Here is a 285,883-nt window from a genome sequence, read left to right on the forward strand (position 1 = left end):
ATAAAGACTGGTATAAACTGGCGTTTCATTTGGGTTAAAGGGCAAAACAAACAAAAATTCTCATTTTCAAGGTGAATTAAATGAAAATTTTTAGCTAATGAGTAATTTAAACCCAAAATTTGCTCTTAAGTCCTAGTTAAGCGGTACGGTGAGAACTTTTCCATATGGTTTCACTAAAAAGTGCAATCTGATTTTGTGCAAACTTTGCATCTTGAGGAATTTTAAAATTAAAATCTACTTTGTAACCTCAGCAGGGATAAACGTGGGGTCAAAGATCAAAACAGCCTAAAATCTGCTGTGTAACCAGTGCTTACCAACATACAGTTAGTGGGTGAGATTAAACATGAGTGGTGGTTCAAGCAGATACCAAGATCTTGGCTTTCAAACCCGTGGATTTGTTTTTGTTTTGAACCGGAAAAACAAAAGCCACAGCGACTACATTTGGGATTTGACGGTGCTATTTTGAGCTTGACTCACGGAATACTTCCCAGAAAAAAATAGGGGAAGATAGTCATCAGTCTGTTCTACCCCTGCAGGTGCTGCCAGGACTTTTTTTTAATCCGCGTCACCCAGGAACAAAAGTGGGAGGCTCTGCAGGTGTCGGCCTCGTCTCCTCATTCTTATAAATTCCTGCGGTGCCTCAGCGCACAATCACACCCGTCTCAGATCAGGTTTCTCAGCTATCTGTAGATGAGACGGCGATGGGTAGCATGATACAGGGTCCGGTACCTGCTGACAACGTGGAGATTAAACATCAGAGATTTATCGGGATGGAAAAGCGTTTTTAATTAAAGTAAGCGCCCGCAGCATGAGGACCGCATGGCATCAGACAGAGGGAGGCCTTACAGCTCCCCGAGCAAACTGCAGTTAGTCAAATTACCGCTAAGGCGAGTGATTAACTCTGCTGGCAACCTGCGAGCACGGAGTGCAAGCGATCTTATCGCGGCGAGTGGTGAATGTGACTAAGCTTTGCGGATAACGATCAGGCTGCTTCCTCCCCGCCTTCTCCCACTTCATAGTGCGACATCTGCACTGTGGTCGCAGCCGTTATGAGTAAACGTGTGCGCGCTCCAATGTGGCGTTTCGTGCAGATGTTCCCACTTGCCATGACTTGTAAAATCATACCGTCTTTCCCTCTTTTCCTCTGAGCTGAGCTTTTGTTTTTTCCTCGTCTTATCCATCACCAACTACCCAAATTACATCACCGTCTGTGGCCAGTGTTTGAAACAAAGGAAAATAAGCCCTTCTGTTGGACTGTTGGATGTTGTCTTTTTAGTCAAATTCTGCCCCCCCCAAGCAATAGAAATCAAACTGTCAACATCAGTACCAAATAAGAGGTTTACATTTACATTTAGTGCTGTCGCTGAGGGGAGCAGGAGGAAGAAATACAACAAACGGAAGCACTTTCCGGCCCACTTTATGAACATCTTTAAACTCACAACAGTGATTAAAGCTACAGTCTTTCAAGGGGCAACAGTGTTCATCCCACAGCCTGTTCGGATTGTAAAAAAACAAACAAAAGGGGATGGAGAAGCACCCACTACATCTCCGACTTTTCCAAGTGCGAAACTTTGGCAGCTGTGTTGGTCTTACGTTTCAATCATAGTTGGGACTGTAATGACATTTTCTTCTTCCAAGCCCAACCAAAGTACTCATAGGACCTTCATACAATAAAGTTTGCTACTACTTTTTCCATGCTTTGCATTTAAGGTGGTAGCATAGTTAATCCAGTCAAGCCTGTACCAATATGATGGAACAGAGTTGGAAAAAGAGAAGAAATAAGTCCTATATCGGCCCCAAGGCCTACTGGTGTTGATGCGTATCCTTGAATACTGTAGCATAGGTAGATGAAAGTCTTCAAAGGACATAGATTGGTAGCATGACGGAATAAAACCCAGGTCTACGTATTGGTAGTCCAACTTCTGTCTCAATGATTCTCTTGTAAAGGGACATTTGTTTTTGCTCAAGCAGGACAAAACGGCTCTCCTGTGAAGAATGCTCCCACCTTAAATGTCAAGTATTGAAAAGGACGCAGCATACATAGAGTGATCTAGCACCTATGGTCCAAAGTGTTAAAAACCTCCATGCATACGAGTTCTGTGAGAAAAGTATCGGACCTTTTTATTTTTTTTCAAAAACCATATGGATTTGAATCACATGTGATTGCATCAGCCAAGCTTGAACCTTCGTGCGCATGCGTGAGTTTTTTCATGCCTGTCGGTTGCATCATTCGCCTGTGGGCAGGCTTTGTGTGAGCACTGGTCCACCCCTCTCGTTGTTTTTTCATTGTCAGAAGAAAGTCTGAAGGACTGCCGTTTTGTTGCATTAAAATTTTTTCAGAAACTCTGCCAGACAACTAGCTGGAAACCATTTCGAAGATTCAGTTGGCTTTCGGTGAAAATTTTATGGGCTTCAGAGAGATTAAGGATTGTTACTGCCGCTTTAAGGACGGCCCACAGTGCCGGAGGGCGCGCCGTGCTCCGAGCTGCGATCGACAGGCTGAAAGGAGCTGATCACTTCCAAATTTAAGGCTCTGTTGATGCAGGATGTCGTGTAACTAGCAGAAAGACGTGCGGGCGGATTCGCACATCAGGACGCAGCGCTCATGGCGTGGCGGGACAAAAAAAACACCTCAGTGTTGGAAACCATTCTTAAGATTCAGGCGGCTTTTCGATCGCTTTTCAGTCGAGTGAGTATCAGAGAAATGTTTAACAGCTGGGCATGTTCCAACTTGTCCTGTAAGGCTTCCAACACGGAGGTGTTGTTTGTCGAGCGCCATGAACGGCTGCGCCATGAGCGGCTGCGTCCTGACGCGCGAATCCGTCCGCACGTCTTTCATTACACATCTCTTAACAGTGGAATGTGCCGATAAGTGCTGATCCCGACCTCTATTGAAACTTGCTAGTTACACGACGTCCTGCATCAACAGAGCCTTAAATTTGGAAGTGTTCAGTCCTTTCAGCCTGTCGATCGCGGCTCCGAGCACGGGTGCGCCCTCCGGCGCTGTGGGCCGTCCTTAAAGCGGCAGTACCATCCTCAATCTCTCTGAAGCCCATAAAATTTTCACTGAAAGCCAATTGAATCTTCGAAATGGTTTCCAGCTGGTTGTCTGGCAGAGTTTCTGAAAAAATTTTAATGCAACAAACGGCAGGTCCTTCATTCTTCTGACAATGAAAAACGACGAGGGGTGGACCAGTGCTCACACAAAGCCTGCCCACAGGCGAATGATGCAACCGACAGGCGTGAAAAAACTCACGCATGCGCACGAAGGTTCAAGCTTGGCTGATGCAATCACACGTGATTCAAATCCATATGGTTTTTGAAAAAAATAAAAAGGTCCGATACTTTTCTCACAGACCTCATATAGTCAATGTTCCTGTCCACTGTTTGGCTAGTACAAAAACAGAATGGGTCAAATTACCCAAGGACATTGGCTATAAATATGGTGTGTTGTGATACATTTTTCATTGTTATTATTTCATTCATGCACATCCTGTGGGAGAAATGGTGCAAATAAAGTTCAATACAGGCCTGGAAGAACAAAAAAAATATGCAGCCAGTCCAGTCTTTTAAGAGGATGAGTGCAGCTGACAAAACCAAAATGAGAGGATTTTGTCACCCAATACAAAGTCCTTGGATTTTTGAAAAATCCAAACACGCTGTCGGGAACCCGATTCTCTCCACTTTGTTCTCTAAACACGACTTGAACCCAACAAGTAGTTAAGTAACAGTTCTTTAAATCCATATTAGAGCTGCAAACAATTAGTCAATTATTAATAGACAACTATTTTGATCATTATCCTATAAAATAATAATAATAATAAAAAAATCCAAATTCTTTGATTTCAGCTTCTTAATAGCTACTTCTGAATACTTTGTGTTGTGGACAAAAGACATTTGAAGGAATCGTCTTGGCTCCTGGAAAATATCAATCAACTTTTTTCCGCCATTTTCTCTCGATCAGATCAATAAACAGCCGATTGTTTTGTTGAATAATTGATTACAGAATACCAGTTTGTTTGCAGCCCTAATCCTGATAAAACAAAAAAAAAGTGGGTCAGTGGGGAACCCAACATAAATTGTTTGAGATGCTCAAAAGTGGGCTGTAAACGGCAGAATGTCGCATGTCATCTTTGAAATCATCTCCCTGTTTGTGCGCGTTCCAAACTCTTCATGTCTTCAAGTCTTGACAAGTTAACCATGTGCTTGCCTGTCAGTCTACATATGGGGGCGGAAAAAACTCCCCACCTTGGAATTGTCTGATGGGCGGTCCAACAAGTGCTAGACTAAACATCCCCACTTTTCACTTTGTAACAACTATTAGGGTTGATGCCAAATCCAGATCCCAATCTGCTGGAGTTCAATTCAGGCACAGGTACTAACAAGCAAGGGTGTATTTTAGTCAACTGGTGGCCAAATTCAAGGTTAGTGCACACGTCTTCTCGACAGCATTTATTCCATGTGTCAAATCAGCAGACTGATAGGCAAGCTGTTATCTGTTTTTCCACACGTCTTATGAAAACAATGGGAGGAAAACCAGAAGGTTACATATTTAGAACAAAACAAGACTTCAGCACTGTTGGTTGTTGGATTACAAGGTGCCGCCGGTGAGGACGGGTGTACGTCCCATGTTGTATTTTGGCACGAGGGCCAGGAACAAAGTCCTCTGTTACTAGGCAAAGTAAACTGTCCAACTGTCCTCCAAGTGGAGTCACATCTGTCAGTCAAATTATCTGATAATTTACTGCAACTCTGAATGAACATAATCAGGTCATTTAATGAGAACTGTATACGATACATTTCGCTAATAGTGCTAGCTGCTAATACGGGGTAGGAAGAATGGGGGGAAAAAAACAAAACAAAACACAGATAGGCACTTAAGTGCTGATTGCATAGCGGAGATTGAAGTAACAGAGTCCAAAACCAGAGTTGGTGCTTTGAATCAGCCAGTGGCCGTTTAAGATTTAGAAAATGTAAAAAAACTCTTTTTAACCTTAAAACAATTAGAAACAAATGTGTTCACTATTTTTCTGGAGTAACTTTACTGAAACGAGGACAAACCACCTGAGTGCTGCTGTTAAGTTAGAATTAGCATGCTATTGATAGGGCCTCTATCCTTAGCAGTCTGTACTGTATGTTATTTAGCATCCTGAGATGAAGGGGGAATTACGTGACACACAGTGCCTGAAGCTAACAACACTAATGGGATTGCTTGGGGTTTCATCATGAGCTGGAGTCAGCAGGATGGTGAATTTACATCCTATGCACTTAATGTTAATCTGACATAGCTGGCTTTAGCTAGCAGGAGTACTCCCTGCTACAAGTTCCCTTTGTTTCAAATTTGCATTTAATACCTTACCTGTATGGCTAAATAAACATAAAATGGTGATGAAAAAAGAGAGGACTGAGAAGAGGCTAAAGCAGCACAACTTCTAATGAGTAAGAAGCTAACAGCAGCTACGCTAACATTTCTCACAGTAGACAGTAAGGCTAGCAGAGAGCTAGTACCAGTATCATCAGCAAAACCAAAAAGCTTACACCAGTGCTATGCACCTTAACAATATAATTAGCTGCGACGGCTGTTATTACATCAAGTTGAGCACAAAACGTACCTCAAAAGTTTGTTTAATTTGAGGCAAGGTTGAAGATTTCGTTAAATGGCTACAATCTGAAAATGAGGCACTTCTGAGTAGATCTCAAATTCTACATAAGCTGAGAAAGGCCACGTTCACAATTTCTTTAAAATTAAAAAAATATTGTTATCTTAGAGATCGTGAGTTAAGTGTTTTACAATCTCGGGATAATATATCTTATTTGTTTTGGTGACAAATTGTCCTAGTGATGGCACAATGCCAACTTTCCCAAACTTTCAGTATATGCAGATTTTGATATCAATCTGATAGGATTCCCTGAATTACAAACAAATAATTTGTTAATAAATACATTTGTCAGGTTGTACTTTGCTAACCTAGCCAAATAACAAAACAAACTGTGAAACAAAACATTCAAACTCCCCTCAAGGAAAACATACAGAGCCGACAACACGACTCAGATGTGCAACAGAAGCCTCAGATCCGATTTTATTTTTTAAATTCCCGATAACCGATCCAGTAATTTTGGCCGATATCGGACTGATACGAGCCAAAATATCAGATGGCGTACCCTTAGAGTCTTCTCATTAGCTTGAGAAATCGACCCTTTATCTTCTCAGCAATAAGATAAATTAACTTACTGCAAGAAAATGACCTTTTATGTAGAGATACTGACAAAATTAACTCCTTATCACAAAAAATGGAATAGAAAAAAACAAAACAAAAAAGGCAAGCATGGCCAATCTTGACTACTGTATTCTATATATTTTCACACTCTAAATTGACAGCCATTATCGCTACGATTAAAGTTCTTCTCTCTCGACAAAAAAAGAAAGTCTGGTTTGTTTTTGTACCCCTTTTGTGATTGGCTTTCACTCAAGGAATGAGAGCAGCAAATAGCTTTTAAGAATGTCATTTGGCACACTTGGTTTCCATAACCAACCAGATGAACGTGAAGAGGTCTCCATTCTTAATTGGAACTGCTTTGGGGTCCAGGCGTCCCATCCACTTGCTGGTTCGATATGGCCTGGCAGTCACAGCGAGGAAGAGGCGTAGCGACGAAGCTGTCTGAAGAGGTCGTTTCCCCAAGAACCACAAGCTGACGTCAGCACTCTGGGAAAAGGCATAAAAATATAAAAAAAAAAAAAACTTTAAGAAATTGATAGAACAAACAAACATGCTATTTATTTACATTGACAATCTTATCAGATTAATTGCAACATATCGGTTTCGTTTATTCCGCTTGGGAACATTGTGACCCTAAAAAGAACACAAGCTGGGAAAAAACTCACCCGTTTTAGACAAAATTAGACAAAAGAAAGTGATAAGAGGAGCAGCAGCAGAAAGCGAGGACAGCGATCGCTGCAGGCACGGACTCAGAGTGCAACAAGAGGGAAAACTGATCCAGAAAAACACATCGAGACATTCTGGCAGTTTCATGTTTCCGTACCACACAGCAACACGTCTAATCTCTCCAACACGAGGGGCGTTCACGGCCGTGTTTGGTAATTGATATGATTAGCAGCAGCAGCACGGCTGATTCTGCTCCAAAGGAGAATGACATTGTCCAAACATGTTAAAAACAAGGCAACATCTTCCTGTCATTCGGGTCAACAAGTCGCACAGTCAGCTATTTGGGACTCAAGTAACTACGTCATATGTTGAGTAAAAAAATGCCCAACTAACTCATTCCAACTTCTCCAAAATACAATTTGCAGGTTTTCTGTTTTTTTTTCTTCTCCCACCTCATGTTCTTTTTAACAACACAGAGCTTAACAGCAAAAATGTAATGAGTGGGTGAATGAGTGAGTCTATACCCTGCCAACTTGTACAGATAACAACTTAAAAACTATTATTGCTATAATCTTGCACTCACTAAAGTAAAAGAACATATAATGAGGTCAAACCCTATTGCATCTGGTGACCTTGGTGTACCAAATCCATAAAAAAATAACAACTTTGTCTGCCTATGCAATATCCCAACCAGATTTAATGAGTTGTCCTCATAACATGCAGTTTTAATTTGGTGATTACAAGATGATGGCATTTACTGTTTTAAAGTTATCAAAGGACTTGTCTAGCTCACACTTCCACATTTTACAGAGCAGATTGGGTGAGGAAAGCTTCAGAATGTATTTATTACATTGTTGTAGGGGGGGGGAAAATACCTGGCACTCATGATATTATGAGAACTTAATTTTTTAAAGTCCATAATTGATCATTAAATTCAACTGCTTCTATAAAAAAGTGTAATGATGTAGGACCCCTTTCATTTCAGCAGAGGGCACAATGTGTCTGTTGTAGACTTAATCTGAAAGTCACCTCTCTTTTAAACAGACATGGGTTATTCAACTCCCCCCCGCGGACCACTGGTTAATATCCATCTGTATATCTATCGCAATGCTATGGAATCGGCACCCGAGCATTGCGATATCAATTGTATCAAGAGTTTAAGTGCATCGTTCCAGCCCCACATTTCTCTAAACCAGAATCAAAGAATTAAACAGACACGAGTGTTTGTGATTCTAGATATTGCAGTCAAAGCAGAATAACTTAAAACAATACATTTATTAGACAAAAGTGCTGAAATGAGGTTACTTTTGGTCAAATCTGATGACTCACAGGAAAGACATGCAGGCAGCGATCAGCCAAAAAGAAACAAATACAACAAACAGGGTAGGGTTTTTTTTTTTTTCATCTTTCTCTTAAAATTTCCCAGCAGTACTTGACTCTGTAATTCCATGAGGATACTCTATATTTACAGCCCCCCCTCCCCCCCAGTTTGTCTTCTTCCTGCTGCAGTGAGCTATATTTAGCCCCACCCCTTAGCACAAATGTTGCTCGCCATGCTGGGCCAAGCTGTGACGGGCTGAAGCATAACGTCGGCTCCCTCATTCAAGCCCACAGATCGAACCAGCCACAAACAATGACGGCGGCCAAGCGAAGGGACGACATCAGACAGCATGGTCACGCCGCCGGTGCGCCGCCACGGACGCGAGCACGCAAACTCCTATAATTATGCTAATCACGACCTTTCTCCAAACCACAGACATGCTTAATTATACCTGAGGACAAGCAACAACTGTCCGCTGCCTGATTTCATCACGTGTATGGGCACGCAGGGAACCCAGTGATCCTGAACGGGAATCGTTTCCAGGCCACCCTAATCAGATCCAGTCGTTTTGCCTGTGCATCATTCAGACTCTCCTCTGGTCATTTGTCTATCGATCTCATTCATTTCCTTGTATTGTTTCTCCATTTGTGGTATAATCAATACGGTGGCAACCGCAGCAATGATTGTGTGCGTGTGTGTCTGTCTTTCTTTCTCTGTCGCTGGCAGGCTGCTGAAATCAAGAGGTTAAATGAGGTGATCTTCCTCTGCACATCCAGTCCAGCTGATCTAAGTGTTTTCTCTCACGGGCCGTGTGTTTTTCTGTAATGACGGGAGTCTGGGTCTGTGTGATGCCTCAATTGAGGGGCTGTTTAAAATCTGAAGTCACCGTGTTCCCTGCTCATAAATAGAGTGTGCCAGCCTGTCATTGCACGCCGCTTGGCTCCCAGAAGTCACGAAGCTTGTCGAAGCAGCAGCGTATGAGTCAGTAAATCTGCAGGTCAACCAGTCAGTTAGGTTAAATTAGTGTTTTTTTTTTATTATTTTAAATAAAGTGGCCAGCCCGTATTATAACAGTTACACTCAAATCACATGGTGATATTAGGGGTCAGCACAGGAACTAAAAGTACATGCAGCGGCATCAGCACTGCCAAGAAAGTACTGACTGTGCATATTTACACATAAGACCCTTAAAATTATCCTTTAAATTTTTATTTTGTGTGTGAAAATACCCTGCAAAATCTGTCGAGTGTGTAAATTGGAACTGTCCCACTAGTCCGCAGTCCTAGGTATAAGTCCTAGGGTCGGACTAGTCCTGGTTAGGGGTTAGAGTGAACTTTAAATCAGTTTGGGGTTGTAATATACACCATCTAATATAAAGAGGGTTAGGACCAGTGGACCCTCCCCGTGTGACTGCCACCAGCAATTTCGATCTTTTAGAATTACATCATGACTGTTACAACAAGAAGCTTTGTACATACCTGCCCACACAACTAAATCAGGCATCAACACAACAGGATGACTGTTTAGCTACAAGGTAGCATGCATGCTAAAGTAGCAAGTGTGTCTCTTGGCTACGTGGCAGCATGTATGCTAAAGTAGCAACAGCGAGTCTGTTAGATGGGAGCTACCATGCAAGCTGCCAGAGTAACAACAGTGTGTCTGCTTAGCTACAAGGTAGCATGCATCCTATATCAAAGGTGTGTCTGTTTAGATATGAGCGAGCATGCACGCTAAAGTAGCAGCAGCGTGAAAGAAGAATCACAATGAATGGTCCAAAGTGTATGTGGGAAGCTAATTAAATCCAGTCCAGTGCCACATCGAGTCTGACCAAACACTTTACGCAGTTGAACAACAATTTGATTTAGTGTTTGAAACTTGCATCGTTCTCGTTGACGGAAAGACGACGAAAAGAAAAAAACTGTTATGGTTTCAGTATTGGAGAGATGAAGCCTTGTTTAAATGTCAAGCTGACAACTAGACACAAACAAGTGTGACTGCTAAATGCATCACCAAAAGCTTCATCACTTAAAGCCCCATTTAACAGCCGATGACAGACAACTTGACGCAATGTGGTCAAATAAGCTGAAGGTCACACAGCACAATTTCTGTGGAACTGCAACAACGAGCAATATGCCGTCATTATTGATCAGATGAACGAGATACGACTGCTTGGATGACTCCAACTCAACTCTGCCTTTGTTAACTGCTCCAGATTTGTCTATTATGTGGACATCTTGGTCTAAATCTGGCCAACAGCCCAGCACTGATTGGCAGGACTTCAATGTAACCGCAATGTTGCAGAAACAGGGAGACAGTGGAGGAAAAAATAATAATGTTTTGTCTGCTGATAATGCAAGACTTCATCGCAAAGTACCATACAATTAAAAAAAAAAAAAAACAGTCACCATTTCTGCAGCGCCCTCTGATGGACAAATGGAAAAACATGCAAGTCACTAGTCTCCTGTTAAGGGGGTCGTCACCCTACTTCAGCTTGTTTTTAAGCAAGAGATAATCTATATTAGTGTTCAGGCACGGGGGGGGGGGGGGGGGGGGGGGGGGTAGCGAGCAGCTAGCTTTCTAATAAGACCCATTTAAGAAAAAAAAAAAAGCCATTTGAAACTCAAAGAAATACATTCATTCAATGTGATTTTTCCCCATTTAAAGGTTGCAAATTTTTCCTTCAACAGCTTCAGCTCTCGTGATCCGACAACAGCGTTATTATTATACTCAAATCCATTAAATCTTTCATCCTGCAAGCAGGCCTGAAGTACAACTGTGCAACATGAGCGCAGATTCAGCGTCAGACAGCTGCAGATAAACGGAATAAACTCTGGCAGACTGAGCCAGCAGAATAACTCCTGTGTCACCTCATTTCATTTATTTTCCAGTGACGCCAGAAAGTCTGTTGTGTCAAATGCTGGTAGTCTGACCATAGGGAGTGCATCTGATTTCACAGCCATTTTTATTTATTTATTTATTTATTTATTGCAGCATTTGACAGCTTGCACTCAAAGCATCCAGAAAATTGGATGGATTGCAAACCATTAAAGTACACTCCATGCTGTTTAGGAGTGTGTGTGTGTGTGTGTGGGTCGTTAAAGGTGACCTATGGGGTGGATCATTTATGGAAATGCTAGATTTATGTAAAACCAGTTACTGCATGTCCAAAGTAGTGCCGAACTGATAAATCAGTTGGTCGATAACTGATATATTGCCTGGCCAATAATATCGGCCGATATGAACGTTTCACAAATATATCGATGTCAGCTGTATTTTGGCTGATATGAAAACTTTATTTTACCAAATCAACAATGCAGAAAAACAATCTGGCTGTTTGAAGTGCTTTTCTGCATAGAGAGTCCCTTGGAGACAGAGGCACAGCGACCAGCTGTCATTCATTTTCAGTCAGAGTGGACGTTTTTACAGTGGCAAGAGACACGTTTTTGCTATGCCGTCAGCTGGGCGTGGCCAAATAGACAAGAAGTCTATTTTATGCAAGTGCTGAGCCATAAGACATGCTGAATGTAAATCTGAGTGAAGTAAGTGTGCAGTTTTTTAAAAATATAATATATATATCGGTAGGTACATATGTTGATATTGAAAATGTTTACTCCCTAATAACAGTATCAGCCCCCAAAAGTCCAAATTGGTTGGGCTCTAGTACAAATCTTTATACTGATTAAATCTTTTCCGATGAAGATATAACAGCTCTGTTGAATTAACTGCAAAGGCCTTTTTCCCTCCGGTTCATACGATTCCCTCTTACAAAGATTAGACCGTAAATGGCAACGCCAACCACAGTTAGCATTTTCCTTCATACGACCGTCAGCATGCAAACGAGATACATCAACTCTGTATTGGTAACTCCTGGAAAACATCTGTCATCTTAACTTGTGATTCCCTGCTGCCTGATGATCGTGGCAGAATGAAAGGGGGATTCTTTCTGTGCATACTTTGCGGTGGTGCACTTTTGCAAACACGTCATCTTGAACCTTTCCCACCCCATCAGTCACTGTGGCATCTCCAAAGACTCGTGCAGTAGCAACGGGATGGAACGAGTGACTGCTTGGCCTTTAATAACCCGCATGGCTGAATGTCCAGAGAATGAATATGGTGATTTTACACACACTCACACAAAAATCAGAACATATAAAAGCTTCAACTTATTCCACATGGCACGAATGTTAAATTTTGTCAGGTTTTTTTTCTGGAGTGTTTGAATGATGAATTGAAGAAAGACCTGAAGCTCCAGGCTGGTTTATTATGCAGCTGACACAAAACTGAGTGGGCGTGATGCCACACAGAGGAGACGAGATGTTCGGGGACAGTTGGAAGAGAGAGAGAGAGCCGAGCCTATTGTGGATGGAAAACAACAACAACAACAAAACCCAGAATGCCTTGTTTCTAATGAACCAAAACTCAAGATCCATGTTGCATTCACCGTTTACAAGCTCCGATTGTCAACAGACTGTAAACCCTAGACGTTCTCAAAATCTAAAGAGTCGCCTGCAGGAGGATTAGCCGGACTTCACAACAGTTGTAAAATGTAAGCGTTGTCGGTTTGGCAGAATTTTACTAGTGCAGGGCAGCGCAACACGGGGTGTCCTGTCCCTGGATTTGGCCACATGTAGCGAAAAGCCAACAGGACAAAGTGGTTTGGCCAGAATTTGTCAATCACCCTCCCACATACACTTTCTGTCTCCTTCTGTGTCGTTCCACCAGCTCGGCTACTTTCCGCCACGGTGGACACATCAAAACACACACACAAACAGAAGCCGCGTCTGTGTTGATCTGTGGAGCGATAGGATCAGCAGTTGAAGAGTCATCAGTTTCGAGAGAAGCTTTTCCCAGAATCTCAGCAGCAAGTTTTCTGCATCTCTGATGTAGACGGATGAACCGGTGACAGACGAGACGCTGTCGTGCCATCTTGAACAAAAACAGTTAAAGACGTGTTGAAGCACGGCATTGGATGGTGTACAATTCAAACTCATCAAGCGACTACTTTCTTATCGGCATGAGGAATTGTGTTCAAAGGTTTTTGTCATTAAAAGTCCAAAGCTGTTGGTGACTTTCCACACAGTTTTCTAGTAAATCCAAATACGTTATTGGGAAATTTTAAAGTAAGTGAGCCTTTAATCAGTGAGGGGCGAAGCGACTTAACCGAAGGTTGGAAATAGGGCAAACTGTACATTTTTTGGGTTCTGCATGAATAGATGAGGTGTAACTTCAAAAAAAGATTGTGGCATTTTTGACATTTAATCCCAGTTGACTACATTTTACCCCACCCAAAAGTTTCTGGAAAAGTGAGAGGGAAACCCAAGCTAAATTTATTTAGTTTCCCCTAGGCAACGCAAAATCACTTCCAAACCTTTTCCCCTTGAAAGTGTCACGGGATTGTTCCTCTACTGTTACGTACGATGATGTGTAGGATAGGACGATGAGAAACATTGGTCATAAGGCAACACTCAGTAGGGTACCGACTTTTTTTTTTTTCCAAGTTACCATTATCAACTCCAATTCATGTTCTGCGCAGACTATGAGGTCAAATCCCAATGACTCCAGATTGTGCGCCCAGTGTCCTAAAGCAAGACACTATACCCCAATTGCTGCCTTCTTGATATAACGCCAATCTCCTCCTCAGTCTGGAAGGATTCCCCAACCTGTAGAAATTCAATTCAATCAATCAATTTTTTATATAGCGCCAAATCACAACAAACAGTTGCCCCAAGGCGCTTTATATTGTAAGGCAAGGCCATACAATAATTATGTAAAACCCCAACGGTCAAAACGACCCCCTGTGAGCAAGCACTTGGCTACAGTGGGAAAGAAAAACTCCCTTTTAACAGGAAGAAACCTCCAGCAGAACCAGGCTCAGGGAGGGGCAGTCTTCTGCTGGGACTGGTTGGGGCTGAGGGAGAGAACCAAGAAAAAGACATGCTGTGGAGGGGAGCAGAGATCGATCACTAATGATTAAATGCAGAGTGGTGCATACAGAGCAAAAAGAGAAAGAAACAGTGCATCATGGGAACCCCCCAGCAGTCTACGTCTATAGCAGCATAACTAAGGATGGTTCAGGGTCACCTGATCCAGCCCTAACTATAAGCTTTAGCAAAAAGGAAAGTTTTAAGCCTAATCTTAAAGTAGAGAGGGTGTCTGTCTCCCTGATCTGAATTGGGAGCTGGTTCCACAGGAGAGGAGCCTGAAAGCTGAAGGCTCTGCCTCCCATTCTACTCTTACAAACCCTAGGAACTACAGTAAGCCTGCAGTCTGAGAGCGAAGCGCTCTATTGGGGTGATATGGTACTACAAGGTCCCTAAGATAAGATGGGACCTGATTATTCAAAACCTTATAAGTAAGAAGAAGAATTTAAATTCTATTCTAGAATTAACAGGAAGCCAATGAAGAGAGGCCAATATGGGTGAGATATGCTCTCTCCTTCTAGTCCCCGTCAGTACTCTAGCTGCAGCATTTTGAATTAACTGAAGGCTTTTTAGGGAACTTTTTAGGACAACCTGATAATAATGAATACAATAGTCCAGCCTAGAGGAAATAAATGCATGAATTAGTTTTTCAGCATCACTCTGAGACAAGACCTTTCTGATTTTAGAGATATTGCGTAAATGCAAAAAAGCAGTCCTACATATTTGTTAATATGCGCTTTGAATGACATATCCTGATCAAAAATGACTCCAAGATTTCTCACAGTATACTAGAGGTCAGGGTAATGCCATCTAGAGTAAGGATCTGGTTAGACACCCATGTTTTCTAAGATTGGTGGGGCCAAGTACAATAACTTCAGTTTTATCTGAGTTTAAAAGCAGGAATTAGAGGTCATCCATGTCTTTATGTCTGTAAGACAATCCTGCAGTTTAGCTAATTGGTGTGTATCCTCTGGCTTCATGGATAGATAAAGCTGGGTATCATCTGCGTAAACATGAAAATTTAAGCAATACGTCTAATAATACTGCCTAAGGAAGCATGTATAAAGTTAAATAAAATTGGTCCTAGCACAGAACCTTGTGGAACTCCATAATTAACTTTAGTCTGTGAAGAAGATTCCCCATTTACATGAACAAATTGTAATCTATTAGACAATATGATTCAAACCACCGCAGCGCAGTGCCTTAATACCTATGGCATGCTCTAATCTCTGTAATAAAATTTTATGGTCAACAGTATCAAAAGCAGCACTTGAGGTCTAACAGAACAAGCACAGAGATTGAGTCCACTGTCCGAGGCCATAAGAAGATCATTGTGTAACCTTTCACTAATGCTGTTTCTGTACTATGATGAATTCTAAAACCTGACTGAAACTCTTCAAATAGACCATTCCTCTGCAGATATCAGTTAGCTGTTTTACAACTACCCTTTCAAGAATTTTGTGAGAGAAAAGGAAGGTTGGAGATTGGCCTATAATTAGCTAAGATGCTGGGTCAAGTGATGGCTTTTTTACGTAATGGTTAATTACTGCCACCTTAAAAGCCTGTGGTACATAGCCAACTAACAAAGATAGATTGATCATATTTAGATCGAAGCATTAAATATGGTAGGGCTTCCTTGAGCAGCCTGGTAGGAATGGGGTCTAATAAACATGTTGATGGTTTGGATGAAGTAACTAATGAGAATAACTCAGACAGAACAATCGGAGAGAAAGAGTCTAACCAAATACCGGCATCACTGAAGCAGCCAAAGATAACGATACGTCTTTGGGATGGTTATGAGTAATTTTTTCTCTAATAGTTAAAATTTTGTTAGCAAAGAAAGTCATGAAGTCATTACTAGTTAAAGTTAATGGAATACTCAGCTCAATAGAGCTCTGACTCTTTGTCAGCCTGGCTACAGTGCTGAAAGAAACCTGGGGTTGTTCTTATTTCTTCAATTAGTGATGAGTAGAAGATGTCCTAGCTTTACGGAGGGCTTTTTTATAGAGCAACAGACTCTTTTTCCAGGCTAAGTGAAGATCTTCTAAATTAGTGAGACGCCATTTCTTCCTCTCCAACTTACGGGTTATCTGCTTAAGCTACGAGTTTGTGAGTTATACCATGGAGTCAGACATTCTGATTTAAAGCTCTCTTTTTCAGAGGAGCTACAGCATCCAAGTTGTCTTCAATGAGGATGTAAAACTAGTGACGAGATACTCTATCTCCCTTACAGAGTTTAGGTAGCTACTCTGCACTGTGTTGGTATATGGCATTAGAGAACATAAAGAAGGAATCATATCCTTAAACCTAGTTACAGCGCTTTCTGAAAGACTTCTAGGGTAATGAAACTTATTCCCCCACTGCTGGGTAGTCCATCAGAGTAAATGTAAATGTTATTAAGAAATGATCAGACAGAAGGGAGTTTCAGGGAATACTGTTAAGTCTTCTATTTCCATACCATAAGTCAGAACAAGATCTAAGATATGATTAAAGTGGTGGGTGGACTCATTTACTTTTTGAGCAAAGCCAATAGAGTCTAATAATAGATTAAATGCAGTGTTGAGGCTGTCCTTCTCAGCATCTGTGTGGATGTTAAAATCGCCCACTATAATTATCTTATCTGAGCTAAGCACTAAGTCCAGACAAAAGGTCTGAAAATTCACAGAGAAACTCAGAGTAACGACCAGGTGGACGATAGATAATAACAAATAAAACTGGTTTTTGGGACTTCCAATTTGGATGGACAAGACTAAGAGACAGCTTTCAAATGAATTAAAGCTCGTCTGGGTTTTGGATTAATTAATAAGCTGGAATGGAAGATTGCTGCTAATCCTCCGCCCCGGCCCGTGCTACGAGCATTCTGACAGTTAGTGTGACTCGGGGGTGTTGACTCATTTAAACTAACATATTCATCCTGCTGTAACCAGGTTTCTGTTAGGCAGAATAAATCATATGTTGATCAATTATTATATCATTTACCAACAGGGACTTAGAAGAGAGAGACCTAATGTTTAATAGACCACATTTAACTGTTTAGTCTGTGGTGCAGTTGAAGGTGCTATATTATTTTTTCTTTTTGAATTTTATGCTTAAATAGATTTTTTGCTGGTTATTGGTAGTCTGGGAGCAGGCACCGTCTCTACGGGGATGGGGTAATGAGGGGATGGCAGGGGGAGAGAAGCTGCAGAGAGGTGTGTAAGACTACAACTCTGCTTCCTGGTTCCCAACCCTGGATAGTCACGGTTTTGGAGGATTTAAGAAATCCCAACAGTGGTTACTGGCACTCGATTCATTGTACAAGCATTCACTCAGCTTGAACCCACATGAGGCTGGAGACTGGTGTTGTGTCAAGATGCAATCCTCAAAGCGATGTGGTAATGTGCAACAGGAAGCAAGTGTTTCTCAAACAAGATTCCATCCCTCTGACCTCTAAACAACCAGTCTGTCCAACTTTAACTTCCCTGAAACTGCAAGTCACCACGTTTGACCTACTGAGGTCACCAAGTCAAGAGAAATGGCTGAAAACACAAAAAGATTCTCGAAACACTGATGAAAGTGAAAACTATTTTTCAGATTTGCTCTGTACTAACATAGAATCGGTTCTTTCTTCAACCAAGTTGCATGAAGACTAGTGCAAATCAGTTTGAGTAATTTCAGTGAACCAACCAAATGGCGTTGCTGAAAACATAAAAGTCAGGAAAAAGTCTCCAATAGAACATGGTGTGGCTTCGTGATATCAAAATGTAATGTTGACATCTACAAGTCAGCCACGGGGCCCTAAAGTCCTCAGTTATCTTAACTAAGCAAGTGTAAAAACTAAATGTTTGGATCGTTATGGTGTGAAGGCTGCTGGCTGTGTGTAGTCAGAAAGCCGTGTGTGTGTGTGTCAGCTCCTGGCCTCCGCTTCAATCTGATGATGAATTGTGTAATTATTAATAGAGACACCCTGCCCCCCTCAGATGGCAACGGCACAAACACACGCAGACCCACCGTGTTCCGATCAAGTTACCGCACCCGAGACATGAGCGGTTTTATGAGGGCGCTTGCAGTTATATGAAGGAGTGGAATACTGAGGGGTGAGAAACTCACGTGTGTGCACCTTAATGAGCCTGTGTATGTGTGCACACAACCCAGTGAACTTGGCCAATATGTTCCACAACTATGTGTCTGCCTGCAGGCTCTGCGAGCGATATTTCACACTTTCTCCCCGTCTACACTGGGAAGGAAAACAGTCAAGTGAAAGAACTCTCGCTTACTTCCATCTCTGCCGTTTTTAAGTCTCGTCTGTTCACAGTTAGACATTTACAGTGCAGCTGACAACATCTGGATACTTTCTTTTAAACAAACCAAACATGATGTAGCTCATCTGCTGACCTTCAATTTTAGAGCTCCATGAATGCATGTTATGTAGCAGCTGAGCGGATCCTTGCCATTGATTGGTGCTTTGTATGTCACGTGCACATGGATTATTCGTCACATTTGTGTGTTGCATTGCGTTTAGAGTGCAATTTGGTTTGATCAGGGTGCAAATTTGGTTCCATACATTTGGTACCATTGCCTCTGTGCACACACACAAAACAAATCACAATACGCTGAAACCAATTGAAGGTAGCACTGTAGGGGGAAGTTAGAATGAAAAGTTGGACTAATTTCTGACATGATTTTTTTTTTCGCGTGCACTAAGGAAGTACACAGCCTTTTTTTGGAGGGGGTACATGAAGTTGGTGCACGGCATTTTTTTTTGGACTCATATTTAAAGTTCATGTTGGATTGCTGATGTCAGACGTGATTTTTCGCTGGAGTGAGGATCGTACACAAACGATTTTAGCAGTTATATAAAACAAATAATGAATGTTTTTACATTCTTTCAATGGTATCATGAGATGAAAGCTGGAACATACCATTCAACGCCTCTGTTCCAGCTTTCACCTCATGAAATATTCATACCATTTAACTCATACACATTCATTATTATTTGTTTATTATTGTCATGAAATGGGTTCACCAAACTGTTTAGCTGAGCATCAAGCAGCCCAAGACACAAATACTGCATGAGCAACATAGTACACAACAAATGTATATCTGATCACAGTGGTGAATTACCTGCAGATCAAATTGATCACTAACAAATATGTCCTTTCACCTCTTAAACTCTAGAGTCCCCTAATTTAGGGACTTGCCCTGTTTTGGAACATTTGAACACTCATAACTAACTAGGGGTGTCGGAAAAAAATCGATTCACATCCGAATCGTGATTCTTATTTATTACGATTCTGAATCGATCCAAAATGTCCAAGAATCGATTTTTTAAAAGCATTTTTTAAACAATCTTGCTTACTCGCTGCGTGTACTGTTTGTCAGGCAACGGCTTCCGTACTACAGCGTCCCCGTGAGGAGGAGGCGGTCCAGCGTGCTTCAAACACTCGTGCGCTGCAGAGTTCAGTGGCTGTAGCTTAGCATGGCGGACAAAGAGCTAATTCAGCCAGCACCGTCTTTGCTGAAGACAAATGTTTGGGCGCATTTTGGATTTTATTATTGCTGCGTAAGAAGGAGCTTGACATGACTTATGTAGTGTGCAGAATCTGCAAAATGAAAGTCAAGTACTTCAGAAACACTTCAAATCCGCAAGCCCACATGCTACGCTATCACCCGGAGCTAAAAGAGCGAGCAGCAGTCTCTGCCGACTACTGACCAGCGCTTCGCTAAACTGCCAGCCAACTCTGAACGAGCAAAGCAAGTAAATTTACATCTAGAATCACTTGATTAACCTTGTAAAGCTGCATTTTCTTAAACATAAACATTTTTTAAGTAATATACTATTTCTCAGAGCTCTTTGAATCGAAAAGATTCTGAATCGAATCGTCACCCCAAGAATCGGAATCGAATTGAATCGTGAGTTGTTGTACGATTCACATCCTTATAACTAACCAATGCTGGCACCAACATACACTTATTATACATCACAATGTCCAGCGAAGTCTCCTCTATAAAAGTATCCACGTCAACCACATATAAACTAACCACAGCTGAAACGCCAAGCAAATAAAGACATAAATTGGAATTCATTTTTGGGGGGAAAAAAAAAAAAAAACTCATTTACGCCTACCAAGTATTATTTACTTAAAATGTTTTTGCATCCACAACATCCCCTAGAACCTGTCTTTTAGCTGATCCAACCTTTTGCATTTTTGACCTTGTACAAGCTGAGAAATAAATCATAATGTATGGGTTTGTGATTTTGGTGAAATAGGCTCTAGGGCTTAAGGAGTGTCAGCCAGAGAGACATAAATGAAAGATGGCAGTGAGTCTTTACATGAAACAGCCGAGATGTGCCATGTGCAGGCTGAAACACGGAAGGCACATGCAACAAGTGTGCCCTGCTGTTCAGCTGGTTAAGTCACAGCAACAGCGTGCAACCCACCATCCAATTATAATGTAGCGTACAGAAAAAATTAATCCCATATCAGGAAGATTCGTCTGACTGGAGTTACATGGAGATGTGAGGGGCCGTCATGAGCAATGCGCAGATTGAAACGAGATGGGGAGTTCACAGCTGTAATCGAGCAGAATGTATGCTAGGGAGACACCATACTGCTGTTGGGCTCGGAGTGGCCCGGTGGTCGCAGAGGCAAACACCTCACCGCCTTAACTATATTGCACCGCGCTGAAGAAAAATAAAGTAATCTCTGATATGAAGAAGAGTTCACCTGCCTGGAGACATGCAGACATACATCAGAACTTATGAACTTTTGGCAAATGGTGCTGCTCAGAAGAACTCTGAACATTTTTCTTGACATATTTAGTTATGACAGAATTATGTAGAATGAAGATACATAATTTCCTTTTTGCATCAAATTTTGTATAAAGGTTAATATTTAACTGATTAAAATGAACTGGAATTTATGAATTGGAAGTGGGAAAAAGTAACTCACAATTTTGCTTGTGGCTCATGTGGATCGATGCTACATAAATAAGTCAATTTTTGTCCATCACTCACGAAAAGCAAGTTCTCTGTGGACCTGCACTCTCAGCGTCATGCAAACGAGCAGCGATGTGACACACATCCACTTCACAGAGTGTGTTGGGTGGGAGGTGGTGATTCATGTTCAGATTGCACTGGAGTCCAAAGCGCCTTTGGCTCCACAATCCAAACATCAGCTCACAGTGGAAACGAACAGGGGTGTGCACGTGGCAAAGAGGAGCCGCCCCTTACACATGCATTCAATCACATGGAACCAGATAAGTGTTGCAGCTGTCCACATGTCACGCTTCTTTCATCTCTGGTGGATGACAAGTACTCTTGAATCCCAACAATTTCATTTAGAGTCAAATTTAATTAAGCAGGAATACAAGTGGACTGATTGCGCGCACACGGTGTGAATGCACACGCAACCTCTCCATCATCCCTCACTCATCACCTCCTGCAGCGTCCTCCTGACCGGTCATCTCATCGACAGGCAGTTCTACCTGTTTGTTCTTGGCCATAAATGACTAATGAGTAAACAGCAGAGATGTGTTGAGTTCATTTCCTTCTCTCTGGTGATTTGAGGCTTTTAATGGTCTGAGTAAAGGCTGTGACGCCTGCAAGCGAGAAGAACATTGCGCTAAGGAAGCGGAAATTATGGATTCCAGAGATGGTCTGTGGCTGGGCAACAGAAACATGGAGGAGGGAATCAGAGCGAACCACCGAGTGTTTGAATAAACAGACATATACCATATTTAAGGGCTGTGACGTGTGGAACAGGATATGTGCATGTAAGACTACAAATGCATCTCTAAGGGACGTGCTGAGAATCCCCAGTTTACATGGGGGGGGGGGGGGAGCTACCTTTGACTGTGTGCACGCTTAAGGTGTTATTAGGTTACAAGAAACGCATTTTCAGTTTTATAAGTGTTTGTGATGTCATGATGCTTCTCTACTCTGATTGGCTGTCACCCCCCCCTACCAAAAAAAAGTGGCTTTGCATGATCCATAGCATAAAAATAGAAAACAGAATGGTTCTTTTTGACCTCTTAAAATAGGTCAAGGGTAGCCATCTATTTTCTCATCATTGTGATACATTTGTCATTGTTTTGGTTTACCGTATGTCTACACAAGAAATAATACAGTAGTAGAGTTTAAGCAGAGAGGAAATAGATCTAGGTTTCTGCTGTAGCGGTTTATGCAGACAGGGTTTAACAACGCCAACTACTGCTACTGGTTTAAAATGCACAAAGACGCATTCTACATCTCAGCCCGCTGTGGTCAATTTGACAAAGAAAACCATAGCGAGCGTTAGCTGATATTCCCAGTTACACTCCTTGTATTGAGGCGAGACTGCGGTGAGCCAGCAATCTAAAAGTTAACAACTTTTCTCGGGACAATAATGGCAGCGGTGAGCAAACATCGCTTTATACAGTCCGCAAGGACAGTATACATAGGGTAGTCTGAATGGCTGTTTGTTCTTTCTCTCAGTCTCCAAGGAGGTGTTGGGATATGGAGCTGAATTTTTTTTTTCTTCGGATGACAATGTGGAGAGGCCCCGTGTGAGCGACAGAAGCAATGTGTGAGAAAGGACAAGGGGGAAGAGTCACAACCCAGCACGTAAGACTCAGCACACGCTGCAAACAGTTCTGTAGCCTCTCAAAATGAAAGCAAATGGATCTTATTGAATCCTTCATCTGGATAAAATAAGAGATTCCTACAGATTCCTATTGTACACTGAATTAATAATATTACTTCATGCAACATGTCATTGTTTCATGAAATGTTAGCATACATGTTTTTAGCATAAAGATGTAATTTCAAAGCATGCTCCAATAAATAAAAAGAGATAAATACACATCTTTAGGCCTTCAAACTTTTCTAGTTTCCCAATTGCTCTTAGGCTAAATAAAGATGGACTCAAGATCAAATTGGTCAAATTCCAAACAGTCATGGGTGAATTACTCACTTGGAATTTTGTACAGATCAGGAATATTTTTTAGTCCCATATCAAACCTCAGGTTGGTGAAGTATCATTACCAAGCTACGTGCCTAACACCTTTATATATTTGAAACAATAAGCATAATTTCATCCAATATTACAAGAACTGTTGAGTGTGTTGTACTTCAAATGCAACGTTGTGTGGACAACCAGGGTCATGTGCATGACAACATTTTCCGGATGCCGGAATTCTCATACAGGCTAAAGGGAGGCCCCAAGGGGCGAGTCTCATTTCTTTGCCAAATACACAAATTTCTAAATCTGACTTCTAGTTTTGCAAAAGCCCTTTAGGAACCTTATCTTCCACTTGGTGCAAAGAGTTCGTAGTTTCCAACAAGACATAGTTGTAATTATTAAGGGTATTAGTACAAGTGGATTATCCATCCAATATTGAAAAAAAAAAAAAAGAAAAAAAAAATCACTGGATTGGAAGTTCACGGGGGAAATGACAACTTAAAAATGTGTCCAATCAGTATCAGTACCCTCAGATACTGAAGGTGCCAGTACTGATACTGTACCGGACATGAAAAAGTTGTATCATTGTCTGATGGGGAATCAAGCAGATTATCCTCTTTTCACAAACCTGCCTCTCAACCAGCAGGTCACCACAACCCTGATACACTAGTAGAGGGCAAACGGCAAGAACACTGAAGTCAAGCCAATGTATACGCTTAAAAAGAACTGTTCTGCAAAGTATTATAAAAAACTTCCTGCAATCCAAGCAGTTTGATAATTTTTTAAAAAACAAACACATAAGAGAAGGTAGAAGTACACACTCCAGCCCAGTTACTTACTGGCAGTAATGCAACAGATTGCCAACTGCCAATAAACATAACCGAAAATAAGACAAAAAGGCAGTACAACACGACTGAAGAGACAAATAAGTACTGTGAGTTCTGAAACTCAAAGTAAAAAAGTGGAAGGGTGTCTTAACAGATCTCTCAAGATTTCTGTCAAAATTGCCTATAGCCCTCTTGTACTAAGGGATTATCTGTAAAATATTATAATTTGGTCTGAAAATCATCTAAGGATTATAGTTTCCTTGTTTTCTGCCTCCAGGTAGACATGTAATAGTCCAGGTGCGGGACCATAACATCCTGAGACGAATGTACAAATCAAATACTCAGCATGTCTCCTTGTCTCCTGGCTGGCTCCCAACCAAAAGTGCTGTTGCAACAGATACTGAAACTTACACCAATGATTTTGGTATTGATGCCCCATCAATCACAAATGACAGAGCAAACAGTTTGCAGCTAACCAACGGCAACTTTAGACATAGTCACAACAGCCCGGATCATGTACCTCCCCAATGGGGACGTGCAACAGTTCAGAAAGGAAACAATAACCCTGCAAACGGTGTCTTCCCTGGTCAGGTGAAGACTGAGGACAGTGGATTCATGACTAGATGGCAAGCTCAACTCAGTAGACCTGGCCCCACCCTCAGATTAACACAACTAGAAAGCATAACAATTCATACATGTTGGTTAAACAAAAATCTCCTGCCAAGGCTCTGTTTCCCCAAAGTTCAAGTGTCTCACAAATTTGGAACCCCAAATACACTCCAGAATATAAGCTTGCAAGGGGGTCTATAGGCGAAAAGGAGCATCATTCTACAAGTAAAACAATTTGGAAATCTTCTAAACCTTCCCGCTCTTCATCACAGTTTGGCAGATATCTGAGTAAATCACTCTCAAGTTCAACAAGTCACACAGCAGCGATACGAAGACAAATGAACATCCTGCAGGCACAGAACACGGTGCATCTAACATAATTCAATCAAGTCCATTTCATGGGTTTACAAGTCAAACTGCCCCAGATGAATCATCAGTCAAAAATGGATTGAAGTCCTTGGAGAAGCACAGACAAAATTTCCAGTCTCATCTCTTTAAGGACTCTCGAACCTCCTTTGCAGGACGTGAGAAGGTCAAAGCTGGCATTCAAAAGACCTTCGGCACAGTTTCCCCAAAGCAACAGGAAAAGCAATCCTTTGCTGGACAGGAGATGATCAAAGCTGGTATTCAAAAGACCTTCGGCACAGTTTTCCCAGAGCACCAGCAAGAGCGAGCCTCCGCAGAATTGAATTCTAATCGACTGCAGCAACTGCACAAGAATTCTCCAGCAAAAGAAGTGCAACATGTTCTTGGAAATGGTAGTTCACTCTATGTCGATCTAGCCCCACACACCGGTCCCACTTACAAAAACACTACCTTTACCAACAATCATCCACTTGTAGAGATCCAGGATACTGGTCATGTCAAAGTTGTACAAAGCTCAGTTAATACGAGTACAATGGGTTTAACGCGTGGTTATAAGGCTGAAAAATCCCTAAGCATCTATGGTTTCAGAGGGTTCAAAACTCCTCAGAGGCTGGATGTGAACAAAAATGTCCAGTTGTCTATTCGTTCTGGGATGTATAAAACTGGTGAACTCATGGATTATAGGGTAAGTGCAAGGGGATTTCGCCCGTTCTCAGTCAAGTATAGCCTTGGCCAGATAGCAGCACCCATCACAACAATGCCACAAGTTGCCGTAAACACTAAGGAGACACCTACCAGTGCTCCTGATGTGTCGTCTTTTGCAACCGAAGCCACCCAGTCCTCGTCAAAAAGGCTGTCCAACCTAGACTTCAAGGAAATGGGTGCGATTGAGAGTGACAACAAACTAAATTATGGACCGCTCTGGGGCTACAAAAGAATATACAGTCTCAAAGGATTTAATTTGCCATACCCGAGAGGTGCTCGCTCGAAACAGGCAAACGGTTCTGTAAATTCAGGTGGTATGATGGTATGGTTGCATTCACGGCAACCCAGAAGTAGCGGAATTCCTGGTTGGACCAATCAGAGTTGGGCAAAATCAATGGCAACCAGAGAATGAACTCTAAAGTCTAGACTCTAACAGGATTTGAATCTGTTAAAACCAGCACAGTCTCACAGTAATGCGATATCATCTTGCAATCTCGACCAACTTCTGATTCGACAACACCCAAGATTAGACCTCGGAACCCCAGCAACACAGTGAGACAAACAAGTGCATTTCAGATAACTGTAATGGCAACAGTTTGAAACAACAAATAGCCCTGATCTTGACAATGTCATGATTGCGGGAGTCAAATCGTATGCAGATATTGTTGGAAGTGTTTAATTTAGTGTCACAGAAGTAACACGGGCTGGTACTTATCAAAACGCCATGACCAAGCAAGCAGCACCACTTGGTGACAGTGTGTCAAAACCCAGGGAGGTCGGCGCATCCATACTAGAAACTATCGAAGCTACAAGCAGATACCTCAGCACACATGGCGTTGAAAGATAACATTTGAAGATGGCTTCAACAGCGGACTGAAAGCATCCAATGCATTCCTGGATGATAGAAGTGCAAGTTTGACTGATCTGTCACCTAATGTTGGAAAAATAAGCGCTTGGTAACAATATGTTGGAACTGGATTATCTACATGTCCTTTAACTCTGTTAAACTGTCCAGTTGAAAGAAATTTTTGACTGTACTTTGCAATAAAAATGGTAAAAAAAAAAAAAAAAAAAGCATGACTGGTAGGCTTTTGTGTGTAAAGTGGGCAGTATTGTAGAAATCAGCTCTAAGCCACACTGGTCAGGAGCTTTTCCCTGAATTCTGCAGCGTGAAGTATCTGAGGAAACTACTCCTGGTGCAGGTTAGACTTCTCAAGGATGGTGCCTATTAATGGCTGTATGAACTGAAACTAGCATCTTGTCAGAGGACAGACAGGAATCGTGACCAGGAATCTAACCCAGGTCTACACATTGGTAGTCAAAATCCAATCCCACAGCTATTTTTATCTAGAGAAGTTGTCAATTCTGTTGGTAGGTTTGTCACTCAAATCAAGACACTTTTTTTTTTTTTTTTTTAAAGGGACATACTTGAAGCTTTTTATAAAATGCTATATTTTCATTGGCATGAAGCGGTTCAGTATGCCAATGAAGATTTTTGTTTGCTATTGGAGCGAATAAGGACGCCTCAGTATGTTTCAACACTTGGAATAAAATGATTTTCTATACTGTTCAGTTCTTACATGAATGATACAAGAACTGCATGAGAAATGTTTTTGTAATCAAAGCAAGTAGCTCTGTGGGAAGATTGATTACCAATATATGGGTGATTCTTTAACTACGGGCACTATTGGCCTTGTAAATGTAATTTCCACCACACCATTGTCTTACAATATAAAGCGCCTTGGGGCAACTGTTTGTGATTTGGCACTATATACATGTGCTCTGATGTCACTGTTTATCTCCATAGAAACTACCCAAACAATCTTTCATACAAACTGTTAAAGGGACATTAGTGTTGTGGTGGAAATTACGGCAATAGTGTGGGACAACTACATTTTGTTTAAAAAAAAAATCACAACAGTTGTATGACATTGAATACCCCAATTATGTTTTGATTATTTTGAGATATTTTAAAACATTAGAAAAAACATTTCTTTACCATTCATTTTTATCATTGAAGATCAAAAGTCTGGGTGTGGGACAAGCACAAAACGGCAATATTTGCATATGATGATGCTGAAAAAGGTGAAAGTCATCAGACTACTAGAACAAATTTCTTAACACTTTCATTGTAAAGATAACTATAAAAGTGTGAAATTTCCCGTTTTTTTCTGTTTTTTCATACAATATGATCAAAGGACATAAGTGCCCATAGTCTAAGAATCACCCATATAGACTAGGCTTTGATTCCAGGTTAGTGTTTGGACACACTTCATCTGCAGTCCACCCACCTGTAAACTGGGACTGGCTTTGGCTGGGGAAGTAATCTGTCAAGGATTGATGTCCATCCAGTAAGAGGATTAGATTCGAGTATCTGGGGACATGCCTCTGCCCAAAGAGCCTCAGGACCTGGAGAAGACTTGTTTCTGCTTTTTGTGAGGAACAGAATTTCCTATGATTTGTCTATTGTGGTGAACCTGTAGTTCTCTTGCTTCCCAGCAAGTAGGTCCCAGATTCAAAGCCCTCCTATGCCCATCAAGAATTGCTTCCCAAAAGACATCCAACATAAACTCTGTGCCAAGTTGATGTTCTATCACAGATCTCATGTGGCACCCTTAAGCAATAGGGGAAACCTAAAGAAATTGCATCTAGACAGATTGCAGTTGCAGCAGATTCACCACTAGATGGTAATGTTCAACCATTTTACTGTCCCACCTGTATGATGGTTGTTCTATGTTGAAGTGTGGTATCAAAGTAGTACAATTGCATTAAGTCAGAGATCAAAATAGGGTCAAGCTGCAGCCAAGTTACCCGAATTCACACTAATCCCAGATCAAAGCTCCCAACAGGTCTATTCAAAACACCCAGCCCTTCATTTTTCCCCCCCCACCAAAACACCAATTCCTTGCACCTGTCTTCAAACTACATCAAGAAGAGGCCCCAGTGGGAGGAGAGTGTGGGAGGGCTCCATGGATCTGCCAGTCGATGTTAAACACATTGTACACTGGATTAAAGCTCCCCCGCCAATACCCGTGGAAAGTGGAACCATCCACTTTCCCACAGAAGTGGCCCTCAGAGCCCAGAGGTATTTAGGTGATGATGTTTTGAGGTTTCCCTGTACCGGCACGCCTGTTGGACGGAGATCACAAAGCGAAGGCCACAGTGACTGCGTCTTCAAAGCCCCTTTTGTGTTGCAGACCATCTTTTATTTTTTTGCCTATAATGTTCCCCTGCATGTGTGTGCGTTATCGCAGACACTGTGGTGTTCTCTTGCAAGCTGCCCCCCCTACTGTGAGGGGAATTCTGTACCATGTCTGTGGTTTTCAGGGAGCTTTCAAGGAAAATAAAGCACAGAGGCCTTACAGTCCGCACTGCCCAACCCGCCTCCTCCTGCTCCTTCCCTCCTTGCAACCGCCCCGTGTGGTGGGTTTCTTGGGGGTTTCAGCCTCGGTTTTCTGAGACCAGCCATAGTGATCGAGCCAGTTTCGTGCACAGCCTGTAATCATGGCAAGTATTTTCTCATGTGGCAAACCAGAAGGAGAAAGAGGGGAAGATGGAGAACAGCTTTTTGTTTAACTAATTCAAAGACAAAGTGATGGGGAAATTGAACTGGATCTACACTTGCGGATTCAAGTCCCTCAGGTCATGTGGTCCACAAATGGATTCAACCTGAACAAACTTAAACTGAGGCATGAAGTTGTGTGTATCATCCAACCCATCTGTTTTTACCGGCTTGTCCAGCACAGACTTTACCGAAACACCTGCATGGTTACGCGTGTGGGTTATTATGGCCGGATGGAAGTATCAAATACACAGCTACTTTCCTACGTGGGGTTCAAACATCTTCACTTGGTCTCTTAGGGACAGCAAATGCATGTGAGATGGGAAGGAAACAATTTGGCAGTATGGAACATGGACTAAATTAACATTCCCCAACATCTGCCTCTAGAGCAAAAGCCATTTCCGTGTCCAACATCCACTTTCCTGTCGTCTACGCTACAGAGGAAGTCATAAAGAAAAGAGGACTTCCTGTATTGTCGCTGACCCGCGACCATCCCAACAGCTTGGGCCATTTAAAAGGTCAACATATTTGGGTGATTCTTTAACTACGGGCACTATTGGCCTTGTAAATGTAATTTCCCACCACACCATTGCCTTACAATATAAAGCGCCTTGGGGCAACTGTTTGTTGTGATTTGGTGCTATATATGTGCTCTGATGTCACTGTTATCTCCATAGAAACTACCCAAACAATCTTTCATACAAACTGTTTAGGGACATTACAGTGTTGTGGTGGAAATTACGGCAATAGTGTGGAACTACTACATTTTGTTAAAAAAAAAATCACAACAGTTGTATGACACTGAATACCCCAATTATGTTTTGATTATTTTACTGATATTTTATTGAGATATTTTAAAACATTAGAAAAAACGTTTCTTTACCATTCATTTTTATCATTGAAGATCAAAAGTCTGGATGTGGGACAAGCACAAAACGGCAATATTTGTATATAATGATGCTGAAAAAATGTGAAAAAGTCATAGACTACTAGAACAAATTTCTTAACACACTTTCATTGTATAGAGATAACTATAAAAGTGTGAAATTTCCCCTTTTTTCTGTTTTTCATACAGTATGATCAAAGGACATAAGTGCCCGTAGTCTAAGAATCACCCATTTACACTTCACTGGTACTGGCAGTTTTATACCAGTAGGGAGAGTTGCATTTGCTGGGTTAAGAGTTACCAGTACTCGACATTCTAAATCATAAAATCCTGTTTTTCACCATCAATATGAGCTGAACACTTTGCTTCACACTTGGACCCAATAACCAAAAACATTTATGCATAAAAACAGATTTATGCAGTTGTAGTCTATTGGGCCAAGTCTAGGTACCTGGATACCTTAGATCTTTGATACCTGGATACCTTTGAAACCTAGATCCCAAAATTGACAACTCCTCCAGAACTCCAATCATGAGGTGCATCCACTCTACATTTGATTTCAGATATAGTCTACTTTTATGGTTGTAGCAGATTCTTATTTTCAATTAAGTTGCATATGAAGACCAGTAATCTTCCCTAAAGGATCTTTAAATTTTGCCTGAGTCATGCAATCAATAGTCCAAAACACAAATATATTAAATTTAGTTTCTAAAGTTTCTTTTAATCAACTAGTTGAATGACTGACTGTTCAGTCATTCTGGACTCATTAGAAGCAACACTAGGTGTTTAAGTGTTGGACTGCTGATTTCTTCTCCAAGGTGGAACTCAATATAGGGGCGGCTCCATCCAGAGATGGGTGTGGTATCGTTTTTGTAACCCTCCTGTCCTGTGCACCAGCAAAATTTCCTGTACATTCGTTTTGTTAATTGTTTTGTAAATTGTAGAATGACCCAAGCAGGTCACCCCTTTGAGTCTGGTCTGCTTGAGGTTTCTTCCTCAAATCATCAGAGGGAGTTTTTCTTGACCACTGTCGCTTGTGCTTGCTCTGAGGGTTGGTAAGGTTAGACCTGACTTGTGTGAAGCACCTTGAGGCAACTTTGTGATTTGGCCCTTTATGAATGAAAGAAAAAAAAAAATGCCTCAGACACAACAGTGCCACCTGCTGGCTCTAGGCCAAAACACCTCATTTGACCTCCAGTGTTACCAATCTACTGTTCCTCTTCTATCACTCTTCTTTTTATTGGAGGCACAAAGGCTCCTACTTTTCACCAAGCCAACAACAGCTGCCCCTCACCAAGGCAACAATCGAGAATAACAGACTTCAATCAAATCATTAAACTAATAAATCGAATCAAATTATTTTCTGGCGCCATGCGACCAGCTGGATCAGAAGTTGCACACCGAACACATTTTGGGACTATTTGTGACATGCCTACTTATGTCAAATGTAGAAAACCTTCCTATTTTTGCACTGTTGCCATAAAGACTGGTATAAACTGGCGTTTCATTTGGGTTAAAGGGCAAAACAAACAAAAATTCTCATTTTCAAGGTGAATTAAATGAAAATTTTTAGCTAATGAGTAATTTAAACCCAAAATTTGCTCTTAAGTCCTAGTTAAGCGGTACGGTGAGAACTTTTCCATATGGTTTCACTAAAAAGTGCAATCTGATTTTGTGCAAACTTTGCATCTTGAGGAATTTTAAAATTAAAAATCTACTTTGTAACCTCAGCAGGGATTAAACGTGGGGTCAAAGATCAAAACAGCCTAAAATCTGCTGTGTAACCAGTGCTTACCAACATACAGTTAGTGGGTGAGATTAAACATGAGTGGTGGTTCAAGCAGATACCAAGATCTTGGCTTTCAAACCCGTGGATTTGTTTTTGTTTTGAACCGGAAAAACAAAAGCCACAGCGACTACATTTGGGATTTGACGGTGCTATTTTAAGCTTGACTCACGGAATACTTCCCAGAAAAATAGGGGAAGATAGTCATCAGTCTGTTCTACCCCTGCAGGTGCTGCCAGGACTTTTTTTTAATCCGCGTCACCCAGGAACAAAAGTGGGAGGCTCTGCAGGTGTCGGCCTCGTCTCCTCATTCTTATAAATTCCTGCGGTGCCTCAGCGCACAATCACACCCGTCTCAGATCAGGTTTCTCAGCTATCTGTAGATGAGACGGCGATGGGTAGCATGATACAGGGTCCGGTACCTGCTGACAACGTGGAGATTAAACATCAGAGATTTATCGGGATGGAAAAGCGTTTTTAATTAAAGTAAGCGCCCGCAGCATGAGGACCGCATGGCATCAGACAGAGGGAGGCCTTACAGCTCCCCGAGCAAACTGCAGTTAGTCAAATTACCGCTAAGGCGAGTGATTAACTCTGCTGGCAACCTGCGAGCACGGAGTGCAAGCGATCTTATCGCGGCGAGTGGTGAATGTGACTAAGCTTTGCGGATAACGATCAGGCTGCTTCCTCCCCGCCTTCTCCCACTTCATAGTGCGACATCTGCACTGTGGTCGCAGCCGTTATGAGTAAACGTGTGCGCGCTCCAATGTGGCGTTTCGTGCAGATGTTCCCACTTGCCATGACTTGTAAAATCATACCGTCTTTCCCTTTTTCCTCTGAGCTGAGCTTTTGTTTTTTCCTCGTCTTATCCATCACCAACTACCCAAATTACATCACCGTCTGTGGCCAGTGTTTGAAACAAAGGAAAATAAGCCCTTCTGTTGGACTGTTGGATGTTGTCTTTTTAGTCAAATTCTGCCCCCCCAAGCAATAGAAATCAAACTGTCAACATCAGTACCAAATAAAGGTTTACATTTACATTTAGTGCTGTCGCTGAGGGGAGCAGGAGGAAGAAATACAACAAACGGAAGCACTTTCCGGCCCACTTTATGAACATCTTTAAACTCACAACAGTGATTAAAGCTACAGTCTTTCAAGGGGCAACAGTGTTCATCCCACAGCCTGTTCGGATTGTAAAAAAACAAACAAAAGGGGATGGAGAAGCACCCACTACATCTCCGACTTTTCCAAGTGCGAAACTTTGGCAGCTGTGTTGGTCTTACGTTTCAATCATAGTTGGGACTGTAATGACATTTTCTTCTTCCAAGCCCAACCAAAGTACTCATAGGACCTTCATACAATAAAGTTTGCTACTACTTTTTCCATGCTTTGCATTTAAGGTGGTAGCATAGTTAATCCAGTCAAGCCTGTACCAATATGATGGAACAGAGTTGGAAAAAAGAGAAGAAATAAGTCCTATATCGGCCCCAAGGCCTACTGGTGTTGATGCGTATCCTTGAATACTGTAGCATAGGTAGATGAAAGTCTTCAAAGGACATAGATTGGTAGCATGACGGAATAAAACCCAGGTCTACGTATTGGTAGTCCAACTTCTGTCTCAATGATTCTCTTGTAAAGGGACATTTGTTTTTGCTCAAGCAGGACAAAACGGCTCTCCTGTGAAGAATGCTCCCCTTAAATGTCAAGTATTGAAAAGGACGCAGCATACATAGAGTGATCTAGCACCTATGGTCCAAAGTGTTAAAAACCTCCATGCATACGAGTTCTGTGAGAAAAGTATCGGACCTTTTTATTTTTTTTCAAAAACCATATGGATTTGAATCACATGTGATTGCATCAGCCAAGCTTGAACCTTCGTGCGCATGCGTGAGTTTTTCATGCCTGTCGGTTGCATCATTCGCCTGTGGGCAGGCTTTGTGTGAGCACTGGTCCACCCCTCTCGTTGTTTTTCATTGTCAGAAGAAAGTCTGAAGGACTGCCGTTTTGTTGCATTAAAATTTTTTCAGAAACTCTGCCAGACAACTAGCTGGAAACCATTTCGAAGATTCAGTTGGCTTTCGGTGAAAATTTTATGGGCTTCAGAGAGATTAAGGATTGTTACTGCCGCTTTAAGGACGGCCCACAGTGCCGGAGGGCGCGCCGTGCTCCGAGCTGCGATCGACAGGCTGAAAGGAGCTGATCACTTCCAAATTTAAGGCTCTGTTGATGCAGGATGTCGTGTAACTAGCAGAAAGACGTGCGGGCGGATTCGCACATCAGGACGCAGCCGCTCATGGCGTGGCGGGACAAAAAACACCTCAGTGTTGGAAACCATTCTTAAGATTCAGGCGGCTTTCGATCGCTTTTCAGTCGAGTGAGTATCAGAGAAATTGTTTAACAGCTGGGCATGTTCCAACTTGTCCTGTAAGGCTTCCAACACGGAGGTGTTGTTTGTCGAGCGCCATGAACGGCTGCGCCATGAGCGGCTGCGTCCTGACGCGCGAATCCGTCCGCACGTCTTTCATTACACAATCTCCTTTAACAGTGGAATGTGCCGATAAAGTGCTGATCCCGACCTCTTATGAAACTTGCTAGTTACACGACGTCCTGCATCAACAGAGCCTTAAATTTGGAAGTGTTCAGCTCCTTTCAGCCTGTCGATCGCGGCTCCGAGCACGGTGCGCCCTCCGGCGCTGTGGGCCGTCCTTAAAGCGGCAGTAACAATCCTCAATCTCTCTGAAGCCCATAAAATTTTCACTGAAAGCCAATTGAATCTTCGAAATGGTTTCCAGCTGGTTGTCTGGCAGAGTTTCTGAAAAAATTTTAATGCAACAAAACGGCAGTCCTTCATTCTTCTGACAATGAAAAAACGACGAGGGGTGGACCAGTGCTCACACAAAGCCTGCCCACAGGCGAATGATGCAACCGACAGGCGTGAAAAAACTCACGCATGCGCACGAAGGTTCAAGCTTGGCTGATGCAATCACACGTGATTCAAATCCATATGGTTTTTGAAAAAAATAAAAAGGTCCGATACTTTTCTCACAGACCTCATATAGTCAATGTTCCTGTCCACTGTTTGGCTAGTACAAAAAACAGAATGGGTCAAATTACACAAGGACATTGGCTATAAATATTGGTGTGTTGTGATACATTTTTCATTGTTATTTTTCATTCATGCACATCTGTGGGAGAAATGGTGCAAATAAAGTTCAATACAGGCCTGGAAGAACAAAAAAAATATGCAGCCAGTCCAGTCTTTTAAGAGGATGAGTGCAGCTGACAAAACCAAAATGAGAGGATTTTGTCACCAAATACAAAGTCCTTGGATTTTTGAAAAATCCAAACAAGCTGTCGGGAACCCGATTCTCTCCACTTTGTTCTCTAAACACGACTTGACCCAACAAGTAGTTAAGTAACAGTTCTTTAAATCCATATTAGAGCTGCAACAATTAGTCAATTATTAATAGACAACTATTTTGATCATTATCCTATAAAATAATAATAATAATAAAAAAAATCCAAATTCTTTGATTTCAGCTTCTTAATAGCTTACTTCTGAATACCTTTGTGTTGTGGACAAAAGACATTTGAAGGAATCGTCTTGGGCTCTGGAAAATATCAATCAACTTTTTTCCGCCATTTTCTCTCGATCAGATCAATTAAACAGCCGATTGTTTTGTTGAATAATTGATTACAGAAATACCAGTTTGTTGCAGCCCTAATCCATGATAAAACAAAAAAAAAGTGGGTCAGTGGGGAACCAACATAAATTGTTTGAGATGCTCAAAAGTGGGCTGTAAACGGCAGAATGTCTGCATGTCATCTTTGAAATCATCTCCCTGTTTGTGCGCGTTCTTCCAAACTCTTCATGTCTTCAAGTCTTGACAAGTTAACCATGTGCTTGCCTGTCAGTCTACATATGGGGGCGGAAAAAACTCCCCACCTTGGAATTGTCTGATGGGCGGTCCAACAAGTGCTAGACTAAACATCCCCACTTTTCACTTTGTAACAACTATTAGGGTTGATGCCAAAATCCAGATCCCAATCTGCTGGAGTTCAATTCAGAGCACAGGTACTAACAAGCAAGGGTGTATTTTAGTCAACTGGTGGCCAAATTCAAGGTTAGTGCACACGTCTTCTCGACAGCATTTATTCCATGTGTCAAATCAGCAGACTGATAGGCAAGCTGTATCTGTTTTTCCACACGTCTTATGAAAACAATGGGAGAAAACCAGAAGGTTACATATTTAGAACAAAACAAGACTTCAGCACTGTTGGTTGTTGGATTACAAGGTGCCGCCGGTGAGGACGGTGTACTCCCATGTTGTATTTTGGCACCGAGGGCCCAGGAACAAAGTCCTCTGTTACTAGGCAAAGTAAAACTGTCCAACTGTCCTCCAAGTGGAGTCACATCTGTCAGTCAAATTATCTGATAATTTACTGCAACTCTGAATGAACATAATCAGGTCATTTAATGAGAACTGTATACGATACATTTCGCTAATAGTGCTAGCTGCTAATACGGGGTAGGAAGAATGGGGGGAAAAAACAAAACAAAACACAGATAGGCACTTAAGTGCTGATGCATAGCGGAGATTGAAGTAACAGAGTCCAAAACCAGAGTTTGGTGCTTTGAATTCAGCCAAGTGGCCGTTTAAGATTTAGAAAATGTAAAAAAACTCTTTTTAACCTTAAAACAATTAGAAACAAATGTGTTCACTTATTTTTCTGGAGTAACTTTACTGAAACGAGGACAAACCACCCTGAGTGCTGCTGTTAAGTTAGAATTAGCATGCTATTGATAGGGCCTCTATCCTTAGCAGTCTGTACTGTATGTTATTTAGCATCCTGAGATGAAGGGGGATTAAGTGACACACAAGTGCCTGAAGCTAACAACACTAATGGGATTGCTTGGGGTTTCATCATGAGCTGGAGTCAGCAGGATGGTGAATTTACATCCTTATGCACTTAATGTTAATCTGACATAGCTGGCTTTAGCTAGCAGGAGTACTCCCTGCTAAAAGTTCCCTTTGTTTCAAATTTGCATTTAATACCTTACCTGTATGGCTAAATTAAACATAAAAATGGTGAGGAAAAAAGAGAGGACTGAGAAGAGGCTAAAAGCAGCACAACTTCTAATGAGTAAGAAGCTAACAGCAGCTACGCTAACATTTCTCACAGTAGACAGTAAGGCTAGCAGAGAGCTAGTACCAGTATCATCAGCAAAACCAAAAAGCTTACACCAGTGCTATGCACCTTAACAATATAATTAGCTGCGACGGCTGTTATTACATCAAGTTGAGCACAAAACGTACCTCAAAAGTTTGTTTAATTTGAGGCAAGGTTGAAGATTTCGTTAAATGGCTACAATCTGAAAATGAGGCACTTCTGAGTAGATCTCAAATTCTACATAAGCTGAGAAAGGCCACGTTCACAATTTCTTTAAAATTAAAAAAATATTGTTATCTAGAGATCGTGAGTTAAGTGTTTTACAATCTCGGGGATAATATATCTTATTTGTTTTGGTGACAAATTGTCTAGTGATGGCACAATGCCACTTTCCCAAACTTTCAGTATATGCAGATTTTGATATCAATCTGATAGGATTCCCTGAATTACAAACAAATAATTTGTTAATAAATACATTTGTCAGGTTGTACTTTGCTAACCTAGCCAAATAACAAAACAAACTGTGAAACAAAACATTCAACTCCCCTCAAGGAAAACATACAGAGCCGACAACACGACTCAGATGTGCAACAGAAGCCTCAGATCCGATTTTTATTTTTTAAATTCCCGATAACCGATCCAGTAATTTTGGCCGATATCGGACTGATACGAGCCAAAATATCAGATTGGCGTACCCTTAGAGTCTTCTCATTAGCTTGAGAAATCGACCCTTTATCTTCTCGCAATAAGATAAATTAACTTACTGCAAGAAAATGAACTTTTATGTAGAGATAATGACAAAATTAACTCATTATCACAAAAAATGGAATAGAAAAAAACAAAACAAAAAGGCAAGCATGGCCAATCTTGACTACTGTATTCTATATATTTTCACACTCTAAATTGACAGCCATTATCGCTACGATTAAAGTTCTTCTCTCTCGACAAAAAAGAAAGTCTGGTTTGTTTTTGTACCCTTTTGTGATTGGCTTTCACTCAAGGAATGAGAGCAGCAAATAGCTTTTAAGAATGTCATTTGGCACACGTTGGTTTCCATAACCAACCAGATGAACGTGAAGAGGTCTCCAGTCTTAATTGAACTGCTTTGGGGTCCAGGCGTCCCATCCACTTGCTGGTTCGATATGGCCTGGCAGTCACGCGAGGAAGAGGCGTAGCGACGAAGCTGTCTGAAGAGGTCGTTTCCCCAAGAACCACAAGCTGACGTCAGCACTCTGGGAAAAGGCATAAAAATGATAAAAAAAAAAAAAAAACTTTAAGAAATTGATAGAACAAACAAACATGCTATTTATTTACATTGACAATCTTATCAGATTAATTGCAACATATCGGTTTCGTTTTATCCGCTTGGGAACATTGTGACCCTAAAAGAACACAAGCTGGGAAAAAACTCACCCGTTTAGACAAAATTAGACAAAAAGAAAGTGATAAGAGGAGCAGCAGAAAGCGAGGACAGCGATCGCTGCAGGCACGGACTCAGAGTGCAACAAGAGGGAAAACTGATCCAGAAAACACATCGAGACATTCTGGCAGTTTCAGTGTTTCGTACCACACAGCAACACGTCTAATCTCTCCAACACGAGGGGCGTTCACGGCCGTGTTTGGTAATTGATATGATTAGCAGCAGCAGCACGGCTGATTCTGCTCCAAAGGAGAATGACATTGTCCAAACATGTTAAAAACAAGCAACATCTTCCTGTCATTCGGGTCAACAAGTCGCACAGTCAGCTATTTTGGGACTCAAGTAACTACGTCATATGTTGAGTAAAAAATGCCCAACTAACTCATTCCAACTTCTCCAAAAATACAATTTGCAGGTTTTCTGTTTTTTTTTCTTCTCCCACCTCATGTTCTTTTTAACAACACAGAGCTTAAACAGCAAAAATGTAAATGAGTGGGTGAATGAGTGAGTCTATCCCTGCCAACTTGTACAGATAACAACTTAAAAACTATTATTGCTATAATCTTGCAACTCACTAAAGTAAAAGAACATATAATGAGGTCAAACCCTATTGCATCTGGTGACCTTTGGTGTACCAAATCCATAAAAAAATAACAACTTTGTCCTGCCTATGCAATATCCCAACCAGATTTTAATGAGTTGTCCTCATAACATGCAGTTTTAATTTGGTGAATTACAAGATGATGGCATTTACTGTTTTAAAGTTATCAAAGGACTTGTCTAGCTCACACTTCCACATTTTACAGAGCAGATGGGTGAGGAAAGCTTCAGAATGTTATTTATTACATTGTTGTAGGGGGTGGGGAAAATACCTGGCACTCATGATATTATGAGAACTTAATTTTTAAAGTCCATAATTGATCATTTAAATTCAACTGCTTCTATAAAAAAGTGTAAATGATGTAGGACCCCTTTCATTCAGCAGAGGGCACAATGTGTCTGTTGTAGACTTAATCTGAAAGTCACCTCTCTTTTAAACAGACATGGGTTATTCAACTCCACCCGCGGACCACTGTTAATATCCATCTGTAATATCTATCGCAATGCTATGGAATCGGCACCCGAGCATTGCGATATCAATTGTATCAAGAGTTTAAGTGCATCGTTCCAGCCCCACATTTCTCTAAACCAGAATCAAAGAATTAAACAGACACGAGTGTTTGTGATTCTAGATATTGCAGTCAAAGCAGAATAACTTAAAACAATACATTTATTAGACAAAAGTGCTGAAATGAGGTTACTTTTGGTCAAATCTGATGACTCACAGGAAAGACATGCAGGCAGCGATCAGCCAAAAGAACAAATACAACAAACAGGGTAGGGTTTTTTTTTTTTTCATCTTTCTCTTAAAATTTCCCAGCAGTACTTGACTCTGTAATTCCATGAGGATACTCTATATTTACAGCCCCCCCTCCCCCCCAGTTTGTCTTCTTCCTGCTGCAGTGAGCTATATTTAGCCCCCACCCCTTAGCACAAATGTTGCTCGCCATGCGGGCCAAGCTGTGACGGGCTGAAGCATAACGTCGGCTCCCTCATTCAGCCCACAGATCGAAACCAGCCACAAACAATGACGGCGGCCAAGCGAAGGGACGACATCAGACAGCATGGTCACGCCGCCGGTGCGCCGCCACGGACGCGAGCACGCAAACTCCTATAATTATGCTTAATCACGACCTTTCTCCAACCACAGACATGCTTAATTATACCTGAGGACAAGCAACAACTGTCCGCTGCCTGATTTCATCACGTGTATGGGCACGCAGGGAACCCAGTGATCCTGAACGGGAATCGTTTCCAGGCCACCCTAATCAGATCCAGTCGTTTTGCCTGTGCATCATTCAGACTCTCCTCTGGTCATTTGTCTATCGATCTCATTCATTTCCTTGTATTGTTTCTCCATTTGTGGTATAATCAATACGGTGGGCAACCGCAGCAATGATTGTGTGCGTGTGTGTCTGTCTTTCTTTCTCTGGTCGCTGGCAGGCTGCTGAAATCAAGAGGTTAAATGAGGTGATCTTCCTCTGCACATCCAGTCCGCTGATCTAAGTGGTTTTCTCTCACGGGCCGTGGTGTTTTCTGTAATGACGGGAGTCTGGGTCTGTGTGATGCCTCAATTGTGGGGCTGTTTAAAATCTGAAGTCACCGTGTTCCCTGCTCATAAATAGAGTGTGCCAGCCTGTCATTTGCACGCCGCTTGGCTCCCAGAAGTCACGAAGCTTGTCGAAGCAGCAGCGTATGAGTCAGTAAATCTGCAGGTCAACCAGTCAGTTTAGGTTAAATTAGTGTTTTTTTTTTTATTATTTTAAATAAAAGTGGCCAGCCCGTATTATAACAGTTACACTCAAATCACATGGTGATATTAGGGGTCAGCACAGGAACTAAAAGTACATGCAGCGGCATCAGCACTGCCAAGAAAGTACTGACTGTGCATATTTACACATAAGACCCTTAAAATTATCCTTTAAATTTTTATTTTGTGTGTGAAAATACCCTGCAAAAATCTGTCGAGTGTGTAAATTGGGAACTTCCCACTAGTCGCAGTCCTAGGGTATAAGTCCTAGGGTCGACTAGTCCTGGTTAGGGGTTAGAGTGAACTTTAAAATCAGTTTGGGGTTGTAATATACACCATCTAATATAAAGAGGGTTAGGACCAGTGGACCCTCCCCGTGTGACTGCCACCAGCAATTTCGATCTTTTAGAATTACATCATGACTGTTACAACAAGAAGCTTTGTACATACCTGCCCACACAACTAAATCAGGCATCAACACAACAGGATGACTGTTTAGCTACAAGGTAGCATGCATGCTAAAGTAGCAAGTGTGTCTCTTTGGCTACGTGGCAGCATGTATGCTAAAGTAGCAACAGCGAGTCTGTTTAGATGGGAGCTACCATGCAAGCTGCCAGAGTAACAACAGTGTGTCTGCTTAGCTACAAGGTAGCATGCATCCTATATCAAAGGTGTGTCTGTTTAGATATGAGCGAGCATGCACGCTAAAGTAGCAGCAGCGTGAAAGAAGAATCACAATGAATGGTCCAAAGTGTATGTGGGAAGCTAATTAAATCCAGTCCAGTGCCACATCGAGTCTGACCAAACACTTTACGCAGTTGAACAACAATTTGAATTTAGTGTTTGAAACTTGCATCGTTCTCGTTGACGGAAAGACGACGAAAAGAAAAAAACTGTTATGGTTTCAGTATTGGAGAGATGAAGCCTTGTTTAAATGTCAAGCTGACAACTAGACACAAACAAGTGTGACTGCTAAAGCATCACCAAAAGCTTCATCACTTAAAGCCCCATTTAACAGCCGATGACAGACAACTTGACGCAATGTGGTCAAATAAGCTGAAGGTCACACAGCACAATTTCTGTGGAACTGCAACAACGAGCAATATGCCGTCATTATTGATCAGATGAACGAGATACGACTGCTTGGATGACTCCAACTCAACTCTGCCTTTGTTAACTGCTCCAGATTTGTCTATTATGTGGACATCTTGGTCTAATCTGGCCAACAGCCCAGCACTGATTGGCAGGACTTCAATGTAACCGCAATGTTGCAGAAACAGGGAGACAGTGGAGGAAAAAATAATAATGTTTTGTCTGCTGATAATGCAAGACTTCATCGCAAAGTACCATACAATTAAAAAAAAAAAAAACAGTCCACCATTTCTGCAGCGCCCTCTGATGGACAAATGGAAAAACATGCAAGTCACTAGTCTCCTGTTAAGGGGGTCGTCACCCTACTTCAGCTTGTTTTAAGCAAGAGATAATCTATATTAGTGTTCAGGCACGGGGGGGGGGGGGGGGGGGGTAGCGAGCAGCTAGCTTTCTAATAAGACCCATTTAAAAAAAAAAAAAAAACCATTTGAAACTCAAAGAAATACATTCATTCAATGTGATTTTTCCCCATTTAAAGGTTGCAAATTTTTCCTTCAACAGCTTCAGCTCTCGTGATCCGACAACAGCGTTATTATTATACTCAAATCCATTAAATCTTTCATCCTGCAAGCAGGCCTGAAGTACAACTGTGCAACATGAGCGCAGATTCAGCGTCAGACAGCTGCAGATAAACGGAATAAACTCTGGCAGACTGAGCCAGCAGAATAACTCCTGTGTCACCTCATTTCATTTATTTTCCAGTGACGCCAGAAAGTCTGTTGTGTCAAATGCTGGTAGTCTGACCATAGGGAGTGCATCTGATTTCACAGCCATTTTATTTATTTATTATTTATTTATTGCAGCATTTGACAGCTTGCACTCAAAGCATCCAGAAATTGGATGGATTGCAAACCATTAAAGTACACTCCATGCTGTTTAGGAGTGTGTGTGTGTGTTGTGGGTCGTTAAAGGTGACCTATGGGGTGGATCATTTATGGAAATGCTAGATTTATGTAAAACCAGTTACTGCATGTCCAAAGTAGTGCCGAACTGATAAATCAGTTGGTCGATAACTGATATATTGCCTGGCCAATAATATCGGCCGATATGAACGTTTCACAAATATATCGATGTCAGCTGTATTTTGGCTGATATGAAAACTTTATTTTACCAAATCAACAATGCAGAAAAACAATCTGGCTGTTTGAAGTGCTTTTCTGCATAGAGAGTCCCTTGGAGACAGAGGCACAGCGACCAGCTGTCATTCATTTTCAGTCAGAGTGGACGTTTTTACAGTGGCAAGAGACACGTTTTTGCTATGCCGTCAGCTGGGCGTGGCCAAAATAGACAAGAAGTCTATTTTATGCAAGTGCTGAGCCATAAGACATGCTGAATGTAAATCTGAGTGAAGTAAGTGTGCAGTTTTTTAAAAAAAATATATATATATATCGGTAGGTACATATGTTGATATTGAAAATGTTTTACTCCCTAATAACAGTATCAGCCCCCAAAAGTCCAAATTGGTTGGGCTCTAGTACAAATCTTTATACTGATTAAATCTTTTCCGATGAAGAATATAACAGCTCTGTTGAATTAACTGCAAAGGCCTTTTCCTCTCCGGTTCATTACGAATTCCCTCTTACAAAGATTAAGACCGTAAATGGCAACGCCAACCACAGTTAGCATTTTCCTTCATACGACCCGTCAGCAGTCAAACGAGATACATCAACTCTGTATTGGTAACTCCTGGAAAACATCTGTCACTCTTAACTTGTGATTCCCTGCTGCTGATGATCGTGGCAGAATGAAAGGGGGATTCTTTCTGTGCATACTTTGCGGTGGTGCACTTTTGCAAACACGTCATCTTGAACCTTTCCCACCCCATCAGTCACTGTGGCATCTCCAAAGACTCGTGCAGTAGCAACGGGATGGAACGAGTGACTGCTTGGCCTTTAATAACCCGCATGGCTGAATGTCCAGAGAATGAAATATGGTGATTTTACACACACTCACACACAAAATCAGAACATATTAAAAGCTTCAACTTATTCCACATGGCACTGAATGTTAAATTTTGTCAGGTTTTTTTTCTGGAGTGTTTGAATGATGAATTGAAGAAAGACCTGAAGCTCCAGGCTGGTTTATTATGCAGCTGACACAAAAACTGAGTGGGCGTGATGCCACACAGAGGAGACGAGATGTTCGGGGACAGTTGGAGAGAGAGAGAGAGCCGAGCCTATTGTGGATGGAAAACAACAACAACAACAAAACCCAGAATGCCTTGTTTCTAAATGAACCAAAACTCAAGATCCATGTTGCATTTCACCGTTTACAAGCTCCGATTGTCAACAGACTGTAAACCCTAGACGTTCTCAAAATCTAAAGAGTCGCCTGCAGGAGGATTAGCCGGACTTCACAACAGTTGTAAAATGTAAGCGTTGTCGGTTTGCAGAATTTTACTAGTGCAGGGCAGCGCAACACGGGGTGTCCTGTCCCTGGATTGGCCACATGTAGCGAAAGCCAACAGGACAAAGTGGTTTGGCCAGAAATTTGTCAATCACCCTCCCACATACACTTTCTGTCTCCTTCTGTGTCGTTCCACCAGCTCGGCTACTTTCCGCCACGGTGGACACATCAAAACACACACACAAACAGAAGCCGCGTCTGTGTTGATCTGTGGAGCGATAGGATCAGCAGTTGAAGAGTCATCAGTTTCGAGAGAAGCTTTTCCCAGAATCTCAGCAGCAAGTTTTCTGCATCTCTGATGTAGACGGATGAACACGGTGAAAGACGAGACGCTGTCGTGCCATCTTGAACAAAAACAGTTAAAGACGTGTTGAAGCACGGCATTGGATGTGTACAATTCAAACTCATCAAAGCGACTACTTTTCTTATCGGCATGAGGAATTGTGTTCAAAGGTTTTTGTCATTAAAAGTCCAAAGCTGTTGGGTGACTTTCCACACAGTTTTCTAGTAAATCCAAATACGTTATTGGGAAATTTTAAAGTAAGTGAGCCTTTAATCAGTGAGGGGGCGAAGCGACTTAACCGAAGGTTGGAAATAGGGCAAACTGTACATTTTTTTGGGTTCTGCATGAATAGATGAGGTGTAACTTTCAAAAAAAGATTGTGGCATTTTTGACATTTAATCCCAGTTGACTACATTTTACCCCACCCAAAAGTTTCTGGAAAAGTGAGAGGGAAACCCAAGCTAAATTTATTTAGTTTCCCCTAGGCAACGCAAAATCACTTCCAAACCTTTTCCCCTTGAAAGTGTCACGGGATTGTTCCTCTACTGTTACGTACGATGATGTGTAGGATAGGACGAGAGAAACATTGGTCATAAGGCAACAACTCAGTAGGGTACCGACTTTTTTTTTTCCAAGTTACACATTATCAACTCCAATTCATGTTCTGCGCAGACTATGAGGTCAAATCCCAATGACTCCAGATTGTGCGCCCAAGTGTCCTAAAGCAAGACACTATACCCCAAATTGCTGCCTTCTTGATATAACGCCAATCTCCTCCTCAGTCTGGAAGGATTCCCCAACCTGTAGAAATTCAATTCAATCAATCAATTTTTTTATATAGCGCCAAATCACAACAAACAGTTGCCCCAAGGCGCTTTATATTGTAAGGCAAGGCCATACAATAATTATGTAAAACCCCAACGGTCAAAACGACCCCCTGTGAGCAAGCACTTGGCTACAGTGGGAAAGAAAAACTCCCTTTTAACAGGAAGAAACCTCCAGCAGAACCAGGCTCAGGGAGGGGCAGTCTTCTGCTGGGACTGGTTGGGGCTGAGGGAGAGAACCAAGAAAAAGACATGCTGTGGAGGGGAGCAGAGATCGATCACTAATGATTAAATGCAGAGTGGTGCATACAGAGCAAAAAGAGAAAGAAACAGTGCATCATGGGAACCCCCCAGCAGTCTACGTCTATAGCAGCATAACTAAGGGATGGTTCAGGGTCACCTGATCCAGCCCTAACTATAAGCTTTAGCAAAAAGGAAAGTTTTAAGCCTAATCTTAAAAGTAGAGAGGGTGTCTGTCTCCCTGATCTGAATTGGGAGCTGGTTCCACAGGAGAGGAGCCTGAAAGCTGAAGGCTCTGCCTCCCATTCTACTCTTACAAACCCTAGGAACTACAAGTAAGCCTGCAGTCTGAGAGCGAAGCGCTCTATTGGGGTGATATGGTACTACAAGGTCCCTAAGATAAGATGGGACCTGATTATTCAAAACCTTATAAGTAAGAAGAAGAATTTTAAATTCTATTCTAGAATTAACAGGAAGCCAATGAAGAGAGGCCAATATGGGTGAGATATGCTCTCTCCTTCTAGTCCCCGTCAGTACTCTAGCTGCAGCATTTTGAATTAACTGAAGGCTTTTTAGGGAACTTTTAGGACAACCTGATAATAATGAATTACAATAGTCCAGCCTAGAGGAAATAAATGCATGAATTAGTTTTTCAGCATCACTCTGAGACAAGACCTTTCTGATTTTAGAGATATTGCGTAAATGCAAAAAAGCAGTCCTACATATTTGTTTAATATGCGCTTTGAATGACATATCCTGATCAAAAATGACTCCAAGATTTCTCACAGTATTACTAGAGGTCAGGGTAATGCCATCTAGAGTAAGGATCTGGTTAGACACCATGTTTCTAAGATTTGTGGGGCCAAGTACAATAACTTCAGTTTTATCTGAGTTTAAAAGCAGGAAATTAGAGGTCATCCATGTCTTTATGTCTGTAAGACAATCCTGCAGTTTAGCTAATTGGTGCGTATCCTCTGGCTTCATGGATAGATAAAGCTGGGTATCATCTGCGTAACAATGAAAATTTAAGCAATACCGTCTAATAATACTGCCTAAGGGAAGCATGTATAAAGTAAATAAAATTGGTCCTAGCACAGAACCTTGTGGAACTCCATAATTAACTTTAGTCTGTGAAGAAGATTCCCCATTTACATGAACAAATTGTAATCTATTAGACAAATATGATTCAAACCACCGCAGCGCAGTGCCTTTAATACCTATGGCATGCTCTAATCTCTGTAATAAAATTTTATGGTCAACAGTATCAAAAGCAGCACTGAGGTCTAACAGAACAAGCACAGAGATGAGTCCACTGTCCGAGGCCATAAGAAGATCATTTGTAACCTTCACTAATGCTGTTTCTGTACTATGATGAATTCTAAAACCTGACTGAAACTCTTCAAATAGACCATTCCTCTGCAGATGATCAGTTAGCTGTTTTACAACTACCCTTTCAAGAATTTTTGAGAGAAAAGGAAGGTTGGAGATTGGCCTATAATTAGCTAAGATAGCTGGGTCAAGTGATGGCTTTTTAAGTAATGGTTTAATTACTGCCACCTTAAAAGCCTGTGGTACATAGCCAACTAACAAAGATAGATTGATCATATTTAAGATCGAAGCATTAAATAATGGTAGGGCTTCCTTGAGCAGCCTGGTAGGAATGGGGTCTAATAAACATGTTGATGGTTTGGATGAAGTAACTAATGAGAATAACTCAGACAGAACAATCGGAGAGAAAGAGTCTAACCAAATACCGGCATCACTGAAAGCAGCCAAAGATAACGATACGTCTTTGGGATGGTTATGAGTAATTTTTTCTCTAATAGTTAAAATTTTGTTAGCAAAGAAAGTCATGAAGTCATTACTAGTTAAAGTTAATGGAATACTCAGCTCAATAGAGCTCTGACTCTTTGTCAGCCTGGCTACAGTGCTGAAAAGAAACCTGGGGTTGTTCTTATTTTCTTCAATTAGTGATGAGTAGAAAGATGTCCTAGCTTTACGGAGGGCTTTTTTATAGAGCAACAGACTCTTTTTCCAGGCTAAGTGAAGATCTTCTAAATTAGTGAGACGCCATTTCCTCTCCAACTTACGGGTTATCTGCTTTAAGCTACGAGTTTGTGAGTTATACCATGGAGTCAGACACTTCTGATTTAAAGCTCTCTTTTTCAGAGGAGCTACAGCATCCAAAGTTGTCTTCAATGAGGATGTAAAACTATTGACGAGATACTCTATCTCCCTTACAGAGTTTAGGTAGCTACTCTGCACTGTGTTGGTATATGGCATTAGAGAACATAAAGAAGGAATCATATCCTTAAACCTAGTTACAGCGCTTTCTGAAAGACTTCTAGTGTAATGAAACTTATTCCCCACTGCTGGGTAGTCCATCAGAGTAAATGTAAATGTTATTAAGAAATGATCAGACAGAAGGGAGTTTTCAGGGAATACTGTTAAGTCTTCTATTTCCATACCATAAGTCAGAACAAGATCTAAGATATGATTAAAGTGGTGGGTGGACTCATTTACTTTTTGAGCAAAGCCAATAGAGTCTAATAATAGATTAAATGCAGTGTTGAGGCTGTCATTCTCAGCATCTGTGTGGATGTTAAAATCGCCCACTATAATTATCTTATCTGAGCTAAGCACTAAGTCAGACAAAAGGTCTGAAAATTCACAGAGAAACTCACAGTAACGACCAGGTGGACGATAGATAATAACAAATAAAACTGGTTTTTGGGACTTCCAATTTGGATGGACAAGACTAAGAGACAAGCTTTCAAATGAATTAAAGCTCTGTCTGGGTTTTGGATTAATTAATAAGCTGGAATGGAAGATTGCTGCTAATCCTCCGCCCCGGCCCGTGCTACGAGCATTCTGACAGTTAGTGTGACTCGGGGGTGTTGACTCATTTAAACTAACATATTCATCCTGCTGTAACCAGGTTTCTGTTAGGCAGAATAAATCAATATGTTGATCAATTATTATATCATTTACCAACAGGGACTTAGAAGAGAGAGACCTAATGTTTAATAGACCACATTTAACTGTTTTAGTCTGTGGTGCAGTTGAAGGTGCTATATTATTTTTTCTTTTTGAATTTTTATGCTTAAATAGATTTTTGCTGGTTATTGGTAGTCTGGGAGCAGGCACCGTCTCTACGGGGATGGGGTAATGAGGGGATGGCAGGGGGAGAGAAGCTGCAGAGAGGTGTGTAAGACTACAACTCTGCTTCCTGGTCCCAACCCTGGATAGTCACGGTTTGGAGGATTTAAGAAAATCCCAACAGTGGTTACTGGCACTCGATTCATTGTACAAGCATTCACTCAGCTTGAACCCACATGAGGCTGGAGACTGGTGTTGTGTCAAGATGCAATCCTCAAAGCGATGTGGTAATGTGCAACAGGAAGCAAGTGTTTCTCAAACAAGATTCCATCCCTCTGACCTCTAAACAACCAGTCTGTCCAACTTTAACTTCCCTGAAACTGCAAGTCACCACGTTTGACCTACTGAGGTCACCAAGTCAAGAGAAATGGCTGAAAACACAAAAAGATTCTCGAAACACTGATGAAAGTGAAAACTATTTTTCAGATTTGGCTCTGTACTAACATAGAATCGGTTCTTTCTTCAACCAAGTTGCATGAAGACTAGTGCAAATCAGTTTGAGTAATTTCAGTGAACCAACCAAATGGCGTTGCTGAAAACATAAAAGTCAGGAAAAAGTCTCCAATAGAACATGGTGTGGCTTCGTGATATCAAAATGTAATGTTGACATCTACAAGTCAGCCACGGGGCCCTAAAGTCCTCAGTTTATCTTAACTAAGCAAGTGTTAAAAACTAAATGTTTGGATCGTTATGGTGTGAAGGCTGCTGGCTGTGTGTAGTCAGAAAGCCGTGTGTGTGTGTGTCAGCTCCTGGCCTCCGCTTCAATCTGATGATGAATTGTGTAATTATTAATAGAGACACCCTGCCCCCTCAGATGGCAACGGCACAAACACACGCAGACCACCGTGTTCCGATCAAGTTACCGCACCGAGACCATGAGCGGTTTTATGAGGGCGCTGCAGTTATATGAAGGCGTGGAATACTGAGGGGTGAGAACTCACGTGTGTGCACCTTAATGAGCCTGTGTATGTGTGCACACAACCCAGTGAACTTGGCCAATATGTTCCACAACTATGTGTCTGCCTGCAGGCTCTGCGAGCGATATTTCACACTTTCTCCCCGTCTACACTGGGAAGGAAAACAGTCAAGTGAAAGAACTCTCGCTTACTTTCCATCTCTGCCGTTTTTAAGTCTCGTCTGTTCACAGTTAGACATTTACAGTGCAGCTGACAAACATCTGGATACTTTATTTTAAACAAACCAAACATGATGTAGCTCATCTGCTGACCTTCAATTTTAGAGCTCCATGAATGCATGTTATGTAGCAGCTGAGCGGATCCTTGCCATTTGATTGGTGCTTTGTATGTCACGTGACATGGATTATTCGTCACATTTGTGTTGCATTGCGTTTAGAGTGCAATTTGGTTTGATCAGGGTGCAAATTTGGTTCCATACATTTGGTACCATTGCACTCTGTGCACACACACACAAAACAAATCAACTACGCTGTAAACCAATTGAAGGTAGCACTGTTAGGGGGAAGTTAGAATGAAAAGTTGGACTAATTTCTGACATGATTTTTTTTTTTTCGCTGCACTAAGGAAGTACACAGCCTTTTTTTGGAGGGGGGTACATGAAGTTGGTGCACGGCATTTTTTTTTGGACTCATATTTAAAGTTCATGTTGGATTGCTGATGTCAGACGTGATTTTTTCGCTGGAGTGAGGATCGTACACAAACTATTTTAGCAGTTATATAAAACAAATAATGAATGTTTTTACATTCTTTCAATGGTATGAATATTTCATGAGATGAAAGCTGGAACATACCATTCAACGCCTCTGTTCCAGCTTTCACCTCATGAAATATTCATACCATTTAACTCATACACATTCATTATTATTTGTTTATTATTGTCATGAAATGGGTTCACCAAACTGTTTAGCTGAGCATCAAGCAGCCCAAGACACAAATACTGCATGAGCAACATAGTACACAACAAATGTATATATCTGATCACAGTGGTGAATTACCTGCAGATCAAATTGATCACTAACAAATATGTCCTTTCACCTCTTAAACTCTAGAGTCCCCTAATTTAGGGACTTGCCCTGTTTTGGAACATTTGAACACTCATAACTAACTAGGGGTGTCGGAAAAAAATCGATTCACATCCGAATCGTGATTCTTATTTATTACGATTCTGAATCGATCCAAAATGTCCAAGAATCGATTTTTTAAAAGCATTTTTTAAACAATCTTGCTTACTCGCTGCGTGTACTGTTTGTCAGGCAACGGCTTCCGTACTACAGCGTCCCCGTGAGGAGGAGGCGGTCCAGCGTGCTTCAAACACTCGTGCGCTGCAGAGTTCAGTGGCTGTAGCTTAGCATGGCGGACAAAGAGCTAATTCAGCCAGCACCGTCTTTGCTGAAGACAAATGTTTGGGCGCATTTTGGATTTTATTATTTGCTGCGTAAGAAGGAGCTTGACATGACTTATGTAGTGTGCAGAATCTGCAAAATGAAAGTCAAGTACTTCAGAAACACTTCAAATCCGCAAGCCCACATGCTACGCTATCACCCGGAGCTAAAAGAGCGGAGCAGCAGTCTCTGCCGACTACTGACCAGCGCTTCGCTAAACTGCCAGCCAACTCTGAACGAGCAAAGCAAGTAAATTTACATCTAGAATCACTTGATTAACCTTGTAAAGCTGCATTTTCTTAAACATAAACATTTTTTAAGTAATATAACTATTTCTCAGAGCTCTTTGAATCGAAAATAGATTCTGAATCGAATCGTCACCCCAAGAATCGGAATCGAATTGAATCGTGAGTTGTTGTACGATTCACATCCTTATAACTAACCAATGCTGGCACCAACATACACTTATTATACATCACAATGTCCAGCGAAGTCTCCTCTATAAAAGTATCCACGTCAACCACATATAAACTAACCACAGCTGAAACGCCAAGCAAATAAAGACATAAATTGGAATTCATTTTTGGGGGGAAAAAAAAAAAAAAAAACTCATTTACGCCTACCAAGTATTATTTACTTAAAATGTTTTTGCATCCACAACATCCCCTAGAACCTGTCTTTTAGCTGATCCAACCTTTTGCATTTTTGACCTTGTACAAGCTGAGAAATAAATCATAATGTATGGGTTTGTGATTTTGGTGAAATAGGCTCTAGGGCTTAAGGAGTGTCAGCCAGAGAGACATAAATGAAAGATGGCAGTGAGTCTTTACATGAAACAGCCGAGATGTGCCATGTGCAGGCTGAAACACGGAAGGCACATGCAACAAGTGTGCCCTGCTGTTCAGCTGGTTAAGTCACAGCAACAGCGTGCAACCCACCATCCAATTATAATGTAGCGTACAGAAAAAATTAATCCCACATATCAGGAAGAGTTCGTCTGACTGGAGTTACATGGAGATGTGAGGGGCCGTCATGAGCAATGCGCAGATTGAAACGAGATGGGGAGTTCACAGCTGTAATCGAGCAGAATGTATGCTAGGGAGACACCATACTGCTGTTGGGCTCGGAGTGGCCCGGTGGTCGCAGAGGCAAACACCTCACCGCCTTAACTATATTGCACCGCGCTGAAGAAAAATAAAGTAATCTCTGATATGAAGAAGAGTTCACCTGCCTGGAGACATGCAGACATACATCAGAACTTATGAACTTTTGGCAAATGGTGCTGCTCAGAAGAACTCTGAACATTTTTCTTGACATATATTAGTTATGACAGAATTATGTAGAATGAAGATACATAATTTCCTTTTTGCATCAAATTTTGTATAAAGGTTAATATTTAACTGATTAAAATGAACTGGAATTTATGAATTGGAAGTGGGAAAAAAGTAACTCACAATTTTGCTTGTGGCTCATGTGGATCGATGCTACATAAATAAGTCAATTTTTGTCCATCACTCACGAAAAGCAAGTTCTCTGTGGACCTGCACTCTCAGCGTCATGCAAACGAGCAGCGATGTGACACACATCCACTTCACAGAGTGTGTGTTGGGTGGGAGGTGGTGATTCATGTTCAGATTGCACTGGAGTCCAAAGCGCCTTTGGCTCCACAATCCAAACATCAGCTCACAGTGGAAACGAACAGGGGTGTGCACGTGGCAAAGAGGAGCCGCCCCTTACACATGCATTCAATCACATGGAACCAGATAAGTGTTGCAGCTGTCCACATGTCACGCTTCTTTCATCTCTGGTGGATGACAAGTACTCTTGAATCCCAACAATTTCATTTAGAGTCAAATTTAATTAAGCAGGAATACAAGTGGACTGATTGCGCGCACACGGTGTGAATGCACACGCAACCTCTCCATCATCCCTCACTCATCACCTCCTGCAGCGTCCTCCTGACCGGTCATCTCATCGACAGGCAGTTCTACCTGTTTGTTCTTGGCCATAAATGACTAATGAGTAAACAGCAGAGATGTGTTGAGTTCATTTCCTTCTCTCTGGTGATTTGAGGCTTTTAATGGTCTGAGTAAAGGCTGTGACGCCTGCAAGCGAGAAGAACATTGCGCTAAGGAAGCGGAAATTATGGATTCCAGAGATGGTCTGTGGCTGGGCAACAGAAACATGGAGGAGGGAATCAGAGCGAACCACCGAGTGTTTGAATAAACAGACATATAACCATATTTAAGGGCTGTGACGTGTGGAACAGGATATGTGCATGTAAGACTACAAATGCATCTCTAAGGGACGTGCTGAGAATCCCCAGTTTACATGGGGGGGGGGGGGGGAGCTACCTTTGACTGTGTGCACGCTTAAGGTGTTATTAGGTTACAAGAACAGCATTTTCAGTTTTATAAGTGTTTGTGATGTCATGATGCTTCTCTACTCTGATTGGCTGTCACCCCCCCACTACCAAAAAAAAGTGGCTTTGCATGATCCATAGCATAAAAATAGAAAACAGAATGGTTCTTTTTGACCTCTTAAAATAGGTCAAGGGTAGCCATCTATTTTCTCATCATTGTGATACATTTGTCATTGTTTTGGTTTACCGTATGTCTACACAAGAAATAATACAGTAGTAGAGTTTAAGCAGAGAGGAAATAGATCTAGGTTTCTGCTGTAGCGGTTTATGCAGACAGGGTTTAACAACGCCAACTACTGCTACTGGTTTAAAATGCACAAAGACGCATTCTACATCTCAGCCCGCTGTGGTCAATTTGACAAAGAAAACCATAGCGAGCGTTAGCTGATATTCCCAGTTACACTCCTTGTATTGAGGCGAGACTGCGGTGAGCCAGCAATCTAAAAGTTAACAACTTTTCTCGGGACAATAATGGCAGCGGTGAGCAAACATCGCTTTATACAGTCCGCAAGGACAGTATACATAGGGTAGTCTGAATGGCTGTTTGTTCTTTCTCTCAGTCTCCAAGGAGGTGTTGGGATATGGAGCTGAATTTTTTTTTTCTTCGGATGACAATGTGGAGAGGCCCCGTGTGAGCGACAGAAGCAATGTGTGAGAAAGGACAAGGGGGAAGAGTCACAACCCAGCACGTAAGACTCAGCACACGCTGCAAACAGTTCTGTAGCCTCTCAAAATGAAAGCAAATGGATCTTATTGAATCCTTCATCTGGATAAAATAAGAGATTCCTACAGATTCCTATTGTACACTGAATTAATAAATATGATTACTTCATGCAACATGTCATTGTTTCATGAAATGTTAGCATACATGTTTTTAGCATAAAGATGTAATTTCAAAGCATGCTCCAATAAATAAAAAGAGATAAATACACATCTTTAGGCCTTCAAACTTTTCTAGTTTCCCAATTGCTCTTAGGCTAAATAAAGATGGACTCAAGATCAAATTGGTCAAATTCCAAACAGTCATGGGTGAATTACTCACTTGGAATTTTGTACAGATCAGGAATATTTTTTAGTCCCATATCAAACCTCAGGTTGGTGAAGTATCATTACCAAGCTACGTGCCTAACACCTTTATATATGTTGAAACAATAAGCATAATTTCATCCAATATTACAAGAACTGTTGAGTGTGTTGTACTTCAAATGCAACGTTGTGTGGACAACCAGGGTCATGTGCATGACAACATTTTCCGGATGCCGGAATTCTCATACAGGCTAAAGGGAGGCCCCAAGGGGCGAGTCTCATTTCTTTGCCAAATACACAAATTTCTAAATCTGACTTCTAGTTTTGCAAAAGCCCTTTAGGAACCTTATCTTCCACTTGGTGCAAAGAGTTCGTAGTTTCCAACAAGACATAGTTGTAATTATTAAGGGTATTAGTACAAGTGGATTATCCATCCAATATTGAAAAAATAAAGAAAAAAAGAAAAAGAAAAAATCACTGGATTGGAAGTTCACGGGGGAAATGACAACTTAAAAATGTGTCCAATCAGTATCAGTACCCTCAGATACTGAAGGTGCCAGTACTGATACTGTACCGGACATGAAAAAGTTGTATCATTGTCTGATGGGGAATCAAGCAGATTATCCTCTTTTCACAAACCTGCCTCTCAACCAGCAGGTCACCACAACCCTGATACACTAGTAGAGGGCAAACGGCAAGAACACTGAAGTCAAGCCAATGTATACGCTTAAAAATAGAACTGTTCTGCAAAGTATTATAAAAAACTTCCTGCAATCCAAGCAGTTTGATAATTTTTTAAAAAACAAACACATAAGAGAAGGTAGAAGTACACACTCCAGCCCAGTTACTTACTGGCAGTAATGCAACAGATTGCCAACTGCCAATAAACATAACCGAAAATAAGACAAAAAGGCAGTACAACACGACTGAAGAGACAAATAAGTACTGTGAGTTCTGAAACTCAAAGTAAAAAAAGAAAAGAAAAGTAGAGCAGGGGGTAGATATGCTTTTGAAACGTGCCATGACGTTGGTGTTGAGCTAGCCAGAACTGAGCAGAAGGCTCTGTTGACATGTTGCTTATGAAATGGACCAAGGACGGATGGTGGTGAGGTTTACAAATAAAAAGGATATCAATCCCACCCACCCCCAAAATGCTTTGACTGGACCACACACCCATCTTTGAAATAGGGTTAGCACATACCTAGAAATCTGACAACTACTGACAGTAGTAAGAGCTAAGCTGCAAAGGATCACTATTCCTCAGAAGGTAGCAAAGATGTTCCTCAAATCCTAGTCATGGAGTCTCACCTGGCTTAATGGTTTGTACATGTGAATCCCTATCAGCACTTCAACTGACCCCAAGATCAACTCTAACCTCCTCTCATCCCTCGATCCTCTACCTTGATCCATCTGACATCAACTCCGCTCAACCCGCCCGCGCACACGGACTGGACCGAAACTCTGTGCACTCATGCAAGCAGACTGTACTTGTGAGAAGTGGTTCGTTAGTAGACACAAAATCAGCTTAGTATCCGCTGGTGCTAATCCCTTTACAGACAAACCCCGTTCAACACGGAGCAGCTGAGGATACTGCGGTGCTGGGTGTAGTCAGACGCACAGATCAGACAGAACACACGCGGCCAAAACAGTGCGGCTGCGTCGACACGAGCTTCGCGGCAATGCAGCACGGAATACGTGGGGGCACGGAAATTTATAGAGACGGGGAGGAAAAAAACAAACAAATAGAAAATAGACTAGGAAACGATTGTGGAGTGAGAAGAATGCAGAAAAAGAAAAATGAGGAGCTCAAACATCTTCCTGGGAGAAGAAGTGGGTGAAGAGGGAGGGGAAAAAGTGGACAATTTAAGAAGGAGTGTGAGTGAAAGGAGGGAAGCGGCCCCTCCTCCTGTGCACTCAGTAACCCCAGCGGGTTAGTGGGTGGTTGCGTCGTCCTTTTCGGTGGGGCCCAACACTCATGGATCCCATACCGCTGCACACAATCATCGCTCTGTAGCCAGGCTCACGCTCGCATGCCGCCAGACAAACACACAGAGGTGTAGGGTAGCGGACACACGGAGACGCACGCGCATCATACCTGGAATCCACGAAAATGCAGAAATGCGAGAAGGACGGGTCGACGCAGGAGTAAATCAAGAATCCACATTAAACACGCAACAGGCGCCTCACCTTCAGGCGGAGACGTCACCGGCTAGAAAAAAATAAAACGCTGTTTGCTGAAGGATTTAACGTATATGTGCCATGTCGTGTTTGAGGGGCAAGACTCTGTCCACAATGAATCCCGTTCATTCACCGCTTCAAACACAAAACCTGCTCTCACGCACAGCTGAAAGCTCCTTAATCCGTGGGGCATAATTACGAGAAAAGAGGGGGAAAAGTCCAAAGAGAAAAGACAGGAAGAGGAAAGAAGAAAAGGAGGTTTTAAAGAGTGGAGGAGAAAGAGGAGAGAGGAGGCATGACGGCACAATGGAGTCGGCACATGGACAAAAGAGACAGGATGTGTGCGCGTACGCATCAATTAGACTTGTTGTGGGGACAGAATATGTTCTTGCAAGCAAATCCTCTCGTAAGGAGAAAAAGTCGATACCCGCAAAGAAATAAACTTTTTTGGTTTAGGGTGAGGTGGCTGTAGCCCCAGAGCTTCTCCAGCAATAATGTACCAACCACATTAAAGTTACAAGGCAACCACAGTGCTAATGTCATGCTAACTTAGCAATGACAACTTCTGGGGTAAAGCTATTGGTCTACCGTCATACATCAATAATGATGAACATGTTTGGGTTCGTGGATAGCTCCAGTGGTTATTGTAACGTTTGTGAATGGTACTTCAAATGATAGCTTCAAAGACTTGATGTTGAGCCCAGCAGCTACAAGAACTTCACAAGAAAGTGTACCTGGACACTTAGCCAACACAGCACAATGACTCCTGGGTTTCAGACATACCCAAAAGTCCAAAGAGGAGTGCAAATGCCCCAATATCGTATTCTACACGTACAGTATTTCATTTTGATTGAGCTGAATTTCGTGCCTGGTTATCTGTAATTTGTCACACGTGCCAAACAAAAACTACAAATATGGTCGCAGCCAAACCCAAAGCTCAAAGAATAAATCAACGGCCAAAAATGTTCAATTGTGCCATATTTTTTTTAGCATTTTCTGAGCAAAACGCAATTCATACACAGATGACTGTATTTTATGGGTTTAGCTGAAAACTGAGAAATATCACAAAAACTTTAATCACTGCAATAAGTGCCCACATTTCAATGGGAACTCTGTAATGTTACAATCTGGAACCTATTCAAAGACATTTCTTGGTTCAACTTTTCATTTGGGAAAAACAGCATGATAATCGGACAAATATGGAGGTAGATGCTGTGACGGGATAAACATTTACACAATGGAAGCCTAAGAGGCAAACAAAAGACAAATAAAAACAACAACACTTCTTGTTGCTACTGATTCAGCAAAATTGTCATTAAAAACGTCTGGTAGCATGGAGAGCATCCCTACAGAGATAAATGTGTGCATGTTTACCTCAGTAAATGTAAAGACGTGTTTCAAAATGACATTACCCAAGCAACGACTTACCTTAGCCTTCTTTCTTTTTCAGCGGTGCCAAATTGGGATCTTTGATGTATTTAAAGTGTGAAGCGAAGGAAAAGTGTGTAAAAACAAGCGCAGAACTAATTTTTTTATCATATCCCAAGATGTGTTCAGTGGCACAAGTGTTCAAGCCCCCTGCACCAAACATACACACACCAGATCTGTCTGGTGGCGCCTCTTTGACGCTCCAAGCTGCCAATACAATTCACTCCAGTGCCGTTGTGTGTTCTTGTCTGTTTGTGCCAAATCCATCTGAATAAGGCACTAGTCAGTCAAAACACAACTAGAGTACTGAGTCATTAGCTGAGGCTTTTACTAGCCGATTACCATTCACTTGGCTGCAGTACACCAGACACAAAGGGGAAGGACTGCGCTTGTGCTCCTGTTGAGGACCTCTCGAGCAAGCTGCCGAACCTCCAACCAGACCATGAGGGTAACAGAAGGGCACTCAGCAGAAAAACAGCCATTCTTCCCTAAAACAATGTGGTATCTTGAGGGCCGCTGCGGTCTCTGCATTCCTTCCAAGTCGTTCCCATTTCTACATTTTTAGTCCAATTACTTCCCGAAAGCATTACATCACACGCTACCCCTCTCCGAGTCAAATAGGGTTTGCGCGAGCTGTTTCACACTAGTTAACGTGTGCATGCATCGTTTTATTTTAACTGTAGCAAGGCACAGTTCATTGATAAGTGTTCGTGTAAGGAGATCGGATGTGGTACACCAAGTCCAAGAAACGAGATCCCATTAACCATCTGGAATTACAGGAATTACACGTAGCACCTCATAAGTACGCAACCCATCCTATCAGCTGATTTGCACTTCAGACAATGAGCATGAGAAGGAAGCCGCTCAGGTCTTTTTACAATCGCTGTGGCATTGTGAAACTGAAATAAATGACACGAAAATAGATGGAATGAAAGAAGCAAAGATCCCTAAATATTTCATTCTGTATTTGCACATTCATCCATCTCACTACAGTGTGGAAAACCTGCAGAAAGCATCCTGATTCATTCTCACACACGCTGACGTGTCCAGCTTTAGTCTTTAAGTGCCAACGCGCAAATAAAAGGCTTTTTGATGACTGTGTGAACGAGGCAAATAAATCTAAAATGAACGCAAATATGTACGCGTGATGGGAGATATTGCGCAGGCATATCAGTGAGAGAAAAATTTCCAACCACTTACACCAAAATATAACGTGTTAGAGACTCTTGATTCATGCAAATCCTTCAGTTTCTTCTCTTAAACATCGAAGTTACTGGAAAACTAGTTTGCAGTGGACTGAGAGCCCCAGGCAACAACTGACACAGCATAAAGCACACACAATTTGTAACAGCACTTAAGAAAAGTAAAACGTCTCACTTTCATAGATACGCATTCCTGGAAGGTCTCCGTTTGAAACCTTGTCCACACCATGGAAAGCCCAAAGAGCATCTGTGAAGAAACAAGATATCCTGTGACTGTGTTGTAGCTCTGTTTTCATGGTTGTGGGATTTTGAAGATGTTTAAAAGTTTACTTCACACTACAAACTTTGACGTATTTTGGGAATTCCGTACATTTCCGTGGTGCTCGTAATGTTGTTGTCCATGCTGTGACAGCGCCGCGATGCTGTTGCTTTTCCACACGTCACATGGTACACTTGAGGCACATTATTTACGCAATATCTCTAAAATCAGAAAGGTCTTGTCTCAGAGTGATGCTGAAAAACTAATTCATGCATTTATTTCCTCTAGGCTGGACTATTGTAATTCATTATTATCAGGTTGTTCCCTAAAAAGCCTTCAGTTAATTCAAAATGCTGCAGCTAGAGTACTGACGGGGACTAGAAGGAGAGAGCATATCTCACCCATATTGGCCTCTCTTCATTGGCTTCCTGTTAATTCTAGAATAGAATTTAAAATTCTTCTTCTTACTTATAAGGTTTTGAATAATCAGGTCCCATCTTATCTTAGGGACCTCGTAGTACCATATCACCCCAATAGAGCGCTTCGCTCTCAGACTGCAGGCTTACTTGTAGTTCCTAGGGTTTGTAAGAGTAGAATGGGAGGCAGAGCCTTCAGCTTTCAGGCTCCTCTCCTGTGGAACCAGCTCCCAATTCAGATCAGGGAGCCTTTTAAGATTAGGCTTAAAACTTTCCTTTTTGCTAAAGCTTATAGTTAGGGCTGGATCAGGTGAGACTGAACCATCCCTTAGTTATGCTGCTATAGACGTAGACTGCTGGGGGGTTCCCATGATGCACTGTTTCTTTCTCTTTTTGCTCTGTATGCACCACTCTGCATTTAATCATTAGTGATCGATCTCTGCTCCCCTCCACAGCATGTCTTTTTCCTGGTTCTCTCCCTCAGCCCCAACCAGTCCCAGCAGAAGACTGCCCCTCCCTGAGCCTGGTTCTGCTGGAGGTTTCTTCCTGTTAAAAGGGAGTTTTTCCTTCCCACTGTAGCCAAGTGCTTGCTCACAGGGGGTCGTTTTGACCGTTGGGGTTTTACATAATTATTGTATGGCCTTGCCTTGCAATATAAAGCGCCTTGGGGCAACTGTTTGTTGTGATTTGGCGCTATATAAAAAAATTGATTGATTGATTGATTGATTATGTCGGCAAATTGTGTGTCGGATTCTTGGACAACTGAACTTCACACGAAGGTTTGTCGGTTCCAGACCAACCTCTTGGGATGCACATGCTTAAGTGATGAATAGGGATCTAATTTTCAGGGACTGTAATTAATGTTGATCTTCATTTCAGTCAATAATAAATTAATTACATGAAGGTAGTGTATTTGTATTAGTCATTACTGACCGACAAAGTTAAAGCAATACTCCCCCCAATCTGTTAATCGCTTGGTAAGGTGGAATTTTATAGCTACGGACGACATGGCATTGCGAGATAATGCAGTCAATACTTTAGTCATTGTTGCTTTTGGGAGCTCAATGAGAATTATTGTGTTACTTGCAAAACCTGCAGCACCTGGAACTTTACATTCCAGGTGTGTCAGGCGGGCGGGGCATGTCGCAGGACCCTGGTAACCTTTGCCACCCATCTGTGAAAGGAAACTCATACAAAAGTACAAAAGGAGTGTCAAGAGTTGGCGGCCTGCCAATTGCCAAAATTCATCATTTTTCCAGCTATCAGTATTGTATGTACACTCTGATTAATAAATAATAATACACTACGGGCCAGTGTAGAAGGAAGACACAATCAATGGAGTGACCCAGGGAACAAGCTGATAAGACATCCAACATCAAGGTCTGTAATTACTCCAAAGCATTGCGTGGCAGCAAAGAGAAAACGAGGATGAACATGTTGAAATGCAGAACTGAAAGCGCCAGCACAGATAAAATGAACCAGCTAATCCCCTTCTCTGGAGCATTTAGAATATAAACCGACTCCGCCACCTAACTCCCTGATTTATTCCATGAAGCAATACGGTTGCCCAATGTGTCTTGTTTTTATAAAATTAAGTTATATAATTATAAACCTAACATTTACTACTTTTTTGTTTCAGTTTAGCTTCTACTTTCTACAAAGTACTGCTTGTAGCTCGGTATGCTTTATTTCTAAAACGATAGACTGTTGCATTTTCTCCATGAAGAGGTATTGTATTTTAGTATAAGTCGCACCTGTTTTAAAAAAAAATGCCTCTTGAAGAGGAAAACCCCTATATAAGTTGCACCAAAGCATAACTCACAGTGGAATATAAGATCCACCTTTTTTTTCTGTATTATCAGCTCTTTAATTTGGGATTTTTGCATTACTGTGATGTACTTTTTATTGCTGCCATTTTATTCTTTTATAATTAGGAGTTTATTTTTATTAGTGCTTTGATTACTGGTAATGTCCTATATAAACTGTCATTATAAAAGTTATTAATAATACTAATTATTATTAATGCATGTCAGTATATAGGTCGTAGGGCCTCCCAAACTAGTAAAAAAAAAAAAAAAAGCATCATACTCCTACAGTAGTAATATGAAGTTATTTTTACCTCCTCCAACAATGTTGGAAGAGGTTACATTATCGCCCCCTGTTTGACTGTGAACAGCGTGGAACCCCCAAGTTTTCATATATCATTATGAGATTTTTTACTGATGATTCATATCCTGATAGGCAAAAGTGATTAAATTTTCAAGGTCATAGGGTCCAAAGTCAGTAAAAATCCCTATCTTTAACACTGAACAAATTTTCAAAAATTCGTAACTCTGCCAAAAAAGATCACATTTCTTTAATATTTGAGAGCATTATGTAGGATGGTATCCTATTATCAATTAACAAAGTTTAATCTGATCCAGATTACAGATTTTGTGGCCATTTAAATGTAACATTGAAAACCACATTTAATTTTAAGGGTTTTTTGGTTTTTGTTTTTTTTTTACTTTCACTTTTGATACTCTGTGTGCTTCTTACCCTGTGTGCTGCTTTACAATGCTGCTGGAACCTCAGTTTCCCTGAGGGAGTCTGCCCAAGGGATCAATAAATTTCTATCTATATGTATATTTTACAATATATCTTAAACATGTACCAATCACACTCATATTTAAAACTGAGGTGCAGACGGTCACTCACTATGGCCTGACAAAGTTTGATCGGCATCTGATCTGTATTGCGGATTTAGCAGCTATTTGATACTAACATTGAAAAGCTTTTGATCTATATTTTGTATTATATTTTATCATAAGCCACTTCTAACAGGACTTTGACCGTGAAAATTTCTTTCCAAGGTAAAAATTTGTGGAATTGGAAAATAGTGTTGCCAGAAGATTGCACCTTATGGGCGCGGTGCTCTAGTTTTATTTAGCGTGCTGAAAATTTTTTACTCAAATTTTCTTGTACACTGTACATCGACCTCAACAACTGGTTACTGGTCTCTCTCCTCACGAATATGTGGGGATCAGCCATGAACAGTTCAAACCTTATTTGGACATCAAATCTGTTGATTCATTTATTTATTTTATATATAATACACACAGTTCAGAAACCCCTACTACGTAATGTCTCGTTTGGTCCTTTTGTACGACGCTGTGTAAAACTGTTTGTTTAGCCATTTATTTGCGCTCAGCAAAATCTCTCCGACACATTCCCAGGACGACAGGCGGCTCCAAAGAGCTTTGTGATGCGATTGCAAAACCTGTGCTGGCGGTTACTGTCTCCTGTGTTACACCGCAGACTTTTATTGGCTCTAAATTAAACACAGCCCTGCAGAACGCTGCACAGCGAGCTGATAGCAGAAGGAACAGGACAACCCCGTGACCATTTACAGCTGTGAGCAGAGTTCACCACCGCTGATACCTACTTGAAGAGTTGTTGAAATTGTGCTGTCATGCACAAATCTGCTGACTACTGTGTTTAGCCGGTCATCGGTTGAAACTTTGCACTCAAAGCTGCAGAAAGCGAAGGCCTGTTGGCGAAATAACCCTTGACTGACTGCTCCAGTGGTGTGCAAAGATGAGCTCATCGCATTACTCGCCTTAAGTCAGTGGGGGGAAAAAAAAAAACTCCACAGCCTTCAAGCGTGCAGCTTCTAATAAACACATGAGAGAACGTGGACACACATGCAACCTTCACTGCTCAACCCAAAACCAAACAGCAGAGAGTTGCTGCAGAGACCACCCAAACAAAGCTGACTGCATAGAATTAAACACCCTTGAAAACCTCATAATATCCTCCAATATGAGACTTTTTTCCCTTCAAAAGAAACATCTACTGTCATGGAGAAAATGTTAGATAAACACAGAAATATGGCTTTTGTTTTCTAACATCCAAAAGTAGTTATTCAGCATCTTCATGGGTGTAATTGCATCATAACTATGATGCAGTCATGATATTAGAGATCTGGGAACCGTGTTATAGTTGCAGATGTAGAGGTCGAGAATGTTTGTTGAATGCTTTGTGCAAAGGACATTAATACTCGGCTGCAACTGGGGATTGAACACACGACACTTTGATTGTGGGACAGCCTGTTCTTTGGACTGAGCAATAGTCGCCTCATAAGTTGCACTTGATGCTTCACATTCCGCTGGTGCAGTGTTCCAGCCGCGAGGACGCGATAAGAAAAGAACCATTTTTTAAAAAGTCAAACGTTGACCTCGGTTTTGGTCTCTGCGGGTTTACTCGTCCTAATTTGGCTCTCCATCTGTCTGCATTTATCCCCTGCATAAAAATGAGCAGAGTTGTGCGTCACTCTGCTGGAAGACACAAATTCCGTGCAGCCGTCTCCAGAAAACAACACAGTGTGTCGAAATAAAAACTGGTAATTTTGCCAATTGGCTGCTTTTCTGGGATTTACATCAGTATAAAATTAACAAAGGACAACCTCGTGTCATTTCTGAACAACAAATATACTAGATCAACAGAATCTGTTTTCAAATTTTTCTAAAATCCAGGCTGCCCCATTAAGGGACTTTAAATATTTTTACTTCCTGCTGAAATACACGACTGTCGGAGAGTGAGTAGGTGCCAACCAGCTGCCAACCAAGCCGAGAACCCAGACAGCTTTAAGAATTAAACAAACAAATTCTCACATCTCTGTAGCCTACTATTTGAATGGTATTTTTATGCAATTTTAGTTTTTTTGTATATTTATAACTTCTATTCTTTAATATATATAGGAGGAGTAACAGGAAGACAGAGATCGGGAATGAGAGGAACAGTAGTAGCCAGTAAACCAGTACTGATCGGTATGTCTGGTATCTATATTGCGTATTTGCAAACTATTTTTCTTTTTTTTCACTTTTGATACTCTGTGTGCTGCAATACAATGCTGCTGGAACCTGAATTTCACTGAGGGAGTCTTCCCAAGGGACAAATAACGTTCTATTCTAATCTAAAATTATGGCAACCTGGATTTGGAATGTAGACATCTGCAGTTTTTCTAGTGTATTCTCAAATATTGTGTTGTAATTTCTCAATGCGATCTTTGTTTTACAATTCATAAATAACTTTTCAAATTCACTCGAAAAAATATTTCTACATCCTAGATGAGTGTCTAAAAAATTAGAACCTCACAATGCAAAGGCCGGCATTTTTCTTCAAGTGAGTGCAAAATAATATATTTGCTTTGTCTATTGTGGCTGTGTAATATTAAACTGATTTAAAATGGGAAAAAGTTCTAAATTAAGATTATTTGCAACTGCGTGCACACAATTACACAGATCCAATAAGGTCATGAGTTTTAACCAATTAGACAGCAACAAACAAATAAGTCATCCTGCTTATGTGGGCTGTCAACAAGAATGTAACTGACGTCAGGTCTGGAAACAAGCGCTGATGGTGTGCGTTTTGTTTTTTTTTTTTTTGGGGGGGGGGGGGGGGTATTTTGAGTTTGCCATCACTAATTTGCAGTATCGACAAAACATTGTGGTGTCATTCCCAGCATCACATTCTTTCCGTTCCTTAACTGCACGTTAGATTTCTTGTTCTTTTGTCTTGTATTTGTACACATGTTGGGAATCACATTTTTATCTTGCGACTGCTAACATCGCTGGTTAGCGGAACCTGGAAATGCACATTTCACCCAGAAGGTGGCAAGCATGTCTATATCTCTTATGAGCCCCAGGTTTTTACCAGTGCAGAGAAAATTTGACTGTAATGTATTTACTGACTGAATTCATATCAAAATCTGTGGCAGATGGACACAGGATTTTACTCCATATAAGAACTAAATTTTATGCTTCAGGTGTTAATGGACTATTTCATCTGTTGCCAGAAGTTCTAAAAACATCACTTTGTTTTAAATGTCATCGTGCAAGATGGTCATATCAGGAAAGTCCTTTCGACGTTTAGGGTTATTTTCAGGTTGGCATGCACATCTCTATCCAGTTGGAGAAGAACTACAATAACTGGGTAATAAGGAACAGCCGGAAAGCATGGTTAATAAAATTATCTCACATGGCTTCCCAGAGGATATGATGGAAGCTTGGGTGATTTTGTCCTGAAATTCTCTCTACATCTATTCTGGTGACACACCGATCTCAAATATTATGTAAGGAAAAGAACAACTTGCAAACAGCCATCACATGTTTGCCAAGGGGTTGAAGTACTTATCGTTTTTGAATTGATTGATGTGAATTTCCTATAATTTCTACAAAGTCCTGCTTACAGTAAACAAAGGTCATCCATGACTTTCCTTGTTATCTAAATCCTGAGAGGTTGTTATCAAATATTACACAAGACTGTTCTTGGCACAAGTCTACTACCGTGGTCAATTTTATATATTTTTTTAATGTGAACTTACCTTTCTCTGTGCCTTACCCACTTGCCTATAAATCACAATGACATCCAGGCTGTTTGTTTGTTTTGGTAATATCAATTAAAACTGTGTTATTCACAGGTCTGTAACGCCGCAAGGGTCTCAGCTGATGGAAACTATGAATCTTTAAAAAGGTTCTACAGAAGATTCGATACATTCGACACGTTCGTCACGGATTGGGCAGATCAACGGTACACTACTAAAAAGTTTTGTTGTTCAGAAGGTGTTGAGGTAAAAGAAATGCAGAATGACAAAAAGGTGTGTCTTTTTTATCTTAATAGTAACACAATAAGAACTACGGTACTCAAGAAACACAGGTACTTTTTCTGAAAGCAGCAGTAAATCACAAAGTATTAAACAAATGGTGACAAACATTCTAGGTATCGATGGACAAATAACCAAAGTAGTTGAAATCGTTCAACCTCAGCAGTAACTGTAGTATTGATCAGTGAATGGTTTTCAGGTGGATAACATACAAAATTGTTCACACCTTGATAACTCTTGGATATGGTCAACTGGGTCTCGGCAAGAAGGAATAACTATCTTTTTATTGCAGATATATTGTCATATCCTTTTGGGGTGACTGATTAATTGCTCTAATTAAACATTTTGAGATAACCAGCCTTGGATGATGTCTATGCTCTCAAGACCAAAAACCCCAATATGTATTTACATTTGATAAGTAGATTTGTCAGTGTGGCTTCTGGTAACGATGCTACGAGTCACCTTTTTGTCAATTTACATGCAGACAGGTGCCTTAAAACAGTGGAAATGGGTGTTCTGAAACAGTGGGACTACGTAGTGTTAAATGCTCATTTAAGTTCAGCTATTTTACCTCATTTGTGGTTATAATGCACGCAAACCCCCCCCCCCCCCCCAAAAAAAAAACAAACAAACCAAAAACCAACCATTATATATAGTACATTCTTTCAGCTTCTCCCTTTTCACTCAGGGTTGCCGTAACAGATCAGTTATATGCAGTAAAACCCGTCTAAACAGTTATTGTGTAAACCGGATATTCACACTCACCAGACAAAAGCAAAAGTCCCAAAGCTTTTTTATGGTTTTCTACGCAATAAACACCATATTTACCGGATTTTCGCTCACACTGGACAAAACATCCTGCCCCATCATAATGTATTTCTATTAAAAGCCACTTGCATATACCAGACAGAGCAGTCTGGATGTGCCCATTAACAGAGGTACAAAATGAAGTTCATTGGTACCATATTTCCATGATTAAAAGACCGACCGTTTATTTTTTCACACCATGCTCAGACATGGGACCTAACGAGGCAGGGCGTAATACAAGGCCAATGATTATTAACAAAATGCTGCTTGTTGCTTGCACTGAAATAGGTGTTACGTTTCACACATATTCCCAGGTTTGACCAACCAAACCGCTTTAGATTAGAGCCCTCTGCTTGGCTGCGAACCCTTCCTGTGACGTGCATCTGCTAAATGAATGAGACCATAAAAGGCTGTGATTTGTCACTTTTACGTTTTCACTCCTTCCTCTCCCGTCATATTTTAATTTGCAGTATGCACGCTGATTACATTTCAATCGTGGATCCAATACGTTTAGCAGAAAAGTACGCAAATATGACCAACTTCACAACACAGAGTCTGAAACATCATTGCATGGCCATGGAGTCACAGAGTTGCAGAAGCATAAATCAGGCTTTAGGATTTTAAGGTACCACTACACAGCGGACTTAGAAAAAAGAGTGACTTGAAATGCAAACATTATGGCACTGTACTAATTCTGTTTGGAGGAGGCAGTTCTAAAAAAAAACTGAGTGAGGTGCACGAAGCAGACGGGTGAGGAAACCTGCCAAGACACCCATGACAACTTTGTAGGAGTTACTGGCTTTTGTGGCTGTGATTGGAGAAATTGTGCATAGTCCCAATCTTAAACTGTTACAACACCAGTTATACAGCTTCATGTTGTACTGGCACAGAGAAAGACTTTAAAAATAAAGATGTGAAATTTCATATGTTTGCCAGAAGGCACACAGAGATGCAAATCATTCTGTTGTTTTCACATCCGTTTCTTCTCGCTCCTGTGCTGAAAAGGGAGACATCTCTGTGTTTCTAAATGCTATTTTTAAAAGTCTCTGCCATGATTTGAAGACAGAGTGCAACTTGCCTAACAATGCAAATGAAAAATGCAAAAACAAGAAAGAAAAAGGTGAAAAACAATGAACAACATAAAGAGTAATTAACAGGAGGGAGGGAAGGGATGTGAAAAATCCATCAGTGCTCTGATGTTGGACGAGGAAGAAGAAGGAGGAAAAAAAACTGCAGTATCAACAATACAAGGTGCGCCAACGAAGAAAAGAAAGGAGTTCAGAATGTTAGATTAGAAAAAGAGACAATTACGGGCTATAAGGGGAAACACTTTCAGGAGAGTTTGCTAGTGTTGGGGCCTGGCCCTGCTGAGGCCCGCCAGCGCGTCACAGCAAAAAACACACACAAAAGGATCATTTATTGGAGGAGGAAAAGGGGGAGAGGTGGAATGGTGGGATAAAAGAAGGGGGGAACACTGTACAGAGGCATTTGAGAGCTGTGCGAGTGAAACACTGGCTCCGTCTCAACATTCACAGCCAATGTGTAACATTCTCCCCCACGCCGCCGCAGTGACGTACTCGGCAGCCATGGCCCATATGGTCCCCTGTGGTAGCCTGCTAGAATTTCTCTCGAAAATACACACACTAAACAATGTTCGCCTCTACCAAAACAGGTTCGCTTTCTCAATAAAACAAACATGACAACTTATGGAATATTCCCCTCAGTGGGGTATTTGAGAATCAACTTTAAGGCCGCAGATGTACTCCGCTCGCCACAAGATCCTATGATGAATTTCTGTTAATGCCTTAAATTCTTCATTAAATCCAAACATGCCGTTGAGTTGTGAAACATTTCACCAGACCATTTCACAAGATCTCAGACGTTAAATGCTAACTCAAACGACAGCGCAAATGATGTGTAAAATAGCACAACTATGTAAAAAACAAGCCTTGGCCAAATGATTTCATCACAAGAAAACCACTACAGAAGATCAGGATGACCCAAGTGTCTTACTGATGCATACACACAAGTTCATTTGAATGCAGTTCCGATTGCTAAAGCTGCAGGTGTTTCTTTCTTAAGATGCCAATTTAATGCCAACAGTCGTTCAAAGGAGATGTTTCTTGACGACCTAGTTGAGGCACTGTTCAACTGTGGTAATCCCCCACAGCTAGAAGACTGCCCCACATAGAAACTAAAAGGAAAATCTATTTGGTTAGCCTAACAGGCCTGCTGTCTCAACAAAAATCTTTCTTAGTGTGCTCTTAGAAAAGCACAACTTTCTGCTCCTAATTTAACAAAAGGTAAACCATTATAAATTCTGCACATAAATGCTTCCTCTGATAAGGTCAAGGTCTGGTCCAAATATGTAGGAATCCCAGGGGTACTTTCACACCTGAAAGCCGAGAACAATCAGAACAGGGTTCTCGGTCCAATTAGTGTACTTTCACGCTGCACTGTTGCATTTGCACCAAAAATCTTTTCATGGCGTACTTACATCCTCACGTCATCTTATATGAAGGCTACATCTCCCTATACTCAACACTGACTGATCTGTAGTCGTATGTGAGTCTGACGATGGCTTGCTGTCAATTTGAGTGATAGTTCTACTGGGAGGGTACCATTTTAAAAGAGAAAAATTAACCGTTTTCTTCTGTTGTACATACATTATTGTGATGTATCCTTTGGTCCGGACTGTGGCCCAAGGCAGCTTTTACACCTGCTATTATGGTTTGGACCAAACTGATACATCTGAAGGTCCAGACCAAATGAGTTGGGTGTGAAAGCACCCCCTAAGCAATGGAACAATGGTGCTGCACCATCATATTGAATCTTAACGCCATCATGCAGATTTTCAAATTTAGGGTGTTCCCTCTTTGTTTTTGTGGGTTTTTTCCCAGACCGTAAGTGCCTTCAGTCGGCGAAATCTTCAGTAACTCAGGCTGCGCGTGCAAAAACTCAGCTATGGAGTGCAGCTCTTCCGCAAAAGCCACACTGATAAATCTGCAGTGCACTTTGTTTACAAACAAATGAAAACTCTGACCGAATCCGAATGAAGGTGTTTTTTTTTAAATAGTTAAATTTGATTCCCTGAAAGTGCCCGTCCTTTCACTTCATCTGCAAGGTGGAGAGCAGCCAACACACACTGCTGTGTTTATAACAATACTCACTGTCTATTTCAGATGAACAGAGTGAACCCTCTTTCTCTTAAAAGGTTTTATTTTACTCAGTGTGGTGCTTTGTAAAGGTGCACTTACACGAGCATGCCTTTGCTTCACGACACATCATGACCTGTGTTGTGCTGGAGAGTAAACTCATCTTTAACTGGTGCAGACAGGACAGCTGAGGGGCGCCGGTGCGTGTTATTGTGCACAGAGAATTTTGAAATGTTCAAAATGAACTTATGAATTTAATTTTTATTTGTTTTATTCTTTTACTTCTGTTTTTATTTATGTATTTGAATTTTTTTTTATTCATTTTTAATTATTTATTCAATTTTATGTTGACTTGTTTTATATAAGGCGCCTTGAGACGGCTTTTGCTGTGATTTGGCGCATTATAAGCTAATTAAATTAAATTCAATGTCATGCTATGTGGCGTGATCTACTCTCCAACACTACGTGTAGCTCGTCAAGTGGCGTAAACAAGAAGTGAACAGAGCGAGTGGTGACGTCAGCGGATCGCATCAGAGCGCAGCGCATCTGAAGGATTATAACAAGAAGTTAAATCTGTTATAAACATACTTTGACAGCTGCACACAAGAAGAAAAGAACACACAACTGTTTTATCAAGCCATGACAATGTAAACATGACAAATAATTACCTTTTTAGACCGCTCAATATGCTTTCTGCAGCTTGTTCGCGCGTGTGAACAGCTCCGGCTACAGCCTCCTCTGTGATTAAGGAAGTGATTAGAGCCGTTTTCAACAGCCAATCTGCAGAAAAAAAAATGATTCATCCGCCACAAAATAATTATTTTATATACGCACCGTCCAGCGCAGCACGCGTGGCAGCTGGTAGAACAAAGAACTGCGTCCAGCTGTGAATACAGCGGGTGGGATCGTCACAACGACGTTCGTGCTATTGTGTGAAGCAAAGGCATGCTCGTGTAAGCGCACCTTAAGGTTCTACCTTCTGCTGCTACATTGATTAGCTCCTTGCATTAGTTATGCACATGCTCCATGTATTCTTCTCCATTTTTTGTTGCAGCGTTACAGCGCTACATACAGGCGTGGCATATATACTACAGTGTGGTTACAGAACACTTTATGAAAATGCCAAATTAAAAAAAAATTGGATTTGTTTCTGTGTGGACAAAGCCTTAGTTTGTAATTTTAGATGAGATGTAAAACTGAAGTTTCAGGAAATGGCTTTCACAAGTTTATGAAACAAGCAAAATGCAAAAGCTCCCCCCTTACGAAGCAAGGTGGGCACTGCTGGCTCACTACCTCTTGATCGCTATTGGATCACTAGTCGACAAGTTGAGAGAAAACGGGTTCAGGGATTAACATGCTTGAATTTAGACAGACATAATGGCGGTGACATTTTTGCAACAGTTCTCCTCACTGGAAAGCAATGGCTCAAACAGAGCAGAGGGATTCTGTGGCTTGTCATGTGCTGGCAACCTCAATCAGCAATAGTCGGACATAATGTTGGACATAATTCAGCGAGAGGGGTATGACAATAATATGTTGATGACAAAGAAACCAAAGCGATTGCCATTGTGAGAAGAAAACTAATGAGAAATGACAACTGAATATATTTTAATGCATTTAAAAAGCGGAGATGCACCCCTTACCTGTTCCCTCGTTTCCATTCTGATGCGTCCGCAGTTCTTCTGATTTGTAGAAGTCAATGCTGGCGTAAGTGTTGAGGCTGGTGCTACTACCGACTGCTGCACCCACTCCTCCGACCGCGGAACTCCCAGCCAATGCAGAGAAAAGCAGAGAAGGAGCCTGACTACCAGAGGCACCGTCTAAACCCAAATGGGGTCTCTCTTTGTTAGCCAAGTCCAAATCTATGTAATTGAGGCCTTGCTCTGTGGAGGAGTTCTGAGTGTTCGTGGCAAGGGGTTGCTGTCCAGGGAGAAAGAACTGAGGGGGTGTATCAGTCACAGAACCATTCCCCCACAGCATGCTTTCAAAGCCCAATCGGCGAGCCACCGTTTGAGAATGTTCTGGGAAGAGGGACGTAGTGGATGAAGATGAAGAAGAGTTACAGTTGGTGAGAGAAGGAGAAGCAAGGAAGGTTTCTGAGCAGTGCCGTCTGCGTCCTTGAGGATCAGCCCGGATAACTTTTGCCCCAAGGTCAGGATTGGAGCTTGGTTTAGGTAGCGGAAAGTCCAAACCCAGTGAATGCACTGGAACAGAAGTATCAGTCCTGGTGGGGGAAGTGGCTGTTGGGGAAATACTTATTGATGTTTTTGGGGCAGTTTTGCTGTTCAAGCTGTAGGCCATCACTGTGTAGTCTCCAGAGGATGTGGGGGACTCAGATTCCGAGTTTAATAGAACAGTCTCTCTGCCTGTCCTCAGTGGTGTCTCTGCTGTCACAGCTTCCTCTTCACAAGGACATGTTGGTTCCATATCACAGGCTTTTGGAGCATGAGAGAGAGTGGGAGGTGTTGGAGGGGTGTGAAAGGAGGGGAAAACAATTGGAGGTACTGAGAGGGGCGAGGGAGATTGGGAAGGGCCCAAGTCCATGTTGACGTACTCTGAGGCAACTGGGGGAGTGATGGGAGGACATGGGCTTTGAGGGAGGGGGATGAAGCTCCCAACACAAGAAGATTGCATGTGTTCAGAAATTTGCTTGTTTGAGTCATGAGACAGTGATAAACCATTCCTGAAACCTCTACCACGGCTGCCTCCACCTCCAGCCTTGCTGCATTCCTCCCCCTTAAACTCAATGCTAACGTACTCCCCAGGGCTCTTGGGTTCTGCAGGCAAGGGGTTCTCACGAACTCTCGGAAGGGTATTAGCCTTGGACACGTCAACATACAAGCTAACTGGCCTGCTTTTAGAGAGACTACTATGCATGGACAACCCCCCAGAGCTACTTTTCTGCTGAAGTTTACCCTTGTCTTTGAACTTAGCTTCCCCAAGCATGGCACTCAACGCCTTGGCAGGGCGTTCATCATTCTCGCCAAGGCTTTCACTGCTGGCTGAGCTGGAGGAATATGAGGAAGAGGACAGTGACAAGTGGCGTCCAACCACTGAAGTGCCTGCTGAAAGTCGCTCCTGATGCCCTCCCCTTGCTCTACTGCCACTCATTCCCATACTACCACTCCTAATGGGCCTTCTGCCTCGTCCAGGCCCCTCATCAAATTGCCCTGTAGAGGGGCTATGTTTATATGACCGAGGTAGGGAGTAGTATGAGTACACCATCTTGGGAGCTTGAAGCTGAGAACTGGCATCTAACTGAGTGGTATGATCAGCAGGTGGCGGGCTGCCATTTACAGAACGTGCACTGATTGGAGACATGTTCATATAATCACTGCCTGCCCTGCTGTCTGCACTGCTACTACCCACCCAAGCCCCTCCAGAAAGACTGCCGCACTGGTCAGGGGAGCAGCTACTATTTGGGGACATTATCATATAGCCATCAGAGGTTGGTGGAACTTTGATCTGCTGTGGGGGCGACACACTGTTGTTTGGGGTCATGGCCATATAATCATCAGCAGCTTTGGAATCTGACTCAGGGACAGAGACAGACAGTGATTGGGAAAGAGTTACTGGAGGCCGAGTGACTCCAGGCAGCATAGACATGTACCCATTGTCTACACCTAAATCTCCACCACCACCTGGTCCTCCACTCTCACTCCCTTCACCTCTGAACTCGCCCGCAACATCCAGGTACCCTCCCCCTCCCCCTGCTGATCCCACACCCACAGAAGAATCCTTTTGTGTGGATGAAGAGCTAGAAGTGAAGGACTCGCGGCTAACACTCCGTGACATGATTGCATAATCAGCTGACTCTTCATCAGTCATGTCTTCTCCTTTGTGCTGACGTGGAGCAAGCCTTTCCAGGGCCATAGGTGGCAAAGATGCCCGCTTACTCAGTAGCTGACGCTCAGCTTCACATTCCCGGCTTGATGATCGCCGCAACACTCTCCTGGTCTGTGGCTGAGAGTTGCATGCTGGTGAGCCTGATGCTGGGAGAGAGCTGGATGCTAAGCCATCTTGATTACTGTTGCCACTGCTGCCAGAATCACGCTGGCCCATGACAATATAGTTGGCTACTTCCTCACCAATGAACTGGCTGCTGGCACTGCCAACAGAGCTTCCAGGAAGGCTGGCAGGGGAAAGAAGTGCATGATCTCCAGGACTCGAGCCATACTCATCTGACGAGCCATAGTCACTGGGTGAACATGAGATAGAGGTATGATGCATGGGAACACGACTGTAGGGACCAGACCCAGGCCCAGCAACAGCAGAAGATACTAACCCTCCAAAGTCTGATCCATGCACAGCACCAGAAGAGAGAGTCGGGGCTGGGGATGGTGCTGGAGTTGAAATGGAGCGCATCAGCCCAAGGGGTGTTTTAGCAGCTGTGGCGGGGGTTGAGCGGGCCGACATGGACCTGAGGATTGGGGTAGTGGAGCAGGAGCCATTGGTAGAGGGGCTGGAGGTTGGACCTGGGAGAGGTGTAGAGCCCGTGACCCCTTCTTCAGCTTTACCCCCATCACTGGCAGTGCAAGACCTTGGAAAGCTATGCCGTGGAGTGGGAGAAGCGCTGGCACTGGTTACTCCTGCTCCACTATTAGCTCCTAAAGGAGGCTCAGTCCTAGGTCGACGAATGAAGCCCACCTGGCTTGGGGGAGGGTTTGGATGGTGACGACGTGAGGGGACACTGATGGGATTAGACGCAGTGGCACCCCCTCCAGGGCCGGAGTTTGACTGAGACTTGCTGCGTTGACGGAATTCCTCGCTCAGTGCCTTCATAGCCTCTAGCAAGGTTTCATGCATGTTCTGAGCCACCACTGAATCATCCACCTAAGAACAGCACAAAAAACAAATTTGTGAATTAAACTTACATTATTTTGAGTACTTGCAGGATCTACTGAAGCTTACCTGCATCCAAAACTCTCCTTGACCCGTCACGGCAGAGCGGCCCACCTCAACAAAGAAGAAGTTTTCTGAATGGCCACAGCGTCTGACATTCATCAGCTGCAGCACGACAGCAGCGGCATCAGAGTTGAGCTTGACAAAGTTGACAGTCTTCTCAGTTAGGCAAAGGCGGTAGATACCCACAAGGTTTTTCGCCTGACCCAAGCCCTTGGGCCACACCTTCACCTGCCACACCTCTTTGAAGGCTGGTCCAGGATTGGGCACTCCATAGTCCCCTGCTGCGCCACTGTCAGTGAGGTTCTTACCTTGAGAGACAGCAGAGATAAAACATACAGTAATTGAAGGCAAACAAAGAGAAGTACTTATGAAGATTAAAAACCAATTAAAATGTCACACACATGACCCTCATGCATCTATAACCAAAGGAATGACCAGGTGGAACTGCCACTATTTACCTGTTAGTTGAGGGTTAGGAGCCTGTATTATGAAAACAACATCGATATTGTGCCTTCCAGAGATTTTACAAACAGATCTGACTTAAAACTGTGCATGCAAAAGTGTGCGAGACTGAATCTCATACATGCAGCTCAAAGACGTGCCAATAAAAACACACACACGAGCCCACATACCAGCACGGAAAAAATGAAACAGTTGACAACTGAAGCACTGCTAAAGAATGATAACTACAATATAAAAATGGGAAAAGCCTGAAACAGTTTGGAAGGTGCGTAACAAGTCAATCTCGACCCGTGAAAACATGCTGTTCAAATAGCTGGAGCGAAACCAAAGAGCAGGTAATGTACAGGAGCCTCAGAGGCCCTCTTCTAGTTATTCTATCAACAATAAACAGGCTTTGAAACTAATAAAATCTAATGTCTTTTAGCGGCAGCCCATTCACGCACTGCATTATGTGTGCTTTATTCCAACAGTAGGGAAGCACTTAAGCAAGAACGCACTCAAGAATGCGCTTAGGAAGATTTGATCCTGAACCAGCTGATGCATACAAAGGTGAGTAACTCAACTGCTTATGAATATTAGACTGTTTTTTAAGTCGCAGAATTGTTCGTAGATTTAAAGCAGAGAATCCATCAATTACCCCAGTAATAAGCCAAAATCTACCATGCAGTGCCATTTACTGTCGGCAGAGCAGTTTGTGCAAATCTCTACCAATATCCCAAATGTATCTCAAACCACAAAGGAATTCACATCAATTGGCTGAGCTTCCCAGGATTATAGGAAAACTGTAATGTGACTCTTGTACTTGTCCAGAAGGAACCATCCCAAAACATTCCTTCAATATGCCTCCTTAGAATTACCTGGTTGGATATTTGTAAGTATGACAACTAACAATACACAATACAGATTATTCCGCCCTTGGGACAAGCCTAAAAAAAGAAGACTCACCTGCTCCAGTTATTGGAATAGGATGTTCTTTGTTGAAGAATACTGAATTTTAGCACCTGTCTTATTAACCGAGCACATCTGGTCCCTTGATGGGACAAGTTACTGAGTGATTTACAATCACAACAGTGGCTCAAACTCCAAAGATGATATGTTCTTGCATGTCTGCAATGCACACATTTGTTCGTCCTTTCTCATGCAGATCCTAAAATAAGAACCATATGTAGAAATGACGCCGAGCTTCCGCTGTGACAAATATATCTTCAGATCCTTTTCACAAAACAAGTACAACCCCTGGCAAAAATTATGGAATCACCGGCCTCGGAGGATGCTCATTCAGTTGTTTCATTTTGTAGAAAAAAAGCAGATCACAGACATGACACAAAACTAAAGTCATTTCAAATGGCAACTATCTGGCTTTAAGAAACACTATAAGAAATCAGGAAAAAAAAATTGTGCCACTCAGTAATGGTTACTTTTTTAGACCAAGCAGAGGGAAAAAAATATGGACTCACTCAATTCTGAGGAATAAATTATGGAATCACCCTGTAAATTTTCATCCCCAAAACTAACACCTGCATCAAATCAGATCTGCTCGTTAGTCTGCATCTAAAAAGGAGTGATCACACCTTGGAGAGCTGTTGCACCAAGTGGACTGACATGAATCATGGCTCCAATTGAGATCTGAGAGATGTCAATTGAAACAAAGGAGAGGACTATCAAACTCTTAAAAGAGGGTAAATCATCATGCAATGTTGCTAAACTCTGGACCAAATACAAACCACGTGGGAAGGTTGTTAAAGGCAAACATACTGGTAGACCAAGGAAGACATCAAAGCGTCAAGACAGAAAACTTAAAGCAATATGTCTCAAAAATTGAAAATGCACAACAAAACAAATGAGGAACGAATGGGATGAAACTGGAGTCAACGTCTGTGACTGAACTGTAAGAAACCGCCTAAAGGAAATGGGCTTTACATACAGAAAAGCTAAACAAAAGCCATCATTAACACCTAAACAGAAAAAACAAGGTTACAATGGGCTAAGGAAAAGCAATCGTGGACTGTGGATGACTGGATGAAAGTCATATTCAATGATGAATCTCGAATCTGCATTGGGCAAGGTGATGATGCTGGAACTTTTGTTTGGTGCCGTTCCAATGAGATTTATAAAGATGACTGCCTGAAGAGAACATGTAAATTTCCACAGTCATTGGTGATATGGGGCTGCATGTCAGGTAAAGGCACTGGAGAGATGGCTGTCATTACATCATCAATAAATGCACAAGTTTACGTTGATATTTTGGATACTTTTCTTATCCCATCAATTGGAAGGATGTTTGGGGATGAAGAAATCATTTCTCAAGATGCATCTCAAGAATGCATCTTGCCATAGAGCAAAAACTGTGAAAACATTCCTTGCAAAAAGACACATAGGGTCAATGTCATGGCCTGCAAATAGTCCGGATCTTAATCCAATTGAAAATCTTTGGTGGAAGTTGAAGAAAATGGTCCATGACAAGGCTCCAACCTGCAAAGCTGATCTGGCAACAGCAATCAGAGAAAGTTGGAGCCAGATTGATGAAGAGTACTGTTTGTCACTCATTAAGTCCATGCCTCAGAGACTGCAAGCTGTTATAAAAGCCAGAGTGGTGCAACAAAATACTAGTGATGTGTCAGAGCGTTTTTGTTTTTCATGATTCCATAATTTATTCCTCAGAATTGAGTAATTCCATATTTTTTTTCCCTCTGCTTGGTCTAAAAAAGTAACCGTTACTGACTGCCACAATTTTTTTTCCTGATTTCTTCTAGTGTTTCTTAAAGCCAGAAAGTTGCCATTTGAAATTACTTTAGTTTTGTGTCATGTCTGTGATCTGCTTTTTTTCTACGAAATTAAACAACTGAATGAACATCCTCTGAGGCCGGTGATTCCATAATTTTTGCCAGGGGCTGTACTTGTAACAGCACAAGCAGGAGACGTTTGACGCGTCTCTCTCAGTGTCTTCTACTAGTTTGGCTGCCCCAAATTAGACGAGCATTGAACAGCTTGAAAGAGCCCTAGAATAGATGTTTTTCTGACGTTGGTGGCTTAGTGGCTGTGTGTGGTGGCGCTCCCCCTACATTAGATGACTCATTGAAGACCATGCATGGTTATTTTGTGTCATGCTTTCCTCTGTGTCTGTGCATGAAGTCCCGTTTGGCCACTTGATTTAGTTTTACTACAGGAAGGCGTGCTTTTCACATTCAGTGGGGACCATGAGAATGAGGGATGACATGAGATTGCAAAGTAAAATAGAGCCATTAGGGAGGGAATGTATTAGGAAAACAAGCGCTGCCAGGGCTGAATTCATTCTTGAAAGTATTTATGTGCCCTTTGGTCTCGGAGTTCAAGCGAAATAGCAGCGCACCACATCGCAAATACGATTCTGTGTATTCTTTTAGAAGAGGCCATTTAATGTGTCTTGAGGACAGCACAAGTGTGTCATTTGTTTTGAGTACAGTGCAGCCTTAAACCTCAGCGATGCCCACACGCATACAAACACCCTTGATCTCTCCGCCACTCAAAGTGGACGCAGTTACGGACATTATTAGAAGCTCTGGAAAACCTTACGAGGTGACTGATTTCCTCCTTTTGAACATCCGTGCCCTTCGGTGATATGAATTATAGATTGCAACCAGCTTTCCTCTCGGAGATCTTCACTGAAGGGTAGCACTCGGTGGAGACTGTGAAAGCTGTGGATGTTTTGTTTTGCAGACATTCCCCAATGGTGTTAAAGTAATTCAATTAATTTGAGCATTAAAATAATCTACCCAAATTTACTGCCAATACAAAAGACAAAATATAGCAAAACTAGAAAGGGAATTTTGAGTGTGAAACACGTGCAAATTAATTATTTGCGATTCAGTGACACCATATTACATGGTCTCGACATTTCATCAATTCTGTCCAAAGTTGAATCACTTTATTCTCGACTAACACAACAACACTGTATAAGCATGTCAGCCATGACAGCCCAACAACATCCAGAGACCTCAGCAACTCAGGACCAATCTTGTCTGCCCGTGGTGACTTGCCAGAGAGGAGTTTTTTGACTACCTCAGTGACTTCCGCAAGGGCAATGGCACCAGATCTGCCCAAGTCTTCCATCCCTGCCTGTTTGATGGAGGCAATGTCAGTAGGGTTGAGGAGATCCTCAACATGTTCTTTCTACTGCCTGACAATATCCTCAGTCCAGTTTAGCAGGTCTCCTCTCCAGTTTAGATAGATTAGATTAGATTAGATATAAATTTATTGCTCCCTTGGGAAGACACCCAAGGGAAATTGAGCCTCCAGCAGCATTGTATAGCAGCACACAGGGTAAGAAGCACACAGAGTATCAAAAGTGAAAGTAAAAAAGAGAAAGTTTGTAAATGTAAATATAAATACACAATATAAATACCAGACATACTGATCAGTACTGGTTTACTGGCTAATACGGTTCCTCTCATTCCCGACTGCTAGACAGAGCTGCTAAGTGGAATTAATAAGCCATATAAAAAAAAATTATTTCAAATTTGAAAAATTAAAAACAAATCACTCTGCTCAGCCATAGGGCACTTCTTCCTTATGTTCTACCAAGATAACACCCTGATTTTTACAGAATGAAATCAGCCTTTAACACATTCTGCTTGTTTACAAGCTTCCCCCACCATGGTAAAGAGTTCTGGTATAATTACGTCACACATTTCAACAGAATATTTAACACCCTGTTCATTAAAAAACATCTTTGAGGCAACCCTGAAAAGGATCATACAGGATTTTGTATAGGTGTATCTTTACCAATTCCTAGAAATAGCCATTGTAAAAACCTCTTTTATATAAGCGCTGGGTCTAAATTTTGGATGGTGAGCCGTGAGCTTGACTTTTTGCCTTTTTTTTAATCAAAATTAAATCACAATGACTTTGGCTTAACTTCAATAGTTCCGCCAAGTTTGATCCAAAACTCTTAAAAATTAAGCTACCGTGCGTTAGTCACCTCTGCCCAAAGGAAATTGCTCCATCCATGGAAGCATTATAACACCATGGCAGTGAGAACATGAATAGTATTTTTATTTCAATCTACGTTAATACAAAATACTAAATATGGGTTGAGTTTATAAAACTCAACTGAGCTAACCCCAATAAAAATATACAACAATTTAGGTGTCCCTCAGCAAATGATGGCTCTCGGCTGAACAGTCACCTTTGGTGCAACCTTGAAAGAATTCCCATTTCAGCTCACACAGCTTAAGTGTATTTCAAAAATTCAAGATATTTTCTATTTTCGCATACTGAAAACAACGTACACTAGCTTATTCACGCACCAGTTGTTTACTTCACTTTCACCATAACCACAGACACACAGAAAAAATGGAAAGTTGTATTTTTTTTTTTACATTGCCGTCTATTCATGCCAACATATTTGCTGGGCTCCAGCTGCCTCCCCCACCCCCCAAGAAGGATCCTCGGAAATAATCCAACCCTGTTTTCCAAACTGGAATTTGTAATATGGGCTGAGATCTTTGCTTTGAGGAGGAGCAGTGTTCTCCAAGCGTTCTGACTGCAGTGGTGGTTTACCGGCGTGCCATTTATCACACAAGGCGTCATTTCACTTAAAAGTCGACTGCCATCTTTAATGATTGTTAGGCAAACGATACTGGTGCAATTATTGTGATTTTGAGAAATTGGGTTGAATTTATATGACGATTTGGAGCAGAAATGCCTCCTCCTAGACAGCTAATGCGGTGTGTAAGTCAGGGAAAACTACTCTGGCAACGAAGCGGCTGGTTCTCGCTGGATTTTGTTTCGAGTTTCTGACCTCATTACCCGAGCACGCTGAGCTGCGCCGCAATGCCGCAAACGCTGCATGGAACAGGCTCCGCATCTGGGGTGAGAAAAGTCCATTTTCTACCCCCGATCTTAGCTACTGTGCGCCCTGCACCGACCCCACTGCCATACTGGGTTACCATCGCAGACAGACAGGAGACAGCTGTGCACTTTTTTGTCTGTTGGTGTTTTAAATGGAGAACAAGCCACTCGGCCGAGAAAGCACTTGGTCTAATCTCTCGCTGCAATGTGTAACAGTTTTTTCTCTTTTTCTACTCCTCTGCTTCCTATCTCTCCATCTGCAATCCCCCTATCTGGGGCCACAGGGAGAGACATGATGCACTCAACACCAGCATCTGCCTCTGGTCGGTTGCACATGTGTTTCAGGTTACCCACAAGTGCGCGCGCGCACACACACACACAAGCACAAACATACACAACCACAAAAAAATTAGTTGTGACTCATCCAAGGGCTGCTACCCTTTGAAAAAGGCACAAAATAAGGACGACACTCAGTTCAGCCTTGATAAACTTTGCCAGTTCGCATTTCTGAGAGCTGGTATGAACTGTGTCAATAATATCTGGCCACAACAGGAGGCACTTATGAGTCTAAACAAATTATATAACATTTTGGAATTTATTTAATTGCAGCCACGTGGTGACCCATATTAAAATTGTGTAATACGGATTGTCTGCAGACACATTCCAATAATGACATTTATTACAAAGTTGCATTTGCAAAAGAAGCAACCGTGTCCTCGGTGGTCTCAAGGACCCTGTGACTAGCTACGAGACTTCGGAAACCACATTGCAAAGAAAAGGGTGACATTATATGCCCCTCCGTGCCAACATTCGTATTAGAGCCTGACCGATGTGGACCCCCCCCCCCCCCCCCCTTCTTTTTAGGGGAAGATACAATGCCAAAATGTGTTAGTAAAAATCTATTTATCCATCTGATATATCTGCCAATATATGCATAAAAAATGGCAATGATTCCAGATGTTTTGTTATCAAACCCTTATGCTAAAGAAATGTAATTGAGGCTTTATGTTTTATAGTTTAAACACAAACTTTATTATAAATAAATCCGATTGGTAGTTGCCATGTCAGATCTCTCAGCATTTCCATAAAACAGACTTCTCGTATAAGTTGGCTCCACCCAGCCAGCGATGTCGCAACCACTTGTCTTTTGTTGCTGTAAAACACTCACTGAAAATGAATGGCAGCCAAATGTTTTGCCTCGTCTCATATAACTAATGGGAACAAGGGGTGATGGGGTCCCAGCCATGCTTGACAACACCGATTTATCAATCAGGCTCTAATTCTTTTTAAATCTAATATCTAAAAGATTTCCAGCAATCAGGTATTGTGATGCACGATGGAATTGTTCAACTGCCCAACCACAGTGGTATTCCCCAGAATCTTCTTGCTGTGAGGCAAGAATATCAATCTTGTCAAGCAAAAAAAACAAAAAAAACCAAAACAAAACATATTTGTTGGGATTATCAGGCCACGAGTTGTATTAAATTTTAATAATATCACGTATGAAAATGTGAACTTTTTTTTCCAAAAGTCATGAATTTCGTGACTTTTCATTTCATTTAAATCAAGGGTTTTGTGAGGTATGACTGTTGTCAGTTTAGAAATGCCATTTGGGCTACAATATGCCAATACATTAATTTTCTATACTTGCTTTTTCCAATTAAGGGTCACAGTGGAGCTGGAGCCAATCCTAGCAGGCATTGAGTGAGAGGTGGTGTGCACCCTGGGCAGTCGGCCAGTCTGAGGCAGGGCAAAAATATGTTGAGGATATGTTTAATGCTTTTGTTCCAGAGCTACGATCACAAAAATATAAAAATAAGACAAGTGAAAAGACTGGTCAGTTTATCGATATGTCAAGTCGAGAGAAGAATATGCCATTATTTTCTGGTCTACATTCTCAATGATTAGGCTTAAATACACATACTTGTATGTGACAGGTTTTTGCCATTTATTCACACTCCTGACTCTGAGACACAGAGGCACCATTTCAATTAGTTTGTTAAAAAAAAAGAAAAAAAGAAAAAAATGTATGTCCAAACAAAATAGAAAACCCTTATCTTTTGGCCAAGGTGTAAGTAACATCCAAATATTACACCAACCCCCTGCCTATATGAACTCAGTACTCTGGGTTTTCATTCACAAACATATTGCTTGTTCTATATCGTTACATTTGCTCCAGAAATAAAATAATAAAAAACTAGAATTTATTCCGCGATGACTGGTGTTCTCTCAAATGGCATTATAAACCACCAAATTCTGCCCAAGTTTCCAATGCACTCACTGTGAGGCTAATAAGTCCTGAACTTCCTGACCTCCACTACGATTGCCCTAATGGACTAAAGTCAACAGACAAATCAATATAAAGTGCTGGAAAAGGACAGTATGCATTTACAACCCTGCTGCACTATCGCAGTCAACATATGGATGCTCCTGACTAAATGGATCATGTCTTGCTTTACTGTTGATCAAAATTGATCATATTATATGTAAGAATTGTGTAGGACCACAGTAGCTATAGTGATACACAGATAAAATGATCATTTCCTGGCCACCCAAGCATTGATTAATTATGCATTTTTTGACTCATGCAGTTTTTTTTTTTTAAATGCACATGAATAAATCTGTACCAGTACTATAAGGTGTGTATTCATGCAGACGGGAGCCAAAAAGGACATTTTGACAGAAATGTTGCAACTTCTTACATAAAAAAAAAAAAACAAAAGAAAAGAAAAACTGCTTCTGACAAAAAGATGGATGTGCTGCAGAAATCCAGTGCTCAATGGGATGGTTTCTGGTGATATATTAAAGATCGTAGGGAGTAAATGTGCACAAACTATTTATGCAGTGTGTCATCTCACTGATCTTTTTCTGACATACCAAGCTTTACACACGCTCCAAAAAAAAAAAAAAAATCAAAACAGGAGCAGGAAGGACACAGAGGCACATTTACAACACGTTTGATAGCACCCGGCTACGACTGTGTACCCCAGCCTGCCTCTTGAGACAGTAATTACTCCCTAATTAGGGAGATGAGCATTGCTTAAGAGGGGTTTAATGTTTAATCAGCCATCTCGGCGAGCGCCAGAACGCATTGTCCAGTGCAGTAACATGAGCACTCCAGGATACACAAAAAACATGCCAGAGCCGCAGTCCCAATTTCAACCTTGACCATTAAACTATTTAAAATATACATATACATATACATATATATATATATATATACACAATATAGCTCTTATTTTAAATCCAATCTTTATGCAGTGAATGTAAATCCAACTTAATTTGTCTCTGTTTCAGCTGCACAACTTCCAGTGTTCAATTCTGTTTCCAAATGGTCAACAGTTGGCGAGGTGATGCCCCCGCTGCCGGACAGTCTTCCAGGCAAACAACAACCACGAGCCGTGCCACCCGCCTCTTTGGTCAAGGTTAAGCCTTTACACACTCGACTAACTCCTAATAGTTGTGCAAATAACTGTCCTCAAGCCTGATACTGTACTCGCTGCCCAGAAGGGTCAAACTGGACTCAGTTGAATAAATACGTCTGATCCCAGTATCACCCTGCATGGCAGCTGGTTTGTGTTTGTATAATTACTGTCGGCTTGAGGGGAAGCTTGGTGTTATTAAACAAGTCCTAGTCTGCTTTAGGTTAGTTTCTGTGGCCAACAAGTGGACTAGAGAATTTACTGTACGTAAAACCCACTTTTTCATGCTTCCACTGTATGTGTAAGTTTTTGTTGCATTTTTGCCATTCGAGTGCTGACCCCTGGTTTCCACCGGTTTAAAACCTGTTCAGACTGTTAAAAGTAGAGCCCGACCGATATGGATTTTTTGAGACCGATGCCGATAACGATATTTGGATGAAAAAAAATGCAGATAATCGATAAATCGGCTGATTTGCCGATAGACGATATTATTATTATTATTTTTTAATGAATAAAATTTTCTTTTTTGGACTCTTAACAAAAAAGGTATCAGCTAAAAGCTGAAGCTTTGTCCTCATATTGATTAACTTTATAACAGAGAAGAATTTTCAAGTTCAAAAAATGCAATCAAGAATTACACCTTTGTGAAATTAGCAAATACATATCCTTAAAAAAAGTTGTGAAATACATCTGATCTTGTACCTCTTGCTGCTGCAACTTAGATATATGTTCAGGATAAGGATATAGATCCTTATAAACTTACTTGTATGCTTTTGTCAGCCGATCAGTGCAAGTGTGACGGCGAACTACGGGGGCCGGTGATGAACACATTTAAGCAGGGGTGTAAGCAGCTCTCAGTTGAATGGAGTCAGAGCTCCATCTACTGGACAAATGGACAACATTTAACATTGCAGACACAAACATTATTTCAGTAACTGTTCTGTTTATGTGAAATTATCGGCGTTCTATCTGCAAAATTTCAGCCAATAGTGAGTACTTTGAAAAGGGTTTATATCGGCCGATAATATCGGCCAGCCGATATATCGGTTGGGCTCTAGTTAAAAGCACTTTAAACTCAGAACTGAACAGTTTAAAACAACACTACAGTGCATCAAATTTAAACCGATGAGCGGAAAATAAGTAGATAACAGGAAATGCACTGTCATGATCACGACGCCCGTGTTGCGTCCTTTTTTCGTCACTTTTGTGGACCGGTCACAATAATGTCTGCTCAAGTGGGACTTGAGTTAAGACAATGATCCAGTTTTTAAATGCAGGAAACAGCCGACAATATCAGCAACATGGACATAACCAGCGTAGATACTGCTAGCAGTTGCTTTATGCGCCATCTTTAGCAGCGTTTGTAAACGAAAATGTATCCCAATGACCAACAACCGCAAAAAATTCCTGACATTAAGCATATTTTGACATTTAAGAAAATGGAACAAGTTCAAAATCACCATTATTACTTGATAAATTCCTCAATCAATTATCAAAACAAACAGGGATTTTCATTCTTTTTTTTTTTTTAATTCCGCTTGAGTGTAAATGTTATAATCTGCACTTTGGCATCCAATAAACCCTCAGCTCAGTCTTGCTGTGTGGGCTCAAAGCAATCCAATTATTCCAAACTTCAACTCTAAACTTTGATTCCACCTCAAGCTGAGGCCTGCTGCTGAGAGCTTTTAAAGCAAAGTGCAACCGGCGAGGCTTGAAACAGGCGAAATGAGCTGCTACCAGGTATCAAGTGGAGGGAGTGGTCTACTGGAAACTATGTGTAACGGCGTCGCATCTCCTGCCCTCAACCAAAACGCACCCTGGCCTTAGGTGGGGGGGGGGCAGGAGATGGGACTCTTCAATAAACACACAGACATCGAAACTGTGCACAAGCTCCACATACCAGAAGGGGGTTATTCAAGGCAGGAATTCTGAGAACACTCCATCTGCGCACATGCTTTTAAGCCATTCTCACACATGCAAGTTCAGGCAGTAACGCGCTGCGCTGCTCTGGCTTTCCCACAAAATGGAAAAAGCTACAGTTGCAGGCCTGGATCACGTGTGCGTGAGTGCATTCCAATGGCATGAACACAAACTATGCAGCATGCACCGCAGCAAAATGCTTTGTGCGCGCTACTTTACACAGCGGCCGGCCGCAGCCCTTTGTCATTTATCATCAGCCAGGGAAATTTATGACAGCAACCCAACACTTTAATGAACAAAAGAGAGCGATGATCTGCAACGGGTTCAAGACAGCGCAGGATGACCGAACCTCTAATTTCAAAAGGCAGTCGACGGCACATGGCATGGCACACACGGTTGACTGGAAGGCCAGGACTCCCGCTGAGCTAGTGCCTGTAACTCCTATACATATGACCTTTACGCATGCACACTTGAAACATCTATCATTAAGCGAGATTGCAAACTCAACACCCGAGATTCAGCGCGTGCAACGGAAGTGTTCCGATCTTCTTGGAACACCTAAACATTTCTGCCTGGAGGTGAACAGAGCTGTCCGTGGTGCTTTAAACTGGATTTCTTCCCATCGCTGTCCTATAGCCGTTGCCAATGTGCACAAAGGTCAGAGCACAGCAGGGTCAAAGTTCAACAACTCTGAGGTATGCGGAGCATGTTGAAAGACCATCGCCACTCATCACCCAACACAACTAGACAGCACTCAGAGTGCTGACACCAACGCCAAGACCTAGCAGTACTCTATTTGTCTGCGTGTACTCAAGTGCAAGTGGGGGGCGTTGTTTCCCCCAAAGTATAAGTAACACTGCAAAATATGTGTTATGACACATGAGTAACATGGCCGACTTCCATGACATGAAAACTGACTGCATTCTTTTCTATTTGTCGCTCCCATTTGCTCGTGGTCACCATGGTGGATCATGATTTGGCACAAAATTGCACAAGTTTTACACCACTGGTTTGCTCGATATCACAAAGTTATACATGGATTTTGATAAAAAATTTGATAAACTTTGGTTCATGGGTCAGTTGAAAAGTTTATTCAACTTTGATTCCGATCTGCCTCAACATATTACCTTTCTTTAGCATTGATAAAATACAAGCATTTTAGATTTCTCAAGCCTTTGGCCAATCAGAACAATTATAGTGTTTTTCCTGCATAGAGAAATGTGCGGAAGACGCCTCAGTCCAATTTCGTGCCACCTCTGTCTTAGCTGTGTCAGCACTGGGTTCTGCCCAAAGTAAAGGTTTAGGCAAAAATATTTTAATGCCTGCCTGGTCGGACATAATTCATAATCTTCCACATTACTCAGTGACATTTTTTGCTCTTTTGCCTCTTTAACATTTTAGCAGGCATGTGCACATTGGAGTATTTGCATTGGCAGAACGTCCATCAGATTCTGCTGCCAGCTGATGCTGTAACTAAAATAAAAAGGACACAGGTTTTACTGAATAAACAACTTTGTCTCCGACTAATGCTCGAAGCTTGCATTTGGTGAGCCCAACGATGATATGAATCAGGGTTTCGTATCGCCTCGCTAGTACACAGTGGAGTCAAAGGGACAAGTAGCCACAATGCAAAGTTTTGGTTAGTAATAAAAATGAAAGCTAGCCAAAGGGAAAAAAAAAAAAAAAAGAGGAACAGTACGGTTTTAGATATGACAAGATTAAATTGTGTTTGAGTCGAAGCAAAGTCATTTTGTGAAAGCTTCAAGACTTATACTAATTCCTTCCTCTGTCTACTTCTTAGGTGTCACCGTAGCAACTAATCGTATATCTATATATATATATATGTGTGTGTGTGTGTGTGTGTGTGTGTGTGTATATATATATATATATATACGTGAGTGCGTATGTCTGGCACCCCACCCCTCGTCCTGTGGTGGTCTACCACCTCACCCTCATTTTTTGAGCCAGTAAGACCCCGTAGGACGCATCATTCATTCTAAAAACTGTAATATTTTAAAGTGATATCTGGGTTAGAACCTTTTGTTCCTCATCTTAGCTGCTGAGATCTACATTTTCCCACAACTCCCAGGGCTTGAATGTCTACTCAGGCTGCTTCAACATCTGTCTCTTCACTTTCCGGCCTCTCTTCAGTCTCGCATGAACTCGTCAAATACTTGGGAAGAGCTGGAAGTACACACACAGTTCAGCTGCGGCAAAGCAACAGGAGAGCGATGAGGTTGGCGCCAAATTCAAGCCACTGGATTACACCCAAGAACTGCCAGAAAATGAGCTGGAGTTTGTGGAATCAGAAATAAACTTTTTTTTATGATATCGGTGTCATCTTCATTCCTGTATCTTATTTTGGTACCAGCCCGTCACTCATCAGCTGATTTTTGTGGCACAGCAGGAGGTCATGTGTAATAAACACCTTGAACTTCTACCTTATTTTGCCAGGATTGCGTCACATGTACCGTGTGTCCACCTGGTGGCTCACGGGGAGAGGTGAAGGCTGAGCAGGTGATTTGGACCTGCTGTGCTCACCACTATTGCACTGACAGCTGTGTTTACACAAAAGCTGACAGACACCATTTGAGAAATCTTCATGGGCAATTTTTTGGCACGCTGAAGCTGTATCGGATCTCAGGAGGTTACGTATTCACCCACACCTGGCAGGTGCTTTGCCACCACATTTACCTACGTGCAAGTCATTATTAAATGTGGTGGAGAGGTGCCGCATGGGTCGAATCCGGGTTTTGGCTGTTTCATTTCGTAAAAGTTTGTCTCTCGCTGAGGCAAATCTGAGTTTAACGTTTGCCATTTCTATGCATTGAGTTGAGTTTAGGAACAATGACACATCCTTTGCAAATGCCTGAAAAATAAGTTTAGATGAAGTTATCACGAGATGATTAGCCTTTAGAGAGGAACGGACAATGGTCGAGGTCAACCAAAATGGTCCGAATAACATTTTTCCGCTATATCTCAGCAACCAACACAGAGATGATCTAAAGTTTATATTAATCAGCAAGCCATTTATGATTGATTGGTATAAATGATTAGAGCCAGACCAATATTATCAGCCGATATAAGCCCTTTTCAGCCGATATAAGCCCTTTTCAAAGTACTCACTATCGGCCGAAATTTTGTCGATAGAACGCCGATAATTTCTCATAAACAGAACAGTTACTGAAATAATGTTTGTGTCGGCAATGTAAAATGTCCTTGCACCGTTTGTCCAGTACACGGAGCTCTGACTCCATTCAACTGAGAGCTGCTTACACCCCTGCTTAAATGTGTTCATCACCGGCCCCTGTAGTATGCCGACACACTGCACTGATCGGCTGACAAAAGCATAGAATTACGTTTATAAGGATGTTGTTTGTAATAACTTTGCGATATCATTCACCCCACATTTCTCCAGTTTCAGTTCAACTCAGTTTGATTAACTCAGTTTATGTAGTAATGTGTCAAATGTGTTTCATTGCGTCGGTCACGCTTTTTATTAAGCCCACGTTGTGTAGACCTTATTTCTAGCATGAAAAACTTACGTTTACTGCTAAGAGGGTGAAACATTCAGCTGATTGGCTGATTTATCGGCTATCAGCAAATCAGCCGATTTTTCGATTATCAGCATTTTTTTTCAACCAAATATCGTTATCGGCATCGGCCTCAAAAAATCCATATTGGTCGGGCTCTATAAATGATGACATCACAAGGAACTCACGTCTGTTCGAAGCAAGCGGGGTTTCCATTTGCATTCTAATGCGTTTCATTTCATTTTTGTTATACACAACATTTGCAAGGTACCAGCAATTTCCCCTCAGAATACAACTACTTACACCATTTTGAGTGCAATTTTATAGTTTCACCCCATTACCCCACATCTACACATGCCCATTTGGCTTCTCCTCCAAATCTAAAATATATTAAAACAGCCACACCTGGAAAATAGTGCAGAACCAGTGAAAATTAGTTAAATGAGTTCACTTTCTTTTTTCTTTTTTTTTTAAAGAACTCTAGTTATATTAAAACATTATTACCAATCAAAGCTGTGAGTGTTCTACTCACCTATGCCTTGATTTTTTTTTTTTTACATTTAAAAAAATACACTATATGCTCAGAATAATGCGAAATATTAGCAACTTACGTGGTTATGTTAGTGGTATAACCATCAATGAAGAAATGTGGCCAGCTAGACACATATCAGGCCATACCAGTTTGACTTACAACTCTGTGTATCTCAGATGGTTTCCCCAAGCACCTCTCGTCTTGACACATTCGGCAGGCACACCACTCAGCAAAAGTTCTTTCTGAGCTCGACAACACTCCCAGCCACCTTGGTGGAATCACACTCAACTTAACTCCATGTAAAATCAGGTGTACACTCCATACTTAGGACAGTTCAACGGTAAGAAGAGCACTCAGAGGTTTGATTTCCAACAATGTTTTATTACGACTCTTTTGTTTGATTGTTTGGGGTTTTTTGTTGTTTCAGTTTTTTCATCCTGGTCACCACAGTGCATCTGGTATGGATCTGTTCCATGCCATTTGCAAAGGAAAATATTCCCAAATTGGACCTGGACTTTCAGCATTGTGTTACCATGCAGGATTCCGACATCTGCAAAGCCATGGCCTGGAAATTTCCAAACTTTTTCATATATATTTCACAAAAATTAAACCTTAACCCAAATCCTGAGCCAAAACAGGTCCAGAGCATCAATGTGATAGTGGCAGTGTGCAGGGTCAATCCAAATTTAAATAAATAAACATTTTGCCTTGGTTCACAAACTGCATGAAACACACCCTCATGCTGATTTATTCAGCACCTTTTATGCTGGATGCCCCATCAGATGCAACTCCAGACACAAGCTGACTCGAGCACAGGTGGTCTTAAACCAAGTCAGGTGCTTTGATTACTGCAAATTAAAGATCGTGACATCAAACCTGCACAGGAGGCAAGTGACGAATTTCAAGCTCCAAGCTTAAGGCACCTTGATACTTGCACGAATTTGATCCCTGCACTGACGCACAATTTGTCAGGCCAATGCATCCCGCTTGATGCCACGCTATATAAAATAATAATTTCGTAGCCGATGACACATCTGCTCTCAGAACTTGGCTGATGAAACCATTCTGTCATCACTCCAAGAATCACAGAGAAATTATCTACAGCTGCAGCTTGCCTCGTGCGCGCCATGTGGCAGAGAACGCATTTGGAATCTTGTCTCAAAGGTAATTATTTTTAACATATATTGTAATGGATTGGTAAAACAGTTGCATTTTCACTACTTCTTATGCGTTAGATAATGTATCTGTAAAACTATGTTTATTGCAGATGTAACATTTCATTTTCAAGTTCAGATGCCCTGCGCACAACGACACGCAATGTTTTCAAATAAGTTGCGCAATGTTCACAGCTAGTTCACGAAATTAACAATTTTCTTTGCGCACTGGCATGCAGCCGTGCAGTTTACAACGCGTTTACTCATTGGCATGCCAGTGCGCGGATCAAACAACCCTCAAATTGTAGTCAGCGATCAGGACCTTTTATGTATTACTAACATTTTCAAAGATCTTTTTGGAAGAAAATTTATAGTTTTGTTATTTTGTATAGTCTTGCTTTGGAGAAACCTAGTTGATTATTTCTTTGATTTTTGCTGATTTTTTTTTTCCCCTTCCCTTGCTTTTTTGTGATCCTCAGCAGGTTGTTTCATGTAGCTCTCTTCTCTCTTACTTTTGCAACAGCAACAGAAAACGAGCTTATAATGAATGAATGAACTCATTGCCTGAGGCGGGTCCACCAGATCTGGATCCCAGGACGAGTTTGGGGGATTTTCTCTTGTTTTGTGGTCAATGCCAGCAAAAAAAAAAAAAAAAAGTCTCAGTAAACAGAAGGCAGAGGGTGTGTGTGAGCAAAGAGTAGGAGAAAAAGAAAAAGCTCCGTGAAAGACAGAGATCACTGGCGGATCAGTTCGAGGAATGCCGTTTTTTTGGTTTAAAAAAAAAAGAAAAGAAAGCAAACACGTGGCACGTGTTTGAACGATTAAAGTGCAAAAGTGAGCGCAGCTATATAAACGGGTTTTAAATGATTTATGGGACATGTTCAGCTTCTGCAGCAGGCGTGTCACGTTTCCCACCTCGTGCACTGAAATTGACTTTTTTTTGTGTGTGTGTGTGTGTGTGTGTGTGTGTGTGTGTGTGTGTGTGTGTGTGTGTGTGTGTGTGTGTGTGTGTGTGTGTGTTTGTTTTGTAAAGGGGGGAGCTTACTTACTTTTGCACTGCAGCTCCACCATGGCCTGGTACCACTCGTCCTGGTCCGCCTCGTTGTCCGCGGCCACGGCGAAGCTCTCGGCGCGTGTGTACAGCACGATCATGTGCTTGTTCTTGGAGTCAGCCCGCTTGTTGATGTTGAAGCAGGTCTCCAGCAGCACGGCCCGTTTGGGCACCGGCGCCTTGCCGCGGAACTTCTTCTCGCTCTCGTAGTACTCCAGCCGGGCCGGACCGCGCTCCGAGGCGGCGCGGAGGACGAAGTAGCGCCGGTGCATGGACTTCTGTTTACGGAGGTATCCGCTCTTCCGGACGTCCTCGACGCCGTGTTGCTCGCCCACTTGGCTCTCCATGACTTTTCCACCAATTTAACGTAAACTTGTGTTTTTTATGCTTTTTTTTTTTTCCCCGTTTTATTTTTTTCGTTTCCCCTCACATCGTTCTCCACCGAGGGCACGCGAGCGAACGCGTCCTCTAATTTCTTCTTCTTCTGCAAGTTTTCCAAACGAGCGCGTGCGGCTCAAAACGTCACGGGGCTCCCCCTCTTCCACTAGTAGGACTACTCTTCCAACTACTCGCCTTTCCGAGCGTTGTTTTTGTTGTCAGAGTCGTTAAATCCCACGCAGCGTCCTCGTCTCGTGGTAAACGTGGACTGTCACTCACCGTGAGTGTACTCCAGACACGGTGCGTTCAGGGACTCCGCCTCAGCTCCGACGTCAGACACTCCGTTCAAACGAAATTACACAGTCGGCTTTCGCTTGAGCAGCGCTTCATACTGTAAAATAACAAAGCTATAAATTTTTTATAAATATATTCACTTAGGCTTTGCCAAAAATACTAGACACCCCGACATAGGCAGAGAAAGCATTATTTTTGTTCTAGAATTTTCATGAGATAATTGTGAGAAGACCATTACCACATTTTGCTTACAGAGCACTCTTGTTATTCTTTTGGATGCTGCTGTTTGGAGTCGCCACAGTAGATCAATCGTTTCCATCTTCCTCTGTCACACCAATCACCTGCATGTTCTCCCTCACCACATCCATAAACCTCTTCTCTTCCTGCCTGGTGGCTCCATCCTCACCATCCTTCTCCCTATATACCCTGGGTCCCTCCTCTGCACATGTCCAAACCTTCTCAATGTCTCCTCTCTGACTTTGTCTCCAAACTGTCCTACCTGATCCTGTGCATTCTCATCACTCACAAAGAGAATCGCTACATCTTCAGCTGTGCCTCCTGTGTTTTTGTTCGTGCCGGTCTCCATTAGAGCCCAACCGATATATCGGCCGGCCGATATTATCGGCCGATATAAGGCCTTTTCAAAGTACTCACTATCGGCCGAAATTTTGCCGACAGAACGCCGATAATTTCTCATAAACAGAACAGTTACTGAAATAATGTTTGTGTTGGCAATGTAAAATGTCCTTGTTTGTCCAGTAGATGGAGCTCTGACTCCATTCAACTGAGAACTTACACCCCTGCTTAAATGTGTTCATCACCGGCCCGTAGTTCGCTGTCACACTGCACTGATTGGCTGACGAAAGCATACAAGTAAGTTTATAAGTATGTTGTTTGTAATAACTTTGCTATTACATTCACCCCACATTAAAAAAAAATAATAATATCGGCTGATTTATCGGCTATCGGCAAATCAGCCGATTTATCAATTATCTGCATTTTTTTCATCCAAATATCATTATCGGCATCTGCCTCAAAAAATCCATATCGGTCGGGCTCTAGTCTCCATAGCTGGACTCTTGTAGACTTTCCCCTTCAATCTTGCTGATATTCTTCAGTCACAAATGACTCCTGCCACCTTTCTCCACCCTGCCTGCACTCTCTTCTTTACCTCTCTACCACACTCTCTATTACATTGGACAGTTTACCCCAAGTATTTCAACTCATCAACTTTCACCTATTCTACTCCTTGGAACTGGACTCCCTCCCATTCACACACATGTACTCAGTCTTGCTCCTGCTGACTTTCATTCCCCTTCTCTCCAGAGCATATCTCCACCTCTCCAGACTAGACTCACCCTGCTTTCTACTCTCATGAGAGATCACAATGTCATCTGCTTAGAGAGCAATGGAAACACAAAATCGCCTGAATGCAAAACGCTCATCAAATGAATCAATAGTATACATCATTCTAATACTACACAAATCATACAAATGAAAAATAAACCGAATCAGATTTAGTATCCCGATTGCAAACAGTTATTGTTGATGTAGTTCATAATATCTAAATCACTAATGACTGACTCAAACATAAAAAATGTGCTTCAGAATACATTATTTAATAGAGTATTTACAGATTTCAATGGGGGGGGGGTGCCCTGATACTTCATTCATCCCACTGGGTGAAATTTGCTTCCGCTGCCTGTAAAATGAGTCATCACATCCAGCTTGTTAAGACCAGTCAAATAAAATAAATACCATCCAGACTAAAAAAAAAAAAAAAATTTAAACGAGGATGGACAGATTAAAATCTGGTTAATGTTTATTCACCAGTTCAACAGAAAAAGGCAAGTTGATTTTGCTTATTTACTGTACAATATTCCTGTCTGCTACCTGGACACGTCTGAGCTTGTTGCAGGGAATAATCTTATCATCACACGCATGATGGAAATTAGGAGCATAAGGTTCTTTGATCTCTTCCAACATATGTGGTTTTGAAGTTACATGTAGATCGAATTGAGCTTGTTCATTTCTTTCATGTCTAAAGCATCTGGTGGCCATCAAAGCCACTGCTTGCACAGTAATTGACTAAACAACTATGTTATTAAGAACAGCTATATCAATAAATACTTTAGTTATGCTGGATTTATCAGTTTATATTTTGTTTAATCAAATGTATATACTTATTTAAATTAATAAACGACTTGCTCTTTTTTTCCTAATATAAATGTTTAAAAGATTTTGCATTTTTGTTCAAATGATTTTAAAAAGTATAGGCATTTTTAGAAATAAAGAACCGGAGGAAGAAATTATGGTGGCTTTTCTTAAAATTAATGATTACATTTTGAAAAGTAACATCATCATTTTGTGTTCAGTTGTTTTAAATTGATTTTCTACATAAAATAACTGCATAATTTTATTTAAACATTGTCTGTTAGCTTTCAAAATGTTTAAAAAGATAAGTTTCAAGAAAAAACATAGTAATAATTTGTTCAGCTAATATGTTTCTATGTATAAAAGCTTTTGTCACTTAAAACAATATTTTAAAGAAAGGATAAGTACTCTAGCACTGATTTGTTCAGAAAATTTGCAAAAATAAATAATATCAATAAAAAAAGTCTCTTTTTTTTCCAAGGAAGCATTTAAACAGATTATCAAAGGTCAGCAGAACATTTGTAATATTTTCAAAAATTCCTTTTATTAGGTTTTATTAGATTATGTCATGGCCCACCATTCAGTTATAAAATACCTAAAAATTCTAGCATAATTTACCGCTAAATTTCTGCAACACTGAATGTTGTATAATTTCAGGTTACAGGTTAAGAAAATGCTTTAAAAAACAAAAGAAAACTTTCCTGTTTATTTTTGACACCCTTTATTCTGAGTTATTTGCTGCGATTACCCACACTTCCTACAGAATTTGAATGCACCAACATGAATAAATCCAAATTCTTCCGTTTATGACAGAAAAATATCGTGTTTGATTAAATTATACACATGTATATGGAAACATCACACAGACTGTGCATTATGTACTGTTACTGCACAAAAATATTTTGCAAATAAAAGTAGAAGCTCTCATAAAAATATGAAAATAGGGTAACATTAATTTTGATCTGAACATTTCATCTGCTGATTAGGCAGATGAAGCTCTTGTAGGAATCAATCACTAATGGAAGCTAAAATTAATCCCTTGAAATAATGGATATTAATACACATATTTGTTTTGCACTAGTCCTGTAAATGCAACATAAAGGATTTTCTTTTCAGAGCTGTGCAGATTTTTTTTGCACCATTCCAATACAGTATGCATTCAAATATTAGTACAAAAAAAACAAAGCGATCACCAAGCGCCCCCTGCTGTTTTAAATGACCCAAACTTTCACCATGAAGGAGGTTAAAAATCACACTGAGGCAAAGTGATTTAAGAAGCAACAAACTGATTTTATGAATATGAGTATTTGTCATTACAAAGATGATATTACATCTCTTAAAATTTTTTTTGGCAAAATATGGGAAATAACCTTCGCCTCCATGTAAACCGAAAAACAGCTAGAAACATTTGGTCCGGTACATGAAGCGATGAAGTATACACAGCTTTTACATTCAGTAGCATCTCCTTTTTAGCCCTCTAAGCGCATGCAGCCTGAGAGTGGAAAACGCGGACCGTCCTGAAATCGAAAATCAGATCAGTAACAAACACCAACATGTTCACGGGGACTTCGACACAGATCATCCCGCCTGATCTCCGGAAGCTTTCTAACAAGCATCGCAATACTGTTGAGGTTGTTCCAACCAGCGACTCCTCTCTTGATCTAACGGCTTTTTGGATGTTTGCTCAACTGAGACAGACACACACACACACACACACACACACAAACAAGGGCAACATTGTTGCACTTTTAAGCAGGAGATGAAAGTAGCAAAGTAGCAGCAGCAATGTGAGCGCGTTACCGCGAAAATCACAGAGGTGTTGTTTAGTCGTGACTCCAACTGAGCCCTGAGGTGGATTCTACCAGGTACGAGAACGTGTTTGACGAATGTCACACAGGCGAGTACATTCACACGAAGCTGTCCTCTCACACCTCCACAAAGACACATGGAAACATTCACGCCTTATTTTGGTTCCCCTGATGGACACGCGTAAACACCGACAGAGGGGCGGAAAGGGAGCGTACAGGTGGATGGGGGGGGTCGAACCCTCCGACGGAAGGTGAAGATGCTCCAGAGGGATTGAAATGGCAGCAATTCCTCAGGTTCACTCCCCCCCCCCCCCCCCCCCATCCTCCTCCCGCTCTGGTTCCCAGAGATGGTTGATGGATGGTTTGCATGGGGGGTGAGATTACGAAAGGGGTACAATCAAATGAAAGGATTAAGGGATGTCCCTCGACTGGGTTAACGTTACCCTGAAAGATACAAAGAAAAGACATCAGTGGAAAACTATGTTAGAACTTGGGGGATGAAAAAATAAATACCCGTTTTTGCTAAAGAGCACTTAGTGCCAGTTGTTTGTCGGGTACTGAGTAGGTACTCACAGTAAACGGGTTCACTGACATGGGCCGAGGTACTTTGGGCTGAGAGTCAGATGCAGGAAAAGAGTCAAATCCTGAATAATAGAAATAACATCTGGTTAAGCTAAGGTCCTCAATTTTGCGGTGTTAACGTCCAAACAAAAAGCTCTATCAGAACATTTAGACGGATCAAGAACACTTTCTAGCCGTATCTTGTGTCCAAGCCAACAATTAAGAAAAGACTTAACTGCAGCAAATGCAGAATGTTTACCAGCACTGATTAGCGTCTTTGTTTCTGTAAAATTGTACTTCATGACTTACCGTTGGCTGCCCGGTTGCTTGTCTCGTGAGGAAATGCATTCTGGGATGCAATTGCTGGGAAGGAGGCAGATGGCGGGAAAACTGACGTAGGTAAGGTGACAAATGCGTTGGAGTCACCTGGAGAAGAGACTGACCATTAGCTCTCAAAGATACACTGGACAATAATCAGCTAACATGTAACATATCCAGACACAAACACATGTAATTCACCAGCCTACTGAGCCAGACTCCATAGCATAGCATAGGTAATGCTAACTATAATGGCTAGCATTAGGCATTTATGACACAGAAGCCAACTGTTGACTTACACTGAACACATCCATATAAGATGGAAAATTTATTGTTGGTGACATAATGGTTAGCTAAAGTGGTTTAATTTATCTACTGAGCTAAGTTCAACATTAGGGTTGAACATTGACCTGCAAATATTTTGCACATTATGAGAAGGTGGACAAACTCGGACATTTGTGCTGCCAAAACTAACCACCATCTGCAGGAGGGCACTGGTTAATTTATTTATTTTTGGAAATGCATCAGAAGCCTACAAATTTTCACAATACTTTTGGATTGCCACAAGTATGAATTGTCTACTATGCTTAGGCTGACATCTATCACTCGCCAACATTAGCCATTTAAGCCACATCAGCTAACCTACATTTACACACAAAGCTCATTCGTCAACCATAATATATAGTCTATAGTAATAGAGTCAGCAGCTGGTTAATGTTAACTTAATGCACATCAGCCACTACTTACAAACCTCTAACACACCTATAAACTAGAATAGCTATTTTGTCAACTGAGCTAACATACACAGCTAGCAAACATTATCCAACCAATAGGTAAACTATCATAAACTGACATACAATCACAACTATTCTATGTACAAAAGATTAAAAACACTGGTTAATTAGTATTAGTGCATTTTTAAGAGGAAGCAAGCTAGATAATGTGAATGATATGAATAAATTATTGTACAAGTTTGGTTTTAAATGTTAACTGCAAATCACTTTGATTAATTTTGATTCCAAAGTTGAAAAAAAAAAAAAAATTAGATTTGAAGTCTACTTTCATTAATAAACTGATTTCTGTGAATACTAATATTAACTGTTAACTCTCCTTATTAGTAGGATTGTGCAAATGAAGTAACAAATGTTTGTCATTTTTATTTTTTGATGGCATTCTGGTGTCTTTCAATTAAGAAATTTAATCAATTAATTAACAAAAGGATTAAAACGATAACGAAAATAAGTGGGTGCAGGTCAAATCCAGATAACTGGGAGGCAGCTGGAAATCCTAAAAAAGATAACACAATGCTAAATACTCTCGGTTGATGAGCATGTTGTCTTAATAATTTGCAGTTGTTTAATTGGTATCCCAGTGCAATATATATATATATATATATATATATATATATATATATATATATATATATAATATATATATATATACACTCAACAAAAATATAAACGCAACACTTTTGGTTTTGCTCCCATTTTGTATGAGATGAACTCAAAGATGTAAAACTTTTTCCACATACACAATAATCACCATTTCCCTCAATATTGTTCACAAACCAGTCTAAATCTGTGATAGTGAGCACTTCTCCTTTGCTGAGATAATCCATCCCACCTCACAGGTGTGCCATACCCAAGATGCTGATTAGACCACCAATGATTAGTGCACAGGTGTGCCTTAGACTGCCCACAATAAAAGGCCACTCTGAAAGGTGCAGTTTTATCACACAGCACAATGCCACCAGATGTCGCAAGATTTGAGGGAGCGTGCAATTGGCATGCTGACAGCAGGAATGTCAACCAGAGCTGTTGCTTGTGTATTGAATGTCATGTCTCTACCATAAGCCATCTCCAAAGGCGTTTCAGAGAATTTGGCAAGTTACATCCAACCAGCCTCATACGCGCAGACCACGTGTAACCACACCAGCCCAGGACCTCCACATCCAGCATGGTTCACCTCCAAGATCGTTCTGAGACCAGCCACTCGGACAGCTGCTGAAACAATCGGTTTGCATAACCAAAGAATTTCTGCACAGACTGTCAGAAACCGTCTCAGGGAAGCTTGTCTGCATGCTCGTCGTCCTCATCGGGGTCTCGACCTGACTCCAGTTCGTCGTCGTAACCGACTTGAGTGGGCAAATGCTCACATTCGCTGGCGTTTGGCACGTTGGAGAGGTCTTCTCTTCAACTTTATGCGAAAGAGATGTGTTGCACTGCATGAGGCAAATGGTGGTCACACCAGATACTGACTGGTATCCCCCCCCAATAAAACAAAACTGCACCTTTCAGAGTGGCCTTTTATTGTGGGCAGTCTAAGGCACACCTGTGCACTAATCATGGTGTCTAATCAGCATCTTGATATGGCACACCTGTGAGGTGGGATGGATTATCTCAGCAAAGGAGAAGTGCTCACTATCACAGATTTAGACTGGTTTTGTGATCAATATTTGAGGGAAATGGTGATACTGTGTATGTGGAAAAAGTTTTAGATCTTTGAGTTCATCTCATACAAAATGGGAGCAAAACCAAAAGTGTTGCGTTTATATTTTTGTTGAGGTACATACACACACATTTATTATTTACATTAAGATCCTATTGTCTTACTTACACTTTGTACATGTTCAATAAAACCCCTCTATCTATCTATCAATCAATCAACCATAAGCAATATTTATGTTTATGTTTACTTTTGACAAGAGCGGAAGTTAGCTTTGAGTTAGCGGAAGTTAGTGTGCATGCTGTCATCCGTAAAATGTTTTGTAAATCACTCCAGAGGTGTTATCAGGTTACAAAAACTGTGTTTTCAGTTTTAGAAGTGTTTATTTCTCGCTAGCTTTTACGTAATATATGATAAAGCGGTTATATTTACACACAAAGGAAATGGTTTGCAGCTATCCTTTGTTGTCACCACGCTAACGTTCGCAAAATCTCTTTTAAATCACTTCAGAGGTTTTGTTAGTTTCCGAAAGCAGCGTTTTCATTTTTAGAAGTGTTTATTTCTCACTAGGTTATACAGAATATATGAGAAACATTATATAAACACACAAATGAAGCATTTTTAAAGAGACCTGCCACTGACATCACGGTGAGCTCTACTCTGAATGGCTGTCATCCGCCTCACCAAAAAAAAACAAAAAAAAAACGGAACAGATTGAAACAGAATGTGACTTTTTATTCTCTTAAAATAGGTCAATGTTAGTCATGGCTGAACTTGTCCAAGGTCTGTGTCCCCAGGAGTGCAGCACCAAATTCTGGGCCCTAGGTATTAGCCATATTGAGACCCACCCCCCCCCCCACCCCCCCCCCACTGTTATGTTCTTTTTTATTAACGCAAACACCAAATTTCTAATGCGTAGCCAAACCAGGTCTAAATCATGTATACCTTAGATCACACCTGGGAGTCAGAACCCTTTTTAAAGTTGGGGGAGCAATATTGAGTTGGGGGTCTGGGGGACCAAACTGCACCATTTTCTAGAAAAATGGTGCAATTTGGTGCATTCCCATCTGTTAAATGCACAGGAATGCACCAAATTGCACCATTTCTAGAAAAATGGTGCAATTTGGTCCCCCAGGACCCCTCAACTCAATATAGCTAGCTTTCAAGCTAACCTCTCTTTTCAAAGAATTTGGTTAGCAGCTGCTTTCCCTCATTTAGTTTTCTTTCCTGTCCTTTTTTCTCTTCTTTTTTGAAATCCGGACTTTGATTTTTTTAGGAAAGACATATTTTATTTCAGCCTAAACACTAGGGCTGCAACTAACGATTATTTTACTAGTCAGTTCATCGGTCGATTATTTTTTCAATTAATCGTTTTTTTTTGTTTTTTTTTTTATACTTACATGTGAGTTTTGCCATTATTTCTTTAAATGAGTTATTATGAAAAGGCCTTTATCACGCAACATCAACATTTGACCTTGTAACAAAGTTATGTTATATTCTCGTCAAAAACATACCTGGAGTAGAGTTTTGTTTTATTTTGCACATACATAATCACCGACACACCACAAAGAGATTTCCACCAGGTTTCACATGATTATGAGCATTTTTAGATGTCTACAGCAACTATCTCAACAACTGACAACATATTAAAGCAAGAGTCTATGAAATTATTTTAAAGGCCTGACTAAAGTGTAATATGTGATCTTTAAAAACATATTTTCATGAAAAAAGACACGAATGTGCAGTTTACTGCATTTTATTTTTTTCTTGTGTAAAAACACAGCTTAGATGTGGTTTGACCGAAACAAATTGTCATTAAACTTAAATAAAACAGGGATGAAGTGGAGGTTTAAGAGTCACTCGGTGTTCACAGGAAACAGTTATTTCTATATTTATTTATGTTCATTGTTAGTTGGTTTAATCTTTTCTGTTTTGTTTTATCAGATTCTTTTTGTCCGTTTCTCTAAAACTGTATTGTGGCATTATTAGTTATTATTACTATTATTGTTGTTTCTACTATTATTATTATTGATATATAAATAAAAATAAACGAATAAAATATTACAATTTGTAATACATTTGACTCGCTGAGCCATGAATTATTATACAGAAAACAAATGTGCTGACAGCTGCAACAGCTTAATGCTAACTTCAACATGAAAAAGCCATAGACACGCTAACGCGTTAGCATCGGTTTTTAAGTTATAAAACACATCTATCAACTGTTTCAGAAGACCATAACAGGTCACGTTAACATAAAAAGGTAAATATTACTCTCAGACATATGCTCTTTGGGGTTTTAGTAGGGAAAAATTAAGATTAAGCGAAATAAAACACTGAATCAACAAAGCACCAGATCGAAGCACTGCTTCGATCTGCGAATCACTGCTTCGATTGGTTCAAGGTTCAAAGCAAAGACGCGCTGCTGAAACGGTTGATTTATATGGAAGAAACGAAACATTTGCGGTAAAACAAAGTTATTTAACAAGTAACTGATGACTAAATTAGTTTACAACTATTTTAATAATCGATTATAAATTGATTAGTTGTTTCAGCACTACTAAACACCTCTTTCTGGGATGTGTGTGTGTGTGTGTGTGTGTGTGTGTGTGTGTGGTGGGGGGAGTGTCGCCTGTGCGCCTGGACTAAACCATTGTACAACTGTGCAGAGGTGGGAAGGGCCCTCAGAGATCTTTCAATATTATTGTTAGAGCAGAATTATGTTTTGCAACATTTATACATTCATTCTAATTATACGCTTTTACAACATGAATTGTATGGACATTAATTAAATGCAATACAAAAATGTATTTAATGCCAGTTTTTTTGGGGCCCCCCCCCATGCTCTGGGCCCTGGGCACATAGTACCCTTTACCCCCCAGTCCAACGCCCTGTGTGCGTTCCCTGTGAATTTGAAGACTGGCAGTAATAGGACTGGACTTATGTTGAGCACAGAGACGGACAGACGCAAAGTCTTTGCAAATTTAAATAAATTATTACCTGAAGCCATCAAATATGGCCATTGGGTAATAATTTATTTTAATATCACTGTTGAATTGCCCATCTAGGTTTTTTATGTAAAAAATGCAAGCACTGGTCTTTCTTGAAACATGACATTTTAATCACAGTTTCTAATTTTATATATAGTAAAACCAACGTCAGACTGTGTGATGTCAAACAATGACTTTTGATTTGAAAGCCTGGATTTATAAGAACTCCTAAAGACTACATGTGCAGTGGATCGCACATGTAGTTCCCACTGACAGCAGCCTTTTCACACTTGACAAAAGGTGCAGAATAAAACGGCTTGGTTACGGGTGGAGGACACCCCTCCATAGCACTCCACAAACTGCCCCCCCCCCCGACCACGAGTCTCACCTCCTGAGGTGCTGCTGAAAGGGTTACTGGGGGAGAGGGCGACAGGCTGCTGGGAAGCTGAGCCAGAGCTGAAGCTGAATGGGTTTGGGAAATCTGAGACACACACACAGAGAGGGGGAGACACGAGGAGATAATTCAGTGTGTGTGTGGGGTTAACCGGGCACATTCCAGGCTATTCAAGCCGCTCTGCTCCGGGGTCAGACAAATGGACCCTAATTAGGGGTGCTGGGTGGCATTCAAACTGAAGGAATGCAGCGTAAATGCAGGTTAGCAGAAGAGATCAATGCAGCTGATTCTCAGCACCTACTTGCAAAGGTTTGGGAACTGGAAACCGCATCCACACCAGGGGAACTGAGAAGAGGAGGAAGACCAATAAGTACGTGAGAATTTTTAAAAACATCTGTCACGCTGACAAAAACATTATCTGACTGGACTTTTTTGTTCTGTTTTGTTTTGGTTTTTTTACCTGGCAGGGGTCGAGCTGGATGACAACCTGCTGCCAAAGAGGGTGCTGTTCTGCGGTGGGCCACCAGATGGTGCTGCAACACAAACATTTAATACAGACCACAACATAACCAAAGTGACGGTTTATTTGTGAAATCAGGTGCTGCAACACGAGCTGTAGTGAGTAAAAAAAAACCACACACACAGAGAGTTTGAACTGTTCATTTTAAGCGTGGCTAAACTGCTAAAATAATAATGTAGAATAGATTGTTATGTCTGCATTCAGCCCAGTAGGAATCAATGTGAGACAGAGCGAAAACAACAAAAAAAATCAATACTGTACTCTGTTAGAGGGGACACTGTGATAAAAGTCGAAAACAACGGCTTCTTATTGGTCTTTTTATTGGGATTGTCTGAGAGCAGGGAAACACAATGAGCATAATTCAGCTGCTAAAAGCCTCTGGCATTTGGAGTAAGGAGTTATGCAACTGAGCTGAGCACGCCCTGATGGTTTCTCTCCCCTCTATCTGTTACTTCTGCTTCTGCAAGACACATTTACCGCAAACACACACACACAGAAAAAGTGCACTCAACCACACCAAGAACTTACTGTACATGCAAACATCTGTCACCTGTGGCCGATGAGTCAGAGAAGACGCTGTCTAGATGCGACACGGCGGCGTATTTATCCTGGGCGTTGGGGGTGGTGATGGGTGGCGTTGTCTGGCCGATGCCAGCAGCAGCCTGCTGCTGGGACAAAGACTGAGGCAGAGCATGAGGGTGGTTCAGGCTGACAAAATCCACACTGAGAGACTTTGGAAAGGCCCTGAAGGGCCCCGTGGCCCCCGAGGCCGACACCGTGCGACCTGACAGAAGGAAAATAAGGCATTTAGAGCCAGTCTCCATGAAAGCTTTTGAAAAGTACATCAGGATCCACATGTGGATCACAGATTACTTGTTTTTAGTACACAGTAATGCAGACATTTAGTCTGAAGGATGTTTCTCAAAACTCCACCAATCTTTTTGTAAGAATAAATTAACTGATATCAAATAATAATATTTTGGTATTAAATTCTGGAGCACTTTTCTTTGTTATATGTTGGGGGGAGCTCAAATATCTGTGAGTAAAATTGCCTCAAAACATGGTACATAGTTCAATTTTAATCACTGCATTTTGGATTTGATGGGGCTCCAGATGTGAATTATGGATTTCTTGTTTTCTTTTCGATGGAAATATGAGGCAATTTTGGACATGTCGGTCAATTTCTCAAAACATTTGGAGACAATCTTCATAAATATTTTTGGAAAAATAAATTTGATGATGTAAAATAAATAACCTGTTATAATTGATCGGCATCTTGATGTGGATTCTGGATCAAGCATGTTTTTCAGTAAAATGATGATTTTCTTAAAAAAAAAAAAAGATGCTTATTAACTTGGTAGTTTGGTTAATGTTACCAAGAGGAACAACTCAAGAAATTTTAGTATTGATCAGGATCCAGATGTAGGTTCTTGATCACTTATTTTCCTTTTACATTAATGAAGTTGCTTTAATGTATAATAGGGTTGTAGAAATGCAATAATTTTACTGTTACACCACAAACTTTCACGCAGGACAATGAGGTCATTGTTGTTGTCATTGGACACTGATAGCAAATCCAAACTCTGAAGCTAGCCAACAAAGTGCCGATAAAATAAATACAATGGGAAGATTACAGCATAGGCAGGATATTAATCAGTGAAGTTAGTATCTTTGCACAAACATTAGCAACAAGGCATGCTGGAACAACATACAGATATAGAATTGACACGGACGATCATGCAACCGTCCAGAGAAGCCTTCGCTAAATTTGTCTGATATGACCAGTGTCCTGTAGAGTTCAGAGATATGGCCTATATCGGGGAACATACCTTGACTGGCCAGTTACTGTGTATTGTGAGATTACAGCTGTGCCCTACATACATTTTAAGTGCTTCAACACCAACGTAGTGCAACATACCAGCAGCTACCCGCTAACCGAGGTGACGGCAGCAGTTGCTACGGCCTAAAAATAGTGTTACATTCAGCTTTCTCCTCTGATGGAACAGTGTTTATGTGTCTGTACTTTGAAGTAATGAAACCCTGACTGATGATGAAAAATATCAACCCCAGCTGTAGCTTGTGATGGCAGCTAGCTAGCATGAATGGCACATGGCTCCTCTGGCGGCGCTGCACAGTGGAATGTGCAAGCATGCGGGGCGCGGTCAGCACTAGCGCAGGCCGGACGTGTAGCAGCTTTTATGAATAATACAGCACGAAGAAGCTTATTGATCTCAGCCATTCAGCACGTACTCAAAGTCATCATCAGTCTCCTTACCTAAAGTGAAATGGTTTTTGAAAGTGCTACTTGCTACGAGTTTGGAAAAGAGGGGCAAGAAAAAGAAGAGAGGGAGATTAAACACTTAAATGACTAAATTGACAATTCTGAGTTAGAAAGAGTTCCTTAAACAAACAGCAAGGGCTGCTAAATGCCATTGTTTTCACACAACCAATAGGGGGCAGTAAGTGTACACATCAAAACTTACATTATGACATTTCACATTTAACAATTATTATATTATGATGCACACTGTAGCAGAGTTACTCAACATCATCATATAAAATATGACAAAAAACCCCCCTGAAATTATTGAAAAATGCACAATTACACATCGCTAACATTGGCGGTGGTCCATTCAAGTACAGTTTGATATGTCGGGCATTATATCATGGTGCAGTTCTAATATACTAAATATGAAGAATTGCAGCGATTACTGAGATCTAGCTCCGGACAGATGGCCTCAAACAGAAGCGATTAAAATATCCCCATATGGTCTCTCACTCACTCAGGTATAATTCTCACCTTCACTCATTTACCTTCAGGAAGTTCATGGTCTAGAACAGTGAGAAACCGGCATGTGAAGGTCACAGTTCACCAAGAATGTGGTTTAGTTTGCAGTTTGATGACACATAAAATGCAACAGATTTCGAAAGTATGTGAAAGTTTGCTCCAGAAAAAAAAATAGGTTTTTGAACTTTGAACATGCAATTGATTAGCATTTTGTCCAGGGTGTACACCACCTCTCGCACTGTGACTGCTGGGATAGTTTCTAGTCCCCCATGACCCTTAAATAGAGTAAGCAGGTACAGAAAATGATGGAATGAATGAAATTTTTGAATGTGTTGAAAATCCGACAAGTTAAAACAAGACCAAGCACAATGACGGACTGTCCCAATTTACCACAGGCACCCTTCTAGGCTTTCTGAGGTTTTCCGAGAAGATAAAATAATCCAATCTGCTAATCTGAAGCATCATTACTGAGCTAGATGTAGGAATTTTATGACGGATCATATTAGTCTTATAAAATCTTAATCGGTTTTGAAGTTTAACTTTTATTTACTTTTCTTATTTATCCTCTTTCCAAACTGGTTTACAACACATTCCCCTATTCACTGTAGAAAAGCCCAACATATAATCTCGATTGGCTAAAAAAAAAAAAAAAAAAAAAAACACAGCTACACAGAATCCATTCTATAACACACTGTACTTTAACATCCCGCTTATAAACTTCTTGTAGTTCTACTTCCGTACTTATTGCACACTGTGGGCCGTAAATGACTGTCACGGGCCTCAACTGGCTCTTGGGCTGCCAGTTTGAAACCAGTTAAAATAATCAGTGGCTTGCACAATTTTGACAACATGACAGGAGTATGTAAGTTGTGAAAGTGAGACAAACCTGAGGGTCGTGGAAGGGCGGGGAAAGAGGGGGCGTGGTTATGAGCTCCCAGCGCCGATGACAGCGAGCTTGGACGCTGTCTCTCAATCCCACACAGGGCAGGATCTGTGGTCAGACACCGAGACTCAATCAGCTTCCATATTGATCGCAAAAGACATTTGGTGAAGATCAACGTCCGACCTTTCAGGGGCGGGTCTCTGAAGCTTTGGGAGCGAGAGGGACGGGCGGTGAACACGTCTGTTCTCATGTCGGCGGGAGAGATGGTGGGAGCTCGATCCCATGATGGCAGCTGGGACTGAGGCTGGACAGACAAGAGGAACAGAAGGGCAGCAGAGGAAGAGAGAGCAAGACAAAGGCAGAAGAAGTCTCAATAATTCATAAGCTCCAGCTTTGATGCGGAGGCTACCTGCCCTCCCTCTGCCCGGCTCATCAGTCTCTGTCTGTTGTAGTCTAAAAGAAATTCAGCTCGTTCCCCATCTTGTATTATATTCTTTGAGGACGCTGCCTCAGCTGCTTGTTTCACTTCATTTACACTTTATTTCACCAAAGCCACACTTCCTCTTTTTTAACACCAATCATCCTGATTCTGGAAGAACTCCCCCTTCACATGTTGACTACCCTCAAATCACCTCCATCATTCTCCGTCAATATGCACGTACACATGCATGCCCACTCACCAGTGTTCTTGTGGACCTGGTGTTGGGGGGCAGGTTATGGGTGGGGGCCTGGTTGCCTAAGGGACCATGGGACGGGGCCACCGCTTGGATCCCTGGACTCCAAGGACCCTCCACGTCCCTCCGGTTCTTACTTTTGGAAAAATGCCTGAAAAACATCAGATATTCAATAATGTGAAGGGACTCTTCATGACTTAAAAACAGAATTACAGTGACATTTCAACAAGCAAATATAGGTCACCAGGTGTCTACAAAACAGATGTTTAGTGTGTAGTAAAAAATACTCTACATTCACAATCACATTCTCATTTCTCTAATATGAAACCTGTTTCTGTTCCTGTTGCTTTAAATGGAAAGGAATTGTGCTCCTTGCCACGCCCCCTTTCCTCTAATGCAGTTCCAATTCCTGAATGTGCCGAACGGAGCGAGCAGGAAATCTAGTTTTTTTTGTTTTTTTTTAATGCATGCACAGATGTTTTGACACTCACAACATAAAAGTGTGGTATTTACTTTTTTTTTTTTTTTTTTTTTTTTATAATACTGTCAGGAAGTACGTCACATTTTTTTTGACACGGTCAAGTTTCAGTCACTATTTTTAACACTAACCCTAACCATAACCCCAACTGTCACCTCAAATTTTGTGGTACCATCATAAAATAGTGATACCATCATGAAAATGTAACATATTTCATGACGATATCACAAAAATCACTTTCGTGACGCCATCACAAACTTGCCGTGAGATTGAGTTGGAATTGGATATAAAACGCCACAACAGCAAAATCCAAAGACTCAGAGAATATATTTTTTTTAAAGTAAATTTGTGGTTTTCATATCACTTTGTTTGTCCTAAATTGTTCCCTTATTTGACAAGCAAAGATTATGAGCTGCCAAATTACTTAACATTCAACAAAGCTAGCTTTTTTGGGAACACTAAGTAAAAAGTAAGTCCTCAAAGGCCCTGAGGGCCATCAAACCAGTGTTTATGTCTGGTATTTGTGGTGTGAAGTGGACAAGAGTCCATGACTCGTCTCCCCAGTCCATTTCAGATTACTTCTCATAGGCTGGTACCCATTTTACAGTTGGGTGGACTGAGACAATGCAGATCAAGTGCCTTGTCCAAAGTAGCACAAGCAGGATTCAAACCCAGATCTACACATTACCAGGGCAGCTTCTTATCCACCTGAGTGACCTGCTCTGTGCTTCCTAAGTCAACTTCACAATAAAAGCTTTCTGACAGAAATGGTTGACCTTTACTGCGACATTGAGAATGCTCTGGGTGCTAGCAAATTAGCCAACATAACCGCTAGCAAATGCTGACTGGCAAAAACTTAAAAAATAAACAAAGAAAAAAAGCCTAACATTATCACATTTTATTTGAACATCACACAAAAATGCTATATGACCAAAATAGCTTTCATTACAAAAAACAAACTAGTAGTGTTCAGAAAATGTTTACTGAACAGTTAGCTTTAGCAACTGAAGCAACACTACAGCTGTATTTGTTAGCTTGTAATTTAGGAAATAATGTACAAAATCACACACAAATGAATGGTTTAGGTGAAGTCACACACAAATGAATGGTTTAGGTGAAGACACACACAGGCTTTTCACAACATGTGATAAGCCACTACTTGTAAATAATGTGGTCATATTGCGCAACTTTTCAGCAAGCTAATTTATGGCAACGGCTGTTTTAAATCAGATATGACTTTGTAAGCAAAATGTACACTGACTCTGCACATCTGAATAATGTTTTTTTTTATTTACATCTCAAAAATGATCTGTTAATGCGCCTGCGCCTTCAAAGCTACTGTGTGTAGAATTTAGTGTCACCTAGTGGCGAGGCTGCTAATGAACAGATGTTTTTTATGCTAGATTCCATTTCTGCTTATAAACACCTGCAAATTGTACACACTGCTTTAAATGGGAAAGAGCTATTGGAGGCCATTATAAATATACCCAACAAAACAACACAACACTTCTGTTTTTGCTTCTACTTTCAAGAGCTGAAGTAGAAATACGAGGGCTGTCAATAAAGTATAGGTCCTTTTTATTTTTTTTCGAAAACTATATGGATTTCATTCATATGTTTTTACGTCAGACATGCTTGAACCCTCGTGCGCATACGTGAGTTTTTCCACGCCTGTCGGTGACGTCATTCGCCTGTGAACACTCCTTGTGGGAGGAGTCGTCCAGCCCCTCGTCGGAATTCCTTTGTCTGAGAAGTTGCTGAGAGACTGGCGCTTTGTTTGATCAAAATTTTTTCTAAACCTGTGAGACACATCGAAGTGGACACGGTTCGAAAAATTAAGCTGGTTTTCAGTAAAAATTTTAACGGCTGATGAGAGATTTTGAGGTGATACTAGGAGATTTTTTTAATGAAAGACGTGCGGACGGGTCCGCGTGTCGGGACGCAGCCGGAGCGGTGCGGCAGCACAGGAAAAACACCTCCGTGTTGATAACCATTTGTAAAATCCAGGCGGCTTTTGATGGCTTTCAGTGGAGTGAGTATATGAGAAATTGATTAACAGCTGGACATGCTCCAACTTGTCCTTAAGGCTTCCAACAGAGGTGTTTTTCCTGTGGCGGAGCGTCACGGCGGCTGCAAGCCGACGTTGCAATCCGTCCGCACGTCTTTCATTAAAAAAAATCTCCTTTAACAGTGGAATATCCGGATAAAATGCTGAAACCGACTTCTTCTGAAACTTCTCTGTTCTCTCATGACGTCCTGGATCAATAGAGCCTGAAATGTGGAGGTTTTCAGCTTGAAACAGGCTGACGACGGCGCCTGGGAGCGCTGTGTGACGTCTCGCTCCGTGGGAAGTCCTTAAAGCGACAGTATCACCTCAAAATCTCTCATCAGCTGTTAAAATTTTCACCGAAAACCAGCTTAATTTTTCGAACTGTGTCCACTTCGATGTGTCTCACAGGTTTAGAAAAAATTTTGATCAAACAAAGCGCCAGTCTCTCAGCAACTTCTCAGACAAAGGAATTCCGACGAGGGGCTGGACGACTCCTCCTACAAGGAGTGCTCACAGGCGAATGACGTCACCGACAGGCGTGGAAAAACTCACGCATGCGCACGAGGGTTCAAGCATGTCTGACGTAAAAACATATGAATGAAATCCATATAGTTTTCGAAAAAAATAAAAAGGACCTATACTTTATTGACAGACCTCGTAAAATAATACTTCTTCTATGCGCACGAAAGGTACGCATTTAGTTCACTGGCAGGTTTGACATATCAAGACGCCGATTAAGCAGCATGATTATTGCACAATAAAAGGCTAGTGATGTTGAAAACAAGTCATTTGAGTGCTAAAGTTCACTTGTAATAGAATTCCTTAACAAAAAGTCACATAATTATGTTTTGCATAAAATCCCAACTATATTTAACAGTAAAATGTTGATTAAAAACTTATTTTTTTATTTAAACCATCTGATTTCTTGTTTTTGGCATTATCACTTAAAAACGTTATGAAAACAATTTGTACAGATCTAGATAATAAACATTAAAGGTGTTTCTTTTATAGTTTGAAATCTGTTCAGTCATCACTGTACATAGGGCATCAATTCAAACTAATCTAATTTTATTGCAAATTTGATTAGTTTCTAAGGCTTCGCTCTCACTTGGTCACATCGGCACCTCGTGTCACGGACGGTACCAAATGCTCACCATTTTTTCTTCTCATATTTGTCCTGGAGAAACTCTTTAAACTTCTGAGAGTCCTTCATGTCAGAGCAGGCGTCTGTCTTTGGGTCAAACACACACAGCCACGTCCTCCTTCCAACCTGCACACACACACACACAAACACAGGTTTTTGTGCAGCATAAAGAAAGCTGTTTGTTGAATAAAAACCTGGCTTTCGGATGACATTTTGACAGATGTAACATCTCACAGGCACAAACAGATTTTCTCATTAGTGACTCATCTCCTCTGCAAGCGTCAGTCAAACAACTGTGCAGAGTATTACTGCGTTATGATTCACGAGCCGTGTCCAGAGGATGACGTGGATCAGATAGCCAGCGCCTGATACATGCAAAGGGGGACAGAAGAGCTCACGCAAACACGGCAGCAGGTCGGAGTTTGGGTGGGACATATTTCTGTTTACCACAGGAGAAGAGAAACAAACTTCATTACGAACACTGGTTCAACTGGCACCAGCGAGAGATGCTTCATGTCCATGAGGAGAACCAAAAACCAGATAAAACAAATAAAAGCAGATTAAACAATGTCAAAAAGGAAATTCCAGAGCTGTTTGGTTCTGCTGGGTTTCTCTGAATTTTGCCACTGCAGCTACAAAAAACAAGTGCAAACCGTTTCTATGACACTGGATATTACCGTCGTGACAGTCACTGCTGCTCATAAAGTGAAATTAAGTTGGCAAAACTTTGGAAGGCACAAAATATTAATGGCAAATCCTTTCAAGGATGTGCATTATATGAAAAAATTAAGCTGCTATCACGCAGACAAACTCAGAGTACAAAAGCTCAGGTATTTCTGTGAATGACAATTCAAACTAGAGCACTGCACTGGTAGAGCGCAAAGCTCCGCCAACACTAGTTTCCAATTCCACAAATTATTTCATAAGCTAAAATATAATACAAAATACAGATCAAAGGGGCTTTTCAATGTTAAAATCAAATATCCACGAAATCCGCAATACGGATCAGATGCAGATCAAACATTGAGAGTGCCAGTTTGCACCTCACTGTCATAAATGAGAGTGACTGAGGCACTTTTGACTGCGATATGATGCAAAATGTACATCAAATGGGCTTTTCGATATTGAATTAAAATGTCCACAAAAGCCACAATCCAGATCAGATCTGGATCAAACTTTGGCAGTCGATATAGGAAACCATCCTACACAACACTGTTAAATATGAAAGAAATTTGATCTTTTTTGACAGAGTTATGAATTTCTGAAAATTTGTTCAATGTTAAAGATAGGGATTTTTCCCATTTTCCCAAGCTTTTTCCTGACTTTAACCTTTGACCTATGACCTTGAAAATAGAATCAGTTCTTGTCTATCAGGATATGAATCTTTAGTAAAAATTTAAGAATGATATATGAAAAATTGTGGGCTCCAGGCTGGTCACAAACAAACAAGCTGGGACAAAACAACCTCCTCCAACTTAGTTGGTGGAGGTAATAATAACAACAACAACAATAATAATAATAAAAGCATCTCAAAAAAATATGAAAGCCAAGAGTAAATCTGTATTTGGAGCAAAGTAATGAATAATAATAACAATTTTACTCCAATACCGCATACATTTTTTTTAATTGTTAAATGTTTAAATTCTGATTAACAGTTTAAAAAGCAAATATCAGATTATCAAAATATCCATTTTAAATATTTATTTTATTTATTATTATTATTATATTTTTGTTTCAGTTCCAAAACTGACCAATTCTGGAAGAGTTCTGCAAACATCTGGTGTCAAAGCAAGGTTCCAAACCTGATGTCTCACCTGCCACAGCATCCTTGCAAATGACTTTATCTTGAAGGGTTTAGGATAAAACAGTTAATTTTTCTGAAATGCATAAAAAAAGTTTGCAAATCTGGAAAATACTTTTGCTTCCAGATCACACCTTTGCACACATTTGGAAGTCTTGTGTTGTAGCAGAATTCCAGTATGGTTGATCCAGTTTGAATTCTGGAATAGACCTGATTCTGCATCAAACATTTATGTTAAATTGAGTGAAATCAGAGCTATGATGCTGGATGAGGCCCAAATCAGTGCAACATGCATTATAGTTAATGCTCATTTTTCTTTAAATGCAGCCAATCAGATGGCAAAGAGAGATGTTAATTGGAATGTAGAAGTGATGGATAATTATGTGAATTTGAAAAGTGAGGTTAAACCATACGTACATCTATCCATTTTCGCTTACACCAATTAGGGGGGTCTATCCCAGCAGTCATAGGGCGTGAGGCAGGGTACACCCTGGACAGGACGCCAGTCTGTCACAGGGCCACACATTCACACCCGCACACGCACCGACGGACAATTTAAAGGTTTTCAGTCCACCTAACGGGCATGTCTTAGGATGTGGGAGGAAGCCGGAGCATCCAGAGAACCCACGCAGACACGGGGAGAACATGCAAACTCCATGCAGAAAGGCCACACATGGGAATCAAACCCATGACCTTCTTGCTGGGAAGCAACAGTGCTAACCACTGAACCACTGTGCTGCCCTAAACTGTACGTGAAACAACATAATGAAAAGTTGCAAACTGCAACCCCTGTAGGCGCATGGGTTTGAGACTTGTGGGCTCAAGGGTTCACGCCCCTGCCTCGATTCTATGATGCAACAAAAGCAGGTCAGCAAAGTGCACCAAGCTCCACCTGCAAGCACCGCCCCCAACTCACCTCGTTGCCATGGTTTTGGAGAAATTCCACTTCCTGTTGGGAGAAGGTCGTCATGGAGATGGACTTGACTCTGTGGGGCGGGTTGAGGCCTCTCCTGGGACGCAAAAAAAAAAAAAAAAAAGAAATCAGAACGCATGAGACAGAAAAAACATGTGCAATCTCTGAGAAACGACAGTCTGAAACGTGCAAGATTTGCGCCTTGATAATCAGTTGAAGTCCCGAGACACGCCCACAGTGTCAAACCTGGAAAAGGACCAACTAACGGTCCGACGGTTACTCGGAGGGGAAAACGCAGAAACGCTAAATCAGTCCCCGCACGCGCATGTGTGGCGCACGCTACTGTTGCGCCACACACATTATCTGCGTGTAAAAGACACAGATACACAATAGTAAAAAATATATATATAAAAAAATGAAAAATGCGCCGATCGGGGCGGTGCGCGCTGCGGTCTTGGGCCTGGTACTTTTCCTGCTCCGTGCGCTCGCACATAAATCCAGGTTACTCACAGCATTCCGGAGCACGACGTGCACACGAAGCTGCCCACGGTGATGTCGGTGTATGTCACCCCGGGCTGATTGCACTCGAAGCAGTGTTTGTTTACTCCAGACTGGGACAGCTCGCGGACCTTCCGGGCGCAGATCTCCTGGTTGTCCCGGTGCTTTCGGTTGGACATGGTTGGTCCGTGCGCCCTGACGGCTCCTACGAGCCGAGCCTTCACTGCGCGGCGCGCGTTAACGCTCGCATTCTGGAAAGGTTTTTTTTTTTTTTTTTTTTTTTTTTTTTTTTTAATGCGGCTTCACCCTACGCAGAAGAGGCGGTGTGTCAACTTAGACAGAAAGCACCGGATGTGCACCCGCGTTTCTTCAAAATAAAAACATAAAGGATTCTAAGCGGATTCTACTTCAGGGAATTCCTTCAAAAATAAATAAATAAATTACAATATATCCACAAAATTCCTGAGGCAAACTGTTCCACCTGTGTGATTTCTTACGGTTTTCTTTGTAACGTGTCATAACTCAACATTGGGTGGCCGTCCTTTAGGAGCCTTCACAGTTTCAAACTCAACAAGAGATTATATTATATTAGATTAGATTATATAGAAGTTTATCAATCCTTTGGGAAGACTCCCTCAGGAAAATTGAGATTCCAGCAGCATTGTGTAGCAGCACACAGGGTAAGAAGCACACAGAGTATCAAAAGTGAAAGTAAAAAAACAATTTGCAAATAGACATATAAATCCATAATAATAAATACAAGAAATGCTGCTTGCTACTGGTTTACTGGCTGCTACTCTTCCTGTTCCTCCTCCTCCTCCACAAGCACGGCCATTCACTTTTACGTTTTTACACTCTGTTATACTCCTGAGGACTAAATTTGGAGGTTTTCCAGATTATATATCCAATTTAGCTTTGGAATACCCTGGGATCCCTCGGGATCTGAAGGAGATAACCGAGGGAGGAAGAAGTCAAATGAGTCTTGAATAGGACTCGAGGTCCATTGGTGCTGGTGCTTAAGTCAAAAGCATAGGACGCCCAGTCAAGTCCACAACCCATTTACAGCTGGTGGACTGACACAATGCAGATGAAGTGTCTTGTCCAAGGACACAAACAGGTAGTGCAATCACAAAATCCCAAATCCTTATTCCAGTGAGCTAACCACTCACTCGAGGTAACTGAATGTTGGGGGTTAAATAATATCAATCAACCACCCCCACCCTTTCCAAAAAACACTCAAGAAGATATCTTATTGATTCATTTGAGACCTTTGCCCCTAAGTGAGTCGTGCCTAATCACTAAAAGCGACACAGCTAGTTCAGTCTTAACACTAAAATATAAATACTGACCTTATCAAATCCAACTTTTTGTCCTACCAAATGGCACAAGTCACCACGACGACACTATGAAGATATTTGGATCTCCAGCACCTGATTCATAAAGCACTTGTTTTATTTTGAAAATCCCACTGAATGGTGTCCCACATATTGTGTGTACCTTGACGGTTGAACTGACGCTTTGGGTATCTCCTGTCAAAAACAAATAACCTGTCGAACTGCCAACTTTTACATGGTAGAAAAAGAGCTTTTCTTTCCACGTCATCTTTCCTTTTCGTCTGTGAACGTTCTGACTGTCGGACTCAGCTGCGCTCTTTAAGTGCGCTATTTACGCACACGCCCATTTTTGGCGCAGGCAGCAGTGCGCCCTGATCCGGCGCAGAACGGGGACAGATTCAAGACATTTTTGTTTCTGGCCCTTTGGCACTACTTTTAAATAGTTTTCTATTACTAGTCCTCAAACATAATACAGCAGTTGTTACTCGTGAGGACAAAAAACTGTCACTTTAAATATGAAGTACACTTAAAAAAAATTAGAAACAGACTAAACTCTTTTGTTTTTGTTTTTTGTCTGTGAGTCTTTGATTTTCTCTCAGGTCTGAGTGACTCAACATTTATCCAAACTTCGGGGGTAAAAACAGGTTTCAGATGAGGCCCTGCAAGTATGCAGTGATGGGTGTTGATCAGCAGGGGGCACCACACACATTACTGGATACATCCAGTTTCATATATATATTCTAGATGTCTATTCAGCATAATAGAGTTTTAAAATGTATGAGTTATTAGGCTGCCATGAAAAAGTGAATGGCCATACTTGGGGAGGAGTAGTAACAGGAAGACAGAGGACAGGAAGGAGAGGAACAGTAGCAGCAAGTAAACCAGTAGTGAGCATTATTTCTGATATTTATATTTCTGGGTTTATATTTATATTTGCAAATTGTTTTTTTTTTTTACTTTCACTTTCTATACTCTGTGTGCTTCTTACTCTGTGTGCGCTATACAATGCTGTTGGAACCTCAATTTCCTAGACGGAGTAAATGGTAAATGGACTGCATTTACACTCAACAAAAATATAAACGCAACACTTTTGGTTTTGCTCCCATTTTGTATGAGATGAACTCAAAGATCTAAAACTTTTTCCACATACACAATATCACCATTTCCCTCAAATATTGTTCACAAACCAGTCTAAATCTGTGATAGTGAGCACTTCTCCTTTGCTGAGATAATCCATCCCACCTCACAGGTGTGCCATATCAAGATGCTGATTAGACACCATGATTAGTGCACAGGTGTGCCTTAGACTGCCCACAATAAAAGGCCACTCTGAAAGGTGCAGTTTTGTTTTATTGGGGGGGATACCAGTCAGTATCTGGTGTGACCACCATTTGCCTCATGCAGTGCAACACATCTCCTTCGCATAGAGTTGATCAGGTTGTCAATTGTGGCCTGTGGAATGTTGGTCCACTCCTCTTCAATGGCTGTGCGAAGTTGCTGGATATTGGCAGGAACTGGTACACGCTGTCGTATATGCCGGTCCAGAGCATCCCAAACATGCTCAATGGGTGACATGTCCGGTGAGTATGCCGGCCATGCAAGAACTGGGACATTTTCAGCTTCCAAGAATTGTGTCCAGATCCTTGCAACATGGGGCCGTGCATTATCCTGCTGCAACATGAGGTGATGTTCTTGGATGTATGGCACAACAATGGGCCTCAGGATCTCGTCATGGTATCTCTGTGCATTCAAAATGCCATCAATAAAATGCACCTGTGTTCTTCGTCCATAACAGACGCCTGCCCATACCATAACCCCACCGCCACCATGGGCCACTCGAGCCACAACGTTGACATCAGAACACCGCTCACCCACACGATGCCACACACGCTGTCTGCCATCTGCCCTGGACAGTGTGATCTGGGATTCTTCCGTGAAGAGAACACATCTCCAACATGCCAAACGCCAGCAAATGTGAGCATTTGCCCACTCAAGTCGGTTACAACGACGAACTGGAGTCAGGTCGAGACCCCGATGAGGACGACGAGCATGCAGATGAGCTTCCCTGAGACGGTTTCTGACAGTTTGTGCAGAAATTCTTTGGTTATGCAAACCGATTGTTTCAGCAGCTGTCCGAGTGGCTGGTCTCAGACGATCTTGGAGGTGAACATGCTGGATGTGGAGGTCCTGGGCTGGTGTGGTTACACGTGGTCTGCGGTTATGAGGCTGGTTGAATGTACTGCCAAATTCTCTGAAACGCCTTTGGAGACGGCGTATGGTAGAGAAATGAACATTCAATACACGAGCAACAGCTCTGGTTGACATTCCTGCTGTCAGCATGCCAACTGCACGCTCCCTCAAATCTTGCGACATCTGTGACATTGTGCTGTGTGATAAAACTGCACCTTTCAGAGTGGCCTTTTATTGTGGGCAGTCTAAGGCACACCTGTGCACACCAGGAGCAATAGGGGATTAAAGATCTTGCCCAAGGGCCCTTAGTGATTTTTTCACTCAGGCTGGGATTTGAACCGAGGATCTTCTGATCTCAAGCCCAACGCCTTAACCACTAGACCATCACCTCCTCTTGGAGTCTTCCAAGGGATGAATAGTTCAGTTCTATCTGATCTAATCTTGGCAGAGATAAGTGAGGGAAGCCACCAAATCAAATACAAGCTTCAGTGGCTGTGATTGGAGAGATTGAGCCTGCAGCCACTTGCAGCTATTGGTTCACCAGACACAACTTTATGATAGAATGGCTGAATCAAAATCAGATGAAATCTAGGCAACTGTATCAAACTCAAGAATTAAGAAAACTGTGACTCCTGCACTAATGTGTTGTTTATGACTGTAATATAATGTGATCAATGAGTAAATATCAAAACCTTTATTGATACCTGCAACTGGATAGAAGACTTGATAATAATAATAATAATAATTATAATAAACTATTTGTATAGCACTTTCAAACATAAGAAGATGAACTAGACTGGCAAGGGCCCCGTGGGTTATGGGCTCAATTAAAGCCCAAGGCAAAATGGTCATTTTCAACTTTGGATGCTGTAGCTCCTCTGAAAAAGAGAGCCTTAAATCAGAAGTGCCTGACTCCGTGGTATAACTCTCAAACTCACAGCTTAAAGCAGATAACCCGTAAGTTGGAGAGGAAATGGCGTCTCACTAATTTAGAAGATCTTCACTTAGCCTGGAAAAAGAGTCTGTTGCTCTATAAAAAAGCCCTCCGTAAAGCTAGGACATCTTACTACTCATCACTAATTGAAGAAAATAAGAACAACCCCAGGTTTCTTTTCAGCACTGTAGCCAGGCTGACAAAGAGTCAGAGCTCTATTGAGCCGAGTATTCCTTTACCTTTAACTAGTAATGACTTCATGACTTTCTTTGCTAATAAAATTTTAACTATTAGAGAAAAAAATTACTCATAACCATCCCAAAGACATATCGTTCTCTTTGGCTGCTTTCAGTGATGCTGGTATTTGGGTTAGGACTCTTTCTCTTCCGATCTGTTCTGTCTGAGTTATTTTCATTAGTTACTTCCTCCAAACCATCAACATGTCTATTAGACCCCATTCCTACCAGGCTGCTCAAGGAAGCCCTACCATTAATTAATGCTTCGGTCTTAAATATGATCAATCTATCTTTATTAGTTGGCTATGTACCACAGGCTTTTAAGGTGGCAGTAATTAAACCATTATTTAAAAGCCATCACTTGACCCAGCTATCTTAGCTAATTATAGGCCAATCTCCAACCTTCCTTTTCTCTCAAAAATTCTTGAAAGGGTAGTTGTAAAACAGCTAACTGATCATCTGCAGAGGAATGGTCTGTTTGAAGAGTTTCAGTCAGGTTTTAGAATTCATCATAGTACAGAAACAGCATTAGTGAAGGTTACAAATGATCTTCTTATGGCCTCAGACAGTGGACTCATCTCTGTGCTTGTTCTGTTAGACCTCAGTGCTGCTTTTGATACTGTTGACCATAAAATTTTATTACAGAGATTAGAGCATGCTATAGGTATTAAAGGCACTGCGCCGCAGTGGTTTGAATCATATTTATCTAATAGATTACAATTTGTTCATGTAAATGGGGAATCTTCTTCACAGACTAAGGTTAATTATGGAGTTCCACAAGGTTCTGTGCTAGGACCAATTTTATTCACTTTATACATGCTTCCCTTAGGCAGTATTATTAGACAGCATTGCTTAAATTTTCATTGTTACACAGATGATACCCAGCTTTATCTATCCATGAAGCCAGAGGACACACACCAATTAACTAAAGTGCAGGATTGTCTTACAGACATAAAGACATGGATGACCTCTAATTTCCTGCTTTTAAACTCAGATAAAACTGAAGTTATTGTACTTGGCCCCACAAATCTTAGAAACATGGTGTCTAACCAGATCCTTACTCTGGATGGCATTACTCTGACCTCTAGTAATACTGTGAGAAATCTTGGAGTCATTTTTGATCAGGATATGTCATTCAATGCACATATTATCAATCAATTCAATCAATTTTTTTTATATAGCGCCAAATCACAACAAACAGTTGCCCCAAGGCGCTTTATATTGTAAGGCAAGGCCATAGAATAATTATGTAAAACCCCAACGGTCAAAACGACCCCCTGTGAGCAAGCACTTGGCTACAGTGGGAAGGAAAAACTCCCTTTTAACAGGAAGAAACCTCCAGCAGAACCAGGCTCAGGGAGGGGCAGTCTTCTGCTGGGACTGGTTGGGGCTGAGGGAGAGAACCAGGAAAAAGACATGCTGTGGAGGGGAGCAGAGATCGATCACTAATGATTAAATGCAGAGTGGTGCATACAGAGCAAAAAGAGAAAGAAACAGTGCATCATGGGAACCCCCCAGCAGTCTACGTCTATAGCAGCATAACTAAGGGATGGTTCAGGGTCACCTGATCCAGCCCTAACTATAAGCTTTAGCAAAAAGGAAAGTTTTAAGCCTAATCTTAAAAGTAGAGAGGGTGTCTGTCTCCCTGATCTGAATTGGGAGCTGGTTCCACAGGAGAGGAGCCTGAAAGCTGAAGGCTCTGCCTCCCATTCTACTCTTACAAACCCTAGGAACTACAAGTAAGCCTGCTGTCTGAGAGCGAAGCGCTTTATTGGGGTGATATGGTACTACGAGGTCCCTAAGATAAGATGGGACCTGATTATTCAAAACCTTATAAGTAAGAAGAAGAATTTTAAATTCTATTCTAGAATTAACAGGAAGCCAATGAAGAGAGGCCAATATGGGTGAGATATGCTCTCTCCTTCTAGTCCCCGTCAGTACTCTAGCTGCAGCATTTTGAATTAACTGAAGGCTTTTTAGGGAACTTTTAGGACAACCTGATAATAATGAAGCTAATTGGTGTGTGTCCTCTGGCTTCATGGATAGATAAAGCTGGGTATCATCTGCGTAACAATGAAAATTTAAGCAATACCGTCTAATAATACTGCCTAAGGGAAGCATGTATAAAGTGAATAAAATTGGTCCTAGCACAGAACCTTGTGGAACTCCATAATTAACTTTAGTCTGTGAAGAAGATTCCCCATTTACATGAACAAATTGTATCTATTAGACAAATATGATTCAAACCACCGCAGCGCAGTGCCTTTAATACCTATGGCATGCTCTAATCTCTGTAATAAAATTTTATGGTCAACAGTATCAAAAGCAGCACTGAGGTCTAACAGAACAAGCACAGAGATGAGTCCACTGTCCGAGGCCATAAGAAGATCATTTGTAACCTTCACTAATGCTGTTTCTGTACTATGATGAATTCTAAAACCTGACTGAAACTCTTCAAATAGACCATTCCTCTGCAGATGATCAGTTAGCTGTTTTACAACTACCCTTTCAAGAATTTTTGAGAGAAAAGGAAGGTTGGAGATTGGCCTATAATTAGCTAAGATAGCTGGGTCAAGTGATGGCTTTTTAAGTAATGGTTTAATTACTGCCACCTTAAAAGCCTGTGGTACATAGCCAACTAATAAAGATAGATTGATCATATTTAAGATCGAAGCATTAAATAATGGTAGGGCTTCCTTGAGCAGCCTGGTAGGAATGGGGTCTAATAAACATGTTGATGGTTTGGATGAAGTAACTAATGAAAACAATTGGAGAGAGAAAGAGTCTAACCAAATACCGGCATCACTGAAAGCAGCCAAAGATAATGATACGTCTTTGGGATGGTTATGAGTAATTTTTTCTCTAATAGTTAAAATTTTGTTAGCAAAGAAAGTCATGAAGTCATTACTAGTTAAAGTTAATGGAATACTCAGCTCAATAGAGCTCTGACTCTTTGTCAGCCTGGCTACAGTGCTGAAAAGAAACCTGGGGTTGTTCTTATTTTCTTCAATTAGTGATGAGTAGAAAGATGTCCTAGCTTTACAGAGGGCTTTTTTATAGAGCAACAGACTCTTTTTCCAGGCTAAGTGAAGATCTTCTAAATTAGTGAGACGCCATTTCCTCTCCAGCTTACGGGTTATCTGCTTTAAGCTACGAGTTTGTGAGTTATACCACGGAGTCAGGCACTTCTGATTTAAAGCTCTCTTTTTCAGAGGAGCTACAGCATCCAAAGTTGTCTTCAATGAGGATGTAAAACTATTGACGAGATACTCTATCTCACTTACAGAGTTTAGGTAGCTACTCTGCACTGTGTTGGTATATGGCATTAGAGAACATAAAGAAGGAATCATATCCTTAAACCTAGTTACAGTGCTTTCTGAAAGACTTCTAGTGTAATGAAACTTATTCCCCACTGCTGGGTAGTCCATCAGAGTAAATGTAAATGTTATTAAGCAATGATCAGACAGAAGGGAGTTTTCAGGGAATACTGTTAAGTCTTCTATTTCCATACCATAAGTCAGAACAAGATCTAAGATATGATTAAAGTGGTGGGTGGACTCATTTACTTTTTGAGCAAAGCCAATAGAGTCTAATAATAGATTAAATGCAGTGTTGAGGCTGTCATTCTCAGCATCTGTGTGGATGTTAAAATCGCCCACTATAATTATCTTATCTGACCTAAGCACTAAGTCAGACAAAAGATCTGAAAATTCACAGAGAAACTCACAGTAACGACCAGGTGGACAATAGATAATAACAAATAAAACTGGTTTTTGGGACTTCCAATTTGGATGGACAAGACTAAGAGTCAAGCTTTCAAATGAATTAAAGCTCTGTCTGGGTTTTTGATTAATTAATAAGCTGGAATGGAAGATTGCTGCTAATCCTCCGCCCCGGCCCGTGCTACGAGCATTCTGACAGTTAGTGTGACTCGGGGGTGTTGACTCATTTAAACTAACATATTCATCCTGCTGTAACCTGGTTTCTGTAAGGCAGAATAAATCAATATGTTGATCAATTATTATATCATTTACCAACAGGGACTTAGAAGAGAGAGACCTAATGTTTAATAGACCACATTTAACTGTTTAGTCTGTGGTGCAGTTGAAGGTGCTATATTATTTTTTCTTTTTGAATTTTTATGCTTACATAGATTTTTGCTGGTTATTGGTGGTCTGGGAGCAGGCACCGTCTCTACGGGGATGGGGTAATGAGGGGATGGCAGGGGGAGAGAAGCTGCAGAGAGGTGTGTAAGACTACAACTCTGCTTCCTGGTCCCAACCCTGGATAGTCACGGTTAAACAAATATGTAGGACTGCTTTTTTGCATTTGCGCAATATCTCTAAAATTAGAAAGGTCTTGTCTCAGAGTGATGCTGAAAAACTAATTCTTGCATTTATTTCCTCTAGGCTGGACTATTGTAATTCATTATTATCAGGTTGTTCTAAAAGTTCCCTGAAAAGCCTTCAGTTAATTCAAAATGCTGCAGCTACAGTACTAACGGGGACTAGAAGGAGAGAGCATATCTCACCCATATTGGCTTCTCTTCATTGGCTTCCTGTTAATTCTAGAATAGAATTTAAAATTCTTCTTCTTACTTATAAGGTTTTGAATAATCAGGTCCCATCTTATCTTAGGGACCTCATAGTACCATATCACCCCAATAGAGCACTTCGCTCTCAGACTGCAGGCTTACTTGTAGTTCCTAGGGTTTGTAAGAGTAGAATGGGAGGCAGAGCCTTCAGCTTTCAGGCTCCTCTCCTGTGGAACCAGCTCCCAATTCAGATCAGGGAGACAGACACCCTCTCTACTTTTAAGATTAGGCTTAAAACTTTCCTTTTTGCTAAAGCTTATAGTTAGGGCTGGATCAGGTGACCCTGAACCATCCCTTAGTTATGCTGCTATAGACTTAGACTGTTGGGGGGTTCCCATGATGCACTGAGTGTTTCTTTCTCTTTTTGCTCTGTATGCACCACTCTGCATTTAATCATTAGTGATTGATCTCTGCTCCCCTCCACAGCATGTCTTTTTCCTGATTCTCTCCCTCAGCCCCAACCAGTCCCAGCAGAAGACTGCCCCTCCCTGAGCCTGGTTCTGCTGGAGGTTTCTTCCTGTTAAAAGGGAGTTTTTCCTTCCCACTGTCACCAAGTGCTTGCTCACAGGGGGTCGTTTTGACCGTTGGGGTTTTTCCGTAATTATTGTGTGGCTTTGCCTTACAATATAAAGCGCCTTGGGGCAACTGTTTGTTGTGATTTGGCGCTATATAAATAAAATTGATTTGATTTTGATTTGATTTTTGGCATAAAGATGGCCGCCATTTCCAAATGAACAAATCTACACAAATAATGTTTGGATGGGAACAACACCAATGACCAATATTGTGCCCTTGTTCAATTAAAAGAAAAGTTTTTCAGAAAATTGCCTTTAAGTGCTCAAAATGGCTATTTTTGGTGTAAAAACGGCCACCATTTCCAAACAAATGAATCTACGAATATGATCTTTAGATGGGAACAAAAGGTTTAATTAAGAAGGTTTACTTGGGGGGGGTTGCAATGGACCCTTTTGTGGCCTACTCCCTGCTGGGCTGATAGTCCACCACCTCTTTCCTAACCTATGAGTAATATTGGCACTGGGTCCAAATGGTGACCTTGGTCTGTCACCTTGATTTTTAATAGATTTTTCTCAACCCTTCATGCATTTCATCGATTTTGGTTTAAACTGGATCAAATTTAAAGCAGTTATAAGCAACAGGAAAACAAAAGGCGTGTTTTGAGCCTGGATTTATAGACAGTTAGATAGATCTGATGTGTGTTTCATCAGAAAAAGATGAGGTAGTTGAGGTAGTTAACCACAGACTACCAGGGTATTGTGCTGATGAGATCCTTATTTTATGTTTCCCAACACGTGGGGGAAAAAAATAAGGGACCGGTTGACTACCTGTGAGGCCTGTGAGTGGATTATTTGACAGAAGGTGAGGTAGGCCTCAGCAAAAAAACAAAACATTATATGCCAGAAGAAGGTTGCCAGACTAGAATCCACACCCTGAACAATCCCGCAGTGTGAAACTGGAAACACACACAAAGCATTTGGAGAAACTAAAGACATCCCACATGGTATCAGACACACAGCAAACAGGTTTTTTTTTTTTTTTTTTTTTTTTTTTTATAAATATACTGTAGAATATGGTCAAACCTTACAGGTATATTTTAAAGTTTTTGTTTGCTTTTTTTTTTTAAAAAGTGACATTTAATTTGGAGGTGCTTCCTATTTCAAAATTGTAATTGTTTATGAAACACGGAAGTGGAGAGAGAGAGAGAGAGAGAGAGAGAGAGAGAGGAGAGAGAGAGAGAGAGAGAGAGAGAGAGGAGAGAGAGAGAGAGAGAGAGAGAGAGAGAGAGAGAGCGCGTCACTTTTCTGTTACAGCCTTTGGAAACAGCCACTCATGTGATCTGACATCCAGCAAGGATATTTTAGAAGAAATTAAAGAGTCCTTTTGTCTGCAGGATTCTTTAAAAAGAACCAGCCTTCATTACGTCATAAAAGCGCACTGACCGGCGCGTGGTGTCGGCACGCGCGCCTGCAGCCCGCAGACCGGGCACACAGACTCCCGTCAGAAACCCGCCGAACAGGACGAATAGATTGTGCAAGAAAACCGAAAAAGATATGGAGCTTTGAGAATCAGAAGCTTTAGGGGAGGTTTAGTTCGGTTTTGTCCGACAGAGAAGTCACAGATTGAACCAAAACTTCAGGATGACAGTCAAACTGGACTTTGAGGAGTGTTTGAAAGACTCCCCTCGCTTCAGGTAAGTTTTATCATCAGTCACACTGATGAAAGAGTGTCTGAACTATGACCTGTAGGGGTCAACATGTCCATCCTGATTGAATTTAATCAAAAAAAGACAATCTGTCTGTGTTGAAAGCTTTTCCAACTGGCGGCCCGAGGGCCAGACACGGCCTGTGATCTGTCATAATTTCTTCTGAAATACGGTCCGTGTGAAAGCTTTCCAGCTGTAATCCAAATTTAACCCGAAGACAGGTCGACTGCAATTATTGCACACATGACATTTTGCGTTTAAGATTGGTAGTAGCTACGTCGCAATCACAATATTATTTCTCATTTCAAGAAAACTCCAAGTACAAAGTGTCTGTTCTTATTTGGCACTTGGTTGCATTATTTAAAATTTTAAAGCCCCAATCAGAATTAGCTCTCAAATCTTTTGTCGTGTTCATTTATGTTTTGTCAAAGATTTGTCAAAACGAAAATGGCAACAAAGAGCACATTTTCATATATTAAATGGCATCTTTCTGGATTCTTGCTTTCTTGAATATTACACAAGATAAACGATTATCTCTTTTGTACTTGAGAGTAGGCTTTTTAAAATTTGAATATCATGCAAGGGAAAATTTCAATGATCGCCGCAAACGTAAAGTATAAAATGGTTATATTCTTAGTGTCTTATCTCGCAGACCTTCATAAAATGGTCTAATCTTATTTAGTCGACTAAACTTACTTAGTCGAGTCATCTTTTGAAGTTAGTTGTTGCACAAAGTGCTTATAGTTGGCTAAGTTTTGCGTTACCCGACTAAAGTTTTTAGCCTGGTACAGAGGACGCTAATCTTATTTTAGTCAACAAAACTTCAGTGTCTTACCTCAAAAAAGGCTATCATGTACCACCACTTGATGGACGAGGAAGGAAGGAAAGACTTGTGGCAGGAGCAATGATGGGCAATGTTGGGCGACTAACTTTAGTTGAAAAAGTAAGCTTAGTAGGCTAAAAGAATAGACTGCTTTATGAAACCGGGCCTTGTTTGAGCCTTATGTACCGACATGAGTTCTGCAGGTGCAGGATTATTGTATCTTTCTGGGGTGAAAAAGAAGTCAGTGGGCTCCAAATTTGTGGCACAGTCTCCCGCAATTCAACCCAGTCTCACGGCAGTTCTTGATGGCATTACGAATCTCCCGCAATTCAACCCAGTCTCACGGCAGTTCTTGATGGCATTACGAAAAGTACATTAATTTATTGGTTTGTGACAGGGGCACAAAATATGGAAACATGGAATATGGGCTGACGGGGGGGTCTGGGGGGTTATGGTTAGGGTTAGGGCAGGGTAGACACTTACGGTTAGAATTAAGAGAAGGGGAGAATTATAAATAGCAAAATAAAAAAAATAAAAAAAAATAAAAAAATTTAATTAATTAAAACATTTAAAAAACTCAGTCTTGTTTTGGGGGCATAAAAAAAACGCATGAGACTGGGCTGTGTAATTAGTTGAAATGCTTAAATCAAGACTTAAAACTCACCTCTGTTCAAGATCTATAATTAGCAAACAGTTTTAATTAATCTAGTGTAACCTGGTGTGCTTTTGTTTCATTTTGGTGAATAATTTTTGTTTGTTTGTGTTTGCTACTTGTTTTTTTGTTTGTTTTTTATTCTGTATGTTGTTCTTGTGCTTTTAACTTAGTATTTTATATTATAAAGCACTGAACGTCAGTATGTGACGAGTTTGGTAGCCGTTTCACATCATTAAGGGAAATGCTAACGCTAACCTTAACCATGACCCTACGTTTAACCCAAACACGGATGAAATGTTCCCAGATAAGACAGACGTCAAGTAGATAGTTCTAGCTGTTATTAGAGAGAAATGACGCCGGTGTTAAAAAAATAATAAATAAATAAAAGGCCTTCTGCCACACATCACTAAATGGCACAAAGGGGCCATGACCTAGAAAAATATGTGACAAGTTGGGACTGAGAACATATTGGTGTTTTTCTGAAGAAAATTCAGGCCGGCTATGCTAATCTTATATACTTATCTGGTTCCCTGACACCACAGCTAATTAACCATCAGTTACTGTGTTCATACACTTACACAGAAACAGCGTAGGTTGTGTTTGATGTTTTCCTTATTTTATGAACAGCAAAAAAAAGAAAAAACACAATGGAAGGAGGAAAAAGGTGTCATAATACAAATTATGAACAAAATTATTGTATTTATAATTTGTATTATTTTAATATTTATGACATATTTAAATTCAATTTTTATAATTTTCAAAAGGTCGCAAGTCTGTACTTTTTAATGCCAGTGACTGTGTCTCATTGATTTTTATTTATTTATTTATTTATTTTAGTGTCAGTCATCATGTTATTATCGTTTTTCCCCATTTTTCATCATCTTCTTTCCTTCTGTTTCTATCCTGGAAACCCAAAAGCTTTGGTTTTTCTGACGTGATAGCATATATTCAATAACAGTATTGGACCAAGGATGTAATGGCCCTGAAATACTATCTGAGGACAAAATCTGCATTGTTTTTTAAAGAAAATATTTTAATTTGAAAATATAATACTTATAGACTCACACTGAGTACAATAATCAGCATAGGAGTTCACAAGATTCTGGGTGTACTGTAATGATAAATAATTGTTTATTTATTCTGTTACTTGAGAATGTTTTATGCTGGTTCTTGTGATGGGCTTGTTAAAGTTATGAAGATAACTTATTGTGATGTCAAAATGAAGACGCAACATTTGGCACCATGACTGTAAATTATATCTCACAGACTGACTTTTCCTTCTTGTTTGGTTATTAGGGTACTAGTTGTAACTACTTAAATTTGCTGTTGTTGTGGAAGGATGTAAACAATTCCTGTGTTTTGAGGGAAAATAATGTATTGCTAAATTTTAAAAAATACATATTCAAATGCTTAAATGCTGCAGTAATAGTGTCAAAATGGTATTACAGAAAAAAAAACCTATGTTAGGGCAACCACTATGAGTTGTTCTTGAGTGATTTGAGTTTAAGACTACTGGCTCACCTAATTGTTAAATAAAAAAACTGACCTTCAAGGGTCATGCTGTGAATCTGGGTAAATCTGAAATCAACAATACAACACCATCAGAGTTAAAGCAGTGGCCTAAACTGCACCCTCAGTGGCCTTATTCGGCCCCTCGGTTACCAGTTTGAGACACTCGATTTTTTTGTTTTTTTTGCAAAAAGTGCAAAACAAAAGGTTACTTTTTTCAAGCTCTGCTCTTGATAGCATTAGAAGAAACTAAATTACCCCTCTAGGAGAGGGCATCCTAGTTGACCTATGGTCCTTTAAGTCACTTCTCCCATCTATCAGATCCACATGAATCTTTGCTGAACGTCCCCAAAACTCCAAACCATGCTCTCATTGGTTGACTCATGAAGTTCTGCAGTATGTCAGCTATACCCCACCATAAGTTTTGTTTCAACACAAAACGAACATCTGGCGTAATCACTCAGGAAGTTTCGTTGCTTTTGCAAGTGGTGAAGAGTTTGGTGAAGCTGAGAGTCACATGTCTGTTTCCTCCAGCTGATTTGGCATTTTTTTTTTTTGTATCCAGAGGCTCATACGGGCCCTCCACAGTGGTGGAAAGTTTGAGCGACGAGTTCTGATGTTAGGCGGAGAGCAGAGGAAGGAGGAGGAGGAGGCTGATGACAAGTCGCCACCGCGCAAGTCCGTAAAACAGACGAGAAGAGAGAGTGAAGGAAAAGGCCAAAAAAAAAAAAAAAACCTCCTGACAGTCTGAATGAGAGTTCAGCTCCAATCTGCTGCCTCCTGTTGCCAGGCAACGCTGAGGTGGGAGGGCGGCAGGAAGTGAAGCGAGATGTGCTGAGGTGATCAACAGGAGAGACAGGAAGTGCATTTTCTGCGGGGAGAGCCGCGGCGGAAACTTCAGCTCTGTCTCGTTCTCACTATGTGCACGCAAAATTAAAACCAGGAAGGATTTTTGAAAACCTCTTCACGAGCTCCTCTTGGTCTTTATTATCGCTTATTTGCTCTCCTGCATTTTGCCAAGTCCAATTTATGTCAACAGGATGTGACCTCAAGCTTTGGTTGCAACAAAAACAAACAGTCACTGTCTGTTTGCATCTGTCTCCACTCAGCCTCTTCTTTTTTTTTTTTTTCTTCCTCTGTCTCTTCCGAGCTGTCGGTGGAAGGCAGCGGAAACCACACGGGGCTGAGCTGCTCATTTGACGAGAGCCAGAAAGAGATAGTGTCTCAAACTAGCCACCAACAGGACGCCGAAGGCCGCGTGCAACAGCAATAAAAACAATCAAAGAGTGAAAAACGGATTACCGCTTCGTGTGGGCCCAACATTTGCAACCGTTTAAGAATCTGACCCTTTTTTTTTCCCCCTGACCCCAAGCAGCGTTCAAAACCTCAAGCGTCATGCAAAATAACAAGAGAGTGTGCAAGAAATGATACATAATACAGTATTTATTTTGATGAGCAATAAGCAAAGTTAAAATTTCCAAATGTTAATTTAAAAGATTGCAGGAGAAACAAAATCAACTGTTCGGAACTTAAGAAAGTTGCTTTTTCACATAAGAAATTGATTATTGTTGCTTTATATTCAAATGTATTCTTCCACAAAAACATCCAATGCTTGCACTTTACAGCACATTTGGGTTCCGATATTCTAAAATTATTCATAGGATTATGTGGAGATACATGAGTGCCAGATTGTTTTCAAATTATCGTATGAATCAGCTTTTCCCAAACTTAAAAATACCACACTGAAATCTGAAAATCTTCCGCAGCTCCCCCAGATATTTAATCACGCTTTTGGTGAACAAATGAGACTAAAGTAGGTCTTCCATGGCCAAATTCTGGCACCCAATTGGGTACGTTTTTGTCCTCAGAAACAATCAGTTCCCAAATTGAGGCATGCTGTAGTGTGCAATCTGTGGTAATAGTGGCAGTGCAGAATGTAGTGACCAATTCGGAAAATTTTGAACATGCTCAAAAAACATGTTATGTTGTGGCACACTGTGATTCACAAAAGTGAATAATTGGATGTAATCTGTGCAGATAGGGGAAAATATGCCTTTCTTACTTTAATTTTACAGACCACTTTTGTTATGATTTGTAGGTAGATCAAAATTAAACCCCAAGACGCAGGCAGCCAGGAGACAAAATGTAAAGTGCAAACACTGCGGTGCTTTAATAATCCCCAGTGACAACAATCCAACACATCAGTGATGGGGCAAGCATACAAAAAGTGTTCAAACAAGGATACCGGGCGGAGATGACATGGGAGATGCAAGGAGGGGACTAAACTGACAAGGGCAAAAACACAGCAGAATAATGAACTCAACATATTTATAAATGGTGACGAAAGAAGAGACAAACAAAAACGCGTAACTCTGGCAATCAAGCGAAGAAGCAGACAGGTATGTGCATACATACCTGGCCAATAAAGCTGATTCTGATTCAGATTATGATACAAATTTTATGTTGGTAGTTGTAATGGAAGTGGTCATTTTTAATTACAGAAAAATGGCAGAAATAAAAGGTGCCTACACATGATTTAGGGTATCATGTTGGATATGTTTTATCCATGTTCCCCCCCCCCGGGCCCCACATTTGGCAGCAATTTAATTTAATTCCATATAATGTAAAAGAAACTTGGATCATTGTTTAGCAACCTTCATTGTTGAGGATCCTGCATGCAGCTTTCTGTGACGACAACAAGAACACAAGGCCATAATCTGTCTCCTTTGCTGAGACGCCACAAGCACGTCTGAACTTGTCTAACGTCGTACCAACTCTGGGGCATCTTATAATTTACCGACAGCCAAGCAGGTGTCCCTTCTAGACGTAGAACTAACTATGATTTGCGCGTCTCACAGATTTGAATTATCCGTCAATATTTATATGTTTCCCCCAATTTAAAGGTGATTCAAAGTCTTTAAATGTACTTTTTTTTGTGTTTCAGAGCTGAGATCGAAGAGGTCCAGTGTGATGTGAGCGAATTGGAGACACGGTTAGAAAAGGTGAGAGATGTCTGTGGGTTGTGAGCAGGAACAAGGTGCAGGTGCTGCTTCCCCATGGCCACGCTCTGTTCTGCTTCCACACATGTGCTAGTACAGGCTATTGTGTATTAAAGTTTCAGATCTGTTGTGACATTGAACCCACAGTTAATGCACTGAAAAAAAAAAATCTGGTCGTGATTAAGTGCTTTTCATTGGAAGGGTATCAAATAAGCGATTGTGCTTATTTTGGCGGCAGGAAGTTGCTGTAATTGAGGAGAACTGGTGGAACAGGGTTAAAGATCCTCAGGCAGTGGTGACATAATTGTTGCAGTGATTTTATGCAAACTTACGGCAACCTGCACGATCCCGTGTGACTGACCTTTTGACCTCTCAGTGGAGGGGATAACGTATAGTCACATGCACATGTGAAATATGATATATTACGAAAGACCTGCCTTTTTTCCCCACTCTTCCACACGGTATCATGCTGCAACACCCCTGATCCAGTTCTGCTTCTTGTCATTGTGTTAGAGCAGGTACACGTGACATTTCCCCATGACAGACCGTGCAAACTGCCGCTTATTCTTAGACGCACAGATACGCATGTTCCTTCAAACATGCATACAATTTCCCCCCTCTAAAGTGGGCGTCACCTTGGCTTTTTCCACGGGCACTCAAAGATCCTCCAGAGAGACTTGGCACTAGCACTAGGACCCTCGGGATTTGGAGCTTCATTCTCCTGCAAAGATATTGGCGTCGCCAAACACCTCTATCCAGGGACCTCATGTCTCCATAAGCTTTTCCCGGGCATCTCTCAACCTCTACGGCCAAAGACCCAAAGATCTATATAAGTTTCACCACATACAGATACATGTCTGAAGGGAGAGTGCAGGAAGTCACTGAAAACCTGGATCCTAGTCTTGATCCAGGACAATCGCCTCACTCAGCTTCTCAAGCGTTACAATACGGGTTTCCATTGATTTAGCAAAGATCACAGTCTATGAAGTCCAGGTCTGTGAACTTTTCCTCGCCAACAAAACCACTTAAGTTACTGGTCTCCACATCCCTAACCGACCAAAATTCCAGGCAAGCATTGAAAAGGTGTAGGAACCAGAACATATCCCTGATGAATGCCAGAATTCACTGGGGAAGAAGCCTTTCTGCACCGTATATAGGCTGGCTTTGCTATGTCCAGCAAATAGTTGGGTATCCCGCAACTTCTCTTCCTCTTTCACATATTAAACCCTTTGAGTACGCATCTTACTTAACAACCACGATTATGGATCACTGCTCAATATTTTATCTCCAGACTTTGATTCTAAATGTGCCGGTATGAGTCAGTTAACTATATAACTCTGAGCTCCTTATTAATTCAGACTATAATGAATGGTATTAAACAGGCATCAGAGGTTACATTCCTGCATGCACAGAGATTATGTTTGTTTAGCATAACCTCTCACTGTGCTGCTCCTCGTTACCTTTAATTGCTCATACTGATTACGACCAGCTGTTCGGCCGACAGAGTAGTTCTTGTTAATTATTTGGGTATTTTGACTGCATGCTTTCGTTGTGCAGTTGGTGAAACAATGCCAGGCCATGCTGGATGCAGGCAGAGTCTACTGCCAGACCAGCAGGAGCTTCGTCAATGGGCTCAAGGAGCTGGGACACCACTGTTCACAGGACAGCATGATGGAGGTGAGTGATCAGGGAGTTATTTATAGTTATTTATAGTTAAACTGACGTGTTTCCCCTCGTGACTGTGTCAGAGGTCTTCAAAGGAAATGGTTAAGATCTGATAAACTGTGTGTCCTGCAGGAGTGTCTGGTGATATTTTCTGAAAAGCTCGAGGCCATCTTGGATGCCCAGGGGGTGAGTCTTATTCCATCTGCCTCGACAGATTTACCAGCCGCCTCTGTTCGCTGTACTCATCTTAACCTTGTCTCTTTCCCTTCAGGAAGTGATTGAAACCACACAGAAGTCGGTCAAGTTGAAGCTGCAGAGTTTTGTGAAAGAGTGAGACTGAGAAACAGAGCGCTACCACACCTGAGACAGGCTGGTCGGGAAACGTTAATTCACTTGAGCTTCTTTTGCCATCCTCCAGGGATGTTCGGCGGTTTAAAGATGTCCGTAAGGAGTTTGAGCGAAACAGCGAGTGCCTTGAAGGGGCGCTGGCGAAGAACGCTCAGGCTCCACGGGGGAAGCAGCATGAAGTTGAGGAGGCGAGTCACGCATTGCTCAATGCGCGCAAGGCCTTCCGGTCTGGAGCACTGGACTACGTCCTCGAGGTGAACACAGAGTATTACTGTTGTCAAGTTTTATTGCATATTTACGCATCTCTGTCTGGTACCTAAACCAAAAAAGTGCCATCTATAGAAACACTAGCACTTTGTCCACTTTGTCCTTGACTAATGACTAACTCAGATCCCTTCCTCCATGTTTAATCTGTATTTGCTCCAGAGTCAGTTATGACCTTGGGTGACCTTGTAGGTCAAGGTTACCCAGTGTCAAAGCTCATGTGATCAAGAGATAGGTGATATATAACATCATATTAGTGTTTAATATTAGCCATATGTGCATATTTAACTGATTCCTTGAAATAGCCAGTCCGAATATCCCCTCTATATAAATATCGAGCCAAAATTTAGACCTTGTCTTGCAACCTTGTCTTTAATGGAACACCCTCCCCAACTGAATCAATTTGTCCTTGATTGGCAATCATTCCACTAAGTTTGGCTGAAACTGGATAAAAATTCTTCAAATTATGTACACAAGGATGGATGGACACGCAAGACCAAAATACCCCACTTGCGCGACTGCTGTGCATATCCAGTGGGGAAATTAGAAAGAACACCCCAAAAACCAAAAACATACGAGCAATCGTACGTCCAAACGTTCTGTTTTGAGCTTTTTCAGAGTAGCTGTCCATGGTATTGATCAATTTAAATAACGGATTGTAATTTATATTCGAAAGAGAAGGGGGAAAAAAAAGACGATATAAATGTTGCAGATAACAACAGAAATGTTAACTAGACCTTAATTGTTGGACAGGTTATCTTAAAAACTAAGCTTAAGCTAAAACTCCACTTATTTATTCAAATTATTGGTTGATTTTGCTTATTTGTGGCACATCTTCCACAAATTAGTCCGTAACTCAACAATATTTGGCTCTCAGTTTCATAAATGTAGAGATCATTAAAATTAAACATAGGGCACAGTTTTTAATTATTGGTGAGTAATATCAATAATAATGATAACTGTAGATTTTGTTTCCTCCTAAAATGTTGTGAACACATTCAACAAAAACAAGTGTTTTTGTTTCAGATTAATGTCATTGAGGCCAAAAAGAAGAACGACATTCTGAATGCGGTGAGTTAATTTTTTTAAATAAGTGATACCAATGTGACACTATAAAAATGTATATCATTTGCTGATGATAAGCTGTTTTTTCTTATGGTTCAGGTGCTATCACTGATGGAGGCCCAGGCACAGTTCTTCCAACAGGGTCACGAGTCCCTGTCCAATGTGGACGAGTATCGACGTACGCTAAGTGAAGAAGTATGAACTCAGAAATTAGATTGACATATTAAGTTGCATCATGATAATAGGGGAAATTATTAGTTCCCATTTTTTAACGAGACGGATCTTAATAATTGTTCAATAAATCATTCCTGTTGCACATACAACAGTCAAAATTCTGACATTATGCTTACATTAAACATTCAAAATTTTAACTTTTACATCAGATTTCAAATTTCTGGTTTAAAGATTAAAAAGTCAACGTTTCAACTATCTAAATCACAATTATGAAACCATAAAGTCACAATTAAGCGATGCTGACTTTTTTAAGATACCAAGTCAAAATTTTACACTTGAAGTTTCAAATACAAAGTTAAAAAGTTATTAATTAGAATGTCAACATCGACAGGAAGACAAATTTATAAGATTAATAAAAAGTCATTCAACTTGTTAAATCAAACTTGTGAAATTAAAAACTCATTTTCTTAAAAAAATTGGAGGTGTTAAGACAAATTTGTAACTCTCTAAGTTCCAATTTTGAGATACAGTAGAAGTCAGAATCATGATAGGAATTACTGATTTAGATCGTAATTTTTACTGCAAAGTCAAAATGTTTTACAGTAAAAACACTAACAATTTTAGTTAGTAGTTAGTCAACTAACTAAAAATTGTCAGGTAAAAAAGATCACATTACAGATTTTCTTATTTATGATAAAAGTTTCAATTTCTCATTTCTCATTCAAAAATTTCTCATTCAAATATACTAGACGACAGAATTATAATAAAAAATACAAACGTAGTATTTCATAATGTTGACTTTAAAAGTTGAAATGTGTGTCTTCTGTCTCATAATTATGACTTGCAACACCAAATTTGTCTCAGGCTTTTTATCTGTTTAAAAGTTAAAAAAAAAAAAAAAAAAAAAAAAAAAAAAGAACTTTTAATGTAATAATTTGAAGGTTTTTCTGATTTCAGGTTATAGAAAACATTTCCACTCAATTTTATGAAATGAATTTCATTAGTAAAACATCATATCAAACAGTGTTATTTTAAAATGACTTTGCTCCTCCCTTTTATCCAGATCTCTTTTAAAGTACAGTGACGTCTGGCCCAGTCCAGACCCAACATTTTCTACAAGTTCCATAAAAAGTGTTTAATCAGTAAAACAGCGGATCTCACAGTATGAGCGCCACCAGATGTCTCTTACCATCAAATTTAAATAGTTGCATAATTTTATCACATTGTGCTGTCATTGTGAGAGGAAGTGAACATCGGCTGAGCAACAGGAAATACTATTTCAGTGCGTGTGATGACAGTTCTTGCTGTTTGACTCTGGAAACAGAAAAAAAATTATATTTGTGTACCAACAATATTGGACAGTTATTGTTGAATGAAGCAGAAGATGAATTCCGTAGCGTTCAAGGGCCAATTGGAGTCACGATAAAGCGCTTCCTGTTTGAACGGCAAACAACAGTAAAGACAATAATGAGGCGGAAACACTCAACATACTGTCCAGCATGAGTAACTGGCAGTTTGGAAATTGTTGAAGGAAGAAATTCAACTCTTGTGGATTCCTGTTTCCTGTGTCTGCAGGAAGACGCTCAACCTCGAACTATCTGACTGTTTTCATTTAGTTAGTCTGACGGGATAAAGTTATCCTTCAGTAGACATAATAAGAGAGTTGAAAATGTCAAGGAGGTTGCGTTTTTTTATGTTTGTACCCTATTGAGTGCCATTCTAGTAGATTTCTGTTTTTACATTGTTTCAAGACGTTTTAAAAAAAATGTTGGGTTGGGATTTTTTTGTTATGCATCCTTGAAGTCCTACAATTTTACTGGTGTGCAAATCTTGAAGTGAAATGTGGAAACAAAATTTAGGTAGACGATAAAAATTCATGAAGTTTGACATCGTGAGTGCAATAAGGTGCATTACCTTAAAATCGACATCGGTGATTGGCGAAACATTCTGTTTATATTTCAGCACACCCAGCTTGTCCTGAATTCTGCCAGAGAGAAGAGGGACATGGAGCAAAGACATGCAGCAATCAAGAAAAAGGTACTTTCAGATTTGGTTCTTAGCCTTCTGAAATCTTGTCATGATTTACACCTAAAACTTTAATTCCAATTCTAGGACATGTCCTACGATGACTCCATTATGGACTTTAATGCTGATGCGGCGAATGGGATCGCAATGGAGGGCTATCTATATAAAAGAGCAAGCAATGCCTTTAAGACCTGGAGCAGGTACAAGTTAATTCTCTAAATTTGGAAGCGCATTTCTGCCAGTAGAAAAGAAAAAAAAAAGTCCAACTAAGTTTTTTAACATCATTAAGTTTTTTTTTTGTTTGTTTGTTTGTTTGTTTGTTTTTTCAGAATTATAATGCCATGGATGATTTATCTTAAAAGCTTTTATTTGGTAGAAACTCATAATTGTGAGATGTTATGTCAAACTTACAAAATAAAAATTCATTATATATGGAAAGGGTTTCATAATTCTAAAATGGTCATTCATAAGTAATCATATCATAATTATAAGATGCTGCTGTAATTAGAACTTGGCATCTTAGCATTTCATAGTTTTGACTTAGCATCAAGGAATTATGTAGCAATGTTGTAATTATGACTTAGAATCTCATAATTACTTACTGCATCATACTGTAAGAGATCCTGTAATTACGATTTGGTCACTAGCAAGTTTGACTTAGCTTAGTATCTCATAAAGACTTATTGCATCGTTATTAAGAGGTCTTGTAATTATGACTTGGTCGCTAGCAAGTTTGACTTAGCTTAGCATCTCAAAAAGACATTGCATCGTTATTAAGAGGTCTTGTAATTATGACTTGGTTGCTAAACAATTTCCTTCGGGATGGATAAAGTTCTTATTCAAACAATTTTGACTTAGCGTAGCATCTCATAAGCACAACTTCGTAGCCCATACCTATGATTTAATAGCTTACGGTTCTGGCATCCTAGCTTTAATACCTCAGTTCTAACTTGCTATCCAACAATTGTGACTTGGCACCTTGTAATTACAACATATTGTCATCTTAATATTGTTGAACACCTCATAATTATGACAATGTCATGTAACTCTGACAATAAGTCTCTTAATGATGATTTTGTATCTCAAAGGTACATCTTATATCTTGTACGAGTAGTTACACTGGACAACAGCTTTGGAAATAAATATAGTCAAACATCACCAATGCTGTGGCACTGAGAGTGAAAGTGATGTTTTAAATTGTTGATTAACTCTACTTTCTAAGATGTACTACTACTATGCTAATAAGGGTTAATATATAACCATTTCAGTTTACTCTGTTTATGTGATATTTCACCTGTAACACTTTAAAAATCAGCAAAAGACTGAATGTTTATTATTTACCATGAAAAACCTACTATTGGCACAATATAATTATGTAGATGTAAAATGTTAAAACTTAAATATATTAGAAACAGCCATTTTTATTACCACATTTGAATTCAGCATGCCAAAATCCTTTTATTTTATTTCTGAAGCAAACAACTTGTAAAAAGTTGTAGTTGACATAACTTTGTATCTTCTAATTACGATTTATTACTTCATAATAATGATTACAATATATATAATAATTTTTTTCCAAGGACTGAATGACACACACACACACACACATATATATATATATATATATATATATATATATATATATACACTCAACAAAAATATAAACGCAACACTTTTGGTTTTGCTCCCATTTTGTATGAGATGAACTCAAAGATCTAAAACTTTTTCCACATACACAATATCACCATTTCACTCAAATATTGTTCACAAACCAGTCTAAATCTGTGATAGTGAGCACTTCTCCTTTGCTGAGATAATCCATCCCACCTCACAGGTGTGCCATATCAAGATACTGATTAGACACCATGATTAGTGCACAGGTGTGCCTTAGACTGTCCACAATAAAAGGCCACTCTGAAAGGTGCAGTTTTATCACACAGCACAATGCCACAGATGTCGCAAGATTTGAGGGAGCGTGCAATTGGCATGCTGACAGCAGGAATGTCAACCAGAGCTGTTGCTCGTGTATTGAATGTTCATTTCTCTACCATAAGCCGTCTCCAAGGGCGTTTCAGAGAATTTGGCAGTACATCCAACCAGCCTCACAACCGCAGACCACGTGTAACCACACCAGCCCAGGACCTCCACATCCAGCATGTTCACCTCCAAGATCGTCTGAGACCAGCCACTCGGACAGCTGCTGAAACAATCGGTTTGCATAACCAAAGAATTTCTGCACAAACTGCCAGAAACCGTCTCAGGGAAGCTCATCTGCATGCTCGTCGTCCTCATTGGGGTCTCGACCTGACTCCTGTTCGTCCTCATAACCGACTTGAGTGGGCAAATGCTCATATTCGCTGGCGTTTGGCACGTTGGAGAGGTGTTCTCTTCACGGATGATGCGAAGGAGATGTGTTGCACTGCATGAGGCAAATGGTGGTCACACCAGATACTGACTGGTATCCCCCCCAATAAAACAAAACTGCACCTTTCAGAGTGGCCTTTTATTGTGGGCAGTCTAAGGCACACCTGTGCACTAATCATGGTGTCTAATCAGCATCTTGATATGGCACACCTGAGGTGGGATGGATTATCTCAGCAAAGGAGAAGTGCTCACTATCACAGATTTAGACTGGTTTGTGAACAATATTTGAGGGAAATGGTGATATTGTGTATGTGGAAAAAGTTTTAGATCTTTGAATTCATCTCATACAAAATGGGAGCAAAACCAAAAGTGTTGCGTTTATATTTTTGTTGAGTATATAAACACATACACTATTTGTCTTGCTGTTGAAGCTTTTGAAGCACAGTACTTTTCCTCTCTCTCTATGGACAAAAAAAAAGAAGAAGAAGAAAAAAAAAAAAACTCCACCACATTCAAAATTGTTTCCATTCTCTGTGTTTGTGATGGAATCATCTTTCTCTCGGCGTCTGGGTGGCACAACAATATTTGTAATGGCTCTGTGACCTTTCCATTTCAGGCGCTGGTTTTCAATTAAACATAATCAACTCGTGTACCAGAAGAAGTACAAGGTAAATTATTACTGATTAAAAACAGTAAATCAGAGATGATGACGACGATGGTGATGATAGAAACGCGATTGTGCAGCTGTACACTGTGACCTGCATGTTTTTCCTGCCTGCGTGGGTCTCAGGACGTGCCAACAGTTGTGGTAGAAGACCTACGTCTTTGCACGGTCAAGCCCAGCAGTGAGAATGAGAGGCGGTTCTGCTTTGAAGTGGTTTCCCCATCAAAGTGAGTGTGTGTGTGTACACAAGGCCATGCATTGCTGCAGGAGTGTGTGTGTCCACACACTGTGCATAAAAGCAGCTCAGGTGTTCATTTTCTGCATGTAGGTGCTGTTTATTGCAGGCGGACTCGGAGAGGCAGCAGCTGGGGTGGATCAGCGCCGTCCAAAACAGCATCGCCTCAGCCTTCCAGGAGCACAGAGAAGACCCGCACAGTCCGGTGAGGGTTTTTTTTTTTTAAATTACCCTTTTCTGTGGGAGTCTGAGGGAATATCGTGCACTTCTCATTGCCGTATTCGTGTGGGTGTGGTTATCAGAGGCGGCGCTGCAGCTCTGCATCAGCGGGCAGCACTGGAGTAGGAGGAGTGGGTGGCCTGGATCAGGAGAACACAAACCGCAAGGCGCTGGAGGAGGTTCAGGCCATCACAGGGAACAGGCAGTGCTGCGACTGTGGAGAGCCGGGTCCCGACTGGGCCTCCATCAACCTGGGTATCACCCTTTGTATCGTCTGCTCCGGGATACACAGGTGAACAGAAAACCACACATATCACACAACCTACTGTGGGATTTGTCTGGTTTGGGAGCATGCACAGGTGTACTACTTTGCAGAATCCACCACATTACGAAACCGATTTGGAATCTGGGAGCAACCATTCAGGCAGACAGCCGATCCATCACCATTTCTCAAACATAACTACAGCCAAGCAAAATATGGGCATTCCCTTGGCCTTCCTCAACCACTGGATCCTGCACAGAAAAACGCACCACATGGCCAAATTGTCACAGCATTCCCTCACAGTGTAAGTGGTATTCCTCGTCTTAGACTCCCTAAGTAACCGCAAGTATGACATGAGGGTCCACAGATGAGAACCAGTACCAGAAAAATTGAGTTGTCAGCGTAGATCACCGGTTAGCATCCAAGTCTCACAACCACACTGTAAGAAGGTAGCACCACGGCTCTGAAGACTAGGAGCTTTGTTCTCCTGCAAAGGTATCGGCGTCTCCAAACACCTCTGTCAACTCACCTCACATCTTCATAAACTCTTACCAGGTGTCTCTTGATCTCAAAGACCCACAGATGTACAGTTCTCAAATTCCTCTGTGAACAGATTGAAGGTCACTAGACCAGATTGTGAATCACCTATCACATTCCTCTAAATAATGTCTCCTCGTCTACCCTCAGGGCCTGTTTTCTCAAATCTTTATATGGCCTGGAATTTCCACCAGGTGCCTCAGTGTTGATGACCCACAACAACTACAAAAGATCAAAGGGATGCCCACGCAGTTGATAAATGACTACTTTTGGGAAGACCCAAGGTGGTTCCATGGTATCGTGGATGCGGTGCCATGTAGTGATACGGAGAACCTGCACAACCATATAGTTTCACTCACACATATGTATATTCTGTCTAATCCACACACATACATATTGGAGATTATGTACTGTATGTGAGACTGGAAGATTGAGTCATGGCTTGCACAACCCCGCGTACATGTGCATTTGTCTTTAAACATGAGGTTTAAGCGTTTCTATCTCCAACAGGAGCCTGGGAGTCCATTTCTCCAAAGTTCGCTCCCTCACTCTTGACTCCTGGGAGCCGGAGCTCATTAAGGTAATGTATCTTATTAACTACGTCAGTGTATTTTATTATTATACTCTGTTAAAACGCCGGTTACTGCCTCCTCTGTTTGCCCGTGAGGGTAGTGATTAGGCTTTAAAAGCAGCAGTTAGCTGTGATTTAAAATGTGATTACTTTTAAATCTTTCTTCCCCCTTAGCTGATGTGTGAATTAGGAAACACAGTAATCAACAGGATCTATGAGGCTCGAATTGATGAGATCACCATCAAGAAGCCCAGCGCCTCCAGTCCAAGGTGCAGACAATCACCCAAATACCTTACACACACAGTAGAGTGTGCAAAATCTGTATTCATCTCCCGTTTACATTTATTTCTGCTTAAGCAAATTTGTACTTTCCCTACAGAGACATTACCTTAACACGGGTATTTAGTGATAAAGATTAATGCTGCCATTGTCGAAGCAAAGTGCACTATCTCCCCCTGCTGGGATGCTTTCAGTACTACATGAAGGCTGATAGTTCTCACTGCCGCCACCTTAAATGTTACAACACCCAGATTAAAAGAAAAAGAAAAACTTTAAATCCACTGCAAAATAAGGCATTTCATTTCATTTTGAGATGTTCTGAACTTATTTCACCAATCGATAAAGTCATGGGAAAGTTTCATCTCAGCGCTAAATGTTACAACTTTCGAGATTTCAATATTCACTGGAACTACAACTTTAATTGGCGGAGTGGATTCAGAATGTCTCAACTCGACATGAAATGCACATTTTTGAGGTCTTATGTGGAGAATTAAAGAATATTCTGGGTGTTGTAGCATTATGGTTGCACAATCTCACCAGCTTTCATCTCCAAAGAAGAAAAACAGTGCATGTTTTTTGTCTGAATGTGTCTCCCTACTCTGCCTCTGTCATTTTTTGTTTTTCCATATATATTTTTTTTTAATTTCCAGAGGAGACAAGGAGTCGTGGATCCAATCAAAGTATGTGGAGAAGAAATTTATCCAAAAGCTGCCTGAAACTGGGCGGAATCCCGTCCTGAGGCGATCCAGCGCCCGGAGGAACAGGACAAGCACGCAGGATCGGACAGCACAGAGACCGCCAATCAAGCCCAAACCGAACCGAGCCACTCTGCCTCGTGTCACAGGTGATCCCTGAGGCATAGGAATGTTCACGTATGACCTGATGCTGTGATATCCTGCTATCAAGTCATTTACACCCGCGATGTGCCTGATCAGTTAATGTATGATTCCCATTTGAATAGTTGAACTACAGCTTCCTGACTCTAAATTTCAAGGTCAAGTTTTAACATGGAAGTACATCAGATTTCATGAAGCTATATCCTCAAATACGCTGATCAATTCAGGACTTCATAATTTGGATATGGTCAGGATATTTCAAGTCATTTGTTGGTTTGTTATGAATTTATTCAGACATGGGGTCTAATTTTCATAAAAATTGGTGGAATGTCATCCATTAAATATTCCAGCAGATCAGAAGTGTATCTGTATGTGGTGAAACTGTTGAATCTGTAGAGACGTTTAATTATCGAGCCACTGTCTCTGGGTCTTCAGCCTTAGAGGTTGAGAGGTGCCTGGCTTATGGAGACATGAGATCATCAGACACGGGTGTTTGGTGATGTTGATATATTTACCGGAGTATGAAGGTCCAAGTCTTTAGGGTCCTGGTGCTTTCTGTATTGTTGTGAGCCTTGGACAACAACCAGTGTCCTAAGGTGACAACTAGATGTCATTGGTACCAGGTGTCTTCTGAAGATCTTTGGTACCACTGGACTGACTGTGTGTCAGATACTTACTAAAGGAGACTCTGATGAGGAGTATCACTTGCATTGTGAGAGAACATCAGATACGACATTTTCTCTGGATATGATCCAACACACTGGTTTTTCCAGTGTTGAAGGACCCCAGCAATGAGAAGAATCCAATAGGACCTCCACAGAGACTGACTAGTTGCCTGTCTGGGTGTGTGCCATCCAGGAACCAGGGTGGTTCCATGGTGTGGTGGATGTACCAACACGTAGCATTGCATTAGCATGTACAACCAGACCTGATCTCTGAACATTTTGTGAAAGGGCATTTTTGTCAAGTTTCCCGAAGAATTAAGGCCTTTGTAGACCTCAATGTGGTTGAAGGTTTGGGATATGCAAGTACGCTTACAGTTGGCCATTGAATTTTCAAGTGGACTCACTAGGAGGACAAAACCTGGAGACCTTCAGGTAATTTCAATCTGAGTCTATGCTAGCTTTCTATCTGTATAGGAAGTTACCCCTGCTGATATCAACAAGACAGGAAGCCAGACAATCTACAATCATGTTGATTCAGCAAAATTTGGTCATGCTAATGCTGCTGTTCTTTCTCTCTCTCTTTAAATCTTTGTCTCTGTTTCTTGAAGGACTGAACCCCTCAGACATTTTGCAAAAGAACAACACGGGCAGCCACAAAGGTAACAACACACAGTTGTCATATTACCTTCAATTTACTCAATCAAAACTCTACAACTGAAAAATTAATGTTGGATTGGATCTCTGTGTAAAAATTACATAACTCTGTCCATCGCCTAGATGCTGAGGAGGAAGAGGAGGATCTGAGTGGTCTTCATCCCGGAGCGCTACTCTACCGCTCGGCGGCACTACAGAACTTCCCTGTCATGGCTGACGCCTTGGCTCATGGAGCTGATGTTAACTGGGTCAATGTGGCCGAGGACTCCAGCACACCCCTGATACAGGCAGTCTCAGCGGTGAGGCAACAGCAAGAATCTACTTAAGCCATTTAATTGTAAAACTACCACCTTCAGGAATGACAAGCAGGAATTTCTGCTTTGTTAATCAATTTGGCAAGGTGTTCATTAGGTGTGGTAGCTTTGTTAGCATCAGGTAATCCACATTCATGTTTCATGTTCCTGTTTCTTGACCAGAATGCTTTGGCAGCCTGCGAGTTCCTGCTTCAGAATGGTGCCCATGTCAACCAGGCAGACATCAATGGCAGAGGACCACTGCACCACGCCACCATCCTGGGTCACACAGGGTAGTACTTATGGGTGATTCTTTAACTACGGGCACTATTGGCCTTGTAAATGTAATTTCCACCACACCATTGCCTTACAATATAAAGCACCTTGGGGCAACTGTTTGTTGTGATTTGGCGCTATATACATGTGCTTTGATGTCACTGTTTATCTCCATAGAAACTACCCAAACAATCTTTCATACAAACTGTTTAAACGGACATTACAGCGTTGTGGTGGAAATTACGGCAATAGTGTGGGACAACTACATTTTGTTTAAAAAAAAATTACAATAGTTGTATGACATTGAATACCCCAATTATGTTTTGATTATTTTACTCAGAGATATTTTAAAACATTAGAAAAAACATTTCTTTACCATTCATTTTTATCATTGAAGATCAAAAGTCTGGGTGTGGGACAAGCACAAAAGGGCAATATTTGCATATAATGATGCTGAAAAAAGGTGAAAAAGTCATCATAGACTACTAGAACAAATTTCTTAACACACATTCATTGTAAAGATAACTATAAAAGTGTGAAATTTCCCCTTTTTTCTGTTTTTCATACAATATGATCAAAGGACGTAATAAGTGCCCATAGTCTAGAATCACCCTTATACAAAATTAAAAAAAACTCAATGTCCAAATGGTGACACCTTTTCCCCCCCTATAAGTCCCTGTTGTCAGAAAACTCTTGAACTCATGCTTAACTTCAGCCACTATCTCTAACCTTTGCAGTATTTCTGACACCTAGGAATTCTTAAAACGATCAGGCAGTCTGGGATGGTGATGGCTATCATCTTAGCTCGCTATGTCACACAATACAATTCTTTAAAGTTTTGCTCTACCAAAGGACAAAAGGTCCACAAAGGTCACCAGAGTTTGAGGTCACCTCTGACACAATATTGAATAGTACAAATACATCACCTTATTGTAGATGCAGACATTATCTGGGTAGTGATGGCATTAGCTTGCTACCTATGTAGCCCAGTCAATGGAGTGTCTGTCAATGCTAACTTAGCTTGTTAGCGTGTAGGCGGCTTGAAAACTACTCCAATGATCCCGCTTGGCTACTGCTGTTGGTGAACGGAACGGATGGTCAAAAAAAAAAGAAAAAAAAAAGAAAAAAGTCCAAAACAGTAGAGACAACATTCATTTTAATCACAGAAAACAATGTTCTAAAAATCTGTCTTATTAAATAATAAAAATTTCAAAAACAAACTGACTTCCTTTGGCATCAGTTACAAGACAATCCTGGATGGTACAAATATAGTGATTTCACACAATAACAATCACTTGAAACTTGCTATGTAGGTAGCCGCTGCGCTAGTTTGCTATCGAGCCTTCCCAGTCACTACAGTTTAACAAAAAAGCTACCTTGGTAACATAGTATGTAGGTGGTTCAGAAACTAGCCTGTTCATCACATCTTACTACTGCCGATATTTGATAGGGATGTTATACCATTAGCTCCGTTATGCAACAGTTTGTTCTAAAATTGTGCCCTACTGAAGTTTAACTTGCTTCAAAATGAACTCTGTTTCATTTTGGGGCAATTCTAAGACTATCTGGGAAAGTACAAATGCACTGCTTTTGAGCAATTGCTTATTAGCTGAATAATGATTGTGCTGGCTTGTAGTTACCTAGCCTAGCCCACTCACTACAGTGGAATTTAATCGGACACCACAGTCGTTTGAGGGTGGGTACTAAAGGGGTAAAATATGATGCATATGACGTAATTTATATACTTCCAAGGACAGAAACACTGCACTTTCTCTGTGATTTTAGGCAAATTACACCAAAACAAAGTCAAAATACAAAGCAGTGGAACGTGGACATGTGTTGCGGTTTGTTTATGACCCAGAGCTCAAACGTGTTGAGGTGGTTGTGCAGACGAGAGAACAGAGCTACTCTGGTTAGCTGTATAGGCTAACACATACCAACACGATGCCTCCCATTTGCTTCGTCTTCCCTTCTACACTGGGAACCAAAAAAACATCACTTTTCGCGCCTGCTTTGGTGATTGCAGCCAAAAACAAAACAGTACACCAGAGTGGCTGTCCCCAGACGTGACCAAATCCCGCGATATCACGCAGGGTTCAGATGAGACTGCGCTGCCCTCGTGGTTCAAAAGCTAGCCTGTCGAGCCAACATGTGGGCAACTAATGTATTCTGGTCATGTGTGTTTTGTGGCCAGTACCGTGCAATTTTAAATAAAATTTTACATTGTAGTTGTAACATTACATGTGTGTGATGATTATGCTCAACACTGGTCAAAGCAGTAGCCACGCTATCTATTTTTGCTAGGTTGGTGTGTCTCTTCTTGAAGCGAGGTGCAGATTACAATGCCAAAGACAAGAACCAGAAAGATCCCATAAGTATCGCTGTGGACAACGCCAATGCTGACATCGTTACTTTGTGAGTGCCTGAGCCCAAAGACCTCTGTATAGCTACAATATACGTATTTCTCAACTCCTTTTAATTATCTTGATCTCTATTTCCTCACAGGCTACGAATTGCCAAAATGAACAAGGAGATGCGGGAGATGGACGAAGGTTTTGGACAATCAGGTCATTCGGGGGAACAGGGATCTGCGGGTTTGTTGGGTGGGGTGGAAAGCGGGCTGAACCAAACCAGAAGGGGCCTCAAGGCTATAAAGAACCACATAAGTGGCTGGGCTCTGGGTCCAGGGACAAAAGTTAGCGAGAACTAAACTGGCTTTCTTTAAGATCAAATACAGTTCTAGCAAACCAAGTTCCCGGGGGGGGGGGGGGGGGGACGACGACGACAATGAACTGACAAGATCACAGGTTATGGCAGCATGAATGAAAATAATTCTTCAGGATGTCAACAAATACAGTGAGGTCAGAAAATGTCTTTGTGGAATCTGTGAAGGAGTCCAACATTGCACTTTGAGTCATCCTGCACTTTCAAAACAACAGCAATTTCCAAAAATCTCATCAATAACAAGTAGGTTAGGAAAATGTGTATATTTTTTCTATAATTCGTCTTTCGTATGTACAGTATTGTGTTTGCTGTTAGAATTGTATTTTTATTGTTAGCATCTGAGTATCTAGATGCATGTTATACTGTATTTTTACCTTTGAAAACTAAATTCTCTGCTGGGTTTGGTCCTCAAGGACAATTTTCTCTTGCTATTCTGTGAATAGTGATGTTAATTTTGAGCCATTTAAATGCCTCAGATCAGGGACACATCCAGGACTTTGTTTTTAATTGGGGTACTACTCTCCAGTAGATGTCACCATTGTACCTTTTTAAGCATTTCATAACATGGAGTTTTTGTCTGAAGCAATTGGTTCATTCACTGAGTGTTTCAAAAAGATGAATCACTTCTGAAAGCGCAGTATTGAGTGTTGAGAAGTGAATGTTCCACACAGTATGGTTAGGTGGACAAATTTAGAAGATCCACAACTGACCGCCACTTCCAGAAGGATAATGCATTCTTCTGGATTGTGAACAAGGTTAAAAAATTATGTCACAGTGGTCTAGTAACGTTGCAAAGTTCTTTCTCTTAAATAGTTTCATGTTAAAATAAGGATTAGGTTCTAGTTTCTCTGAAATGTATCAAAAGGCTGGAAAATTCATAAGTACTTCCAGATCTGTGCATTGGTAGAATTACAATATGGTCTGGGTCCACCTTACATATTTGATGGAACACTGGAGAATCATTTCCTGAATCAAATGTTTTGAAACAGTATTTTTCTGAACCAGTTGTTTCATGCATGTTTAAAATTTCAAAGTAAAGAATCCCTATTGTCCACTAGATGTCACCATGTAGATGTTTGAAGCATTCTGAAACTGTTATATTATGAAGCAAAACTTTCATTCAGTCGTTTGATCATTTTCTAAAGCAATTGCTTCATTTTAACGCTTGGTGTGTTTCAAAAGCACAAATCATTTTCTGGAGCTATCGTTTCATTTTGTTTGTCAGGGGTTTCGAAACACTGAAAAATTTGGCAAAGCGAATTGACTCTTATTTAAAAAGAACCAAAAACACAAATTTGTGATGTCACTCTGTGTGGCATATTACAGGGGGTTTAAGTTAGAAATCCACCTATATCTACGCCAGTGCTTCAGAAACTCCACCAGCTAATTTTGTGCTATAGCCTTTACCGTAATGTTTCAAAAAAATGCTCCTGAAGATTTGATAGGCACGGCCTGCTGTAATCTGTTGTATATAAGCACACAAACTTTTGAGATTCACATGCAGAAGGAAACGAGCCATGTGATGACGTAAAAACACACTACAGGCTGTACGCTGCTGGCTCGCAGGCTTTATGTGGCCCCTGGATGGCCAGTTTGAAATCCCGGCTTTACAGCTTAAGATGGGTATTTTTTTTAAGCTGCATATTTTTTATCCATTCTTTCATGAATTCCCTCTAGTAGCATTTGTCTCCAAATCCAAGCGATTGAGTTTAACCGCTCATGAAGGAATGGTAATGCTACCGGTCAGTATTTGATGTGCTGTGCTTTGTCATTGTGTGTCTCGTGTGCCTTTTTTGGCTTATGGCCGCTGAGATGTCCAACTGGATTTCAAGTGCTTGCGCAGTGTGCCACCTGCTGCAGCCTGAGGTAACGTGTATGTGTGCATGCCTTTGTGTGCCTTTTTTTTTTCCAATCAGTGTTATGCTTGTTGCTTTAGGGACACAAAACCTTAATATTGGTTAGATGTTTAGCTGCAGCTGTTTCACATTAAGCAGGCGTAAGAGCAAAAAAAAAAAAAAAATTACAGTGCAATCAAAAGAGAACATCTTGTGTGGCTTGTGTGCAAAAAAAAGAAAAAAAAAAAGAAAAGAAAGCAGATTATAATTGACTGTTTTCCAACTCTCCTTTTGTCTCGCGCAGGTGACGAAACCTACCACGACATCTTCAGAGACTTTTCACACATGGCCTCAAATAACCCCGAAAAGCTGAAACGCCGCAGTGCGGATCCAAAAACCTAAGCGGTATCAGCTCACAAGCACGCAGACTCGCACTTCCCCGCCTGGCCACCTGCCACGTGTTCAGTCAGAACTCAGCTGGCGTTAACTTCAGAAAGGCCGGCCACTCCAAACATTGCATTCTTTGTGCTAACACAGCGCGCCAGAACAATTGTGTCCAAGTGGAAACACCGGATCAGCTTTTGTAAGACCAGCGGGAGGCGGTTTTATGTGTAGCGGACTCGCTCTGCCAAGATTTCCTGATTAAATCTGTTTTTAAGCATAGTGACATTTTTGCGCCAATTCTATGTACATATTCAAGTATAAACAGAAACATGCTGCAAACAGGTGACTTATGTGAAATGCTCATTTCTATTTGGTTTAAGCTACGTGAGGTACTTATTGTATCATTATCAAATAAAACAGAGAACAAAACCTAAAGTTCAGTGTGTTTAAATTGAAAAAGGTGGAAAGTGGTAATCTCCCAGCAGGGGGAGTAGCAAAGCCTCCAATGATTACTAAAGCATAACTACAAAAATACATTGTTTTTTATTCCGTTTGAGGGTGATTCTTTAACTACGGGCACTATTGACCTTGTAAATGTAATTTCCACCACACCATTGCCTTACAATATAAAGCACCTTGGGGCAACTGTTTGTTGTGATTTGGTGCTATATACATGTGCTCTGATGTCACTGTTTATCGCCATAGAAACTACCCAAACAATCTTTCATACAAACTGTTCAAAGGGATATTACAGTGTTGTGGTGGAAATTCCGGCAATAGTGTGGGACAACTACATTTTGTTTAAAAAAATCACAACAGTTGTATGACATTGAACACCCCAATTATGTTTTGATTATTTTATTGATATTTTATTCAGAGATATTTTAAAACATTAGAAAAAACGTTTCTTTACCATTCATTTTTATCATTGAAGATCAAAAGTCTGGGTGTGGGACAAGCACAAAAGGGCAATATTTGCATATAATGATGCTGAAAAAAGGTGAAAAAGTCATCATAGACTACTAGAACAAATTTCTTAACACTTTCATTGTAAAGATAACTATAAAAGTGTGAAATCTCCCCTTTTTTCTGTTTTTCATACAATATGATCAAAGGACGTAAGTGCCCGTAGTCTAAGAATCACCCTTGAATGCGAAACATGGTGTCAACAATCTCAAAGTCTGAGCTTCACAACCAGGTTTGATTGCCAACAGCAGGTGTGAATAACCATGGCGACAGCATGATGAAGTGTTTGGTCAAATGTTTGCAAAACAACGTCCAGCAGAGAACGGAGAGGAACTGAATCCTGCAGGTCATGGTGATCCCGTCTTCTTCATTTTGGTTAATGTTTTACAAAAGTACAAAGGGCCCAAGCAGCCAAAATGATTGCATCATAAAAAAAAAAAAATAAAAAAAAAAAAAGTCCTTGGAAAAATAATATTCCTGAGGCTTTGAAGGAGAACAGTGCTGATGTCAGTCTAAATCTGCTCGAAATCAGTACTAACGGCAACTGGCACGGAATAACATCATCTGGTTGTAAATATACACCAATTACATTTGCAAATAAAGTCAAGTACAAAAGCTACAGTGTGTATGATTTAGGGATGTTTGTTTGCAAAAATAGAATATAGCGTTCACAATCATCTGTTCATTAGTGTAGAAATTACCTGCAACAATGAATCAATGTGTTTTCATAAGCTTAGAATGAGGCCTTCATACCTACATCCGAGGAGTGTGTGTCAACTTTTAACCACATCTGTAGATGATACTAAATCCTACACACGGTAAGTATAACGACAAAAAGGAACAGCAGTCATTGTGTGGGCTGCTGTCCCTTCAGATGGCCTAATTACATGCATATTTTGTAAAGCCCTACCGATATATCAGTTGGCCGATAATATCGGCCGATATTAGACTTTCACAAACATAACAGCAGTGTTGTTATTTTTGCCACTTTGAAAGCATATTTTACCAAATAGACAATGCAGAAAACACTTAGAAATGGTGTCATTGGCTGGGACCCTCGCCACCCCTTGGTCACATTAGCAACAAGAGACAGAGGCAAAGCAACCAGCTGCCATTCATTGGCAGTCCCAATGGGCGTTTTACAGCAATAATACACAAGTGGTTGCTATGCTGCCACCTTTCCTATTCAATTGAATGGGAACGTGTGTCCAAACGTTTAACTGGTGCTGTATGTTGGTTGGTTGTTGGTTATATTTATAGTTATGCATGATAAAAATTCATGTTTAAACTGTAAAACATCAAGCCTCCATTACATTTCTTTGTCATAAAGGTTTGATAATAAAACCAAAGGAATCATTTCTAATTTTATCAGCAGATACTCCCTAATATTGGTACCCTCCGCCTCTATTGGTTGGGGGTCGGGGGGGTACCAATATTGGTACCCCCCCGACCTCAGTTGTATTAGTAATACAAAATTGGCATTTTGTATTACTAATACAACTGCAACCATTATTTTGTTGTAGTGAGACAAAGTGGAACTATTTTATTAATAATTTTAGAAATTGAGTAGTTGAGTAAAAACTGCAATACTTTCCCCTGAAACAAGTAGAAAAGAAATTAGCAGGAAATGAAAAGTAAACCTTCCACCCAACTTCACATCTCTTCATACACAATATTAGTGTACTTCTTAATAAGATTCCAGACTGTGGCGCCCCCAAGTGGTAGTACCAAGAAAAGACCCTGCTCTCACCCGTAATAACAGGCAACTGATTGTCGATTTGTTTGTTTTTTTTTGTTTGTTTTGTTTACAAATATAAAGTCACACCAGGGGAATGACTTGATAAATTACTATTATTAGTTAAAAATCTACACACAGGAGATTTAAAAGTTAAACGTGTGCACTTTTAAATACATTCTTGTCACACTTAGCACACTTTAACAAAATTAAAAAATTGTCATTCAAACTATCAGTTAAAATAACAAACACTTTTCAGCTCCCCAGCTGTCAAACATTAGTAAACATAAACACCAGCACTGTGTGAAGACATTAACGAGACCTTTGACACCTTTTAAACATTACAACCGTGTCACCTGTCACTGCTCAGTCTGGATTCACTTCAAAGGCAGGTAAATGATGCAACTGTTGCAACTCTTTACTTGTGTCATACTGAGAATGTCTTCGAGGGGGTGGCGGATCTGTGCACGTGAAGTAGGACGGCAGAGTGGCCATGGTCAAGGTGCTGAGGACGAGGAAGCAGCCCGCCACAACGAAGGACGCAATGTAGCTCCCTGTGGCGTCTTTCAGAAAGCCTTTGGACACAGAAAGACAGAACACAATCACAAGAGGACACAAATATAAAACGAAGACCTTCAAACATCATCAATTCATTTTGAAGACATCCACACATTAATAATAAAGCCACCTGGACAGTTACATGAATTTGAACCCCGAACTGGTGCGCAATCTTGCATGCCAATGAGTAAACTCGTAAACTGTACAAAGGGCCCTTGGGCAAGGTCCTTAATCCCCTATTGCTCCCGGTGTGTAGTGAGCGCCTTGTATGGCAGCACCCTGACATCGGGGTGAATGTGAGGCATAACTGTAAAGCGCTTTGAGCGTCTGATGCAGATGGAAAAGCGCTATATAAATGCAGTCCATTTACCATTTACAAAGCCCTGTGTGCAAAGACACGCAATGTTTCCGAATAGGTTGCCCAATGTTCACAACTAGTTCATGCAAGTAGCATGAAATTTATGCGTGCCAGAAATTTAGAACATTTCAAAGTTTTCTTTGCGCACTGCCACACAGCCTTGCACAATTTACGCACAGTTTACTCATCGGCACAGAATATTGCTTGCCAGTGAGTAAACTTGTCATAAAGTGTACATAAACTGTACAAGGCCCTACGCACAATGACGCACTGTTTCCAAATAGGTTGCGCAGTGTTCATGACTCGTTCATGCAAGTAGCATGAAATTTATGTGTGCCAGAAATTTACAACAATTAAAAGTTTTTTTTTTTTGCACACTGCCACACAGCCTTGCAGAGTTTACCACAAGTTTGTAAATTGTGCATAAACTGTACGAGGCCCTACGAGCAATGAGGCGCACTGTTTGTGATTAGGTTGCGCAATGTTCATGACTAGTTCATGCAAGTAACATGAAATTTATGCGTGCCAGAAATTTTGAACATTTCAAAGTTTTCTTTGTGCACTGCCACACAGCCTTGCACAGTTTACGACAAGTTCATAAATTGTGCGTAAACTGTACGAGGCCCTACGCGCATTGACGTGCACTGTTTGTGAATAGGTTGCGCAATGTTCATGACTAGTTCATGCAAGTGGCAGAAAATTTATGCGTGCCAAAAATTTTCATTTCCAAGTTTTCTTTGCACACTACCATGCAGCTGCGCAGTTTACGACGAGTTTACTCATTGGTCACGCAGGATTGCGTGCCAGTGCAAGGATCAAATATGTGCAAGTGTCAAGGTGGCTAACAGCATGGTTCTGAAGTCTGTGCTTAAATTATGACACTTTTTTGGTAATTTTATTCAAATTCTCTTATCGTTTAAGAGACATGAATAATAAAGCCGAGGTTTTAGTCCTTTGGACCAATGATTAATGTCATCAAGACTCCATCCAATGATTTTCTGAAAATCCATTTATAGAATTTCTTTTATTTTATTTTTTAAAATTGGTACAAACAATCATTGGCAGATGGACATTCTGATTGAATCCCCGTGAGCTCCCCAAAGCCCCCAAGAGGGGCAACAAATACATAAATCTATTTTTCCACACTGTTTGATTTGTTGAAGAAAACCTTTAATTCTTTGAGAGGGTGCTGACAGCCACAAAAAAAAAACCGTCTTTGTCGCTGAATCATTCTAAGACCCCCCCGGGCCGAAATGTCATTTTGTACAATTCTCAATTTATTGTTGAAAAGCAGCTCTGTAACATCTTCTGTAATTCTGCATATAAATTTCTTGAATTATTGTCAACCTACACAAAGATTTTAATTGCCCTCTAATCCAGAAGGGTAAAAAAAAAAAAAAAAACACCATCTGCTGATTTTCTCAAAAGCTAATCCAGTAATTTCTTGAAATTTTATACAGACATCAGGACTTTCTGATTGAATCCTTGCCCCCTGGCCCCAAAAAGGGATTTTCAAATTTAATTTTTCACACTTTTTCTCAAATTTTGCAGAAAGGCTCCCTGGGAGGCAACCCTACAAGAATAAGAACATGTAAAGATAAATAAAAAAAATACTAAAATTTATTTACAAGAGAATAAATTGGCAAATCCTGCTCTGGGTAAAACTTTGCATTGGACAGCCTCTTGACCAAAAACAGCAAGGTCATCTAGTACCTAGCAGGTGTCTTGTAGTAGGTTGTATCAAAATTTTAAAGTAATACAACACCTACAGGCAAAAAATGGTGAATGATTAATGTTGCCAACAGCTGTTTGTCATTTTGCCGTGTGTCACGTATCTTGGGGTGGAGAAGAAGAAGCCTACTGAAGATCTGTGCCATTGACCTACTTTTTTTCTGGGAAAACAGGCAGCTGTAAACAATACTAAAATATGTGTGCTCCTACCGGACAGCGGTCCTCCCAGCAGTCCGGCACAACTCTCAATCAGCTGAAGCAGCCCGAGGGCTCCCATCACGCGCTCAACACCAACAATCTGGGGCACCACTGCAAACACCAAAGAAGACAAAGCCGCACAGGAGAAACCATAGAGGAGACTAATCACCACCAGAGCCAGGTAGGAGCCGGACAAGGAGCTCACAGGCAGCAGCATGATGAAAATCCCCGCCAGAATTGTCCAGAAACTCAGCAAATGGATCAGCCGAAAGTAACGCAGATCCGAGAACCATCCCGATGCCACGCGGCCCAATATATCAGTAGTGCCGGCGGCTGACATGATAAAAGCGGCTTCGTACTCTGAGAAGCCGACCTGACGGCTGTGGGCCACCAGGTGGAAATAAGGCACAAAGTAGCCCAGGTTCAGGAGATTGATGGCAACGGTGTAGGTGACATAAGGCCTTTCAAACAGCAGCGACAGTTCCAGGTAGGAGTAGACGCGTGACAGAGTAGCAGAACATGAAAACCTACTGTCTGTCTCCACCTACAAGAGGAAGCACAGAAATAGTGAGCTTCTTCTCAACAGGAAAAAAAGAATCTTAGGTCACGATGACATTTTTTTGCACTACAAAAGTACAAAAAGTATTTCAAAAAAGTCAAGCAGTATTGCTTGCAAAAAGAAGACAAGAGTGGATGGTCTAAATGCATGAGTTATTATTGTACTGGTGACCAACCTAGTCATAATAGCTAAGCTAGCTCAATCATTCACCAAGCCAGCTAGCTTTGCTAGTTAGCATGTAGACGGCTAAAATCACACTGTTGAGCATGTTTATGTTCATCAAGTTACATATGGTTACCTATGATTTGTTGTCATGAAATGAAATAATTATGGATAACAACCATGTAAATAAGATTTGTGCTGATGCCAGTCTTCCATGTTTATAGAAACACAGAGCCTTTTCTCACCTTCTCTGGAGATTTAGGTCTCCTCTTAGGGCGGATTAGAGCTCCACAGGCCACAATATTGAGGCTAAGGCCCCCCAGAATTAGCAGGGCTCCCCGCCAGGTGTACATCTCTATCAAAAATTGGAAGAGAGGGTTAAAGGCAAAGGAGGAGAGCCCGATGCTGGAGAAGCCCACTCCTAAAGCTAGAGTGCGTCGGCGAGTGAAGCTAGCCATGACTGTCGCCAACATGGGAGTGAAGACGAAGCCCCAACCCAAACCTGGTGGACATAGCAAGAAAGAAACAAAACAAAAAGTTTCAGCATTCCTTTGTTTGCTTGTAATGGTTTAAGTTATTAAGACGCACCTGCTAACCTGTTCTGCAAGCAGGCTACAGGATTCCAGTCATCCTTGACTGACTGGTACTTAAACGTGAGCAGCTCTCAGTAACCTCAGAGATTCTGACTTTACGACAATGTCAGAGCATGTTAGTGGCACGACTGTGTTACTATTAACCTGATATGACTCCCATAGTGAGATAGAGGTGAACAAGGCAGGAGGCCTGTGAGGCAAGTATGAGTCCGAGTCCAGAGAGGCAGCCCCCCATCATCACCACCACCCGGGCGTTATATGCATTACACAGCGCTGCAGCCAAGGGACCTGCAAAACAAACAGAACTATTTTTAGTATTGCTGGAAAACCTGAAACCGCTGTAAACCACAAGTAAAATGTCTTAAATTGGTTTGTAATCTGGCTAATGATGCAGGTTATGTAGACTAGAAACTTTAAATTGTCCGTAGGCGTGCGTGTGGGTGTGAATGAGTTTGTCTAATTGTGGCCCTGCGACAGACTGGCATCTTGTCCAGCTGACTCACGCTCTATGACTGCAGGGATAGGACACAACCCCCCACCCCAGTGACCCTTAATTGGAGTAAGCAGTTGAAGATGAATGAGTGTTCATTGTGTGATTTGTCAAGATCAATAAACTCAACAATCATAAAAAAATAAAAAAAATTTAAAAAACCATGAGGAAAGTGCCCCACCCACCATGTGATCCATCAATGCTAAAACACTGTCGCAACAGCGTAGCAGTGTCACAACAAACCGCCATGACCTCAGGTGGACCTGACAGGTGTCACCACAGCATGTGTGTCATGGAAGAAAATACACCAAATTCTATAAATATAGGACATTGTGCCTGCATTAATTGTCCACCAGGTGGAGATATTGCTCCATTTCATCAATCATGGGACTTGACAAATCTGTTGCTTATAGTAGTAGATGGACAATGATGATGAATGCAGGTGCAGCTAAAAGAGAAAAAATGTCTTCCAGCACATGTTATGGACAGCAGTGACTGATGGGCGTTAGTACCCTTTGCATCAGCGAAGCAGTGACAGCGACATATTGTTTTCACTGGCGTGTGTGTAGACAAGATAATTCAGAAACAGCTGGAGGGATTTCATTCAACCATGGTGGGATTAATACTTGGATAGAGCTCTAGAGGTGATTAGATTCTGGAGAAGTTTGGTTAAGGATCAAAGATGAAGGTCAAGGAAACCATGGACCCAAAAACACCTTTTTTGTATATCTCAACAGCCAAGAAGCAAAGATGGATGATCTAAAGCTCTGTTTGCGACTGACTGATATGAATGACTTCATACTAAAGTCACATGGATGTCATATGATGGTCATACATAGTCAAAAAACACCATTACAGACACATGTACTCATATATTTACATCATGGGGCCTCCCAGCCATTGACAACACATCATGAAGTACCATGATGTGATGCCTGATGTCAGAAAGTCATCAACACACCTTGCCAAATTAGATCACCCAGCAGATGCTTGAGCATCGAGTACAAATACACTGGTGGTTGGCTCTCACTGCGGTATTGTATCACTTCCTGTTCCGGAGCACAGTGGTGTTTTGCTGTATCTGTTAGCTGTTTAATCTGCGCAATTAGATTGATCTAGTTACCTAGATAACGATTTGTTTCACAGTGTTAATCTTCACGTGCCTTAACTAAAGCACTCCCTCTGCTGAATCACCTCTAAATTATTTACACATTATTCACTTTGTGTGTTTTTAGGAATCCGCCAGCTTAGCGCAGCTACTAGCTCTTAGCCGGTTTAGCATGGCGGCTTCTCCTGTCTCTCCCGCACTTTTCTGCTCTGGGTGTGAAATGTTTAGTTATTCCTCGGCCTCCTTTAGCAGTAATGGTACTTGTAATAAGTGTAGCTTATTCGTAGCTTTGGAGGCCAGGCTGGGCGAATTGGAGACTCGGCTCCGCACCGTGGAAAATTCTACAGCTAGCCAGGCCCCTGTAGTCGGTGCGGACCAAGGTAGTTTAGCCGCCGTTAGTTTCCCTCTGGCAGATCCCGAGCAGCCGGGAAAGCAGGCCGACTGGGTGACTGTGAGGAGGAAGCATAGCCCTAAACAGAAGCCCCGTGTACACCGCCAACCCGTTCACATTTCTAACCGTTTTTCCCCACTCGACGACACACCCGCCGAGGATCAAACTCTGGTTATTGGCGACTCTGTTTTGAGAAATGTGAAGTTAGCGACACCAGCAACCATAGTCAATTGTCTTCCGGGGGCCAGAGCAGGCGACATTGAAGGAAATTTGAAACTGCTGGCTAAGGCTAAGCGTAAATTTGGTAAGATTGTAATTCACGTCGGCAGTAGTGACACCCGGTTACGCCAATCGGAGGTCACTAAAATTAACATTGAATCGGTGTGTAACTTTGCAAAAACAATGTCGGACAATGTAGTTTTCTCTGGGCCCCTCCCCAATCGGACCGGGAGTGACATGTTTAGCCGCATGTTCTCCTTGAATTGCTGGCTTTCTGAGTGGTGTCCAAAAAATGAGGTGGGCTTCATAGATAATTGGCAAAACTTCTGGGGAAAACCTGGTCTTGTTAGGAGAGACGGCATCCATCCCACTTTGGATGGAGCAGCTCTCATTTCTAGAAATCTGGCCAATTTTCTTAAATCCTCCAAACCGTGACTATCCAGTGTTGGGACCAGGAAGCAGAGTTGTAGTCTTACACACCTCTCTGCAGCTTCTCTCCCCCTGCCATCCCCTCATTACCCCATCCCCATAGAGACGGTGCCTGCTCCCAGACCACCAACAACCAGCAAAAATCTATTTAAGCATAAAAATTCAAAAAGAAAAAATAATATAGCACCTTCAATTGCACCACAGACTAAAACAGTTAAATGTGTTCTATTAAACATTAGGTCTCTCTCTTCTAAGTCCCTGTTAGTAAATGATATAATAATTGATCAACATATTGATTTATTCTGCCTTACAGAAACCTGGTTACAGCAGGATGAATATGTTAGTTTAAATGAGTCAACACCCCCAAGTCACACTAACTGCCAGAACGCTCGTAGCACGGGCCGAGGCGGAGGATTAGCAGCAATCTTCCATTCCAGCTTATTAATTAATCAAAAACCCAGACACAGCTTTAATTCATTTGCAAGCTTGACTCTTAGTCTTGTCCATCCAAATTGGAAGTCCCAAAACCAGTTTTATTTGTTGTTAGTTGTTATCTATCGTCCTCCTGGTCGTTACTGTGAGTTTCTCTGTGAATTTTCAGAACTTTTGTCTGACTTAGTGCTTAGCTCAGATAAGATAATTATAGTGGGTGATTTTAACATCCACACAGATGCTGAGAATGACAGCCTCAACACTGCATTTAATCTATTATTAGACTCAATTGGCTTTGCTCAAAATGTAAATGAGTCCACCCACCACTTTAATCATATCTTAGATCTTGTTCTGACTTATGGTATGGAAAATGAAGACTTAACAGTATTCCCTGAAAACTCCCTTCTGTCTGATCATTTCTTAATAACATTTACATTTACTCTGATGGACTACCCAGCAGTGGGGAATAAGTTTCATTACACTAGAAGTCTTTCAGAAAGCGCTGTAACTAGGTTTAAGGATATGATTCCTTCTTTATGTTCTCTAATGCCATATACCAACACAGTGCAGAGTAGCTACCTAAACTCTGTAAGTGAGATAGAGTATCTCGTCAATAGTTTTACATCCTCATTGAAGACTACTTTGGATGCTGTAGCTCCTCTGAAAAAGAGAGCTTTAAATCAGAAGTGCCTGACTCCGTGGTATAACTCACAAACTCGCAGCTTAAAGCAGATAACCCGTAAGTTGGAGAGGAAATGGCGTCTCACTAATTTAGAAGCTCTTCACTTAGCCTGGAGAAAGAGTCTGTTGCTCTATAAAAAAGCCCTCCGTAAAGCTAGGACATCTTACTACTCGTCACTAATTGAAGAAAATAAGAACAACCCCAGGTTTCTTTTCAGCACTGTAGCCAGGCTGACAAAGAGTCAGAGCTCTATTGAGCCGAGTATTCCTTTAACTTTAACTAGTAATGACTTCATGACTTTCTTTGCTAATAAAATTTTAACTATTAGAGAAAAAATTATTCATAACCATCCCAAAGACGTATCTTTGGCTGCTTTCAGTGATGCCGGTATTTGGTTAGACTCTTTCTCTCAGATTGTTCTGTCTGAGTTATTTTCATTAGTTACTTCATCCAAACCATCAACATGTCTATTAGACCCCATTCCTACCAGGCTGCTCAAGGAAGCCCTACCATTATTTAATGCTTCGATCTTAAATATGATCAATCTATCTTTATTAGTTGGCTATGTACCACAGGCTTTTAAGGTGGCAGTAATTAAACCATTACTTAAAAAGCCATCACTTGACCCAGCTATCTTAGCTAATTATAGGCCAATCTCCAACCTTCCTTTTCTCTCAAAAATTCTTGAAAGGGTAGTTGTAAAACAGCTAACTGATCATCTGCAGAGGAATGGTCTATTTGAAGAGCTTCAGTCAGGTTTTAGAATTCATCATAGTACAGAAACAGCATTAGTGAAGGTTACAAATGATCTTCTTATGGCCTCAGACAGTGGACTCATCTCTGTGCTTGTTCTGTTAGACCTCAGTGCTGCTTTTGATACTGTTGACCATAAAATTTTATTACAGAGATTAGAGCATGCCATAGGTATTAAAGGCACTGCGCTGCGGTGGTTTGAATCATATTTATCTAATAGATTACAATTTGTTCATGTAAATGGGGAATCTTCTTCACAGACTAAGGTTAATTATGGAGTTCCACAAGGTTCTGTGCTAGGACCAATTTTATTCACTTTATACATGCTTCCCTTAGGCAGTATTATTAGACGGCATTGCTTAAATTTTCATTGTTACGCAGATGATACCCCGCTTTATCTATCCATGAAGCCAGAGGACACACACCAATTAGCTAAACTGCAGGATTGTCTTACAGACATAAAGACATGGATGACCTCTAATTTCCTGCTTTTAAACTCAGATAAAACTGAAGTTATTGTACTTGGCCCCACAAATCTTAGAAACATGGTGTCTAACCAGATCCTTACTCTGGATGGCATTACCCTGACCTCTAGTAATACTGTGAGAAATCTTGGAGTCATTTTTGATCAGGATATGTCATTCAAAGCGCACATTAAACAAATATGTAGGACTGCTTTTTTGCATTTACGCAATATCTCTAAAATTAGAAAGGTCTTGTCTCAGAGTGATGCTGAAAAACTAATTCATGCATTTATTTCCTCTAGGCTGGACTATTGTAATTCATTATTATCAGGTTGTCCTAAAAGTTCCCTGAAAAGCCTTCAGTTAATTCAAAATGCTGCAGCTAGAGTACTAACGGGGACTAGAAGGAGAGAGCATATCTCACCCATATTGGCCTCTCTTCATTGGCTTCCTGTTAATTCTAGAATAGAATTTAAAATTCTTCTTCTTACTTATAAGGTTTTGAATAATCAGGTCCCATCTTATCTTAGGGACCTCATAGTACCATATCACCCCAATAGAGCGCTTCGCTCTCAGACTGCAGGCTTACTTGTAGTTCCTAGGGTTTGTAAGAGTAGAATGGGAGGCAGAGCCTTCAGCTTTCAGGCTCCTCTCCTGTGGAACCAGCTCCCAATTCGGATCAGGGAGACAGACACCCTCTCTACTTTTAAGATTAGGCTTAAAACTTTCCTTTTTGCTAAAGCTTATAGTTAGGGCTGGATCAGGTGACCCTGAACCATCCCTTAGTTATGCTGCTATAGACTTAGACTGCTTAGACTTTTAGACTTTCTTTCTCTTTTTGCTCTGTATGCACCACTCTGCATTTAATCATTAGTGATCGATCTCTGCTCCCCTCCACAGCATGTCTTTTTCCTGGTTCTCTCCCTCAGCCCCAACCAGTCCCAGCAGAAGACTGCCCCTCCCTGAGCCTGGTTCTGCTGGAGGTTTCTTCCTGTTAAAAGGGAGTTTTTCCTTCCCACTGTCGCCAAGTGCTTGCTCACAGGGGGTCGTTTTGACCATTGGGGTTTTTACGTAATTATTGTATGGCCTTGCCTTACAATATAAAGCACCTTGGGGCAACTGTTTGTTGTGATTTGGCGCTATATAAATAAAATTGATTGAAATATTGTGAAGGTGGAAATCTAACATGGCCAAACCCAACACAAATTTGGTGGTAGGACGGCTGTGGATGACTCTAAATTGACCATTGTGTGAGTGAGAATGTGTCTGTCTATCTCTAAGTGTCAGCCCTGCGATAACATGGCAGAATGCCCAGGGTGCACCCTGCCTCTTGCCCAATGACTGCTGGGATGGGCATTTTCGAAAGTGGATGGTTGACTGTTTCCAGTATTAGTCAATTAGATTTTGAGGTAGATCTATATCTGGGATTATTTATTTTAACTGATAATTATGTAATGTCTGTGCTAGTTTTTAATTTTAGTTGTATCTCATAGCAGCATCTCAGATGTCTTCTCAAACTACAAAGCAACACATAGCATAGATACTCACTGAAGAACTGCTGAGCCGCCAAGCCCGTGGATGAGATCCAGGAGATGGCCTGAGCGCTCTCCTCAAAGTATTGCACAAACTCCACAAAGAAGATCCCCAAACTACGCATCAGACCAAACACCAGGCTCGTACTCACGAACATGGCGATGACCAGCACCCAGCCCCAGCCTCCATCTGGACCCTCAGCTTCAGGGACCCGGGATCCCGGCTTGGGCTTGGTCATCACTAGAATCAGTGGTTGATTTAAAAAAAATAGACAAAGAAAATAAAAAAAGACAGTCAGCATTCAATATACTACATTAAAAATGCAAGAAGTACCTAGATGTTGAAGGTGTCCACGCAAGCAGATGATCCTCTCTTTGCTTCCAGAGTGTTAAGTCTCAGAAAGACAGACATAATCATTAACTTTTCACAGGCCAATAAATTCCCTCCTTGTACCATGTATGTGCAACGAGTCACCTTAAACTATCCACTTAAGATTAACATACAGGTGAGAGGTGAACTCGAGGGCTTCAGCTGCATTCAAAACTGAAATCAAGTACTTCAGGTCAACATTCGCGAGCTGTTTATTTATTTACTTGTACATTTTAAGAAACAGTGTGCACATCCAAACGCGAGACAAATTCTCCAGTAATGTGATGAGTTTTCCAATGTTACCTGCTGTGGAACGTTGAAGTTTTGTAATTTAATGATGGAAAATGTCTTCTGTTCATGCATTAAAGTAGCAGTTAATGGAGTAATAAGAAAATGCGCAAATTTCACTTAAATACATTCATATACTATATCAACATTCTGTCAAAAGCTTTCTCTGCATCCAAGGAAATTACAACCTCAGGGACTACAGAAAATTGTTTAGCCTAAACAACATAAAAAAATAAAAAAATAAAAAAATTAAAAAAAAGAGTCTGAATGTTAAAAAAAAAAAACAACAACAAAAACAACTGTGGTCCTTTAATAACGTTATTTTGTTCCTGGGAAATGAAATGATGCAACAGTCTCCAAACGAAATGCAATTACTTTTGCCAACACCTTCACATCTGCTTTAAGCAGGGACAAAGGTCTGTAAGAACCACAACACGTTCTTAAGAAGAAGACCCATAGAAGCTTGTATTAGTGTTGGTGGTAACAGGGCCCCGCTCCAAAGATTCTTCAAACACAGATAGAAGCAAAGGAGTTAATTTTCTGCTGAACACCTTATAAAATTCGACTGGAAACCCATCAGGACCAGGAGCTTTACTAGATTGCAAATCTTTGATTGACTTACTATATCAACATTAAATAAATTTTAGCCCAGTTGTACTATAGTTTTTACACAATTTTTCACAAAATAAACACAAAACCAAAGTTTGAAAGACAATCATTTTTATGCCTCAATATTAGACAAATATATATACATATATGCATCTGTGTGTGAGTGTGTGTGTAGAAGCTGCAGCAGAAAAAAATGTGTCTACTACTAGAAAAAATGTGTGAGCACCATGTGGTCACACATTTTAAAGTTACCCAAATATTTAAAAAATACCTTACAATATTAAGTGTTTGTCAACATAATATAATTTCATAAAATACTTCATGCTAAAGTATTATACACTGGGGTGGGAAGACATTATTGCATAACATTTAAAATATGATTTTACGATGATTTTTAAATTTTTTTTTATAAAAGCTACATTGAAATCTACACTAAATTGTTCTGTGTTTTGGGAATTGATTTTTATCTATTCATTTGTATTTGTTTAAGAAATTAGTTCAGCCACATTTTGTGCTGACATACACACACAAATAAATAAAGTGATGATTCTTGGCTTGTTTCAAGTAAAAAGGAAGTGGCTGATTTTCGATCATGGGATACACAACTTCCAGGTATGGTATAAAAGAGCAAGCAGGAACACCCAATGAATTCCATGACATACGTCACAACGGTCTAAAATGAGCCAATGAAGTTTTAAACAAGTACAAAATTTTTCATTTTTGAGGGTGTTTAACAGAAACATTTAAACATATTTATATGTACAACGTATTTAAAAAAAAAAAAAAAAAAAAAAAAAAAAAAGCTTTGAATTAAGTTTAAACTGAACATTTCAAAATGCTATGATGAAAAAAAAAAGCCCCTTTATGACACGTTTTGTGAAACAAGTCCCAGAACTGTTTACAAAAGTACCGATGTAATCATCAAAATGTAACTTGGTTGTTATGTTATTCCGTTGTGTACATTATCTAAAACATAGAATTTAAAAAACGGACAGAAAACACAAAAACGAAGGCTTTAGTTTGAGGTGTTACGGCTGAAAATGTGACCCGGCATTAAAAGTTCACAACCACAAGTGTCATTCTGTTTCAGCATTGTGTTTCTACTCACCGTGAGTCTGTAACGCGTGGTTCTCTACTTTAGTCTCCAAGTTTATGAAAGTAAATAAGAAAATAAGATAAGACAAACATAGTCATCCATCTTCTACCGCTTAGTCCAATTAAGGGACGAAAAACAAACAAAAACATTCACTTCCCTGCGCAGCGCCGTGCGCGTGCCTAGACATGTGCAAGACACGGTAGCTGTCGGCTTTTCCTATACTCCCCTCTATTGTCCACATTTAGGTACTGCAGGCAGGTAAAGTCAAAATCGGAAAAACTTTATCTAAAAAAAGTGAGAAATGAAATGTTTCAGGGTTTAACAGGCGTTGAGTTACTAAAGTTTATTCTGTAATTTAAATAAATAAATACACACACACACACACACACACACACATACATATATATATATATATATATTTTTTTTTTATTTTTTTTATTTTTATTTTTTTTTACATTGGAGAAGTTAGGTTGGATGGGAAGTTTGTGAATGGCTGCACTGAACAATAAAATAATAGTCATTGAGTAACAGCCATAGCCATTGAATAATAGACATGTCTTTTTCCAGGGACATAAATTACATCTTTGAATTATTTAGTTGCAGTCCAGCCCAAATGTAATAAATTAATTTATTATAAAAAGATAAAAGAAGGAAATTCACATATTTGAGATGTTGAACCAGCTGCAGTACAGGATTATTCTTTCTTAAAATACACCACCGCCAGAGGCGTAGCAAGAACTCCTTTTCAGTGCGTGGGGGTGGAGTCAATTCATTTCAAAACAGAATCTTTTCTGAAGCAATAGATTAATTCGCTGTTTTGAGTGCTTCAAAACTTTTTGTTTCCTGGCGTTTTGCAACTGTTTTCTTGATCACATAATTCGGACTTTCTACTAGAGGTCACCATTGCACTGTTTATCCATAAACCCAGTTCCAAAAAGCAATATTTTCATTTGAAATGATATTATAAAAGCTCCCTTTTTTTTTACCAAACCTTTTTTTTTTTTTAATGGGACATTTGTGTCCCTGCATTGTTTTGCCACAAACTGATGATGTCATCTAGCTGAGAAAAATGATAAATGTACCATTTCTTTGTTTTGTGGAGATGAGTGTTGGAAAACCCCAACAAACTTCCACTGTTTATCTGCTGAGTGCAGACAATAAGGTCAGCATGCCAGAAATCATCAGGGAGCAGGAAGGGGCAGTTGGGGGGGGGGGGGGGGGGGCGGTCCACAGATCGCCCCTACTACTATTAGGAAGATACACTTGGTGTTGGAGCCACGTTTTCTGTAGGAAACAGCTGCCCCGGTCTACATTGTGTCCACAGCAGAACCAACACAATTAAACCTTAAAAATGGTGGACTTGACTTCAAAACTATTTATTTACACAGCACAAAATCACAACATAAGTCACCCCAAAGTGTACAAGTAAGTTCTAAGTTTGTTTTTACTATAGGAAGAAACCTCAAGCAGACAAGACTCATTGTGCCCATCTTCTTTGGCCATACTACCAACAACAAAATAACAAAACAAATCAACGTGCCGTTCTTAAATTCTTCTTTGCGTGTCATTTGAAATCATTTTAAATCTAATTGGACAGATCTGTGTCTGTTCTCATCATGCCACCATTTGTGCCTACATTTGTTTTCCTAGGCGTTGGAAAAGCCTAGGCATGTACCCTGTAAGACAGTAAATAGATAAGTCCATCGCATTTGTAAACACGATAACTCAAAAGCAACAAATGCTATCATCTTACAACTAACTAAATTAAAACAGCAGATAGCAAGGACAAACTCATTAAAATTTAGTTGACTTTGATAAACCAGATTAATTGATAAAGCAACTTTGTTTTGCCTATGTAATAGATGTAGATGTGTCTACCATCTGCTGGATTGTAAGTGAATGCTTTAGCAGCAAATGCCGTTGTCAGTGTAAGATAATGTACAAAATCAGAGAAATAAACCTTTACTTTCTGATCGTTTCACTGCGGCTACGTTCTCAAACTCTACCACACAACACAGCAGAAAGGATTTTGTATGAATGTAGCCGAAACAGACACGTCTTCCTTCTCTCTCTGTCTCTCTCAACATATCTGTGGTTTTAAAGTAGTTATATGAAGCTTGAAATGAGTTTGATTTGGTTTGGAGGAAATTGCCCTTCTGGTAACATTTTGAATGTCCAGATATGGAATTGTGTGACATATGTCGCCAAGGTCTGAAACAAGCTGTTTCAGGTAGAAAGTTTGCACAAAGTATGTTGATCTCTACATACACAAGCATAGAACTTGGAATTTTTTTGTGTATGTGTGTGGGGGGGGGGGATATTTCACATGAAACACAACCTGCATATAACGGTTAAAGATGAATAAAACCTGTTTTTGCAATATGTAGCCCCTTTAAAGTGTTGGGCACTGGCAGAAGTATGTGCACTTTTTTAGTGTTTAAGACCTATAATATACAGCGTCTCACCCATTATAATATTAAATAAGACAATGAACAAAAGTGTTCCAATTGATATAAAGAGGTTTAATTTAAATTGTACAAAAAACAACTTTGTCCAGCAAATGAACTCATACAAATGAAATATTATTAATTATCCAATTGTTAACAGCTGTCTTATTCTTTCTTGTTTTTTTTAATCATAATTTAATTTCCATATTTTAAATTCATTACAACAAGACGAAGTCCTTTGCCAGCTTGGACTATAGGCACAGGTGTCATAACATACAAATAGGCCCCAGGCCTCATGCTTAAATACTTAATTCATTACATTTCATCTCTCCTTCATAAAACCTCCTTTTTCTTTCTTTCATCTTGTTCATATACTCCATTCTTGGCTGCACATGTAAACCAAACTATTTCATCTTCACTGTAAACCCGAATGTTCAAATTAATTAAAAGGATTAAGTAGTGTAAACTCAAAGTTTTAAGAAAATGTTCTACTTACTTAAATAGTTCAAGTTTGTGTAGCATTGTTTTGCTTTTTTGAGTAAATTAAACTCAGAATATTTGATTGACTTGAACTAATTGTATAATTAAGTAAGCAAAACTTCAAGGCATAACTTAAGCATGGCTTAACAGAATTGAGTAATTATATATGAAAATATCTGAGTTGACTTAAAGACTTTAGCAGGGGTGGTGGCCAAGTGGTTCGTGCAATTGGTGGGGGTGGAGTCAATTCATTTCATTTCATTTCCCCTGCTAAAGTGTTTAAGTCAACTCAAATATTTTCATATATAATTACTCAATTCTTTTAAGCCGTGCTTAAGTTATGCCTTGACGTTTTGCTCACTTAATTATACAATTAGTTCAAGTCAATCAAATATTCTGAATTTAATTTACTCAAAAAAGCAAAACAATGCTACACAAACTTGAACTATTTAAGTAAGTATATAATGTGGAGTTGCGTCAGGAAGGACATCCAGTGTAAAAGTTGTGCCAATTTCTGCTGTGGCGACCACGAGTGAAAAACAACGGAGCAGCCAAAATGATGTACTTCTACTTAATGAAGACTTTAATTGTAATCAAGAGGTATAAGTAGCATATAATTGAAACTTTTAAGTTCTGGGAACATTTGACTTTTAAGGTTATGAACTTAAAAATTTTGTAGCAATTGATTACCTTAATATTTTTGAGTTCTGCTAACTTGTTCGGGTTTACAGTGTTCTGATTCATATCTTTGACTCCTGCTTCTTCACCTTCACAAGCCTTCAAACACACTTTCCTTAACAGGTTTTCCACTGCAGAAAAGCCGCTTAAGTTTCCTTATGAGCCTTTTAGATTCATGTTCCTTAAAAATAAACTGGAAGAAAAGCTGAATTCTGCGTTAACTGACTGGGGAGTTTAGGTAAAATTTAGATATTATTAAGTCCTGACTAATGAGGGAGGTGTCAGAGTCCCTCAGCAGGCCTGCAGAAGAGCCTGGTAGGGTTCCGATAGGACCTTGTAGCGGATCTTGGTGTTGGTGACGGCTCCGTGTTTCTGGCGCAGGTGAAGCCGCAGTTGGCTCTTGTGTCTGAAGTGCAGGTCGCATGTCTCACACTGAGAGGACAAGGGGATCAGACAGGATGTAGGACATCAATCATGTGGATTTAATACGTTTCCGTGACCTCAACAAGTTGGCGAGTTGTCCGGTTCTACGCTAGATGTGTTTGTGACTCACAGCGTAAGGTTTCTCTCCGGTGTGAATGCGCAGATGACTCTTCAGGGTCTGCAGGTGGCGGAAGCGGGTGCCACAAGTGTGACAGGGATATGGTTTCTCCCCGGTGTGGATCAGGACGTGAGCTCTGAGATGGGCGACCTAGCAGACAAACCGCAATGAGATCAAACCTCAAATGCCATCACATATTCACAATACAAGCAACGCCAGTGGTTCCAACGACGAAACGGAGTCCTCACTTGAACAAATCGAGCGCCGCACGTGTCACAGCGGTACGGTTTCTCTCCAGAGTGGATACGAGCGTGCGTCTTCAGGTTGGCCGGACGGTTGAACTGGGCGCCGCACACGTTACAGCGGTACGGCTTCTCACCTAGCAGAGAGATTACAAGGCGCTGGTTCACAGTCTGAAAATGTGGCATAAAGAAAGAGAACGCAAGACCTTATGCTCTCACCTGAACAGACACTCTTGGTTCCTCCGAGGTTACCAAGGTAACAGTAGGACATACAGCAGTTGTCAGGCTTCTGATGGGCGCCTTCTGGACAAGCGGGGTAGAGAAAATGAATATGATGCCTGTTTAAGACACTAAAATAGCTAATGCACATTAAAGGGATTTTATTTTCAACAAGATTGCTAAAAAACAGATAACGTTTGCAGCAAAAAATACCCCATACACAGACAGGGGCGGATCTAGAATCAGGTGAATTGGGCTACAGGGTGCAAAGGGGGGTGTGGGGGCATGGCATCCTGGAAGATTTTAAAAATCGAATGCCTTTTTTCCTGCATTTTAATACAATCTGAGAAGATAAATACTGTTTACTCATTGTTTATAATATACAATCTTTCTTTTAAACAATGAAAATCTTCAATACTTTATGTAGCAGCCTTCATTGGGAACATCCCACCAGTCTGAAAGTTCACTAGTCCAAAAGTTCAGGTCAATAAATGAATATATTTTGATGCCAAGTTTCAGTAGGCCGCACTACTAGCCGTATACTTCCATATGGTTTTTGTTTCGATTGAAAATATGTTTATTTCATCTGTGATGCGAGTGAATGTTACTTCAATAAAAAAATGTCACTTTGTTTTTAACTTCGCTGGTTATAAAGATGCACCATACAATGTAAATGTCATACACAATATTCCAGAATTAAGATTTAGGCATTTAATCCAACCATCACAGTTGATATTTGGCTTAATTTGGAGCAATTTATGCAAGACCTTTCCCATATTTTATTACACATTTGTCCACTGGCTCAAGGGGGAGGTTGCAACCCTGTCATCCCCCCTGTAGAGCCGCCACTGCACAAAGTAAATGAATCCTAAATACTACAGCCTATTCCTTTAAATGGAATATGCTTGCCACATAATCACATAATGTGATACTAACAGGCTAACATAAGCATGAAAACTCACTAGCATCACATGACGGGATGCAATGTCAAAGCACTGACATCAAACCTAACCTGTGTGTAACATATGTGTGGTGGCTGAGGACCAGAGCAAAGGGAGTGCCTTAAAGCGCTGATTCACAATGATTTTATCATTCACGTCTCTTGAAAACCTGCTAGCATCATGTAATGTGATGCTAAAAGGCTAACATTAGCATGAAAACTCACTAGCATTACATAATAATATGCTAATGGGCTAATGTTAGCATGAAAACTAGCTAGAGTCACACAACTTGATGCTAATTGGTGTCTAATGACACAAGATGCTAACACGCTAACTTTAGCCTGAGCTGTGTACCTCCATTCTGAGTAATGGGATTTATAATATGTTTACATTTTGTTTAGAATTTATTTACTGCACATTTTCAGGTAATATTAGATGCTGCATGGGGAAAAAAGATAACCTATTGACTAATTAACCTCAAAGATACAGATTTGGGCCTCATGGTGTAGATGTAGAATTATAGGATTTTGTGGATGTTTAGCATAAAACAATTACCTCATTTAAATGCAAAAGTTACATCTTGTAAATAACCAGTTTTGCATAATCTGGCCCCTTTAAATGCAATATTTTTACCTGTTCCCGCCCTTTGATTGGATGGCACTGTTTGGTGATCCACAGAGGGGGGTGACCACAGGGGAGGGGCTCGGCCAGAACCCTCGTAGCAGGAGTCCTGCCCCTGTCTGATGGAGGAGAGCGCCATTATTCTTATAGGCGCTAACCAAATCAATCACCTTATTTTTCCACATTCTTTTCCTTTAATTACCTATCAATCTGACCGGGCACTTCTCCAGACCTCGCCTCTGTTGGCGGTTTGTGCAACAAGCCCGCCCTGTCTGCAACGCATGGCGTGAGGCTTCGGGATTCCTCCGTGTCTTCTTCTTTCACCGTAGTTGCAGCACAGAGAGGGTTGAGGATGATGTATTTGTATTTTTTCCAGTTGCACATCTTTGGATCTGGTGTAGGATTGGCATCACTCTGGAAAAACAATAACAGGCACCCTTTACATTTCATTTTTCATCATCGCTCCTTATGTATGGACATGTCTGCAGGTTTTGCCATTTTCTGTCCACATCACAAGATCTCGACCGATATGGATTTTTTGAGGTGCTGATACCGATACCGCTATTAGGTAGTAACAAATTTATGATATGATACACACATAAAAAATGGCAGTGATTTTGAACATTTCATTATCAAACCCTCATGACAAAGAAATGAAACAGCTTAAACATGAACTTTATTTTAAATAACTATAAAGTAGCCAACTACCAAACAACCTGCATCAGCTGCCATCACTCAAGATTTAAAATGAATGGCAGCTGTTTGCTTTTCATCTGTCTCTTGGAGCTAATGTGACCAAGGGGTAATGGGGTCCCAGCCATGCTTGACAGCAAATGCTGTAGGAGTGCCATCCGCTGGTCAAACTTTGCAATGACACCATTTCCAGCAGCAAATGTCTTTTTCTGCATTATTTAGTCAGTAAAATAAAAACTTTCGCATAGGCAAAAATAAAACATATAATAATATCGGATGATATCAGCCAACTGATGCTTTTTTTTTTTTTTTTTTTGAGTTTTTACCACATGGTTTTTGCTGCATGTGTTGGATTCCGCTGGGGAGTTTGGCTGGCAGCTGGAGCGGGTAGGGCTGTCAGGAGATGGGGTCGATGTGCCCAGCAGGGGTGACCCAGGCTGTCCTTTCAGCACCTTTGACCCAAATTCATGAGTCGGGAAAGGCCCTAGTTTGAGTGAGGCTTTGCCATCTGCAGAAACCCTGCAGGAGAAACACAGGAGGTGCTGCACTGAGCTAGACACAAAAACACACACACATTCAGATGAAGGTTCCTCTCACCTCATCACCTCCACTGCTGGCAGCAAGTGTCCTTGATCTGGTAGATTCCCTTCTTTGGAGGCTGCTGTGGTTACGGACACCCTGGAGTCCAGCTCCAGTTGAGGGTGTGCGACACTCTCCCTGCTGAAAAATACATTTCCACAAATAACCACCCACATCGTCTCCGGTGCAATTGATCCAGGTGTTTCTGCACCTCACCAGTGCAGCTGCATGAAATCCCTGCAGGCATCAGCCGCATGGTCCATCTGCAGGTAGGTGGCCACAGCCAGCACCCCGGGAGCGGTGCTGGGTGTCAGAGGGAGGCGGGAGGTGTACATGAAGTCGAGCAGCAGGGAGACACTGGATGCGTCCAGGGTGTTGGGCAGCGACACAGTCATGAGCTGCTCCCCGCTGCCACCACGCCCATGGAGGAGAACCCGGCGAGAGAACAGTGAGTAGAAGAATCCGCTGAGAGGAAAAGATGAGAATGCATGAAAGGATATGGAAACAATGGCTTTGGTAGCAGAACACAGAAAAGGTGACCAGTTGGTGACAGACAGCTCAAGAAAATGAAATATATATATATATATATATATATATATATATATATAAAATTTACATGAATTATTAAGATCCTATTGTCTTACATACAATTTGTACATGTTCAATAAAGCCCCTCTATCGATCAATCAATCATCATCAATATTTACGTTTTAATGTCGTCTGCAGGAGGGCGTGCATGTGCGCATACATGAGCTTTTAACAAAGAGGTTGTATTTATACACAAACAAAACGGAGTTTGTAGCTAGCTAGACCAGCTTGTGACGTCACCATGCTAACGTCCATGAAATGTCTTGTAAATGACTCTAGAGGTGTTATTAGGTTACACAAACAGCGTTTTCATTTTAGAACTGTTTGCTCCTCTCGCTAGCTTTTACATAATATATGACAAGTTACACACAAACAAAACAGAGTTTGCAACTAGCCAGACCAGCCTGTGATGTCACCACGCTAATGTCTGTGAAATGTCTTGTAAATCACTGTAGAAGTGTTATCAGGTTCTAAAAACAGCGTTTTTGTCAGGTTTTGGCGCTGGACCTGCACAGAATTTGGTTTTGTCACCCAGTCTCCATCTGTTTCCCTCTCTTTGTCCTTCTGTCCGACCCTGAGTGTTTATTTACTGTTTCTTATTTAGTCATTCTGTGTTATCAAGTTAGGTTTTGAGAATTATGTCACACGTCAGCCACTTACTGAGTTCTGTTCTAGTTTAGTCTTTGTCTCATTTCCTGGTTATTCAGTCACTCTGTTTTGAGCACATTAGTCCCTCAGGTTTTTCTGTACTCTCCTGCCACATATTGAGTTCTCATCTAGTTTAGATCCAGCCTTTAATTTTCTGTTCTGTTTCTGCCTTTTCATTTGTTTATTCTTTCTCACATTTGTATTCTGGGTATCATTATTTCCTTGTTTCACGTTTGTTGTCACTCACTTTCCTCGCTTGCTCTGACACGCCCACCTGTCACTCAACTGTCTCATCCAGCCACGCCTTCTTCCCTGCACCTGCTTCTCATCACACCCCGATTAACCTCTGTATTTAAGTCCATGCTTTCCTCTGTTTAACTGCTAGTTCGTTGTGCATTCTGCCTCATTCCAAGCCCCCTGTATCCTGTCCTAGTCTGTGTTTTTGCCATTCTCGACCTCTGCTTGTCCTTGACCACATTTTTGCCTGAGCCTGTTAACCTGCTTCTCTGTGCCTGAACCCCTGCTTGTTTTTGACTACGTTGTTGCCTTCTCCGATACACCTGTTTGCCTGTGCTGGAACTCCGCTTGTCACTGACCACGCCGCCGCCTCAAGACGGTCTGTACCGCCGCCTGCCTGCTTGTGACCTTGTGTATCGACCTGAGCCTGTTTTTTTGGATAAAGCCTTTTTCTTAACCCACATCTGAGTCATGGATTTGTGTCCATCCACCCACTGCGCCTCGCCACCTCAGTCCCTGACAGTTTTCAGTTTTAGAAGTGTTTATTTGTCACTAGCTTTTTTACATAATATATAACAAAGAGTTACAGTTACACACAAACAAAACGGAGTTTGCAACTAGCCAGACCAGCCTGTGATGTCACCACGCTAATGTCCACTAAATGTCTTGTAAATCACTGTAGAAGTGTTATCAGGTTCCAAAAACAGCGTTTTCAGTTTTAGAAGTGTTTGTCGCTAGCTTTTTACATAATATATGACAGAGTTATAGTTACACACAAGCAAAACGGAGTTTGCAACTAGCCAGACCAGCCTGTGATGTCACCACGCTAATGTCCACTAAATGTCTTGTAAATCACTGTAGAAGTGTTATCAGGTTCCAAAAACAGCGTTTTCAGTTTTAGAAGTGTTTGTCGCTAGCTTTTTACATAATATATGACAGAGTTATAGTTACACACAAGCAAAACGGAGTTTGCAACTAGCCAGACCAGCCTGTGATGTCACCACGCTAATGTCCACTAAATGTCTTGTAAATCACTGTAGAAGTGTTATCAGGTTCCAAAAACAGCGTTTTCAGTTTTAGAAGTGTTTGTCGCTAGCTTTTTACATAATATATGACAGAGTTATAGTTACACACAAGCAAAACGGAGTTTGCAACTAGCCAGACCAGCCTGTGATGTCACCACGCTAATGTCCGCTAAATGTCTTGTAAATCACTGTAGAAGTGTTATCAGGTTCTAAAAACAGCATTTTCAGTTTTACAAGTGTTTATTTGTCGCTAGCTTTTTTACATAATATATGACAAAGAGGATTTATTTACACACAAACAAATGGAGTTTGCAGCTAGCTAGACCAGCCACTGACAAAAACAAAGTGACTTTTTAACCTCTTAAAATAGGTCAAGGTCAGCCATCTTTGAAGTTGTTCAAGGTCTGTGTCCCAACAATGTTGCCTGTGAATGTGAAGACTCTAGCAGTAATGGGACTGGACTTATGCTGAGCACAGACAGATGGATGGACGGACGCAAAGTCTTCGCGATACCCAATGGCCATATTTGATGGCCTTGGGTAAAAATGAGAGTGGCACAGAAGGGGGATGGTGGGGTGGGGTGGGGGGGTCTTACAGACCCGATTGTGTGTGCACACCAACCTGCAGGCCACAAGCACCGCACAGTGTGCACGCAGGTGGACAGTGCCAACAACCAGAGCGGTGTCTGTCAAAATGCTGCGGTGCCGGAGCTCATTCAGATTCTGCAGCACGTCCTTGGGGTGGCGTGTGAACTCCTTCACGTACCCCTCAGCCGTGTCGGCGGCTCGCATGACCCTGCATCCGTCCGCTGCTTCCATCACACTCATCTGTGTTGGACAAAAGGATGGAGGAAATACTTGAATTGTAATTGTTTGTGTGTGTGTGTCTGTGGATGGGATAACTCAAAAACGGTTAGTCAGAGATCCTTCATACGCTGACAAAAATCCTAACTTAAAAAGTTGTTTTAACTGGTAACACCTAAATGAATTAAGTTGTTTGAACTTAAGTTAGTAAGTTGTTACCAATTGAAACAATTCATTTAAGTTGGTTCAACTTTTCTCTTTTATCAGTGTATGTGGTGGGAATATTATTTGGACAGATATCTAAAAATGATTATATTTTGAAGGAGTTTGGTCCAAGATCAAGGAAAATATGTTTTGTTAATTGTTTTTTTTTTTTCTTCATATCTCAACAAGCAAGAAGCCACATATACACTCAACAAAAATATAAACGCAGCACTTTTGGTTTTGCTCCCATTTTGTATGAGATGAACTCAAAGATCTAAAACGTTTTCCACATACACAATATCACCATTTCCCTCAAATGTTGTTCACAAACCAGTCTAAATCTGTGATAGTGAGCACTTCTCCTTTGCTGAGATAATCCATCCCACCTCACAGGTGTGCCATATCAAGATGCTGATTACACACCATGATTAGTGCACAGGTGTGCCTTAGACTGCCCACAATAAAAGGCCACTCTGAAAGGTGCAGTTTTGTTTTATTGGGGGGGATACCAGTCAGTATCTGGTGTGACCACCATTTGCCTCATGCAGTGCAACACATCTCCTTCACACAGAGTTGATCAGGTTGTCAATTGTGGCCTGTGGAATGTTGGTCCACTCCTCTTCAATGGCTGTGCGAAGTTGCTGGATATTGGCAGGAACTGGTACACGCTGTCGTATACACCGGTCCAGAGCATCCCAAACATGCTCAATGGGTGACATGTCCAGTGAGTATGCCGGCCATGCAAGAACTGGGACATTTTCAGCTTCCAAGAATTGTGTACAGATCCTTGCAACATGGGGCCGTGCATTATCCTGCTGCAACATGAGGTGATCTCAGGATCACGTCACAGTATCTCTGTGCATTCAAAATGCCATCAATAAAATGCACCTGTGTTCTTCGTCCATAACAGACGCCTGCCCATACCATAACCCCACCGCCACCATGGGCCACTCGAGCCACAACATTGACATCAGAACACAGCTCACCCACACGACGCCACACACGCTGTCTGCCATTTGCCCTGGACAGTGTGAACCGGAATTCATCCGTCAAGAGAACACATCTCCAACGTGCCAAACGCCAGCGAATGTGAGCATTTGCCCACTCAAGTCGGTTACGACGACGAACTGGAGTCAGGTCGAGACCTCGATGAGGACGACGAGCATGCAGATGAGCTTCCCTGAGACGGTTTCTGACAGTTTGTGCAGAAATTCTTTGGTTATGCAAACCGATTGTTCCAGCAGCTGTCCGAGTGGCTGGTCTCAGACGATCTTGGAGGTGAACATGCTGGATGTGGAGGTCCTGGGCTGGTGTGGTTACACGTGGTCTGCGGTTGTGAGGCTGGTTGGATGTACTGCCAAATTCTCTGAAACGCCTTTGGAGACGGCTTATGGTAAAGAAATAAACATTCAATACACGAGCAACAGCTCTGGTTGACATTCCTGCTGTCAGCATGCCAATTGCACGCTCCCTCAAATCTTGCGACATCTGTGGCATTGTGCTGTGTGATAAAACTGCACCTTTCAGAGTGGCCTTTTATTGTGGGCAGTCTAAGGCACACCTGTGCACTAATCATGGTGTCTAATCAGCATCTTGATATGGCACACCTGTGAGGTGGGATGGATTATCTCAGCAAAGGAGAAGTGCTCACTATCACAGATTTAGACTGGTTTGTGAACAATATTTGAGGGAAATGGTGATATTGTGTATGTGGAAAAAGTTTTAGATCTTTGAGTTCATCTCATACAAAATGGGAGCAAAACCAAAAGTGTTGCGTTTATATTTTTGTTGAGTGTATTTATTAGCACAATATTTGTGATTGATTGGTATGAATGACATCACACAGAAAATATACCACCACAGATGTGTATATTTACTTGTACAGTTATATCGTAGTATGTGCAGCGTGCACAGTGTACATCAGCCTTTAGATGCCTTTACTGTTATTTTAATGTTCAAAAGTGAAACTAACCAGTATTCAGTTGATTAGAATGGATTTGTGAAGTATTTGCCTACCTTTGTGTTGTCGACAGAATAAATACGCTGGAGTGTCCCAGACACATCTGTTAGGTGAGACCAGCTCCCTGCTCGTACCTGCATGGCGGGAAAACAACAAGCATTAATTTCTCGTATTTGAACATAATCAAAGGATATTCTCATCCCACCAATCAATCAATGCAAGCAGCAAGGAGCCACACTGAGAAAAACACTTCCAGACTCACCCTGACCAGCAGGGACGAGAGATACGTGTACCACCCTGAGATCAAACGCCTTCTCTGTGCTCGGTCTACGATCTCCTGAAGACGGGGGCCTCCTCTGGGCAAAACTGTCAGGGTGGTCGAAAGGGAGGAACGCTTTATAACGTCGTGCAGGAAGCTCTCATCCAGTCAGAGCCGCTCATTTCCGCTTTCCTCAGTGGCCCACGTGAACCCTGGAAGCAGCGCAGGAAAACCCCTGGGCCTAGGCTCTGGGATCCAAGTATTTTTAGTGGGTTATTAGTTTTTCTAAACCCCTGTTGCTTGGAGCAAAGTAATGGCAGGAAAGTAAAGTGTGTTTTGAAAAAAATATGTGTGGGAACCCTCTGGGAAATGTGGTACGTGCTTGCTATCCAGAGATTTCCCCCCACCTACGCTTTCCGGGCAGTGACAGGAAACATCCCTGTCTCTTGCAGCTAATGTGACCAAGGGGTAATGGGGTCCCAGCTATGCTTGGCAGCAAATGCTGTTGGAGTGTGTCTGTGCCTCTCCAGGACAGAGGAAGCCATTCAGAAAGAAGCCGAAAGAAGAACTTATTGTGGCATAAACAGCTGCGCTTCCATCGCCGCAAGCTGTTACTTTTACAAGTCTGACTCATGAACACTCACTAACACTTGGCGGAATGGCCTCACTTGGCACTAAGGCGACACTTTCCGAGGACACGCGGGAAGGAAGCGAAAGTATTGCAGAGGTAGATGTGAGACAAAACTGATTGTCGCTTATGGGCCACTCCTACTACAGATGGGTGAAAAACAAGTTTGCAGCGGGCAGATGTGCAGGAACAGCAGCACATGCCCACTTCTCCGAACGCATCCTGCAAAGTTGCTCAGAGACATAAAACGCCCGTGCAGGACATCCGCCAATAATACAGCAAGCAGGAGATAAGGAAGGAGGCAGTGGCAAAGGGGAGCAGTTACGGAGGGAGTGGATAAGGGGTCAGAGGTCACAGATAACAAAAAAAAAAAAGCGTAAAGTTGCCTCATCCTCAGGGCAACTTTGAGTTCACAGAGTTCATCGAGCGATTGAAAACTGCAAACAATGAACAGAGTTTGTCACATCAGAGTATTTCACACAGTGAAGAAAGATTAGACTGAGATAAGAGCTGCTTAGAAGAAAAAAAATGACATAAAAAATGTCTTAAAGCTGTGAGATCACAAAATCACATTTACTCACATTAAAGGCATAGTGCCACTGTTTTTTTTTATTATTATTATTATTATTCAAGTCATAGAAAGGATTTTCTTTGGCTCCACAATTTTATTGTTTAGCATTTAGATTATAGCATTTAGATAATAATATGATATTGCCAAAATGAACAAAATTAACCCTGTCTGGAAAGAATTTAGAATTTCACCCCTTGAGGGGGAGAAATTCTCTGACCAACATTTGGTAGATTTGGAAGTCATTTACAAAAAATCTTATGGATGCTAACATAAGATGGGTGACAGATAATCTCAAAACCTCACGCATGCGCACACGTGCTTCCTCCTGAAGTTACTCTGCATGATGGCGATGAAGTGAAAGACAATATTCACTATGGCATTCCCCCAGACAAATATGTCCTCTTAATATAAATGAGCTGTGACTTTGCAACATTTTACAAAAATAAACCAACATTATAATGCTTGGATTTCAGTAGAAAGATTGCACAGGGTGATCACAAAAACACTTGATTTGAAATAGCTATAATATCAGAAATTATTGGAATATGTTTATAAATATGGTGACCACAGATACATTAACTCAAAAACGTTTTTCTCACCCGTAGACTTTCTGTGCACCCCTCAATCACGCAGGACATGCTGCAGAGAATGTTTGGAATATTCTTACACACTGGTTGCGACAGTTGCATGATCTCATAACGTTTCCTATGATATCTGTTGGTATCACAGACACGGTAAACATCAACAAAAAAATCAAAAATCCATTTAATACCTTTCGAATTCAAAGAGGTTGAAAATTAAAATCATCACAAATGAGTGTGGCCTGTGTGGATAGATGAAGGGGGACTCAAGAAATTCAACAAAGAAAGAATTTTGATTGTACGACTCACAGTTCGTAAGTTATGACCCAAAATGTAAATTTGGTTATTATAGCACCACCATGAGGTCCATCAGTGCAGTTTTTGATGCGTTTCTCATGAATGCAGCCCAGTCTCACGCTTTTTTATTTTTGTGTTCCCGTCACGAAATGAGTCACATTTTCGTGACAGGAGCCCGAAGTAATAGATGAATTTACTTTTTGTGATACTATCATGAAATAGCGTTAGATTGGGTTGTATGAATGATATTATTCCTAGGTTTTGGGAAATGCTTGGGTATATACCCTGTAAAATTCACTGAGTGGATATATACATGGATACAGATTGTTTTGAAACTCTGCGCTATCAGACTAGCCACACTAGTATATCCTTTATTTTCCGGGGTATAAACTGCATATTTTTTTACTAGTTTGGGAGGCCCTGCGACTTATATTCAGGTGCAACTATACAGAAAAAGTGTGCTTTTTTTTTTTTGCACAAAATCCCAAATTAAAGAGCTCTTGATACAGGAAATAAGGTGTGACTTATACTCTGGTACAATTTGTATATGGGTTTATCCTCTTCAAAAAGGCATTTTTTTAACAGGTGCGATGTATACTCTGGAAAGTATAGTCAAAGATATTTATTTGCGCTGTCATGGCTAGCGGCCATGACTAGACTGATGTGATGTGCAGAATCCTGACAAAATTTTCCAAGGAACTTTCCTTTCTTGTGTTGGTATGTTGCACACCAAGGACCAGCAAGGTGTCCATATATGTGTAGCGGGATAAAGGTCCCGGGTCCTGATTGAAAAAACGTTCCAGCTAGCTTGGCTAACGGGGAATTCCCCTTTGGCTGACCTGGTAAAGGAATGGTCTTTAGTGCGAGCCATTCGGGGTTCGATCCCACCACCGTCCCGGCCACAAAGGTCCTTCGGTCACATATGGATTTCTGTAACATATGTAACGGAAGTCTACAAAGAGTCACTTCAGTGCTAAATATTAGCTTATTGCGGTGGAGTTTCCACATACACAGACTGACACTTAGCATGAAAAGTCTAACTATATTTAACCGTAAAAGCCAGTAAAACTGACTTTGTATTTCATTGGCTGGTGTGTCATATGCAAATTAGCCTTGGCAACATGACCATGTTTGGTTAGAAATCCTTTGGACATATGAATCGGAAGTAAAGTGTTTGCATGGAGTGGAGCGGGCGTGCGTGCCGCTGTGGTTTTGATTGTTTGGCTAACTTGTGTGCTAGGGGAAAAAAGTACGAAGGAAAACAACGATTAAGAAAACAGAGTGGGAGATGTAGGTCTCTGCAACTTCCAGGCATTGTGAGAGGAACGGATGGGGGACGGGAGGGGGTGGCTGAGGAAAAGTGAGAACATTACTAAACGGGTTCACCAATGGGCGGAAGCCATCGAGTCGATCTTGCTGAAGCCTGGAGGGACTTCCTGCACCGTAGCCCATCTGTCATTGTCCATCAGCAAACAGCCAGTACTGAAAGCTGCCTGTGCAGAAAAGAAATCCAGAGTTCTGAAAACAAGAGGTGATAGTGACATGTTGACATCTGCTTAGCTGTAGGAAAAAAAGAAGCAGGGAATCCCCTCATTACGTGGCAGAATTCCAGCAATCCCTGCTTCAATCGCTCAGTTGGTGCCAACATATTTACAAGCTCCAGAACTGAAAATCTATCAAGACTACATTTTTAATCAAAATTCTGTTTTAATGTTGTATATATATATATATATATATATATATATATATATATATATATATATATATATATATATATATATATATATATAAACAATATCAGGGGGTTGAAGCACCAGCTACTAGCTGTGCACAGCCTGAATTGACTACAGGAAGCCCTACAACTCAATGCCTCACACATGGATACAGGAGTGCTTGGCACTATACAAGGCTAACGGTGCACTGATAACCTTCATCAAGAACTCAATGGGACTGTGGAAGACGTAGCTGGAGACCAAGTCCAAGGCAATCGCACGAGTCACCAAGTGCGGAATACACCAAGGTGATGTACTGTCCCCACTGCTGTTCTGCATAGGCCTCAATTCCTTCAGCCAACTCATCACAAAGAGTGGCTATGGATATCAATTCCAGAATGGAGAATGGAGTAGCCAACAGCCATCTCTCAGGGAAAGGTGATCCAGACTGAGGGGGTGGAGTTGCCAGAAGGCAGGACAGGGGACATACAGGACAGCAACAATTACTTGTGAATCCCACAAGCCAATGGGAACCATGATGAATATGCAAGAAGGTCAGCCACAACCAAATACCTCCAGAACGTAAGACAGGTGCTGGGAAGTCAGCTCAGTGGTAGGAATAAGATCCAAGCCATCAATACATACCCCTTACCAGTCACCAGATACCCAGCTGGGATCATAAGTTTGCCACTGAGATAGCTGCCACTGATGTCAAGACAAGAAAACTGCTAACAGTGTATGAAGGTTTCCACCCAAAGTCCAGCACCCCGAGGTTCTATGAGCAAAGCAAGGGGGGAGGGTGAGGATTAGTGAGTGTCAAAGCCACAATCCAGTATAAGAGAAGGAGTATTCATTAATACATCAGTAAGATGGCATTCCGAGATCAACTACTACAAGAAGGTCTTAGACAGCTGAAGGCAGAGAGGGTGATAAGGAACAGGAGGAAACAACATCATGCAAGACTAAGCCCCTCCATGGGATGTACCATCAACAGATAGAGGAAGTGGCTGACATCAAGAAGACCTACCAGTGGCTAGGAAAGGCCGGCTGCATACGGAATAGAAGTCCCAGTGGGAGATGCCACCAAAGGTGGTTGAGAACGAGAGGGCTGAGGTTCTATGGGACTTCAAATTCCAGACAGACAAGCAACTGCTGGCCAACCAACCAGACATACTGGTGGTTGACAAGGGAAAGAAAACCACAACCATGATCAAAGTAGGAATCCCAGCTGACAGCAACATCAGAAAGAAGGAGCATGAGAAAATCAAGAAGTACCAAGGGCTGAAGGAGCAACTGGAGCAGATGTGGAAGGCAAAATCCAAAATGGTCCCAGTGGTAATAGGAGAAACTAGGAGCTGTAACCCCCAAACTGGAAGAATGGCTCCAGCAGACTCCAGGCACAACATCGGCGGTATCTGTCCAGAAGAGTGCAGTCCGAGGAACAGCCAAGGTCAAACCGATCCCTCAAACTCCCAGGCCTCTGGTAGAGCACCCAAGCTTGAGGAACACACATATCACCCTCCCCAGGGGGTGACAGGGAGAAAGTGTATATTAAACATTAAAACAAATTAAAACAACTGTGTTTTCCCTGTTGTTATTTGCAGAAAAAACAATAATGACAATATTTTTGACACTAATGAGAAATTCTGAATAACCATTCTATAACAATATAGCAAAATCTGCTAATATTAGTTGCACCACTTGCTTGCCTTCTTTCCAGTATTTATTGATTTGCTGATGCTGAGCGTGCTTTAAATGAAATGTAGCAAATTTGTGTAATCTAAAAGATTATTATCATTATTATTATTATTATTATTATTATTATTACTACATTATAATTAAATTAATTCTAAGCACAAAAAGTTAAAGGTAATTAATAAGACTGTACAATGCTGTTGTATATTATTAAAATATAAAAGTTATTTTCAAATAAATTAACAATCTGCATTGTAAATGTATGTTATAAAATCTCCATGGTCAAATTATTGTATTCCTTTTTTGTACAAATACAAATACATTGCTATGCCATACTCTATAACTCTCTGCATTTTTATAATCTGATAAATAATAATTCATAAAATACAGTGTAACACAGCAGACATGGGGTCAAATACTTTGCATTGTGTTTAAATACAAATACTTTAGATTTTCGAATTCCAAATACAAATACTTTGTACTTTTTCCAATACAAATACTTTAGATTTTGAGTATTTCAAATACAAATACTTTCTATGAACTATAAACAACAAATCAACACAAAAACTGATAAACCGGTGACAATTTATTGTGAAAATAGCATGACCAAATACTATTGATAAGTAAAGGATTGAATGTTTTATCACAAATTCACTAGTATAATATCACAGGCAATAATCAAACTATCACAATGTATATTCAACACGGTGTCACAGAGATTCCCAAGTTTGAAAAGTATTTGAAAAAGTATTTGCAAAAGTATTTGGAAATACTTGGAATTGGAGATGTATTTGAAATACAAATACAAATACTTTGAATTCAAAATCAGAAAATACAAATACAAATACTCCGAAAAATGTATTTAAGTACTTTCAAATACAAATACTTTTGTATTTGGCCCCATGTCTGTAACACAGCAAAACAAACCAACTGGATCGAAAGCAGTCACTGTCTGTCTGTGTGGTTGCCATCCAGTACCCCAGATGCTTCTCCTGCGGTGGATATGTGTCAAATATTTCTACAAACCAAATTAATACATAAAACTAAACACGGGCACATTTATTTCCCGCATGCAACTTAACCAGATAACAGTTCATTGTCTTGAAAGTCTAATTGTGACGTGATAAAAGTTTTTTGTTATATTCCTTTCTGGACGCACACGCGTGACGTCACGGCAGCAGCAACGTCACACCTGGAGGACGCAGCACCGCTGCTGCTGAAGGCCTCACACGATCCGACACAAAGTAGGTGAACAACACCGCAGAAACAAACAAAAAAATAAATAAATAAATAAAAAACAAGCTCATTTCTGGAGAACTTTGAAGTTTGTAAAGCGAGGCGGAGTCTGTGGTGTAGTGGATCATTTTGTGGCCGTTATCTTATTGTTTCGCTTTGGGTTGGACGCGTAGGAGTTAGCTTAGAGAGCCGAGGCGTGCTGCGGCTCAAAACAGGACACAAAACAACAACAATAATAATAATAACTTTTAATGACTGTTGCTGACTTTAGGTATTTAAAAAAAATAACATTTAAGGTGTTATTTTACGTCATTTGAGGGCCTTGTTTTAAATAGGCGTGACGCACCAAAAGCAAATTTAGTCAAAAAATGGTTAAATTGTTGGTGCCTGTTGAATCTGAATGTTTCTGTGCACAAATCTAAAAAGACCAGATAAATTTGTGTAAAGTGCAAATTACATATTATAAATTTATGATTTTCTTTCACCATTTTTTCTTTGTTTTTAGATGAATTCGAAAAGAGGAGAGTCACTGTAAAGCTTCCTGAAAGGTAGGAAGTGCTACTTTTTCATGTTTTATTAACTGTTCTTATCGTTCGCGCTAATGTATTTTTAATCCAGTTTAATATATTTTATATCTCGATTTTTATTATTATTTCTATTTATTTGTTTTGGTTTTGTTTTTTTTTGTTTTTTTTGCAGTGTAGCAAATCATTGTATCGGATGCAGCTTAATTTTGTTTTATACCCTGTCATGCTTTCAGAATAAAAGCATAAAAATACAGACTGTCCCCCCCCAAAAAACAACAGAACCCATAAAAACTGTAATAAAACCTACAAAGGTTTTTCTAGAAATTTGCTGAACTTAAAGTTAGTTAGTTAGTTAGTTTTCCCCAACAAATCTTGGTCAACCAAAAAAAAAGACATTTTGCCTGGACCTTTGTAAGATTTGTTATAATTTTATTGGTTCTGGGGTTTTTTGTTTTTCGATCACCCTATATAAATGGGGGTGGGGGCGGGTTGTAATAGTAATTGTTAACTACATTAGGATTTGTGATAGTTATTTTAACATGTTTAACACAATGATTTGTGTTTGCCTGTTTTTTTTTTTTTTGTTCAAAAAGTTACAAATGAAGAATTTGTTTTTTTTTTGTTTTTTTTTGGTGAAAGATCCATTTTGCTGTTTCTTAACTTGCTTAACCTATGTACCAATTTGACATTTCCACTTTCTACACCTTTTCTATTTTAAAGAGTAGTCCATCTGAGCTAAAAACATGGTCATATGGCATGAGAGGAAAATGGCAAAATGGCCCATTTGTTTTTTTTGAAAACACACTTCAGAAAACTAATTTCACCAATCAAATCAATGGTGGTGGTGTCATGTGGTTACTGTTTAAAGTCCATGCTGACACTGCACGGCGTGACAATAGAGTTTCCGACAAAAACAGATCAAATAATTGTAAAATTTTATTGTGGATTTTGGAAAACTGGTAGCATGTTTTAGCCTGTGTAGAGTATGAAAAGTACAGGCTGACCAGTATCAATTTGTAGGGGCTGATACTGATATCTGTGATTGAAAATTTTACGATGCCTCTCTATATATATATATATATAATGTAATTAATGCTTGATTTTATGAACTGTACTATAAATAAGTATAAATGTAACAACCAACTAAGGTACATCACACTGCCGACATGCTGCCTTCACGAGGATTGTCAGTGGCCATGTTGGATCACTCAGTATTTACATAAAATAGGGTTCTTGTTTATTTTGGCCCCGCCTAGCTGGCAGCATAGCGGCCACTTTGCCTCTGTAAAACTGCCACTCTGATTGAAAATGAGTGGCAGCTGCTCGCTTTGCCTCTGTCTCTTGTTGCAAATGTGACCCAGGGTTGGTGGGGGTCCCAGCCATGCTTGACCCCATTGTAGCAAACCATTTTAAATAAAGCCTCTGCTGGACAAACTATGTAGCATCCCCATGTCTAACACCTGAATTGTTTTTCTGCATTGTTTATTCAATAAAATCAGCTTTTATATCAACAAAAACAATGCTGATAAAACAAAATCTGTTACATAATACTGAAAATGGCATCACGTTCCATTACCATGTTCATGGCAATGGAAGCACTCAGCACTTTGTCACCTCAGCTGTGTGTTTTAGTATTGTTATTTGTTCCTCAGGGAATACATTATATTATGAGCCAGGTGCTCATAAAAACAGACATATCATGATACACCGCTTCCTGTATTGTTTGTGTGGAAAATCGGCATGTAAACAGGCAAAGACAATAGCCATTGTGGTAGATAACAGGTATGCGGCGGCCACAGATTTGCACCTGTGTGTGTAGTTCTACACGTGTCAAAACGTGAGATTGTTTGCACCAGTATTTATGTTTTGAAGTGCACAAATACACACTCTCGCGCACATTTTAAGGAAATGTACAGACCCGCTGGAAGTCCCCGAGCCTTTCGGAAGCCCATTGTTCAATCTGTTTGTGCCTGTTGCCACAGGAAACAAGAGGTGCATCCCTTAGTGTCCATTGGTAACCTGTGAAATCAAAACAGCTCCATTTGTGCTTGTGTAAAATTGATTTAAAGATATAATTCAGCTTTTTTTTTTCCCCAGAAAAAGCAGACGCCATATATGTGTGTAGAAATTTCATGCTTGTTTGTGCCAATAACATTAACTGTTCATTTTGGCCTCAGAGACCTGTTATGTCCGGTCCCACCTGGCTTCCACCAAGGACTGTGGACAGCCCGGAACGAACCTTCCCCCAGATGTCCCACTCCTCGGGTTCAGCAATCTACCGAGCCCCCATCAAGAAGGGCACACCTGATTTCCGGCAGAATTACGGCCACTATGATCAGAATGGAGGAGGGGGGATAGCTAACAGGTACATGGCTACCGGACCCACAGGTAAGATCATAACGCTGTTCCACTTACATTGTTACTGGTGTGATTGCATATCTCTTAATTAATTCTTCTTACTTAATCTTCACTTAAAGAATTACGATGTCAGCAAAATCTGTTTTTTTTTTTTTTTTTTTTTTTTTTTTGGGTGTTTTTTTTGGGGGGGGGGGGGGGGGGGTAATTCCGTTACCATATGCATTTACATTCACTGAGTTTGAGTGTCCACCAACTTTGGATTATATTAACCCAAAAACATGCTGAAAAAAGATTGTCTCAAGAGCAGAACAGTTTTTGTGTCTGTTGTCTGTTTTAAAAGGTGGGCCTGGACAACATATATCTGGTGATCACTATTACCCCCCTCCACATGGATCCAAAGAGGAACGTAACTGGAGCCCTCACTTGGACAATTATGAGCTGATGGTAGGCAGTTTCTGCAGACAAACTGGATTACAAGCTGTTTCTCGTTAGAAAACAACTGTTTGACTAAAATTTAAAGTGAAGCGCTGAATATTTGAAGGGTTTTGTGCCCCCCCCCCCCCAGCACCGTGATCCTGAAAAGCCAGCAAGCCATCACTCCAAGATTGATGCAGATATCGAGTCCCTCACCAGCATGCTCGCTGATTTGGACAGCCACCCGCCTGACTCCAGTGCACAGGTGCGACACTGATTTGATTTCCGGAGCATTGTGCAGGTTTCACTGCCGCCGTTTATCCTGATCGATGTTCTGGTTTCCCACAGCTGTATGACAACGTGCCTTACAGCAAGTACCTCTCAGCAGATCACTACAAGCCTGCACCCGCTCCTCATGGTCGACCGTGTATGGGCTACCCCCCTCATCCACACAACCAGTACCACCCAACAAGCTCCTACCCCAGCGAGAACCAGACCACTCAGTACCCCACTACCCACCAGCAGGACTACTACTCCTCCTCTTCGACCCCTAAACCCTACCCGCAGCCTGTGCCCGCCTCCTACACCACAGCATCAACTCCTACTGGGCCCAGGTTCAGCGTCCAGGTCAAGACAGCTCAGCCAGTCACGTACTCGCAGACCGGAAGGCAGGCAGAACAGGCTTATACCCCGCCCCCTCCTCGCCAGCATGTGTCACAACCCCCACCCCAGAATCAGACAGGCCCGCAGGGTTGGTACCCTCCACATCTTAGCATCCAAACTCAGGAAATGCACTCTGAGGTTGCGTACAAGGGGAGCGCTTCAGGATCTGGAGGGCGAGCCAACCAAGCGCCACTGTCCAAAAGAGGGACAGAAAGTAATCAAACGGGGTCTGGGTCCACACAGAGTCCCGCTTATCAACCTAGCAAGGTAGCATCACAAATCTGCAGTTTACTAACAAGATTTTATGAAATTTACTGAAATACTCTGGAAGGTTTTGCATCGTGGGAGTAGTTTGTAAAGTTTGTTACACTGAGCTTTTTGTCCACTTAGCTAAAAATATGCACATATTAAAATATTCTGGCATTTTATTGAGGTGGTCCTTCACATTTTATCACTTCATGATGATTAAAAAAAAAAAAATCTGTTTGCCTGTTGAACATTGGCTTGAGTGTCCGTCTCTCTGCAGACGGTAGCAACAGCTCGTCCAGAGGAGGAGCTGGATCGACTTACCAAGAAGCTGGTATATGATATGAACCACCCCCCTGCAGAAGACTATTTTGGTACAGTCCTTACTCATGCTCTGGTTGAGTTATAGCCTTGGTTGTGTGACGAGATCTGGATCAAGCTTTGCTGCCAGTTTTCCCCAGTGGACAACTGTGGTACTGCAAAAGCAAAAACCGCATAGTCTGCAGTAACTCAAGGCACCCTGGGTAAACATTGATAATCTTACAATTAAGTGACAGTTTTCTGCAGAAGACTTTTACAAAGTATAGTTAAAAGATTTTGACCTTTTGACACCAAAATCAATAGTCTTCTTGTGTAAAGTTGTCTTCATCTTGTTTTAGCTTCTCCCGTTAGGGGGGGCGCCACAGCAGATCGATCGTTTCCATCTCACCCTGTCCTCTGTATCTTCCTCTGTCACAACAACCACCTGCGTGTCCTCCCTCGGCACATCCATAAACCTCCTTTTCGGCCTCCCTCTTCTCCTCCTGCCTGGTGGCTCCATCCTCAGCATCCTTCTCCCTATATACCCCGTGTCTCTCCTCTGCACATATCCAAACCACCTCAATCTCACCTCTCTTTGTCTTCAAACCATCCCACCTGAGCTGTCCCTCTGATATGTTCATTCCTTATCCTGTCCATCCACGTCACTCCCAAACAGAATTGCAACACCACCAGCTCTGCTTCCTGTCTTTCTGTTAGTGCCACCGTCTCTAAGCCGTACAACATAGCTGGTCCGTCTGTTGTGTAAAGTATATTTTACCAATTTTAGTGAGTGTCAGGCCAGTACCAGTGACGTTATCTTGCTCATAAATTAAATTTCACTTGACTGACAGACTGAATCTATGTACATAGTGACAAAAACTGTTGGCAGGACCTGCTATCCAGTTTTCTTGATACACCCATGCTTATAGCACTGAATAGGATGCATTGGGACACTTGATGTTTAAATAAGTCCTCCGTTATCGTTCCTGTTTACTGATCAGGTCGCTGTGCCCGCTGTGGTGACAATGTGGTCGGCGACGGCAGCGGTTGTATCGCCATGGAGCAGGTTTTCCATGTGGAGTGTTTCACATGCATCACCTGCCACGCCCGCCTCCGAGGACAACCCTTCTACGCCTTGGACAAGAAGAGTTACTGTGAGAGCTGTTACATCGTAAGTGACGGAATCCCGACATTAACGTCCACACGTTTATCCCTTGCTGATTTCTGCTTCGTTGTATCTCGCACGCTGAAATTTGCTGCTGCTTTTCAGAGTACTCTGGAGCGTTGCTCGAAGTGCTCCAAGCCCATCCTGGACCGTATCCTGCGGGCGATGGGGAAAGCGTACCACCCTCGCTGTTTCACCTGCGTGGTTTGTAACTGCTGTTTGGACGGCGTTCCCTTCACCGTGGATGCCACTTCTCAGATACACTGCATAGAAGACTTCCATCGGTATGTACGCATTCTGCTTGCCGCAGTCCACCCGTTGTTTTTTATTATTATTAATTTTTTTGACAGAAGCATTTTTTTGCACGTTTGATGCTTGACAGGAAGTACGCCCCCCGTTGCTCGGTGTGCAGCGATCCCATCATGCCTGAACCGGGTCAGGAAGAGACGGTCAGGATAGTCGCTCTTGACCGCAGCTTCCATGTCAACTGTTATGTCTGTGAGGTGTGTTTATTTTTTACTTATTTTTGACCTTTAACCTCTCCTGTGCCTCCACATGGCAAACAGCTTGTTTTTTACTTGGTAGATGGATTGAATGATTTAGTCAAATTAGTTGTCAAGTGTATAAATTACAGTTATGGTATTGAGCTTGACTGTTTAAGATCACCCAAGGTCAAAGGTCATGATGAGAGTTGATGAGACCAAGAGAAAGGTGATATATGATTTCATATTAGGGTTTAATAGTAATCAGAGGTACTTTGACCTATTCCCCAAACGGTCATTATAAATGTAACATTATAAATAAATATTTGGCCAAAACCTTTGACCTCCTCCACATCTAATCACTGCACCCTTGACCCCCATTCCACCAAGTTTGGTCCAAATTGGATCAAAACTCTTCAAGTTATTTTGTTCATAAACACACGGGGCAGAAAGCTGCACCCCATGTGTTCATCCATAGGTGTACTTTGTTCCAGAACCAGATAATGGTTCAGAACTAGTGGACAAAAATGGATTTTGGACCAAGTTTCTTCCACTAGAGTGGATTAAAGATCAGAGTTAGGTTTGGAAGGGGCCTGTGGGGGCGGAGCTATGCGTTATCTTGTGTGTTTCTGCTTAAATAAAAGTGGATTCCTTCCTGCACTTTTGGAAGTCACGCTTTCAAAGCAGAATTAAAATATCCAGTGTAATTTTTGGACATTTTGTATTTTTTAAATTTATTTTTAAGTCTAATGCTGAATTTGTTTGATTTTTAATTAATATGATCACTTGGACTGACAGACGTCTGTCTTGATCAGGAATGCGGTCTGTTGCTGTCATCTGAAGGCGAGGGCCGTGGCTGTTACCCGCTCGACGGACACATCTTGTGCAAAAGCTGCAGCGCTCGGCGCATCCAAGACCTCTCGGCCAAAATCTCCACCGACTGCTAACGACCTGCTGTTTTGTCACCGTCTGTTTTTCAGCTTTCAGGATTCATGTGAGGAATATTCAGCATCGCGTAAACAATCCAAAATGACTGAAATTACCAAAAAAGTGGTCTTGTGCTCCTTAATTGGTTTATCTGAAGGGCTTTTAGTGGTTTTGTAATTGCTACAGTGCCCTCTGCTGGTATACACGTGCATTTGCAGGAGAACATGGAACTTTACTGGAGAAACAACTGCAGATTTCTGTTTTTATTCACCGTTATTAATATTTTCCACACTGTAACCTTTATTCTCCACATTTCATCCAGTGTTGTATAACTGAGGCCTGACCTGCAGGCAGCTTGGGCTCCACTTAACACCCATTCTTGCACATAATCATTATTATCGGTGATAATGAAGGGAAGTTTTTTTTTTTTTTTTCTTCTTCTTTTTCAGAAACGATGCACAAATGAAAATATTGTAGCTTTTCTGCTTTGTGTACTTTCAACACAACAAGAACTATACATTTGTAAAAGTATTGAATTAAATGTCTCAAAAGTTTGACAAAAAGCACACAATGCTCCAGATTTGCAGAAATATTTTTTTTCTTCCCATATTTTATGTTGCAATCTCAAATTGTGTCTTTTCCCTCATCAGAGCAGCCTGAATACTCCAGCATCACATGGTTAAAAACATTCTTTCACCAATTTAAATATCACAGAATTTTGCATAACCTTCCATGGCTATCACATTGGATTTATATATATATATTAGTCAAGGTGCATTTAAATTTTTTTCACCTTGTTTGGAGTAGAGTTGCAAACTACATGCAAGCTCAACCTCTGCAGCCAAATGAGTTTACCACAAGTACACAATCACTCACTAATCATATATGCTAGAGACTTTATCCTTATACCGTAGGTCACTCAGGGGAGTATATTTGATAATTACATTCTTTGGTTGTTGTGGTTGAAGTGTTTTCCCTCAAACAGGCTTTTCTTGACTCTTTTATAATAGAAATTCAATAGTCAAAATGTGTGTTATGGTGTTACAAGCAGGACAATATATGCAAATATGGCAGTATGTATATGTCATGGACATGAATGTGTGAAGCTCTTCACCATGTCATTTAGGTCCTTCAGATTTTTTTCCAGTAAATGCTTCTGGGGAGCATTAGCATGGCCCCAGACCCCTCTAACTACAGCCCTCTTAACTCCCTGACGTTAGGCATTTTTAAAATGTACATTCAGTTAATATTCAAACTTTTCAGCTAGTTGACACTAGGGCTGCACCATATGGCCAAATTATCATTTGTCAATATTGAAGCCAAATACTGTATCTCTATCGATGTGATATACGATACGACTGATTTCACACAAAGTGCAGCAACAGTGAAACAGTAATAATACCACACTCATTTTGCACTCATAAGGTTAGGATACAGTGCCCTCCAAAAAATACTGGAACACTTGGTATTTCACACATTTTAATTTGTTTATGCCATTTCAGACACAAGAAATCCAAAAAATATAAAAAATAATTTCTAAAATTATCTTCGTAAACTCAAACTGAAAGCAAATCTCTAAAAATTGATATAAATAAAAATATAAAAGCCAAGATGATGGGTTGCATAAGTAATGCTACGCTTTGGTATACCTGTTAAAAAAAAAAAAAAAAAAGCAGTTTTATTGCCATTTTTCTTTAGACAAGTCAGGGGATGGATACATGAACATTTCCAAGTCACTGAATATGACTTGGACTTTATTTACATAAATTATGAAGAAATACAAAAGTTTCTTTCACCAAAACATCAAATCTAGGCTTTCATCTCAGATGTACTTTTTGGTAAATTGTAGCTGAACTTTCAGGTAGTCTTTTTAAGAAAATCCTCCTCTACAGCACTTCATCAGGAAGCTGGATTTTATATTTGAGGTGGCATAAACAAATTAAAATGTATGAAATACCAAGTGTTCAGGCAGCTGTATTTTTAAAGTCCTGAGAGCAAAATTAAGCGGTTATAAAAAAAAAAAAGTCCTTCAGTGATGAAAATTAAGGTTATTAAAAAAAGTCCTTCCAGTTGTTATTGGACTTACTCAACTAAACATATTCTACTAGATCACGTTTATCAAATAACTGTCTTATCAATAAAGGCTCAACTTCTAGATCAGGGGTGGGCAACTTGTTCCAGAAAGGGCCAAGAGGGTGCAGGTTTTCTTTGCAGCCACTGACTCCAGGTGATTTCACTGATTATCACTTTCAGCAGATGGAATCAGTTAATCAGTGAAATCACCTAGTGGAGTCAGTGGCTGCAAAGAAAACCTGCACCCTCTTGGCCCTTTCTGGAACAAGTTGCCCACCTGATCTAGATGTCTTGTGCTGTTGAACGTAACCGCTGCGAAACAATCATTACATAAGGTGTTAGTGATGTAATTCAGTCTTACTCAAGGTCACCGCTCTCGCCTCATTCAACCACAGCTTGTAAAACAACAGAACCGGAGTGAAGTCCAGAGTTTTTATAGAGAACAGAGGTGGAATAAAGTAGCTGTATTTCATTCAGCCTGAGCATCTTACATCACATATTAGCCAACAGAGCATGAATCAGCGAGCTGTCTGCTAGTTTTATTAATTTAAAAATCACAGGAGAAACACATATATATATAAGGCAACCCGAATCAAAGGAGAAATGTCACTTTTAACAACCTGGACCTCATTTCTGGCATAAAATACGGTTTACTCACCGATATAACTTTGGTGTCAGGAGTCTGTGGTTTCGATGGCGTGTTCAGGTTCAAATCTGGCTCAACATTTTTCTTCTTCTACTAAGGTACATTGGGACTTTATGTGGTACACAGCGCCAACTACTGTACAGGAGGGACCTAGCAGTCAATACGCCACTGATTTCGAAATACAGCTGGTTCTTTTCAACCAGATGTGCGGTGCTGTGACATATCAATCATCTGGGGTGTGTGTTCAGATTTCAGGGGAGTCTGGCGCCATTCTGACCACCCCTCTAGCTCCGCCCATACCAGGAAGTGTTCAACATTTTTGACATTTCCTTTTTTACTGTGAACTCAAAATTTGGCACTTTTTGTTTGGGACAGTGTACCATGAGTGAGCTTCGCGCTGTTGCACTGTGTGGTACTTTGCTTGTAATATGAAATTTTAAAAAGTCTGGGGCACCAACATAAAGCATGTCCAATTTTTTTGGCTTTGTAATTCTGGAGTATATTAAGTTGTTTGATGGGGGGGTAAAAAAAAAAGTGAACATAGTTTGTGAAAGAGTTTAAAGGCATCTTACAAACAACCAGTTTGGTTTGTCAGAACTCTTCCATTTGTATTGAAAAGTTGGAGCCTTTAGTGCTGTGAACTCTTTGCTGTGTGTAGCCTCAGGACAATGCAGACAAAGAATGTGTGTTGTAAAACCTGTTTTCACTTGAGCTTACTTACACCCATCCCCAGTTACATTTTAGAAAGTATTCAGAAGAGACTGATATGAAGAAAACAGTGCAATGAAGTCAACCCCTCCATTTCTGTAGTGAAAAAATACACCTCAGTCTGTTGGCAAAGCTTAAGTTTGTACAAGATAAATCTGGTCAAGAAAGAACACTGCCAATTGACAAGTTACTTTCATTAACTTTTTAATTTGGGAATGGAACGCTGAAATTAGTGTCTTTGCACGTGTAAGTTATTTTTTTTCCAGATGCTTGTTGCAATAGATTGTATTTAACAGTCACATTTTTGTTAAAAAAAATACCTCAAAATTCACAAGGGTGAACTGGATCATACCAAGAAATCGGCTCATTGCTTTAATTTATGCCATGTGTACATAGCAGCATTGTTTGTCAATGCATTTAGTTTTGTGCGTGTTTGAAATGCTGTGAATGTGAGCTGCAGAAAAGTCTGTCACAGACCGAACAGTCCACCCCTTTTAAGAAAAAGTCTGCCCTGCCTCTACTGCACATGCGGCATTAGCCGCGGTTCACGGATTAGCACCTCGTTTCTGCTTAAAATTGCAATCTAGTCATCTGTCTCAGCAACAGCTAGCTGAAGCTTTTGTACAACAATTTCCACATAAATTCAGCGTAAAAGACTGAGGAAACGATCACAGCACTGCAGCTACACAAGCTGCTAGCTGATGTTTGCACTGCATGTCGATCATTTTAGAGGGTCAGGGAGTGTCGCCACATTTCTGCATAAATGATTTAAGGGGTTTTACCTTATATGGTTAATAGCAGGGGTGGTGGCCAAGTGGTTAATGCGCTTGGTTTCAGTTCGGAAGGTTCTGGTTCGAATCCCACCCCTGCCACATTTCTCCATGTAATGTGGAGTTGCGTCAGGAAGGGCATCCGGCGTAAAACCTGTGCCAAATCAACATGCAGATCCACCTTGGATTTGCTGTGGCGACCAAGTGCAAACAAGGGAGCAGCCGAAGGGACTTATATGGTTAATAATCCCATCAATTAATTTGGGTGAAGAGACTCAGATGGGGGACCCTTCAGTCTGTGACACGGGCATGCTGCGGAATACCTTGTCCCTCTGGAAATCAGGGGGAGGGGTCGTTTTGTCTGCAATAATCAGGTTGTTTAAGTAGAAATGGCACAACGATATAGTCCAGTAAACCCAAGAGTGGACTTCTGATAGCAATAGATCAAGTTTGGGGGGGGGGGGGGGGTTGCCACAATTTTGAGTTCTATTAGAGGGTGACTGCTGCAGCCAGAAGTCATCCAGAGATGTTTGAGTGACTCAAGTCACAAAGCAAAAGACCAGGAGTTTCTATAGACTGGTGACAAATTCATGATCTGCCATCTCAAATCAGATCTTTTCTGCATTTTACTGCTGGTATCTACTTTGGCATTCTGGTTACTCTGCCAGTGCTCAACTAAATGTTTGCTACCCATGACCACTCTGTCAACAAAGTACATTTCAGTTGACAGATGTCTTAAACTTGACCATTTCCTCCTGTAAGACATGTTGCCAAGAACTACTGACAAATTGTAGCACAAAATCAGTTTATTAAAGTCTTAAAAACCAGTTAGACAGTTTCTCCCTCTTCAGATTTTAGACCTATGGAGCAAGAAAGAAAAAGTTATGACAGGATCAGGCCAAGTTAGATCTGACAAGTTGTTAGTTTCACTTTGCACTTCACTGGATCCACCTTGTGTGGGCACTCTGAAGTAGTAAGAAACAGGGTGGAATGGAAGGGTCAGCCGGTAAGGGCTCTCAGTTGTAGATGGAATTGTAGTAGGCCTTAAAGTGGTACTCTGTAGACCTGGGGGTGAGGCATAGAAGTCATCAATATTTGGAGTTATTAATCACGTCTCGCAGGTGACCCAACTGCTGTACCTTCTGTGGTAGAAACCGTGTGGATGATTCTGCCAACACCCACTGTGTCCGACTCGAACCTGAACACTGAGAACAGGCGGTAGAGCCAAGTTAAAGTGTATGAACACTGCACCGTCACCCTACAAGAGAAAAGCACATCAGGAAAGTGTTCCAAGATAGCTTGCTGAAGAATGATGAGAAGCCTGACATACTAACTTGTGAGTCACATTGGAGGCCATCTTGTCAGTGGTTGCAGGGGTGTAGGAGATCTCATTTTCGTACATCACTTGTTGATTGACAATCTGTTAATCAAAGATGGTTATGACATTCAGCATCCATTTGTTAAGATTCAAATATTCAAGGATAAGCAAACTAAATATGCTAAAGAGTAAGACCATGAGAAGACATTTAATTTGTCCATGAATTGATAAGTGCTCAACATTTCTAATGTCAACATTAGACTGTTCCTAATCTAGTCATTTTGGCTTAGTGGCTTTATACCTTGATTGTAGTTCCACAACTGTTCAGTGGAATAGAAAAGAGAACCCTGGTGCTGTCTGCATCGATGGGTGTACAGTTTTTGTTGAGGTGGGTACTTCCTGGCATTCCTCCAGTTGGAATGACCAGCGATACGTTAGCCACCACAGTCATCTGACCATTACGCGAACATGCTAGGGATGCAGTAATACTCAGGTTATAGTTTACCTTTCATCCACTGTCACAAGGAACAATACTCACAAATGAGTTCAGATGTACTAAAAGAACATGTCTTCAGGACAGAACGATGGATCTCTGAAGTTTCATGATCTTTGATGAGGATTTCAAAAGTGCCAGAGAACTTCTCCAAGCTAATGTCCTATGAGACAAGACAATGGTGAAGACTTGTTGAGGAAAGGACATAGGGGTTGGTAGTTCTATTTACCGTGTATTCATAGCCATAAGTCAAGAGTGGCACGTCGAGCAGCAGAGTCTGGCTATCATTGTGCATGACATAACGATGCCGATCTGCAAGCTCAGCAGTCAATAATTCTGGGCCAATGCTGATATCCCACAGGTAGTTGGTAGGTTTGTGGTCCATTCTGAAGCCGATACCCCACTCAGAACAGATGGCAGCAATAGCTGGAGGAGCTGTTTTTAAAAAATGGTGCCATTAGCCAGATTCTACACAACAGTGTTAAGACTGGCAGTTTGTGAAGTTGACTTACTGGCATTTACTGAAGTCACGATAGACGCTAGATGGTAGAAAGGCTTGTTTTCTGGTAGAACCACCAGTGTGTACTTTATGTCAAGTTTATACCGTAGAATTTCATCTGTTCTGTGGAACTAGAAGACAAGTGTCACATATCATCCTGATACAGATCAGCTAATGCACTTCAGATCTCTTACCTTCTGTATAACAATGCTGTCCGAAAAAGGCATCTTCAGTGTGTAGCTGTATGTGTTTGACAGAGCAGCAACGCAGATTGTACACATGGAACTAGAGCTGCAGTTTGTGCACATGCTCAACTCTTTGAACAGCACTGTAAATTCTTTTCCATTTAATTCAACCGCCGCCAACTCAACATCTTGAGGGATACTGCCAATGTAGATGTTAAATTCACGGTCCTCAACAACTGTTCCTGAGAGAGTAAATAGAATTGAAGAGCTGCTATATTATGCAACATCAACACTAGAGTCAACAGCAGACTTACGGTTCTCAGTGACAATTTGGTGTCGCAGCAGTGGGGTGGAAAGAGGCCTGTGAAATCGGAGTCTTGTGTCTACATGATTGTTATCGAGCAAGACTAGTTCCATGTACATATTTAAGATGTAGAACTCATAGAGGTCACCAACCACAAAGCTCTGCAAGAGACAGGCAAGTGTAGTATCATGATGTGCAACAACAAACATGTTGCTACAGTTTCATTTGATACCCTGAACATTGCTTAAAAGTATGATTGACAGCATTCTAGTCACAAAGCCATCTTTGAAAGCTACAGGTCAGGTTTTGCAACCTCTTGTTACAGTATTTCCTAGAAGTCACAAGATTGTTTTGAGTTGAGGTCCTGCAACTTCCTTCCTACTGGTCAAGAGTTAATTTGGCAGCATTGTACCCATCAGTACTGAAAGGAATTATAGCTAGTTTTTCAACATTCCTTTGTAGTGCAACTATTTTGATCTATATTGCAACTTCATCACCACCAGTGCCTTCTCACCTTCCTGTATGCACCCTCAGTGTTATAGGGGACCTTTAGCTGGATTGTGGCATTGTGCTTCTCTACAGCGTAGCCCCTCTCTTCTGAAGTTGACTGTTCCAGGAGATTTCCATTGAGTCCCGTCTTGATTTGTGCATCAATCACAGGAACCTTTGGGTACAGCAACTCTGGAGTCTTCCACACCAAGTAGCCATTATCAAGTGAGCCTTCATCTGTTGATGTTAGGCTACAGTTATGACTGTCAGTTGTTGGTAGGAATAAGATCAGATATTGTGATACTAACACATGGAACAAGCAGCCACCAGGTCTACCATAAGGACAACCCAGCCTTGTCTGGAGAACAGAGTTGCGTGAATCACCTCCAGTGGCACACCATTCACCTGAAGAGAGAAGCAAGTCAGCTTGTGTTCTGGAGTGAATTTTTTTTCACCCAGCTATAAGCATGTAGAAAATTCTACATCTGCCCCACAAAAGAGAATATGCATAATTTACTGTATTCTCAAACGAATCAGGTTGTCCATACGGCGTACGAAACACAAGCCTTCCATCTGTCAGGTCAAAAACATAGTGCTGCGTACGAGCTTCTGAGAGTGTCATAGGAGCCATCTGCAGCCCTGCCCTATGGAACATCACCTGCCAAGCTGAAGTGGCTGACATATAGGCCTGTAAGGGAATAATAAGTTAACCCATTTGACTAGATTTCACTAAATGTTCAACTGCTGAGTTGAAACATACAGTTTTGAGACTGGAATTCCAATCAGCTTTGGTCATTTCAGCTGGACAAGTAACATCACTTCTGACAGACACCTGGGTAGAATACAAGGTTAGCAAGCTACCAATACATTTCCTGTAACAAAAGATGTGCTTAAACTTACTTCCATGTAGTTGACCTCACAAGTAACTTCTCTTGGAGACCAAGCAAGAGGGGGAGAACAGGTCTTATTCAGAACATAGGCAACCTGCTTTCCCTTATCAGTGGCAATCAAGTTGAAGTTGAATGTGAACATTTTGTCATCCTAAGACCAGCAAAGGAAAAAAAAAAAAAAAAAGCTTCAAAACACTTCTTTCAGCCACCATCTCTACCTGTTACATCAAGAGGGCACCACAGCTTATCTAGCAGATATAGTCTAGTTCTACGTACTTTATTTTCTGTGTGACAGCTGAAGTAAGAAGCTTTGAGCTCAATGTGGCCTGGTTGAGGGAGAACACTGACACTGTAGCCACACTCCGAAGCATATTGCTGAGTGATTGGGTACACACCTGCCCTGTCTGAGAGAAGACCATGTTAGGGAAGGTCACCCAATCTAAAAATGGTTTGTTTGGAAGTAGGTACAAGTAAACACTACTGGGACTTGGTAGTGTTGCACATAGTATGTGAAGGTGGAAGCCATTGCACATGTTGAGAGCATTGTTCAAGTTTCTAGACCATCTACGAATCTTTAACACGTTATGCTCAAACCCATTTAAAGTAATTTGCTAGGTTTCTAGTCAACTGCCATTACATTAGAGTGCCAGTCCAAATCCAGACATGTACAAAACCCCTTCAGAAGTACCTGCCAGTGTCAGGCAAAGGTTTGGAGTTGGTCACCTTCACATACTGCATAATTATATATATATATATATATATATATATATATATATATATATACACATACACACACACACCATGAAACTATCCCCAGTAGACAGTTTTAGTCCAATGGCACATTTGTTTTTAAATTGTAGCAGACCTTAGAGTATGGTGATGCCCAGCACCAACTTACCAACAGCCTCAAAGTAAGGTTCATCCCCAGTGAAGGAAAGATCAGCAGCTATTAAGAAGTAGCGTTCACGACACTCCATATCAAGAACTCCTAGATAAAACGGATAAAGATAGATCTGTTGAAAAAGCTTCACGATTGTCAGACCAAACAGATTTTCAAGTTTGTACCATTGGTAATGCCAGCGCAATTTACAGCAAACCAAGTGAGTAAAACCACACTGCAAAAGAAGAGGATATGTTAAACATAAATCAACATTGGGGAGAACTACCAAAGAGAATAGAATCTAAAACAAAGGCACCTTACCCAAGGCAAACACCAAAAGCCGTAGCCATCGATGCGTTAGCAGCGTTTTAAGCAAGCTTGCTGACTTGCTAGTAAAATACACATACACCCAAAGTTGAAACTAGTCACCTAGGTGCAGTATTCTCATGAAGTTGCCTTTGCTGCTTTTTATGTTAGCTTGTTTTGAGTAGCTAATTAGAAGCAGCCGGTGTTAAAGTCATGTGTGGCTAACAAGCAATTAGTGTTCCTCCTGATTACTGAGTACAGAAACCAACAGAAACGTGTTTTGTTTTTAGGGAAAGAGAGGTTATCTTCAAGCACATGGTTTGAGTACGTTGAAAACTGTGGCGTTATACAGTAAGTTAAGGATGTTTTGAGCAAATGTTGGAAACAGGTTTCTTAACTTGTTTAATTGTGTCTTGAACTGAAGACTCACACAATATCAATTATATGCCCTATAAATGGATGGAATTTAACGTTAAATACCTGATGTTAAGAGTTGGAACGAATTTGTCATTTTATTTGCTTGATTTATAGGGAGTGTTTAGCTCATCCAGCAGGGGGTGCTGTTTCTTAGTATTCACCAGCTACCTCGTGGCACTCCTGTTTTTCCAAGCTGGAAATTTCAACAGAAGAGTAAAATATGAACCACAATGTAGGACAGTTTGATGTGAGTTTTTCATGTCAGATTCAGATGCAAACACTTCATGTGGTGGTGACGCCATGAATCACACAAGATTACGTGTTTGTTCCCAAACAGAGACCAACACACGTAGTCATCCCCCCTTTATCCACCAGGACCCTTGCTCACCCCTCATTCTTACCTCTGTATATGGCAACCGCCGTCGCATGTCACCATCGTGAAGCGTTTAACAGTCAAGAAGGTAAAGCAACTCTACCCAAACTTGTTGTTCTTCTTGATCGTCTATTGTACACTCACTGATGTACGTCCTTTGCAGTGCATCCCATCATTCCAGCAGAGTTTTTCTACTCTTACCCCAATGTAGGCCACAGTGGAAGGATCCCCAACATCGTAAGCGATTTGGCGGTAAGTGCCCAGAATTACAAATGTAGAAAGGAGATTGGGGATTATTCCTTGGTGACACTATGACATACATGTTTATGTAATCGAAACAATGCTGTTGCACAGTGCAAATCTGCACAAAGGCAAAATTTGGTGCAAATGCACACATTGTTGTGCAGTTCAAAGGAGTTTAATTGTATATGGAAAACCTAACATGGACTGTGGTGCAGTTTTCACCGTGTAGTTTGGTGGCACCAACTAATACACTGTGTGAGTAGGTTTGCATAAAATGTTGATTCTAATTATTTACTTCAGAAAAATTATCACAGCCAAGGAGGTTGTGTTGAACTCTTAACAGATTATGGATTTCAGTAGGTGCATGAGCCAAACTCTGCCCCCCCCCCCCAAAAAACAATCCAAGAAGCACATAAGTTTCCCAACTTATCCTTATGATGTCATAAAGATGTTTAGCTTGGTGCCATGACTACCAACAGTAGTGTCAGAATCAAAATTTCCAAACGCAGGACAGTCCCTTCACAAAATTTCACCTGTATTTAATTTTTCCTTGTTTTTCTTGGGTTTCACTTTTGTTGTTTTTAACACCTCAACCTTGTGTCTCTGCCCAGCTCTTTGACTGTTTCCAGCTTAACACTCCTCAACCAATTATGTCTCCCTGGCCTGCCCAACCACTACATCCAGACCCGTTCAGATCCGGATCACACGCCACCAGGGAACTAGGTAGCACCACATGGATAACATACCCAGCCATACCAGCAGTACAACCAAGCCGCGCAATCCTGGAGCTGACTGAGGAGGAGGACCAGGCCATTACAAACCTCCTCAAACTGCACCACGAGCCCTCACTTGATCTCCAAACCGAGAAGATGAATGTCGTACCATTTCTCGATCACTTTGAACCAACAGACCCTATTTTTGCTGAAGGAATGGCCCAGCCCAAGTGTGGTGATGTGCAGGAAAACAATGGGCCAGATACAGATTAAAGCTCCAGACTTCATCTTCACAGTTCAGCCTGAGAGTGGATGAGACATAATTCACCTGCAACCCATCCATATGATCTGCAGCACTCACATCATGCAGAAACCCAAGTATAGGTTGGTTCACAGAAAAGCCTCAACTTCATCACCTTTATTCATCAGGAAAATGGAGAACCAAGATACGAGTAGCATTCAGGTCTAGCCATGATACTCTCCTGTGAACTTCCAACAGGGTCTCCTGGGGCTTGTAGATACCCCACGGTTTGTGCAAACTTGTTCTGTGCCTTGTTTTACACTAATTGTTGTTAAACCTGAGAATTATTACCCACTTAAAAACAAAGTTTTGTGGATGTAAGTGCTGTACTGTTCTTCCTATGTTAGTCCGACCAATATATTGTTTGGCCGCTAATATTGACAAATACAAGTTTTTCACAAATGTATCGGTGTTATTTCTGCTGTTATGAAAACTTTGATTCCACCAAATAAGCAAAGCAGGAAAACACTGCTGAAATTGGGGTTATTGTGTGTTGTAGTTTATCCAGTAGAGGGCACTCAAACATCACTGTTTACATTCAAAGCGATCCTGGAGTCATTCATTTTCAGAGTGGTCACTATATCACCAGTTATGGTAGAGCCAAAATAGACGAGGAGTCTATTTTATCAGAATACCGAGTGATGTGGCACGTTGACTACCAAACCAAGTGAAGGCAGTACGTTATCTGTATTCATTTGTTAATAAAGTTCATGTTTAAACTGCAAAACATCAACCTGAATTGTCTTTGTCATAAGGGCTTGGTAACAAAACGTTTGGATTCGTTGCCATTTTTCAATGCATTTATCAGCAGATATATTGGTATCATGTAAACCTTTTTTTTAAAACTCCCTAATATCGGTATCACCCATCCCCAAAATAAATGCATAGCAGTCAGGCTCTGCTATAAGTTTTTATACCAATACTGACAGTTGAGCCTGGTATTTAGAAACAAATTTTTATTAAAACCACAACTCTTTTGAAGGAGATAATTCCGGTCACTATTTACAACATACCGATGGGTGACAGATTAATCGGAAAAAACAACAATAGCATTGATGGGGGCAGTCGTTGTTTATCCACTTATTTATTCAAGTTTTTCCTTTAATTTGTCATCCGTCTGTACATTACAATACATCCTCATAAATTTCTGCCATTCATGACAAACTGCAGGGGGCGCTGTCATTGCACATTTCCATACAGTTGGGAGTAGTTCCGACTGCGCCTACATTTGTACTGACATGGGAAGATTCTGTGCACTTCGGTCACAAACTGAACCAAATGAGTTCATCCAATGTCGTGTCTTTCAACAGGCTAGAGTTTTGAAAGTCCTTTTAAAAAATTTTAACACTCAAATTTTTCATGCAAGTTTTAAAAAAAAAACCAAGGATCCCCTTCTGTTGTCTCTGCAGGATAATGTGGCTGAGCAGTAGAACGGAATGAATGTCACTCAACGTGGCGATACTTGTGGAAAACATGCTGATAAAAGGAAAGAAAAAAATCATCTGCAGTAGGAGCTCTGGTCTCTTGGCAAACCTGCACATCAACATCAGTAGTAAACAAGTAACTCCACTTGTACTAAAAACAAATGTTAGCGTTTTTGCCAAGTTGTATAGAACATTTCCTAATTTTTTTTTTTTTTTTTTGGAGCGTCTCCTTAAAATGTAAACATCCTGGACCTGCGCGTCCTAAGGCATGGTGCGGTTCCTGGTGATGGATATCATGCTGGCGGCCTGCATGACTCTGTAGCGCTCTCGAAGGTTGCGTCGCCTCACGTGCTCATTGGTGATCTCCAAAACATTGGCAACTGGGAACCAGCCCTTCTGGCCGTCGGAGAGGCGAAACCCCTCGTACCAGCCTGGAAAGGGGGTGGGGAGGAAGGACGGGGGCAGGCAAGGGAAAAGGTTTATGCGTCGGTCATGCAACAAAATCGAACTCAACAAACTGCTACAGTGGAGGGTTGAGGGTACAAGGATCTGGGTGCAAAAAAACAGGTGGGTAGTGCAAAAGTCACATCACTTCTATTTGACTTGGGAAGAGGAAACCTGCATCTAAAATTTGACGGGGCTATTCGACAAATCGGCATAGAATTTCCGCCGAACAGGCATATATCTATAGGGTGTCCCAAAAAAATTTACAACATTTAAAACACTCCGTTTGACCCTTAAATGCTACGAACTTAATCACTTATGTTTCTTTTTTACTTGCAGAGACCCTGAAGTTTATGTTGATGCCAAGTAAGACTCAGGAAAATGCCAAGATTAACCATACGACAGCGAACAAAAATTGAGTTTTGGCACCAGACCAAGAGTGTTAAACAGGTGCAGCGACTTTATGCTAGACTGACAAAATGCAGGGCCAATATTGACATTGGTATGAAAAGCTTCAACCTTTCAGCTTTCTATCCAGCCATAAATTTATTTCCTAGACATATGCCTTGACCATTTTCTTTGCTGATAAAATGTTGCATATTTTTTGTGGGACACCTGATACAATGCTTTACGGCCTTTATCGGGCTTCTTTTCCTCTTAGGTTTGAACGGCAACCTCGTTCTTACCCTCGGTAGTTTTACGGATGACGTTGATGATGTCGGTGGGTTCCAGTGAGAGCTCGTCGGCCTGCTGGGCCACGTACTGATCCACGCACTGCACCTGGGGACAGTCTAACGCACACAAACGCCACTCATTTTTTGCAAACGCATAAATAAAAACAAACAATCACATCACGTAAGTGTGTCTCACCCCACTCATCGTAAATCACTTCTGTTTCCTCTCTGTCGACCTTGGTGGGGTCAGGGAAAACTGCCAGCCACCTGTCCATGTCCGACCTGTTCATGAAAAACACTCATTTAAAAGAAAAAAAAAAAGGAGGAGGAGCACAGCCTACCCTTTGATTATCAGTTGTTGCATGTCCTGTTGCATTTCTGTTTTACAAAGCCTAAAAAAAATAGGTAAAACATTTTATCTCTGCAGAGGATCTTCCGTTAGCTGGAGCACTTAAACAGTCAGCGGCAGATTTTTATCAAACACTGGAAATATCTGTTGATGAATGACGAAGAAAAAAAAATTACATTTTGGTGATGTGGATGTGTTGCTGTGTGCCACGTTCAATTTTTATGGTACAGTAGTGTTCAGAATAATAGTAGTGCTATGTGACTAAAAAGATTAATCCAGGTTTTGAATATATTTCTTATTGTTACATGGAAAACAAGGTACCAGTAGATTCAGTAGATTCTCACAAGTCCAACAAGACCAAGCATTCATGATATGCACACTCTTAAGGCTATGAAATTGGGCTATTAGTAAAAAAAGTAGAAAAGGGGGTGTTCACAATAATAGTAGCATCTGCTGTTGATGCTACAAACTCAAAACTATTATGTTCAAACTGCTTTTATAGCAATCCTGTGAATCACTAAACTAGTATTTAGTTGTATAACAGTTTTTCATGATTTCTTCACAGCTGCGAGGCATTCATTTTGTTGGTTTGGAACCAAGACTTTGCTTGTTTACTAGTGTGCTTGGGGTCATTGTCTTGTTGAAACACCCATTTCAAGGGCATGTCCTCTTCAGCATAAGGCAACATGACCTGTTCAAGTATTATGACATATCCAAACTGATCCATGATACCTGGTATGCGATATATAGGCCCAACACCATAGTAGGAGAAACATGCCCATATCATGATTCTTGCACCACCATGCTTCACTGTCTTCACTGTAAACTGTGGCTTGAATTCAGAGTTTGGGGGTCGTCTCACAAACTGTCTGCGGCCCTTGGACCCAAAAAGAACAATTTTACTCTCATCAGTCCACAAAATATTCCTCCATTTCTCTTTAGGCCAGTTGATGTGTTCTTTGGTAAATTGTAACCTCTTCTGCACATGTCTTTTATTTAACAGAGGGACTTTGCGGGAGATTCTTGTAAATAAATTAGCTTCACACAGGCGTCTTCTAACTGTCACAGCACTTACAGGTAACTCCAGAGTGTCTTTGATCATCCTGGAGCTGATCAATGGGTGAGCCTTTGCTATTCTGGTTATTCTTCTATCCATTTTGATAGTTGTTTTTCTGTTTTCTTCCACGCATCTCTGTTTTTTTTTTTTTTTGTCCATTTTAAAGCATTGGAGATCATTGTAGATGAACAGCCTAGAAGTTTTTGCACCTGCGTATAAGTTTTCCCCTCTCCAATCAACTTTTTAATCAAACTACGCTGTTCTTCTGCACAATGTCTTGAACGTCTCATTTTCCTCAGGCTTTCAAAGAGAAAAGCATGTTCAACAAGTGCTGGCTTCATCCTTAAATAGGGGACACCTGATTCACACCTGTTTGTTCCACAAAATTGCCAAACTCACTGACTGAATGCCACACTACTATTATTGTAAAAACCCCCTTTTCTACTTTTTTTTTTTTTACTAATAGCCCAATTTCATAGCCTTAAGAGTGTGCATATCATGAATGCTTGGTCTTGTTGGATTTGTGAGAATCTCCTGAATCTACTGGTACCTTGTTTCCCATGTAACAATAAGAAATATACTCAAAACCTGGATTAATCTTTTTAGTGACATAGCACTACTATTATTCTGAACACTACTGTACATCACAAATGTAATTTGCATTTACCCACATTTGAGTGATGGCAAATAATTTTAACATGTCTTAAAGGTACTCAGTCCCTCTATCTGTTCATTTTGACTTAATAAAGAAGGTTCCGAGTAAATTCACCTGACCTACAGGCCTAGGATGTCTTATTCACCTGTTATGTATTTTGTATACTGCATTTGGTCTGTGTATTATTCTGTTTAATACACAAGTATTGAAGTACAATCATGCGCATGCCAGAAAAGCTATAACCAAGGGGACAGTACCGGTGGAAAAAAATACAGGTGGCAAAACTCTTGAAGAAAGATGAAAACTCAGAGATCAAGTGTAAGGAAAGGTATCTGATTCCAAGTGGGATAAAACTAGTGCAGTGCTTGGAGAAGAATATAGACTTTGATGTCTTGAAGATGGAGCTAAAGTTGCGTAAACATTCGTATTCCACTACCAAGCTAATGTAGACACAAGTAGATGGTTGAATCTGGACACATAGACCTTTTATTTTATTAGTTGTGGTTTTTGACAAGCTAATGAATACAGATTATGTTGCAAGCCTTTTATTTATATCGGTTTTATCAGCTTAGCTGAGCAAGGAAATGCTACCGGTATGAATGCTAATGCTAATGAGCAAACAGAATTTTATGATACCGGTATCAATTACATGGTGAATTCATGACCCCCCCCCTCCCCACCCGCTCCAAAAAGACAACCATGAATTTACAGTTTTGCAATTTAACCAATGAAATTCCACGAAAGCATCAATGAATTACAAAATGTAGACAAACAGCTTGTTTTCAGTTCGTTTAGTTCGAGAGGAAGACATCTGTTCTACAGGTTTACTCACTGAGACGGAGCTTTCACCAGCCTCTCCATGATGCGCCCCTGATGGTTTTCCAGCAGGGTCAGGTTAAAGCAGTGCTCAAAGGGGCCGCCGCTGCTCCCACTTTCATTCACTGGCTGCACCTGCACCAAAGAGCGATGGGCGTGGTCTGTCACCACAAAACGCTCTCCACTGTTCCAAAACACACAAGCAAGCAAATTGGTTATTTCATGAATGCTGAGCAGAAATCCATCATAATTATGAGTTTAAACCTACTAATTTATACTTTGAAGATTTTCTTGCATGTAACTGTAATGTTTTTTTATGCCAAGAGAATATTTAGCATCTGCTCTTCTTCTCAAGCGCATTACATTCTGCCACCTTTGAAGAAATGTCAGATTTGGTCCAGTTCCTGTTCTCCCAGTTTGAGATTTCTGATTTAACAGTAACCGTTTCAGGATTATAAATTATGGAATTTGTAATCCTTGGGGGCTGTCTAGAATTGTGACTTCTATTAGACTAGATTAAATTCAAATTTGTTAATCTCTTGGGAAGACTCCCTCAGGGAAATTGAGGTTCCAGCAGCATTGTATAACAGCACACAGGATAAGAAGCACACAGAGTAAGTGTTATTTAAAGGGATTATGTTGCATCAACTTCAGCTTCCCATAAGCCCCCTTTTCTTCAGGGCACACATATATTAAACAGCGGTAGAGAGAGAATGAAGAAGTGTCTACTTCGGCTACATTCATACCAAATCCTTCTGGCTGGGTTGTATGGAGAAACAGAAAATAATGATTTTTCGGATTCATTAAATTTCTCTGCGGAAAGGGTCGCTCAAGCGTCTGTTGCTCCCTTTGTTTTGTGGTTGAATTCATACATGTTCCTTTTCTGTAGAGTTGTGTGTATAAATGTGCTGTTTGGGGTTTAGAACATCACTGCTGCAAAACAATCACAAAGTAAGAGTTTGCTTCTCTGATTTGGTGGATTTCTTACGGCAGGTGACACGTCTATGGTTATGTCTCTCACACAGGCCAAATTTTAGGATCTCATGTTTTTAAAGATCAGCAGAAGTTAGAGAGTTTGTCCTCACTGTATGCCTTTTAAAATTTGGGGAGTTACAAGAAGACGCTATTTATTATTTTTGAGTTATCATGGGAACAAACTGCTGTCCTGTCCAGGGTGTACTCTGCCTCACACACTATGACTGCTGGGATAGGCTCCAGCCATCTGTCAGTGCATTTTAGAGAATACGTGCCTAAAAAGGCAGAGGAAAAAGAGAGAGATGTGAACAAATGACTGGATTTCACATAATGTGACAATGTGATTTTGAGTATTTGTATGGTTTTGCTCAACAAAACACAAGGGACGCATGAAGTAAAATAATTACATTCACAAAAGGATAAACAATGGTGTTCTAAGATGTAATTCTGAGACGTTTAGAAACCAATGCCAGTTAATTCAGGCTTACCTTTTCTTGACAGCAATGATGAGCAGATCGTTAAAGAGGAAAAGGTGCATGGGGTTGAACCTTGCCCTCATGTTGAAGATCGTGCCGCTTTTGGACATTTCCTGCAGCTCCCCCTTCTTCTCCAGATATCGGTTTGCAGAGACGATTGGGATGGCCTGCAGAGGAGGCAGAACCAGGACGTGAAATGGAAAAAGCACGCAATGATCGGGACATTAAATTCATCTCAACTCATGCGCTTACAGAAGAGAAACACGTAGGATGTTTTCGCGTCAGCTTACCCTGAGTTTGTCAAATTCGAGTGTTTTAGAGAGATGGATCAACTCCTCCGTCTGTCTCATCTTTCCCACCTCCGAGTTACATTCATCGATGATCTGAGTGTGAAGGTGAACAACAATGATGGAGATGAAAGAACCACCAAAATGTGATATTCAAGCATAAAATACAAATACTGTAAATGTGACAAAGAGCATGCTAGTGATGATTGACTGTGGAGCTCACTTAGCACCACACTAGCATGTTGCCTGTGGGGATCCACAGGCTCTAGATTGGGTAGTGTTTATAAAATCAGTAGCTGACATTGATGTCAAATAACATCAATACATTGTCCACTGCACTTTTGTTTGTCCATCTTGCTTAATTTAGGAATTTAACAGTCCTTATAGTACGCACCACAGGGCTCCCTACTTTAGTCCACTGTATACTACACAGAATTCCTGTCCTTTGCTAAATTCACCCCCAGGAAAATCCTGTGTGAAAAACTGAGCTCCACATTCAGAATGAAGGTGCAACATATGCTGGAAACTACGACAGCCCAGACAGCGGGTGAAACTGAGGAGGTCAAATTTCCAGAGGCATGCGGAGAACTCTGCTGACTCATTATGTGGATCTGTTGGCTGAGTGGGTGTTTACCTTAGACACTGAAGCCAAAGCCTTGGAGGTATCCTGCTCCTCTTTTGTCCCTTCTTTCGTCCTCCTCAAGACATTCTGAAAAGAAACACCAACTTTCCATTTGTGGCACAAACAAATGCCATTAACAGGAAACATTGTCCATCAGGATGGAAACAAGGTTGTAAACTTGGAGATGTGTTTGCTTGTAGGTCAAGAGGTTGTGATGATTTTAAATGGGAACGATTATATTGAAATGCCGACATTCCACAATGTAACACAACGTCGGGCATGCGGGATTTTATTTTCTTTCCATCCAACAGAGGCAGCACATCAGACCACTGCAATGCATTTGTACCTCAATGAGCATCTTGATACGCGTTATTCGCTGGAAGGGCAGCAGCAGGAAGGAGGAGAACGGCAGCCGCTGGCAAAGAGGTGATTCCTGCAGGCGATTGAGTACCATAGCAAACTGCACGTTGTTCTTCCTGCAGAAAACACGAAGGTGACAAGGAGGCACACACTCACAAATGATTGGCTTATAAAGGAGATTATAGATGGTGTTTCAAAAAAGAATTCCCTTATTGCAATGTCTTGCATTCGTGTATACGTATGTGAAGTTTTGCCAATTTATTGGCTGTGACTGTATTTATTTTCAAAATGGGACTGAAGAGGAACTTTAACTGCTTAATGTCCTGCCAAGTAACCCTAAAATCTAACAAGCCCATTTATTCCTCAGTGGGTGCCGATGCTGTAAGCATCAAGGGCCTAACATGGATTCTTATTCAGTTTTGGTGGATGGATAACATCCCAAAAACACTGGCATTCTCAACTTTTTTTAAACACTACTACATCTTCAAAAACCAACACAGCAGACCGGCAAATCCAGAGACCGACTTTTCTTACATGAGTGAATTGTAGGCCTTCTCCTGGAAGATCTGGTTGCGGACATAGTCAATGTAGGCGGGGAAGTTGTGCTGAGCGTGGTAGTGGATAATGTCACAGATGTCGGTGAAGACTACATCCGAGAATATGCGATCTTCCAGGTCCTTCAAGAACCTGTGGGAGTGGGGGGGGTGTTCAGAAAACTTCTACTCAAAACCTGCTTTGAAACAGACCCATCATGCGCTTTCATCTTTGACTTTCCCCACCTTTCGCTGACCTCGCGGACCCTCAGGATGTTGGAGAAAAGGATCTGTTTGTCTCTGATGATCAGCGTCTCCACCAGCTCCCGGCTTTCCAGGAAATGTTCTGTCAGCACGCGAAGCGATCGTAGGTAGGAGGTCTCTGATGTCAGAACCTCAAACATACTCTGTTGTGGAGAACATTAACATTAAAAAAAAAAAACTGCCTACTCTGTTTTCCCCTCAGTGACGTCCTGTCTGATAAGAGACACCAACTGTAAAAGCTTTCATGAACTGCTTATAGCTTGAAGCACTATTACACTATGGCAATAAGGGCTGTAATGAGGCAGAATGAATGTTAACTTTTATAAAGTTATATATATATATAAAGTGTCACGTTATTGCTTTACGACGCGCTTTACAACATGACACTGCAAATCCTGTTTCTCTCCTCCTCGGCTTATTGATTCCTCTTTATTGAATCTCTCTTCTCCGTCTTCACTTACCTCCTGGTACTTGATTTGGTCAGCGGTGAGTTTCTCCAGGATTCCGCTCTGCCGCACGTCTGGGAGGTCCTGCCACAGGGTGCTCTGGCCCGCGGTGGGCACAGGGCTGCTTCTGGGTGTGCCGCCTCCCGATGCATTGTCAGATTTAAAAGCGATTATTTCCGTGTTGTAGTCGGCGCTCGTCTTGCTGATGTTGCGGCAGACGGTTTGCCGTCGAATCTCTCTGATGATGACACTGTCGCGGTACGTCTGGTAAAGAGGCTCTGAAGAGAAAGAAATGCGCTCACTTTGAGCAGGTTCAGAAAGCCACTGACTAACAAACTGTCTGATTGTAAAGATTCCAAAAAGGAATAGTTTGGACTATGAATTTAATTTGGATAACAACTGCACGTGGTTCACAAATGACTCACACTGCATGTTAGAGCAGGAAACTTTCACATGTTCACCAGGAAAGATTCTTTACTAAATTAGTTTCAAATTTAAAACAACTTTTTGAATTATATTTTGTTGGTGGTGGTGGGGGGCTGGCTTGAGGGATTATATTTCTGAGCTGGCTTGGGAATGCTTCGGGATCCCCCAGGAAGAGTTAGAGGACTTGACTGAGGATAGGGAAGTGAGGGATGAGTTGCTTGGCCTACTGCCACTGTAACCCAGACACGGATAAGCGGCAAAAAGTGAATGAATGAATGTGGGGGGCAGGGGGTCTGTCAAAATAGGTCTCCAATTTCTTTTCCATGGATGACCAAGACATGTTGGGAAGACTATTGTTCCAGTAGTCTTCCCAACATGTCCAAGAAAACTGAAACTTTGCGGAATGATCGTAAACAGACTGAAGGACCAGCATATTTTTTGATATTTACTGGATCTTTGTAGGATTTATTAAACTTTTTATGGGTTCTGTTTTTTGGGGTCACCCAGTACATAAACTACAGTTTTAACTTGCAAATGATGCATCACTGTAACTGCTGATAATTTATCCAAGGATTTATTAGTATTGATAATTTAAGGGACTTGTGGTTCAGTGGCCTTACCATCCTGCAGCCGGGACTCCCAGCTGAGTAAAGACTCGCTCCTGAATGAAGACTCTCTCCGTACTGGTGCAACTGGGCGCCTAAAAGAGGACAGAAAGAAGGAAGGAAGGAAGGATCATTCAGTGCAATGTGGAACAAGAGGGTCTAACTAAAACGTGAGTGACAGAGTTAATGATTGTATAGCACATATATAAAAAACAAAACAAAATCTGCTTGCTGAAAAAGGAGAAAGAACAGAGGTGGGGGGGGGGGGGGGGCACGTAAGGTTCAGGAAGTGACAACTCACTGTTCTTCCTCCAAGTCCTCTTTCTCTTTCTTTCCTTTCTGCACTCCATCTACACACACATGAAAACACAATGCGTTTGATTCCAGAAACCTTCTCAAGATAAACATGTAATTTACGTTTGGGTCGGAACAAACCTAACGTCTGCTTCAGCAACTGCAACGAGGCATCACTCGTCCTCCTGGGCTCCGCTTTAGGAGGTGGAGGGGGAGGTCTGACAGGCAGGAGGGGGCTGGAGGAGCGTGGCGTAATGGAAAGTTGGTTGGGAGAGGGGGTCCTGATTAAGTGCCGCTCCTCCGGCGGGAGGGGTGGAAGAGGAATCCAACTCCGGCGCATTGCTGTGGGGGTGCAGCTTTCTGTATTCAAAGGCACCCGAGGCGGGATGGCGGGTGGGGTGCTGTCGGGGCTCGAGATCAAAACGTCATCCACTGGATTCTGGGATGTAGGGTCGGAGATGCTAGCGGTCAATCTTGACCGCCGAGCCGGTTTGCGCACACTGATCAGCGGGGTGTCCAGCTCCTTACATAATGGCGAAGGCTTTTTGGGAGCCACAGAAATCGTGGCTTCATAAATACTTTCTTCTCCGCCTTGGGGTGTTACTGGTGGGGGGTGACTAAATTTGCGGGGGGTGGGGGCCAACCAAGGACAAAGTGCTGGCGAGATGAATGAGGGGACGACGCTGTGCAGCCCCGGATCCGACCTCCTCCTGTGACCATCTGCAATAAGAACATCCAAAGTGTGGTGGAAGGTTTTCTTTTTTTGAGTTGCCACCTCGTTTTTCTCAACCTCAGAAGTCCTGTCCACCTCGTCCCCTGCCTCGCTCTCCCCTTCCTGTCCCTCACTCCAGTCCTGGTCCCCCTCGGCCGCGTCCTCCTCTTCCAATTCACTCCAACCATCTACCAGATCCACCGGCACCCATATTAGTTTCATTCCAGGCCGCTGGTGGTGGCACACACAGCTGCAGTTTGGGTCACAGCTCGGAGTCAAAGGCGAGTCTGCCTCGGCGTCCCCTCCTCTGCCCACCTGTATCTCTACCTCTTTTCCATCTGGGGCTGAGGTGAGAAAAGACACAAATATTATCCGTTTGGACTGAATTACAGAAAACCTTTGCAACCTTCTGTACTTCCTACATTACATGACTTTTTTTCTTTCTTTTTTGTTTGTCAAAGGCTAAACGCCTGAACTGATCAGCACAACTGGTTCGCTTCCTCTCTGGGTCTTTCCAACATGCATATCCTCAGATAGGACTTTCCTTTCCACGCTTGTCTGTCAAGACAGCGGTTCATTGGAAAATACATCACGTCTGCAGTGCGTAAGTGATGTCTTCAAATATTCATGGAATGATTGAACAAGGGAAAGAAAAAGTTCTATGTTGGCAAAAGGAAATGAAGGAGGCAGACAAGAAATAAAAAGGAGAGAGGAATTGTGAGGAAGGTTAAGTAGGTCAGTGAACAGCCATTTGAAAAGCAAAAAAATAAAAAAATGTAATTCTTTTTTGTTAAAGTGATTGAAAGAAGTGACTGTAACGTGCCACAATAAAATATTTTTAGCACATATACTTGGCACAGACCGACACTATACGTTTCTCTTTGGTCCATCAAAAGAAAAACAATGAACTTTTTATGCCAAGTCGCTAAATTAATTATTATGACTTTATGCAACATGTGCACTTCTAATTGTGTCAATCTCACTCACCTCCCCAGTGATCTTTGGCAACCCCCTTACTGGGTAATAAATACAGATGCTTATATTATAACATGCCAACAAGGACACACTATTATTTTGAGATTGATAAATTGTTCAAAATGGCGCCTACAAACACTAGATTTCATATCTATGACATTGTTTCTTTTTAAAAACCAGTGCTTATCCCCGAGCACCACATGCAATTATTTTAAAACACTGAGTGCAAACCTGTTTCAAAAAACATCACAACGGGGGCTGAAATGTAGAATCTGGAGGCACTATTTTGCCTTTCAACATTATGGAGTTTCCTATTAAGGTACTGGCACTTTGAGTACTTCAGGGCAAGAGCCCATCAACTGCTAGCTGAATAATGGAACACACCTTATATTGCACATTATGTGCAGGTTGAGCAGGGAGAAATGGAAAACGTGAAGTACTTTGGGTCCTGTGGGCATTGATTTCAAACCACTAGCATTAAACATGTGCAAGATACGAGTATATCATCTATAACAATATCGTAATTATTGTTTTAACAACATGCAATTTGACATTACTGAGTGATTAAGCCTCTGGTCACAGCAGAGCAAATTTGCCAGAATGGGTGGTTTTGAATTTTATTTTCCAGGTTCAAGGTAGTCTGTGGACTACCTTTGGACTAGAAATCATCAACTCTACCTGGCAACATTGCAGCAGAGCTGCAGATTCAGTCACATGACCTGTCATTAGCATTGCCACTGCAACACAGGTTAGCTTAGCACTTAGCATCCGATATTAAAAAATAAAAATAAAAAGGATGGTAAAAGGAAGAATGCATCCACTGTCAGCCTCGCGATCTACTGTGGAAGATTTATGGTACTTCCTCCACATGGATCAGCCTCACTAGTGGAGGTGGTTTGGATTAGAAAAGATGGTTCAAGATGCTCAAAAAAAAAAAAAAAAAAAACCCACTGCAAGAAAAAATAAATGGATGACATATCAGTATGACTGTGGCCATGGTGGGGTTTCGAACACCAGATCCCTTGCACTCTAGACCAGGTCATCCAAAGGGGAATTCCGTGCTAGCCAAGCTAGTGGAAACATCCATGCTGCCAAAGAAAAGCCTAAATCAGTGAATGTGCCTGCACAACACACTCAGTGATCTTTGCTTGATCGAACTAATACTGGTGATTGTTTTTCTATTGTTTTCACTTTAAGGCTTAAGTTTTGAGGAAATAAATAAGGGCTGTTTTCCTTAAACATTGTGTCCGCTAACATCACTTGGAAGCAATAATCAATGCCTAATTGCCTATGAGTACTAAAACTTTTACAAAGACAATTTTGAAGAATATCATTTATCGTGACTGTCAAAGTCACAATAAATTGCTATTATTTTTGTCCATATTGCACACCCCTACTTTCAACCTGTCACAAACCTGGAGGGAAGAGTAACTGCTTGCATTTGAAACAACATGCAACAGCACGACAAGCCCACATTTCCTCAATGTAAAGTCCAAAACCACTGTAGCAGCCTGTCAAATGTAGCCTGAAATTTTACTGGTAATAGATTTCCACAATAATCAGGAAATGAATACAAGAAAAAGATATTGCAGAAAGCTAGTGTGATAACACGGGAAACAAAACATGAGGGATAAGGAGTTAATGGGCTCAATCTTGGGGAAACATCTGTGTTTTTCACATCGTAGTGTTCCTCCAAGTTAGAGCCTGACTACTATATCTGTTGGCTGAAATTATCAGCTGATATAAGCCTTTTGGAAACATATGCTGCCTGCAAAATTTTTGATGATATGAAAACTTTTATTTTACTGAATAAACAATGTGGACACCATTTTCAGCAGCCAAAGATGATGGCAGCACAATGCCATCAAGCATGGCTGGGATCCCCATCAACCCTTGGCCACATTAGCAACAACAAACAGAGGCTAAATGACCAGCTGTCATTTATTTCAATCAGAATGAGTGGTTGCTATGCTGCCAGCTAAGCAGGCCCAAAATAGATAAGAAATCCATTTTTACTTGAGGCCAAAATATCGCCATCAGGTACTGTGAAGACTTTGCGTCCATCCGTCTGTCTGTCCGTCCTCAGCATAAGTCCATTCCTATTACTGCCAGGGCCTTCTAATTCACAGGGAACATTCTTGGAACACAGAACTTGGACAAGTTCAAAGATGGCTAACTTTGACTTATTTTAAGCGGCCAAAAGGTCACATTCTGTTTCCTATTTTTATGCTCATATGGCCAAGGGTATTTTAACATTGTGTTATATTATGAAAATGCTGAGTGGCATAACACTGTCTGACTGTCAATCCGAGTGAAAACAGCGTGATGTACGTTCACTCGTTGTCAGTTATATTTATAGTTATATTCCATAAAGTTCATGTTTAAACTGCAAAACATCAAGCCTTAATTACATTTTGTTTTCATAAGTTTTATAACGAAATGTTCAAAATCAAATCAATGCTATCTTTATGCATATATCGGCAGATTATTTTACTCCCTAGTATCGCCCTCCCGTTCCAAAAAAAAAAATCTCTCTGGTTCTGCTACATGTAGGCTTTATCTGCTTATTTACTGGCACATTTCTAACAGAATCTGTGGACCAATTTACAGGGTTTTCATCTATTGACAGGGAACCAAAACAGAGAAGTGGCATTATGTACAAGATAAGCAATACAACATTACTGTTAGGGTTCCTTTTTTGTTAAATCTGAACAATGCTGGTAAGCATGACGCAGCAAGGGAATGAGTCATAAATGTCATTGTGATAGCCAGGATTCACATGTTCAGTGTGTGTTGGACTGGGATTGCAAAATCACCAGCAAGAAGAAATGCAGCTGGCGTGAAAGAATGCCCGATTGATAACACTGTTCGGTGTTACTTCAACAAAGCGAGCATCACTTCCTGCTCTTGAATTACACTCTCTCTCACGCGCACGCCCTTGTGTCGACTACCGCTAAAATCTGTTTACCTACAGAGGCGTTCACAGACTGACAGAACCCGTTTATTTGTCTGCTGGAACAGTTCAGCCAGCGGCACCACACCTGTCCGTCTCCAGACTTCACAGTCACAACTACACCATGGATTTAACATCCAGACCAATCAGTGCAGCCCCAGTCACAGTGCATGTAAACTTGTGCCCATGCAAGAACACAGGTTTTGCATGAAACTGCAAATGCTCACGACCTTACATAATGGTTTAGTGTCTGTGAAAGTGAAGTTTTTAAATGTTTATGGCTCTTATATACTTAGCATGTTCACTCTGCCACTTTCTTGAGAAATGAGTGGCTTTCTGTTGGCAGATGTAGACATTAATACTGATCTAATAGGTGTGTGTGTGTGTGTGTGTGTGTGAGAGAGAGAATCTTGACATTGGTCAGGTTTCCAGGAGAAACATTAAGCCCTGCTGAAATTTTTTATCATGGTTTAAAATTGTTGCTTTGAGGCTCAACATTTGCACTGTACCGCTTTCCAAAAGTAGTTTTGTACACCCACCAGCCACTTTATTAGGTACACCTTGCTAGTACTGGGTTGGACCCCCCTTTTGTCTTCAGAACTGCCTTAATTCTTCGTGGCATAGATTCAACAAGGTGTTGGAAATATTCCTCAGAGATATTGATCCATACTGACATGATGGCATCAAGCAGTGGGCCATTCAACCTGTCTGTCTGTTCTACTCTGACATCAACAAGACATGTTCGTCCACACAACTGCCACTCACTCGATATCTTCTCTTTTTCGGACCATTCTCTGTAAACCCTAGAAAGCAAGCATCACTTATTGTGTGCGAAAATCCCAGTAGATCAGCAGTTTCTGAAATACTCATATCTATGCCATGTTCAAAGTCACTTAAATCCCCCCCACCCCACCCACCCCCATTCTGATGCTCGGTTTAAATTTTAGCAAGTCATCTTCACTGCATCTAGATGCTTAAATGCACTGAGTTGCTGCCATGTGATTGGCCGATTCGCAGTTTGTGTTAATCAGCAATTTAACAGGTGTACCTAATAAAGTGGCCGATGAGTGTATGGGACAGTACTTTTGTTGTTGCTGTGTTATTTCTTTCTTTCTTTTTTTAAATAAACACCAATCATCATGCATCACTGCTCCAGTAGAAATACAAGTTTTAGGAGCCAGACATGACAGAAAATCTACATATCTGTGATTACTCCCACTGACCAGTTTACCAGTAGCAATTACTGCCGTCTCAGTGCTCTTGTCACTGGTTTTCCAACCAAAGCAAGTCATTTTTAGAAAATGTGCAACCCTGGTGGAACCTGACCTCTTTGAACCTCTTTACTGTCCAATCACAGTGCCTTTCTAAAAACAATCAATGTGACAACAGAAGCAGAGGAACCAGCTATTTACAAAATTAGGAGTACTGAGAAATTACTGAGGTTTGTTGTTTTTGTTGCACGAACACATTTAATAAGCTTGATTCAGATTTTCTACCCGACATTTGAAAGATGGCAGAGGAAAATCTAAAGTGGGGACCACTAAATGTGTAACATTACCAATACCCTACAGCCACTGGGGAAAAAAAAAACCTTCCACAAGAGGAAAGAGACAAATAAAGCTTTCAAAAATTAGTGCCCTGTGTTGGTGGAGGAGTTTGATTGTAGGATAATCAAAATCATCATCATAGATGTTTTTGACATCATGCCTTCGTTGTACCTTGCGGATCTTTTTGAGCTTTTGTTGATCTGTTTTTGCAGATCTGCACGAAATGATCTTGCCTTAAATTGGGCGACTGGTAGCAGTATTTTATTTCTATGAGCAGATGAAAAATCACGTACCTGGTCGACCTCCTTCGACACCAAATTTGTTCCCTTCGTCTTCTCCCAAGCATTCTGTTTGTTTTTGCAGTTTATGGGTCCTCTTTGTAGGCAGTGGAGGAACCCGCTCTGCAACTACATGGTTCAGCACAATTAACGACCCTGGTTTGGGCTTAGGGGTAGGACCTCTCTTGAACAGTTTGAGTGGCTTTAATGATGCGGTGCCATTGGTGGGATGGTCCCCTGTTGTGTTTGGCACAGGCTCATGTTGGCTAAAACGGTCTACAATACTCCTGACCTTTCCACCAGGAATGTTTAATCCTTTGTCTCCTCCAGGCAGGACGTTTTCCTTTGATGGTTTTGGAAAAACCTCTGGTCTTGTTTCGGCGTCCGATTTGAGATGTGACGATTGTGGAAAAGACATGGTGGTAGCAGCAGCAAGACAGGAAGGGATGAGGCTCTTCTCTTAGGCTGTCTCAAGTCCAGGCCTGACCAACTGGAGGCCAGGCCTTCACAGCAAAGGTCAATGCCAGCATGCCATCCTCATCTGAACAATAAAGTAATAAAGCAAAATATCAATAGTCAGCAGTGCCGTTTATTCCTACTGTAATGTTCTACCATAATTTGAGCAACTAGGGTAATAAATTATCCTTTATTTCCATCATACTACAGACCGAGTTCAGACTTTGAGCTCTCCGCCGGAAATCCCGCACTTTAAAGCTTCAGAGGAACTTTGCGCTAAAACCTGTTTATTCCCTCCCTGTCAGCAGAAATTCTCACAAGTGAAACAGAAAACATTTCAGACCAGATGAGTAGCTCTGGGAATTCCAACAATGCTACTTGCTATAGTGTACTTTGATGTGCTAAAACATTCCAGTTACACATTCATATCTGTAAATCTCTTCAAAAGCCAACACGAACCACGATTATTTGCTTTATGCTTTGATGCGGCCGTACTGTACGTCCATCAAGGTTTGTATTTTCACCTTAGAGGTCTAATTTCTTGCACTTTTGATCACATGGATACCAAATAACATGGACAGTAATACATAAAAATCTCACGTTGTGTGTTTTTAAATGCATCCAGAAAAGCCGCATCAATGGCAAAATCTAATCACTTGTTCCCAGACTGCAGGATGCAATTCAAGCCAGTCCGTGAGTTTGTGACATGATCTTATTTTTTATTATCAGTTGGAAACTTTGACCAACATAGATCTGATGTCTGATCACAAGTACTACTCAGGATCCACTATGCTTAATGTCTGAGATCTGACACGATCAAGTGTACACAAAGCGACAAAACTGCTTTGTGTAACATCCCACATTTCTGCCTGCCACTTCCTGAATACTGCCACCTGGTGGATAGTTGGTGCACACTGGATGGATGATAGAAATAAGGAGCAGGTATGACTCGTCTGCTGCCTGTATGGGTTTGTTGCAGGAAACAATCTCATCACATGCATGGAGGAAATTAGGAGCAGGTGTGGTTAAAGTTATACATTTAGCTTGAAATGAGCTTGTTAGTTTCTTCAATTTCCATTGTCTAGATCCGGTGGACATCAAGGTTATTGCTGTTTGTAAAATGCCGCACACTCCACCTTACCAACACCCTTCAAAACTGAATAGCTTTAAATTCTACCTAAAAAATTCAGATGCCACATAATAAATTCTGCAGTGTTAACTCCGTGTTATGATGAAGGAGGTGATTTAATACTATTTTGAATGGGATCATATTCACTTACTGTGCTTAGTTGTCTGGACAACCGATTTATGCAAAATTAATTATGATGCGACAGCCATGGTTATTTACAATTAGGTTTAGATTTATTGAGAAAACTCATTAAGAACACCATTTGCGGTGGTGTTAAAGGATGTTATTAATAACTGCTGGATTCATTTCCAGAAAATGATCAATGTTGACATCTTTTCATAGAAACAAAAACATGATAAGAATATGATACGATAAGTATGACATCCTCGCATACAGACAGATGCACATGAACAGCATAACTGGCATGACATCAACAACAAATTTAAGATTCACAGAGAGTGACCACATGGCCATGCTGCGAATTCCTTTCACCATTTGTTTTTTTTATTTTTATAATTGTGTACAACAGCTGATGCAATCCCAAAATCAAAAGAAGGTTAGTCATACACTGACTCACTCACATCAAGTAAGTGCTACCATCCTAAGGAATATTTAGAAGCTGTCGGCACAAAAGTTAGAAAAAGAAAAAGCTGCATATACATTTACAACAAATTGTATTTTCACGATAACTTTTTATAAAAATATTGCATTCGATTTTTTACCCTTCATCAGTGGATCAAAAGAAAAAAAAAAATCAAGTCCAGATATTTCTATTGCAATACAAATTAACTGTGCAGAAATATTAGAAGTATGTAAAAAGTCACAAAAACTGAAAATATTTAACTATTTTAAATGAACAATCCCTCTATTTTACAAGAACGTCACATTGACCAATTAATAATCTACAGATCATTATTCTACCACACAATCAGGTTTTTATGAATCTAAAAAGGTCTGTTAACTTCTTCATGTCATTTTCTTTCATACATTCGACAAAAATTAAAATTTGATCTTTTCCATATTAGTGAAAGTAAAAACTCCCATTAAGAAGTAAATTTACAAAAACACTGGGGTACTTTGAACTGTTTAACACCACTGACTGTATACACGGAACCTTCATGCATGTGCTAAGATTATTCACTGCAATGACCCTAGATATGTCCAGCAGGTGGCAAACATATGTGACATTACACACTGTAAAAATCAAAGCAGTGCGTGAACGTTGTCCAAAGTTTAATCTGTTTATCCTCGTTATATGCCATTTTAATTTAGAGACTAAAAAGACGACAGCAAACATTGTGTTTGAGTTATTGTGTTAACAACCTGGAGGTGATGGATTTACCTACATATTCACGAACTTCATTTTACAGAGTAGATGGCTAAGCTTTACTAACCAATCAGCGAGTGAACAAAAGCGACACAGACACCAGCAACCCGACAGTGCAAGAGGATGTGTTTGTCACGAACAACACTGAAACAAGGCACACCAGCCTGTCAGACCAGTTTGGAAGAAACCCTGTACACTCAGGGAGTTTATTATAAAAATGAAAGATGTGGGTTTCCGGTTCATTCTAACTCTTCTCTGCTGACCTTCAGGCATGTCTGGAAAAATTAAGTTACCGTACCGCATGCCACTGAAACTACAAGTTGAAGACATTAATTAAAACTGTTCCTGTAAGCACCCCCACTTCCCCAGGTTACAATCACTGATAACTGGGTGACGCATAACCCACTAATAACAGCGTGGGTCAATACAGTCTGTCTGACAGGACACTTGAGATTTACACACTTACTTTCATTCAGACTTCACCTCTTTTGTTTCCCTTTAATTTGTTGACCCGGTTGGCTCAATAGCCACATCCTCAAGTCTACTGGAGGCGACACTCCAGGTCAGGTCAGTGGGTCACCCATTCATCCCACGAAGTGTCCAAACCCAAAACACAACACACACGGCATCAGCCCTTCAATCAGCCCAGCTTCAGTACAAGTGAGGACAGCGAGTGTCCATTATTCAGACTGTCCGACGGGACATCTGCTCTAAGCACTAATGGGTGGGTGTGCATAAAGTGGGTCAGGGGGGCTTTAAGAGAGTCAGGCCATTATTCCATTCCCTGTGAAGAGGGTGGAAGCTCCACGTTGTCCAGGAAGAGGACGGAAAAGGCGCGTCAGAGCAGAAAACACGCTCATGGGGTTAGAATGCAGGCGTACGAGGATATATAGCGTTTATTTAGGAGCTGATGGTATTACTCAGTTGATAAGCCACAACACTGATGAGTAAATAAACATTTAACTCGTTTATCTCACGGAAAAAAATCAAACATTCTCTGGTTCCAGCTTATCAAATAAAAGGAATTGCTGTTTTTTTTTTCCTTTGTTGTCATTGTTAATTGAATACATTTTGTACTGGACAAGATAAAAAAATATATATATTAAAAGGTATGAGTGCAGAGTATTGACAACTGTGTTGATATTTGACAGCTTTATCAAATAAAGATCAGAAAATGATTGGTTATTCAATAATGAAAGCAAACATTTTTTCTCTATTTCAGATTATTTTAAATGAAATATCTTTAGTTTTTTGTGCTATCACCATTTCACCTTGGACTTAACCAATGGCATTTGACGTTTTGGAGGGGAAAATTAAAAAAATTTAATTTCTTTTCTTTTTTTATGAGTAAAAAAAGTAGCAATAAATGAATCAATTAATGCGTAAATATACACATACATCTAGAAAGAAATTAATAATTATATTTAGTGATTAAAAGGAATGTAAGTAAATTAATATACTGGGCATTTCCATACATCAACCATTATTTCTTTCCCTCCCTGGTATTCACAATTTATTTATTTGTGTATTTATTTTCTTATTTATGTATTTCCACAAATTATTTATTTGTGCATTTTCACATTTATGTAATTATGCATTGCAACTTTAACACTTTGCTGAATGAAATATCACATCTTTGAAAACATATTTAATGACTGTTATCAAAATCTATTTGATGCTGTAAGAAATTATTTATTTAGCAATTTGAAGGAAAATCACATTAATCATTGACATATAATAAGAAACTTTTTAAAAAATGTTTAATATTGTAAATACTGCAATAATAACATATATGCAAATATAAATAATTTAACAGGTAATAATTTGATAGTCTTGCATTGATTTTTTTTTTTTTTTTTCCCTCCATAAGGACGCAGGTGCTTCTGGCAAAACCAAGCAAACCGCACCTGCTAAACTACCAAAGGTCAAGTACGTTTAGATAATAAATAACGAAATTCAGTTCAGGAAACTTACCAGAGTTGCTAAAAAGCCTCTGTGTTTGTTTCTTCAGTGATTCGGCGTCAAATTTTGGTTAAACAACACAGTCGCTTCTGATTGAAAACGAGTCAAGTTCTGCGTTTTACAACGTACTTGATCCCGTGCGGATAAAAAGACGATCCAAAGACATACGGTAAAACAAATTATCCACAAAGTTAAAAAATATAAAAACATTAAAAAAAAAAAAAACAAACAATAGCTCAGTCTGTCAGTTTGAGTTCAGTTGCGCCTCTTCTGCCGCTGTCTTTGTTAGCAGGTTAGCAGCAGAATGAGAGAGGAGCGCAACACTGAGAGGCGCGTCAAGTTACACACGGCGTGAAGAGTGCATATACGTTCGACCCTTTCAAAATAAAACCTGTCTTAAAACGTATTTATTTTTGGAGAATATATCGGGCAGAAAGAGACGAACATTTTAACAAAATGATAACCGTGTAAAACATAAATTTCTGTGAAACGATAACGATTAGCATAACTCATTACATAAAAATTTGCTCTACCCAAAGCCAAAGGTTTACACTCATCCAAAACAACTTTTTTCTTTCTTTCTTTTAACCGTGCTGCACGTGAATGTGTTGTTAATTTACTGAAAAAGGAACTTCAGATTCCTGTCGCGTTAACGCTTAGGAATTTCATTTAGAAGGTTGGCATGTGAGCACTTCCTGTGTACTTATAGCATACTTGTCATACATTTGGTCGTCAAACCAGAATTTATCAGCAAAGGTTTAGATATTTTAGGAAGTGCTAACAGTTTACCCGGAAAAACAGTAATACGAGTAAATATTTCTGAAATTCTTTTATATATATATATATATGTGTGTGTGTGTGTGTGTGTGTGTGTGTGTGTGTGTGTGTGTGAGTGGGTGCATGCATGTATGTATGTATAAAGAAATATAAATATATAACCTAAAACAGATAAAAGTGCATAAACTGCTGCAGAGAAGGCGGGGCTTGGCCTAGCCTTGTTCCAAACCGTAATGATTTGGGACTCAAGATTTTTGTGTCCCGTACTGCCACCTAGCGGCAGGTTAGAAATAAAAGTGATTAAGTTAAATAACCACTTGGTGGCAATATATGTTCATAATATTCACACTGTAAAACGAAAGTTTTATCAATTTCCAGTTTGGACGCTTTAAAACCGGCCATATTTATGTTGTACATTATAGTGATCAACACAAACATATGAAGGAACCAAGCAATCAATGTGTTCTGTCCAAAACTTAATCTTAGATATGAAATAGGTTCTTTTCAAAAACTGCTTGTATCAAACTGGGAGATCATTTTTGTACTCGGATAGTTAAATTTTATTCAGTGTTAATTTGGTTGTCAAAATGTATATTTACTCAAGTCGATCAATGCATCAAACCACCATGATGCTAACTGTTAATGGTCCAATAACAGGCTCTGCTGTCAATCGAAAGCATTGTCCAAAAGGAAAATTAAGCCCCTCACATTTTCCTTTTTTGGAGAGGGGGGGTTGCATGAGTCCTTGTGTTCTGTTCAACAGGTGACCAAGTGTTGGGGATGTAAGTTACAGTTTGTCATCTGCAGGATGTCCAGACCTGCTGCCAATCAATTTCCTTTGTGATAGCTGATGCATATCAATTGTGTGTGTGTCAGTGTAATTTTAATTCCCAAAATTCTGCTTGTTATATTGAAAGTCACTTCCACCAGTTCAATTACAGCAACTACCTTTTATGAGACTCAGATTCTGGAATTATTGGTGGCATCAGAACCAGACATGTGGAATTTATGTATTCCTGGACAGACTATTGCAAATAAGTATTTAAGATCATACCACCAGCAGGATCCTAAGTGCTTGCTGGTGGTTGAGTCCAGTGTTTTTGATCCACAAACATCCCTTGAGCAATTCCACAGGATCCTACTTTGTAGTCGGTTCAACAGTGGTTCAGCCTGAAATTGTCCATCACCTGCTACTACCTCATGAACACATTTAACAGGAGTTGAGCAAATTGAAGTGAAGAAAAACCTCTGCTGTAGTTTTGCTTTGAACAGACAAAGTCATTCCATAAGAGACACATGAGTAGCCAGTTAAAATTTCTTTATTTCCAGCAAATTTGGAGGAAGCTGTAGTTGTGAAATCAATGGGAGGGTTAGACAGCAGTGGGCTGTGTTGCACATCTAGAGCGCCTTGTAGAAACATCTTGTCAGAGCACATCTGATGCTTTGTGGGGTCGTGGGAAGGCAGAACATCCTGTGATAATTTCGACAGCACAAGCTTCCAGTCTTTCTGCACGGTCCCCAGGCAGAGGAGAGCACTGGCAAATCATTCTCAGTAGATGCATCTACAGGAAGGCTTGACACTTTGACGTCAAGGTGTCTTGGACCACAGGTTCTGCACCATTCAGAACCTTCACGATGTGTGGGGCAGAAGTGATTGCTGGAGTGTTCTGAGGGTAGATCTGGCTGTTGCACAGCACATGCTAGATGCCTTCTAGGCTGTGAGGTGGACACCACACCATCTGTGTAGTGACCGTTTGCATCAGTGTAACCATGCAAGCTTCTTGGTGAAGTGGGACTGTCTGAGTGTTTATCATCTTCACCAAGCATCTGTGTCAGAGCTTGACACTACTGGCATCTTGTGTTCAACACATACTGAGCGCCATCATGAGATGCACACTTGACTTATGTCAAGTGACAGATGCTGTTGGGCAGCACATGCCGGACTCCTTCCAGCTTTGTCCCCTGAATGTGGCGAGAACAGCTGCTGTATGGAGTAATCTTCAGCTGAGTCTTTTCCACTGGCTGGCTCTGTAAGAGGGCGCCACACTGGTGCCGATACAATCTTTTGACTGCATGCAGAGCGTTTTCCAGAACTGTCACTTCGGGTGGGGCATGCTTGATGTTCACTGGGGTGGTCTGTAAGCAGATCTTGCCGTTTAGCACAAACTGGACACCTTCCAGGACTGGCATGTTGTGGAGAGCAAGCCAGTGTTGTTGCAAGGTGGCCTGTAGACATGTCATCTGCAGTAAAGCTTTCAGGATGGATGCGCCTTAGTAGTGCATCCTCGGGGTATCTGGACAGTTGTGGCATCTTAACCTGTCGAATAGCACATGCTGAGCTGCTTCTCGACCTGGCAGGTGTTGTGCATGCGTGATTCCTTCTGGAGATGTCTGATCTGTCGGGTTTCAGTAGTTGTGCAGCACATGAGGAATGTCTTGAAGACAGGTCTGTGAGGACTTCCGTCTGTGGTAGAAACAGACTGGAAGTAGCTGTATGAAGCCTTGACACTGGTGGGTGTCTGGGATGTTGTCCACCACAAGCTGAGTGCTTTACAGGGCAGTCTGAAGGCAGGTCATCTGTAGCCGATGTGTCTGATCCTGTGGGTTCCATCTGTTGTGCAGCACATGCAACAGTCGTACCAGCATCATAACCAGGCTGTTTAAAGCACAATGGACGGCTGGTGGAACACAGACATGTCATCTACATAGGTGCTCTCAGGTGATGAGTCTGGAGAATGACAGGCTGCTGGATTGTTGTGCAGTGCAGATGTGCTGCCTCCCACTCCAAGCACCAGGTTGTCTTGAGCACATTTGATGCTTTCTGATGTCGTCAGCAGGAAGGTCTGACAGTTTTGCAGGACACCTTCTGCCAGAGTGTCGTCTGGAGCACACTGGGTGCTGCCTGGGGTTGTCCTCATCGTCATGCCTGTGCCCTTGTGCGCCATCTTTGACCGTGTCATAGTTTTCCCCAGTGATTGTACTTTCTGTTGGATCAGCATCGTAGAGGTCAATATTCAGGTTCTCCAATTCCCACAACTGTTGTTCTTCTAGAGCCCTTTTGGTCAGATTCTGCCCACTTTCAGACTTCATGTTAAGACAGGCTGCTCGTATTATTGACATTTCACCTGCTGAATCCAAGTTCACCAGTTCAATGATGGAAACCTGTGAGACAGTAATTGTTAGTTGTGCAAACAACAGTTTTGACAAACTAGATCATGTTGTGGACCTTTACCATGTTTGATGTTTTAACAACCAGAGTATCTTTGTTCAAAACGATGACCCTGTCATCTTCATGCAGAGTTTTTACTCTCTTCAGTCTAACTTCGTGAGGATGTTTCACTGTGACATTTGTTGCTCCACAAGTAACCACGGGCAATTCTTCTGGTGTTGCTCGTGGATTCTCACAGGCTGCTGTAGCCGTCACATTGTCCTGTAGTTCACGGTCAAAGTAACGCACCTTCACTGGATGAACCTGAAGTCAGGTCAAGAAAGGAATTTGATGAGTTTGGCGTGGGACATCAACTTTGTGGGAATTACTTGAGTCAAGCAGCCACTGGCACTTTCAGCTTAACACACATTTGGGACAGTTTACTGGAGATGAGATCACTGCTTGGCCTTTAGAAGACAACTTAAGTTCCCCAACTTAATTCTTAGTTAAGAACTCATTCAAGATTCAGAACTTTATTGATCCCTGAAAGGGCAATTCATATAATTTCAGCCAAGGTTCTTCATTCATGAAGAAGTTTAAGGAAAATCCTCAAACATGTCAATGTTATCTGGAGGTTAACATACAACTGGAGTATTTCAATCTACACAAAAGTTTAAATATATAAATAAACTTAAACATTTTTACCTCAACTGTACCCATGGGAAGAATAACTTACCCCTAAGTCTGAGTTGCAACCAGTGTAGGGAAATTTGACTGGAAAGTATGAACTGAACCATTACATCCATCTGTAGAAACAAGTTGGACAAACATGGAATCATACAATTATGTTCCAATAATACCTTTGAGGGCATCTCCAGTTGATAGAAGTGAATTCCAGCATGTTGTGTTCATGGACAATTCAAACTCACCATCCAGATGCAGATCACTGTGCCAGAGAACAGAGAAGAGAACCAAGAGAGAATCTTCACCACAACGATACTGTGGCAGAACAGAGATTGAGTTTGTGCCCTCACCATGATCCAACACTGGAACAGTGAAAAACTCAGTTCAGAGAAAGACAGTCCACTTACAACATGAGATCAATTATAATGGGAGGAGAAAGACATCCACAAACTAGTTTTGTTTTAGTGAATTAAAGTCTTCAATTGTACATTAGTGATTTTACTCCCTCAGTTATACCAAGTCTTGAAACATTAGTACCAAAGACTTAATTGTTGTGAAGATTAATGTTCAACACCAATTCTATAGTTACCAGCAGGACATGATAATTTGTTAACAGGTTTTTTTTATATACATCTGTTAAATGTGAACCCCAGAAATCAAGTTCAATAGATAACATTCAATCTTTAAATTGCTCAGTTTTCATGTTACTCACACACACACGTTACTCTTGTCTGAGCAGAAACCTTAAAAACAGTGAGAGAAAAAAAAAAAAACTAAACTGACCTTGCAAGAACTTCCACACTGTCACCAGGTGTTTTCTTCTTTCCATCTGGGTTCCTGGTGGCTCAAACTCAAATTTCTGATGTTCTTCTCCATTGAGCCACACTGGACTCAACAAACCAATCCAAATCCAGAACATCAAAGAAAACTTCAACTGTCCTGGAGATGTGGACATGATTCACTTCACCAAACAATGAGCAACTAGAAGCTGCTTAAAGTGTCCACCTGAGGGTTCAAAAAGCCTCCAGGACAATCAGACACACGTGATCGGGACATAATTAGATGGAGGAAAAGAGCACGTGAGTCCAAGCTGAGGGTTGTTATGCAAAGATTGTTGTTGCCAGGTCTGCTCATAAGAAGCGTTCTTTGAAATTCCACATTAGTAATAAATAAATAAAACAAAAAGAATCTGATTAAAGTGACTGCAGCAAATTATTCAAATTACTCATCTTTAATTTGGCCAAACTGGAATCAGACTTAAAGCTGAGGAGTTGGAGTGCTACTTGGAACTATATCTGTTTTAAGATGGTGCTCTTTGGTAGAGGGCTTGTTCAGATCAAGTCTTGAAAAGATACCAAGGCACTCATCTAATAAAAAAGATAAAATGCCTTTATTTTATGGGTAAATCATAATTAAAAAATGCACTTCTTCAACACGTTTCGGCTAGAAGCCTTCATCAGGAAGTGAACACTCATTCTGAGACAAGTCTTGATTAAAAACCTCAAAATAGGTGGGTCAGCAGGTGTGAACAATTGGATCATCACTTAACCAATGAGAACAAAGTCAGATAAAGGGTATTCAAAGCTGAAACAAAAAACAAGAGTGGCCAACAGGGGGCCTAGTGTCTGCCCAGCAATACAAAAATCTGTCAAACATACAAATACATTGCATATCAGTAGGACAATAAACTCTTTAAAGGAAATGGCAATATTCTATATCTTCATTGAGACTCGGGTATATAGTTGCTTTTAATCTAGAAATCCAAAAAGTCTTGCGTTGATTCAGTTGTTTTATCCTATTGCCTCCTCTTATAGTTTGTGGTATGTGATCAATGCCAACAGCTCTTAAAATAGAAGGATCACTATTATGTTTATCCTTAAAATGACGAGCCAAAGGATAATTGTCATTTTTAGTTCTTAGGCATACTTATACTCTGAGACTCTATCCTGTAAATGGCATTTAGTTCTGCCAATGTAAAACACATTGCAGACTGGACACTCTAATTTGAACAACTCTAACATGAAGAAGGGTTAGAAGCATTAAAGTATTTTTGATTGAAAGACTATTAACGCAAAACCCTCCTGTGCATTTTCTCCCAGATCTAACAAGATGGACTTTAAATAACATTTTTCAAGATTGTCTATTAAGACAAGCAAAAGGCTGTGCAATGGGAGCATGTTACAGTCCCTCCTATGCAGGTTTATATATGGGTAAATGGGAACAAGATTTTGTATTTAATCCCTCCAAACATCCTTTCTGTGATAATTTACTGGGGTAGGTACGAGTATACAGATGATGTGTTTCTATTGTGGTCAGGATCTGAATCTGAACTTGTGTCTTTCCATGAATTTCTTAATAGCACTAATAGAAACATCAAATTGTCTCTGGAATTTGACAAGCAAAAGATTTGTTTTCTGGATCTGGAAATATTTAGAGATAATGCAGGCTTTTTACATACTACCATTTTTAGAAAGCCTACTTCTCGTAATACTATTTTACATGCTAATAGTTTCCATCCCAGACACCTTAAAGATAACATACCCTATGGCCAGTTTCAGCAACTTAGGTTTTGCGATGAAATAAATGATTTTGATCAAAAAGCTGCTGAGATGGAAAATACAACCCCTGGCAAAAATTATGGAATCACCGGCCTCGGAGGATGTTCATTCAGTTGTTTAATTTTGTAGAAAAAAAAGCAGATCACAGACATGACACAAAACTAAAGTCATTTCAAATGGCAACTTTCTGGCTTTAAGAAACACTATAAGAAATCAAGAAAAAAAGATTGTGGCAGTCAGTAACGGTTACTTTTTTAGACCAAGCAGAGGAAAAAAAATATGGAATCACTCAATTCTGAGGAAAAAATTATGGAATCACCCTGTAAATTTTCATCCCCAAAACTAACACCTGCATCATATCAGATCTGCTCGTTAGTCTGCATCTAAAAAGGAGTGAACACACCTTGGAGAGCTGTTGCACCAAGTGGACTGACATGAATCATGGCTCCAACACGAGAGATGTCAATTGAAACAAAGGAGAGGATTATCAAACTCTTAAAAGAGAGTAAATCATCACGCAATGTTGCAAAAGATGTTGGTTGTTCACAGTCAGCTGTGTCTAAACTCTGGACCAAATACAAACAACATGGGAAGGTTGTTAAAGGCAAACATACTGGTAGACCAAGGAAGACATCAAAGCGTCAAGACAGAAAACTTAAAGCAATATGTCTCAAAAATTGAAAAATGTACAACAAAACAAATGAGGAACGAATGGGAGGAAACTGGAGTCAACGTCTGTGACCGAACTGTAAGAAACCGCCTAAAGGAAATGGGATTTACATACAGAAAAGCTAAACGAAAGGCATCATTAACACCTAAACAGAAAAAACAAGATTACAATGGGCTAAGGAAAAGCAATCGTGGACTGTGGATGACTGGATGAAAGTCATATTCAGTGATGAATCTCGAATCTGCATTGGGCAAGGTGATGATGCTGGAACTTTTGTTTGGTGCCTTTCCAATGAGATTTATAAAGATGACTGCTTGAAGAGAACATGTAAATTTTCACAGTCATTGATGACATGGGGCCTCATGTCAGGTAAAGGCACTGGGGAGATGGCTGTCATTACATCATCAATAAATGCACAAGTTTATGTTGATATTTTGGACAATTGAAAGAATGTTTGGGGATGATGAAATCATTTTTCAAGATGATAATGCATCTTGCCATAGAGCAAACACTGCAAAAACATTCCTTGCAAAAAGACACATAGGGTCAATGTCAATGAGCAGATCTGATTTGATGCAGGTGTTAAATTGGGGGATGAAAATTTACAGGGTGATTCCATAATTTTTTCCTCAGAATTGAGTGATTCCATATTTTTTTTCCTCTGCTTGGTCTAAAAAAGTAACCGTTACTGACTGCCACAATCTTTTTTTCTTGATTTCTTATAGTGTTTCTTAAAGCCAGAAAGTTGCCATTTGAAATGACTAGTTTTGTGTCATGTCTGTGATCTGCTTTCTTTCTACAAAATTAAATAACTGAATGAACATTCTCTGAGGCCGGTGATTCCATAATTTTTGCCAGGGGTTGTAGATTTATTCAAAGAGGTTATAAAAAGAGTCCTTAAAAGTGCTAAAAATAGAGCAAGAAGTCTAGAACGGTAGTCTCTTAACAAATAAGACTGCAGGACAGATCTGAAAGGGTGTTTTTTTTCCCCCCCCACTAGATTCAGTACACAATCACATTAAAAATAAAGAAAAACTGGAATTTACTACAATGTCATGCCTCTCTAGGTAATGCATTTTTGGAACCCCTATATTCAGCTTTAAATGTGCGCCTACTTTGAGCGATAAACTTGTTCATAGCTACTTGCCAGCACCTTCAAATGTGGTCAGTGTAACCATTGCTAACATGCTCAGTTTTTCCTGGTTTATTTTGTCTTGCGTATCCTCACAAATGTTGAATTTTAGATTGAATTAATTTGCAAAATTAATTCTGCATGGCAGGAGTTTTCATAAAAGTTCATCTGAGGTCTTTAACCTGCCGCAAAGCACCTTTGAGAGTTCAGCAGGTCAAAGTTTCATTCCCACAGCAACAGAATTCAACTCAATTGCTGCTTTGACAAAAATGCCCCTTAAATTGACAATTACTTCAGTTTGATCACAGCAACGTTTCTGTTGTATGAGCAAATGACTCATTCTGGGTTTCCTCATGTCGGAACCAGACATGTGGGATTCAAATATTTCTGGACAGACTGTATTGCAGAGACCCTGGCTGAGTCCAGTGCTTCTGGTCCACAAACAGCCCTTCATCAACTCCACAACATTCGACTTTGTAGAGCTCTTTCTAGAGAGTTCACCTGGAATTATAAGACTGCAACTATCCCATGAACAACTGGCAGTTACGACATTTGACACAGGAGTTGAGCAAATTTAAGTGAAGAAAAACCTGTTGAACACAGTCATTTCATATGCGAAATGGGTAACCAGTTAAAATTTCTTTATTTCCAGCAAATCTGAAAGAAGCTGAAGTTGAGACTGACAGGAGGGTTAGACAGCAGTGGGCTGTTGTGTTGCACATCTAGAGCGCCTTGTAGAACCAGCTCTTCTTTCAGAGCAGGTTTGATGCTTTGTGTGGTCGTGTGAAGGCAGAACATCCTGTGTTATAATTTCTACAGCACAAGCTTCCAGTCTTCCAGCATGGCCCCCTGGCTGTGGAGAGCACTGATCGTGTCTGGGGTGGAGTAATGGCAGGTCATCTTCAGCAGATTCTTCTCCAATGAACACATCTACAGGAAGGCTTGACAATTTGATGTCAAGGTGTTGTGGACCACAGGTTCTGCACCTTGTGGAACCTTCATGTTGAGTGGGGCAGAAGTGTTGATTGCTGGAGTGCTCTGAGGGTAGATCTGGCTGTTGCATAGCACATGCTGGATGCCTTCCAGGCTGTGAGGTGGACACATGATCTGTGGATCGGTCTGAAGGTAGGTCATCTGTATTACCACGGACGCTCCTTGGTGAAGTGGGACTGTCTGAGTGATGACCAGCACAAGCTGAGTGCCTTCTGGAGCCACCAGGAGAGATGCACACTTGACTTGTCAAGTCATCTGACCGACGCTGTTGGGCAGCACATGCCAGATTCCTTCCAGCTTTGTCCCCAGACTGTGGCGAGAACAGATGCTGTATGGAGTCATCTTCAGCTGAGTCTTCTCCACTGGCTGGCTCTGCAACTGGCGTCGATACAATTTTTTGACTGCATGCAGAGCATCTCCCACAACTGGCACGTCTGGTGGGGCATACTTGATGTTCACTGGGGTGGTCTGTAAGCAGATCTTGCCGTTTAGCACAAACTGGACCCCTTTCAGCACTGGCACCATGTTGTGGAGAGCAAACCAGTGTTGTTGTAGGGTGGCCTGCAGACATGTCATCTGCAGTAAAGCTTTCAGGATGGAAACTCCTTGGTGGTGCACCTTCAGGGGATCTGGACAGTTGTGGCATCTTAACCTGTTGAACAGCACATGCTGAGCTGCTTCTTGACCCGTCAAGTGTTGTGCACGCTTGATTCCTTCTCAGGATGTCTGATTGTTCCGTGGGTTTCAGTAGTTGTGCAGCACATGAGGAATGCTTTGAAGGCAGGTCTGTGAGGACCACCGTTTGTGGTTCAAACACACTGGAAGTAGCTGCACAAAGCCTCGACACTGTTGGGTCTCTAGGATGTTGGCCAGTACATGCTGAGTGCTTTACAGGGCAGTCTGAAGGCAGGTCATCTGCAGCTGATGTTTCTGATCCTGTGGGCTCCATCTGTTGTGCAGCACATCCAACATTCCTACCAGCATCATAACCAGGCTGTTTAGAGCACAATGGACGGCTGCTGGAACACTGAGACATGTCATCTACATAGATGTTCTCAAGTGATGAGTCTTGAGAATGACTTGACAGCGACAGGCTGCTGGGTTGTTGTGCAGTGCAGGCGTGCTGCCTTCCACTCCAAGCACCAGGTTGTCTTGAGCACATCTGATGCTTTCTGATGTCGTCAGCAGGAAGGTCTGACAGTTTTGCAGGACACCTTCTGCCAGAGTGTCGTCTGGAGCACACTGGGTGCTGCCTGGGGTTGTCCTCATCGTCATGCCTGTGCCCTTGTGCGCCATCTTTGACCGTGTCATAGTTTTCCCCAGTGATTGTACTTTCTATTGGATCAGCATCGTAGAGGTCAATATTCAGGTTCTCCAATTCCCACAACTGTTGTTCTTCTAGAGCCCTTTTGGTCAGATTCTGCCCACTTTCAGACTTCATGTTAAGACAGGCTGCTCGTATTATTGACATTTCACCTGCTGAATCCAAGTTCACCAGTTCAATGATGGAAACCTGTGAGACAGTAATTGTTAGTTGTGCAAACAGTTTTGACAAACTAGATCATGTTGTGGACCTTTACCATGTTTGATGTTTTAACAACCAGAGTATCTTTGTTCAAAACGAGGACCCTGTCATCTTCATGCAGAGTTTTTACTCTCTTCAGTCTAACTTCGTGAGGATGTTTCACTGTGACATTTGTTGCTCCACAAGTAACCACGGGCAATTCTTCTGGTGTTGCTCGTGGATTCTCACAGGCTGCTGTAGCCGTCACATTGTCCTGTAGTTCACCGTCAAAGTAACGCACCTTCACTGGATTAACCTGAAGTAAGTTCAAGAAAGGAATCTGATGAGTTTTGAGTGGGACACCAGTTTGTTGGCCATTTCTCAAGTCAAGCAACCACTGGCACTTGTAGCCAAACAGACATTTGGGACAATTTACTGTTGAGATTTTCTCAGCTTGAATCACTGCTTGGCCTTTAGAAGACAACTTAAAAAAGCTCCTTCTGGAGCCAATAAAAGTCATTCAGTTATGATTAAGTTTGAGGAAAATCCTCATCTTAAAGTTTTGAATAGAGTCCAAATGTTATTACTGACATGTTCAACTGTCCCCATGCTAGCAACAACAACTTACCCATAACTGTGGGTTGCAGCCAGTGTAGGGAACTTTGAGTAGACGCCATGACTGAAAGGTATGAACTGAACCATTACAGCCATCTGCTTGTGACCCATCTGTAGAAACAAGTTGGACAAACATGGAATCATACAATTATGTTCCAGTAATACCTTTGAGGGCATCTCCAGTTGATAGAAATAAATTCCAGCATGTTGTGTTCATGGACAATTCAAACTCACCATCTAGATGCAGATCAGTGTGCCAGAGGACAGAGAAGAGAACCAAGAGAGAATCTTCACCACAACGATACCGTGGCAGAACAGAGATCGAGTTTGTGCCCTCACCATGATCCAACACTGGAACAGTGAAAAACTCAGTTCAGAGACAAACGGCCGTCCACGAGTTCAGTTATTATAATGGGATGAGAAAGACATCCACAAACTAGTTTTTTTTAATTAAGTCTTCATTTGTACATTTAGTGACTTTACTACATCAGTACCAATAGAGACTTAAATTAATTTAACACCAATTCCATAATTACCAGCAGGACATGATAATTTGGTAAAACAGGTGTTTTTTTATATACATCTGTTAAATGTGAACCCCAGAAATTAAGTTCAATAGTTAACATTCAATCCTTAAATTGCTCAGTTTTCATGTTAGTCACACACACGTTACTCTTGTCTGAGCAGAAACTTTAAAAAGTGAGAAAAAAAAAAAAAACTAAACTGACCTTGCAAGAACTTCCACACTGTCACCAGGTGTTTTCTTCCTTCCATCTGGGTTCCTGGTGGCTCAAACTCAAATTTCTGATGTTTTTGTCCATTGAGCCACACTGGACTCAACAAACCAATCCAAATCCAGAACATCAAAGAAAACTTCAACTGTCCTGGAGATGTGGACATGATTCACTTCACCAAACAATGAGCAACTAGAAGCTGCTCAAAGTGTCCACCTGAGGGTTCAAAAAGCCTCCAGGACAATCAGACACACGTGATCAGGACATAATTAGATGGAGGAACCTGAAGAACACGTGAGTCCAAGCTGAGGGTTGTTAAGCAAAGATTACTGTTGCCAGGTCTGCTCATAAGAAGCGTTTTTGGATATTCCACAGAGGTAATAAATAAATAAAACAAAAAGAATCAGATTAAAGTGACTGCAGTAAATTATTCAAATTACTCACAGCTGTAAAGATTAAATTACTCATCTTTAATTTGGTCAAACTGGAATCAGACTTAACATCAGTGTTTTTCCTCTTTACTGCAGGTTGTTGGGAGGAGATGAGATTTATCATCATTTGTTAGAAGAGTATTATTCACATATCACAGACAGACAGAGGGTCTAAATGGACCTGATTCATATTATGGGATGTCTCAAATTTAACTTCAACCTGTAAATTACTGGGACTCAAGGTTAATCCTTTAAATAACCACTTTGTGGCAAAATATGTTCACAATAATATTCACTTTGTAAAACAAAAGTTTTATTGCCATAAATTTCCAGTTTGGACACTTTAAAATCGGCCATATTCATGTTGTACATCACAGTATTGACCAACACAAACATATGAATATGAATGAAATCAAGCAGTCAGAATGTTTTCTGTCCAAATTATTTTTTTACCTTAAATATTGATAAGAAGTAGGTGCTTTTTACTCAAACTGTGCTTGTTATCAGACTGGAACATCATTTTTGTGCTTAAATATTAATTTTTTTTCCAGTGTGATTTTGATTGTCATCAAAATGTTTATTTGCTCAAGTTGGTCAATCCATCAAACCACCATGATGCCAACTGTTAAGGGTCCAATAACAGGCTCTGCTGCCATTCAAATAAAGTCAAAAACATGCAATAACATTGTCCAAATGGAAAATTCAGCCCCTCACATTTTCCTCTCTTTTGCGGGGTGATTCCTTGTGTTCTGTTCAACAGGTGACCAAGTGCTGAGGGCATGTTACAGTTTTCCATCTACAACATGTCCAAACTACTTCCAATCCAGCACTCAGTACTGAAGGAAGCGGGCCATGTGACCATGGTGTTTGAACTGATGTTTCATCACAAACATTGTCTCCAAGTACCTGCTGACTGAACTCTAGTAGCAAACGAGGAGTCTCCAGAGACAGTGAACATGAAAGACTCCGTCTCCAGGTAGAATTCAAAGTCCCACACCCACTAGTTAAAATCAGTGTGTTACCAGTAAAACTCATTCTTCACTGTCAACCATCTCCTGTTGAGTTTAATCTCCCTTCTGTCAACACACCACTGTGGTCACTAACATGATCAGTTTTTCCAGGATTATTTTGTCTTGTGTATCCTCACAAAAGTTTACTTTTAGATTGAATTTCTTATTTGCTAAATTACAGTATTTTGAGTTCTGGTTCTGCATGGCAGGAGTTTTCATTCCCACAGCAGCAGAAGTCAACTCAATTGCTGCTTTGACAAAATGCCCCTTATATTGAAAATCACTTGCAGTTTGATCACAGCAACAATGTTTCTGTTGTGGGCAAATGAGACTCAGATTCTGGGTTTCCTCATGTCAGAACCAGACATGTGGGATTCAAATATTTCTGGATACACTGTATTGCAGAGACCCTACACCTGCTGGTGGTCCACAAACAGCCCTTAAGCAACTCCACAGCATTCTACTTTGAAGACCACTTTCAAGAGAGTTCACCAACATGGTGCAGCCTGGAATTATAAAACTGCAACTATCCCATCAACAACCACTGGCAGTTACATGACATTTGACACAGGAGTTGAGCAAATTTAAGTGAAGCGAAACAACCTGCAGTAGTTTTGCTTTGAACACAAAGTGAGTCATTTCATATGAGACATGGGTATCTAGTTAAAATTTCTTTATTTCCAGCAAATTTGAAGGAAGCCGAGATTGACAGGAGGGTTAGACAGCAGTGGGCTGTTGTGTTGCACATCTAGAGCGCCTTGTAGAACTGTCTTGTCTTTCAGAGCACGTTTGATGCTTTGTGTGGTCGTGTGAAGGCAGATCATCCTGTCTGAGAGTTTCTACTGCACAGGCTTCCAGTCTTCCAGCATGGCCCCCTGGCTGTGGAGAGCACTGATCGTGTCTGGGGTGGAGTAATGGCAGGTCATCTTCAGCAGATTCTTCTCCAATGAAGGCATCTACAGGAAGGCTTGACAATTTGATGTCAAGGTGTTGTGGACCACATGTTCTGCGCCTTTTGGAACCTTCATGTTGAGTGGGGCAGAAGTGTTGATTGCTGGAGTGCTCTGAGGGTAGATCTGGCTGTTGCATAGCACATGCTGGATGCCTTCCAGGCTGTGAGGTGGACACATGATCTGTGGATTGGTCTGAAGGTAGGCCATCTGTGTTACCACGGATGCTCCTTGGTGAAGTGGGACTGTCTGAGTGATGACCAGCACAAGCTGAGTGCCTTCTGGAGCCACCAGGAGAGATGCACACTTGACTTGTAATGTCATCTGGCCGACGCTGTTGGGCAGCACATGCCAGATTCCTTCCAGCTTTGTCCCCAGACTGTGGCGAGAACAGATAGTGTATGGAGTCATCTTCAGCTGAGTCTTCTCCACTGGCTGGCTCTGCAACTGGCGTCGATACCATTTTTTGACTGCATGCAGAGCATCTCCCACAACTGCTACGTCTGGTGGGGCATACTTGATGTTCACTGGGGTGGTCTGTAAGCAGATCTTGCCGTTTAGCACAAACTGGACCCCTTTCAGCACTGGCACCATGTTGTGGAGAGCAAACCAGTGTTGTTGTAGGGTGGCCTGCAGACATGTCATCTGCAGTAAAGCTTTCAGGATGGAAACTCCTTGGTGGTGCATCTTCAGGGGATCTGGACAGTTGTGGCATCTTAACCTGTTGAACAGCACATGCTGAGCTGCTTCTTGACTCGTCAAGTGTTGTGCACGCTTGATTCCTTCTCGGGATGTCTGATTGTTCCGTGGGTTTCAGTAGTTGTGCAGCACATGAGGAATGCTTTGAAGGCAGGTCTGTGAGGACCACCGTCTGTGGTTCAAACACACTGGAAGTAGCTGCACAAAGCCTCGACACTGTTGGGTCTCTAGGATGTTGCCCAGCACATGCTGAGTGCTTTACAGGGCAGTCTGAAGGCAGGTCACCTGCAGCTGATGTTTCTGATCCTGTGGGCTCCATCTGTTGTGCAGCACATGCAACATTCCTACCAGCATCATAACCAGGCTGTTTAGAGCACAATGGACGGCTGCTGGAACACTGAGACATGTCATCTACATAGATGTTCTCAAGTGATGAGTCTTGAGAATGACTCGACAGCGACAGGCTGCTGGGTTGTTGTGCAGTGCAGGCGTGCTGCCTTCCACTCCAAGCACCAGGTTGTCTTGAGCACATTTGATGCTTTCTGATGTCGTCAGCAGGAAGGTCTGACAGTTTTGCAGGACACCTTCTGCCAGAGTGTCGTCTGGAGCACACTGGGTGCTGCCTGGGGTTGTCCTCATCGTCATGCCTGTGCCCTTGTGCGCCATCTTTGACCGTGTCATAGTTTTCCCCAGTGATTGTACTTTCTGTTGGATCAGCATCGTAGAGGTCAATATTCAGGTTCTCCAATTCCCACAACTGTTGTTCTTCTAGAGCCCTTTTGGTCAGATTCTGCCCACTTTCAGACTTCATGTTAAGACAGGCTGCTCGTATTATTGACATTTCACCTGCTGAATCCAAGTTCACCAGTTCAATGATGGAAACCTGTGAGACAGTAATTGTTAGTTGTGCAAACAGTTTTGACAAACTAGATCATGTTGTGGACCTTTACCATGTTTGATGTTTTAACAACCAGAGTATCTTTGTTCAAAACGAGGACCCTGTCATCTTCATGCAGAGTTTTTACTCTCTTCAGTCTAACTTCGTGAGGATGTTTCACTGTGACATTTGTTGCTCCACAAGTAACCACGGGCAATTCTTCTGGTGTTGCTCGTGGATTCTCACAGGCTGCTGTAGCCGTCACATTGTCCTGTAGTTCACCGTCAAAGTAACGCACCTTCACTGGATTAACCTGAAGTAAGTTCAAGAAAGGAATCTGATGAGTTTTGAGTGGGACACCAGTTTGTTGGCCATTTCTCAAGTCAAGCAACCACTGGCACTTGTAGCCAAACAGACATTTGGGACAATTTACTGTTGAGATTTTCTCAGCTTGAATCACTGCTTGGCCTTTAGAAGACAACTTAAAAAAGCTCCTTCTGGAGCCAATAAAAGTCATTCAGTTATGATTAAGTTTGAGGAAAATCCTCATCTTAAAGATTTGAATAGAGTCCAAATGTTATTACTGACATGTTCAACTGTCCCCATGCTAGCAACAACAACTTACCCATAACTGTGGGTTGCAGCCAGTGTAGGGAACTTTGAGTAGACGCCATGACTGAAAGGTATGAACTGAACCATTACAGCCATCTGCTTGTGACCCATCTGTAGAAACAAGTTGGACAAACATGGAATCATACAATTATGTTCCAGTAATACCTTTGAGAGCATCTCCAGTTGATAGAAATAAATTCCAGCATGTGTTCATGGACAATTCAAACTCACCATCTAGATGCAGATCAGTGTGCCAGAGGACAGAGAAGAGAACCAAGAGAGAATCTTCACCACAACGATACCGTGGCAGAACAGAGATTGAGTTTGTGCCCTCACCATGATCCAACACTGGAACAGTGAAAAACTCAGTTCAGAGACAAACGGCCGTCCACGAGTTCAGTTATTATAATGGGATGAGAAAGACATCCACAAACTAGTTTTTTTTAATTAAGTCTTCATTTGTACATTTAGTGACTTTACTACATCAGTACCAATAGAGACTTAAATTAATTTAACACCAATTCCATAATTACCAGCAGGACATGAAAATTTGGTAAAACAGGTGTTTTTTTATATACATCTGTTAAATGTGAACCCCAGAAATTAAGTTCAATAGTTAACATTCAATCCTTAAATTGCTCAGTTTTCATGTTAGTCACACACACGTTACTCTTGTCTGAGCAGAAACTTTAAAAAGTGAGAAAAAAAAAAAGTAAACTGACCTTGCAAGAACTTCCACACTGTCACCAGGTGTTTTCTTCCTTCCATCTGGGTTCCTGGTGGCTCAAACTCAAATTTCTGATGTTTTTGTCCATTGAGCCACACTGGACTCAACAAACCAATCCAAAACCAGAACATCAAAGAAAACTTCAACTGTCCTGGAGATGTGGACATGATTCACTTCACCAAACAATGAGCAACTAGAAGCTGCTCAAAGTGTCCACCTGAGGGTTCAAAAAGCCTCCAGGACAATCAGACACACGTGATCAGGACATAATTAGATGGAGGAACCTGAAGAACACGTGAGTCCAAGCTGAGGGTTGTTAAGCAAAGATTACTGTTGCCAGGTCTGCTCATAAGAAGCGTTTTTGGATATTCCACAGAGGTAATAAATAAATAAAACAAAAAGAATCAGATTAAAGTGACTGCAGTAAATTATTCAAATTACTCACAGCTGTAAAGATTAAATTACTCATCTTTAATTTGGTCAAACTGGAATCAGACTTAACATCAGTGTTTTTCCTCTTTACTGCAGGTTGTTGGGAGGAGATGAGATTTATCATCATTTGTTAGAAGAGTATTATTCACATATCACAGACAGACAGAGGGTCTAAATGGACCTGATTCATATTATGGGATGTCTCAAATTTAACTTCAACCTGTAAATTACTGGGACTCAAGGTTAATCCTTTAAATAACCACTTTGTGGCAAAATATGTTCACAATAATATTCACTTTGTAAAACAAAAGTTTTATTGCCATAAATTTCCAGTTTGGACACTTTAAAATCGGCCATATTCATGTTGTACATCACAGTATTGACCAACACAAACATATGAATATGAATGAAATCAAGCAGTCAGAATGTTTTCTGTCCAAATTATTTTTTTACCTTAAATATTGATAAGAAGTAGGTGCTTTTTACTCAAACTGTGCTTGTTATCAGACTGGAACATCATTTTTGTGCTTAAATATTAATTTTTTTTCCAGTGTGATTTTGATTGTCATCAAAATGTTTATTTGCTCAAGTTGGTCAATCCATCAAACCACCATGATGCCAACTGTTAAGGGTCCAATAACAGGCTCTGCTGCCATTCAAATAAAGTCAAAAACATGCAATAACATTGTCCAAATGGAAAATTCAGCCCCTCACATTTTCCTCTCTTTTGCGGGGTGATTCCTTGTGTTCTGTTCAACAGGTGACCAAGTTCTGAGGGCATGTTACAGTTTTCCATCTACAACATGTCCAAACTACTTCCAATCCAGCACTCAGTACTGAAGGAAGCGGGCCATGTGACCATGGTGTTTGAACTGATGTTTCATCACAAACATTGTCTCCAAGTACCTGCTGACTGAACTCTAGTAGCAAACGAGGAGTCTCCAGAGACAGTGAACATGAAAGACTCCGTCTCCAGGTAGAATTCAAAGTCCCACACCCACTAGTTAAAATCAGTGTGTTACCAGAGAGAAAACTGAGAGACCTTATGTTCAAAACTGATTTATGGCCCTGTCACCCAATCAGAATCGACCACGTCACTAAGCCCCGCCCCCTAATCCCGCCCCCTTATGACATCACAGCCAATCGGAATCGATTACGTCACTATGTCCCGCCCCTAACCCCTCCCCTAGTCCCGCCTCCAAGCCACGCCCATGGCTCCTCCCCTAGTCCCGCCCCTGGCTCCTCCCCTAGTCCCCACCCCCATGCTCCTCCCCTAGTCCCACCCCTAAGCTCCTCCCCTACCTCCCCTAGCCCCACCCCAAGCTCCTCCCCTAACCCCGCCCCAAGAGTCGTCTCCAAGCCCTTCCTCCCCTCCCACCCGGGTCTAATATTTTAATGTCATTTTATTTCATGAATTAAAGAACGATTAAAAAATACCTAGATCTTTTTAACGTATTAAAGAATTAACTAATTCTGAAATAATTAAACATAAATCAGTGTCTAATATTTAATACCCCTTTAATATTTTTAATTCTTAAATTAAAGCGCGTCCTTTTATGGTTTTTAATGCCTCAATTAAAGAAGGAATAAAAAATACCGTATCTTATGCATAATTATGGGAGGTTTTCTTCAATTTAGTGATTAAACATGACTATTTTAATACGCCTTTAATATTTTTTAACTCTTAAATTAATGCGTCTCCCTTTCTGTTTTTAATTCTTAAATTAAAGAAGGGTTAAAAATAACCGTCTCTCGGCTGTAACGGCTGTCTTTGCAGCAAGACGGTCAAATACCCACGCATAGAGCTCCTCACGGAAACATGATCCCATGGCTGTAATACCTGTTGCAGACGCTAACTGTGTGTTTCGGAGGTGTGTGTGTGTTTCGGAGGTGTGTGTGTATGTGTGTGTTTTGGAGTTGTGTGTTTGTGTGTGTGTGTGTGTGACCTGCGCAGCGGGGGTGTCACGCCGGATGGTCTTTTATAACATAGTAGAGAAGCTTGAATCTTTGGTTGAAGCTTGAATGTTTTATTACATCCGATTTCCTGATGACGGGGTCGTTCACAGGGCTTGTTTGAAGACGGAAAAACAAAGCTTATTCTACGGGTCTTTTTACAAGGTGTCTGGCCTGGAGGGACGTGATCGAAGTCCGAAAAAACTTGGCCCCTCTTTCTACTTAAAAAAACAAACAAACAAACAAACAACAAAAAAAAACTCTGCCGTAGCTCCTCCCTCGCATGCACGGGGATTTCTATAAAAAAACCAGCGGACCACATCTCATTTAAGCATCGGACGACGAACCAGCATGACCTCCTCAACCTCCCCCATCGCCCCGACCGATGACATCGCTTGTGACTGCGCGCTCGCCTGTGGAAGAGACCCGCCATCCCCGGGGCAGGCCTGGACGAGATCCGCCGAGCCGGTCGTGAACCAGGACCGGCGCCAGAAGGCTTCACGGACCCGCGCCGGGTACGAGAGCCCGTGGGGAGTTCAGCTCGAACCGGTCTGGGGCGAGATCCATCCTTCTCACGCGCTTTCCAGCCCGGGAGGCGTGGGCTCTCTTCCCGCTGTCACGGAGGCCGCGAGTCCGGGGGAGGTACAAGACCTCGAGCGGGCTGAGAAATACGCCACATCTTATGCATCTGACCGGCCAGACAGGTTCCTGTCAGAGGAATTCCTGAAAACAAACCGTTCAAGGATTTAATGAAAAAACACCAGATTCTACATTTTGCCACGGCCAGTCATCTGAAAGCCTCGGTTGTCGAGAGGTTTAATCGCACGCTAAAGACGAGAGTGTGGAGATATTTTACTGCTAAAAACACACGAAGATACATCGACGTCCTGCCGTCCTTACTCACGGCTTATAACGAGAGTTATCATAAAAGCATTAAGATGAGACCGAATGAGGTTAATGCTCGAAAGGTGGATCAAGTGTTTCAAAATTTGTACGGGGCATCCACCCTACGCAGGAGGCCTGCGAAGTTTAAATATAAGGTCGGCGATATAGTCAGGGTGTCCAAGCTCAGGGGAGTTTTTGATAAAAAATATGAACAAAGTTTTACGGATGAAATGTTCACAGTGTCAGAATGTATACAACGTGCGCCGCCCGTTTATAAATTGAAAGATTATGACGGCGAGATCATTGAAGGTTCATTCTATGAACCAGAATTGCAGAAGGTTAAAATCAATCAATCAATTTTTTTATAAAATAGCAAAAGACAGACCGTATCAGGTTCAAGAAATTATTCGTGAACGTTTTACCAAGGGGAAGAAATTTGTATTTGTCAGATGGAAAAATTGGCCCGAGAAATTTAACTCCTGGGTTCCCGCGGACCAGCTGATGGCCGTATAAATATGAGAACATCTATCTTCAACCGACATATGAGAAATGGATCGGGATCTGAAACACAGATTTTATATGACTCTGCCTTCAAACGCCAGCCTAAAAGTATACCCGGACAACACAATTTCATGCTACCAGGTGGACTTGGCTCGACACCTGGATCTAGAGGGTGACTGGGATGTGGCGCTGACGGAAATTTCTTATCCGCACACCTGGTTAAATATCCCGGAAAAGCCTTGCTGTACGTTTCAGGTGAAGAAAATTACGGGCTTACCGCCCAAGAACAAACTCGCCGTTCACTCGCAATTTTTTGACACGGGTTATTACGATAACTTTGAGGTTATTGCAGCGCGGATAAACCCTCGTTTGAAGACTATAGATCCGAATCTGACTTTAAAATATGACGATATCCAGAAAAAGTTTCTGTGGGAAGGAGACGGTACCTGCCAGGTATATTTTGAAGCCCTGACGGCGTACATGCTGGGGATACAGCCTAATCAATGGCTGAGATGCGGACCCGGGGTCACGAGCTCTCCCCGCTACCCCGATATAAAAGCGGGCATGCATCACCTGTTCTGTTATACAGACGTTGTACAGCCTCAGGTGGTGGGCGACGCTTTTGCTCCTCTCCTCCGAGCATTCGAAATTGGAGGTCGTTTCGGGGAAATAATTACAAAGAAATTCAACCCCGCTATTGAGACAATACGCATCGAAATCAAAAGCGATCAAGATCGACCGGTGAATTTCAGATACGGTAAAGTGGTTGTGACATTACATTTTAAACCGGCGGGATAAAAAAAAAAATGGCCGGGGCAGCGCACAAAGCCGACATTTATAGATTTGGGACTTACTATGAAAATCAAGTCGGGAACGGCCTTCACGGCTTCCACGGCGCTCCTGTTATGTACGGGTGCGGGCTCGGGAACATATTTTCTAAACTGTTCAAATTTGTGTCGCCGCTGATTAAACAAGGATACACGATCGCCAAACCTCACCTGAAAAACGCCGCTCGAAGCATCGCTTCCGACGTAGTGAGCCGCGTTGTTGAGAGGGCCGGACGGAGTCAGGAACCCGAGCAGCAGCAGGGGTCCGGGATCATGGTGCTCTCAAGAAGGCCCCGGAAACGCCCCCCGGGGAAACAGGTCAAAACGGTTAAAAAGCGAAAGACCCCCGGAAAAAGCAGAACAGTTCGAAGGAAGCATAAGAAGAGGAGGTTGTCCGGGGATATTTTCTCTTAAACAATGTCTCTTTTGCGAAATAATTCCCCCGAATGCACCATGAGCGAATTGGATTTATTCGCCGTCCCCGGGACCCAGCTGTCCATCGAGCAAAGCCAATACGTTGAAGTCAGCCCGTTATCAGCCCTGACGGACACGGGCCCTATCGAGTTTTTTATCCCCGGAGACGGTGAGAGGTATTTAGACCTCAATAATACGCTGCTTTATCTGCGATTGAAAATTACAAACGCCGACGGGACTGACCTGGCTAATGACGCCCACGTGGGCGTAATAAATTACCCTCTCAATACGATTTTCTCGCAAGTCGACGTGACTCTGGGTGACCGGCTGATTTCCCAGTCCAGCGCGACGCACCCGTACAGGGCGATGATTGAGACGCTGCTGAACTTTTCGCCCGCTTCATTGAAATCGCAGTTCACGGGCGGTTTGTTTTACAAGGACACCCCGGGTCAGCACAATTCGACCGCTGTGGAGGACGCGGGCCCGAATAAAGGCCTCGTGAGCAGAGCGCGCTTTAGCGCCGAATCGCGTGAATTTCAAGTTCAGGGCCCGCTGCACGCGGACATATTTTTCTGTGAGAGGCTTCTTCTGAATAATGTTGATCTAAGAGTTAAATTAATTCGAGCCAGCGATGCTTTCTGCCTGATGGGGCTGGCGGCCTCCACTTTCAAGCTGAAAATTCTGGGCGCGTCCCTATTCATTAAGAAAGTCACCGTATCCCCTGTAGTGAGATTGGGTCACTCCGCAGCTCTCATGAAAGGGAACGCCGTGTACCCGTTATCACGAATCAACGTTAAGACTTACGTGATCCCCAGCCATTCCAGGATATGCAACCAGGAGAACCTGTTTTTAGGAACCATGCCCAAATATGTGGTTCTGGGTATGGTGAATCACAATGCATTCAGCGGGAGAAGAGATCTGTCCCCGTTTGAATTTGCACACTATGACCTGGAGTACCTCGCACTCAGTCAAAACGGGAGACAGCTGCCGGCTAAAGCTTTCCAGCCTGAATTTAACAATGGACTCTCTGTCAGGGAGTTTTACAATCTCTACACGGCAACCGGGCGACACCTCAAGGACCTGCCTCTCTGTATAGACCGGGAGGATTTTGCGCTCGGCTATGCGCTGTACGTCTTCAATTTAAACCCGGAGGAGGACAGCGGCGCTCTGAGCCCCGTCTCCACAGGGACCCTGCGACTTGAGATGAGATTCAGAGTCGCGACTCCGCATACCACCACGCTGATAGTGTACGCGTGTTACGATTCTCTCCTGGAGATTAATTCCAAGCGACAGGTCCTTGTGGATTTTTACTGATGAACACCCTGGAATTGGACGCTGTTATGAGGGGCTTAATAGGAGACCTGTTCACCGGTGTTTTTGCGTCTGACGAGTTATTCCAGATCAAGCCGGACCCTCCCGTATATTTCATTGTAAACACCCACCCTAGACATTTACCGGGGGAACACTGGTTAGCGCTCACCGTTGAAAAAAATGGTCGAGCCACATTTTTTGACTCGTTCGGCCTCAGCCCGGACTTTGAATACTACCCTAAAAGCATCCTGCGATATCTGGAGAATCTCCCAGATGTTAAAAACATTCTGTATCACAACAAACAGCTTCAGCACGAGTTATCGGACGTATGTGGACAACACTGCGTGTATTATCTGTATAACAGAGCCACTGGGAAGTCGTACCAGGACGTGGTGTCTTTATACACCGAAAATACTATCGCGAACGATGATTTGGTTTCTGATTTTGTGAAAAGATATCGTTATTGCCTTAAGAAAAGCTGCAATACCTCCTGTAACCAGCTAGCAGGGCCTTTGCATGAGTTTAAATATTGTCACGGCTTGTGTTAACCGGCGTTCCTATTATTTTATGTTTTTCCGTGTGAAAATGTAACCCCCATCTTAGAACGCTCTCCCGATCATACCTCTAAAGTTTTGTCGCGTTTGCACGCTTTAAACCCCCGTTATTAAGCGTAGAAAGATGCGTTGACCTTTGACTTTTTTATGTGTTTTTTTCGCCTGAAAACGGGATGGATGTGTGAGAGCGGTCTCCCAATCATACCTTTAAAGTTTTATCGCGTTTGCATAATTTAAACCCCCGTTATTAAGCATAGAAAGAAACCACTCCTCAGCCTCAGGGGGTTACCGCCGCCCCTTGAACCTCGCGTCCAACGATGAGACAGGAGAATGGGAGCTGAAGTCTGGGGTCAATCTCCACCGTATTTCCCGAGTGAGACATGTTTCAAAATCCGAACGGCTCGGTTTCCCCGTCCTTTAAAAGACACCGCTTGTCATACACCACCCTGAAGGATTTTTGAAATGACACGTTTGTCAAACTGAAACTGCTTTTATGACGTTTAATTCCCTGCTGCGGTGTTTTGATAGATGCAGCGAGGGCAGGGTCTTTTATATAACCCTCGACCAGATCTTTGATGCTGTCAAAGTTTATTTTCTGACAGCTCTCGTGGGTTTGAGTGATCCCCTTCACACGCATGACCGTTTTACCTCGTACGGTTTTATATGCGTAACTTTTAGCCCCGCTGCTGCAAACTCTGTGATGACGTCGCCGTTCAACTCATCGGTGAGCTGCCCCAGATAATTACCGGTAGGCAGCGGGGTTTCACCCCGCCTACAAACGCAAATCAGGCTATCGGTATCATAATACAGAATCCTGTCAGGATTTGCCACAGCCTCCATAAAACCGTACAAGGTCAAACGCGCATACGCCGTTGTAAACGCTGCGATGAAAATATTGACGGCTTTACCCGGTCGGCTGACGTACCGCGGGCCGTACCTCCATTGAACCATAGCCGCCTGACTGCTGAGGAATGTTAGATATGTGACCTCGTACTCTTCAGAAAACAGATACCTGAACAGATCGTCAGCGTTTTTAACGAGCGCGGTCTGCGTCAGATTTGACCTCTGGGCAAATTTCCCCCAGAAGGAGTTGAGGCAGATTTTAGCCATCTGTCGTTTTGCCGGATTGTGACTGATTTTTTTCTGGGTCTAAACGAATCTTCTGATTCAGCCAGTAGTCCGTGATATATTTTTCTCTGCTCTCGGGGTCTTTATCAAATTCGGGAGGGAAACCGGAGGCTTCCTGCTTGTGTTTTAAGAAGGTGTTTATGTACCCCTCAAAGATTTTATCACTTTTTTCCTCAAAATGCCAGACTTCAAAAATCTTAGCTACAACGTAGCCTGTACCCAGAGCTTTGTGGAATTCCGGGGTCGTCCAAGTCCCAGACAGAGCTCTCTGCTGCTGTGTGTGCACGCTCCCGCTTGATTATTTTCATCAGCGCAGGTGCGACACAGAGTAAACACCAGTTTACCGTGAGGAGTTCTGTGTGGGAGGACGGGGAATTTTAGCCCCCGGGGCGGATACACGACGGCTTTGATGAGCCCGAAATAAGTCCTGGGGTCTCGGAAATTTCTCTCGATAATTTCCGGATGCCCCGTGGGATATGTGAAATTTACGTTAACGTAAGGATACAGCGAGGTCACGTCGATGTAATAGACCCTCTCATCTTGCTTAGCCGTGTACCTCAGACGGGACGCGCAAGTCCGACCGCCGTATAAAGCGTCGCGAGGTTCAAGGGGCGGCGGTAACCCCCTGAGGCTGAGGAAACGCTGAACGCTCTCATCCCTCAGCCTCATTTCAAGCCACTGATGTTCCCAAATTACGCTGAGGGTGACGCCCGGCATAGCCCGCAGAAAGGCTATTTTTTTCTGACACGCTGCGTGGAGCTCTCCAAATGAGGTGTTTGTGAGAGGGTTTATTTCGTGCTGTGTAAAACACCTTGCACACCCGTGGTAAAAACACCCGAGAAACTCCCACACTTTTATCCGCCCGTCAATCTGAGCATACCCATCAACATAATAAACTCCTATTTTTTTCTCGCCCCTGTTTAGAGCGTGATCGATGATAATGTTTTGCGTCTCAGCAACCCATTCTAACTACTGCACGGCCACGTCCGAATATTTTTTATGCTTCGTTCTATAATTGTCGGTGGAGGGGATCACCAGCGTTTTTGGAGCGAAAGTTAGTTTGGAAGACTTTCATACACGCCGAGGCGATTGTAACGCAGCTAAAAGGATCCACGCGTGTTTCAGCGATGAATTCAGACATAAATGTTGGGAAAGTGTAGGTGCACGGACCCACAACAGGGGGCGCAAATGAACGGACGATGGAGGAAGTCAAATAACAACACTTTACTGTTGTGAATGGGCACAACAAACACAACAGATTACAACAATAGACAAAAAGCCAAATCACAAAAGGTGTCGTGTGGGCAGGCTCGAAGATAGAAGACGTCTGTCCAAAGTAGAACCGGAACCACACGATTTCCTCCGCCACCAGACCCCGGGAATACTGGAGCCGCCAAGTCCCGAACTCCCAGGTGGCCACTGCCTCCGCATGTCGGACCTGGTACTGCTGGCGAGGAACAAAAAAACAATTAAATGTGGGCGCGTTTGCACCCAGCAATCCACACGGCAGGAAAACTACCTCCACCTCTCGTTGGAAAAAGAGTCTGCTATACAATGCACAAAAGCCACAAAAGGTTACTGTCGAAAGATCACACAGTCAGCTGAGAACGTTACCTTCCAGGTAGAGTGATATCTCGGCAAAGAGGTGGAGACGTCGTCCTGCTGTTGTACCCCTGCTGATCAGGTGATTGGTAACAGCTGTTGCAGGTGATGCGTGACAGCTGTCACCCTGGCTGCTCCTGTGAGGCGGCTGCGCCCTCTGGTGCCTGGAGCCCGCACTCCAGACAGGGCGCCCTCTGGTGGTGGGCCAGCAGTATCTCCTCTTCTGGTGGCCCACACAACAGGACCCCCCCCTCAACGGGCGCCTCCTGGCGCCCGACCAGGCTTGTCCGGGTGGCGGCGGTAGAAATCGGCCAGGAGGGCCGGGTCCAGGATGAAGCTCCTCTTCACCCAGGAGCGTTCTTCGGGACCGTACCCCTCCCAGTCCACCAAATACTGGAAGCCCCGGCCCATCCTACGGACATCCAAGAGCCGGCGTACAGTCCAAGCCGGCTCGCCATCGATGATCCGGGCAGGAGGCGGCGCCGGACCCGGAGTACAGAGGGGTGAGGTGTGATGCGGTTTAACTCGGGACACATGAAACACAGGATGGATCCGCAGTGAGGCCGGAAGCTGAAGCCTCACTGCGGCTGGACTGATGACCTTAAGGATCTTGAAGGGGCCGATGTAATGGTCCTGTAGCTTGGGGGAGTCCACTTTGAGGGGAATGTCCTTTGTGGATAACCACACCTCCTGCCCTGGCCGATACGCAGGGGCCGGGGTCCGCCGACGGTCTGCATGGGCTTTTGCCCTCGTCCGGGCCTTTAGCAAAGCAGAACGGGCGGCACGCCACACCCGACGGCACTTCCCTAAGTGGGCCTGGACCGAGGGCACACCGACCTCTCCCTCAACCACCGGAAACAACGGGGGCTGATACCCCAGACACACCTCAAAAGGGGAGAGGCCGGTGGCTGAAGACACCTGGCTGTTATGGGCATACTCGATCCAGGCCAAATGGGTACTCCAGGCCGCCGGGTGCGCGGCAGTCACGCAGCGCAAGGCCTGTTCCACCTCCTGGTTTACCCGTTCTGCTTGCCCGTTGGTCTCAGGGTGGTACCCGGACGAGAGACTCACCGTGGCCCCCAGTTCCCGGCAGAAGCTCCTCCAGACTTGCGAGGAGAACTGGGGACCGCGATCGGAGACGATGTCTGTTGGAATCCCATGCAGCCGGACGACGTGGTGGACCAGGAGGTCCGCTGTCTCCTGGGCTGTTGGGAGCTTCGGGAGGGCCACGAAGTGGGCCGCCTTGGAGAATCGGTCCACTATCGTGAGGATGGTGGTGTTACCCTGGGACGGCGGGAGGCCCGTGACAAAATCCAGGCCGATGTGGGACCAGGGGCGATGAGGCACAGGCAGCGGCTGGAGTAGTCCTGATGCCCTGCGATGGTCAGCCTTGCCCCTGGCACAGGTGGTGCAGGCCTGGATATAATCCCGGACGTCGGCCTCTAGGGACGCCCACCAGAAGCGCTGCCGGACAACTGCCACGGTTCTTCGCACCCCTGGATGACAGGAGAGCTTGGAGCCGTGACAGAAGTCCAGGACTGCAGCCCTAGCCTCTGGTGGGATGTATAGTTTGTTCTTCGGCCCAGTTCCGGGGTCCGGGCTTCGTGCCAGGGCCTCCCGGACGGTTCTCTCTACGTCCCAGGGGAGGGTGGCCACGATAGTGGACTCCGGGATGATGGGTTCCGGTGGATCCGACAACTCCGCTTTGACTTCATCTTCATGTACCCGGGACAAGGCATCCGATCTCTGGTTTTTGGTCCCGGGACGGTAGGTGATCCGGAAGTCAAAACGGCCGAAGAACAGTGACCAGCGGGCTTGCCTGGGGTTCAGCCGCTTGGCGGTCCTGATATACTCCAGGTTCCGGTGGTCAGTGAAAACCGTGAATGGCACGGACGTTCCCTCCAACAGATGTCTCCACTCTTCAAGAGCCTCTTTCACCGCAAGGAGTTCTCGATTGCCGACGTCATAGTTCCGTTCGGCCGGGGTCAACCTGCGGGAGAAATAGGCACACGGGTGAAGGACCTTATCGGCCTCTCCGCTCTGGGAAAGCACAGCTCCTATCCCTGAGTCCGAGGCGTCCACTTCAACCACTAACTGGCGACTAGGATCGGGCTGCACCAGAACGGGTGCAGACGAGAAGCGCCGTTTCAACTCCTTGAACGCGGCATCGCAACGATCCGACCAGGTGAAGGGGACTTTTGATGAGGTCAGGGCTGTCAGGGGGCTAACTACCTGACTGTAGCCCTTAATGAACCTCCTGAAGAAATTTGCAAAGCCGAGGAACTGTTGCAGCTTCCTACGGCTAGTGGGTTGGGGCCAGTCTCTCACCGCCGCAACCTTGGCCGGATCAGGAGCGACGGAGTTGGGGGAGATGATAAACCCCAGGAAGGACAAAGATGTGCGGTGAAACTCACACTTCTCGCCCTTCACAAACAGCCGGTTCTCCAACAACCGCTGCAGGACCTGACGTACATGCCGGACATGAGTCTCAGGATCCGGAGAAAAGAAGAGTATATCGTCTAGATATACGAAGACGAATCGGTGCAGGAAATCCCGCAAGACATCATTAACTAATGCTTGGAACGTCGCGGGGGCGTTTGTGAGGCCGAACGGCATGACCAGGTACTCAAAGTGACCTAAGGGGGTGTTAAATGCCGTCTTCCACTCGTCTCCCTTCCGGATCCGAACCAGGTGATACGCATTTCTAAGATCTAGCTTAGTGAATATTTGGGCTCCATGCAGGGGCGTGAACACTGAATCCAACAGGGGCAATGGGTATCGATTACGAACCGTGATTTCGTTCAGCCCCCTATAATCAATGCATGGACGAAGTCCGCCGTCTTTTTTACCCACAAAAAAGAAACCTGCACCCATCGGGGAGGTGGAATTCCGGATCAACCCGGCGGCTAAAGAGTCCCGGATGTAGGTCTCCATTGATTCGCGCTCAGGTCGTGAGAGGTTGTACAGCCTGCTGGACGGGAACTCAACGCCTGGAACCAAATCAATGGCACAATCGTACAGACGGTGGGGGGGAAGGGTGAGCGCCAGATCCTTACTGAACACATCCACAAGGTCATGGTACTCCACCGGCACCGTCCCTAGATTGGGCGGGACTCTGACCTCCTCCTTAGCCTGGGAACCGGGAGGAACCGAGGAACCTAAACATGCCCGATGGCAGGTCTCGCTCCACTGAACCACTACCCCGGATGGCCAATCGATCCGGGGATTGTGTTTTAACATCCAGGGGAACCCTAGAATCACACGGGAGGTGGCAGGAGTCACAAAAAACTCGATCTCCTCCCGGTGATTTCCTGACACCACCAGAGTTACTGGTGGTGTCTTATGTGTGATTAGAGGGAGTAGGGAGCCATCTAGTGCCCGCACCTGCACAGGCGAGGTAAGCGCCACCAGAGGGAGCCCTATCTCCCTGGCCCATCTGCTGTCTAACAGATTCCCTTCAGAGCCCGTGTCCACCAGTGCTGGGGCCTTCAGGGTTAAATCCTCATAACGGATTGTCACTGGGAGTCGTGTGGCAATATGGGTATGTCCCACGTGAATGTTTTGGCCCAACCCTAACCCAGTGTCTAGGGGCGGGCGTTGGTGTTTAACCGCTCGGGGCAGTCCCTCACTTGATGCTCTATTGAGCCACAAACAAAGCATGCTCCGCGGGCCAGCCTCCTCTGTCTATCTGGTGCCCTAAATGTGGCCCTGCTCGTGTCCATAGCTTCGTCAGCAGGGGGAGCTGTCACCACACGGAGCGTAGAGGCCGTGGAGCGTGGGGAGGGCGGAACTCGGTCGGAACCGGAAGTGAGAGGGACGGCGCGTGCCCGGCCACGCCCTTCGTCTCGTTCCCGACGGCGTTCTTCTAACCAATTGTCTAATCGTATAACGAGATCAATAAGCCCGTCTAAATCCCGCGGTTCGTCCTTGGCCACCAGGTGCTCCTTCAGGACCAACCATAGTCCGTTTACGAAGGCGGCGCGGAGGGCAGTGCTATTCCAGCCGGACCTCGCAGCCGCGATGCGGAAGTCGACTGCATAAGCAGCTGCGCTCCGGCGCCCCTGTCTCATTGACAGCAGCACGGCTGAAACGGTCTCTCCTCTATTTGGGTGATCGAACACTGTTCTGAACTCCCTCACAAACCCATCATATGTCAGAAGGAGCCGTGAATTTTGCTCCCAGAGCGCTGTAGCCCAAGCGCGTGCCTCGCCGCGAAGCAGATTAATCACATAAGCTATCTTACTAGCATCAGTCGCGTACATGACGGGATGTTGTGCGAAGACGAGCGAACACTGCATAAGAAAGTCCGCGCATGCCTCCACACAACCCCCGTACGGTTCTGGAGGGCTTATGTATGCTTCAGGGGAAGGTGGGAGGGGTCGTTGAACGACCTGTGGAACATCACTATTGCGCACAGGATCGACAGGAGAGGGAGCCGCAGCAGCGCCCTGAGGGCGCGCTTCCACCTGCGCGGCGAGAGCCTCCACCCTGCAGTTAAGGACGACGTTCTGCTCGGTCATCAGATCCAGCCGAGCCGTAAAAGCGGTGAGGATTCGCTGCAACTCACCGACCATTCCTCCTGCAGATGCCTGTGCGCCCTGCTCTTCCATTGGCCGTTCAACGGCCGGTTGACGCCCCTCGGGGTCCATGACGTTGGCCGAGATATCCTGTTGGGAAAGTGTAGGTACACGGACCCACAACAGGGGGCGCAAATGAACGGACAATGGAGGAAGTCAAATAACAACACTTTACTGTTGTGAATGGGCACAACAAACACAACAGATTACAACAATAGACAAAAAGCCAAATCACAAAAGGTGTCGTGTGGGCAGGCTCGAAGATAGAAGACGTCTGTCCAAAGTAGAACCGGAACCACACGATTTCCTCCGCCACCAGACCCCGGGAATACTGGAGCCGCCAAGTCCCGAACTCCCAGGTGGCCACTGCCTCCGCGTGTCGGACCTGGTACTGCTGGCGAGGAACAAAAAAACAATTAAATGTGGGCGCGTTTGCACCCAGCAATCCACACGGCAGGAAAACTACCTCCACCTCTCGTTGGAAAAAGAGTCTGCTATACAATGCACAAAAGCCACAAAAGGTTACTGTCGAAAGATCACACAGTCAGCTGAGAACGTTACCTTCCAGGTAGAGCGATATCTCGGCAAAGAGGTGGAGACGTCGTCCTGCTGTTGTACCCCTGCTGATCAGGTGATTGGTAACAGCTGTTGCAGGTGATGCGTGACAGCTGTCACCCTGGCTGATCCTGTGAGGCGGCTGCGCCCTCTGGTGCCTGGAGCCAGCACTCCAGACAGGGCGCCCTCTGGTGGTGGGCCAGCAGTACCTCCTCTTCTGGCGGCCCACACAACAATAAATTTGGAGCACGCTGCAGCCAGGATTTTTGTATCGTTATCACAATACATAACGGCCTCGGCTTTAAAATCGAAAATTGCGGGTTTTTTTTGCGCACGTACCACGCGTTAAATTCCTCTCTTTCTTCCTCTGACATATTTGCGACCCCGTAAGCCGCTGAGTCAGGGTACGGTCCGACATAGTTCAGATTTTTTTCTGAACTGAACAGGTGCGGAAAGTAACCTTTGCGGATGATTTCGTCTTTCAGCCGGATTCCCAGGGCTTTAGGCATCTGAGATAAGCGCATTGTAAGGAAAGATAACGAATCTATATATTTCTGTTTAAAGGCGGCGTTTGTCATGAGTAATAGTTTACTCCCAGTCATAATCACAGCGGGGGTTACACCCTGCTGGACTAAATACTTTAGAAGCAAATAGCCGTCAAAACCTTTTGAGTTGTGAGCGATGAACACGTATTCTTTGAATTTTCTCGTTCTAAAATGTTTAAAGAAACGGGCTACACAGTCTGTCCCCCACACGCTCCAAAAATCACCCGTCTTTGTTACAGCGCTGACGTAAAACGGTACGTGTTCCCCGTTATTATCGACATACGTTTCAAAGTCATAAAAAACGTATTTGTCTGAATGCATTTCTTCAGCTTTGACCGGCGTCATATAGCAGAGGTGACCCTCGCCCGGCTCCTGGAGAGCCTCGCCGCATATATGACACCTCTTCTGCTTACACACGTGCGGAGCGCTGTTTTTAGAAAACGCTATGTAATACTTGCGTTTACATCGAGGGCATTTTTTTCTGTTATCACACACATTAACGAACTTACCGGCGGAAGGACGATACTTCGGCTGTTTATGCAGGCTGTAACAGGCGGGCGAGCGACACTTCTTGTTACATTCGCTGCAGAATACCGGGTTATTTTTCTCGTAACACTGCGTGGATTCACAAATTTTACAATATGATGGACAATTATGGGAGGCGGGGTTATCGTACCCCTCAAAGCAAAACTCACATACATATTTCACTCCCAAAAATCTCTTTAAATCGGTGATTCCGTAAAAATGATTATTAAACAGAAAAACGAAAAGAGTTTTCTGCAGCGCCGGTATTCCTGTCTGGAATTTTGTCAGCTTTCTCTCCCCTTCAGCTCTGAAAAACACCACAATTTTACAACCCAAAACGTTTTCAAATTTTCCCACCTGCTCTAAAGATACCGGCGTAGCAGCCGTTAATCCGACGCTACAGCCCGCGCTGCTCCACCTCGTGCGTAGTCAGATGAGGATTCAATAATTGAACGAGGTTTATCGCGAAACAAACTGTTGTCAGGATTATACACGATATTAAGGCATTTGGATTTTTTCCTCAGAACCTCGTGATGGAGGAGGTCATCTATTCTGCGCTTCCCCGCGCCGTTCTGGTTGCGGATGACTTGGACCACTAATTCCAGAGACTCGTCAGATAAAACGTTGGAATTCGATTGTATCAATCGTTCTAACAGATTTTGGAAGCCTGTCACATCGCCCGCGTCGTTATATGAGCTGATCAAAGCGGCCTCGTTGTAGACTGAGTCCCCACGAATCTCCATTTGGATAAAGTTCCCGGCCATGGCGTGTGTTAAAGCCTTTTCGACCGAGTTCTGAAGAGTCCCTACGACGTTACGATAAAATTCCGCGTAGTCGGGAATTTCGTCAACGCGGTGGAAGTTTAGAGGCTGCCTGATTTCGATATTGTTAAAAGCCGGTCTCCTGATGACGTTAGCGTCGAATTTATAGCGTTAATCGCAGAAATGATGTAGGGGTTAATTTCTTCCGATTCTCGTTCAGCCGCCAAATTGTTAAGAGCATCATTTAGCGGTGTTAAACGAACACGGCTTAAAAGTCTCTCTCCGGACTCAATGTTATTTCGAGGCGGTGAATTTAACGCCTCGGGTAATGGACCATCTGTTCCAGGAGCGCTCCCCGCTGAGTCGATTATTGAAGCGTTTAAATCCAATACACGTCCAAAGTTATTTTCCCGACCTGAATTCTCTCCTTCCATGTTTTAAAATCTGTACCAGGATGAATCTACCTCAAGAAAATCAATTAATATACCTCTTCAAAATCAATTAATATACCTCTTCAAAATGAATTCTCCCATTCCATCGGAATAAGAAAAAAAACAGAATACACATTTTCAAAAAAGTTGCGAGATGAGATTAATCCAACTCAGAATATCTTCGAGCCTTGCGTCTCGGTGGAAAATAGACGGTCTCCCTCCACCGCGTGCTGAAAAAAGAGAAAAACGTTAGTTATTAAATATTTAAAATAAATAAATACAGAAACTCCAACTCCTTACCGTGTAAATCCGTGGATCGTTTTACGGTTCTCTGCCGCTGACCCACTTCTCCACGGGCTGTAACAGATAAAATCGGGTTATTCCAGAGTTTTAACCGTGATTTAATTTCGGTCGGTGTACTTACATCTGCGTGGTGAAGTCGGGGCTTCCAGCCTTAGAACTTCTTCAGGGGGCTCTGACTTGATTTCTAGAATTAAAATAAATAAATAAATAAAAAGCAGCACCCTCGCAAGCAGATATTCTGTAATATTTCAAATATATTACCGAGGCCGGGTCCGAACGCACTCTGGACCGTCTGCGCGGTTTTGTCTAAAAAAAGACACAGTTTCAGACCGCGTGCATCATTTAAAAACAGTCATTTCTATCAAAAAAAGATTACTTAAATCACTTACCCTGAAAGCTGATGTGGTTTTTGCATCTGCTCGAAGACGAGAAAACTTAAACAACACGGTTTTTCAGGATTTTTTTTTTTTTTTTTACCGCAAATTAATTCTATTTTATACCCATCGCGGGGTCCAGGCGCCTTCACTCTTCACCGGTCGTAGTGGAAATAAGCGCTGACTCCTTCCCACAGGGGGACGTGACTGAGAAGAAACTTTGTTTTTTTCCGGCTTCATCACCTTGGGCGGCATCTCCGATCAGCGGGTGTCCCGCAGCCCCTGATTGATCACGTCCCTCCAGGCCAGACACCTTGTAAAAAGACCCGTAGAATAAGCTTTGTTTTTCCGTCTTCAAACAAGCCCTGCGAACGACCCCATCATCAGGAAATCGGATGTAATAAAACATTCAAGCTTCAACCAAAGAGTCAAGCTTCTCTACTATGTTATAAAAGACCATCCGGCGTGACACCCCCGCTGCGCAGGTCACACACACACACACACACACACACACACACACACACACACACACACACACACACCTCCGAAACACACGCACACACACACACCTCCGAAACACACAGTTAGTGTCTGCAACAGGTATTACAGCCGTGGGGTCATGTTTCCGTGAGGAGCTCTATGCGTGGGTATTTGACCGTCTTGCTGCAAAGACAGCCGTTACAGCCGAGAGACGGTTATTTTTAACCCTTCTTTAATTTAAGAATTAAAAAACAGAAAAGGAGACGCATTAATTTAAGAATTAAAAAATATTAAAGGCGTATTAAAATATTCGTGTTTAATCACTAAATTGAAGAAAACCTCCCATAATTATGCATAAGATACGGTATTTTTTATTCCTTCTTTAATTGAGGCATTAAAAACCATAAAAGGACGCGCTTTAATTTAAGAATTAAAAATATTAAAGGGGTATTAAATATTAGACACTGATTTATGTTTAATTATTTCAGAATTAGTTAATTCTTTAATACATTAAAAACATCTAGGTATTTTTTAATCGTTCTTTAATTCATGAAATAAAATGACATTAAAATATTAGACCCGGGTGGGAGGGGAGGTAGGGCTTGGAGGCGGCGCTTGGGGCGGGGTTAGGGGAGGAGCTTGGGATGGGGCTAGGGGAGGAGCTTGGGGGTGGGACTAGGGGAGGAGCCAGGGGCGGTACTGGGGGAGGAGCCAGGGGCGGGGCTTGGAGGCGGGACTAGGGGAGAGGTTAGGGGCGGGACTTAAGGGCAGGACATAGTGACATAATCGATTCGGATTGGCTGTGACATCATAAGGGGCGGGATTAGGGGCGGGGCCATAAATCAGTTTTGAACATAAGGTCTCAGTTTTCTCTCTGTTATCAGTAAACCTCAACATATTCTTCACTGTCAACCATCCACTGTTGAGTTTAATCTCCCTTCTGTCAACACACCGCTGTGGTCACTAACATGATCAGTTTTTCCAGGATTATTTTGTCTTGTTTATCCTCAATATTTTACTTTTAGATTGAACTTATTTGCTAAATTACAGTATTTTGAGTTCTGGTTCTGCATGGCAGGAGTTTTCATTCCCACAGCAGCAGAAGTCAACTCAATTGCTGCTTTGACAAAATGCCCCTTATATTGAAAATCACTTGCAGTTTGATCACAGCAACAATGTTTCTGTTGTGGGCAAATGAGACTCAGATTCTGGGTTTCCTCATGTCAGAACCAGACACGTGGGATTCAAATATTTCTGGATACACTGTATTGCAGAGACCCTACACCTGCTGGTGGTCCACAAACAGCCCTTTAGCAACTCCACAGCATTCTACTTTGAAGACCACTTTCAAGAGAGTTCACCAACATGGTGCAGCCTGGAATTATAAAACTGCAACTATCCCATCAACAACCACTGGCAGTTACATGACATTTGACACAGGAGTTGAGCAAATTTAAGTGAAGCGAAACAACCTGCAGTAGTTTTGCTTTGAACACAAAGTGAGTCATTTCATATGAGACATGGGTATCTAGTTAAAATTTCTTTATTTCCAGCAAATTTGAAGGAAGCTGTGAGATTGACAGGAGGGTTAGACAGCAGTGGGCTGTTGTGTTGCACATCTAGAGCGCCTTGTAGAACCGTCTTGTCTTTCAGAGCACGTTTGATGCTTTGTGTGGTCGTGTGAAGGCAGATCATCTTGTGTGAGAGTTTCTACTGCACAGGCTTCCAGTCTTCCAGCATGGCCCCCTGGCTGTGGAGAGCACTGATCGTGTCTGGGGTGGAGTAATGGCAGGTCATCTTCAGCAGATTCTTCTCCAATGAAGGCATCTACAGGAAGGCTTGACAATTTGATGTCAAGGTGTTGTGGACCACAGGTTCTGCGCCTTTTGGAACCTTCATGTTGAGTGGGGCAGAAGTGTTGATTGCTGGAGTGCTCTGAGGGTAGATCTGGCTGTTGCATAGCACATGCTGGATGCCTTCCAGGCTGTGAGGTGGACACATGATCTGTGGATTGGTCTGAAGGTAGGTCATCTGTGTTACCACGGATGCTCCTTGGTGAAGTGGGACTGTCTGAGTGATGACCAGCACAAGCTGAGTGCCTTCTGGAGCCACCAGGAGAGATGCACACTTGACTTGTAATGTCATCTGGCCGACGCTGTTGGGCAGCACATGCCAGATTCCTTCCAGCTTTGTCCCCAGACTGTGGCGAGAACAGATAGTGTATGGAGTCATCTTCAGCTGAGTCTTCTCCACTGGCTGGCTCTGCAACTGGCGTCGATACAATTTTTTGACTGCATGCAGAGCATCTCCCACAACTGCTACGTCTGGTGGGGCATACTTGATGTTCACTGGGGTGGTCTGTAAGCAGATCTTGCCGTTTAGCACAAACTGGACCCCTTTCAGCACTGGCACCATGTTGTGGAGAGCAAGCCAGTGTTGTTGTAGGGTGGCCTGCAGACATGTCATCTGCAGTAAAGCTTTCAGGATGGAAACTCCTTGGTGGTGCATCTTCAGGGGATCTGGACAGTTGTGGCATCTTAACCTGTTGAACAGCACATGCTGAGCTGCTTCTTGACTCGTCAAGTGTTGTGCACGCTTGATTCCTTCTCGGGATGTCTGATTGTTCCGTGGGTTTCAGTAGTTGTGCAGCACATGAGGAATGCTTTGAAGGCAGGTCTGCGAGGACCACCGTCTGTGGTTCAAACACACTGGAAGTAGCTGCACAAAGCCTCGACACTGTTGGGTCTCTAGGATGTTGGCCAGCACATGCTGAGTGCTTTACAGGGCAGTCTGAAGGCAGGTCACCTGCAGCTGATGTTTCTGATCCTGTGGGCTCCATCTGTTGTGCAGCACATGCAACATTCCTACCAGCATCATAACCAGGCTGTTTAGAGCACAATGGACGGCTGCTGGAACACTGAGACATGTCATCTACATAGATGTTCTCAAGTGATGAGTCTTGAGAATGACTCGACAGCGACAGGCTGCTGGGTTGTTGTGCAGTGCAGGCGTGCTGCCTTCCACTCCAAGCACCAGGTTGTCTTGAGCACATTTGATGCTTTCTGATGTCGTCAGCAGGAAGGTCTGACAGTTTTGCAGGACACCTTCTGCCAGAGTGTCGTCTGGAGCACACTGGGTGCTGCCTGGTGTCCTCATCGTCATGCCTGTGCCCTTGTGCGCCATCTTTGACCGTGTCATAGTTTTCCCCAGTGATTGTACTTTCTGTTGGATCAGCATCGTAGAGGTCAATATTCAGGTTCTCCAATTCCCACAACTGTTGTTCTTCTAGAGCCCTTTTGGTCAGATTCTGCCCACTTTCAGACTTCATGTTAAGACAGGCTGCTCGTATTATTGACATTTCACCTGCTGAATCCAAGTTCACCAGTTCAATGATGGAAACCTGTGAGACAGTAATTGTTAGTTGTGCAAACAGTTTTGACAAACTAGATCATGTTGTGGACCTTTACCATGTTTGATGTTTTAACAACCAGAGTATCTTTGTTCAAAACGAGGACCCTGTCATCTTCATGCAGAGTTTTTACTCTCTTCAGTCTAACTTCGTGAGGATGTTTCACTGTGACATTTGTTGCTCCACAAGTAACCACGGGCAATTCTTCTGGTGTTGCTCGTGGATTCTCACAGGCTGCTGTAGCCGTCACATTGTCCTGTAGTTCACCGTCAAAGTAACGCACCTTCACTGGATTAACCTGAAGTAAGTTCAAGAAAGGAATCTGATGAGTTTTGAGTGGGACACCAGTTTGTTGGCCATTTCTCAAGTCAAGCAACCACTGGCACTTGTAGCCAAACAGACATTTGGGACAATTTACTGTTGAGATTTTCTCAGACTGAATCACTGCTTGGCCTTTAGAAGACAACTTAAAAAAGCTCCTTCTGGAGTCAATAAAAGTCATTCAGTTATGATTAAGTTTGAGGAAAATCCTCATCTTAAAGTTTTGAATAGAGTCCAAATGTTATTACTGACATGTTCAACTGTCCCCATGCTAGCAACAACAACTTACCCATAACTGTGGGTTGCAGCCAGTGTAGGGAACTTTGAGTAGACGCCATGACTGAAAGGTATGAACTGAACCATTACAGCCATCTGCTTGTGACCCATCTGTAGAAACAAGTTGGACAAACATGGAATCATACAATTATGTTCCAGTAATACCTTTGAGGGCATCTCCAGTTGATAGAAATAAATTCCAGCATGTTGTGTTCATGGACAATTCAAACTCACCATCTAGATGCAGATCAGTGTGCCAGAGGACAGAGAAGAGAACCAAGAGAGAATCTTCACCACAACGATACCGTGGCAGAACAGAGATTGAGTTTGTGCCCTCACCATGATCCAACACTGGAACAGTGAAAAACTCAGTTCAGAGACAAACGGCCGTCCACGAGTTCAGTTATTATAATGGGATGAGAAAGACATCCACAAACTAGTTTTTTTTAATTAAGTCTTCATTTGTACATTTAGTGACTTTACTACATCAGTACCAATAGAGACTTAAATTAATTTAACACCAATTCCATAATTACCAGCAGGACATGAAAATTTGGTAAAACAGGTGTTTTTTATATACATCTGTTAAATGTGAACCCCAGAAATTAAGTTCAATAGTTAACATTCAATCCTTAAATTGCTCAGTTTTCATGTTAGTCACACACACGTTACTCTTGTCTGAGCAGAAACTTTAAAAAGTGAGAAAAAAAAAAAACTAAACTGACCTTGCAAGAACTTCCACACTGTCACCAGGTGTTTTCTTCCTTCCATCTGGGTTCCTGGTGGCTCAAACTCAAATTTCTGATGTTTTTGTCCATTGAGCCACACTGGACTCAACAAACCAATCCAAATCCAGAACATCAAAGAAAACTTCAACTGTCCTGGAGATGTGGACATGATTCACTTCACCAAACAATGAGCAACTAGAAGCTGCTCAAAGTGTCCACCTGAGGGTTCAAAAAGCCTCCAGGACAATCAGACACACGTGATCAGGACATAATTAGATGGAGGAACCTGAAGAACACGTGAGTCCAAGCTGAGGGTTGTTAAGCAAAGATTACTGTTGCCAGGTCTGCTCATAAGAAGCGTTTTTGGATATTCCACAGAGGTAATAAATAAATAAAACAAAAAGAATCAGATTAAAGTGACTGCAGTAAATTATTCAAATTACTCACAGCTGTAAAGATTAAATTACTCATCTTTAATTTGGTCAAACTGGAATCAGACTTAACATCAGTGTTTTTCCTCTTTACTGCAGGTTGTTGGGAGGAGATGAGATTTATCATCATTTGTTAGAAGAGTATTATTCACATATCACAGACAGACAGAGGGTCTAAATGGACCTGATTCATATTATGGGATGTCTCAAATTTAACTTCAACCTGTAAATTACTGGGACTCAAGGTTAATCCTTTAAATAACCACTTTGTGGCAAAATATGTTCACAATAATATTCACTTTGTAAAACAAAAGTTTTATTGCCATAAATTTCCAGTTTGGACACTTTAAAATCGGCCATATTCATGTTGTACATCACAGTATTGACCAACACAAACATATGAATATGAATGAAATCAAGCAGTCAGAATGTTTTCTGTCCAAATTATTTTTTTACCTTAAATATTGATAAGAAGTAGGTGCTTTTTACTCAAACTGTGCTTGTTATCAGACTGGAACATCATTTTTGTGCTTAAATATTAATTTTTTTTCCAGTGTGATTTTGATTGTCATCAAAATGTTTATTTGCTCAAGTTGGTCAATCCATCAAACCACCATGATGCCAACTGTTAAGGGTCCAATAACAGGCTCTGCTGCCATTCAAATAAAGTCAAAAACATGCAATAACATTGTCCAAATGGAAAATTCAGCCCCTCACATTTTCCTCTCTTTTGCGGGGTGATTCCTTGTGTTCTGTTCAACAGGTGACCAAGTGCTGAGGGCATGTTACAGTTTTCCATCTACAACATGTCCAAACTACTTCCAATCCAGCACTCAGTACTGAAGGAAGCGGGCCATGTGACCATGGTGTTTGAACTGATGTTTCATCACAAACATTGTCTCCAAGTACCTGCTGACTGAACTCTAGTAGCAAACGAGGAGTCTCCAGAGACAGTGAACATGAAAGACTCCGTCTCCAGGTAGAATTCAAAGTCCCACACCCACTAGTTAAAATCAGTGTGTTACCAGAGAGAAAACTGAGAGACCTTATGTTCAAAACTGATTTATGGCCCTGTCACCCAATCAGAATCGACCACGTCACTAAGCCCCGCCCCCTAATCCCGCCCCCTTATGACATCACAGCCAATCGGAATCGATTACGTCACTATGTCCCGCCCCTAACCCCTCCCCTAGTCCCGCCTCCAAGCCACGCCCATGGCTCCTCCCCTAGTCCCGCCCCTGGCTCCTCCCCTAGTCCCCACCCCCATGCTCCTCCCCTAGTCCCACCCCTAAGCTCCTCCCCTACCTCCCCTAGCCCCACCCCAAGCTCCTCCCCTAACCCCGCCCCAAGAGTCGTCTCCAAGCCCTTCCTCCCCTCCCACCCGGGTCTAATATTTTAATGTCATTTTATTTCATGAATTAAAGAACGATTAAAAAATACCTAGATCTTTTTAACGTATTAAAGAATTAACTAATTCTGAAATAATTAAACATAAATCAGTGTCTAATATTTAATACCCCTTTAATATTTTTAATTCTTAAATTAAAGCGCGTCCTTTTATGGTTTTTAATGCCTCAATTAAAGAAGGAATAAAAAATACCGTATCTTATGCATAATTATGGGAGGTTTTCTTCAATTTAGTGATTAAACATGACTATTTTAATACGCCTTTAATATTTTTTAACTCTTAAATTAATGCGTCTCCCTTTCTGTTTTTAATTCTTAAATTAAAGAAGGGTTAAAAATAACCGTCTCTCGGCTGTAACGGCTGTCTTTGCAGCAAGACGGTCAAATACCCACGCATAGAGCTCCTCACGGAAACATGATCCCATGGCTGTAATACCTGTTGCAGACGCTAACTGTGTGTTTCGGAGGTGTGTGTGTGTTTCGGAGGTGTGTGTGTATGTGTGTGTTTTGGAGTTGTGTGTTTGTGTGTGTGTGTGTGTGACCTGCGCAGCGGGGGTGTCACGCCGGATGGTCTTTTGTAACATAGTAGAGAAGCTTGAATCTTTGGTTGAAGCTTGAATGTTTTATTACATCCGATTTCCTGATGACGGGGTCGTTCACAGGGCTTGTTTGAAGACGGAAAAACAAAGCTTATTCTACGGGTCTTTTTACAAGGTGTCTGGCCTGGAGGGACGTGATCGAAGTCCGAAAAAACTTGGCCCCTCTTTCTACTTAAAAAAACAAACAAACAAACAAACAACAAAAAAAACTCTGCCGTAGCTCCTCCCTCGCATGCACGGGGATTTCTATAAAAAAACCAGCGGACCACATCTCATTTAAGCATCGGACGACGAACCAGCATGACCTCCTCAACCTCCCCCATCGCCCCGACCGATGACATCGCTTGTGACTGCGCGCTCGCCTGTGGAAGAGACCCGCCATCCCCGGGGCAGGCCTGGACGAGATCCGCCGAGCCGGTCGTGAACCAGGACCGGCGCCAGAAGGCTTCACGGACCCGCGCCGGGTACGAGAGCCCGTGGGGAGTTCAGCTCGAACCGGTCTGGGGCGAGATCCATCCTTCTCACGCGCTTTCCAGCCCGGGAGGCGTGGGCTCTCTTCCCGCTGTCACGGAGGCCGCGAGTCCGGGGGAGGTACAAGACCTCGAGCGGGCTGAGAAATACGCCACATCTTATGCATCTGACCGGCCAGACAGGTTCCTGTCAGAGGAATTCCTGAAAACAAACCGTTCAAGGATTTAATGAAAAAACACCAGATTCTACATTTTGCCACGGCCAGTCATCTGAAAGCCTCGGTTGTCGAGAGGTTTAATCGCACGCTAAAGACGAGAGTGTGGAGATATTTTACTGCTAAAAACACACGAAGATACATCGACGTCCTGCCGTCCTTACTCACGGCTTATAACGAGAGTTATCATAAAAGCATTAAGATGAGACCGAATGAGGTTAATGCTCGAAAGGTGGATCAAGTGTTTCAAAATTTGTACGGGGCATCCACCCTACGCAGGAGGCCTGCGAAGTTTAAATATAAGGTCGGCGATATAGTCAGGGTGTCCAAGCTCAGGGGAGTTTTTGATAAAAAATATGAACAAAGTTTTACGGATGAAATGTTCACAGTGTCAGAATGTATACAACGTGCGCCGCCCGTTTATAAATTGAAAGATTATGACGGCGAGATCATTGAAGGTTCATTCTATGAACCAGAATTGCAGAAGGTTAAAATCAATCAATCAATTTTTTTATAAAATAGCAAAAGACAGACCGTATCAGGTTCAAGAAATTATTCGTGAACGTTTTACCAAGGGGAAGAAATTTGTATTTGTCAGATGGAAAAATTGGCCCGAGAAATTTAACTCCTGGGTTCCCGCGGACCAGCTGATGGCCGTATAAATATGAGAACATCTATCTTCAACCGACATATGAGAAATGGATCGGGATCTGAAACACAGATTTTATATGACTCTGCCTTCAAACGCCAGCCTAAAAGTATACCCGGACAACACAATTTCATGCTACCAGGTGGACTTGGCTCGACACCTGGATCTAGAGGGTGACTGGGATGTGGCGCTGACGGAAATTTCTTATCCGCACACCTGGTTAAATATCCCGGAAAAGCCTTGCTGTACGTTTCAGGTGAAGAAAATTACGGGCTTACCGCCCAAGAACAAACTCGCCGTTCACTCGCAATTTTTTGACACGGGTTATTACGATAACTTTGAGGTTATTGCAGCGCGGATAAACCCTCGTTTGAAGACTATAGATCCGAATCTGACTTTAAAATATGACGATATCCAGAAAAAGTTTCTGTGGGAAGGAGACGGTACCTGCCAGGTATATTTTGAAGCCCTGACGGCGTACATGCTGGGGATACAGCCTAATCAATGGCTGAGATGCGGACCCGGGGTCACGAGCTCTCCCCGCTACCCCGATATAAAAGCGGGCATGCATCACCTGTTCTGTTATACAGACGTTGTACAGCCTCAGGTGGTGGGCGACGCTTTTGCTCCTCTCCTCCGAGCATTCGAAATTGGAGGTCGTTTCGGGGAAATAATTACAAAGAAATTCAACCCCGCTATTGAGACAATACGCATCGAAATCAAAAGCGATCAAGATCGACCGGTGAATTTCAGATACGGTAAAGTGGTTGTGACATTACATTTTAAACCGGCGGGATAAAAAAAAAAATGGCCGGGGCAGCGCACAAAGCCGACATTTATAGATTTGGGACTTACTATGAAAATCAAGTCGGGAACGGCCTTCACGGCTTCCACGGCGCTCCTGTTATGTACGGGTGCGGGCTCGGGAACATATTTTCTAAACTGTTCAAATTTGTGTCGCCGCTGATTAAACAAGGATACACGATCGCCAAACCTCACCTGAAAAACGCCGCTCGAAGCATCGCTTCCGACGTAGTGAGCCGCGTTGTTGAGAGGGCCGGACGGAGTCAGGAACCCGAGCAGCAGCAGGGGTCCGGGATCATGGTGCTCTCAAGAAGGCCCCGGAAACGCCCCCCGGGGAAACAGGTCAAAACGGTTAAAAAGCGAAAGACCCCCGGAAAAAGCAGAACAGTTCGAAGGAAGCATAAGAAGAGGAGGTTGTCCGGGGATATTTTCTCTTAAACAATGTCTCTTTTGCGAAATAATTCCCCCGAATGCACCATGAGCGAATTGGATTTATTCGCCGTCCCCGGGACCCAGCTGTCCATCGAGCAAAGCCAATACGTTGAAGTCAGCCCGTTATCAGCCCTGACGGACACGGGCCCTATCGAGTTTTTTATCCCCGGAGACGGTGAGAGGTATTTAGACCTCAATAATACGCTGCTTTATCTGCGATTGAAAATTACAAACGCCGACGGGACTGACCTGGCTAATGACGCCCACGTGGGCGTAATAAATTACCCTCTCAATACGATTTTCTCGCAAGTCGACGTGACTCTGGGTGACCGGCTGATTTCCCAGTCCAGCGCGACGCACCCGTACAGGGCGATGATTGAGACGCTGCTGAACTTTTCGCCCGCTTCATTGAAATCGCAGTTCACGGGCGGTTTGTTTTACAAGGACACCCCGGGTCAGCACAATTCGACCGCTGTGGAGGACGCGGGCCCGAATAAAGGCCTCGTGAGCAGAGCGCGCTTTAGCGCCGAATCGCGTGAATTTCAAGTTCAGGGCCCGCTGCACGCGGACATATTTTTCTGTGAGAGGCTTCTTCTGAATAATGTTGATCTAAGAGTTAAATTAATTCGAGCCAGCGATGCTTTCTGCCTGATGGGGCTGGCGGCCTCCACTTTCAAGCTGAAAATTCTGGGCGCGTCCCTATTCATTAAGAAAGTCACCGTATCCCCTGTAGTGAGATTGGGTCACTCCGCAGCTCTCATGAAAGGGAACGCCGTGTACCCGTTATCACGAATCAACGTTAAGACTTACGTGATCCCCAGCCATTCCAGGATATGCAACCAGGAGAACCTGTTTTTAGGAACCATGCCCAAATATGTGGTTCTGGGTATGGTGAATCACAATGCATTCAGCGGGGAGAAGAGATCTGTCCCCGTTTGAATTTGCACACTATGACCTGGAGTACCTCGCACTCAGTCAAAACGGGAGACAGCTGCCGGCTAAAGCTTTCCAGCCTGAATTTAACAATGGACTCTCTGTCAGGGAGTTTTACAATCTCTACACGGCAACCGGGCGACACCTCAAGGACCTGCCTCTCTGTATAGACCGGGAGGATTTTGCGCTCGGCTATGCGCTGTACGTCTTCAATTTAAACCCGGAGGAGGACAGCGGCGCTCTGAGCCCCGTCTCCACAGGGACCCTGCGACTTGAGATGAGATTCAGAGTCGCGACTCCGCATACCACCACGCTGATAGTGTACGCGTGTTACGATTCTCTCCTGGAGATTAATTCCAAGCGACAGGTCCTTGTGGATTTTTACTGATGAAACACCCTGGAATTGGACGCTGTTATGAGGGGCTTAATAGGAGACCTGTTCACCGGTGTTTTTGCGTTCTGACGAGTTATTCCAGATCAAGCCGGACCCTCCCGTATATTTCATTGTAAACACCCACCCTAGACATTTACCGGGGGAACACTGGTTAGCGCTCACCGTTGAAAAAAATGGTCGAGCCACATTTTTTGACTCGTTCGGCCTCAGCCCGGACTTTGAATACTACCCTAAAAGCATCCTGCGATATCTGGAGAATCTCCCAGATGTTAAAAACATTCTGTATCACAACAAACAGCTTCAGCACGAGTTATCGGACGTATGTGGACAACACTGCGTGTATTATCTGTATAACAGAGCCACTGGGAAGTCGTACCAGGACGTGGTGTCTTTATACACCGAAAATACTATCGCGAACGATGATTTGGTTTCTGATTTTGTGAAAAGATATCGTTATTGCCTTAAGAAAAGCTGCAATACCTCCTGTAACCAGCTAGCAGGGCCTTTGCATGAGTTTAAATATTGTCACGGCTTGTGTTAACCGGCGTTCCTATTATTTTATGTTTTTCCGTGTGAAAATGTAACCCCCATCTTAGAACGCTCTCCCGATCATACCTCTAAAGTTTTGTCGCGTTTGCACGCTTTAAACCCCCGTTATTAAGCGTAGAAAGATGCGTTGACCTTTGACTTTTTTATGTGTTTTTTTCGCCTGAAAACGGGATGGATGTGTGAGAGCGGTCTCCCAATCATACCTTTAAAGTTTTATCGCGTTTGCATAATTTAAACCCCCGTTATTAAGCATAGAAAGAAACCACTCCTCAGCCTCAGGGGGTTACCGCCGCCCCTTGAACCTCGCGTCCAACGATGAGACAGGAGAATGGGAGCTGAAGTCTGGGGTCAATCTCCACCGTATTTCCCGAGTGAGACATGTTTCAAAATCCGAACGGCTCGGTTTCCCCGTCCTTTAAAAGACACCGCTTGTCATACACCACCTGAAGGATTTTTGAAATGACACGTTTGTCAAACTGAAACTGCTTTTATGACGTTTAATTCCCTGCTGCGGTGTTTTGATAGATGCAGCGAGGGCAGGGTCTTTTATATAACCCTCGACCAGATCTTTGATGCTGTCAAAGTTTATTTTCTGACAGCTCTCGTGGGTTTGAGTGATCCCCTTCACACGCATGACCGTTTTACCTCGTACGGTTTTATATGCGTAACTTTTAGCCCCGCTGCTGCAAACTCTGTGATGACGTCGCCGTTCAACTCATCGGTGAGCTGCCCCAGATAATTACCGGTAGGCAGCGGGGTTTCACCCCGCCTACAAACGCAAATCAGGCTATCGGTATCATAATACAGAATCCTGTCAGGATTTGCCACAGCCTCCATAAAACCGTACAAGGTCAAACGCGCATACGCCGTTGTAAACGCTGCGATGAAAATATTGACGGCTTTACCCGGTCGGCTGACGTACCGCGGGCCGTACCTCCATTGAACCATAGCCGCCTGACTGCTGAGGAATGTTAGATATGTGACCTCGTACTCTTCAGAAAACAGATACCTGAACAGATCGTCAGCGTTTTTAACGAGCGCGGTCTGCGTCAGATTTGACCTCTGGGCAAATTTCCCCCAGAAGGAGTTGAGGCAGATTTTAGCCATCTGTCGTTTTGCCGGATTGTGACTGATTTTTTTCTGGGTCTAAACGAATCTTCTGATTCAGCCAGTAGTCCGTGATATATTTTTCTCTGCTCTCGGGGTCTTTATCAAATTCGGGAGGGAAACCGGAGGCTTCCTGCTTGTGTTTTAAGAAGGTGTTTATGTACCCCTCAAAGATTTTATCACTTTTTTCCTCAAAATGCCAGACTTCAAAATCTTAGCTACAACGTAGCCTGTACCCAGAGCTTTGTGGAATTCCGGGGTCGTCCAAGTCCCAGACAGAGCTCTCTGCTGCTGTGTGTGCACGCTCCCGCTTGATTATTTTCATCAGCGCAGGTGCGACACAGAGTAAACACCAGTTTACCGTGAGGAGTTCTGTGTGGGAGGACGGGGAATTTTAGCCCCCGGGGCGGATACACGACGGCTTTGATGAGCCCGAAATAAGTCCTGGGGTCTCGGAAATTTCTCTCGATAATTTCCGGATGCCCCGTGGGATATGTGAAATTTACGTTAACGTAAGGATACAGCGAGGTCACGTCGATGTAATAGACCCTCTCATCTTGCTTAGCCGTGTACCTCAGACGGGACGCGCAAGTCCGACCGCCGTATAAAGCGTCGCGAGGTTCAAGGGGCGGCGGTAACCCCCTGAGGCTGAGGAAACGCTGAACGCTCTCATCCCTCAGCCTCATTTCAAGCCACTGATGTTCCCAAATTACGCTGAGGGTGACGCCCGGCATAGCCCGCAGAAAGGCTATTTTTTTCTGACACGCTGCGTGGAGCTCTCCAAATGAGGTGTTTGTGAGAGGGTTTATTTCGTGCTGTGTAAAACACCTTGCACACCCGTGGTAAAAACACCCGAGAAACTCCCACACTTTTATCCGCCCGTCAATCTGAGCATACCCATCAACATAATAAACTCCTATTTTTTTCTCGCCCCTGTTTAGAGCGTGATCGATGATAATGTTTTGCGTCTCAGCAACCCATTCTAACTACTGCACGGCCACGTCCGAATATTTTTTATGCTTCGTTCTATAATTGTCGGTGGAGGGGATCACCAGCGTTTTTGGAGCGAAAGTTAGTTTGGAAGACTTTCATACACGCCGAGGCGATTGTAACGCAGCTAAAAGGATCCACGCGTGTTTCAGCGATGAATTCAGACATAAATGTTGGGAAAGTGTAGGTGCACGGACCCACAACAGGGGGCGCAAATGAACGGACGATGGAGGAAGTCAAATAACAACACTTTACTGTTGTGAATGGGCACAACAAACACAACAGATTACAACAATAGACAAAAAGCCAAATCACAAAAGGTGTCGTGTGGGCAGGCTCGAAGATAGAAGACGTCTGTCCAAAGTAGAACCGGAACCACACGATTTCCTCCGCCACCAGACCCCGGGAATACTGGAGCCGCCAAGTCCCGAACTCCCAGGTGGCCACTGCCTCCGCATGTCGGACCTGGTACTGCTGGCGAGGAACAAAAAAACAATTAAATGTGGGCGCGTTTGCACCCAGCAATCCACACGGCAGGAAAACTACCTCCACCTCTCGTTGGAAAAAGAGTCTGCTATACAATGCACAAAAGCCACAAAAGGTTACTGTCGAAAGATCACACAGTCAGCTGAGAACGTTACCTTCCAGGTAGAGTGATATCTCGGCAAAGAGGTGGAGACGTCGTCCTGCTGTTGTACCCCTGCTGATCAGGTGATTGGTAACAGCTGTTGCAGGTGATGCGTGACAGCTGTCACCCTGGCTGCTCCTGTGAGGCGGCTGCGCCCTCTGGTGCCTGGAGCCCGCACTCCAGACAGGGCGCCCTCTGGTGGTGGGCCAGCAGTATCTCCTCTTCTGGTGGCCCACACAACAGGACCCCCCCCTCAACGGGCGCCTCCTGGCGCCCGACCAGGCTTGTCCGGGTGGCGGCGGTAGAAATCGGCCAGGAGGGCCGGGTCCAGGATGAAGCTCCTCTTCACCCAGGAGCGTTCTTCGGGACCGTACCCCTCCCAGTCCACCAAATACTGGAAGCCCCGGCCCATCCTACGGACATCCAAGAGCCGGCGTACAGTCCAAGCCGGCTCGCCATCGATGATCCGGGCAGGAGGCGGCGCCGGACCCGGAGTACAGAGGGGTGAGGTGTGATGCGGTTTAACTCGGGACACATGAAACACAGGATGGATCCGCAGTGAGGCCGGAAGCTGAAGCCTCACTGCGGCTGGACTGATGACCTTAAGGATCTTGAAGGGGCCGATGTAATGGTCCTGTAGCTTGGGGGAGTCCACTTTGAGGGGAATGTCCTTTGTGGATAACCACACCTCCTGCCCTGGCCGATACGCAGGGGCCGGGGTCCGCCGACGGTCTGCATGGGCTTTTGCCCTCGTCCGGGCCTTTAGCAAAGCAGAACGGGCGGCACGCCACACCCGACGGCACTTCCCTAAGTGGGCCTGGACCGAGGGCACACCGACCTCTCCCTCAACCACCGGAAACAACGGGGGCTGATACCCCAGACACACCTCAAAAGGGGAGAGGCCGGTGGCTGAAGACACCTGGCTGTTATGGGCATACTCGATCCAGGCCAAATGGGTACTCCAGGCCGCCGGGTGCGCGGCAGTCACGCAGCGCAAGGCCTGTTCCACCTCCTGGTTTACCCGTTCTGCTTGCCCGTTGGTCTCAGGGTGGTACCCGGACGAGAGACTCACCGTGGCCCCCAGTTCCCGGCAGAAGCTCCTCCAGACTTGCGAGGAGAACTGGGGACCGCGATCGGAGACGATGTCTGTTGGAATCCCATGCAGCCGGACGACGTGGTGGACCAGGAGGTCCGCTGTCTCCTGGGCTGTTGGGAGCTTCGGGAGGGCCACGAAGTGGGCCGCCTTGGAGAATCGGTCCACTATCGTGAGGATGGTGGTGTTACCCTGGGACGGCGGGAGGCCCGTGACAAAATCCAGGCCGATGTGGGACCAGGGGCGATGAGGCACAGGCAGCGGCTGGAGTAGTCCTGATGCCCTGCGATGGTCAGCCTTGCCCCTGGCGCAGGTGGTGCAGGCCTGGATATAATCCCGGACGTCGGCCTCTAGGGACGCCCACCAGAAGCGCTGCGGACAACTGCACGGTTCTTCGCACCCCTGGATGACAGGAGAGCTTGGAGCCGTGACAGAAGTCCAGGACTGCAGCCCTAGCCTCTGGTGGGATGTATAGTTTGTTCTTCGGCCCAGTTCCGGGGTCCGGGCTTCGTGCCAGGGCCTCCCGGACGGTTCTCTCTACGTCCCAGGGGAGGGTGGCCACGATAGTGGACTCCGGGATGATGGGTTCGGTGGATCCGACAACTCCGCTTTGACTTCATCTTCATGTACCCGGGACAAGGCATCCGATCTCTGGTTTTTTGGTCCCGGGACGGTAGGTGATCCGGAAGTCAAAACGGCCGAAGAACAGTGACCAGCGGGCTTGCCTGGGGTTCAGCCGCTTGGCGGTCCTGATATACTCCAGGTTCCGGTGGTCAGTGAAAACCGTGAATGGCACGGACGTTCCCTCCAACAGATGTCTCCACTCTTCAAGAGCCTCTTTCACCGCAAGGAGTTCTCGATTGCCGACGTCATAGTTCCGTTCGGCCGGGGTCAACCTGCGGGAGAATAGGCACACGGGTGAAGGACCTTATCGGCCTCTCCGCTCTGGGAAAGCACAGCTCCTATCCCTGAGTCCGAGGCGTCCACTTCAACCACTAACTGGCGACTAGGATCGGGCTGCACCAGAACGGGTGCAGACGAGAAGCGCCGTTTCAACTCCTTAACGCGGCATCGCAACGATCCGACCAGGTGAAGGGGACTTTTGATGAGGTCAGGGCTGTCAGGGGGCTAACTACCTGACTGTAGCCCTTAATGAACCTCCTGAAGAAATTTGCAAAGCCGAGGAACTGTTGCAGCTTCCTACGGCTAGTGGGTTGGGGCCAGTCTCTCACCGCCGCAACCTTGGCCGGATCAGGAGCGACGGAGTTGGGGGAGATGATAAACCCCAGGAAGGACAAAGATGTGCGGTGAAACTCACACTTCTCGCCCTTCACAAACAGCCGGTTCTCCAACACCGCTGCAGGACCTGACGTACATGCCGGACATGAGTCTCAGGATCCGGAGAAAGAAGAGTATATCGTCTAGATATACGAAGACGAATCGGTGCAGGAAATCCCGCAAGACATCATTAACTAATGCTTGGAACGTCGCGGGGGCGTTTGTGAGGCCGAACGGCATGACCAGGTACTCAAAGTGACCTAAGGGGGTGTTAAATGCCGTCTTCCACTCGTCTCCCTTCCGGATCCGAACCAGGTGATACGCATTTCTAAGATCTAGCTTAGTGAATATTTGGGCTCCATGCAGGGGCGTGAACACTGAATCCAACAGGGGCAATGGGTATCGATACGAACCGTGATTTCGTTCAGCCCCCTATAATCAATGCATGGACGAAGTCCGCCGCTTTTTACCCACAAAAAAGAAACCTGCACCCATCGGGGAGGTGGAATTCCGGATCAACCCGGCGGCTAAAGAGTCCCGGATGTAGGTCTCCATTGATTCGCGCTCAGGTCGTGAGAGGTTGTACAGCTGCTGGACGGGAACTCAACGCCTGGAACCAAATCAATGGCACAATCGTACCGACGGTGGGGGGGAAGGGTGAGCGCCAGATCCTTACTGAACACATCCACAAGGTCATGGTACTCCACCGGCACCGTCCCTAGATTGGGCGGGACTCTGACCTCCTCCTTAGCCTGGGAACCGGGAGGAACCGAGGAACCTAAACATGCCCGATGGCAGGTCTCGCTCCACTGAACCACTACCCCGGATGGCCAATCGATCCGGGGATTGTGTTTTAACATCCAGGGGAACCCTAGAATCACACGGGAGGTGGCAGGAGTCACAAAAAACTCGATCTCCTCCCGGTGATTTCCTGACACCACCAGAGTTACTGGTGGTGTCTTATGTGTGATTAGAGGGAGTAGGGAGCCATCTAGTGCCCGCACCTGCACAGGCGAGGTAAGCGCCACCAGAGGGGCCCTATCTCCCTGGCCCATCTGCTGTCTAACAGATTCCCTTCAGAGCCCGTGTCCACCAGTGCTGGGGCCTTCAGGGTTAAATCCTCATAACGGATTGTCACTGGGAGTCGTGTGGCAATATGGGTATGTCCCACGTGAATGTTTGGCCCAACCCTAACCCAGTGTCTAGGGGCGGGCGTTGGTGTTTAACCGCTCGGGGCAGTCCCTCACTTGATGGCTTATTGAGCCACAAACAAAGCAGCTCCGCGGGCCAGCCTCCTCTGTCTATCTGGTGCCCTAAATGTGGCCCTGCTCGTGCTCCATAGCTTCGTCAGCAGGGGGAGCTGTCACCACACGGAGCGTAGAGGCCGTGGAGCGTGGGGGAGGGCGGAACTCGGTCGGAACCGGAAGTGAGAGGGACGGCGCGTGCCCGGCCACGCCCTTCGTCTCGTTCCCGACGGCGTTCTTCTAACCAATTGTCTAATCGTTATAACGAGATCAATAAGCCCGTCTAAATCCGCGGTTCGTCCTTGGCCACCAGGTGCTCCTTCAGGACCAACGATAGTCCGTTTTACGAAGGCGGCGCGGAGGGCAGTGCTATTCCAGCCGGACCTCGCAGCCGCGATTGCGGAAGTCGACTGCATAAGCAGCTGCGCTCCGGCGCCCTGTCTCATTGACAGCACGGCTGAAACGGTCTCTCCTCTATTTGGGTGATCGAACACTGTTCTGAACTCCCCTCACAAACCATCATATGTCAGAAGGAGCCGTGAATTTTGCTCCCAGAGCGCTGTAGCCCAAGCGCGTGCCTCGCCGCGAAGCAGATTAATCACATAAGCTATCTTACTAGCATCAGTCGCGTACATGACGGGATGTGCGAAGACGAGCGAACACTGATAAGAAAGTCCGCGCATGCCTCCACACAACCCCCGTACGGTTCTGGAGGGCTTATGTATGCTTCAGGGGGGTGGGAGGGGTCGTTGAACGACCTGTGGAACACTATTGCGCACAGGATCGACAGGAGGGGAGCCGCAGCAGCGCCCTGAGGGCGCGCTTCCACCTGCGCGGCGAGAGCCTCCACCCTGCAGTTAAGGACGACGTTTCTGCTCGGTCATCAGATCCAGCCGAGCCGTAAAAGCGGTGAGGATTCGCTGCAACTCACCGACCATTCCTCCTGCAGATGCCTGTGCGCCTGCTCTTCCATTGGCCGTTCAACGGCCGGTTGACGCCCCTCGGGTCCATGATGGCCGAGATATCCTGTTGGGAAAGTGTAGGTACACGGACCCACAACAGGGGGCGCAAATGAACGGACAATGGAGGAAGTCAATAACAACACTTTACTGTTGTGAATGGGCACAACGAACACAACAGATTACAACAATAGACAAAAGCCAATCACAAAAGGTGTCGTGTGGGCAGGCTCGAAGATAGAAGACGTCTGTCCAAGTAGAACCGGAACCACACGATTTCCTCCGCCACCAGACCCCGGGGAATACTGGAGCCGCCAAGTCCCGAACTCCCAGGTGGCCACTGCCTCCGCGGTCGGACCTGGTACTGCTGGCGAGGAACAAAAAAACAATTAAATGTGGGCGCGTTTGCACCCAGCAATCCACACGGCAGGAAAACTACCTCCACCTCTCGTTGGAAAAGAGTCTGCTATACAATGCACAAAAGCCACAAAAGGTTACTGTCGAAAGATCACACAGTCAGCTGAGAACGTTACCTTCCAGGTAGAGCGATATCTCGGCAAAGAGGTGGAGACGTCGTCCTGCTGTTGTACCCCTGCTGATCAGGTGATTGGTACAGCTGCAGGTGATGCGTGACAGCTGTCACCTGGCTGATGTGAGGCGGCTGCGCCCTCTGGTGCCTGGAGCCAGCACTCCAGACAGGGCGCCCTCTGGTGGTGGGCCAGCAGTACCTCCTTTCTGGCGGCCCACACAACAATAAATTTGGAGCACGCTGCAGCCAGGATTTTTGTATCGTTATCACAATACATAACGGCCTCGGCTTTAAAATCGAAAATTCGGGGTTTTTTTTGCGCACGTACCACGCGTTAAATTCCTCTCTTCTTCCTTGACATATTTGGACCCCGTAAGCCGCTGAGTCATGGTACGGTCGACATAGTTCAGATTTTTTTCTGACTGAACAGGTGCGGAAAGTAACCTTTGCGGATGATTTCGTCTTTCAGCCGGATTCCAGGGCTTTAGGCATCTGAGATAAGCGCATTGTAAGGAAAGATAACGAATCTATATTTCTGTTTAAAGGTGGCGTTTGTCATGAGTAATAGTTTACTCCAGTCATAATCACAGCGGGGGTTCACCCTGCTGGACTAAATACTTTAGAAGCAAATAGCCGTCAAAACCTTTTGAGTTGTGAGCGATGAACCACGTATTCTTTGAATTTTCTCGTTCTAAAATGTTTAAAGAAACGGGCTACACAGTCTGTCCCCCACACGCTCCAAAAACACCGTCTTGTTACAGCGCTGACGTAAAACGGTACGTGTTCCCGTTATTATCGACATCGTTTCAAAGTCATAAAAAACGTATTGTCTGAATGCATTTCTTCAGCTTGACCGGCGTCATATAGCAGAGGTGACCCAGCCCGGCTCTGGAGAGCCTCGCCGCGCATGAACCTCTTCTGCTTACACACGTGCGGGCGCTGTTTTTAGAAAACGCTATGTATACTGCGTTTACATCGAGGGCATTTTTTCTGTTATCACACACATTAACGAACTTACCGGCGGAAGGACGATACTTCGGCTGTTTATGCAGGCTGTAACAGGCGGGCGAGCGACACTCTGTTACATTCGCTGCGAATAGGGTTATTTTCTCGTAACACTGCGGGATTCACAAATTTACAATATGATGGACAATTATGGGAGGCGGGGTTATCGTACCCCTCAAAGCAAAACTCACATACATATTTCACTCCCAAAAATCTCTTTAAATCGGTGATTGCCGTAAAAATATTATTAAACAGAAAAACGAAAAGAGTTTTCTGCAGCCGGTTCCTGTCTGGAATTTTGTCAGCTTTCTCTCCCTTCAGCTCTGAAAAACCCACAATTTTACAACCCAAAACGTTTTCAATTTTCCCACCTGCTCTAAAGATACCG

At 42.2% G+C, this 285,883-nt stretch overlaps 9 protein-coding genes and 1 long non-coding RNA gene across 16 annotated transcripts; 3 read left to right on the forward strand and 7 right to left on the reverse strand.

The window, feature by feature from the left end:
• Window positions 1-35,930: 35,930 nt before the first annotated feature.
• On the reverse strand, window positions 35,931-94,206 carry si:ch73-335l21.1 (insulin receptor substrate 1-B). 3 transcript variants are annotated; one of them, XM_034165001.1, is made up of 5 exons: window positions 93,496-94,206; window positions 75,601-75,902; window positions 72,333-75,522; window positions 59,585-59,656; window positions 35,931-38,192 (listed from the first exon to the last, which is right to left on the reverse strand). In XM_034165001.1, exons 1-5 carry the CDS (start codon window positions 93,842-93,844, stop codon window positions 38,185-38,187), a joined length of 3,921 nt encoding a protein of 1,306 aa, XP_034020892.1. In that variant the 5' UTR covers window positions 93,845-94,206; the 3' UTR covers window positions 35,931-38,184. The 3 variants fall into 3 exon arrangements, with proteins under 3 accessions (XP_034020892.1, XP_034020893.1, XP_034020895.1); XM_034165004.1 differs by lacking the exon at window positions 59,585-59,656 and having other exon boundaries at window positions 38,085-38,102; window positions 38,146-38,192; window positions 93,496-94,205; XM_034165002.1 differs by lacking the exon at window positions 59,585-59,656 and having other exon boundaries at window positions 93,496-94,205.
• Window positions 94,207-97,589: 3,383 nt separating this feature from the next.
• agfg2 (ArfGAP with FG repeats 2) lies at window positions 97,590-116,878 on the reverse strand. 3 transcript variants are annotated; one of them, XM_034164262.1, is made up of 15 exons: window positions 116,601-116,877; window positions 116,094-116,187; window positions 113,387-113,502; window positions 109,711-109,855; window positions 109,214-109,334; window positions 109,034-109,138; window positions 107,635-107,667; window positions 105,910-106,143; window positions 105,300-105,372; window positions 105,141-105,184; window positions 104,834-104,926; window positions 99,002-99,118; window positions 98,705-98,775; window positions 98,460-98,575; window positions 97,590-98,429 (listed from the first exon to the last, which is right to left on the reverse strand). In XM_034164262.1, exons 1-15 carry the CDS (start codon window positions 116,765-116,767, stop codon window positions 98,279-98,281), a joined length of 1,680 nt encoding a protein of 559 aa, XP_034020153.1. In that variant the 5' UTR covers window positions 116,768-116,877; the 3' UTR covers window positions 97,590-98,278. The 3 variants fall into 3 exon arrangements, with proteins under 3 accessions (XP_034020153.1, XP_034020152.1, XP_034020154.1); XM_034164261.1 differs by having other exon boundaries at window positions 97,590-98,575; XM_034164263.1 differs by lacking the exon at window positions 107,635-107,667 and having other exon boundaries at window positions 97,590-98,575; window positions 116,601-116,878.
• Window positions 116,879-127,667: 10,789 nt separating this feature from the next.
• Window positions 127,668-152,847, forward strand: acap1 (ArfGAP with coiled-coil, ankyrin repeat and PH domains 1). The gene is made up of 23 exons (XM_034164752.1): window positions 127,668-128,085; window positions 134,029-134,086; window positions 135,641-135,760; window positions 135,881-135,934; window positions 136,020-136,078; window positions 136,167-136,350; window positions 137,387-137,431; window positions 137,525-137,620; window positions 139,562-139,636; window positions 139,712-139,824; window positions 142,605-142,656; window positions 142,779-142,879; window positions 142,981-143,092; window positions 143,190-143,398; window positions 144,416-144,485; window positions 144,651-144,745; window positions 145,406-145,599; window positions 146,865-146,915; window positions 147,034-147,209; window positions 147,387-147,496; window positions 149,784-149,894; window positions 149,985-150,046; window positions 152,343-152,847. The coding sequence occupies exons 1-23, from the start codon at window positions 128,033-128,035 to the stop codon at window positions 152,438-152,440; spliced, it is 2,298 nt and encodes a 765-aa protein (XP_034020643.1). The 5' UTR covers window positions 127,668-128,032; the 3' UTR covers window positions 152,441-152,847.
• LOC117505189 lies at window positions 129,679-155,161 on the reverse strand. The gene is made up of 3 exons (XR_004559042.1): window positions 153,969-155,161; window positions 144,977-144,985; window positions 129,679-129,690 (listed from the first exon to the last, which is right to left on the reverse strand). It is a non-coding gene; the product is annotated as an uncharacterized LOC117505189 (long non-coding RNA).
• Window positions 155,162-155,231: 70 nt separating this feature from the next.
• Window positions 155,232-168,269, reverse strand: slc16a13 (solute carrier family 16 member 13). Of its 2 annotated transcripts, none has more exons than XM_034164757.1 (6): window positions 168,158-168,269; window positions 165,799-166,023; window positions 159,427-159,570; window positions 158,935-159,191; window positions 157,981-158,512; window positions 155,232-155,698 (listed from the first exon to the last, which is right to left on the reverse strand). In XM_034164757.1, exons 2-6 carry the CDS (start codon window positions 166,019-166,021, stop codon window positions 155,490-155,492), a joined length of 1,365 nt encoding a protein of 454 aa, XP_034020648.1. In that variant the 5' UTR covers window positions 166,022-166,023; window positions 168,158-168,269; the 3' UTR covers window positions 155,232-155,489. The 2 variants fall into 2 exon arrangements, with proteins under 2 accessions (XP_034020648.1, XP_034020647.1); XM_034164756.1 differs by lacking the exon at window positions 168,158-168,269 and adding an exon at window positions 166,117-166,302.
• Window positions 168,270-170,646: 2,377 nt separating this feature from the next.
• On the reverse strand, window positions 170,647-181,412 carry bcl6b (BCL6B transcription repressor). Of its 2 annotated transcripts, none has more exons than XM_034164755.1 (12): window positions 181,314-181,412; window positions 181,108-181,185; window positions 178,706-178,911; window positions 175,803-176,051; window positions 175,605-175,727; window positions 175,334-175,526; window positions 174,517-174,728; window positions 174,327-174,433; window positions 172,753-172,833; window positions 172,540-172,670; window positions 172,304-172,441; window positions 170,647-172,182 (listed from the first exon to the last, which is right to left on the reverse strand). In XM_034164755.1, the coding sequence occupies exons 3-12, from the start codon at window positions 178,909-178,911 to the stop codon at window positions 172,042-172,044; spliced, it is 1,581 nt and encodes a 526-aa protein (XP_034020646.1). In that variant the 5' UTR covers window positions 181,108-181,185; window positions 181,314-181,412; the 3' UTR covers window positions 170,647-172,041. The 2 variants fall into 2 exon arrangements, with proteins under 2 accessions (XP_034020646.1, XP_034020645.1); XM_034164754.1 differs by having other exon boundaries at window positions 172,753-172,836.
• A 6,540-nt stretch (window positions 181,413-187,952) lies between these two features.
• On the forward strand, window positions 187,953-195,688 carry trip6 (thyroid hormone receptor interactor 6). The gene is made up of 11 exons (XM_034164753.1): window positions 187,953-188,038; window positions 188,536-188,578; window positions 190,735-190,945; window positions 191,256-191,359; window positions 191,481-191,594; window positions 191,678-192,259; window positions 192,519-192,612; window positions 193,540-193,709; window positions 193,809-193,987; window positions 194,086-194,206; window positions 195,001-195,688. The coding sequence occupies exons 3-11, from the start codon at window positions 190,744-190,746 to the stop codon at window positions 195,130-195,132; spliced, it is 1,698 nt and encodes a 565-aa protein (XP_034020644.1). The 5' UTR covers window positions 187,953-188,038; window positions 188,536-188,578; window positions 190,735-190,743; the 3' UTR covers window positions 195,133-195,688.
• A 4,449-nt stretch (window positions 195,689-200,137) lies between these two features.
• Window positions 200,138-204,464, reverse strand: zpax4 (zona pellucida protein AX 4). Its single transcript, XM_034165028.1, has 16 exons — window positions 204,386-204,464; window positions 203,764-203,891; window positions 203,498-203,638; window positions 203,115-203,285; window positions 202,906-203,002; window positions 202,623-202,834; window positions 202,119-202,269; window positions 201,814-202,046; window positions 201,633-201,750; window positions 201,350-201,555; window positions 201,166-201,283; window positions 200,929-201,098; window positions 200,644-200,729; window positions 200,449-200,567; window positions 200,261-200,374; window positions 200,138-200,169 (listed from the first exon to the last, which is right to left on the reverse strand). Exons 1-16 carry the CDS (start codon window positions 204,462-204,464, stop codon window positions 200,138-200,140), a joined length of 2,175 nt encoding a protein of 724 aa, XP_034020919.1.
• Window positions 204,465-205,119: 655 nt separating this feature from the next.
• Window positions 205,120-207,376, forward strand: LOC117505114. Its single transcript, XM_034164644.1, has 4 exons — window positions 205,120-205,337; window positions 205,428-205,551; window positions 205,627-205,715; window positions 206,318-207,376. The coding sequence occupies exons 1-4, from the start codon at window positions 205,311-205,313 to the stop codon at window positions 206,690-206,692; spliced, it is 615 nt and encodes a 204-aa protein (XP_034020535.1). The 5' UTR covers window positions 205,120-205,310; the 3' UTR covers window positions 206,693-207,376.
• A 280-nt stretch (window positions 207,377-207,656) lies between these two features.
• On the reverse strand, window positions 207,657-229,000 carry si:dkey-38p12.3 (rho guanine nucleotide exchange factor 15). Its single transcript, XM_034164760.1, has 16 exons — window positions 228,779-229,000; window positions 223,908-224,433; window positions 217,569-218,483; window positions 217,435-217,483; window positions 217,149-217,228; window positions 216,118-216,380; window positions 215,639-215,799; window positions 215,394-215,546; window positions 214,846-214,975; window positions 214,512-214,586; window positions 213,881-213,973; window positions 213,603-213,757; window positions 212,156-212,323; window positions 209,459-209,544; window positions 209,275-209,379; window positions 207,657-208,575 (listed from the first exon to the last, which is right to left on the reverse strand). The coding sequence occupies exons 2-16, from the start codon at window positions 224,308-224,310 to the stop codon at window positions 208,406-208,408; spliced, it is 3,006 nt and encodes a 1,001-aa protein (XP_034020651.1). The 5' UTR covers window positions 224,311-224,433; window positions 228,779-229,000; the 3' UTR covers window positions 207,657-208,405.
• Window positions 229,001-285,883: the final 56,883 nt, after the last annotated feature.

The sequence above is a fragment of the Thalassophryne amazonica genome, chromosome 23 (genome assembly GCF_902500255.1).
Source record: "Thalassophryne amazonica chromosome 23, fThaAma1.1, whole genome shotgun sequence".
Taxonomy (NCBI): domain Eukaryota; kingdom Metazoa; phylum Chordata; class Actinopteri; order Batrachoidiformes; family Batrachoididae; genus Thalassophryne; species Thalassophryne amazonica.

Coding starts and splice junctions, on each gene's coding strand:
- si:ch73-335l21.1 (XM_034165001.1), bottom strand. CDS start 93,844: ATGGAGAGCCAAGTGGGCGAGCAACACGGCGTCGAGGACGTCCGGAAG. Junction 75,903..93,495: donor GGTGGAGCTGCAGTGCAAAA/GTAAGTAAGCTC, acceptor CTGTCTCTCAAG/GTAAGAACCTCACTGACAGT. Junction 75,523..75,600: donor AAGGAGAGTTTTGGATGCAG/GTAAGCTTCAGT, acceptor TGCTGTTCTTAG/GTGGATGATTCAGTGGTGGC.
- agfg2 (XM_034164261.1), bottom strand. CDS start 116,767: ATGTCCAACCGAAAGCACCGGGACAACCAGGAGATCTGCGCCCGGAAG. Junction 116,188..116,600: donor ACGTCGTGCTCCGGAATGCT/GTGAGTAACCTG, acceptor TTTGCGTCCCAG/GAGAGGCCTCAACCCGCCCC. Junction 104,927..105,140: donor CAGTTCCCAAACCTTTGCAA/GTAGGTGCTGAG, acceptor TGTGTGTCTCAG/ATTTCCCAAACCCATTCAGC.
- acap1 (XM_034164752.1), top strand. CDS start 128,033: ATGACAGTCAAACTGGACTTTGAGGAGTGTTTGAAAGACTCCCCTCGC. Junction 136,351..137,386: donor CACTGGACTACGTCCTCGAG/GTGAACACAGAG, acceptor TTTTTGTTTCAG/ATTAATGTCATTGAGGCCAA. Junction 144,746..145,405: donor CCCAGCGCCTCCAGTCCAAG/GTGCAGACAATC, acceptor TTTAATTTCCAG/AGGAGACAAGGAGTCGTGGA.
- slc16a13 (XM_034164757.1), bottom strand. CDS start 166,021: ATGACCAAGCCCAAGCCGGGATCCCGGGTCCCTGAAGCTGAGGGTCCA. Junction 159,192..159,426: donor CACTATGGGAGTCATATCAG/GTTAATAGTAAC, acceptor TATGTCCACCAG/GTTTGGGTTGGGGCTTCGTC. Junction 158,513..158,934: donor GACCTAAATCTCCAGAGAAG/GTGAGAAAAGGC, acceptor TTCCTCTTGTAG/GTGGAGACAGACAGTAGGTT.
- bcl6b (XM_034164754.1), bottom strand. CDS start 178,911: ATGAGTGTGATGGAAGCAGCGGACGGATGCAGGGTCATGCGAGCCGCC. Junction 175,527..175,604: donor CCAGCAGTGGAGGTGATGAG/GTGAGAGGAACC, acceptor TTTCTCCTGCAG/GGTTTCTGCAGATGGCAAAG. Junction 174,729..175,333: donor CATGCAGCAAAAACCATGTG/GTAAAAACTCAA, acceptor TTGTTTTTCCAG/AGTGATGCCAATCCTACACC.
- trip6 (XM_034164753.1), top strand. CDS start 190,744: ATGTCCGGTCCCACCTGGCTTCCACCAAGGACTGTGGACAGCCCGGAA. Junction 190,946..191,255: donor CATGGCTACCGGACCCACAG/GTAAGATCATAA, acceptor CTGTTTTAAAAG/GTGGGCCTGGACAACATATA. Junction 193,988..194,085: donor TGCATAGAAGACTTCCATCG/GTATGTACGCAT, acceptor GATGCTTGACAG/GAAGTACGCCCCCCGTTGCT.
- zpax4 (XM_034165028.1), bottom strand. CDS start 204,464: ATGGAGTGTCGTGAACGCTACTTCTTAATAGCTGCTGATCTTTCCTTC. Junction 201,284..201,349: donor CTTATGGCTATGAATACACG/GTAAATAGAACT, acceptor CTTGTCTCATAG/GACATTAGCTTGGAGAAGTT. Junction 200,170..200,260: donor CTTCAGAGTGCCCACACAAG/GTGGATCCAGTG, acceptor CTTGCTCCATAG/GTCTAAAATCTGAAGAGGGA.
- LOC117505114 (XM_034164644.1), top strand. CDS start 205,311: ATGAACCACAATGTAGGACAGTTTGAT. Junction 205,338..205,427: donor ACAATGTAGGACAGTTTGAT/GTGAGTTTTTCA, acceptor GTTCCCAAACAG/AGACCAACACACGTAGTCAT. Junction 205,716..206,317: donor ACATCGTAAGCGATTTGGCG/GTAAGTGCCCAG, acceptor GTCTCTGCCCAG/CTCTTTGACTGTTTCCAGCT.
- si:dkey-38p12.3 (XM_034164760.1), bottom strand. CDS start 224,310: ATGTCTTTTCCACAATCGTCACATCTCAAATCGGACGCCGAAACAAGA. Junction 214,976..215,393: donor AAGGCCTACAATTCACTCAT/GTAAGAAAAGTC, acceptor TGTTTTCTGCAG/GAAGAACAACGTGCAGTTTG. Junction 209,545..212,155: donor CTGGTGAAAGCTCCGTCTCA/GTGAGTAAACCT, acceptor TTTCATGAACAG/GTCGGACATGGACAGGTGGC.